The sequence below is a fragment of the Phacochoerus africanus genome, chromosome 14 (assembly GCF_016906955.1).
Source record: "Phacochoerus africanus isolate WHEZ1 chromosome 14, ROS_Pafr_v1, whole genome shotgun sequence".
NCBI classification, from domain to species: domain Eukaryota; kingdom Metazoa; phylum Chordata; class Mammalia; order Artiodactyla; family Suidae; genus Phacochoerus; species Phacochoerus africanus.
In genome coordinates, this window is record NC_062557.1 from 47,464,792 (window position 1) to 47,674,378 (window position 209,587).

The 209,587-nt window shown below is 49.6% G+C and overlaps 9 protein-coding genes and 2 long non-coding RNA genes across 36 annotated transcripts; 5 read left to right on the forward strand and 6 right to left on the reverse strand.

The window, feature by feature from the left end:
• Window positions 1-2,209: 2,209 nt before the first annotated feature.
• Window positions 2,210-12,897, reverse strand: SCARF1 (scavenger receptor class F member 1). 2 transcript variants are annotated; one of them, XM_047758730.1, is made up of 11 exons: window positions 12,481-12,897; window positions 12,095-12,156; window positions 11,700-11,801; window positions 10,331-10,856; window positions 8,473-8,691; window positions 7,960-8,088; window positions 6,952-7,055; window positions 6,396-6,516; window positions 4,701-4,825; window positions 4,519-4,620; window positions 2,210-3,606 (listed from the first exon to the last, which is right to left on the reverse strand). In XM_047758730.1, the coding sequence occupies exons 1-11, from the start codon at window positions 12,696-12,698 to the stop codon at window positions 2,747-2,749; spliced, it is 2,568 nt and encodes an 855-aa protein (XP_047614686.1). In that variant the 5' UTR covers window positions 12,699-12,897; the 3' UTR covers window positions 2,210-2,746. The 2 variants fall into 2 exon arrangements, with proteins under 2 accessions (XP_047614686.1, XP_047614685.1); XM_047758729.1 differs by having other exon boundaries at window positions 4,477-4,620; window positions 12,481-12,876.
• Window positions 12,898-13,001: 104 nt separating this feature from the next.
• Window positions 13,002-17,114, reverse strand: RILP (Rab interacting lysosomal protein). Of its 3 annotated transcripts, none has more exons than XM_047758735.1 (8): window positions 16,628-17,111; window positions 16,460-16,553; window positions 16,274-16,380; window positions 15,938-16,183; window positions 15,584-15,729; window positions 14,953-15,075; window positions 13,894-13,983; window positions 13,002-13,666 (listed from the first exon to the last, which is right to left on the reverse strand). In XM_047758735.1, exons 1-8 carry the CDS (start codon window positions 16,853-16,855, stop codon window positions 13,522-13,524), a joined length of 1,179 nt encoding a protein of 392 aa, XP_047614691.1. In that variant the 5' UTR covers window positions 16,856-17,111; the 3' UTR covers window positions 13,002-13,521. The 3 variants fall into 3 exon arrangements, with proteins under 3 accessions (XP_047614691.1, XP_047614690.1, XP_047614689.1); XM_047758734.1 differs by having other exon boundaries at window positions 13,395-13,666; window positions 13,894-14,028; window positions 16,274-16,377; window positions 16,628-17,114; XM_047758733.1 differs by having other exon boundaries at window positions 13,395-13,666; window positions 13,894-14,028; window positions 16,628-17,113.
• Window positions 17,115-17,639: 525 nt separating this feature from the next.
• Window positions 17,640-49,729, reverse strand: PRPF8 (pre-mRNA processing factor 8). Of its 2 annotated transcripts, none has more exons than XM_047758727.1 (43): window positions 49,638-49,729; window positions 49,328-49,438; window positions 48,750-48,918; window positions 46,615-46,779; window positions 46,318-46,536; window positions 45,975-46,187; window positions 45,459-45,584; window positions 45,257-45,362; window positions 43,896-44,086; window positions 43,652-43,771; window positions 43,378-43,567; window positions 43,124-43,243; window positions 42,881-43,015; window positions 42,392-42,521; window positions 41,813-42,009; window positions 41,475-41,681; window positions 41,197-41,360; window positions 40,923-41,049; window positions 40,612-40,804; window positions 39,911-40,098; window positions 39,544-39,782; window positions 39,174-39,320; window positions 38,777-38,987; window positions 38,014-38,130; window positions 27,735-27,982; window positions 27,460-27,639; window positions 26,690-26,825; window positions 26,256-26,425; window positions 25,953-26,082; window positions 25,681-25,827; window positions 25,336-25,496; window positions 24,848-25,039; window positions 24,370-24,607; window positions 24,106-24,234; window positions 22,678-22,791; window positions 22,420-22,593; window positions 21,936-22,129; window positions 20,993-21,232; window positions 20,470-20,611; window positions 18,706-18,846; window positions 18,435-18,574; window positions 18,129-18,331; window positions 17,640-17,971 (listed from the first exon to the last, which is right to left on the reverse strand). In XM_047758727.1, exons 2-43 carry the CDS (start codon window positions 49,425-49,427, stop codon window positions 17,817-17,819), a joined length of 7,008 nt encoding a protein of 2,335 aa, XP_047614683.1. In that variant the 5' UTR covers window positions 49,428-49,438; window positions 49,638-49,729; the 3' UTR covers window positions 17,640-17,816. The 2 variants fall into 2 exon arrangements, with proteins under 2 accessions (XP_047614683.1, XP_047614684.1); XM_047758728.1 differs by having other exon boundaries at window positions 49,654-49,703.
• A 10,032-nt stretch (window positions 49,730-59,761) lies between these two features.
• On the reverse strand, window positions 59,762-70,810 carry TLCD2 (TLC domain containing 2). 8 transcript variants are annotated; one of them, XM_047759088.1, is made up of 6 exons: window positions 69,776-70,810; window positions 67,611-67,775; window positions 63,501-65,462; window positions 63,202-63,284; window positions 62,908-62,990; window positions 59,762-62,361 (listed from the first exon to the last, which is right to left on the reverse strand). In XM_047759088.1, the coding sequence occupies exons 3-6, from the start codon at window positions 63,674-63,676 to the stop codon at window positions 61,906-61,908; spliced, it is 798 nt and encodes a 265-aa protein (XP_047615044.1). In that variant the 5' UTR covers window positions 63,677-65,462; window positions 67,611-67,775; window positions 69,776-70,810; the 3' UTR covers window positions 59,762-61,905. The 8 variants fall into 8 exon arrangements, with proteins under 8 accessions (XP_047615044.1, XP_047615041.1, XP_047615043.1 ...); XM_047759085.1 differs by having other exon boundaries at window positions 63,501-66,314; XM_047759087.1 differs by having other exon boundaries at window positions 67,442-67,775.
• A 6,084-nt stretch (window positions 70,811-76,894) lies between these two features.
• Window positions 76,895-88,890, forward strand: WDR81 (WD repeat domain 81). Of its 5 annotated transcripts, none has more exons than XM_047759091.1 (10): window positions 76,895-80,830; window positions 81,577-81,684; window positions 81,940-82,130; window positions 82,261-82,451; window positions 83,185-83,350; window positions 83,436-83,601; window positions 84,489-85,178; window positions 86,025-86,170; window positions 86,445-86,624; window positions 87,684-88,890. In XM_047759091.1, exons 1-10 carry the CDS (start codon window positions 77,152-77,154, stop codon window positions 88,002-88,004), a joined length of 5,838 nt encoding a protein of 1,945 aa, XP_047615047.1. In that variant the 5' UTR covers window positions 76,895-77,151; the 3' UTR covers window positions 88,005-88,890. The 5 variants fall into 5 exon arrangements, 4 of the variants coding, with proteins under 4 accessions (XP_047615047.1, XP_047615049.1, XP_047615048.1 ...); XM_047759094.1 differs by lacking the exon at window positions 76,895-80,830 and adding an exon at window positions 80,840-81,035; XR_007131998.1 differs by lacking the exon at window positions 87,684-88,890 and having other exon boundaries at window positions 76,995-80,830; window positions 84,489-85,192; window positions 86,445-86,577.
• Window positions 83,414-87,888, reverse strand: LOC125115203 (uncharacterized). Its single transcript, XR_007132005.1, has 7 exons — window positions 87,800-87,888; window positions 87,114-87,397; window positions 86,420-86,592; window positions 85,454-85,608; window positions 85,325-85,377; window positions 84,213-84,331; window positions 83,414-83,537 (listed from the first exon to the last, which is right to left on the reverse strand). It is a non-coding gene; the product is annotated as an uncharacterized LOC125115203 (long non-coding RNA).
• Window positions 88,891-89,324: 434 nt separating the features above from the next.
• SERPINF2 (serpin family F member 2) lies at window positions 89,325-97,344 on the forward strand. Of its 2 annotated transcripts, XM_047759101.1 has the most exons (10): window positions 89,325-89,783; window positions 91,151-91,205; window positions 91,350-91,388; window positions 91,502-91,564; window positions 91,851-92,052; window positions 92,513-92,656; window positions 92,801-93,004; window positions 93,475-93,617; window positions 95,370-95,574; window positions 96,231-97,344. In XM_047759101.1, exons 2-10 carry the CDS (start codon window positions 91,155-91,157, stop codon window positions 96,641-96,643), a joined length of 1,464 nt encoding a protein of 487 aa, XP_047615057.1. In that variant the 5' UTR covers window positions 89,325-89,783; window positions 91,151-91,154; the 3' UTR covers window positions 96,644-97,344. The 2 variants fall into 2 exon arrangements, with proteins under 2 accessions (XP_047615057.1, XP_047615056.1); XM_047759100.1 differs by lacking the exon at window positions 89,325-89,783 and having other exon boundaries at window positions 90,846-91,205.
• SMYD4 (SET and MYND domain containing 4) lies at window positions 91,158-163,496 on the reverse strand. Of its 9 annotated transcripts, none has more exons than XR_007132003.1 (16): window positions 163,159-163,496; window positions 161,617-161,769; window positions 142,851-142,995; window positions 137,902-137,991; window positions 135,137-136,301; window positions 121,984-122,166; window positions 120,877-121,043; window positions 119,242-119,374; window positions 118,361-118,477; window positions 118,030-118,153; window positions 99,365-99,475; window positions 94,114-94,362; window positions 93,715-93,875; window positions 92,647-93,596; window positions 91,436-91,600; window positions 91,158-91,223 (listed from the first exon to the last, which is right to left on the reverse strand). XR_007132003.1 is itself a non-coding variant. In XM_047759097.1 (11 exons), exons 2-11 carry the CDS (start codon window positions 161,748-161,750, stop codon window positions 99,472-99,474), a joined length of 2,262 nt encoding a protein of 753 aa, XP_047615053.1. In that variant the 5' UTR covers window positions 161,751-161,769; window positions 163,159-163,496; the 3' UTR covers window positions 99,302-99,471. The 9 variants fall into 9 exon arrangements, 3 of the variants coding, with proteins under 3 accessions (XP_047615053.1, XP_047615051.1, XP_047615052.1); XR_007132002.1 differs by having other exon boundaries at window positions 92,647-92,823; window positions 93,509-93,596; window positions 93,715-94,362; XR_007132004.1 differs by having other exon boundaries at window positions 92,647-93,593; window positions 93,715-94,362.
• On the forward strand, window positions 98,050-99,915 carry LOC125115204 (uncharacterized). Its single transcript, XR_007132006.1, has 3 exons — window positions 98,050-98,234; window positions 98,784-98,874; window positions 99,330-99,915. It is a non-coding gene; the product is annotated as an uncharacterized LOC125115204 (long non-coding RNA).
• Window positions 103,781-114,317, forward strand: SERPINF1 (serpin family F member 1). 2 transcript variants are annotated; one of them, XM_047759102.1, is made up of 8 exons: window positions 103,781-103,915; window positions 107,531-107,616; window positions 108,930-109,128; window positions 109,657-109,812; window positions 110,187-110,390; window positions 111,520-111,662; window positions 113,256-113,466; window positions 113,935-114,317. In XM_047759102.1, the coding sequence occupies exons 2-8, from the start codon at window positions 107,539-107,541 to the stop codon at window positions 114,183-114,185; spliced, it is 1,242 nt and encodes a 413-aa protein (XP_047615058.1). In that variant the 5' UTR covers window positions 103,781-103,915; window positions 107,531-107,538; the 3' UTR covers window positions 114,186-114,317. The 2 variants fall into 2 exon arrangements, with proteins under 2 accessions (XP_047615058.1, XP_047615059.1); XM_047759103.1 differs by lacking the exon at window positions 103,781-103,915 and adding an exon at window positions 104,312-104,370.
• Window positions 163,497-163,574: 78 nt separating the features above from the next.
• RPA1 (replication protein A1) lies at window positions 163,575-202,919 on the forward strand. Its single transcript, XM_047759099.1, has 17 exons — window positions 163,575-163,721; window positions 168,999-169,049; window positions 170,650-170,728; window positions 171,377-171,485; window positions 176,525-176,613; window positions 183,064-183,156; window positions 185,954-186,086; window positions 187,805-187,907; window positions 189,213-189,281; window positions 189,423-189,615; window positions 189,751-189,890; window positions 190,488-190,636; window positions 192,868-193,000; window positions 195,415-195,591; window positions 197,579-197,686; window positions 200,261-200,347; window positions 201,934-202,919. The coding sequence occupies exons 1-17, from the start codon at window positions 163,689-163,691 to the stop codon at window positions 202,036-202,038; spliced, it is 1,851 nt and encodes a 616-aa protein (XP_047615055.1). The 5' UTR covers window positions 163,575-163,688; the 3' UTR covers window positions 202,039-202,919.
• The last annotated feature ends 6,668 nt before the right edge of the window (window positions 202,920-209,587 follow it).

The following is a 209,587-nucleotide window of genomic DNA, read 5'->3' on the forward strand; positions in this document are numbered from 1 at the left end:
ACCACAGATGAAGCAAAGAATTCATATCCTTGATATAAAGGTCTTTATAAATCAATGAGAAAAAGATGAACAACTCAGCTGAAAATTGGGGAAAGAGTAACCAAATCATCTATAGGTAAAATACAAATAACTGTTAAAGATATGAAGAGAAGTTCAGTCTCAGGAGTTCCCGTTGTGCCTCAGCAGTTACGAACCTGACTAGTATCCATGAGGATGTGGGTTCAATCCACGGCCTTGCTCAGTGGGTTAAGCATCCGGCGTTGCCGTGAGCTGTGGTGTAGGTTGCAGACACAGCAACAGCTCAGCTCAGATCCCACGTGGCTGTGGCTGTGGTGTAGGTTGGCAGCTGCAGCTCTGATTCAACCCCTAGCCTGGGAACCTCCATATGCCACGGGTGCAGCCCTAAAAAAGCAAAATAAAGAGCTCAGTCTGAGAATAATCATGGTATACAGATTCTTTTCCCATTATAGGTTGGTACAAGATTCGGAATACCATTCCCACTGCGGTCCAGTAGGTCCTCATTGTTCGTCTATTTTATATACAGGGATGTATCTGTGAGTCTCATCCTCCTAGCTTCGCCTTCCCCTCCCTTTCGCCTTTGCTAACTGTACGTTTGCTTTCCATGCCTGGGAATCTGTTTCTGGCTTGTGAATAAGTTCATTTGTACTATTTTTAGCTTCCATGTATAGATGACATCATATCTATCTTTGTTCCACTTACATCGCTCAGTCTGATGATCTTGAGGTCCATCCATGTCCCTGCAAATGGCAATATTTCATGCTTTTTGTGGCTGAGTAATATTCCATGGTCTATATCTACCCCATCATCTTTATCCATCATCCTTCTGTTCATCAACACTAAGGTGGCGTCCGTATCCTGGCTGTGGTAAATACGGCTGCAATGAACCTTGGAGGAATACCATTTTTGATGGTTAAAAAGACACAAAAACCTTTTTATCGGTACCAAGAGTTTAACTTTTTAAGAAGCTTTAACAGGTTATTCCTTTCGTTATTTTTATTGTGCTAAAATAATGCGATACCGTTTTAACCTATCAGATTAGATGTGGGGGAAATAGATACCAAGATAATTTATGAGAACACTAAGCCATTCAACTTTTTTGGAGGGCCGTTTGGAGTAAATAGGCCAGTGTTTAATGTTCTTACCCAATAACCCAACGATTCCACTTCGAGGAATCTCTTCTCCAGGAAATCTAGCACTAGCGCCAGAAGTGTTGAGCACGCTGTACACGGCATCATTTATTGTATCAAAACAATGAAAAACAACCCACATCCCCATAGACAGGGGATGGTTTGCATAACCTATTTCCATGTAATGGAACCCCATGTAGCTTTTTTTTTTTTTAAATAAAAAGAGGTAGCTTTATATTGACTGACTCAAAAGACAGCCAAGAAATATTAAGTAAAAAACAAACTGCCAAAAGGTATGCTCTTTTGTTTTCACGTGCACAGAAAAAACATCTGAAAGGAAGAATCTAAACTGTTCCTGAGATGCTCCGTCCACTGGGACCGAGGGGCTTGCTCTTTATTTCCTGACTGGGTGATACAGGTATGGGAGGAAAGAATTTAGAACTAGACCAACAGGCAGTCCCTGAAATTACATCTGGCTCCTCCCTCAGCCCCCAGAATCCTCCACGGAGAAGGGACATCTCATTTTTACTTCAGACGTGTCTGTAATGTTAGTACATTTTATTTTTAACAAAGAACATTGCTTATTATAATTTAAATAATTCAACCGAGTGAGAAAAGTGAAAAGAACGTTCACTGTAGACAATCTGCAAATTATGCAAAAATTTGAGAAGATAAATACCTGCCACAATCTCATCTCCTAGAGAAAAACCCCATTTGATGCTTCTCCCTCAGATCTTTTTTATGAGCATCCCAGCTTTTTAATTATTTACTGTCGTTCTAGGGCTGCACCCGAGGCATATGGAGGTTCCCAGGCTAGGGGTTGAATCGGAGCTGTAGCCTCCAGCCTACACCACAGCCACAGCCACGCAGGATCTGAGCTGCATCTGCGACCTACACCACAGCTCACGGCAACACCGGATCCACTGGATCCCACAGAGCGAGGCCAGGGATCCAACCTGCGTCCCCATGGCTGTGCCACAACAGGAACTTCACACACACATCTTTTTTTTAAAAAAAAAAAAAAAGAGTATATAAAGCAATCACAAAATATACACAAAATGGAAGAGTTCTAAATATGTATTCTGAGGCACAAAGGGATGAAATTCGTGAAGGCAAACTTCCTTTTTACCCTTAACAGTACAGCGTGAACACGTTCCCACGTTAAACAGCCTTCCACAACCTGATTTACTGTAGCTGTTTAGGAATCTTTCATAAAGAAGGGTTCTTTAACCCCTCTTTACCATCAAACATTGAGGTTGTTTCCCACTTCAGAAAATTATTTTGCACATGAAGGAAAGAATAGCCTTTGGGGACAGAGTCCAGGACAACAGAGAAAAAGTCCCTGCAGCCATCTCTTTCCCCTTCCTGACAGCATCCTGTGGGGTCTCTGCCCAGGCCTCCCAGACCACTCCCTGAGCACTGCCAGGGCCCAGAGCCAGCTGGCCTGCAGCTCTGACATGTCCCTGAGCAGGGCAGAGGCTCCGGCATGTCTTTCCTGGTCCCGGGATCTTTTTCCAGCACAAAACACAATCTGATCCAGGGGCAGGTCGGACACCCGTCCCCGTCCACAGTCTTCCCACTCCCAAGATTCAGGGTCCTCAGGGCTCCGGTGGCCCAGAGATGGGTGTGACATTCTCATACTGGGGCTCCTCCCAGCCTCCCTCGTCTGCCAGCTTCTGGGGACCCTGGTCTAGGCGGCCACCCTCAGGGGCCAGCTCCTGGCCCCTCCCTGAGCTCTCGATGCCATCCCCCAGCCCCCCGGCCACTTCCTCTGGCCCAGTCCCTGCAGACGCCGAGGCCCTGGTCACCTCCTCATTTGGGGCTGAGCCCGAGCTCGGACTGGCAGAGCCAGAGGCCAGCCCAGTGCTGCCCTTATTCCGACTCAGGGCCCTGCGTGGAGGCTTAGGGATGGCGCTCTTGACCCTGGGCTCTGCCTGGCCTTTCTGGAAGCTACCAAAACGGCGGAGGACAGACCGGACAGGACCCTCAGATCCCCGGGGTGTCCCTGCCAGCATGTAGATTGTGGTCACAGACCCTGCGCTTTGCTGGACACTGCCCTCGATGGCTTCCACACGCTCAGCCACCGTCCGGCCACCAAGCGGGAGCCGGTGGCGGCCAATGGCTGAATCCCTGGAGCCAAGAGCACCAGGCGGGGCCCCGTCCGTTTCCGTTTGCTCTGGGCCTGTGGCCTCTTCGGGCTCCTGGCTTTCGGGACCTAGTTGGCCCCCCCGGGAGAGCCTCTTAGGCTTTCGGAGCGGGCTGGAGAGCTCCCCGGAGCTTCGGCGACTCTGCGGTGCAAACTTGGTCCCTTCAGCAAAGGAGACTGAGGGCCGCTTGGCCCGAGCTAGGCTGGATGTGCGCGGGATGGCGAAGGGCGTGGAGGCATCCTCGGGGGTAGGGAAGGGACCTCCGGCCAGGCCGGCCTCTGGTGACTCCGCTTGGGCCACAGGGACCATCCCTGGCAGAGGAGACAGAAGAGGTTGGCCAATGCTGGGCCGGCCCCCCCCAATCCATCCTGTTTACCCAGCTTGGCATCTTCTGGGAGGCCCTGACTCAGGACAAGGGAGAGGGCGAGGATCCGAGAGGCAGGGGAAGGGCCTACCCAGGCAGACGACACTGCTTCTGCCCTCTTTTCTCAGCCCTGCTTCACACGAACGCCACACTTTAACCTGCTAACACTTTCAGCCGTGTCCCCGTTGCCACTGTTCCTTCTTCCTGAAACGTCATGCCCCCCTCTGCCTGTCAGTGGGCTCACGCCTCCTGATTCCGCGAGGCTGGACGCCAGCATCGCTGACATCTTCCCTGACCCCAATCACCCCTGGTGTCCCTGGATTATGAGCCCCTACTCATATGTCCCCCCCAAAGCATGGGTCCCTCTGTCCCACAAGTGTCCGTTCGTGCCCACCAGCCTCTCAGCTTGCCGTTACTTCATCCTACAGCCAGGAACAGTGACTGACACAGAATGGGTGCCTGACACATTCGCGGAAGGAATTAAGAAGAGGTTGAGGGAGTTCCCGTCATGGCGCAGTGGTTAATGAATCCGACTAGGAACCGTGAGGTTGCGGGTTCGATCCCTGGCCTTGCTCCGTGGGTTAAAGATCCGGTGTTGCCGCGAGCTGTGGTGTAGGTCGCAGACGCAGACGCAGATCCGATCCTGCATTGCTGTGGCTCTGGCGTAGGCCAGCACCTACAGCTCCGATTCGACCTCTAGCCTGGGAACCTCCATATGCTGCAGGAAGCGGCCCCAGAAAAGGCAAAAAAAAAAAAGAAGAAGAAGAAGAAGAGGTTCAGGGCTGCTCAGGGGCCAAGTGGGCTATGTGGGGGTTACCTTCTTGGGGTGGCACGCAGTAGGCAGGACCCTCCTCCTCACCAGACTCGGGATCCGAAGAGAAGGAGTCATCGGAGACCCAGCCCGCAGAAGGCGGCTCTATGAAGCTGTGGTTGAACGGGATCTCCGGATCGTGGTGCGAGACTGCAGGGTTGGGGGGTGGGCTTCAGGTCACGCGCCGAGCCGGAGGGGAAGCCTGGTCCCAAACCCCAGCTCCCGCTTACCTGTCACCCAGGGAAGCTTGTGGCTGCTGAGGGACGCGCAGGGCAGGGCAGAGCCCAGGCTGGAAGTCAGTGCCCCCCAGACCTGCAGCTTCATCCTGGACATAGCAGTTCCGTCTCTCGCTGGCCTGAGGGCATGAGAGAGGGGTCAGTGCAGGAGACCCCTGGCTGGGACAGGGTGTGGTCAAGGGTCGGGGGAGAAAAGGGCCAGAACCATCCTGGTCCTGGGATTAGTGTGACAGAGTGACTACCTCAGGAGCTCTCTGTGACTACAGAGCAAAATCCCAACCGTTGACCCTGAGATTGAGGGCTGTCGCAGCGGGCAGCGTGGCTCCAGAGTCATGAGGCAGCACACTGGCTCTGCCTTCATCTCTCTGGGCCTCAGTTTCCTCACCTGTAAAATGGGGACGACGACTCCTATCTATCAGAGTTTCTTTTCAGGACCCAGCACAGGACCAAGCACTTGGTGGGGCTGCCCCAAAATGCGTCGAGGAGTGATTGGCACCCTGGCTGAGCCCCTGCTCACCTTTTTGGAAGTGGCACTACCTCTAGGAAGCTGACCTTGTCCCCAACCTCAAGCCAAGAGTGATTGCTTTGCTCATAACCATTCCTTGGACAGCCTTTGCACAGCGCCTGGGCCTCCTGTGAGGAGGTTCTATGCCCCAGGGGAGGGGCTGCTGGGTCTGCCCATCTGAGGACACCCACAGCACAGAGGGGGCCATGCTCAAGGGCTAGTGCGTGAACCAGTAAGAGAGCACTGGACAGAGCCTGGAAAAGCGGGCACGAGCTCCGCGTGCACCAGCAGCTGGCTGGGTCACCTGTGTCCTCCTGGGCATTGAGAACCAAACCCTCCCGCCCCCACAGTCCTGCTCCAAACCTCTATGCTGCTGTGAGTCTCCAAGGAACCAAGAAGTGTGACGAGGAGCTCCTGTTGTGGCTCAGCAGCATAGGAACCTGACTAGGATCCATGAGGATCTGGGATCCCTGGCCTCGCTCAGTGGGTTAAGGATCTGGTGTTGCCATGAGCTGCGGCTTGCAGGCATGGCTCGGATCAGGTATTGCTGTGGCTGTGGTGTAGGTCGCAGGCGTGGCTTAGATTCTGTGTTGCTGTGGCTGTGGTGTAGGCTGGCAGCTGCAGCTCCGAATTGAGCCCTGGCCTGGGAACTTCCATATGCCATGGATGCAGCCCTAAAAAAAAAAAAAAAAAAAAAAAAAAAAAAAAAAATTGAATTAAATTAAAAAGAAGAGGCGTGAAGAGATTGTGTAAAGGAACAAAACTCTGTGCGAGTCCCTTTCCTGCAGGTCCCCAATCCCTCCCGGCCTCCTCTTTTCTCAGAAAGCCACATTCTCTGCTAACCCCTGCTCAGGATTTCCGGTGCGCTCCCTTCTGGGGGTTCGAGGCCTGGTCTCTTCCCCTCCCTGCCCGGAGCTGTCCTGCTGCTTCTGCCTTCTGTCAGCCTGGTGCCCAGGGTCCCCTGCTCCTGCGTGACTCTGAATCTCTCCCACTGAAGGCTTCTGAGAAAGGCAGGCGGCTGACCTGAGGTCTCCAGGCCATGGCCACTAGCAACCACCTCATTACCTCTGACCTACGTGTGTGACAAGGCCAGCCCTGCTCCATCCCTGAAAGGAACCAGATGCCACTTTGCTTCCATGGGTGCCTGAGCTATGGGCGTCAGAAGGAGACAGGCCAGTGTTCACCTGTCCTTGGGGTCCAACCGGGCAGCCCAGCAGCAGCAGGCACAGCAGGCGACGGCCAGGAGGAGCAGCAGCAGAGGCACAAGGATGCCCGCGATGAGGGCGGCGTCCTGGCCGCGAGATCCTGGAGAGAATGGGGGTGGTCAAAGAGCCAAGTCTTCCAACCTCCCACCATTAGGTCTCATCTCTAGCTCTGAACGGCCTACTCCCCAGAACCTTCCACCTGTGAGAGAGGCAGACTCTGCTCAGCCTGGAGGCCCCCTCCTCCAGGCAGCCTCCCTGCTGGTCTGCCTCCTCCTGATGATCCGTGGCCTGTTCCTCAAACTCTTGCCCCCAATTCTCAGGCTCGATGCACATCCTAGGGTCCAGCCCTGGTTTCTCGGGGACAGGGGTTCTGCCACATCTTCAGGGGCTCCCGAAGCACCCACACAGATTTCAGGTAAGGAGAACATCTCTGCAGTGGGCCCAGCCTCCCTGACAAGTGATGAGGCCCTGGAGCCCATGTACAGGGCCCATCTTTCCCTGGTTACTGCAGGCTCTACCCTCCTCTCCACCTTACCCAGCTGGCAGGCCCCAGAGACAGGGTGGCAGGTTCCCTCTGGACATTCACAGGGAAGAGAGCAGTTGTTTCCATGGAAGCCAGATGGGCACGAAATGTTGCAGCTTTGGGGTGAGAAAGAGACAGGCAGAAGGCTGGGTGAGAGGGCATGGAGCTGGGTAGGGCGCCGGGGAAGAGAGATGTCTGGGCATCGGAGATGTCTGGGAAGCGCAGACGTCCCTGGATGAGGCCCACGCAGACCCCTCTGACCTCTGAGCCACATTCGAGCACCCCTGGCAGTGTTTGCTAGAATCCCTTAGCCCCTAAGCCCATCTTCCAGGGAGACCACCTGGGTCTACCTCAAAATCCTCATCCCCGGCCCATGCAGCACGGATGTGAAATAAGCAAGATGCCAGTGGAATCCAGAGAAACTTCCTCAGGGTCTGGAGGTCTGAGCCAGGCCCAGGCCTGCCCCTAACTCTCTGGGCCTCGGTCCTTTCCTCTATAAAGTGAAGTCTCTTCCAGTTAATACGACCCCCTGTCCTCCAGGTGGAAAAATCTGACACTGGAGACAGTGACATGGATTATGTCGAGGTCAGCGACATTGTTGCCCTCAGGAAACAACCTTGGGGTTTGGAGCCCTTCCCCTAAATAACTTCTGGATGGGGAGCCAGGCCTTTCATTTGTTTGTTTGTTTGTTTTCTTTTTTGGCTGCCCCCTGGCATATGGAGTTCCCAGGCCAGGGATGATCAGATCCCAGCCACTGCTGCTGCGGCAATGCTGGATCCTTAACCCCCGGTGCCAGGCCGGGGATCAAATCTGTGTCCCAGCGCTCTCAAGAAGCCACAGTGGGAACTCCAGAGAAGCCAGGCCTTTTAGATTAAGCATCAGAAGATGCAAACCCCACAACAGGAGGGGTAACTTCTCAGTTATGAGGGTGCTGGTGGTATCTGGGAGGTGGGGAAGCCCAGGCAGGGAGGTTTAGGAAGCAGGCTCCATAGAAACCTCACCCAGGGCCCCAGTCCTCACCTGGGCCCCCAGTAGCCGGCGTTGCAGACACACTCCCCAGTCACAGCATCACAGGCCCCCTGGACACAGGTGGGGCAGGTAGAGCCACAGTCCTCCCCAAAGGTGCCAGTTGGGCAGGGGTCTTCGCACCTGAGGTGAGGCAAGATTCGAAATGGGTGGCAGGGCAGACCTGGCTCCCACGGGTCGCCCTGCCAATCTTCCCCCACACCTCCTGATTCAGAGACCCAGTTGTCTACACCTGAGCAGAGAAGCTCAGGTACTAACAAACAGGGCCTTGATCCTGAGGCCAAACCCAACAGGTGACAGACTACAGATCCCTGGAGGGAGAGGAGGGCAGGAGGTCTGAGTCGGGGGAGCTGGAGGAGAACTCTGCCCAGGGCCCCATCAGCACCCACCTCCCCACCTCGGCCCCTCACACAGGGCCGTGTGAATGTGTGTGCTGAAGGAGGGGGCAGCTGGGGTGAGGATCCGGAAGGAAGGTGTACCCCACCCCGAGCAGGCCAGCCCCCTCACCTGAGCCCCAGCCGGCCAGGGTCACAGCTCTGACAGTGCCCGGTGTCTGGCTGACAGGCCTCCCCAAGCCGACAGTGGGGGCACTGCTGCCTGCAGCTCTCACCAAAGGTACCAGGAGGGCAGGGCTGGTGGCACTGAGTCCCATTCCAGCCGGGCTCGCAGGACTCACACCTGCCTGTGTCTGCAGAGCACGGCTCATTCTGCTTGCAGTGGCCACAGCTGGGAAGAGAGGAATTCAGGAGGTGCACAGGGAGGCCGAGGGATGAGGCGACCCCCCAGGCCTCCAGGGCCACGGGAGAGCAACCCGGTCCCAGCTGGGTCACTCAGGCAGGTTTGAGCCTCAGTTTCCCCATGTCGTACATCAAATCGGCTGGACACACTATCTCTGCCGGCTCTAGTAGGATCCCAGCCCTCCCCTGACCCTGCATTCTGAGACCCACCCTCCCCTGGGACTCAGGGTCTCCAGGAGCTCCCAGCCCAGCCGGGGCAGCCGAGTTACCGCCCCAACCCCTGCCTCCCTTCCGCCCAGCGTTGACCTCCTCCCCTTTACCCCTTCCGCCCTTCTACCCAGGCCATCTCGGAGCTCGAGCATGAACAGGCCTCAGTAGTTTATCCTCTATTCCATTTATGTAAAATGCATAAAATATCTGCTTTCACCACTATAATTTTTTTCGTTTTATTGAGTTATAATTGACATACAGCATTGTATAGTCTTTTGTTTTTTGTTTTTGTTTTTTTTTTTTTTGCTTTTTAGGGCCGAATCCACAGCATATGGAGGTTCCCAGGCTAGGGGTCAAATCAGAGCTACAGCTGCTGGCCTACACCACAGCCACAACAATGCCAGATCCTTAACCTACTGAGCAAGGCCAGGGATCGAACCTGCCCCCTCATGGTTCCTAGTCAAGGTTCATTTCCTCTGTGCCACAACAGAAACTCTCAGGATCTATTCTTTTTTTTTGTCTTTTTGTCTTTTAGGGCCACAGTCATGGCATATGGAGGTTCCCAGACTAGGAGTCAAATCAGAGCTACAGCTGCCAGCCTACGCCACAGCCACAGCAACACGGGATCCGAGCAGCATCTGTGACCTACACTGCAGCTCATGGCAACACCGGATCCTTAACCCACTGAGCAAGGCCAGGGATGGAACCCTTGTCCTCATGGATGCTAGTCGGGTTCACTAACCACTGAGCCACAATGGAAACTTCCAGGATCTACTCTTTTAGCAACTTGACCAATCAGGTTTATGTCATTTTAATTTCTCATTGGTCCTCAACAGTTATTGTCATTTCTCCCTCTAGAGACTTAATGGTCTGGGATCATATGCTTGGATGGAACTCATTAGTAGGGGAAGGAATGGAGTTCATAAAATCGATTTAGCAGATCCTGACCAGCATTGGAAGAGAGAGAACAGAAAACATTTCAAGATATATGTGTGTGTTGTCTGGTTAAGCCTTCATTCATGTAACACACACATATCCCATCACATACGTCTATGACCAGATGTAAAAGATTGCTTACTGAGTTGAACTGGTCAAAGTTTGAAAGCCACCCAATCCTTTGACACAAGATTCATTCTTTATCTGTTTCTAAGTATGGCTTGCTAGCATAGTAGTTTTTGTGCTCGTAGTAGTAGTTTCTGTTTAATAGTTATTGGATGAAAGTAGTGGGCGAGGCGGGACGCAGGGGAGTCGAGGGGCTCTCTGTCCCCTTTCACCGGATCCTTGCCTGTTTCTGCGCACCCGTTTCCCTGCTCTCCTGGCCCATCTCCTCTCGCTCTCATTCTCTCTCCCTCCCTCCTTCGCGTGCCCTCCTGCCTCCCTTCCCTTCCGCATCCCCCGTCACCAGGCGCCCGGCTCACCTGTCGCGGCACTGCGGCCCGTAGCGGCCAGGGGCGCAGGGCAGCTCGCAGCGCGCGCCACGGAAGCCGGGCGGGCAGACGCACTGGCCGGAGGCGGCGCTGCAGCGGCCGCGCACGCACTCGCACGGTTGCCGGCACTCAGGGCCCCACCAGCCCGGCCTGCAGGCGCAGCGGCCCGACTCCTGCGCGCACGGCGAGCCGTGGCAGGGGCAGCGGAAGCTGCAGCGGCGGCCCCACCAGCCGGGCTCGCACAGGCAGGAACCGGTGGCCGGATCGCAGCGCGCGGCCGCCGGGTTGCACTGGCACGGGCGGCGGCACGTGGACGACCACCAGCCGGGCTCGCAGTGGCACGCGCCCGTCTCGGGGTCGCAACGCCCGTGCGGGCCGCAGGCGCACGGGAACTCGCAGCGGCTGCCCCAGCGGTCGGGTTGGCAGCGGCACACGCCCGTGGCTGGCTCGCACTGGCCGTGCGGGTGGCAGGTGCAGGTCTCCCGGCAGTCGGGGCCCCAGTACTGGCCAGGGCAGCCTGCGGGGGGGCGGGGGGACGGAAGAGGGGTCAGTGGGCTCAGGGCCAGGGACGGATCCCCGCCCTGCGCCCCCTTCCATGAGGAAGAGGGGGCGCTGGGCCCGCCCTCCAAGAGCCGGGGACAGCCTATCCTCCTGGGCCACAGCTCACTTCCTGCCCCAGACTCTAACTACAAAAATTCCTAGCAGTGGCCCAGCCTCCCACTTCCACATTCCAGAACACACTTAAGGATCACGAGTGGGAAAGGGCCTTTGGCCCGGAGTCACACAGAAGTGGTGGGCCTTCATCCTGCCCCTCCTCCCTCTCATGGGGCCCACACTGTATCTACCCATTAGGGTGCCAGGAGCCACCCCCCTCCCGCCCCGTTCCCACCCACCACCCCCCCGCCCCGTCCCCCCCCCCTCCCCCCCCGGTGTCTCCTCTCAACCCTGACTCCTAGGCTGCCTGCTGGCTATCCTGCCCGCCCGCCGCTTTCCCAAGCCCCTCTTTCTGCCAGAGAGGGCACACGGTCCAGCCACCCTCCACACAGGCATGGAGTGTATGTCAGGGAGAATACATCCATTTTGCAATTAATGGGAATCCCCAGCATCTTTTCTGAGAAGTTGAAAGGGAAGATGAAAAACTGAAGCTGTGGGAGAGCTTTATGGATATGGGTAAAAACCAAATGACTCAAGGCCTCTTCCAAGAGGGCGTCACTTCCTGTCTCTGGACCTCAGTTTCCTCGGGGAAGCTTGGAGGGATTCTGGCCCTGCTGTTCTAGGATCACATTCCCACCTGCTTCACCTCCCCTCTCCCCCAGTCCTGCCCAGCAACTTCATCCTTCAGGAGAGACTCAGGACTCACGGGAGTTGCACTGGGCCCCGAAGAATCCAGGTTTGCATCGACAGAGGCCTGGTTTCACACATACCTCGTCTTGCCGGCAGGCATCCAGCCCCTCGCAGATGGCTGAAAAACACCCCACCCAGGTTGGAAGGACAGGGCTGCGAGAGACCAGGGGACACTCTGCCCTTCTCACTGGCTCCCGGTGCCCTGCCCCCCTCAAGAGCTGACTCCTTGGCTGGCGGGGGGTGGCGGTGGGGGAGGGGGTGTGTGTGTCACAGGCCGGCCCCTAGCTCTAGGGCTCAGGAGGGCAAATAGACCCCAGGAGGACAGGAAGGAGGGTCACTTGCTATTTCCTCCCTTCTCCTTGGGTGGGGGTGGGAGTAGGGGTGGGGGTGGGTCCATTCCTGGCTACTCACGGATGGTGCATTCTTGATCTTTCTGCCTCCAGCCTGGGCAGCACTGGAGCTCAGCAGAGGGGCTGTGGGGCAGAGAGGGGTCAGCGGGGGGGGGGGGGGGGGACAGCCTGGCTCCGGGGTGGGTCACCGCCTCTGGCTGAGATATGGGAGGTGTTGCCTCAGCCCCATCAGGCAAGCCTGGCCAAGAGTCACAGCCCCAGTGTCCCCAATCCCTGTCCCTGGACTTCCTGCCATCTGCCCTGGCTATCCGCCCCCCTCCAGGCTGTCCCTGAACCCCTTGTGGTTTAGCCCCATGATGTCTTTCCTCACGTCCTCCTCCCCCCCAAAGCTTCAATACCAGTTCAGCCCTCCCCGCCCCCTCCACATCCAACCGCCACAAGACCCACCTGCTGGCCACGCAGACGTGTAGCCCATTGGGGTCCAGCTCAGACCCCCGGGTTCCCCAGGTCCAGAGCAGCAGCAGAGGGAACAACAGCCTCGGCCCCATGGCAGCCGGTGCAGCTGGAGGGTTCAGCCCAGTCTGGCCCCCACAGCTCCCAACCCCCTCCCTGCTTCCTCCCAAGGCTTTTCCTGAGGAAACCAGGCCGGAGGGGCGGGCTGCCATGAGGCACCTCCCTGAGAGGCTGGGCAGGCACAGAGAGGACCAGACGCCCAGCACTGAAAGGAAGGCCAACGGCGAGGGCTGAGTCGGGGCTTCGGGGGCCGCTTTCGGTCTGGAGGGGGCAGGAAGACGGGGCTGTAAGTCTCAGTATTGGCGACAGGCAAGGAGGTGTGCCATGGATGTTCCTGGCCACATTCCCCAAGGGAAGCCTGAGCCGGGAGAAGCTTCCCCACTCGGTGACAACCAAGGGGAACTTCCGGGAAGAGCTGAGCAGGGGCAGGCCACGGACAGACAGACGTGGAGCAGTTTCTGGGTATCAAGGGCAGTTGCTTTATTATAATTAGCTTAGGCCATCCGTACCAACCCCCGGGAGGGAGGAAGTCAGCTCTCCATTTCACGGAGGGGGAAACTCTCAGAGAAGAAGCACTTTCATGTGGCCCCGAGGCTAGGCCCAGAGATGTAAGAAGGAAGGTAGGCTGAACTCCCCGGCATGCCCTGGCTCAGGCCAGGATTAGAAAAGAGCTTTGGGGAGTTCCCTTGTGACTCAGCGGGTTAAGGATTGGGCATTGTCACTGCAGTGGCTCCAGTCTCTGCGGTGGCGCAGCTCTGATCCCTGGCCTGGGAACTTCCATGTGTCATGGGTACAACCCCCACCCCCCCAAAAAAAGAGAGATAGAGAAAAGACAGCAGCGAGCTTGGGGGGGAAGGAGGGCACCCTGGCCTCATGTGAGGGCACACATCCACCCACAGACAGACTCCAAAGTCAGGTCTCTGGGGCAACGGATGCCCCAGTGGAAGATATTCATCAAGAGCAGAGCAGGGCCGGTCAGGAGCTGGGGGCTGTCAGGCTGCCTACAGGGTCCAAATGGGGTGGTTCTGTGGCCTCCTCTCCTGCTTGCAGCTCTCTGGGAGCTGTACTGCTGGCGTCAGCTTCAGGGGCTTCTGCTTCACCCCGATACCACAGGCCAAAGCTAGGGGGAGAGCCGAGAGGTCAAGGATGGGGCTGAAGGCAGGGGGTGCTAGAAAAAGGGGACTCAAGCGGAAGAAAAGGGAGCATGAGGCGGGGGGAGGTCAAGGGGCCACCGGGGGAGCAGGAGGGGACAGGCGTGCTCAGAGTCCAGGCCAAGCGGGGTGAGCACCAGCGGAGCAGAAAAGGTGGTGCCCCCCGCCCCCCGCCCTTCCTCTTCCCCCAACATACAAACTCCGTATTCTGGACTCAGGGGGTGGAGGTGGTGGGTGGTCTCCCTTGTCGCTGGAGAGCAGGAGCCAGGAGCCATCCTCATCGTCACTGACGCCGAGGAGAGAGGAGATGGGAAGGTCATTAATCAGGGCCCTGAGGGACAACAGGAGTCGGAGTCCACTCTGTTCAGCCTCCTGTGCAGCCCCCAGGAGCAGGCAGGGGAGGGACAGAGTGACTTCAGGACCCCCAAGGCTGGAGAGAAGAAGCTAGGGAGGTGGAGGACATCCTGAGGCTTTCTTTTTTTTTTTTTCTTTCTTTTTTTTGTCTTTTTTTTTGCCATTTCTTGGGCCGCTCCCGCAGCATATGGAGGTTCCCAGGCTAGGGGTCCAATTGGAGCTGTAGCCACCGGCCTACGCCAGAGCCACAGCAACGCGGGATCCGAGCCGCGTCTGCAACCTACACCACAGCTCACGGCAACGCCGGATCGTTAACCCACTGAGCAAGGGCAGGGACCGAACCCACAACCTCATGGTTCCTAGTCGGATTCGTTAACCACTGCACCATGACGGGAACTCCTCTTTTTTTTTTTTTTTTGGCCACACCCATGACACGTGGAAATTTCCAGGCTAGGGACTGAACCCGCACTATAGCAGCAACCTGAGCCCCTGCAGTGACAATACTAGTTCCTTAACCTGCTGAGCCACACAGGAGCTCCGAAGGCTTTCCTTTTCGAGCCTGACACACAGCAGGCTTCTGGCAAGTCGGCAGCTACAGCCTCATCCCTCTGAGAAAAAACGTGCAGCCAAGACAAGAAACCAAAAACTGTGGCGAAGCTGTTAGCAGGTTTCTTCAGCAGGAGGTGCGAGGAGCAGGCAGGTGGGAGCAGTGAGATCCAGAGAGAAGGGTGGTGGGCTCAGATGGTAGGCTCACGGGTAACCAGACCAGGTTAGCAGGTTCCAGAAGGGACTAGGCTAGGTGACAGGCTCCAGCAGTGACAGGATTGGGGTGACAGGTACAGTCTGAGACAGCAGCCTCAGAAGGTGACCAGGCTTGGTGGGAATGGAGGCAGAGACTTACCTGCTCTCTGCTTCCTCTGGGGTCCCTAACATCTTGGCCTTGATCTTCTTCCGTTGCTTCTTGACAGCCACCTTCATGGCTTCAAGCAGAAGCCCTGGGATCCGGTGGTCTGTGAGCAGCTCCCTACAGAGGGGAGGGGCAGAGAAAAAGTGGTGGGGATGCCAAAAGTAGGTTCCGGCCCAAGCACCCGTGCACGCTGTTCTCCCTTCTGGGGACACTCTGCCTTGCTAACCCCGCAGACCTTAGCCTAGGTGTCACCCTTCCTAGGAGCAGTTCCTTCACGCTGCTGTAGCTGCTCTGACCCTCTGCACTGGCCCTCCCGTCCGTGCATGAAGTTCCCGGAGGGCAGGAGCTGTGTGATTTCTGTCCTCCAGGGCCCGCACAGTGCCCTGCACACGACCCCGTGGATACAGCAATGACCCAAAGAATGAGGCAAGTGGGAGCTCACTGTGGCAGTGGGTTAAGGATCTGGCCTTGTCACTGCAGCGGCCTGGGTCGCTGCTGTGGCGCGGGTTGATCCCTGGCCCGGGTACTTACACATCCTGAGGGTGTGGCCAAAAAACAAAAAAAGGAAGATCAGGAGCGGGTGTGAGTGGTGCCCCAGCCTCCCAGCCCCGTCCAGCGCCCTTACCGCTGGAAGTAGGCCAACTCCTCCTTCAGCAGAAACACGTTGGCTTTGAGCTCATTCCGCTCCTGAAGGATCTGCTCAACCTCCGCTCGACTGAAGCCGCACTGCCCCACCTCGGGGGGGCGCCCTGGCTGCGGCGGGGTGTCCGTCTGCGGAAAGACAGGTGTGGGGGCGCCGCGGCTGGAGCTGATGTGCCCCCCGCGACCCGCTGGGAGACTTGGGAGGCCAGGGCGCTCCAAGGGATGCCAGACCAGTGCTCTGGCTCGTACCGCCTTCCAATTTCCCGGTGGCCCGGCTACGCAGCACAGCAAACCTTTCCCGAGCGCCCACGAGTCCCTGACCACCTATGGCACTCACCGGGTTCTCAGGGGTCCCCTGGGTTCCGGCGTCGGGGGCCCCCCGCTCGGGCTCTTGACCCTGCTCACCCACGGGACCTCCAGCCTGGCCCCGCGCCCGCTCTGGAGGCGGCCCCACGGCCGCTTCGCGCTGCAGCTCTCGCTCGCTCTCGCGGTCCCGCGCGGCGCGCAGCTGAGTTTGCACGGCGGCCAGCTTGTGCCGCAGCTCCGCATTCACCAGCAGGAGGCGCTGCAGCTGCTCCTGCAACTGTGGGCGGAGCAAAGCGGCGGCTGGTGGGCGGGGCGCCGGGGGCCGGGAGAGCCCCGCCTCCCGTAGTCGCCCCCGCTCCGCCCTCACCGCCTCGGTCTCCTGGCTGCGCTGCAGCAAGTCGCGGTTGTGAGCTCGGAGTTCGTCTCTCTGGCGGTCGGTCACCTCCTTGAGCTGCCGCAGCAGAGCGCGCTCTTCTGAGGAAGGGGCGTTCTTAGCTGCGGCCCGCAGCGGAGCCGCCCCGCCGTGCCCCGATCCCGGCGCGTCCGTACTCACCCTGTGGCCCAGAGCGCAACTCTCTACGGAGGCGCTCGTTCTCCTCCCGCAGCCGCCGCAGCTCCAGTTCGGCCTGCTGCGCAGATACCTGCAGCTGGGGGAGGCCAGGCTCTCAGGGTCAGGCCCCGCCGACCCCTCGGGTGGCGAGGGGAGCGGGCCATGACTCACCGAGTCTGGGGCGGGCCCGACGGCCGCCTTTTCCAGAAGCTCCAGCGCCCTCACCACGAGCGGCACGAGCCCGGCCGCAGCCTCCGGCCCGAAGCGGCGCGCCAGCTCCTTCAGCTCAGTGCCCAGGGCCCCCGCTAGGTGGTACACGAGCTCCGCGGCCGTCCCGGACCCCGCGTCCACCCGAGGCCCCCAGTCGTGCGCCCCAGGAGCCACCCTCCTGGGCTCCATGTCTCCCAAAGCGACTGGGGCTGCGATACCCTCCCCACGCCCCCAACTAGGGCAGGAAAAAAACAAAGTCCTGGCCCAGGAAGCAGTTTAGGGCAGTAGAGGGCGGAGTAGAAGTGACAAGGGAGGAGCAACTAAGGGAAAAGGCCTGGCAAGGGAGTCTCTGTGCCCTGGGCCCAGTCCTGTTCAAGCCCCCAAGGTCACAGGAAGCAGGACAGCCAACTTCCAGCCAGGCGGCCCGGAGCTGAGGCTCAGGGCTCTAAGTGGTCACTTTTGTCAAGCCCTCCCCGCAGTGCCCAAGCCAGGCTCCACCCCTGTGTCTGGAGTCACTGGGCCTGACTTGGCTGCCAGCTCAACAGGCAAGAGGTGAGAGGTAGGAGGGTTGTCACTGCCTCAGCAGTGCCAGCCAACTGTCCAGCCCCGTGCCTGTTTCCAAGATGGACTGAGAGTGACGCAAAGCCTTAAGGGGCTAGACTGGATACCACAGTGGCAGAGGACAAGCCAGGAGCTTGTACACTCAAAACAGCAGCAACTGCTCAAGGGATGTTGAAAAGGGGTGAGGGTTTGCAAGTATTTTGAAGGGACATCGGCCTATGTGGTCATGGTGGCAACAGTGTGAAGGTCCAAGTCCCCTTTAGTTCTGAGTCTAGAGGATACTTACCCCCACAGCTCCCTGAACAGCGGGCCTCAAGAACCAGTCCCACGCCCTGCTGTCAACAAGTCCTGCCTATTATCCCTACATCCAGAATTAGAGCTCAGGGTAAAAAAAAAAAACCTCAAAAACCCCTATTTATACAAAATTTATTATTACACTTTGTTCAGAATTACAAGTCACAGGAGATCAACAACATAATAAGCACAAAACAGAGGAAAAAGGGGCCAAGCTGCTGAATGTCACCAGCTTGTCTGTGGGGGTAAAAGGCTCTAGCCTTAGGGGAGTCTGAAGCAGGGGGTGAGGGGACAACTAGGCATAGAGGTCCTCTCGGTCCGCCGAGTAGACCTCACCCTCCTGCAGGAGAGCGAAGTTGAGGAAGTGGGAAGGTCGGTGCACCTCGTGGTAGAACTCTTTGGGGTTTGCCAGCTGCAGCTCATACTTCATGTTGGGATCATGCCGGACACCTTGGAGTAGAAGGAAATGTCTCATGTGGACAAGGTCCACCTGCCTCACCCAGCCCGGGCCATCTCCAAACCAGAGTCTGGCCCTAAGGACTAAGGGTGGTGGCCTAACCCCAGCCTCACTTCCAGCCCCCCTCCCCCCCTGCAATGCCCCACATACCCATAAAGTTGTAGTTCCATGAGGACTGGGCAGGGACCATAAAGAAGCCGAGGAAGCGGTCTGACAGTAGCATCTGGACCCTCTCGTAGTGCGACGGTAGGTAGCCCTTGGGGTTGTTGCCCTTGTCTGTGTTCTGGCGGCCCCATTCATAGCCACTGGGGGTCAGCTTGTAGGCTGTCAGGGTGCAGGAGCCTGGTGTGAAGCTGAGGAGGGGTGGGGACAGAGTCAGAGCTCAGGCCACCGTTCTGGGTCCTAACCTGGAACGCCTACCCGACCACGCTTCCTCCCAAGGGGGCCCCAGCCCACCTGCAGGTGATGATGATGGTCTTCTCGCCATCCCAAGATGGGTTGTCAGCCATGATCTTGGCATGGGTGGTGACATCCTGGGGTGACAGCTGGGGGGACTCGTTGGGCTGTGTATGAATCCAACCTAAGGGTTCCATTTCCTATTGGTAGAGCAGTGAAGTTACTTTGAGCCTTGTCCGCAGCCAGGAATCGCACCCATTAGAGTAACATCCTGCCTTCCCTCCACCACTCTGAGAGCAGAGGGCCCCAGTTCACCTGCACCCCCACTGACCTTGAGGTACTCGTGCTGGGGCAGCTGGCCAGGCAGATGCACGGTCTGGTGAGTGCCCCACTGTGGCACCATCACGATGCAGCGGATCTCCTTCACCTGGGGGTTATCTGGTGGACTCACCCCATACAGGTACCCTGCAATCTAGAGACGAGGAGGTCAAAAACCAAAGATTCTTAGTGCCAGCCCAGACGCGTGACTGTCAGCTGTGTCTCATTCGCTTCTCCAAGAACAAGAACAGAGTTTCTCAAAATGCGGTCAGAATCTCCTGCATCAGAAACACCTGGGGTTAAAGAATTCCCTTGCGTCATGGGTCTGGCATTTTTGTCACTGCTGTGGTGAGGGTTCCATCCCTGGCCCAGGAAATTCCACATGCTGTGGGTGCAGCCAAAACCAAAAAAGTTCCCATTGTGGTTCAGCAGTTAACAAACCCAACTAGTATCCATGAGAATGCAGGTTCAATACCTCGCCTCACTCAGTGGGTTAAAGATCCAGCGTTGCCGTGAGCTGTGATGTAGGTCGCAGACGAGGCTCGACTCCCGCGTGGCTGTGGCTCTGGCGTAGGCCGGCGGCTATAGCTCCAATTGGACCCCTAGCCTGGGAACCTCCATATGCCACGGGTGCAGCCCTAAAAAGACAGCAACAATAACAACAACAACAAAAACCAAAACCTGGGATTATTATTCACAATGTTAACCATGGACCTCATCTCAGACTTACCACATCCGAATCTCTTGAGTGGACTCCAGGAATCAGGACCACTCGCACACGCCCCAGTTGATTACTTCAGCACAGCACCACAAACAAACGAGCACAGAGCTCATGCACTTCCACAAGCTGAGTACACTTTTAAAACCAGCTCTAAGCAGTACTTTAAATTTTACACCGTCATGAACAAAAAAACCTGTTTCTATAAACTCACTCACTGCAGGATATTAAAAATCTCAAAATCACCAAGTTGAGGCCACAAACTGGTATTTTATAAAATACGAATTTCACAGATTGTTCGTAAAGTTAACCATCTTTTCATATTATGTTTTCCACCTGCAGTTCCTTTTTTGAAATACTTTCATATTCTTGGCCTATTCTTCTACAGTTTTCTTTGATAAAAATCAACTTCTGAGAATTCCCTATTCTAGATCCTAACATTTTATCTTGGAGTTAATGCAAATATTCCCTTCCTGTTTTTAGTTTGTCTTTTGTGGTATCCTTTGTCATGTACAAGTTATCAATTTTGATGATGGATTTTTGTCTCTTCTTTAAGGTTTTCCCAACACTAAGAAGTAAATATTTTTTCTTGTAATACTCTATAATCATTTTCTCAATTGCCATAGCTTTTTAAGGTTTTGGTATCTGGTGGGGGCCAAAACCCTTCTCACTGTTTTAGCTATCCTTGTGTGTTTACTCATCCGTGAATCTCAAAACCAGCATCTCTAGTTCCAGGAAATCTCAAGTGTTTTAGGCACATACAAATCTGTGGGAGTTTCCATTGTGGTGCAGCAGAAACAAACCTGACTAGTAACCAGGAGGATGCGGGTTTGATCCCTGGCCTCGCTCAGTGGGTCAAGGATCAGGTGTTGCCATGAGCTGTGGTGTAGGTCACAGACCATGGCTCGCATCTGGCGTTGCTGTGGCTGTGGCATAGGCCGGCAGCTACAGCTCTGATTCAGCCCTTAGCCTGGGAACTTCCACATGCCACAGGTATGGCCCTAAAAAAAGCAAAAAAAAAAAAAAATTTCTGTGGCCTACTTGTACACACATACTCACTTGGGCCCGAAGGTCAGATATGCAGATAAACTTCTTGAGCACATTCTTGGGAAGGATGTAGGTATAACCAGTCTCCTTGATATCATCAGATGAAACATAGATGTGATTGGTCCTTAGGTGCAGGTTGGCAGCAGAGATGGCCCTAAAAACAGGTAGGGAATGTTGGGTGCTGTTTCTTCTCTTTTTTCTTTTTTTTTTTTTAAGGGCCACATCTGTGGCATATGGAAGTTCCCAGGCTGGGGGCTGAATCTGAGCTGCAGTTACCGGCCTACGTCACAGCCACAGCAATGCCAGATCTGAGCTGCATCTGTGACTCATGCTGCAGCTTGCAGCAACGCTGGATCTTTAACCCACTGAGCTGAGGCCAGGGATTGAACCCGCATCCTCATGGATACTAGTTGGGTTTTTAGCCCACTGAGCCACAACGGGGTCTCTCGAATGTTGTCATTTCTCAGCACAAGCACCTCAGGTAGCATCGGCAGTCCTTCCCGTCCCTATCCCTCTTGCCCCTTATAGTTAGTACCTGACCCTCCATTCTGTCTTAGATGAGAAAGTCTGGGTCTCATAGTTGCTGGTGGTAGAGGTGATGATCTCGTCACCGTGCTTGTTGACAGTACGCGTCTGGGTCGCAGTCAGCTGCGACTGTTCCTTGGTCTGCTTCTCAATCTCAGCTATCTGCTGCCGCTGCTGTGATGGTGCTGAGATCTCCATACCCAGGATGATGTCTCGAATTTCTGATTGTGTCAGCGACGCCACATTCACACTGTGGAGAGAGTGTGGGTCACACCACAAGGATCCTTTCCCCTTGGTCACTTAGGTGTGCCCCAATGGCAAGAGCGTAACTTGGTGGAGAAGGGAGCCCATATTCTTATCCCAGACCATCCTCAAGTGACACTTGCAAAGGGAGTGTGAAGTGGAAATATACTAATACTGATAAGATGGGTCACATCCCAGGCTGGCCCTGTGCCTGTACACCTTTCAGCCATGCTCAAACCTGCTCAGCATCCATACCTCCCACTCTCCCTCAACAAAAAGTGCCCCGGCACCAGAAAACACTCAAAAATGGAAATCCTAGAACAAGTTCTCAGAGTTACCCTTACTGTGCGTCTGGGAATCTATGGGCTTTTTGACTGCCACAATGACAAAGACGGAGAAACAAGGAAGGTGTGGGCACACGCTATTAGCAGTGGTACCTGGGGGTCTGGGCTGCTAGAACTTCCTGTAATGTATGGACGGTACAGAAATGCGCTTCTCGATATGGCAACGGAGCGTCTCCTGAGCCAGGCCCGAGTCAGCCTGAGCCCGGACACATGGACATTTCCACACCACGTGAACACCCTGCCTACCCAGGCATCGCCGGACGATTTCTTGAGAAATTTCTGAGCTGAAAATGTTTCAAAACCCCCTGAAACCATGTACTAAGCCGCCCATGGCCCCCGTTCTGGACGTCCCATCTGTCTCCTCACTTGTTTTTCTTGCCGTAGTCGGCCAAGATGAGGTCCTTGAGCTGCACCTCCACCTTGATCCACTCCTCGTCAGTCAGAGTGGGCCAGATGTGGTGTGGTTCCGTGATCGTCGTCTTGTCTGGCTTCAGGATCACCTTCGCCCGGTCGTTATTCACATGCAGGGCGCGCAGAATCAGGATGAGGCGGGAGAAAGCCTGGGGAGAGATGCGGCAGGTCAGCCCTTGATGGTCGGGTTCCCCGCTCCTGATCCCATCCTTTCAGGAGACCCAGGAACTGGTTTCAGACTCTGAGGTGCCCCACTCAGCTCCCTCGCCGTACGCCAACTTGACATGCAGTCCCGTATCCACTGACCCACCCACAGGCTCAAGATGTGAAAATGGCTCCCTGAGGGGCCTGTGGGCAAAGCTAAGGCACAGGATCTCCCTGTGACCCCCAAACCTACCCCTCTTAGACAAGTGACCCTCCTCAAGAGGTGACTTCATACCGTGTAAGACGAGATGGTCTTGAGCCAGTCATCGTAGAGGTTAAAGAGAACCATCTGCGGTTCAGTGGCTTTAAGGATGAGATCCCCAAACTTTTCCACCTTGAGACAAGCCTGGAAGGGGAGCTGGAGCTCTGAGCCTTTGATCACGATATTGGGGAAGTCCAGCAAGTGCACCTGAAACAAGATCAAGTCCAAGTCAAGAAACAGAGTCAGCAGATCTCAGCCCTCTTTTCTTCTACCGCATCCACCACCTCTCACCTCCAGTGGATCCAGCATGCCCTTCCTGGTGACAATGATCTGCTTGGGCTGCTCCTCCACCGGCAAAGATCGGATCAGGGCGGCCACTTCCTCGGCTGTCTTCCACTTAGCCAACTAAAAAGCAAGCGTAAAGGGAGTGGAAATTGAGTCAATGAGAACAAAAGATCCCAGCCCTGAAACAATCCAACTATGTTTCTACTGTGCACTGCTACTGGAATGGAGGTACTCCAGAGGGATAGATAAAAGCAAACCATGGCCTTGCCCCAAAGAATGTTTCGACCTAGCTGGCCAGACAAAACTCATACAAAATAATACCCTAAGCCCGTATTTGATTATATACTACACTACGTCGGGGACTAAAGAAACTAAGGCTAAAGGTCATAAAAAGTTGCACAAAGAAAGAGATCTTGAGGGATGAGTAAGACAGTGATTAACAGAACAAAGAGGAAAGTTCATTCTAGAAGGAAGGATCTGGGAGCAAAGCCAAAGAAGGGAAGATGGGCATCAGGGTTTTGGGGTACCAGGATCCTGAACCCACTGCCAGAAGAAACATGCTATGGAGGAAGAGAAACTGTGGCTGCACAGCTTCCTAGACATTAGGAATCTAGGAAACCAAAGAGTTAATTTGACAAAAAAAAAAGGGGGGGTTACCAAAGGATGAGGTGGAGAAGAGATTTGGTGAGAATGATGTTTTACGAATGCTTGCTCCTGGAGTTCCCATCATAGCTAAGTGGTTAATGAGCCCAACTAGCATCCATGAGTATGTGGGTTCAACTCCCGGCCTCACCAGTGGGTTAAGGATTTGGCGTTGCCCTGAGCTGTGGTGCAGTTTGCAGACACGCTCGGATCCTGCACTGCTGTGGCTATGGTGTACGTCGGCAGCTACAGCTCCAATGAGACCCCTAGCCTAGGAACCTCCATATGCCACAAGTGTGGCCCTAAAAAGACCAAAGACATTAAAAATAAATAAGTAAGAATGCTTGCTCCCTTTAGAAGGATGATTTCTGGCAGTCTTCTTCAAGACAGATTGGAGATGGGACATTCAAGAAGCAGAGAAGCCAGCTAGAGGGCAATGAAGAACCTCAAACACTCTTGGATCTCTTCCTGTTGTTTTTTGGCCACACTCGAGGGAAGTGGAAGTTTCCAGGCCAGGGAATGAACTGGCGCCACATCCGTGACCTGAGCCACAGCAGTGAGAATGCCTGACCCTAACCCACTGAGTCACCTGGGAACTCCGCTCCTGGACCTCTTATAGAAGAACACACTTCCAAAGTTAAGTAATTCGGGGGAAAAGTTTAAATGAAATGTCTTCAATCTTACAAGGAGAGAAACAGAAGACTCTCACTCTTGTACACACACCCCCATCTACATACCAAAGAATAAGAGGCGGCAAGGTTCTCCAGCCTCTCCACACTTTAACAGGCTCACCTGCCCCAGACGCTTCTGTCCAGCCCACACAGACGTGTGAATGATCTTGAGGAACAGCTGCCCCGTGCGTGGGTTGAAGATGAAGATGGCCCCATTGATGGGCTTGGTGGTCAAGTTCCCTTCGAAGGTCTGAAGAATGATTACGTCAGTTAGCAAAGTCTAGACACAACCATCCTGCCTTCATTCCAAGACACACACCCTTGCCTTACCGCCCCCACAGGCAAACACAGAGTCCCACAGCCCCATGCTGCGTCTTGCCCTCACCTTATGGATAGTCACTCTGTAGACATTAGTGTCATCCACAAACCAGATAATCTGGTTGGAGAAGAGTTCACCATAGTTCTGAGAGGACAGATAGGGCTCAGTGGGCTCAGAAGAGTAGAGCTGCAACCCCTTACGGATCCGTTCCCGTAACACATACAAGGCAGGGTTTGCCTTCATGATTTTGGCCATGGCCTGCTGTATGAGAGGCTTGCTGCCAGGGAACCAGTTTCCATAGGCACTGTGAGGGTGGACAAGGCAAGAAAAGTTAAGACCAGGCCAGCAGTCCCAGGAACAAGGCAAATCGCGACTCTATAGTGAAAGAAAAGACTGCTGGCCAGGCTGGCTGTCTGCTCATTACACGCAGTCAGTGACCTAGAGGAGAAAAGAGCCAAATCTCATCTCACCTGGACAAACTTAAAACACGTCTATATATTAAAGTATGTGGCTGACGGATACATGCTTCTCAGCCCCAACTTACCTATGCAGGTTATAGGCCAGGTCAATGGCAATGAGCACGCCCGTGGGTGAAGGGTAGATACTCATATTGTCTGTGGTGTAGTCTAAGAACTTGGCCCGGGCGTAGCGCTCAATGTCATGAGAGTCATAGTCCCCCCAGCGCAACTGGATGTCAATCCAATACTTCTGAGTGGTGGTGCTGTCCATCACATCCCTGAGGGTGGAGAGGGGTCAGAAGCGTAGGCTTCCAGGCAGACACAAGCACAACCAACATCCCCAGAACCACGAGAACTCTCAATCACTACATCTGCATCTCAAAACCTACCCCTCTGCCTGTTCCAGACCAACAAGACCCATGAGAGAATCAGCAGACGTAGTTGAGGATGATGGCAAGATCCAGGGGCAGCACTGGCTCCAAGTTAGACAGCCAGGGACAATTCCTCAAGTACGCTAGGAGAACGGTAAAACTAAGGTTCTTGGATGCCTGCGGCTGGGTCAAAGGGCACTTACTTGGAGTCTGCCAACAACGAGGGCCGGGAGACATTCCACTTGTAGGAGGCAAAGAGCAGGATATCTGCGCACGAAGAGTTCATCTTATAGGACTTTCGGGGGTGGATGGTCTCCTTCTGTACCGTCTCGATTTCCAGTGCATCCAGTTCCTGATCAAACACCTGGAGGCCAAGGTGGAAAGGTTACGACTTTTATGGAAGCCCACTTACAGAAGCTAAGATAATGCGGCCCCTGGTACCACAATAGAAGTTTCATCCTTGGAGCTTCAAGGGTGGATTCCGCACACTCCAAAGAGGAAGCTGACTTGAGTTTCTGTGGCATCCCCCACCCTCGATTCTAGCCTACCTGACACAAGTCCATAACGATGCTCTCGTGGATCTTCTGCCACAAGTGAGCTCGGAAGATCTGGATGAGGGAGATCTTCAGGGTGGGGATCTTGCCGTGCATGAAGATGCCCGTCAGGTCCAGCTGCACCTGAAAGCCTACGTACACCTGACAGGAAAACGAGAGGGACACTAGAGGCCAAGGGACTGTGGTTCTCAGGACATAATCAAGGAAGAAGAAATTCTTGTTTCCAGCTGCCCATCTCCCATGTCTACTGATCACACCACACTCACGTTGGCTCGGTTGATGGTTGGGGACCACCAGAGGGTGAATCTACGATTGGGAATCTGGTTCAGTCCAGATCGCTGAGCGTTGGTTAGCTTCTTCCACTTCATAGACTCCTCGAAACCACTGGCCTTCTCCCTGGGAAGCAGAAGAACAAGGGAGTCACGTCCCGCCACCCCCCAGAACACTGCCCTCCCCCCGGGCTGGCTGACTGGGAAACACCGCAGCAGAAACCAAAGGCACAGAAGGGATTGAGCTCAGAGGGCTGTGACATAGGAGAGGTCGCTCTAAGGGGACGGCAGACTCCTTACCAGAAAAGCCCTTCCCAGGTAGGGAAGTACGTGCCCTTGAAGAGCGTGTGTTCCAGGATGCCTTCCACACCACCCAGGGCCTGGATCATGTCTGTACGGTAGTTGTTCAGGTTCCAGAGCTTCCCGTCATGCCGCTGGTGTGTCCACCAAAACGGGTTCTGCTTCAAAACCTACATGGCAAGGCAGGTACGGTCAAGCTTCTGGGTGCTCACCGCCCTAGGTTCCTGGCATGGCCACAGATTCTTTCTCTCTTTCTTTTTAGGGCTGCACTTGCACCATACGGAAATTCCCTGGGTAGGCACTGAACTGGAGCTGCAGCTGCTGACCAACCCCACAGCCGCAGCCACAGCAGATCCAAGCCATACCTGTGACCTCTACCTCACGGCCACCGATTCTAATTCAGGGAAACTCTCTCCATCATCCCCTTCCCGTACCTGGTACTGCTTAAAGTCAGTGCGAACACGCCAGCCCTTATCATAAGCCAGCGTGTGCCGGTCCTTCTGGAAGAGGGTGTTGATTCGAGGAATACCACGATCCCATGAATCTTCTAGATCTTCTAAGGTCAGTCGTCTGCCAAGGAGAAAAGATCAAACGTACGCTTGTATGAAGAGTTTAGCATTTCTCCCTCGCCAAGGATAAAGAGGGTCACACACCGGACCTACTTCCAACTTTTTTGGTTTGTTTTTCTTTTTCAGACACACGCACAGCATATGGAAGTTTCCAGGCCAGTGAACACATCTGAGTTGCAGGTGCAACCTACACCACAGCTGCGGCAATACCAGATCCTTAACCCACTGCACTGGGCCAGGGATCAAACCCGTGCCACCACAGAGACAACACTGGATCATCAACCCACTGCACCACAGTGGGGACTCCCTAAAACCTACTTCCTTGACTCCAGAAAAATATGACATGCTGGAGTTCCTGTCATGTCTCAGAGGAAACAAATCTGACTAGTATCCATGAGGATGTGGGTTCGATCTCTGCCTGCTCAGTGGGTAAAGGATCGGTTGTTGCCATGAGCTGTGGTGTAGACCAGCAGCTACAACTCCAATTCGACCCCGAGCCTGGGAAACTCCATATGCTGCAGGTGGGGCCCTAGAAAGACCAAAAAAAAAAAAGAGAGAGACATTCTCTGACCTCCACACAGGGCTCAACGGTCACCCTCCCCAAACAGGACTGCTATGCCCTCCTGGATGCCCACCTGTTCTGAGCAATGGCCTCTTGTCTCTTGAGTGCATACTCAGCCCAGACCCGCTGAGAATCAATGAACTCACTCTCCCATGGCTGTATGTAGCGATACAAGTTGGGAATCAACTGGTCTTCTTCATGGCTCATTCCTGAACGAAAGTGTGTGATACCTACATCTGTCTGCTTGGACCACCTGTTTGGGGGCACAACCAAGATTAGAAAAATACTACAGGCTGAAAATAAACATCCCCTTTCCTCAGGGTCTAGCAAGATTCAGCCAAGGCCTACCTGAGGTCAGACTGGGGGATGAGCACATGCCCCATTGAGAGCATTCCAAGTCCACCCAACTCCTTAGGCGTGTAGAACACGACAGGGGGGAACCGACTTGGCATCTTGGAGTTGAGGCCAATCTTAATCCGTGTCTGGATCTTGTTCTCACACTTCACCAGCAGGTCCAGGAGCTCCTGGGTGTTCACCACAGCCTCCCGAAAGTATGTCATAAGGCCAATAAGAGCTGTGTTCCATTTATTCACAATCTGAAGAGAGGGAAAAAGAAGTAAATTACAGATAAGCCATTGGGGGAAGAGGGTGTGTGGCTGGGGTCCACTAGAGACAATTAGTTATATTCTCCCTAGTTTCTCAAAGAGGATTTGAGCTCAGTGTCATTAGGGGAAGTATGTATAAACCAAAATCACTATGAGGTACTACTTAACACTCACTGGAATAGCTAAAAGACAGTGACAAGAGTTATCAAGGATGTGGAGAAGATGGAACTCTCACATACTGCTATTGGGAATACGAAATGGTGCAGCCACACTGAAACAGTCTGGCAGTTCCTCAGAATGTTAAACAGAGCTCCCATATGACCCAACTCCTAGGTGTATACCGCAGAGACGTGAATACTTAAGTCCACACAAAAATGTGTACACAAATATTTACGATAGCATTATTCGTAACAGCCAAAAAGTAAGAAAAAACCCAAATGTCCATCGACTAACAAAAAACAAAATGTGGTACAGCCACATAACAGAATATAATTTAGCCATGAAAAGAACTGGAACACTGATACGTGTTACCACATGGATGAATCTTGAAAACATTATGCTGGAGTTCCCGACGTGGTGCAGTGGTTAACGAATCCGACTAGGAACCATGAGGTTGCGGGTTTGGTCCCTGCCCTTGCTCAGTGGGTTAAGGATCCGGCGTTGCCGTGAGCTGTGGTGTAGGTTGCAGATGCGGCTTGGATCCCGCGTTGCTGTGGCTCTGGCGTAGGCCAGTTGCTACAGCTCCGATTCGACGCCTAGCCTGGGAACCTCCATATACCACGGGAGCGGCCCAAAGAAATAGCAAAAAGACAAAAAAAAAAAAAGAAAAAGAAAAAGAAAACATTATGCTAAATGAAAGAAGCTAGACAAAGAAGGACACATATATGATCCAAGTATATGAAATGTCCAGAATAAATAAATACACATAGACAGAAAGTAGATTAGTGGTTGTCAGGGGTTGGGAACAGGGAGGGCTAAGGGGAGTGAGTGACTGCTAATGGATATAGGGTGTCTTTTTGGGGTGATGAAAATGTTCTGGAATTAGTGGTGATGGCTGCACAATTTTATGCACATACTGTAAACCACTAAATTGTACACTTAAAAAATGTGAATTGCATATCAATAAAAACAAATTTATAAAGATTGTTAAAATAAGACCAAATATACTAAGTAATCTCGGTGGGTACAGGGGAAACAGGGTAATAAAAACTGATGGAGAGGGTGCTCCTGCTATGGCACAGCAGGTTAAGGTCTCAGCATTCCCGTAGCTGTGGCGTAGGTCACAGCTGCAGCTCCAATTTAACCCCTAGCCCGGGAATTTCTATATGCCCCAGATGCGGCCATTAATAAATAAACAATGAGAGAAAAAATGAAATAGAGAGACTAAAAAAAAAAAAAAATCAATGAAACTAAGCTGATTTTCTGAAAACCATAATAAAATTGATAAGCTTTTAGCCAGCCTCATCAAGAAAAAAAAGAGCACCCCAATAAAATCAGAAATGAAAGAGAGTTACAACACCACAGAAATACAGATAATCATCAGAGATTACTACAAACAATTACACACCAATAAACAAGACCAACTATAAGGAGTTCCGGTTGTGGCTTAGCAGTAACAAACACAACTAGGATTCCTGAGGACTTGGGTTTGATCCCTGGCCTCGCTCAGGGGGTTAAGGATCCGGGGTTGGTGTGAGCTGTGGTATAGGTCGCACATGCAGCTTGGATTCTGAGTTGCTGTGGCTGTGGTGTAGGCCAGCAGTTGCAGCTCTGATTCAACCCTTAGCCTGGGAACTTCCACATGCTGTGGGTTTGCCCCTAAAAAGCAAAAAATAAAAAGGGCTTATACCCATCCTTCTTAAATTATTCCAAAAAACTGAAAAAGAAGGAACACCTCTGAACTCCTAAGAGGTGAGTACCACCTTGATACCAAAACCAGGCAAAGACACCAAAGATACACATACACACAGCCCAGTATCACTAATAAATACAGATGCAAAAACCCTCAAAGAACTATTAGCAAACCAAATTCAACGATCTGTTAAAAGGATCATATACTATGATCAAATGGAGTTTATCCCAGGATTTAGAGATGATTCAATATCTGAAAGTCAATCAATGTGATATACCACATTAACAAATTGAATAAACATCATACGATAATCTGAATAGGTGCAGAAAAAGCTTTTGACAAAATTCAACATCCATTTATGACCAAAATTCTCAACAAAGTGGGTATAGAGAAAACATACCTCAACATAATAAAAGCCATATATGACAAGCCACAGGTAACATACTCAATGGTGAAAAGCTGAAAGAATTTCCTCTAAGATCAGGAACAAGACTAGGATGCCCACTCCCATTGCTTTTATTCAACATATTATTGAACAGCCACAGCAACCAGACAAGAGAAAGACATAAAAGAACTCAAAAGTGGAAAGGAAGAAGTATAGCTGTGTAAGTGCGTAAGAAGACATAAAACTATATATAGAAAATCTTGAAGACACACCAAAAAACTATTAGAACTCATCAATTAGGAGTTCCTGTCATGGCTCAGCAGAAACGAATCTGACTAACATCCATGAGGACAAAGGTTCAATCCCTGGCCTCACTCAGTGGGTTAAAGATCTGGTGTTGCTGTGAGCTGTGGTGTAGGTCATCACAGACGTGGTTCAGATCCCAAGTTGCTGTGGCTGTGGTGTAGGCCAGTGACTACAGCTCCAATTCAACCCGGAGCCTGGGAACCTCCATATGCTGCAGGCGTAGCCTTAAAAAAAAAAAAAAAAAGAACTCATTAATTCAGTAATATGGCAGGATACAAAATTAATATACAGAAATCTGTTGCATTTCTGTACACTAACAACTATCAGAAAGAGAAGATTCCCCAATGTGCAGCAGATTAAGGTTCTGGCACTATAACTGCAACGGCTTGGGCTGCTACCGTGGTGTGGGTTCAATCCCTGGCCTGGGAACTTCTGCATGCTGCAGGCACAACCATAGAGGAAAAAAAAAAAAAATAGAAAAAGAAATTAAGGAGTTTCCATGATGGCTCAGCAATTAACAAACCCGATTAGCATTCATGAGGACGCAGGTTCAATCCCTGGCCTCACTCAGTGGGTTAAGGATCCAGCGTTGCTATGAGCTGTATTGTAGGTCACAGACGTGGCTCAGATCCAGCATTGCTGTGGCCCTTGCCTGAGTACTTCCACATGCCACAGATGTGGCCGTAACAAGAAAAAGTAAATAATAAATAAATAAACAACAACCCCATTTATAATTGCATTGAAAAACAAAATAATCACCAAGGAATAAATCAATCCAAAGAGGTAAATGAGCTGTACTTGGAAAACTTTTAAGAATGTGATGAAAGAAAGTAAATGCGGGAGTTCCCGTCATGGCGCAGTGGTTAACGAATCCGACTAGGAACCATGAGGCTGCGGGTTCGATCCCTGGCCTTGCTCAGTGGGTTAAGGATCTGGCATTGCCGTGAGCTGTGGCGTAGGTCGCAGATGCAGCTCGGACCCCGAGTTGCTGTGTCTCTGGCGTAGGCCGGTGGCTACAGCTCCGATTTGACTCCTAGCCTGGGAACCTCCATATGCTGCGGGAGCGGCCCTGGAAAAGGCAAAAAGACCAAAAAGTAAAAATTAAAATAAAATAAAAAAGAATGAAAATTTGCCATTTGCAACAAAACAGAGGGACTTAGAAAGCATAAAATAACTAAGTCAGGGATGTAATGGGCAGCGTAAGGACACTGTGATAACATTGTATGGCGACAGATGGCAACTGGACTGATCCTGGTGACCACTTCGTAATGGATAAAAACAGTGAATCACTCTGTTGTACACCTGAAACCAATGTAATACATTAAGTGAATTATACTTCAATTAAATGAGATCTTGGAGTTCCCACTGTGGTAGAGTATGTTAAGAAACCAACTGCAGGAGTTTCCCCTGCAGCACAACAGTACTGGCAGTGCTTTATTCCCAGAAGGGAACGGATATCAATTCCCAGGCAGTATGACATTCCTTTAAGAATAGCAGAAGTTCCTGGGCATGAGGGGAGGAAAAAAGAGTAATACTGAGTGATTCTGTGTACTATGTGCCATGGTAAGAACTTTACACATATCAAGTCTTCATAAAAGAAAACAAATTCAATTTATATAACCTGCCATATAACACATGACCAACTTGGAAGGGAATGTAGAAAAATAAAAACTGATGGTAGGATGACAGGATTCTGGGTGTTACTCTGAGTTTTATTAATATTTAACTTCTTTTTCCTGCAGATGAAAAAGTAACTGGTAGAAAAATTAATGGGAACTTTTACTGTTATCCTTTTGAACTATGATATATTAGGCTACAAATTTTTCTCCATTTAAAACTAAACATATGGCTGGGGCCGGGGAGATGAACAGGCAGAGAACAGGGTATTTTTAGGGCAGTGAAAATACTCTGTATGATATTTTAATGATGGATATGTATTCTTTTTTTTTTTTTCCTTACTTCCATGCCTACAGCACATGGAAGTTCCTGGGCCAGGGAATCAAACCTGCACCACAGCAGTGACAATGTTAGGTCCTTAACCTGCTAAGCCACAGATGAACTCCAGATACGTGTTCTTAATTTATTTATTTTTAAGGGCCACACCCACAGCATATGGAGGTTTTCAAGCTAGGGGTCCAACTGGAGCTGTAGCCACTGGCCTACGCCACAGCTACAGCAATGCCAGATCCAAGCCGAGTCTGCGACCTACACCACAGCTCACAGCAACGCAGGATCCTTAACCCACTGAGCAAGGCCAGGGATCGAAGCTGCATCCTCATGGATACCAGTCAGATTCGTTTCTGCTGAGCCACAACAGACGTTCCACAGATATGTGTTCTTATACGTTTGTCCAAATCCACAGAATATACACCACCGAGAGTGAACCCTAAGGTAAACTATGGGACTTTGGGTGGTTATGATGTGCCGACATAGGTTTATCCTTGGTAAAAAATGTACCACTTTGGTGACTGATGTTGATAATGGTGGAGGTTATACATGTGGGGGGGAGCAATTACATGGGCGAGCTCTCATTTTTATTATAAATCTGAAATTGCTCTTAGGGGTTTCCCATCGTGGCTCAGCAGAAATGAACCCGACTAGTATCCAGGAGGACATGGGTTCGATCCCTGGCCTCACTCAGTGGGTTAAAGATCCAGTGTTGCCATGAGCTGTGGTGTAGACGCAGCTCAGATCCCAAGTTGCTGTGGCTGTGGTGTAGCCCGGCCACTACAGCTCTGATTCGACCCCTAGCCCAGGAACTTCCATATGCCGCAGGTGCAATAGTAAAAAGATAGCTGGTTAATTCCAGTCTTATTTCATACCGACTACTAGGACTGAAGGGTGGGGTCCTGGCTCCATGCCTGGGCTAGCGCACAGAACATACATAAAGCCAGAACAGCAGCAGCACCTACACTGGTAGCATCAGTAATGATTACAAGTGAGTCCAAGGAGGAAGCAAAATTTTAGAGGGCAAGAATAGGGCTATAAGGTCCAGCTACCTCTAGCCTTACTGGAGATTTCCCTTCTATTAACAACCTTGGCATGATAGAAGACAATATGAGAAGAAGAATGTATATGTATGGAGTTCCCGTCGTGGCGCAGTGGTTAACGAATCCGACTAGGAACCATGAGGTTGCGGGTTCGGTCCCTGCCCTTGCTCAGTGGGTTAACGATCCGGCGTTGCCGTGAGCTGTGGTGTAGGTTGCAGACATGGCTCGGATCCCACGTTGCTGTGGCTCTGGCGTAGGCCAGTTGCTACAGCTCCAATTCAACCCCTAGCCTGGGAACCTCCATATGCCACGGGAGCGGCCCAAGAAATAGCAACAACAACAACAACAAAAAAGACAAAAGACAAAAAAAAAAAAAAGAATGTATATGTATGTATGACTGTGTCTCTTTGCCGTACAGGAGAAATGGACAGAACACTGTAAATCAACTATACTTTAATTAAAAAAAAATGAAAAAGAATGACATATCCAAAGACTATAAATCCATTGGGACAGCACACAAATTGGTGGTTGTCAGGAACTGGGGAGAGGAGACAACAGCAGGGAGAAAGTGCTTATGAGGTATGGGGTTTTACTTTGGAGTAATGGAAATATTTTGGCAAGAGATAAAGGTGGAGGGTGTACAGCATCATGAGTGTACTAAATGTCATGAACTCGGTCATTTAAAGTGCTTCATTTCTTATGCAAATTTCATGTCAATAAATTAAAAAGTCAATTCTAGAATGCTGGCCAAAGTATAAATAAAAATTACTGGTATGAAAAAAATTTAAAAAGAAACCAAACCTAGGAAGATGAAGAAATTTTCCTTTCTTCTTTTTTGGCTGCACCTTTAATTCCCCTGCTTCCAATCCCTTACCACTACACAACAGCCCTCTCGCAAAACCCCAATCCTAAACCAGCACTATAATCTATTCCACCTTCTCCAGCCCATCGCCGAGCAGCTGAGCGCTTCTGGGAAGAGCCCACACTCACTCACAGCTGTCCTCTCTCTCTTGAAACCCTCAGCGCACAGCTCCTTCACCAGCGGACGACTCACCCCTCACCAGTGCGCTCAAGTCCAACACCCCCGCCCCTCAGCCCAGCCCAGCCCAGGCTAAGCGGAAAGAGTCAAGCCTTTTCCTAACTCCCCACTAAACCCACCTACACTCTCGTCTATGCAGACCTCTTTTCTACTAGGTTCAGAGGATACTTTCCCCTGCTTGCCCTTTACTCCGTCCCTGCTGAGGGGACATCACTTCTCACACTTCTTTGCTACACTCTGAACTGCTACTGGCTCCCTCCTGCCCACATACTGCACTCCCGTTTAAAAATACCTGCCTCTCTCCTACCTCCCTCTAGGTGGCATCGAATGTCCCTCCTCCTCCAGCTCTGGCAAACTGACAGTCCACTCCCTCACTTCCCATAAAGCCTCACCCGCTGCAATCTGGCATCTATCCCCACTAGTTCCGAAACAGCTCTTGCTAAGGTCACCAATGACGTCCTGACGGTCAAATCCAATGGATGCTTGTCAGGCCTCATCTGACTGAAACACTCTTAGGTAACTGACACTGCTAAGTGCCCGTCCCAACTCCTGACAGGCCTGGCGCCCGCAGCCCGGCACTTCCCCAGTCTGGCCACACTGCCACTACTGTTCCCTAGAATTCCAAACTCATCCCTCTGCTCTTCTCGCTCCTTACACTTTGCCAAGACAACCTCGCTCCCTCTTAAATTCTCAATCATCTCCTTTATGCTGACAGACTCCTAAATCTACATTTGCAACTGAGACGTCTTCTTCAAGCCTCAGACTGTAACATTATCTCCACTTGGACATCCTATAGGAACCTCTAAGTTCCCCTAATCGCTCTTACTTTCTCACCTTATTTCTCTCCCTAGAGCTTCAAACTCATACTGCTCCTCAAATCTAAGAGGTACCCTCAAGGGGGACAAAATGCACACAAATACATGTATATATGTATCTTGAAATAGAAGGAACACAATATAAATAAGTGGCTGCTGTAACCTCTATCTGGATGTTCTCAGGAACCTCATCCTTTTTATACCCTGAACGAAGTCCATTATCTTCTTTCCTGAACCTGCTCTTCCTGAAGCACTCCAGTTGGTGGCACCGATACCCACCTAGTCATTCAGGCCGAAAACTCAATGTTATCTTGACTTCCTTTCCCTCCAGCATTCCACCAAAATGAAGCTCTGCTGACTTTAACTACTTATCAGTTCTGTTCCCTTCTCCGTTCACTGTTCTCATCATGTTTAGCTAGACTTCTACAATAGTTCCCAAGCCTCATCTCACTTTGTACTCTTTTTGTTTATGTGTGTGTGTGTCTTTCAGTCTTTTTAGGGCCACGCCTGTGGCAAATGGAAGTTCCCAGGCTAGGGTTCCATTCGGAGCTGCAGCTGCCAGCCTACACCACAGCAACACAGGATCCGAGCCACGTTTGTGACCTGTATCACAGCTCATGGCAACGCCAGATCCTTAACCCACTGAGCAAGGCCAGGGATCAAACCTGCATCCTCATGGATACTAGTCAGGTCATTAACTGCTGAGCCATGACGGGAACTCCATTTACAGGACTCTTGACGAGGTGTGCAATACCCTCCGTGATCTGGCTCATGTTTAATCCAGCCTCTGTCTCCTCCACAATTTTACTGCAGTAAATTCCGAACTTTTTAGAGCCTCACACATACCACGCCAGCTACCTCTTCATATCTCTGGCTGAAAGAATGTCTCCCTCACCTGCCTCTCACAAATTATTTCCTTCAGGAAGTCTTTCTCTCTCTCCCAGACTGGGCTGGCGTCATGATCTGTGTGCTCTCACAGATTCCCAAATAACACAAGAGCTCTACAGACACAGGATATTACAATTCTCTTTGACTATATATACATCTATCTCTCTAGCTAAGTAGTGAGTTTCAGTAAGGCAGAGATTCTCACATGGAGTATGTGTAATCCCCTGAACAGTGGCTATCGACAAACACCAATGGAATGAATGAGTTATATGATTCCTGTTATCTGACTCTTAGAGGATATAACACAACCTAAAAAGACATTTTTTTTCCTTGCGCCATACTCCAAAAAAAACGTATCATGACAAATTTTAGGTAAGGGATACTAAGATTAAAAAACATATCATGGAGTTCCCACTGTGGCACAACGGGATCTTGTGGTGCAACCAGGACACAGGTTCAATCCCCTGCCCAGCACAGTGGGTTAAAGGATCTGGTGTTGCTGCAGCTGCAGTGTAGATCACAACAGCAGCTCAGATCTGATCCCTGGCCTGGAACTCCGTATGCCTCAGGGGTGGCCAAAAATAAGGGGAACAACAACAAAAAAGTATCCTGTGTCTGCTAGGAGTTTCCTGAAAGCCTAATGGTTAAGGATCCAGCATCAGATCCTTATATCCACTGGTGTAGCTCACGGCTGTGAAGTGGATTTGATCCCTGGCCTGGGAATTTCCACATGGTGTGGGTGTGGCCAAAAAAAAAAAAAAATGTATCCATAACAGAACCATCAGAACCACTACCCCAAAATTTAAAGTCTTCCTTATACGCTACATATCTAAAGAGATATGAAGGCCAAAGGAGCAAAAACGTCATGGTTAAGAACTATTCCAGGGAGTTCCCATCATGGCTCATCAGTAACGAACCCAACTAGTATCCATGAGCATGTAGGTTCGATCCCTGACCTTGCTCAGGGGGTTAAGGATCCAGCGTTGCCATGAGCTGTGGTGTAGGTCACAGATGCGGCTCGCATCCCAAGTTGCTGTGGCTGTGGTGACCCCTAGCCTGGGAACTTCCACATGTCTCGGGTGCGGCCCTTAAAACAAAAAAGTTATTCTAAAAGAAACCAGGATAAAGCAACTTTTTTTAAGCTGTTGAGCCGTTTTTCTATGTAAGCATTACATTTCCAGAAAAAAAATCCCGGGGTTTTCCCTTCTGTGTTTTTCTGGTTTGCTTTTTTTTGTGGTCTGTGATGCCAACTGAAGTTGTCAGTACAATGAAGCTAACGTGATTGGGCAAGAGCAGATTATTCTGCCATTTTTCTATACTTTTGAGTTGCACATCAAATCTGGAACTGATCACAACACTTTCAAGTTCACATTTCCAGCTCTGTGATCATCAGTGTTGCACATTCACCACTGTATCGCTGCCTCTTCATCACAGTTAGAAACTAGACAATGACTCTGGAACACAACCTAATAAAAACCTAGCATTTCCCTCTCTTTTTGGCATGACTGATGTTCCTGAGAGCATCAGCCCAGACACTCATGTGTACCATTGGTGGAATGCGAAGACAGCATTAAAAGCAAGGCTACTTTTTAAACTTTGCAAAAACTTAAAGCACACGCAGTTAACAAATTGCTGCTGTACATAAAGCACGGAGACTACACTGAGCACAGCTGGCAAGAAAGGAGAGCAAAGCACAAAGATCTAAACGGGATGTGAGACGGACAGAGAACATGACTGCACTACGTACCTTGGTGAAGGTGGTGGACCCAGAGGCCATCAGAATTTGACGCACACGGTTGTGGAAGCGCTGCATTGACTCATCATCCACACGCAGGAAACACTGAGCTGTCCGCTCCTTAGTAACCTAAACCACAAGGTCAAGGTTAACTATCTCTGGAACTGCCACAGGAACAAGAAATTTTTTGTTTTGTCTTTTTGGAGTACACCCATGGCATATGGAAGTTCCTAGACTAGGGGTTGAAACAGAGCTGCAGCTTCTGGCCTACGCCACAGCCACAGCAACGCCAGACTGAAGCCTCATCTGCAACCTACACCACAGCTCAACACTGGATCCTTAACCCACTGATCAAGGCCAGGGATCAAATCCACATCCTCAGAGAGACAACATCAGGTCTCTAACCGGCAGAGTCACAGTGGGAACTCCAAGAACCAATGCTGACCATCACTAAGCCCTTACTCTCCCAACCAGGCTCATCCGACTGACACTGAAAAGGTATTTGGGAGTTCCCACTGTGGTGCAACAGGACCAGCGGCATCTCTGCAGTGCCCGGACACAGATGCAATCTCCAGCCCAGTACAGTAGGTTAAAGGATGCAGTGTTGCCACAGCAGCGCTACAGATCACAACTACGGATGAGATCTGATCCCTGGCCTGGGAACTCCATGTGTGATGGGGCAGCCAGAAATGGAAAAAAAAAAAAAAAAAAAAAAAAAGGAAAAAGTGTGTGTAATGCTCCTCCCAGCTACCCCGCCCCCTGGCCCAGGCCCTACCTCATTCTGCAGGTTCCAGACCCCGTCCTTGTGGGTGAACTCCTCATAGCTGGTGCGGCATTTTGGCAGGATGCGGCACTCAAAACCGCACATGTTGAACAGCAGGTTGGGGTTGTCCTTACTGTACACCGACACGAAGCTGTTTTCCCACTGGACTGTAGTCACTGAGCGTGGCAGACGGTTCTTGATGTCCCAGAACACCGCCCGACCCCTGCCCACAGAGAACATGGGTCACACCAGTCCCCTGGAAGGCACTTCCCTGCAAAGGCCAGACTGACGACAGCCCAACAGAGTACATCCTCCTAGCCAGAACGCCACCTCCTAAAGTCCCTCTGATTGTCCTCCGGGTCCCTCAGGCTGACATCCTTCCCGCTCCCAGAGCCGAACTTAGACTCACAAGTTAACGTCATGCTTCATGAGGCGCATGCGGGCATCTCGGGGCCAGCACTTCTTGTTATTATAGCCGACGATGTTCTCATTGTTGGGGTCAGGATGCTCCGTCAGGTAACGCTGGATTAGGTCCCGAGCCTCATCTGCTGTGAACCTGCACCAGACAATGCGCCCTGCTGAGGCCCAAGCACACTGGGATCTCATGAGACCCACAGTTCCCTGGAGGGAGGCCACCCCGCCCCTTCCTACTCAGAAGACTTCCTTCCATTTTAGAGCCCCAGCCCAGCAGCAAGCCAACTAAGGCAGGACAGCCACTTCCAGAGGCTGGGCACACGCCTCAGCGCCCTGCAAGGATAAGAAACCAGGCAAGCCCTCACCTGAAAAAAATATGGATACGATCGATGTATCTGCAGAAGAGACGGATGGGGTGGGCAGCCTCGGTAGCTATGTCTTGGAAACTGAGAAAGTCGTTTGGCATCTGAGGGGGCCCAGCCATCTCACTGGCCCGGTGCAAGCCCAACACAAGCAAATCCATCACCAGGCCATAGTACTGCACGATGAACGAGGCAAACTGCAGGCCTCTGATGATCCCATATGAATTTGTATGGTTCATGTCCTAGAAAGACAGAGGACACTCAAGCACGGCAGCGTGCCAGGCTTCTCCGGGGCCCAGCCTCTTCCCTCCCCACCTCAGCAAATCCCAGCTCGGCAGGCTGGACACCCCACCCCGAGCCCGGAACACACCTTGTAGTTGATGACGACGTTGTTCTTGGCGGTCATGTAGTCAGCGATGTTGTGGTCTACGATGAGGCGCAGCAGCCTGTTCAGCAGGGTCAGGTCGATCTTCTCATACATCTTCTCAAAGCGAGACTCCAGCATGACGTTGCACTCGCCCTCGCTTGTCTCCCACACGTCCTGCAGGTTATTGATGCCTGAGGAGGGGGCAAGACAGGGCTCCAGCAGGTTAGAAATTCCCTTTCAGGGAGCTCCCGTTGTGGCAAAACGGAAACAAATCCAACTAGTAACCATGAGGCTGTGGATTCGATCCCTGGCCCTGTTCAGTGGGTTAAGGAACTGGCGTTGCTGTTAGCTGTGGTGTACGTCACAGACGTGGCTCTGATCCTGCGTTGCTGTGGTGTAGGCTGGCAGCCGTAGCTCCGATTCGACCCCTAGCCTGGGAACTTTCATATGCCGCAAGTGCAGCCCTTTAAAAAAAGAAAAAAAAAGAAAGAAAGAAATTCCCTTTCAGGACCAGTGCCTACGGTAATCCGATCGCATGCCACTCTATTCATTCACTGGCTTGCCAGGAGAGTCAGCTTTGCTCAGTTTATCATCAATACCATTTCCTTGCTACTGTGCAGCAAGAAAGTAAACTAATTCTGCTGCCTGGATAGCAGAACTCAATGCGCCTCCCGTTCTCAGGTGCGATCCCAGAAAAGTTTTACCTTGGCACCACTTGTAAACAAGCAGAGGCGGCGGTTCTGTGTCAGCAGGCTTGATCCAGGGCGGGAAAAGGCGGCGCTTGTCAGCTTCGTACCAGAGGTACTGGTCCAGGTAGGCATCAGTGATTTTCTCCAGGGGCTCCACATCATACACTGGCACCAGGTGGCTATAGAGATCCATGAACTCAATGCCTACCTGCGAGACACAGAAGCTGGCTCACACCAACCCACCAACCACCTGAGACAACCTGCCACACTGGGTGCCAGGGATGAATCACGCAGCCAGAACAAAATGTCAGGGGCATCTCACTCACTTCTTTGAAGGCTCTCTGTGTGAGAAGGTGACGCTTGATGCGGGACAATGCCTCATGGGGGTTGTCATAAGCTTGCTCGATCAGACCCAGCTCTTCCCTCTGAGACTGGTTTAACCGGGACTTCACACTGACAAGGCAAAAGAAAAGGTGAGTGGGAAAATCAAGAGGAAGCCAACCCCAGAAAGGACTGATGCTAAGCCTTCTTTCTTTGGACTCTTGATGATGCTATCATTCTTCCCTGTCACCTCCCCATAGGAACCTGTCTACCCCTCACCTGTAAGCTTCCTTGAGCCGCTCCAAGGCTAAGATGAGCAACTTGGTGTCATGCTTGTAGGAGAGTGGGGGGAAGGGGATGGGTGAGAACCTGCGGCTTTCCAACCAATGCACAGTGGTGGTATATACTGCCACTGCTTCCTCTGCTGTGATGTAAGGCCCGTCCTGTAAGGTGGACGTGAGAATTAGCTTCCAACTGTATCCCAAGCCTTCCAGGGCAAGGCATGGTCCCAACTTTGCAGCCCATCCTCCTGCCCACTCCCCTATACCCAGCCCGACCTTCAGGTAGTTGTGCTGCCGCTCCTGTTCTGCCTTCAGGTAGAGCCGAGTGAGGCGGCCCAGGTTCTTTTTGCAAACAGTCTTATCTACAGTGGCCCCACGGCGAATTCGTTCCCGGTTATAGTGGGCAGTGTTGGTCCACCAGTCAGCCTTGGCCTTCACGTATCGAAGGATCATATTCTCTATAGGTGTTGGCAGCCCAGGGACCTGAAAGCACAGACAGCACAATGAGAATCTGGTGGGAGCCACACACACCCCAAGGCAGTCCGGAAGTGGTAACCCTAACCCCAGGAAGACGATGTCCATTCACGCCTCCTCCGAGTGGGGGAGACACTCACCTTCCAGGGAATGTTGGCCTTCCAGCAGCGCCAGGCTTCACTGAGGTGCTGCAGGATGGTCCGGGCCTTGTTCTGTTTTATTCCCTCCGGCATCATGTCCAGAATGTCATGCATTACAGCGGCCCGAAGCTCAAGGTCAAAATGCGATTCCACGCGCTGCTTTGTCACAGTCTTTGCCACCCCCTTTGAGTGCCGGCCTACAAGGGAAAGTGATGGGAAGCAAAACTTGTTGCTTCCAATGACAGTCTCTACCTTCACGCACACAGTTAACCATGGTGACAATGAAATCAGTAAGTATAAACAAAGCATCTGCGTGCTTCACACACTCAAGATACCTCAGACCTTCACAAGTATGCTTCTGAGAACTTTCCAGTCTATAAATACTCCACAGCCTCAGGCCCCAAAGTGAAGCCCAAGAAACAGAATGCTTGGTCAGACGCACTGGAGACTGGGCCTTAGAGGCAATCCGGCAAGAAGGGATTCTCAGTTGCAAACAAAGGCAGGGAACAGAATAGGAACACACGTGATCTACCCTCCAAGGGCTTAGGGGAGAAAGCGGACACAGAGAAAACCACTCACCTTCAAACTGCCGGGCCAGGAGGTTGCCCAGCCAACGCTCCAGCAAAGGGGTGATGCCACGCATGAAGAACAGCCAGACCCGCCAGCCAGCAGCCCAGAAGCCACAGCCAGGGCCCTTCCCCACAGGGCCCTAGGATTCCAAGCAGAAATGAAGGATACAAGTTAGCAATTCATTCAGACAACAATAGAAAGTTGGGCAGAGGTGGGGCAAGGAGTACGTGTGTGGCAGTGAAGGAGAAAAAAGGGAAAACTCCTGAGACTGCAATATCTGAAACGGGGCAAATGGGGTACTTAAGGCAGAAACCAGTAACTAAGATTCTCTACTTGGACCTAAAGAGGGGCTTTTGGGGAAAATGTTGAGATTCACAAGGTGAGGGCAATAATGAACTCAAAGCCTCTCTCCCAGTAGATCCCTGGAAAACCCTGGCTAGATGTAAAAATTAAGATGGATCTCAGAAAACACATGTATGAGGGAGGGCAGGGTCTTACCGTGTTGAAGCGGTAATAGATGAGATGCTTCAGGTCCTTGCACATTCTTATCTGCCGCATCAGCTTGTATTTGTACCGGTACATGCCCGTCAGCTGCCCCACGTGGGCAAAGATGTACTGCAACCCATCTGCCAGCTGCAACACATGGCCTCGTTAGGCTTTCAGCTAGATCCAGCTCCAGGATGGGCTCCAGCTTCACCCCATACCTCCGCCTGGGGCAGGGACTGGGGGTTCCTAGCTCACCTGGAAGGCATCCACGTTGCCCAACCGATACTGCACATGACTGTCCACCACCAGCTTAGTTAAACGCAGAACTTCTCGACACAGGTGAAAAGCATTCCCAAAACGAGATTTCTTTCTTTCCTAGAAAAGATGTGAAAAACAGAAACAACATTAGTCGGCAAGAGTCCGGACTGAACGTGTGCCTCCTGCAGGGGCCAGAGCAAGACCAGTCCATCCCTCCAGCGCAGGAGACCCTCAAGGTCCAATGCAGGTACCTTGGTGGTGAGCGTCTTGACGGGCTTGAGGTTGAAGTTGTAATCCAGATGCAGATAGTTGAGATTTTTACGGTGAATAAGAAGGTTGAGCATGTTGTAGCCCTGGCGGCAAACCTGCAGCCCCACCTCCACCCAGTCCAGCTTCGTAGACTGAAAGAACTTGGTGGCTTTGAAGGAACGGAACAGATACCTGAGGAGGGAATAAGAAGGAGAGTTAGTCTTCTGATCATCTTTGGAAGAGGAGAAGCCTGGGCAGGGGCCTGCGGCACCTCACCTCTTCTTTTGGGCTTTAGGGGGCCGGTGCTTCAGGGCATTCAGCACATAGTACTTAAGCAGCTTCTGGTAAGAGACCCTCACTTTCACCGGCTGCCCAGCGGGACAATGCTCCCGATACCTGGAAAAACAAGCCCAGGAGTTCAGCCCTTCTCTCCCGCCAGCCACTCTGGGAAAGGCTGCAGGCCCACCCAGCTGGGGCCCCTCCTCCTATACACACGCTACCTCCCAGGTAGAAGCCTTACCAGTTCTTGACGAGGGGGATGTCTAGGGCCCGGCGGGTGCGACCAGAGCGTAGGTTGAAGGGCCGTGGGGCCCAGAGCAGGGCAATGCCATTGGCTGTGTTGTCTGTGTAGAGGGGTGTGTCCTTCAGGAAGGGCTCCACGAACTCCGGGAGCTCAAACTCTTCATCGTCATCCGGCAACGGTTCCTGGCTCTGAAAGAAGAATCCCTGAGGGTTTAGCTCCTGCTGAACTGGGCAGAGACTGAGAACAAGAGGGAACCTCTCTGGGGCCAACTGTGCTTGGCCCAGTGGCTACATCTGCCATGGAAACTGGGCTGCCTGACAAGAGAAGCCCTAAAGGGCCAGAGCAAAGGGGGCCGTGGGAGCAGAAAGCAAGGCGAGGCCAACCAGGAAAGCAAGCAGCACCTCTCACACCCCAACTGGCTCTCCACCAAAGGCCTCCCAGAGGAGCCCCAATACCAGAAGAGGTAAACACTGCAATCACCTTCTCTTCGAACTCCAAAAACTGGGCTTGGGGAAGGAAATCTGTTCATGCTAAGAACGTAATGGAACATAGATCAACATCAAAAACAGTATTCTAAGTGTAAAAAGCCAATCACAAAAGACCACACACTATGTGATTGTACTTACATGAAACATCCAGAAAAGATAAACATATAGAGACAGAAAGTAAATTTATAGTTGCCTAAATAAGGAAGGGTCAAGTGAAAAAGAGCGACTACTGATGGGTACAGGGTTTCTCTTTGAGGAAATGAAAATGTTCTAAAATTAACTGTGGAGATGGTTACATACCTGTGAAAAAACTAAAAGCCATCAAATTATACACTTTAAAGGGGCCACTGTGTGGTAGTGAATTACAGCTCAAGGGATTGGGGGAAAAAAAAAAGAACACACTAGAAAAAGACCAGAATAAGATGATATGGAAAGACAAAGAAGGGTACAGATAAAGCCTCGATGGATAATCTCAGAAACCAAGATGATACCAATAACTTAGTTTGGGCCAATTGCCCAACTCCCAAATTAGCTTACAGCATGAGGGGAATACTTCAGAAAGGAAAATATGTCTCCCTCGTAGATGAATTTTATCTAGTAATTCTTCTATCCAGTCAAGAAACTTCTCTCTTCATCTCTCACTATGGCGCAGCAGGATCAGTGGCGATTTGGGAGTGCAGGGATGCAGGGTGGATCCCCAACCCAGTACAGGTTAAGGATCTGCAGTTACTGCAGCAGCAGCTTAGGTTGTGACTGCGGCTCAGATCTGACCCCTGGTCTGAGAACTCCACATGCCAAGGGGCAGCCAAAAAAGAAAAAGAAAGAAAGAAATTTCTCTTAGAAGACTGAGGTCAAATGCTTTACTCTCACCTTGACAGAGTGTCTGTGGGATATGGGGTTGATCAAAGGATCAAAGTAGAAAGCTGGCAAGTCAGGATCCTCCGTTTTGATGAACACAACATTAGGAGTGTGGTACCTAAAATGAAAGAAAAGTCATCAGTCAAGTTCTCCTGCCCTGGCCCAACCTAAATGCCAGCGTCGCCTTTCCCCCAGCTGGGTCTAGTGCTCTCACCAGGTGAGGTGGACGTGGTGTGGAAGGTTGTTGTACAAGTAAGGAAAGGCAATCTTGTACTCAGTGCGGATAGGCTGCCGGATGATGATCTTGTTAATATCATTGAATTCATTCCAGTCTTCATCCCTAGAGTACAAAATCAAGGATGAGCAGACGAGCTGGGGAGTTTGGAAACTACAACGGAATCTTAGGATCAAGATTAGATTTCAGGAGTTCCCATGGTGGCGCAGTAGAAACGAATCCAACTAGGAACCGTGAGGTTGCGGGTTCGATCCCTGGCCTTGCTTACTGGGTTAAGGATCCGGCGTTGCTGTGAGCTGTGGTATAGGGTCACAGACACGGCTTGGATCTGGCATTGCTGTGGCTGAGGTGTAGGCAGCTGCAGCTCTGATTTGACCCCTAGCCTGGGAACCTCCATATGCTGCAGGTGCGGCCCTAAAAAGACAAAAAAAAAAAAGGATTAGATTTTATTCATTCAACCCAAAGTGCCTAAAATCCCTACTCTCTCCAACTTACTGTAGGTTGATGTCTCGGACAAGAGGCTCAAACTTGGGGCCTCCAGGAATGGCCATATTGAGTGCCTTGGAGGTAAAAAAGGCCTTCAGATCAAATAGATAGAAGTAGTTGTCATCTACCAAGTCTGTCAGAAGCTGATTGGCCAGGCGGTAGAGAGTGGACATCATGGGCAGTGTGAACTGCCAGCGCTGGTAAGTGGAACCATTCACATACCTAGGGGAAAAAAGAGGCCCACCTCAGGTAGGTATACCAGCAAACCACGCCATACTACCTACTGTTCTCCCAAGACCCCTTCTGGAGTTCCAGCACTCTCGCGGGAGTAGTAACTCCAACCATCACTCACTTTCGGCTGTCCCTCAATGGCTGGTGGTCATAGAACCAGTCTAACACCGGGGCATCCTCCTCAGGATCCAGCTCTAGCTGAATGGCTTCCAGTGGCTCGACATCTAGGATGTTGTCAGCATAGTCCAAAGGCGGCTCCTCATCATCAAAAGGGGGGAAACGCATCCTCTTGAAATGCCTCCTGTCTCTTTTTTCTCGACGCATCATAATCCACATTGACCTGGAAGTCAACAATGTCACATCAAGGCTTCTACCCACTGTCCCCCAACCACCACCACCACATTCCAGGCCTTCTTACCCCCACTGGGAGATGTAGACAGGCTCAATGACCCAGGGAATCTCATTGACAAAGGAAATGGCTCCGGTGATGTGGTAGAGCACAGGCACATCCCGAATCTGCTCCCAAGGCATCGGCATGTTCTCCAAGAGTTTGAGGACCGCATGGGGCATGTACTTGAGAGCACTGCAACAACAGAAAGAAATATTTAGAAATGACAAGGTGGGAGTTCCCATTGTGGCGCAGTGGTTACGAACCCGACTGGTACCCATGAGGACAAGGGTTCTACCCCTGGCCTCATTCAGTGGGTTAAGGATCCGGCATTACCATGAGCTGTGGTGTAGGTTACAGACGTGGCTTGGATCCCACACTGCTGGGGCTGTGGTATATAGGCCAGCAGCTATAGCTCCGATTCAACCCCTAGCCTGGGAACCTCCACATGCTGCAGGTATGGCCCTACAGGACAAAAAAGACCAAAAATAAATAAATAAATAAAAGACAAGGTGTTCTGCTACCTGTGCCATGCAGAGAAGCCACAAGGTATCACAGCGCCACATTCCACAGAAAAATCTGCCTTACAATCCAACTCCAAACGCCGCGCACAGGTCGTCCAGGATCAGGAACCACGGCCCCACCTCCAACTATGCCACTGTTCCTCTTAAACCTCACAGTTCCACAATATTGGGTTCGGTCCCTCTAAACTAACAGCTGTTCCCCTAAACACAGCTTTTAGGTTCTCACATGCTATTTTTTCCGTACCATTTTATAAGTAATAGCAACAAAATATTCATCACACTTTATTGTAACCATTTGTCTAATGACTGCTACGTCACTAGGCTATAAGCTCTAGCAAGGCCATTACTGTCTTTTTTTTCCCTTTTCTTTTCTTTGTTTTTCAGGGCTGCACCTGCAGCATTATGGAAGTTCCCAGGCCAAGGGTCCAATTGGAGCTACAGCCACCAGCCAATGCCACAGCCACAGCAACACAGGATCCAAGCTGTGTCTGCAACCTACCCCACAGCTCACGGCAACGCCAGATCCTTAACCCACTGATCAAGGCCAGGGATGGAACTCGCATCCTCATGGACCCTGGTCAGGTTCATTAACTTCTGAACCACAAAGAGAACTCCAAGGCCATTACCTTCTGTTCACTGTTATATCCCTGAAACCCAGCACAGTTCTCAAAAATATCTTTGAAGTAGAGGAGTTTCCGTTGTGGCTCAGTGGGTTAAGAACCTAATGTACTCGTACTATCTGTGAAGATGCGGGTTTGATTCCTGGCCTCACTCAGTGGATTAAAGGATCTGGCATTGCCACAAGCTATGGTGTAGATCACAAATGCAGCTTGCAGCTTGGATCCAACTTCACTGTGGCTGTGGTATAGGCCAACAATTGTAGCTCTGATTCGACCTCTAGCCCAGGAACTTCCATATGCCACAGGTGTGGCCATAAAAAGAGGAAAAAAATTTTTGAAGTTAAAAAAGTGTCTATGGCGGTCATAGTTCATTCAGTGGCTAACATTTTCTTTGTCAAAGCAGAAAAGGGATTTGCTAAGACATTTGTACGTGTACTCATTCAGCTTGGGAATACAGAAAAACAAGAGTACAGACACCTCAGAAGTTAACTGTCCCTGAAACTGAGGGTTCTGGTCACTTAGAAGTTACAGGCAACAAGAATGCATGAGGTTTCCTGAGTTCCCGTCGTGGCTCAGTGGTTAACGAATCCGACTAGGAACCAGGAGGTTGCGGGTTCGATCCCTGGCCTTGCTCAGTGGGTTAAGGATCCGGCATTGCTGTGAGCTGTGGTGTAGGTTGCAGACGCGGCTCGGATCCCGAGCTGCTGTGGCTGTGGTGTAGGCCAGCAGCTACAGCTCTGATTCGACCCCTAGCCTGGGAACTTCCATATGCCACAAAAGCGGCCCAAGAAATGGCAAAAAGACCAAAAAAAAAAAAAAAAAGAAAAGAAAAAAAAACAAAAAAAGAGCATCACTAGAAGATCTCGTAATTCTAACAGAATCCTAGTGGTTTTCTCCCTTCTTTGATCAAGATGGGATGTCGCTGAAGATTAAGGACCCAAAACGATAGAGCAGCTATCCAGGACTGCGATTTACGGGACAGGGCAGAGTCCAAATGAAATAACTTCAGGATGTTCCTTACCCCAGGTAGACCCTTTTGTCATGGCGAAACTTCCTGTTGGTCATGTCCCCATGGTCTCGAATGATCTTCCTGACATGTTCTGGAGGCATGTCTTCCTTCTGAGCATCCACAAATCCAAACTTCCGCTTTTCGGCATAGCGCTTGGCCTGCAACTGCTGCCACTTTCGAGCTACAAAAACCTCAGTTTTAAGGACTGCACACCCTTAGCCTAATCACCCCCTACTTCTTGCCCTAGGCTAAGCTCCCACCAGGATGCATGACAGAAGGGTGGGCACCTAGCAGGAGCACTCCCTGCCAGCTCTCTTGACAACTCGCTCTGCTTAAACCCTTTAACGGCAGGGGTTTTGCCTGAAAAGCTATTGTATCCCCCTTGTTTGGATCAGTGCCTGCAAACAGTAGACACCTTTTTTTTAACCGATAGTTTTAAAGACTTGAATAGATGAAAAAATAAATAAGGGCTAATAAGTGCACTAAGACCTAATGTTTTGACACACTTGCCAAAACCTGGAAGGGTTCAAACCACTAGACGCGCACGCGCACACCCGTCCCCAGGCGCCGCTCCCGCACACTTTCTTCACCTTTCTCCTGCAGCTTCTCCTCCGACATGTAGTCTGGCAGCGGAGCTAGAGGGCCGGGAACCGGGTTGCCCGGCCCTCGGTAAGGAAATACTCCGGCCATTCCCGGAGAATCTGGGGAAACGGCAGAAGAAAAAAATTAATGAGGAAGAGGGCCCAGGCCCACAGAAGGCGCAGCAGGAACACGTCAAGACCCCTCGGCCTGCAGTCCCGCCTCGCTCAATGTGCGCCCAGCCGGGCTGGATCCTTCTGGCCGCTCAGCCGGACCCCCACCGCGCCTCCCACGGCCCGGCCTTTAAAGCCCGCCACGCACCCCCACAGCCCCTCACACAGACAGCCGCTTTCCGCTCAGGGCAATGGCGGCAAGCCTACGTCCGCTCCGCGTTCCCAAAGCCAGGAAGTGCGCAACCCAAGTTCAGCAGTTGATCCAATAGGCACCGGTGTGATCAGAAGGATTACCGAGCTCACCAATTAGAGATGCAAGTCGGGCCAGAGGGGCGGGTCCACGGACGGAAGTATTTGAACGCGAGGGGGTGTGCTCCATATAGGCGCAAGCCCCGCCTCCTGCGTTTCTGAAGCTGTTTCTGTGCCTTCGGCTGTAGGGCCGCAGGAAACGAAAGCTTCGGAAGATCGAATAAATTTGTCGAATTCTGCACATTATTCTGTGTCTAGTCTCATGTATGTAGACTTGAGGTTCAGCACTAGCTCTGAGTCAGGCAGTCTTTTGTTCATGCATTCGTTCATTCAACCATCATTTATTGAGTGCCCACTGTTGTGTTAGGAATTAAGAGTAAGGGATGGGGAAGCCAAGCTCACAAGGTAGCTGGGAGGTAGAATTAGAACCCAGGCTCTCACAATCAGATGTGATGGGAATTCGGGGGCAGGGCGGTTTTGTTTTTGTTTTGTTTTGTTTTGTCTTTTTAGGGCCACGCCTACGGTATGATATATGGAGGTTCACAGGCTAGAGGTCGAATGGCAGCTGTAGCTGCTGGGCCTATGCCACAGCAGCGCGGGATCCGGCAACTCCGGATCCTTAACCCTGAGGAAGGCCAGGGATGGAGTCTGAGTCCTCATGGATGCTAGTCAGATGTGTTAACCACTGAGCCACTATGGGACCTCCTGTTTTCTGTGTGTTTGTTTTTTAATTTTATGGCCATACCCACGTCATATGGAAGTTCCAGGGCCAGGAATTGAATCTGAACTACTGCTGCACCCTATGCCATAGCTGACTTGTGCTGAGCAGAGGATGGAGCCCTGACCTCTGCAGCCACTGGAGCTGTTACAGATGAATTCTTAACCCCGTGCCCCTCCGTGTGACTTCCCGAGGCAGAGCGTTTAACTCTGCCTAAGATGTCAAGGAGGAGTTAGTTGATGAACCTACAGAAATAAAAGATGCTTTGGGGAACAACATTGCCAGGTGTACCCCCCCTTCATTCCTATTTTCTCTCTCTGGCAATGGTTACCCTATAGACCATATAATGAATACACTATAAACGCTTCTTGACTCCCTGAGGCACTTTCTCATCTTGCTGCCTGAATTGCCCTCCATCTCCTGCCTTCTTGGTTTCACCTCCCATCCCTCTTGCTCCATTTTTTTGATAACAACTTTGGTTTGTTTGTTTTGCCTTTTTTTGTTTGTTTTGAGGGCCACACCTGCAGAATATGGAGGTTCCCAGGCTAGGGGTCAAATCAGAGCTGTAGCTGCCAGCCTATGCCACAGCCACAACAATGCCAGATCCAAGCCACGTCTGCGATCTACACCACAGCTCACCGCAACGCCAGATCCTTAACCCACTGAGCAAGGCCAGGGATCGAACCCGAAACTTCATGGTTCCTAGTCAGATTTGTTTCCGCTGTGCCATGACGGGAATTCCATTTTTCGATAACAACTTTGAATGGATAAGTTTGTTTGAACTCACACCAAGTTTATTGTGGGGGATACAGAAAAATTGTAACCCATACGGCCTCTCCGTCTAGTTGAGAATTTAGGACTCGAAGGAGAAAATGAGAAAAATGCAAAGAAGGGTCCAGGCAAATGCTGGCTGGTGGGGCGGTTCATAACTTCAAAGAAGAGAGAGGAGCATTATTAAACACGTGGTGGAGGAGTTCCCGTTGTGGGTCAGTATCCATGAGGACTTGGGTTCCATCCCCAGCCCCACTCAGTGGGTGAAGGATCCTGTGCTGCTGTGAGCTGTGGTGTAAGTCACAGATGTGGCTCATGTCTGACATGGCTGTGGCATAGGCTTGCAGCTGCATCTCTTGACTCAACCCCTAGTCTGGGAACTTCCATATGCCTCAGGTGTGGCCCTAAAAAGCCAGGAAAAAAAAAACACAAAAACATGTGATCGAGGTGGGTGAATATGAAGGATTTGAGGAGGTAAAGACAGAGGAAGGAAAAAGGAATCCCAGGTGGTGGTGACTGCGAGAGTTCGAGTTTAGAAAGAGGAACAAGGATAGCATGTTCTGAAAACAACCAGCCAATTCATCTCTCAGCAATAGAAAGCCCAGCGTTATCTTCATCATGCTCATCACCGTCGTCAGGGTCCTTTACCACTTGTATGAGGTTTACTACGTGCCAGGCATTATTCTAGACTCTGGCAAAATCCTACTATTGTCTTGTTAACAGTTAACATTGTCCCAACCCATGTCAATTTCCTAGTTTTGATTGTCCCACTAATGTTATGTAAGATGTTCTCAAGTGGGTGAAATGTACACAGGAACTCTCAGTGCTATTTTCTAAACAGCATTATTGAGAAAGAACTTGCATTCCATCAAGTTTACCTGTTTAAAGTATACAATCCAATGATTTTTAGGATATTTACGGAGTTATACAATTAACATCACTATACAGTTCTAGAACATTCTTATCATTCCCCAAAGAAACCTCACATCCATTAGAACTCACTCCTCATCTCCTCCCATCTCCTACTGCTCGGCCCTAGGCAGCTACTAATCTACTTCGTGTCTCTGCAGATTTGCCTGCTCTGGAAATTTCATATAAACAGTAGTTCATATAAATGGTTTTGTCACTTTTGTGACTGGCTTCTTTTCCTTAATGCTTAGCATGTTTTTGAGGTTCATCCTTATTGTAGCACATACATATATTTTTTGGAGAAATGTCTTTTGAGATCCTTTGCAAGTTCCCTGTCATATATATAATACGCAAAATTTGGAGTTCCCCGTCGTGGCTTAGCGGAAACGAATCTGAGTAGTATCCATGAGGACGAAGGTTCTATCCCTGGCCTCATTCACTGGGTTAGGGATCAGGCATTGCTGTGAGCTGGGGTGTGAGTCGAAGACATGGCTCAGACCTGGCATTGCAGTGGCCGTGGCTTAGGCCAGCAGCTTCAACCTCTAGCCTGGGAAGTTCCCTATGCTGCAGGTGTGGTCCTAAAAAGACAAAAAAAAAAATTTCTTCTGTTCTTTGGATTATCTTTTCACTTTCTGGATGGTATTCCTTTTTTTTCTTTGACCGCCCCCCTCCACAACACATGAAGTTTCCGGGCCAGGGATCAGATCCGACCAAGCCAAAGTCAAGACCTAAGCTGCAGCTGTGTCCGGCAGGGGATCAAACCCGAGTCCTAGCACTCCCAAGCCAATGCTGATCCCATTGCACCACAGTGGGAATGCCAATGGATGGTATTCTTTGAAGCACAAAAAAATATTAATCCACATAAAGTCTAACTCATCAAATCTTCTATTATTTATAATTTCAGTGTCAAAGCTTAGAAATCATTGCCTAACCCAAGTCACAAAGATGTAATCTCATGGTTTTCTTTTAAGGGTTTTATAATCTTAGCTCTTAACTGTAGGTCTATGATTCACACTGAGTTCATTTTTGTGTGTAATGTGAGATAGGGGTCCAAATTCATTCTTTTGCATGTGGATGTCCAATTGTCCCAGCACCATTTGTTAAAAAGAATACTCTCTTCCTCTTTGTCAAAAATCAACTGCCATTTGTTTCCGAACTCTCAGTTCTATCCTGTCGATCTATATGTTTATCTTCAGGCTGTGTTATTTTTGCAAATTCTGTGTGAACCTAAAAAGTATTTCATAATAAAAAGTTAATAAATAAGCTAACTTCATCATCAAAGGAACCTTACAAAATAGGTGTTACAATTCCCTTTTACTGATGAGAAATTCAGACACGAAAATTTGAGTAACCTGCCTTGGAGCATATGATTAATTGCATGAACAGTTTCTCTGTAACTTTCTATGCCTTAGTTCATTTAATTGTCACAATAATTCAATGAGGTAAGGTGTTCTTATTTAGCCTCATTTTATCGTCGAAGAAACGGAAGCTCAGAAAAGCGAAGCCAGCTGCTCAAGTCTGCACAGACAGCAAATAACAGAGACAGTAAAGTATGGCTCTGGAGCTCCTGTTCTTAACCAAACGACTATATCATTCGCTATGTTTCTGCTGAGAAGCATAGATGATATGGATGAGAAAATTAAAGCTGGTCTTGAATTCCAAGCAGAGTTCTGACTTTTTGCCAATGATTTGACCTACATGACAATGCTTTCCAAACGACTTTCTTTTTTTGTCCACATCCACAGCATGCAGAAGTTCCCAGGCAGGAGATCAAGACATGCACCACAGCACTACCCAAGCCAAGGTGATAGCAATATCAGATCCTTAACCACTAGGCTGCCAGGGAACTCCCAAACTTTTCTTTTAAAGCTGGAAAACAGTTGTGCCAATGAAATAACTTACAAATGAAGAAACTATGACTTAAAGAATTAAGGCCTTCTCTTAATGTCTCTTAACTGGTCCAACACAGTCTATCTGAGTTATTTTAATCAAGCTCAGTTGAACAGGAAAGTAACTAAGCCAGAAACGGATTTGAACAGAAAATATTAGCTATCATTATTATAGACCACTCACTATAGCCAAACCAGTCTCCTCATTGTTTGAGGTGGACATACACAGTGGAATACTACTCAGCCATAAAAAAAGAACAAAATAGGAGTTCCTGTTGTGGCGCAGCAGAAACGAATTCGACTAGGAACCACGAGGTCGCGCGGGTTCAATCCTTGGCCTTGCTCAGTGGGTTAAGGATCCGGCATTGCCGTGAGCTGTGGTATAGGTCGTAGATGTGGCTTGGCTCTGGTGTTGCTGTGGCTGTGGTGTAGGCCAGCAGCAACAGCTCCGATTTGACCCCTAGCCTGGGAACCTCCATATGCCGCGGGTGCAGCCCTAAAAAAAAAAAAAAAAAAAAAAAGACAAAAAAAAGGACAAAATAATGCCATTTGTGGCAACATGAATGTAACTATGGAGACTCTCATACTAAGTAGAAGTAAGTCAGAAAGACAAAGACAAATATCATATGATATCACTTATATCTGGAATCTAATATACAGCACAAATGAACCTTTCCACAGAAAAGAAAATCATGGTTGCCGGGGGGCGGGGGGGGGGACGGATTGGGAATTTGGGGTTAATAGATGCAAACTATTGCCTGTGGAATGGATAAGCAATGAGATCCTGCTGTATAGCACTGGGAGGTATATCTAGTCGCTTATGATGGAGCATGATAATGTGAGAAGAATGTGTATATGTATGTGTGACTGGGTCACCTTGCTTTATAGTTAGAAAACTGACAAAACACTGTAAACCAGCTGTAATGGAAAAAATAAAAATCATTATAAAAAAATAAAAATAAAAATAGAACTGGACTTGGAGGTAGTGCCCATTATGGCTCAGTGGAAACAAACCTGACTAGTACCCATGAGGACTCGGTCAGTGGGTTAAGGATTCAGTGTTGCCGTGAGCTATGTTATGGGTCACAGACGCGGCTCACATCCCGCGCTGCTGTGGCCGTCGTGTAGGCTGGTAGCTGTAGCTCCAATTTGCCCCCTAGCCTGGGAGCTTCCACATGCTGCGAGTTTGGCCCTAAAAAGACAAAAGCAAAAAAAGAAAAAGAAAAACAAAACCACACAAAACTGGAGTAGAGAGAAGTCCCATTGGGGTTCAGTGGAAATGAACCCGACTAGTATCTGTGAGAATTTGGGTTCAATCCCTGGCCCCACTCAGTGGGTTAAGGATCCAGCATTGCTGCGAGCTGTGATGTAGGTCACAGACGCAGCTCGGATCCCAAGTTGCTGTGGCTGTGGTATAGGCCAGCAGCTGCAGCTCCAACTTAACCCCCTAGCCCGGGAACTTTCGTATGCCACAAGCAGGGCCCTAAAAAAGCAAAAGCAAAAAAAAAAAAAAAGACTTTGAAGCAGAATGCAAAGTTCATATGAATTTTTGAAATTCGATATATGTCAAGGAAATGCTGCTGCAGCTGCCCTAGCCTAGTCCCCCATCTCTCCTTCCCCCCATTTCCTCCATCTCCCCCACCCCCACCTTTGCTTGCTACCAGGGTGGAAATGTTCTTTTTTTTTTTTTGTCTTTTTGCTATTTCTTTGGGCTGCTCCCACAACATATGGAGGTTCCCAGGCTAGGGGTCGAATCAGAGCTGTAGCCACCAGCCTACGCCAGAGCCACAGCAACGCGGGATCCGAGCCGCGTCTGCAACCTACACCACAGCTCAGGGCAACGCCGGATCGTTAACCCACTGAGCAAGGGCAGGGACCGAACCCACAACCTCATGGTTCCTAGTCGGATTTGTTAACCACTGCGCCACCACGGGAACTCCAAGGGTGGAAATGTTCTAGAAAGAGCTGGGGTTAGGGAAGGAAAAGCAGGAGCGTGGAGAAAATGATGTTTGTACAGGCTGCCTAGGGGCTTGCATGAAGGGCTGATGGGTAGTGATGTTCTCAGCCAGAGTAGCAGCAGGAATCAGTGGCATCCTAGTTTCTTGGCTTCTCTGTCCCCCTGTGGTACCCTGACCTGGGATCCAGAGCAGAGAGAGCCTGTGCGCCAGTCTCTCAGCCCCCGGGATTAACAGTGCCAACCAGTGAAGTTCAAGGAAGTGAAGGAGTCTTTTCAAGGGCACAGGCAGGCAGGCCAGAGTAAGGGGGCGAGGTTTAACCCAGAGAAATCATTTACAATCCTTGGATGTCAGATACCACCCGTTGTTTGGACAGTTTGGGTGGTAGTGGACGGGAGAACCTCTGCAGGGCCCTTCATTTCACACTGCAGGAATGAACTCCCTGACCAGTGCAGTGGGTTAAAGATCTGATGTTGCTGCAGATAAAGCATGGGTTGCAGCTGCGGCTCAGATTCAGTCCCTGGCCTGGGAACTGCCATTAAAAAAAAAACACCAAAAAAATGAATGCCCTCTCTTCTACTCCCAAAGTGCACATGGCTTGCTTTTTTTCTTTTTCTTTTTTTTTTTTTTTTTTGCTTCTCAGGGCTGCACCCTTGGTGTACGGAGGTTCCCCGTGGAGGGGTCAAATCAGAGCTGTAGCCACCAGCCTCCACCACCGCTCACGGCAACACTGGATCCTTAACCCCCTGAGTGAGGCCAGGGATCAAACCCTCACCTTCATCGTTGCTAGTTGGGTTCATTCCTGCTGATCCACAAGGGAACTCCCGTGGCTCGTGTTCTTATCTCACTTGAAAGAACTCATCAGTCTGAGCATCCCTTCCGTGTCCAGTTCCTTCAGAAGATGCAGCAAGGGAATGTTTGCCCCCCACCACCTGGTTAGAGACAAGGAAAAATGTGCTCTCAGCACTGACTGAAGTGGTGTTCACGTCTGTAGGGAAGGGCAGAAGGAACCTCTGCCCTGCATAGTTCCTGCATTCCTGAAAAGCCCAGAAATCAGTACTTGGTGAATAGAAGTCTGGCTTTCAAACCAAAGAAGCATCCTGACTTATAAATACTACTTTAGAAGCAATTTATCTGATTTGATTGCTCTTCTTTCTTGTCAACTTTCTTTTTTTTTTTAGAGCCGCACACAAGGTACGTGGAAGTTCCCTGGCTAGGGGTCTGATCAGAGCTGTACTCTCCAGCCTGCACCACAACCACAGCAATGTGGGATCCGAGCCGCTTGTACCAACTACATACACCACAGCTCATGGCAATGCCGAATGCTTAACCCACTGAGTGGGGCCAGGGGTCGAACCTGCTTCCTCATGGATACTAGTCAGATTCATTTCCACTGAGCCATGATGGGAACTCCCAGTTGTCAACTTTCTAATTTAAAGTTTCTCCATTCCTCAGCCTTCCTATAAAGAAAGAGGCAAAATAGTGTATTAGAAGGATCCCTGGGTTCTAATTTGGTCTATGCCACAAACTAGCTGAGTATACTCTTAACCCACTGAGCCACAAAGGGAAACTCCATGAGTAGCTCTTTAAAGGATAACTTCCTGAAGTTCCCTGCTGTGGTGTAGCGGAAATGAATCCTACTAGTAACCATGAGGTTGGGGGTTCCATCCCTGCCCTTGCTCATTGGGTTAAGGATCCCGTGTTGCCGTGAAGTGCTGTGTAGGTCACCGATGCGGCTCAGATCCTGCCTTGCTATGGCTGTGGTAGAGGCCGGCCGCTGTAGCTCTGATTCGACTCCTAGCCTAGGAACCTCCATATGCCAAGGTGCAACCCTAAAAAAGGGGAAGAAAAAAAAAAGGCATAACTTTCCATGTGTAATCTCCAGCAGAGTAAATGCTCCTAACTTTTAGCTGGACAAATTTGGATTTAACATGCAACAAAGTTTTAATAGCTCAGTTAGGGAGATTTCTATTTAATTTTCTTGTTAACTCAAGATTAATTTAGCCACGAGATTCTTTTGGTTTCAACTCCTGGCATTTAAGAATCATTCTTAAGTGTCTGAATCCATTCTTTTGCTCTAAGCTCATTCTACTGAATACATTTGGTTTGCTTTTTCATAGCAGAGGATCTTAAAACACTTTAAGGCTTTGTAGGTCTTACAAAGAGGGACGGAGTTCCCGTCGTGGCGCAGTGGTTAACGAATCCAACTAGGAACCATGAGGTTGTGGGTTAACGATCCAGTGTTGCCGTGAGCTGTGGTGTAGACTGCACACTTGGCTCAGATCCTGCGTTGCTGTGGCTCTGGCGTAGGCTGGCAGCTACAGCTCCGATTCGACCCCTAGCCTGGGAACCTCCATATGCCACGGGAGCAGCCCAAGAAATGGCAAAAAGACAAAAAAAAAAAAAAAAGTCAGTGCTGTGATGTTCCCTAGTGGCCTGGCAATTGAGGGATCCAGCATTGTTGCTGTTGTGGCAGGGGTTTGATTCCTGGCCTGGGAACTTTCACATGCTCCAGGCATGGCCATAAAAAAAAAAAAAAAATCAGTGCCAAGAGATCTTCCCACAGCAAAGCTTCTACAATCCAGCACTGCATCATAAATCAGGAGCCAAGAAAAGTGACTCAAAGTAACCACACTCATAAAAGACTGATGCTATTATTTGCATAGCAGTTTATTAATTTTTTTGATAATGATAGAGTTCTGAGATCATAAAATATCCATAAAATATTCCCCATCCAGGAAAGCCCTTCCCTTATGCCAAGAGATGAAGAATTCATCAGCCAGTAGCTCGGCTGGCACGGAGTCTGGAGGACCCCTTCACTGGGCCACGATGAAATCTGACAGAGCACTGCCATGGCGACCAACTCAATATGCCAATTATAGCACCTGCCAACCTCTGCATTTTTTTTTCCAGGGCACACCTGTGGCCTATGGGGGTTCCTGGGCTAGGGGTCTCATCAAACTCAGCCACAGCAATGCTGGAACTGAGCCACAACTCTGATCTACACTGACCGAGGCCAGGGATCCAATACACAGCCTAACAGACATGATGTCGGGTTCTTAATCCACCAAGCCACCACTGAAACACCAGCCTCCCCAACCTCTGCATTTTTCCAAGCTCTCAAGTGACCACACGTTGATTCCTATTGTCTATATCTGGTCCGGTTGGTGTGGTGTCCATTTGCACAAATATAATCACAGTCCAGCCCTGCCTTCCTGAGGTTTCACTGGGGCACCGTGATGAAAAGCTGGATGTGATCACAAATTCTTCAGGTGTCCACTCATGTCCTATCCCTACAGGTAGCTAATCATTTCCTGTATGGGGTTTACTAGTTAACCTGTGGAAAGAGCCGTATTTTCCTAATGGTCAAGTTCTTGGAGACCCTCCATAGTTACTACTTTCCCAAGAGAGGAACTCACTGGGGAGCTCACTTGAATTCATGGCAGTGGCAAAAGAAAAGGTCTAGGGCTTGCAATGAATCAACCCTGACATCAACACATAACCTCAAGAACAGATTCCTCCCATGGGTTTGTCACATTGCTTTTTCTGTTTTTCTTTTCTGTTCTGCTGTTTTGTTTTGTTTTGTTTGTTTTGCCTTTTTTAGGGCGGCACCCTCAGCCTATGGAGGTTCCCAAGCTAGGGGTCGAATCAGAGCTACAGCTGCCAGCCTACACCACAGCCACAGCAACACAGGATCCGAGCCGCGTCTGCGACCTACACCACAGCTCATGGCAACACCAGATCCTTAACCCACTGAGCAAGGCCAGGGATCGAACCCGCCACCCCATGGTTCCTAGTTGGATTCGTTTCTGCTGCGCCACAAGGGGACCTCCTCACATTGCTTCTTCTTTGAAAATTCCAGACAGTGTTCTTATTCCTCAAGGCATTTGGTTAAAACAGCAAATTGAGGTTTGGCGATACCATGACTGTTAAGGACAGAATTCTGCCTGGTTTCTCTATCTTAACTTCTAGACCTTTGCATCTCTGGTTTTAGTCTGATTACATTTAAACCCGCTGCTCTTATTATTCTGCCTGGGTTTACTTCCAACTGTCACAGGTTCCCCTTGGTCTCTGCCATTTTTCGCCTCTGCACCTTGGTTCTCTGACGGGTCTGTCTCACATCCCTTTCCTGTCTCTAGATGGCTTTTCCTCTCCCCATCTCTGCATTCCCTCCTTTTTTTTTTCTCCCTGTGATTCTCTTCAGTCCTTTTGCTTATTCTGTGTGGATTCACATTGCCGATGGATTCTTACTTCTCACCGTCCTACCAGTCTCTGCCTCTCAGTTCCTGTCAGCCCCAGTCTCTGCATTGTGCACTGAGGCTGTTTGTCCTTTGTCTTTCTGTCTCCAGCTCAACATACTGCCTGCTTTTCCTGTCCATGAATCTCTCCATGGACTGCCTCCTCCACCTTCTGCTCCCCTGCTTCTCAGCTCCCCCGACTAATCCCCCTCGTCTCATTGCCACCTCTCTCTCTCCACTCGTCTATCAGCCACTATCCCCTCTGCCTCTCCAGAGCCGGGTGGTTTCCCTGGTCACTCACTCTCCCTGTTTCACCGTCCAGACAATCTGTGCCTGCCACCTCCGAGGTCCCTTCTTGCCAGCCTTTATTTCTCTTTGCTGATGACCATTTAACCCAGTCTGTGATTCTGGATCTTCTCAGCATCTATAGAAAGCTTTCCTGATATTTCTCCCAAGGATTCTGTCTTGCCCTCCCTCTCTCTCTCTTCTACACAACAACAAATCTTTTTCTTTCTATCTCTCCTTCCATCTGTCTGTGTCTGTTTCTATCATCCCCTTTGTCTTTCTCTAGCTCAGCTTTTTGACAAGACGCTTTCAGCTTCCTGTCTCTTGCTTTTGGCTCCTGTATCTTTTCTGTGGATGATTAAAGGTTATCTATTTCTGTCCATTGTTTAGTAGAACAGCAAACAATCTGCTTACACGTCCCATAACCTGGACACTCTGCCTGAAGAAGAGAGTGGTCTTGGGGAACAAGAAAAAAAAAAAAAAAAGCACTAGAAGCAGCAGGGGAGAAAGGAGAGCTTGCAGATGAATCCCAGAAGAGAGTCAGATATTCCTTAATTCCTCCGCAGCCAAATGGAAGCCTTCCCTCATCCGCATCTGCCTCTGCCCTCATTCCTGCAGAAAAGCCTGGAAAGACCCTACAACTTGGCACCCAGAATGGGTGGTTGAGTTCCTGCTGTGGCTCTGGATGCCCCACAGTCCTGAGAAGACAGACCCAGCCCCGTGCTGATTCCTCTGTCTCTGCATTTTCTTTGAAAAGGTCCAAAGGCACTAAAAAAAACTTAAAAGGAAGATGCTGGATGCAGCAGGATGAGGGTTAATTACAAGCAGAATAGGGCGGCTCTGAGAACCGGAAGTATCACCAGCAATCGTTGTGGTCCAGTAGCTTCTGTCTCTTGGCAACTGATAGGTCCATCCCCACAGGCTACACACAGCACCTATATGCCCTCCTCCCACTGCCATAATTTGGTCATAGGTGAGGTCTCTCTTCTCTCTGATCCCGTCCCTTCCACACCAGATCTCTCTGATCCCCTTAGGACCTCACCTTCCATCATGCGTTGCTGTGCTAAAGCAAAGGGTTTCTGTTCCCACTGGCAGTTTCCCAACTTCATGCCTCCTGCCACATTTTACTGGCAGCACGGGCTGTAGTTAGTTTGCTGGGAAGGGTGGTCATCTGAAGATGGGATTCAGTGAACAAAACCCCAGGTTCCCACCCATTCGTGAATATTAGCATTTCCTCTCAAGTCCTAGGAATAGAGGAGGGGTTGAGTTAGGGGGCAGAGAAACGGAGATACTGAAAATCCAGTCCAGTCCTCACCCCTGGGGGACTGTGCATTGAAGAACACCTTCTCCTCGTCCTGGTCTCACGTCTCCCAGGCCTGGCAGAGGAGCCCGAGGTTCCTCTTCAGTCTTTCAGGCTGCGAGTGGAACCATCCCTGGTGACAAGCTCACCATCACAGCATGTCCTCCTGGTGCCCCTGGTTTCCTTTTGCCCAGGGATGGATGGGCGGGGCCGAGACCGCAGGACGTCACTGACCAAAATGCGGACACCCAGTGTGATGCTCATGGCACCCACGGTGACCAGTCCAGTTCCACCAAGAATGACCAGAGCAAGAGGCACCTGATGGTGCTGCCGGATCAGCCACAGACTCATCCACCCCAGTGGCACCAGACGGAAGAGGGCCAAGGTAGCCAAGGTGGCCCAGCTGGTCACGCTGAAGGCCAGGGATGGAGCCTGGTGAGAAAGCAGCAGCAGCTTTCGTAAGTGCAGGCAGGTGGAGTTCAGCTCCAGGAGCAGAGACACCACAGAGAAACCCACATAGTGGCCAGACAGAATGGCGGTGCTGAGGCAGCTCACTACCTGGGGAGTCAAGGTCTGAGGTCAGAGGACCTTCCCTGACCTACCACCCGTCACATCCCAATACCCCAGTCCTTAAGAAGAGCTCCCAAGCATTTTGTGGTACCCCTCCACTCCAAACCCAACCTTTATGCTCACTCTTATGTTAGGGGCCTGCATGGCCTTGAAACAACCCTTCCTAGAACTGAAGCAGTTTGGCCTTGAGGCTGTCTCCCTGGAGCTGCAGTATCTGCACAGAACCCCCCTAATTTCCATTCCTGTGCCTTCCCGCCCCATCCCCACACCCTGTACTGGGGCTCCACCTTCTCAGAAGAGTTCCACGTTCAATGTGTCTGCCATCCACAGGGCATCTGTGGGAATCGGGTCTCCTTAGGCAGTGCTCGGACTCCCAGCTGTGGCCAGCAGTCAGTCCCCTTCCCCCAACTCAGCCCAAGGGTTGGCAGGGGTCAGAGACTCTCTGGGAAGCCACAGGACAGAAAGCGGATGAGAGAATGGGACCCCCAAGGCTGGGCATGCCTCCTCTCCTGTCTTGCCTCCCCCAAGTCTCACCACGAAATGGTGACAGAGGAGTTCCCAGGCCTGGCCCAAGGTCTGGTTCCATAGCATGTCAGCTCCATCCGCCAGGAAATAACCTGTGAGTGGGGGAGGGGAGGGTGGTGTTAGGCTTCCCCCAAGCCAGAGTGTAGGCTGCAGAGGAATCTCCCTCCCTTCCTTCTCCCAGCTCAGCACAGCAGCCAGAAACATTTAACCCCTTCCGGGGAAGAGAAGGGGAAGGAGACCTGGAATTACTGTTGGAAAGTTGTCCCCCACCCCAAACTTATCCAGCCTTTCCCGCGGACTCACCCACAGACACAGCTACCAGTACCAGGGCCCAGGGCGGGTGGCCATGAATCGGGTCGGCCGCCATCTGAGGGTACAGCGACAGCCTGGAGGAGACGGGGGAGCCATGGTCAGCGTCTGTGCAGACTCAGATCCCATTCTCCCGCTGTGGACGGCGCCCCACCGCCCACCCATCCCCCTCTCAGCCTCAGTTCTGAAGGTCTCATATTGATTCTAAAGGTGCCTCCGGGTCTTCTAATCTCAGCCTTCCCCCTCTCTCCCGCACCCCCACCACCGTGCTTCCCAAACCCCTAAGCCCGCACCCAAGCAGCGCCCCGGCACCCGTAAGCAGGCTGTGCACCAGGGAGACACAGATGTTCCGCCACTTCCAACGGTCCTGGGCAGCAGATCCCGGCGTGGGCAGCAGCTGCAGCCCCCAGTGCAGCCCCCGGAAGGCGGCGAAGGAGGCGCAGGTCACGAGGAGTCCAAAGGGCGCCATGGCCTGGCGGGCGGGTTAGGTCCGGATCTGTTTCTAGGGCGCCGGAGTTCTTAGCCCCGACCCGACGAGCCCAACGCCTCCCGCGGGGCCTGTGAGCCGGCTTCCAGGCGAGGCTGGGTCCCTGAGCTTCCCCCGCCACCGGGCCTTCAGAATCGGCTTTAACTTTTCCGAGGTTCGTCCACGCCCCCAAGCCTGGGCTGGGCGGTGATTGGAGCAGCAGTGGGGCCACCGCCCCTGGAGCCGAAGCAACCGATCGCGTCCCGCCCTAGCAGGGGACAGCGGGTTAGGGGGCTCTCAGGGCCCGGCCAGGCAGCCGAGCTCAGGGGGGCATTCCGGGATGTCGATCTGGGTCTTTCTCAACCGACGTGTCCCCAAACGCCTCGCAAATCCAGAAATGGGTCGCTAATCTCACTTTACACACCTAGAGACCCAGCCCCGTTACCTTTTACCTCCTTCCCCTGCTCTAACCTCACCTGCTGGTCCTCCTGCTCCCCCCACTCTCGCAGCCCTGAAGTTAGAGGCTAGAGCAAACCCACTCACACTTGCTTAAATCTCACCATCTCTCTGCCCCGCACCCCACCCTCCTCTCAGTTGCGCGGTGGGGGTACCTCGCTTCCTCGGAGCTACCCCTTCCAGGGTGTCCAGACCTTTAACACATCCCAGCAACTCTAGGACTCCAGGAGTTCTGCGCCCTTCCACAGTACCTCTCAGAGGGATCAACAGCTCCTACTCTGGCGAAACGACCCACCGGGGACTCCTCCCCTCATCTCTTTTGGGGGCCCTGAGGAGGAGACTTACTGTTAGCAAGAGGAGCAAGATGGAGCCACGCAGCTCTGAGTCTAAAAAACACCTCTCCCCCAGGGTCTGGTACCTCTTAGAGGGATGAGAGAGTATCTCTTCCAATCTAAGGAGGCAAGGAGAGGTCACACAGGGTCACCTCAAGATTGAGACAGAATCAGAGAGAAAAACAAAGAGCCATCTGGCCTTCAAGAATGGGACTCTTAGGATCCTAGAAACTTTCAGCCTCGGGGGTGAGGTGGGGCTGCTCGCCTGAAGTGAGAGGTTTTCACTCTTTTCCTTGTCTTACTCCACTCCCTAGCTCTTTCGGTGGCCAACTGTCACCAATGCAGAGAGCTGGTTCCCGTACAGGAGAGGGTGGAGTCCGGCTGCCCAAAGAATGAAATTCGTAAACCAAGAGGTGCACCCCCCAACTTCTCCCACAATCCCCTTCTGCCACCAAAAGTCCATTAAGTGTATAAGGCCGGGGGCCTCCCTTCATTCTTCCACACCCACATCTCCAAAAGTTTTAAAAATCACGCTGATTCTTTTAAACTGTATTTATTATAGGAAAGCCACACACAATTAATGTTGAAAATTTGGCAATTACAGAAAAGCCAGAGAGTAAAATTACAATCACTTTATTCCACCATCCAAAGATAACCACTATTAGTAACAATTTGGAGTATGTCCTCGGTCTTTTAACTCTTTTACACATTCAGGGGTACACTCATATTAAAAAAAAAAAAGAAACTGAAATCACGTAATGCACCTTTTCATTTTTCAAAGAGCACTTTTCTTTGATTCAAGCTGCATCTGCAACCTACACCACAGCTCATGTCAACACTGGATCCTTAACCCAGTAGCGAGGCCAGGGATTGAACCTACATCCTCATGGTTGCTAGTCAGATTTCTTTCTGTTGAGCCACGACAGGAACTTCTCAAAGAGCATTTTTCTTTCCAGTCAAATGTTCTTCTACGTGATTTTAATGGCTGCGTGGTACTCCATCTGGATGGATATACAATTACTTAAGCAACCCTCTCTTGCCAATTTTCATTACAGTGGAAAAGAAACGAATTCCCAGTCAGAGTTGCTTCCCATTTTTCTCTACTGCAATGAAGGGAAGAATATCTTATAACTAACCTGTAATTATTTTCATAGTATAAATTCCCAAATATAGAATTACTAGGTCAGAGGCCATGGAAACTTTTAGGATGTTTGATACATATTACCAAACTGCCATCCGTAAGGCTGTACCAATTTGTACACCCATGTGCAATGTATGGGAGTGTTATTTTAACTGGGTCTTAAACTTTTTCTGACATAGTTTTGCTATGGGAAAAATGCTTTCAGCTTTATTGGCCATTCTTTAATTACTAACAAAGCACACTTTTTTTCCTTTTTTTTTTGGCTTTTTAGGGCCTCACATGCGGCATCCCATGGTTTTATCTGTTTGAATTTCTTTTAAGAATCTTCTGTGTATGTCCTTTTATAGCTGGCTCCTAATCCTTGAGGGTGCTGATATAAAAATTACAGGGTGGGGGAGAGGTGGAAGCAGGAGGACGAAGCCGAGGATGCTTTCATAGGGCCCCACGTCTCTGGGGGGGAGGCAGAAAGACCGGAGAGAAAAGGAGAATGAAGGAGATGGCTGGCAGCTTGTCCTCGATGGAGACTGGTTGTCCTCCCTCCTGGGGTGCTCTTTGGGGACCCTTTCTGCAGGGTGCTCAGACAGAGCCCTGTGCGCTCCGGGCCTGGTCCTGGTCTTCTGTCTCTGTGTTCCCAGGCTGCTCCTCCTCACCTCTGCTCCATCGTGAGTGAGGATGGCAGAGCCACATACATACTCAAGGCGGGAGGGAGACACTGTGGCCAGTGAAGCAAGGAGGGGAAGATAGGATGGACGCAATGTCCAGGGACAGAGCGACCTTTGTTGCAGCCTATGAGTAGGCTCAGTCTGCTCCACACCACCCCCTCTACCACAATCCCACACACACATCCAGCTTAGGCCGAAGACGGGTGGCTTCAATGATCTACTCTCCCCAAATCTGTTTCTCATAAATGGAGACTAGGACCCAGCTCCCTGCCCAACTCCAAACAGAACAAACAGCTTCCTGTAACCCCTGTACCTGGGCTCCTTCAGCCAGGGAGACTGGGCCCAGGCTGAACCACACCAGAGCGGGATTAGATCGTGAGCTGAGAGTGGCAGGTTTATACTGCCTGATGCCCCAAAGGGATCCCATCCCATAACCCAGCCCTCCTGGTTGTTGAGGGGTGGTGGGGGTGAGGGTGGAGAATTCCCTGCCTGCACAGGTCCAGCCCGAGTCTCGAACACTACCCTGGAAAGTAAAGTGGGGGAAGAGAGCAGCAGCAGCTGGAACACCCCCCCCCGCCCAGGGGCTGCAGTCTGGCTTTGGGATGCAGGGGAAGCCCGAGCCACCTCTGCATGGTGGGAGGTCAATGTGGAGACCGAGCTCCCAGCAGCACCTCACATTAGTCTAACTCCAGTCCCTCCCCTCAACCTCCTCCCCGAGCTCCTGGTCATCGGTGTGGGCAGGGCAAGAGCTTATGTGAAGAGCTGTTTCGTTCTCGCCCTCGGTGGAAGGAGAGTCCAAGCTCTGAGTCCGCACAAGAGGGCTTCTGATTCCCTCATGCCTCACGCCCCCTCAACCAGATGACTCACCATCTCACAGGTGGAGAAACCAAGACAGGAGGCTCTGAGGGGCCCCCTGAGAGGTGAGTATCCCTGAATCTAGAGCCTGCGCCAGACTTGGGAAATACAGGGGGAAATGAGGGCAGGGGGGGTGACTACTCAGTCGGAGTCTCAGTATAACCTTCTCCCTGAAGAGAGAACGGACTTTGGAGCTCACCTGGAAAGGCCAGCAGGAAAGAGTGGGGGACAAGGAAGGAAGGGTCAGGAAAGACATCAGGATAAAGGGGTGGGCGGGGTTTTCTCTGCTCCACTTCTCATTGTCGCACGAGGACCAACTAACCTTGGGCACACAGAGCCATCATTCTCCACTGCATCCAGGGTCTCTACTCTGAAATTTTCTCTCTGGCCAGGTCAATGTGAGCGAAAGCTCTTCAACTGAATAGGGTTCCCTTTCCCGAAAGGGATCATGACTTTTGCTGTTCAGACCGTCCCAGCCCCAGTTCTGTCACCTTCCAGATGAAGAGGAAAGCAGCTCCATCTCCTCTTCCTCCTCGAAGCCAGGGGCAGAGGGCAACAGTTCTTCAACTGGCAGCTTTAGCTGGGTCAGGACATAAAGCTTGCCACTGAAGAACTACTGCGGCTCAGCCAGGAGAGGATATGTGAGGTACAGCTTCCTAAAGGGAAAGGAAGGAAAAATTGGAAAGACCTGACCAGGGCCATGTCACAGGGACACTGTCCCACTAGCCATCAAAGTCCAGCCCCAGCAGATGTTCAATCTTCTAATGAAGGGTTCTTGACTCTGACCTGGGCCTTCAGTGAGAGAAAAGAGGTAGCTCTAAACCTACTTCCTTGCTTCTCTTTCCAGAACTGCAGGCTGTAGAAAGCTCAACCTCTTGCCCCAGCTACCTAGAGGGGACGCAAGCCTCCTCAGCCCTCAGAGAAGGCAGGACCTGGGAGCCTGGACACACCCCACCCAGTATGGGACCCAGGTATTAGGTGAGCATGTGGACCTAGGTCCAGAAATGTGAGTTCAGGGATCAGCCGAACTGACTTGGTCCCAGGAAGAGGAGTTTTGGGGGTCTCTGGGGAAAAGTGAGCAAAAGAAGAAGTCTAGAGTTTGGAAGAAGGTCAGCAGAGGCTCCTAGGACTGAGGAGAGGACGGGGGACCAGAGGCTGGAGGGGAGGGAGGTATGGGCAGGGTGGCTGGGCAGCTTCCCCAGGACTCTCAAATGCCAGGCATTCCGCTTGCGCATTCCGGGTACATCTGGTATGAATTCCAGGCTGTCTGCCGGCCCCTCCATGTCTGAACTTTGTTCCAAGTTCCAAGCCCCGCCCCCACAGTTTCAACGCATGAATCAGCAGGAAAAGCCGGGCCCTGCAGCATGGCCCAGGGAGGGGGCTGGGGGCGTGGCAGGCTAAAGGGCTGTGAGTTGGGGAGGGTGGGTCTCTGCTGACCCTCAGTCCAAGGTCATGGCCCATGCCAGCGTCAGGGGCCAAGGCAGTCTTGTCTTGAGATTTCTATACTCAGAGGGTAAGAAAGATTAGGATGGGAGGTTTTCAAATTACAAAACCCTCTTGGGAGGCATGAACTTTGTGGTATCTTCCTTCTCCCAGGTGACCAGGCCAATTCCTTCCCACTCCTCTCTGAGCAGGCTCTGCTCAGCCCATAGCATTCAGCTGCTGCTGAAGAGTCTGTGCCAAGCAGGTGCCCTTGGCTGCAGGGCGGGGTGGGCCCAGGGCACTGACCCTCTGACCAGCTGCTCCATCAACCCTTTGGCACTCTGACAGCTCCTAGCCCAGTCTGACAGCCAGGATGACAGGCCAAATGAGTTGGAGGCTGGAACTAGGGCCGGAGGGAGGTGGGGGTGATAGCCTAGCCAGAGGCCACGGGGAGGGGCCAAGAGTTGGCCGAGAGGTGGGGAGAGAGGGAGCCCAGTGATGACTAACCCAGGCGCCCCACCCAGCCAGCCGGCTTCCCAGGCAGTCAGGGCCAGGCCTGGGCTAGGGGCCCCACAACCGGACAGGCTGGGGGGAGGTGCAGAGGTGACCTTCTCTCAGCCCAAGACAGCCAGTTAGGCTGGGGAGGGGGGGTTAGAGTTTCCAGGCTCTCCTCCTGCCTGCTTCCCCCACCAACCCGCGGTGAAACCCTAACCTTTGGGTTGCATAAGGCCCCCGCACCGCCGCCCCCTACTCCCCTCCCCTCCCCCCTTACATAACATCCCCTGGAGGGAACGAGAGGAGGGGCCGGCCCGCCCAGAGACCCCTTCCCTGCCAGGGCGCTCAACTGGCCCTGACCCAATGAGTGCCGGTCAGAGGCAAAGCACCTCCCCGCTACCCGCCCCGTCCAAATCATCTCAAGCTGGGAGGCCGGCTCTCGTATCCTCGGACGAAAGGGCTCCGAGGTTAGCCGCCCCCAGCCCTCTAGCCCCTCGTCCTCCTCCCAGCTACTCCACAAAACCTTCTGCAACGACTACTGTTCTGGACTCCTTCCTTAAACCTCCTGACACACTATTCCAACCAGTACAGGCCCCACTCCCCCAGAGCTCCCCAGCCCCCGCCACCCCCTCTCTCCTCCCCCGGAAGGGCAGGGTGTGGCCGTCAGGACCCTACTTTCCCCCATTACCCCGTTAGCACGGTTCCCTCCTGTGCGTCCGGGACCCCAGCTCACACCCACCTGGTGCTGGGTGGAGGGGGTGCTGAGAGCAGGGGAGCGAATCAGTGCGTCCGATCCCCACGGCCGGCGGCGCTGTCTCTTCCCAGCGCCCAGCACACACCGGCTCCAGTCTCCGATCAGCTGGCGGCGTCGTGACGCACAAGCTGCGATCGCACCGCCCAGGGCCAATCACCGCCCACTGCTGGGCAGCGTGACCACACCCACTCGGGGGCGCCTGCACTTCCCCTCGTTCCCGCCTCCCCTGCCGTTTTAGCACTGATTGGCATGGAGGCCACCCCCTTGCCTAGCGGAGTTGCGCTAAGCCACGCCCACAGGCTGGCAAGCTGGCCAATAGGTGAAAAGGTGTGGCTCAATCCTCCTCCTAGGCTGCTCGCTTAGAGGAGCACTACGTCAAACCCGAGTCCCGAAGAGCAGAAGGAAGTAAAGGCGTGTGTGTTTGCAGTGCATACTGGTCAATGTAGTTCTCGGTCTGACGCTTCGCTCCCAGAATCCAGCGCGCTCTGTGAGTTGGCATTTTTAAACTCAACTCGGAATCCATCCCGGCGAAGTCCTTAAAGGGCACAGCCCCTCCTTTTTGGAGCCGTGAGTGATCCTTTTAGACAGCCTCTCAAAACGGATTCGCTGACCTCTTGCGGGAAGCGACAGCTCTCAAAGGAAAGGTGGAGCAGGAGAGTTAGCAGGGGTGAGCCGAACTGAAGGTGGAAATCAGCCCCATGGCAGCCAGACTCTTCCTTTGGGATACGAATTCCTGTGGGCGTTTGGGGGGACGGAGGACTGCCCACCTCGCCTGGTCCCAGCTTTCAGGGGAGAGGTCTAGTACATCCCTCCTGGAGGGCGCTTCTGAGGAGACTTCTTGTAGAAGATGTCTCGCCCCAGTCGCAGAGACAGGGCCTCTCAAGCAGCAGCTTCCTAACGAAGGATTCAGAGCACAGGGTTCACCTGAGGGTCGAAGTTAGATTTGTGGTCAGGGGACAGGCCGGGGCAAAGTGCAACTGGCCAGCAATCCCATCCCCTGCCTAACACCCCCATTCTGTCCCGCCCTCTAGAAGCTTTTCCCTGACTCAGGCCTACTTAAGGAAGAGATTTCAAAGGTGGAGACCAATGAGGAGGCGGCTCCTTTCCCAGAGGCCAATCAGAGCATAGAGGGGCGGGAGATAGGGAAAAAAAAAAACCCACCAAAAAAAAAAAAGGAAAGGAAAGGAACCCAATGACTTGGCAAAAGCTGCGGAACCACTGATTTAAAGGGGCAAGTCTGAGACCCACCCCACCTCATCACTCGCGCCTCTCCACCACCACCACCAAAAAGGAACGTGTGGACAGGGATCCAAGACTTTTCTGTAAGCTCCCAATGGAGGATGACAACAAGGGCTCTGCCAAGGGACCGCTATGGTTCCTAGGAGCTCCAGAATTCTGAACCTGTGTTCAGAACATTGTGCCTTTAAGGAAACTTCCTGCCTTCCACCCCAGTAACAGCTGATTGTTGGAAAGTCTGACCTCCGGGGACGAATCAGCTGTTACCACATCCTCCTCCAGTTCTGCCCTCCTCTATCCCCTTATCCCCACCCCCTCATGGGGTGAGGGAAGAAAAGAGATGGAACCCCAAATATGGAGGACCTGCTTGTACGTTCTTCCCTCTTCCCTCTCCAAGACTGCCTTCCTCCTCCGCCCTCTCCTTCCTCCCTCCCCCAAGCTGCTGGTTAGTTCTTCAGAGGCTCTGAGCTTGGAAGGAGAGGTATTTCCTGTCAGCAAAGTCAGCTCAGACCCGTCCTCCCCAGTCTCATAGGGAGGCCACTACTGGGGAGGCCCAGAATGGTGGCTGGCGGGGTATGTAGGTGCTCCAGGAAGAGGTACTGGGGAAGGTTCAGTGAAGCTGAGGACCAAGTCTAGAGATGAATGGTTATGGAAACAAGCCTCCTCGGGGTCAAGCTGTCTCCTCCTCCCTGCTCCATTTCCTCTCCAGACGGTTTTGCTACGGGATCCTCCTGGCTTTACCTGTTACTCCACTTCTAACTCCTTAGACACGGCCTGGCCCTGCTCCATTTTTAACACTTTCACCCCTTCATTGCAAAGGTGTTAATGTGCAGCTGCCCAAGGGCTGCAGGTGGCACGCAATGGCCCTAGGGATCAGGGGCTTTGGCTGGGAAGTCCTGCCAGAAGACCCAGGTCAATATTTTGCCCCAGCCTGCAGCTGGGAGTCAGGGTCACTCCAGGACAAGCTTAGTGTGAAGTCCCAGGACTGAACTGGCAAGGTTGGGAGAAGCTGAGCAGGGTCTTGGCCAAGCCTGGAAGAAAGAAATCTCACCAGCTGGCCCTGTTCTCCACTATCCTTAGCATAGAAGCCCCATTCCCTTTTCACCCCTTGGAGGAGGCCCTTTCCCATCTCGTTCTAACTTTTCATGCCCCCACCCTCCCTCCCTATAGGGCAAAAACACAGGCTTCAAGTCCAGGATTTCTCAGTCACAGCACTATTGACATTGGGACTGGATAGTTTCTTGCGGAAGCTGTCCTGTACATAGCAGCTTTTTTGCCAGCATCCCCAGCCAAAATAGATGCTATCAGCAAACACACACACACACACACACCTTACTTATGACAATCAAAACTGTCTGCAGACATTACCAAATGTCCCCTGGAGGCCAAAAGCGCCCCCAGTTGAGAATCATTAAGTTAGACAAACTTGCATTCAAATGCAAGCTCTTACCAGATGTGAGGTTTTTGATTTTTTTTTTTTTGGCTTTTTGCTATTTCTTTGGGCCGCTCCTACGGCATATGGAGGTTCCCAGGCTAGGGGTCGAATCGGAGCTGTAGCCACCGGCCTACGCCAGAGCCACAGCAACGCGGGATCCGAGCCGCGTCTGCAACCTACACCACAGCTCACGGCAACGCCGGATCCTTAACAGGGACTGAACCTGCAACCTCATGGTTCCTAGTCGGATTTGTTAACCATTGAGCCACGACGGGAACTCCCTTGATTTTTTTTTTTAGGGCCACATCTGTGACATATGAAAGTTCCTAGGCTAGGCGTCAAATCTGAGCTGCAGCTGGGGCCACAGCCACAGCAACCCCAGATTTGGGCTCCATCTGCAACCTACACTGCAGCTTGCAGCAGTGCTGGATCCTTAACCCACCGAGCGAGGCCTGGGATCGAACCCACATCCTCATGGATACTAGTTGGGTTCTTAACCTGCTAAGTCACAATGGGAACTCCCTTACTAGCTCTGAGTTTGATGAAGATGCTTAACATCTCTAAGCCTCATTTTCTTCATTTACAAAATAGAACGTGGGAGTTCCCGTTGTGGCACAGCGGAAACAAATCTGACTAGGAACCAAGAGGTTGTGGGTTCAATCCCTGGCCTTGATCAATGGGTGAAGGATCTGGCGTTGCAATGACCTATGGTGTAGGTCGCAGACGCGGCTCAAATCTGGCATTGCTGTGGCTCTGATGTAGGCCGGCAGCTGTAGCTCTGACTAGACCACTAGCCTGGGAACCTCCATGTGCCATGGGTGTGGCCCTAAAAAGACAAAAAAAAAATTTTTTTAAAGACCCCCCAAAAATATAGAATGTATAATAAGTGCATGGCTTATTGTAGGGATTTAAAAAGGAATACGTTTGGAGTTCCCGTCGTGGCACAGTGGTTAACGAATCCGACTAGGAACCATGAGGTTGCGGGTTTGGTCCCTGCCCTTGCTCAGTGGGTTAACGATCCGGCGTTGCCCTGAGCTGTGGTGTAGGTTGCAGACGTGGCTCAGATCCCGCGTTGCTGTGGCTCTGGCGTAGGCCGGTGGCTACAGCTCCGATTCGACCCCTGGCCTGGGAACCTCCATATGCCGCGGGAGCGGCCCAAGAAATAGCAACAACAACAAAAGACCAAAAAAAAAAAAAAAAAAAAAAGATAAAAAGGAATATGTTTGGAGTTCCCTGGTGGCCTAGTAGTTAAGGATTCAGCATTATCCCTGCTGTGGCTCAGGTCACTGCTTTGGTCAGGTTTGATTCCAGGCCGGGGAACTTCTGCATGCCATGGGCATTGCCATAAATAAATAAATAGAAGTATGTTTGCTTTTTTTTTTTTTAGGGCCGAACTTGCTGCTTATGGAAGTACTTAACCCACAGATCAAGGCCAGGGATTGAACCCGCAACCTCATGGTTACTAGTCTATTCTTTTCCACTGGGCCACAAGGGGAACTCCGAAAGAAGTATGTTTGAAAACACTTAGTACAGTACCTGGCCCACAGTTGGTGCACTAATGTTTAGCCACATCTGCGACCTACACCACAGCTTATGGCAACACCAGATCCTTAACCCACTGAGCGAGACCAGGGATCAACCCCCTGTCTGGATACTAGGAGGATTCGTTTCCTCTGCAGCATGGAGGGAATTCCAGCTTCCTTCACTTTTCTTCCAGATCAGCAGCAAGAGCTAACATTCAACACAGGCTGACTGCTGGGGCTCTGCAGCCTCGCTCCCTGACCATCCAAGCCATGAACTCCAAGAAACTCAATACTGAGATTGGCAAAGGGGAGTGGCTAATTTGGTACCAGATTCCCCAAAACCTAAGGGTAGTGGGTTGGGATTCGGGGAGCATTTGAGAATAGAGCTGCACAGAGCATTCTATTGCAAGATGCAGCTTGGAAATTACCTGCTTAATTCTGTTGCTTGTTAAAAATTCAGATTCCAGGGTCTCAATCAGAAGTACATCATACATTTGGAAAACCATGGTTTTAGGGCTCAGATTGAGGAAGGTGTCAGTGCCTCAGAAATCTTAGTACACCAGTGCCCAGTATTGCCAGGACATCCCTATTTAAGAGAAGGAAAGAACTGTCTTAAGAGGTAAGGTTAATTACACTCAAGGTCATTGTTGCATTGCAAGCCAGAACCACTAGAGGGCAGGGCACACACAAACTTGAAGAAAAAGTAATGCCTGCTTAGTCTAGCTAGGTAAACTGAGACCAGAGCAAAGACTACAAGGACCCAATTTTATTGGTACTAAGAGGCAGGCCGTACCACCTGTCCAAATTATCCATCCTCTGGTCTCTGGTTCTCAGACCAATGTCGGGAATACAAGATTGTCAAGGGACACCTCATTTCCCAGGTGAAAAAATAGTAGTGCATGGCCAAGGAGTATGAAGAACATTGGTTATAGAGTGAGATGGGCCTGAGTTTGAATCATGGCTCTACGACTTCTTAGCTATGTGACCTTGGGCAAGTTACCTAAGGTAGTCAGCTTCTTCATCCTAAAATGGATATAAAACTATCTTCAGGAGTTCCCGTCGTGCTGCAGCAGAAATGAATCCGACTAGGAACCATGCAGTTGCAGGTTTGATCCCTGGCCTCGCTCAGTGGGTTGAGGATCTGGTGTTGCTGTGGCTGTGGTATAGGCCGGCAGTTGTAGCTCTGATCAGACCCCTAGCCTGGGAACCTCTATATGCCATGGATGCGGTCCTAAAAAAAAAACAACCCAAAAAACTCTTCTTAAGAAGGGTTGAGGGGAGTTCCCTGGTGGCTCAGTAGGTTAAGGATCCAGCATTGTCAGCTCTGTGGTTTGGGTCAGTGCTGTGGTTTGGGTCACTGCTATAGCGTAGATTTGACCCCTGGTCCAGAATCTTCTGCATGCCTTGGGTGTGGCTTAAAAAAAAAAGTGTTGCAGGAGTTCCCATGGAGGTGCAGTGCTTAATGAATTCGACTAGGAACCAAGAGGTTGCGGGTTCGGTCCCTGCCCTTGCTCAGTGGGTTAACGATCCGGCGTTGCCGTGAGCTGTGGTGTAGGTTGCAGATGCGGCTCGGATCCCACGTTGCTGTGGCTCTGGCGTAGGCCGGTGGCTACAGCTCCGATTCGACCCCTAGCCTGGGAACCTCCATACGCCGTAGGAGCAGCCCTAGAAAAGGCAAAAAGACAAAAAAAAAGTGTTGCAGTAAGGATTAAACAAATCAAAGTATGCAAAGTGCTTGGTGAGATGCCTGATTCCTAATCAGTTCTCATAAATGGTGGTTTTAAGTTATTACTGCCCAAGATCATGTGACCAAGCAGGGGCTCTGGTTGCCCTTTCAAGAAAGAAAATACGATGGCATCGGATCATGGCTGAGCCATTCCTGTTTCCTCTCTAATTAGGACTTTAGTTTTTCTTAAGTACCTTTATGGAACTCCCACATCTCCACACCAGACTCCCTGTGTGAGGTAAACTCTCCTTCCAGGAGTGGGACTCAAAAAAACAGAGAGTGGGTTCCGGGAAGACAATGGCTTATCCTGCAAATGAATCATAACTGAGACCCTGGAAGGACTCCTGCAGCTTTGGTGCCAGCTCTCTGGTTTCTGCTCTCTGTCCTGTGCTGCACCCTCCTCCCAGCCACCGTGGCATCTGCAAGGCCCTGACCACAGCAGGCAGGCTCTGTGGCACAGCAGAGGCAGATCTCCAACAGGAAGTCTTGGGGGAACATTTCCTCCCAAGAACTCCAGGCCTTTGAGCCTGGGCTACTTCTCTCCCCCAGACTGCCCAGAAGCACACACACACAAAAGGCCTTAGGAGGGCTGTCAGTGGAAAGGACTCCCGGGCAGACCGTCTGTGCTCCAGATTCTAAGTCTCCATTCTGCCAACTGGATAAGCCTCTTTGGAGGTCCTTGGTTTTCACCTGTGAAACATAATAATAATCCTCCTTCCTACCTCACTGAGTGTCCTGAGGGCCAAGTGGAGTGTTACTGACGAAATATTTTGGAAAATTAACGCTCTTTCTTTTGGAAGGCAGCATGGAGGCAGTGAAGGGACTCGATGTCAAAAGTCCCAACTCCCGCTTCGGTGTCTTATCTGTAAAACCAGAGCGAGGTGGTGGCGGTGGCGGCGGGGATATTCAGCCGGTTAAAGGCTGTGATCTCTAGACAAAACCTCCTTAGTCCGCGCCCCGGTGCCAGGAGGAGGACGAGCAGGGAGGAGAAAGCTTTTGGGCCGCTCAGTGTCCCCCTCCCTTGCTCCTTTCAGCCCAGGAGGAAGCGAAGTCGCCACCAGACCAAGCAAAAGCGCTCAGCCAAGGCGGGGCGAGCGGTGGTGCGAGCGAGAGGCGGGGTCCCCCCTAGCTTAGTCGAGCCACGTGCGGTTGTTTCCGTGTCGGGGCGATCACGTGATCAGCATCAGCTGACCCGTCACGGTGGCGCCCCGCGCTGGCGCCCTGCAGCCCCCGCCCCGCCGCGCCGGGAGCGCCAGACCCTACGGAGGGGTAAGAGCGCCCCCGCCCCCCCTCTGTCCCCAGCCCACCCCCGCTGCCTCCGCCCCAGCCCCTGTCCCTCGCCCATCCTCACCTACCCGCCCGGCCTGCCACCCCGGAAGCTGTGGCGAGGAGGGCCTTGGCCAGGCTCAGCCCCGCGCTGCCCCCAGGCGGCCAAGAGGGGATGGCCCTGGGGAACAGGGGGCGGGAAGTCGCTCTTACCACCGAAGCCGAGGGCTGGTCACCGGCCCTGAGCCCCGACATGGAGGAACTGCTCCGAAGCGTGGAGAGGGACCTGAACATCGATGCCCGGCAGCTGGCTCCAGCCCCAGGGGGCACCCACGTGGTGGCCCTAGTGCCCGCGCGCTGGCTGGCCAGCCTCCGCGAGCGCCGGCTGCCCCTGGGACCCTGTCCCCGCGCAGAAGGCCTGGGCGAAGCGGAAGTGAGGACTCTTCTGCAGCGCTCCGTGCAGAGGCTGCCCCCCGGCTGGACCCGAGTGGAGGTGCATGGGCTGCGGAAACGGAGGCTCTCCTACCCGCTGGGCGGCCTGCCTTTTGAGGAGGGGTCCTGCAGCCCAGAGACCCTCACTCGCTTCATGCAGGATGTGGCTGCCCAGAATTATCGCAACCTGTGGCGCCACGCATATCATACTTATGGGCAGCCCTATAGTCATATTCCTGCCCCCTCAGCTGTCCCTGCCCTGGACTCAGTACGACAAGCTCTGCAGAGGGTCTATGGTTGCCCCTTCCTGCCGGTGGGTGAAACTACCCAATGCCCATCATATGCCAGAGATGGTCCCTGTCCCCCACGGGGCTGTCCGGCCTCTCCCAGTCTTCTGAGAGCTGAGGCTTTGCTGGAGTCCCCAGGGATGCTCTACGTGGTGCACCCTTATGTGCAGTTCTCCCTGCATGACGTGGTCACCTTCAGCCCTGCCAAGCTGACCAACAGCCAAGCCAAGGTGCTCTTCATTCTCTTCCGTGTACTGAGGGCCATGGATGCTTGTCATCGCCAGGGACTGTCCTGCGGGCCCCTGTCTTTGCACCACATCGCTGTGGATGAGAAGCTCTGCAGTGAGCTCCGGCTGGACCTGCGTGCTTATGAGAGGCCCAAGGAGGATGAAAATGAGGAGAGCCCTGTGGCAAGGAACGGGGTGGGCGCGGAGCCTGGAGAGGAGGGAGGACGGGGACCTGGGTGTCCCACCTGCCAGGAGGAACTTAGGGGCCTTGTGCTAGACTGGGTGCATGGCCGCATCAGCAACTTCCACTACCTCATGCAGCTGAATCGGTTGGCAGGTCGGCGGCAGGGGGATCCCAATTACCACCCAGTGCTGCCCTGGGTGGTGGACTTCACCACGCCCCACGGGCGCTTCAGAGACCTGCGCAAGTCTAAGTTCCGCCTCAACAAGGGGGATAAGCAGCTGGACTTCACGTATGAGATGACGCGGCAGGCGTTTGTGGCCGGCGGGGCGGGCGGCGGGGAGCCCCCTCACGTTCCTCACCACATCTCCGACGTGCTTTCGGACATCACGTACTACGTGTACAAGGCTCGGCGCACACCCCGGTCGGTGCTCTGTGGACACGTGCGGGCGCAGTGGGAGCCCCATGAATATCCCGCCAGCATGGAGCGGATGCAGAGCTGGACCCCGGATGAGTGCATCCCCGAGTTCTACACCGATCCCTCCATCTTCTGCTCCATCCACCCCGACATGCCTGACCTGGACGTGCCAGCCTGGTGCAGCTCCAGCCAGGAGTTCGTGGCTGCCCACCGGGCACTGCTGGAGAGCCGAGAGGTGTCCCAGGACCTGCACCACTGGATCGACCTCACCTTTGGCTACAAGCTTCAGGGCAAGGAAGCCGTGAAGGAGAAGAACGTGTGTCTGCACCTGGTGGACGCCCACACGCACCTGACCAACTACGGCGTGGTACAGCTCTTCGATCAGCCCCACCCCCAGCGCCTGGCCGGGGCCCCTGCCCTGGCCCCTGAACCTCCACTCATCCCCAGGCTGTTGTTCCAGACCATCCAGGAGAGCACAGGCCGGGAGGACCTCCCTGGACAGCTTGCGAATGGAATGGGCAGGCCAGTCTTGGAGGCCACTCCCTGTGAGGCTGGCTGGGCCCGGGACAGGCCCGCGGTGGGGGAGGATGACTTGGAGCAGGCCACAGAAGCTCTGGATTCCATCTCCCTCGCTGGGAAAGCAGGTGACCAGCTGGGCCCCTCTTCCAGCCCGTCCTCCTCCTCCAGTCAAGCTCCCGCCGGCCTCCTGTCTTTCTCAGGGGCATCAGCCTCTCGACCAGGCCGCAGGAACAAAGCTGCTGGGGCAGACCCTGGGGAGGGTGAGGAGGGCAGGGTTCTTCTTCCAGAGGGCTTCAATCCTGTGCAGGCTCTGGAAGAGCTGGAGAAACTAGGCAACTTCCTGACCAAGGGCCTAGGGGGCCGCTTGGAGGTGCCAGAGCAGCCCCAGGTCCAGCCCACGGCGCAGCTGCGGGACCTCTTTCATCGGGATATGCAGGCGCTGGGTGTCCTGTTGGCTGAGATGGTGTTTGCCACCAGGGTCCGGACACTGCAGCCGGACGCGCCCTTGTGGGTACGCTTCAAGGCGGTTCGAGGGCTCTGCAGGCGCTATCTCAAGGAGGTCCCTGTGTCTCTGCAGCCCGTGCTGGACATGCTCCTGCAGCTGAGTGGCCCTGAAAGCCCCGTGGTTGCAGGGAGGGGCAGGCTGGACCCGCTGTTTGAGTACAGGCCCATCTCCCAGGGGTTGCCCCCACCGTGCCCGGCCCAGCTCCTCAGCCCCTTGAGCTCCGTGGTTCCCTTCCCTCCGTACTTCCCGGCGCTGCACAAGTTCATCCTCCTGTACCAGGCAAAGCGCGTGGAGGACGAGGCCCAGGGGCGGGAACTGGTCTTTGCTCTGTGGCAGCAACTGGGTGCCGTTCTGAGTGACATCACCCCCGAGGGCCTGGAGATCCTGCTGCCTTTCGTGCTGTCACTCATGTCTGAGGAGCACACGGCCGTGTATACCGCCTGGTACCTATTTGAGCCTGTTGCCAAGGCCCTGGGCCCCAAAAATGCTAATAAGTACCTACTGAAGCCTCTCATTGGTGCCTACGAGAGCCCCTGCCGGCTCCATGGCCGCTTCTACCTGTACACCGACTGCTTCGTGGCCCAGCTGATCGTGCGGCTGGGCCTGCAGGCCTTTCTGGTCCACCTGCTGCCCCACATCCTGCAGGTGCTGGCTGGTGTGGAGGCCTCCCAGGAGGAAAGCAAGGGGCTGGTGGGGGCTGCTGAGGATGAGGAGAGCGGGCTCCCGGGGGCCGGGCCCAGTTCCTGCGCCTTTGGGGAGGAGATGCAGATGGATGGGGAGCCCGCTGCCTCCTCGGGCCTGGGGCTCCCGGACTACACGTCTGGTGTCAGCTTCCATGACCAGGCCGACCTCCCTGAGACAGAGGACTTCCAGGCCGGGCTCTACGTGGCTGAGTCTCCTCAGCCCCAGGAGGCCGAGGCTGTGAGCCTGGGCCGGCTGAGCGACAAGAGCAGCACCAGTGAGACGTCCCTGGGTGAGGAGCGGGTGGCCGACGAAGGCGGCGCCCCAGTGGACAAGAGCAGCCTCAGGTCAGGCGACAGCAGCCAGGACTTGAAGCAAAGCGAGGGCTCCGAGGAGGAAGAGGAGGAGGAGGATGGCTGTGTGGTGTTGGAGGAGGGGGAGGAGGAGCAAGACGAGGTCCCCGAGGCGGCTGAGCTCACGCTCTCGGACACGGTGCTGTCCATGGATTCGGTTGTGGCCGGTGGCAGCGGGGCCGACGACGGGGAGGAAGAAGAGGAGCCACTGACGGAGCAGTCGGAGGGCAAAGAACAGAAGATCCTTCTTGGTGAGTCCTCAGGCCTGGAGGCCTTGGTCAGACGGTTATCATCTGCTGGGGCCCTGCTCCGCGCCAGGCAGTGGATTGAACGGATCCACACGCAGCAGAGACGGGGCCTGCCCTCCTGGAGCTCGCCTCCAGCGGAGGAGATGCCACATCGTGGGCAGTCCGCCGGAAGTGCAGGTTACCGCAGTGCTCTGGAGAGCGTGGCCAGGTACCGCGAGGGAATGAGCTTGAGTCTCATTTTCAGGGGTTAGAGAAAGCTTCCTTGAAAGAAAGAACCTTCCTCAACCTTCCAGTTGAGGTTCAATGCGGGGGAGGTAGCTGGGCGAAACTGGCAGGGTCCGCGGTGGGAAGCGCATGCATTCCAGGCAGAAGGAACAGCATGTGCGAGGCTCTGAGGCTGTTGACGTTCCATTAAAGAATTGGCGAAAGACCAGTGTAGTTAGGCTGAGAGCGCGAAGAGAAGAGAAGGGGCACAGGCCAGATGGGAGGTAGCCAAGATCTCTCTGAGGAGCTGGGGGAGATTCACGGAAAGGACAACCTCCCTGCAAGTTATGCCCGAGGAGAGGAGCCCGGAGCAGGCTGATTCCCACAGGCCACCTCCGCCGCTGTTGGAGGAGGGCTGTGGTGTGGGGCGACCAGGCTCCCTGGCAGGGTTGGAGCCAGCGTTGGCTGGGCGGGGTGCCTGGGGCTGGGGTGGGGAGCAGCGAGCTGCGTATCTGACGAGCTCAGGGCCTGCTCCCGCCCTGCAGATACAGCCTGCAAGATGGTCCGCTGGCTGTCCGCCAAGCTTGGTCCAACAGTGGCCTCTCGCCATGTGGCCCGGAACCTGCTCCGCCTGCTGACGTCGTGTTATGTTGGTGAGGCCGGGGATGGGGCTTCCTCCAGCCCTTTGCCCGTTTTCAGCCCCCTGTAGTGGATCCTTCCCACTCTCATCTCAGGCCACCTCCCGGCCAGGTCCCGGGTCCCAGTCTGTAAGCCCCTTCCTTCCTCCGGTAGGGCTCAGGGCAGACCCTCGGCCAGAGTGAGCAGCAGCGGCTGGCGCCGTCCCCGGAAGGCCCACATCCCTGCTGCCCCCTGCTAGCTACTCAGGGCTGCTGGTCCTTCCTTGGCAGGGCCCACCCGGCAGCAGTTCACGGCGAGCAATGGCGAGAGCCCCCCGCTGAGTGCTGGCAACATCTACCAGAAGAGACCCGTCCTGGGGGATATAGTGTCGGGACCCGTGCTCAGCTGCCTCCTCCACGTCGCCCACCTGTACGGGGAGCCCGTCCTCACCTACCAGTACCTGCCCTACATCAGCTACCTGGTCCGTCACCATTTGGCAGCTGGGGTCTGGGAGGCTGAGGGGTCTGGGAGGCTGAGGAGCCTGAGGGCCGAGGCAGGACCTCCAAGGGGTCCACGGGCCAACCTGGCCCTCATGTGCTCTGTGATCCTAGGTGGCCCCGGGCAGCACCTCAGGCCCCAGTCGACTGAACAGCCGCAAGGAGGCGGGGCTGCTGGCCGCGGTGACACTGACCCAGAGCATCATCGTGTACCTGTCAGATACGACGCTCATGGACATCCTGCCCCGGATCAGCCATGAGGTCCTGCTGCCCGTGCTCAGCTTCCTCACGTCCCTCATCACGGGGTAAGCCCGCCCCACCCCGCCGGGGAGCAGCCCACTGAGGGGGCTACTGGGGTGGGGGGCATCAGGAGTCCTGGTTCCCACCCCAGCTGGGTGACGCCAAGCCCAGCCCCACGTTTCTGTGCCGCGGTCCCTCACCTGGTTTGGACCTTTTTTTTTGTTTTTTTGTTTCTTTTTTTTGGCACATGGTTTTCCCCAATCAGGAATCAGATCCGGGCCGCAGCTGCGACCTAAGTTGTGGCGATGCCGATCCTTAACCCACTGTGCTGGGCGGGGGATTGAACCTGCGTCCCAGCACTCCCAAGATGCCACCAACCCCGTTGTGCCACAGCGGGAACTCCTGGACCAGTTGGTTTTATAGCTCCTTTCATTTACAGCTTTTTTTTTGTCTTTTTTTGCATTCTCCTGAGCCGCTCCTGTGGCATATGGAGGTTCCCAAGCTTAGGGGTCTAATTGGAGCTGTAGCCACCGGCCTACACCAGAACCACAGCAACACGGAATCCGAGCTGCATCTGCAACCCACACCACAGCTCACGGCAACGCCAGATCCTTAACCCACTGAGCAAGGCCAGGGATCGAAACTGCAACTTCATGGTTCCTAGTCGGATTCATTAACCACTGTGCCACGATGGGAACTCCTCATTGATAGCTTTTGATAGATTCTGGGAAGGTGCCAGAGTTGAGGGCTCTGGAGCTTACAGTCAGGGGGTCTGGAGCTCTTAAGTTCTGTTTCCAGGTTCCCAAGCGGAGCCCAGGCCCGGACTGTCCTGTGTGTGAAAACCATCAGCCTCATCGCCCTCATCTGCCTGCGCATCGGCCAGGAAATGGTCCAGCAGCACCTGAGTGAGCCTGTGGCCACCTTCTTTCAAGTCTTCTCTTGTCTGCATGATCTTCAGCACCAGGTGGGCAGACCTACCTGGCTGGGGGGGTTGGGGGGCTGGCCAGGGGCTGTGGCCTCAGCTGACTCCCTGGGCTTCCTGCCCGCAGGATCGGAAGCTGGAGCCCATGGGCCGCAGTGAGGGCCAGCTGCCGGAGGTGGCCTTCTCTGACGGGCAGCTGCGGCTGGTGGACCCCACCGTGCTGGACGAGCTGCAGAAGGTGTTCACCTTGGAGATGGCATACACAATCTACGTGCCCTTCTCCTGCCTGTTGGGTACTGCCCCATCACGTTCCCTCACAGCCTCTGCGGCCCCATGCTCCCCCTGCCCCCAGAGTCAATAGTGGCTGTTAAGCAGTTTTCTGGGTCAGAGCACAGGGGTTTCGCCTTAGATCCCTGAGTTCCCAGGTGACACTTACAGGGACTGATCATTAGCCAGCAAGGAGGCACAGGTGGCCTAGCCTGTCCCTGGGAGGGCACTGGAGTCAGGCTGATGTCCTGACATCTTTTGAGAGGAACGATCAGCCCACTGCTGACGCAGCTTCCTGTACAGGCCAGGCCCCCCGTGTGGAGTGTCTGTATGTGTCTCCCTGAATCAGGTGAACAGCCCTGGTCAGAAATGTCATTTTCCCTCCACTGCAATCTAAGCTGTGGGAGGGAGAACACAACCTGTCTTTTTAGGGCTGCACCTGCGGCATATGGAGGTTCCCAGGCTAGGGGTCAAATGGGAGCTGCAGCTGCTGGTCTACACCAGAGCCACAGCAACGCTAGATCCAAGCCACGTCTGTGACCTACACCACAGCTCACGGCAACACCGGATCCTTAACCTACTGAGTGGGGCCGGGGATCGAACACACATCCTCATGGATCCTAGTCAGGTTCTTTACCGCTGAGCCACGACAGGAACTCCCTTGTTCGCCATTCTGATTCTGATGCCCATCAAGGCCCCCAGCACATGTGGAAGGTGCTCACGTGTGCACAGTGAAGGAATGAATCCACGTTTTCCCTGGGGAGGAAACCAAGGCTCAGAGATGAAGAGCTACTTGCTTAGAGTTGCACAGCCAGGGCCTGGCCTGTCTTCTGTGCTTCCCAAGCCCTTGGGTGGGTGGTGGCAGTGACTTGCCATCTCCCCTAACCTCAGGCCCTCTCCCGCTCCCATCCAGGTGATATCATCCGGAAAATCATCCCCAACCACGAGCTGGTGGGGCAGCTGGCAGGGCTGTACCTGGAGAGCATCAGCCCAAGCAGTCGCAGCCCTGCCAGCCTGGAGCCCACCGCGCCCAGCACCGGCCCTGAGTGGGACCCCCAGGGAGGGAGCTGCCCCCAGGATGACGGCCACTCGGGGACCTTTGGGAGTGTCCTGGTCGGGAACCGAATCCAGATCCCCGGCGACTCCCAGCCTGAGAGCCCTGGCCCGCTGGGCCCCATCTCCGGGGTGGGTGGTGGGGGCGTCGGCAGCCTGAGCGAGGACAACGCGCTGAAGCGGGAGCTGCCGCGGAGCGCCCACGGGCTGAGCGGGAACTGGCTGGCCTACTGGCAGTACGAGATTGGCGTCAGCCAGCAGGATGCCCACTTCCGCTTCCACCAGATCCGCCTGCAGAGCTTCCCAGGCCACTCAGGGGCCATCAAGTGCGTGGTGCCCCTGAGCAGCGAGGACTTTTTTCTTAGTGGCAGCAAGGATCGCACTGTGCGCCTCTGGCCACTCTACAACTCCGGGGACGGCACCCGGGAGACAGCCCCGCGCCTCGTCTACACCCAGCACCGCAAGAGCGTCTTCTTCGTGGGCCAGCTCGAGGCCCCGCAGTGTGTGGTGAGCTGTGACGGGGCTGTGCACATCTGGGACCCCTTCACAGGTGAGCGGGCCCAGGTGAGGCCTGTTCTGTTGCTGCCATCCTATACTCCACCCAGGCTGGCGGGGTCGGGGTGTAATTGTATGTGGTGTGGGGGTGACCCAGTGAGGTCACAGAGAGGAGCAGTCAGAACTTAGACTCGATCATACCTGAGTTTGAATCGGCTCTGCCATTTTGCTGCCGGAAGCATCAGTTTTCCCGTCTGTAAAATGGGAATCAGAACAACTGCTCTAGAAGATAGCGCATAGGCGATTGGTTTATCAGATAGCACGTAGTACCTGTGTGGTAAACAGTCGCTCGCTTGTTTTTGGTCATCCTCAGAGGGAGAGGGAAGGTTAAAACGCCGAGAGTGGAGGTACACATGTAATGACATCACTTTGTCACACGGCGGAAATGATCACAGCATTCCGAATCCACTGTACTTCAATAAAACCTTAAAAAATGGGGAAAAAAAGCAGGGAGTTGGGGGCTGAGGTAGCACTGAGGTAGAGAGGAAGGTAGCTTTTGGTCAGGGGCTGCTGTGAGGAGGGGAGCCTGGCTTGGCTGTGGGAGCAGGAAGGCGGGAGGGTCAAGAAACATCTTTAGGGAGTTCCCGTCATGGCGCGGTGGTTAACGAATCCGACTAGGAACCATGAGGTTGCGGGTTCGGTCCCTGCCCTTGCTCAGTGGGTTAACGATCCGGCGTTGCCGTGAGCTGTGGTGTAGGTTGCAGACGCGGCTCGGATCCCGCATTGCTGTGGCTCTGGTGTAGGCCGGAGGCAGCAGTGGGGGAGGTGGGAGGGACAGGAGGAGGCAGGGCTCGCCATCAGTTGCTGGGACCCCAGACCCACCTGCGCCTTTCCTTCCTAGGGAAGACCCTTCGCACGGTGGAGCCGTCGGACAGCCGGGTGCCCCTGACTGCTGTGGCTGTCATGCCCGCCCCCTACACCAGCATCACCATGGCCAGCTCTGACTCGACCCTGCGCTTTGTGGACTGCAGGAAGCCTGGCCTGCAGGTCAGGAGCGGCTGGGTCCCTGAGCCCTGGCACGGGTGCTGGGCAGGAAGGAGAAACCCCAAAGAGAGGAGGCCAGGGTGGTTTCTCTTGGGAGACACATCCCCGCAGCGGCAAACCCTGGGGGCTGGGACTCTGGCGTGGGATGCAGGGAGCCCTCCCCTCGAGGGGAGACGAGACTCAGGCCTTCCGGCTGTGGGTTGAAGGGGAACTGGGCCTTGGGGTGCCGAGGGGTGGAACAGGTGGTGGCACCTCAGCTGTCTTCCTCTGCCCGCAGCATGAGTTCCGCCTGAGCGGCGGGCTGAACCCTGGTCTGGTTCGCTCCCTGGCTGTCAGCCCCAGCGGCCGGAGTGTCGTGGCCGGCTTCTCCTCGGGCTTCATGGTGCTCCTGGACACCCGTACAGGCCTGGTTCTGCGGGGCTGGCCTGCCCATGAAGGAGACATCCTGCAGATCAAGGTGACAGCCCAGGTCCCCTTCCCCTCCTCGCTGCTTCGGGCCCACCCAGGACAGGCTCAAGCTGACCTCCCTTGTCCCTGCCCAAGGACTGATGGGCAGGGCGGGTCAGGAGCCGTGGGGGTGGGGTGCCAGGAGGCAGGCCCCCCCCCCCCCCCCCCCGTCCGGGGGCGGGAACCAGGGAGCGGTGCTGACCCTGCTGCTTCCTGGAGATGCTCTAATGAGTAACCCTTGTCCATATTTGCCTTGTTTGGAGGATCAGGGGTCGGGCCCTGTCCGTGACCCAGTTCAGGTTAAATAAAGCTCAGCTGGGAGGCTGTTTACTGCCTCCAGACCACTGAGCAGAGTCCGTGCCCCTTGCCGGGCTGTCCTGGGGAAGGCCGGAGCGGATCAAGCTTGGGAATCCTGCCCCCACCTCCACCCCTGCCCCAGTTTTGGTCCCAGACCTCAGGGAACAGCTCACAGAGGGACAGGAGGGGAGGAACAGGCTACCTGTGGGAGGATCTTTCCAGGCACCTGGGACTCCCTCCCCATCCTCAGTGGCAGCCAGTGGCAGCCAGGGGACATGCACTGCCCACTGCTGGGGGCAGGCCGCCTCTGGCTTCCTCCAGGGCCCCTCAGGGGACCCTGGCTTCTGGGTGCCTCTAAATTCTGATTTTCCAAGAAAACATCAGGATGTCTCTGGGGTCGGCCTGGGTGTTAATCTTGGCTCCGCCTCTTATTGGCTCTGTGACCTTGTATGATTACTTGACTCTTCTGAGCCTTAGTTTTGGCCTCTGCAGAATGGAAACAATGACAGCATCTGTCTTAGAGAGCTGTTAGGAAGAGGAACTGCAGTAAGACGTTTAACGTGTCTGACATTATACCTGATGTAGTAACTGCCCAAGTTGTAATGATGACTAGGCCAATGACTCTTAAATACATTCAAATTAACGAACATTAATGTAACGTGGGAGGGGGGCAGCCCGTCCCCAGCTCAGGACGCCCTGTCTTCCTGGGGGACCATGTGGGAGGGGACAGGAAGCCCCTGGGCCCCGCTGAGGCTCTCCTCTCCCCGGGCAGGCGGTGGAGGGCAGCCTCCTGGTCAGCTCCTCCTCCGACCACTCCTTGACCGTCTGGAAGGAGCTGGAGCCGAAGCCCACGCATCACTACAAGTCCGCCTCTGATCCCATCCACACCTTCGACTTGTATGGCAGCGAGGTGGTGACGGGCACCGTGGCCAACAAGATCGGTGTCTGCTCCTTGCTTGAGCCGCCTTCCCAGGCCACCACCAAGCTCAGCTCCGAGAACTTCCGCGGCACGCTCACCAGCCTGGCCTTGCTGCCCACCAAACGCCACCTCCTGCTGGGCTCAGACAACGGGGTCATCCGCCTCCTGGCGTAGCCAAGGCGGGAGCTGGCCCGGTGGAGGAGGGCGCACGACCTCGGGGAGTCCATCCCCTCGCCCTTGTCTCCCCAGCAGCTCCTCCGGGCAAGCCTTAGGCCCTACAGCCTGGGTGCCCACGTGGCCTGCCAGCTAGGGTGGCGTGGGGAGGTCTGGGCTCCTGAACCCCCAGAGCCACCAAGGCTGCCAGAAGGGATCATGCCCCTAGCTTGGGGCGATGTTGCTCCGGGCCAGCAGGAAGCAGGAGGGAGATCTGGGGGAAAGCATCGCTGCCCCCACTTCTCCCCAGCTCTGCCCTCATTTTCCATATGGGGACAGGACGCTCCGGGAAGGGGACAGGAGACCCCCTGCCTGGCCAGTCCCCAGCCACAGTTCCCCCTTGCCGGGCTCGCTGTGCCCCTATGCTGTGAGGACAGGGAAGCCACCCCAGTCCAGGACACTGATGGTGCTTGGACTCCAGCCTCTAAGGAGGACTGGCCGTGGTCCAGGAGTTAAGGGGCTTGGGCTGGGGTGTAAGTGTCCCCCCAGCCAGTCCCTGCCCAGTGTGGGACCATGAGGGGACGTGGGCAAGACCAAAGGCGGGAAGATGCACAGGGCCAGGGGGTGCCTGCCCACCCGTCACCACAGTGTTTGTGCCTTGAGCTGATGAGGCAGCCTCTGGGGTCCAGAATCCCTGGGGGAGCGGGTCCAACACCCTGAAAGAAGGAGCAAGAAGAGTCATCTCTGCACCTCAGGTCTCCCTCCGCCAGGGGACAGGAAGACCCAGGCACCCCCGGGCCCTCACATCTTGGAGCAGAGATGATGTCTGAGGCTGGGCCCCTGCTGCCTTCTCGCTATTTGCAATAGATGTAAATATGATCAATAAACTTTTGGAAGAGCCAGGGAACGGGGCGAGGCTTTTCTTGATGGCGGGGTTGGGGTGGGGAGAAGTTGAGACCCTGCAGCTTCCAGGACAGTGAGGGAGGGGAAAGTAGGGCCGGAGCTGGGGAGACAGCCTGATTGCTGCTCCTCAGGTGGTGCAGGGTTCAGGGCTTCTGGTTCGCGCAGCCCAGGCCAGTTTCCAGAACCCTCGCCCTTGGGAAGGGTAAGGAGGCATTGCTCTGATGAGGTAGGGTCCTGGGAGGTTGGGTGCTTCTCTTCCCACCCAGGGAGAAGGCAGCCAACCAGGATCCTGGGCCTGAGGGTGGGGGATGGGCGCCCTATCCTGGGTTCCCTGCCGAGTGAGTCTCTTGAAGCTTCCCCTTCCCTCCTCTGGTGGCGTGGGGGGTGGGGTGGGGGGCAGGGGTGTGGGAGAGGAAAGGGGGAAAGGAAAGGACCTTGGAAGTAGGAAGCTGAATGTCACTCTGAGCCTAGCTGTGTGTCCGTGGGCAGGTCACACATCTCCGAGCTGACCAAAGCGCGGATAACCTCCCACTTCATGGGGTCACCGGCAGGCCCCTGTGCTTCCTGGTCTGCCCTCTGCCTGAGGACAGCCTCCTCGACTGTCTCCTGAAGCCCCTTTCTCCCGGCTCAGGTGGGACCCAGATCCACAGGGGTTCCAGGTGACCCGGTATTAGATGCCTTGGTGGGAAAGGGGCTTCTGGCCCCAGCACCAATGTTTAACCGGATGTGCAGGTCAATGTTTACCAGAAGAGAAAGCACTCGGAACGGGGTTGGCTGAGAGCAAAGGTCCTGGTGGGAGGGAACGCTCGGCTGGGCGGCTGGAGCCCGGGCAGAGCGTGGGGAGCACCCAAGTGGGGCCAGAGGGACATCGTGTGCAGCAGTGAGGAGCCCGCAGAGGTACAGGGGTGGGAAGGCTCGGCCTGGAGCTGCCCACCTTGCCGAGGGGGTCTGGGATGAGTTTATTCAGGGGGGCCTGTCACTTCCCGGCCTCCTAGGGAGAGGAGGAGCCAAGGTGGGGGTTCTGGTGGGGGGAGTCTCTCTGGGACGTGAAAATCTGAGGCCTTTTCTTGCCAGGAAGATTCAAAAGCCCGGGTTGGAGATCAGGGCCCCTGGCCCAGGGGTCATTGTGTGGGCTGGGCTGGGGGGAGAGGATGCTCCAGAACAGGCCCGGAGCTGGCTGTAGGGTGGGCGTGTGTGAGACCTGCTCTGAGGCCAGACAGAGACCTGCCCTTCCCACCTGCCAGCCTGGCTTGCCGGAGCCAGCCTGGGGCAGAGTTGGGGGGCGAGGCCCGTGTTTTCCCTTAAGTCCAAAGGTGGCTCTGGCCAGTCATTCATTGGGCTCTGCTGTTGGGTCAACAAGGCCAGTCTCTGGCCCAGCCCACCACCCCTGCTGAGAGCACCATCTCATCCTCCCCTGTGGGCAAGACCAGACCCACCAGAAAAGGTGGGCTGATGGACAGCTGGTTGGATAGGAGCTCCACGGAGGGAGCCCCAGTACAGAGGAGGCTTCGGGCCAGGCCTCCCGGAAGAGAAGCCTTGAACTAGGCTGACTGTACCCACTACTGAGTGCCAGGCCGTGCGGTCAGGGCTCACAAAGACTGATGATGTTGGTTCCTGTAAGACATGTGGCTGGAGGCAGGGACTTTCGCCACCATTTACCAGATAAGGCAGAGCCCAGAGGGGTTGAGGAAGACGTCCTTGGTCCTCTGCCAAGAGGCACAGCCTGGATTCAAACCCAGGTCCATGGGAATTCCCGCAGTGGCTCAGCAGAAACGGAATCCAACTAGTATGCACAAGGATGCGGCTTCGATCCCTGGCCTCAATCAGTGGGTTGGGGATCCCGCGTAGCTGTGGCTGTGGCTGTGGCCGACAGCTGTAGCTAGGATTAGGCCCCTAGCCTGGGAAATTCCATTTGCCGAGGGTACAGCTCTAAAAAAAAAAAAGTAAAACAACAACAACAACAACAAAACACCCCGGTCTGACTCACGACACCAAGCCTTGAAGGATGACTTTTTGGTTTGGGTGATGTTTTCCCCTATCAACCAAAACATTTTCAGTGGATGAAATATGAAAAACCAGGAAGCGCAAAGGGGAAAAAGCAGTTCTGGGGGAGGGGTTTCAGGCACTTCACCTTGGAGCGGAGAATCTCTGCTTGTGCCCCGGTCGTGTGCGCAGCAGCTGCCGCTGTCCCCTCCGTGCACATGTGTGTGGGATGCCCAGTGGGTGGGGGCGTGGCGTGAACAGAGGCTTCCTGTCCTGCTCAGGAACATGGCACTGCTCTCGGGGCTCCTGGTGCTCAGCTTGTTCTGCCTGCACGTGGTGAGCCTGGGCCGAGGTCTGGGGGAGGCAGGGAGGCGGCTGGGGAAGAGGCCAGGGGTCTGGGGGAAAGGGGAGGGGGTGTGGGGAGGAGAGAGGGCTTGGCTCGAGGGGGTCCCCCTCCTTTCCTCATCCCCTTCTCAACAGCTCCCTCCTGTGAGCGCCGTGGACCCCTTGGGGCTGCAGGTACTGGGGGTGAGAGGTGTGGCGGGGGAAGGCCCAAGGGGCCTCACCTGTGGCTTGTGCGGGGTGGGGCGGGTCCTGTGGGTTGCTCTTCATCCGCTCCCTCCTTTCTTCAGCTGATGATCGGGCAGGGCCAGGAGAAGCTGTCCCCTCTTTCCATCCTCGAGTTGGGCAACCAGGTACAAGCAGGTGGGGCTGGAGAAGAGTGGGGGGGCCTGGGGGAGGAGGGCCGATCGTCAAGGGCCAGGAACCGGGTGAGGGGTGTGGCGCTGAGGCCTGAGGGAGGGGTGGGAGCGACCAGGGAAGGGGACCTAGTGCCTAGAATGCCACTGCCCCTGCGGCTCTCCCTCTTGAGTCTGGACTGGGACGAGGCCCTGCTCTTCCTGGCACAGGGGCTTTGGGGGAGATCAATACATAACCCGGGTCAGCCCCTTGACTCCACTGACCCCCAACCTGTCCCTGCAGGAGCATGGTGGCCACACTGCCCTGAACGAGGCCCCAAGAGAATGCAAGGGGACCCCAACCCCAGAGCAGACCCGCAGGTTGGCCCAGGCCATGATGGCCTTCACCAGGGACCTCTTCTCCCTGGTGGCCCGAAGCTCCACCAGGCCCAACCTCGTCCTGTCGCCTCTGAGTGTGGCCCTGGCACTGTCTCACCTGGCACTAGGTACTGTGGCAGCACCTGTCCAAACCAGCAGGGCTGGGAGCCAGGGGAACTCGCTACCCCAGAGTGTACTAGGGGGCACTTCCTCCATCAGGGTCACATGGATATTTGGTAAAAATGCAGACCCCGGTTTCTGAATCAGGGCCCTGGGGATGGGGGCCGGGATAAGCTTCTGGTGATTTTATGCAAGAGCTTGCTAGCCCCAGTGTGTCCTTTGGGCTGGAGGGTTTCCCTGTGGGACACTGACATCCAGAGAGGTAATGAGGTGCGCTTGCCCAGATGGGCGGCAGCAGAGATGGAGGTAAAACTCGGGGGTCCTGGCCCTCCAACCTGTTCAGGATTTGGGAGGAGAAAGTGTGGTCTCATGAGTCAGCTCACCGTAGATATTCTAGAGAGGTTGGAGAGGGCAGAGGGGATGGGAGGGAACCCCCAGCCTGAGCCACAGTTGCTGTGTGCCCTCCAGGTGCTCAGAACCAAACGCTGCAGAGGCTGCAGCAGGTGCTGCATGCAGACTCAGGGCCCTGCCTCCCCTACCTGCTCAGCCGCCTCTGCCAGGATCTGGGCCCTGGGGCTTTCCGACTGGCTGCCAGAATGTACCTGCAGAAAGGTAGGTGCTGGGGGCAGGACGTTCCCGTGGTGCTCTGGGGTGGACAGGGGTGAGGGAGCCAGGCATGACCTCGGGCAGCCAGTCACAGCACTGGTGGCTCTGGAGCCCAAGTCCTGGCAACAGCCTGTGGGCCCTTCTGTGTAGGATTTCCCATCAAAGAAGACTTCCTGGAACAATCAGAAGAGCTCTTTGGTGCAAAGCCCATGAGCCTGACCGGAAGGAAGGGGGATGACCTGGCGAACATCAACCAGTGGGTGAAGGAGGCCACGGAGGGCAAGATTGAGGATTTCCTCTCAGACCTGCCGGAGGACACAGTGCTGCTTCTCCTCAATGCCATCCACTTCCAGGGTGCGCCCCTCCCCTTCTGGGATTCTGCCCGCAGCCCTCACCCCTGCCCAGGAGACGGAGCTGGGCCGTGCCCGCCTTGCTCTGAAGGGCCTTGCAGCCCTTCTTCCCCAGGGCTGGGCCAGGGGCCAAGGGGAGGGAAGGAGACAGGGAACCATGTGGTGCAGAGGCCGTCCAGGAACTGGATGGGGCTGCTGTGGAGGGAGTTCCCTAAGAGGAATCTGAGTCTAAAAATCCAGGGGGAGGTTCCTGGGAGCAGGGGAGGGCAGGGGAGAATGCAAGCCCAGGTTCTGCAATCGCTCCAGGGACGAGACCTCAGATCAGCTGGGTATCAACCAGTGCAGCACCTTCGGGCGTCTCAGCCTCCACCCTTCATCCCTTGAGTGGGTTCTGGGTGGGGTGGGGAAGAGGCCGGTGGAGTAGACCCTACCTTGGTCTCAGTCTATATAGACCCTCCCCTCTGCTGGATGCAGGCTTCTGGAGGAGCAAGTTCGACCCGAATCTCACCCAGAGGGACACTTTCCACCTGGACGAGCAGTTCACGGTGCCGGTGGACATGATGCAGGCCCGCATGTACCCGCTGCGCTGGTTCCTGCTGGAGCAGCCCGAGATCCAGGTCACCCTTGACTGCCCAGGCTGGGCCTGGGTGCTGGGAGGTGGGGAAGGGAGTGAGCAGCTGTGGAGCTGGCCCAGGGGTCAGGGGTGTGCCCTACCTTCCTTGCAGGCATGTTGCTGGGGCAGGTGGCTCTGAAAGGTCTCGCCGGGGAGACTGAGGCTCCAGACTCCTTGAGGTTCATTCCTTGGGCATTTGCTGTGTGTCAGATACCGTTGCGGGGCACTTCAGGTTTGATGAAGCACGAGGAAGGCCAGATCTCTGCTCTCGGGAGGGAAGACACGCAGTGCACGAGCAAACAGATCAACAGGAGAATTTCAGATAGCGGGGGGTGAGGAGTGAAAGTGATCTGTTGGTGACCAGGAAAGGTGTCATAGCCAGTGTGGTCAGGGAGCGTTCTTTGAGGAAGGGGCACTGAGTTGAGACCCAGATGATCTTTGGTCATGGGGGGTTTATTACGAAGACCCATGGGTTGTGGGGCAGCACAGGGCCTTAGCACCTGGAAGCCTGGGAGACACGAGGGCTCACACCGTGCTCCTCAGAAAGAAGGATCTGATTGAGTTGGATCTGTCCACAGTGTGCTGGAACATTCTGATTAGAAAGAGTGCTGCACCAAGCGATCTCGGTATAGCTTCCCTTGCTTTTAGCCTGAACACGGTCCCCTCGGCTTGAGTGCTGGTCCCCGGGCCAGTCGGCTGTGGCTGAGAGGGCAGCTCTGGTTAGCTTCACAAGGGCCAATGTGGAGTTCCTGTTGTGGCACAGTGAAAATGTGGGTGGGTTAAGGATCCAGTGCTGCCGTGAGCTGTGGTGTAGGTCACAGATGTGGCTCCAATCCTGCATTGCTGTGGCTGTGGTGTAGGTTGGCAGCTGCAGCTCTGATATGACCTCTAGCCTGGGAGCTTCCATATGCTGTGGGTACAGCCGTAAAATAAATAAATAAATAAATAAATAAATAGGCCAGCGTGTCATGGACCGCAGCCACTTCTGCAGTCCTGAGGGGGCTGTGGGCGAGGCAGGCCCTTGGAGCTGTGTGCCCCTGACTCTCCAGGTGCCCCTGACTGCTCCTTCGCACCAGCCTGCATGCTGCCCCTACTTCCCTCACCCTTTTGTCTCCATCCTTTGCTCTCGGTGGCCTCCCTCCTCCCCGTGCCTTCTGCGGGCCAGCCCTCCCACCGCAGGGGTCCTGCCGCCTGGGTGCTCTGCCTGGAGCCCAAGGAGTCAGAGCTGCCAGGACCCACTGAGCCCAGGGGTGTTCACACTTCTTTAGCTACAGAAACCCTGCTGACATGAAATTTTACCCCTGGTCGCAGTATAAATTCACAGCCAGGCAAAGTCGCTGTCAGAGGAGAGGAGTGGAGAGAGTACCCCCCTTGACGGCGGTTCCTCCGCTGGGTCCCTGTACAACACAGTCCATCGCACACAGGGAGGAAGTGAGAGGCGACACGCAGGGACGCCTCACCCGAGTCCGGCGCTAGCCAGTAGCAGATGAGGAAGAGAAAACCACTATTTATCGAGTGAGCGCTGCCTATGTGCAGACGCCCTGGAAGAAGCTTTAAAAGCCTATCTCTTTCCGTCACGTGTCAGCCTGCAGTGTCGACGGGTAGCGTTACTCCACGGGTGAGGAAGTGGAGGCTCAGGGAGGAGCCCCCACACCTGAAAAGGATGGACTGTCTCCTAAGGGATGCTGGCCCAGCCCCCACCTAGGACTGGGCGCTTTCTGTCCTCATGCTGTCTCCTCCCCTTGTCTGTCTGTAGGTGGCTTATTTCCCCTTTAAGAACAACATGAGCTTCGTGGTCATGGTGCCCATCCACTTCGAGTGGAATGTGTCCCAGGTGCTGGCCAACCTGAGCTGGGACATCCTGCACCAGCCCTTGCTGCGGGAGAGGCCCACCAAGGTCCAGCTGCCTAAGCTGCATCTGAAGTACCAGCTGGACCTGGTGGCCACTCTCAGCCAGCTGGGTAAGGAGGTTGGGCACGGGACAGCTCCCCAGCTCAGTCTGGGCAGGGTGGGTGAGGGGGAAGCCCCCAGCCGGCAGGTCTGAGGCAGAGCTAGCCTTGAGTCCTGCCCCCCCCCACACACACCCCCCCCCCGGCTTAGGAGGTGGGAGGGTTTGATAGGCATCCTTGGACCTGTGTCCTGGGTGGTAGTGGGGGGTAGGGCAGAGAACAAGGACCTGCTCTGCCTTTGCAAAGACTGAGCATTGCAAAAAATCCTGGGCGGAGAGTCTGGCTGGCATGTGAGCCTTGGTGGCTCTTCTGCAAGAGGCACTGGACTAGGCACAGGGAGCCCAGCACGTAGAAAGAGCTCATGCCCATGGAGCAGGCAGCTGAGGAATCAGGTGCTTACGATTCAGTGTAAGCGGTAAGACTGATTAGAGGGCTGCTCTCTAATTCACCCAGGAGAACAATGAAAGGGCATCTGTGGAAGCTTTGGGCCAGGGGATCAGGGAAGGCTTCCTGGAGGAAGTGACTTTTAAGCCGGTTAAATAGGAGTTAACCAGCAATCTGTGGGTTCAAGGCGTTCCCTGGCAGGGATGCCAGATACCCTCCCAGGCAGGTCCAGGCAGCCTGTGGGCAGAAGGCAGCTCTGACCAGCCATCTCCCGCTCCGGGCAGGCCTGCAGGGGCTGTTCCAGGCCCCGGATCTGCGTGGGATCTCGGACGAGAGCCTGGTGGTGTCCAGCGTACAGCATCAGTCCACGCTGGAGCTCAGTGAGGCCGGCGTGGAGGCGGCCGCGGCAACCAGCACGGCCATGTCCCGCATGTCCCTCTCCTTCAGCGTGAACCGTCCCTTCCTCTTCTTCATCCTTGAGGACACCACGAGCCTGCCCCTCTTCGTGGGCAGTGTGAGGAACCCCAACCCTGGTGCACAGCCAGAGCGCAAGGAGCAGCAAGATTCCCCTGACAGCAGGTACCCGTTCTGGAACCAGAAAGCCTTCCCCCGCGGAGACAAGCCCTTCTACCCGGACTTGAAACTTGCGCCCCCCTCGGAGGAGGAGGATTACCCCCAACCTAGTGGCCCCAAGTGAGGGGCTGTGGCCGCGAGCATCCTGAGTCCCTGCTTGGACCAGCCTCTCAACTCGTGTCTCTTTCCAAACAGCTTTGTGGGATTAGGGGCAGGGCCTGGGTGGACAGCCTGGGAGAGAGCGGAGGGGAGCCGTCCTCTCCTCTCCTTTTTGGGGGAGTCTGGGGTGGGGTGGTGCCAGGGAACCCTGAGCTTGATCCTGCATCCTCTCTTCCAAAGGGGCTCAGGGGATGTCCTAATTTGGGGTTTGGGTGGAGGGGCAGCTATGGTTCCTTTTGTGGGGAAGGTAGGTATGTCATTCCCTCAATTGGCTGTGACGCCTGCATGTGTTTACCAGAGAGGGAGGGACCAGCTGGGGAGAGCAGAGATAGGCCCAGGGGCAGCCCAGGGTGCCCAGCACTGCTAGGGGGTGGGGGGTGGTCAGCCAGTGTGGATGGAGGTTGAGCACCCCCTACAGCTGCCCCTGCCCTGAGCTGCCTCAGGCCCACCAGGCTCCAGCCGGCCCTGTAACCTCAGTCTCCCTGCTGGTCCTTGGAGGTACCAACACTGCCAGAACTCCCCTTCCTTCCTTTCCCCTCTGCCCCTCTGCCCAGGGGGTGTCTCAGGGGCTGAGAGGGTGGGGGGGGCATGAGCTCCCAAAGGCTCTTTTGTAAAGTTTTTGTAGTGATTTTTATGCCACCTGAATAAAGAATGAATGGGCCTGTCTGCTTTGATGTCGCTGTTCTGGGCGCCGTAGGGAGCAGGGGGCGGGGAGATGGTGGCGAGGAGGCCATCGAGCAGACGCACCGCGCCAGGGCTGGGCCCTCTGTGCCACGTTTGGTCTCTGGCCCTTCGCCAGCCTTTCTCCACTGTGTAGTCCCCTCTGATCTGGGAAGCCCTCTCCAGGGCCACCCCCTCGCCAGCCTGGCTTTGTTCTCCGCCTGTTTCTTTGTGGGCTTTAGGCAGCCGGCAACACAGGCGGCTCAGAATAGCGCCAGCCGCCTGGTTTGGGAGAAGAACTGGCAATTAGGGAGCTTGAGGGGTTTCTAATTACATGCCTCCGGCCGGGGGGTGTAAGCTGCCGGGAGCACCCGGCTCCAGCTGGACATTGTCAGCGCCTGAGGATTTGGGAGAAGCAACTGGGGGCACAGGGCTGGGGGCAGCATGGGTGTGTCCCTGTGGGCGGGGCCCTTGTCTGTGAGCACAGGGCGCCCGTGCAGCGGCAGACACCCGCGCCCCGGGGTGCAATGATTAAGAGCGTGTGCCTGCGATGGGATCGCGCTTCTTACAAACCAGCAGTGTGGGGAGGTGAGAAATATGTCCACAAGTGCAGTACCTGGTGTGTCAGGGGGTAATGAGGGCCCTGGTGCCGGAGGGCTCCCTGGAGGTGACGCTGGAACAGAGACTAGAAGGAAGTGAGGGCGACACCATGAGGACATCTTGGGGAGGAGCTCCTGAGCAGAGGAGCCGGAGCTGCCGGCAAAGTTCAGGATGAGCAGGAGATCCGAGGGGCTGGAGGCGGGGGAGGGGCAGGAAGGAGTCAGAGGAACTGAAGCCAGACCACCAAGGCCTTTAGGGTCACGGCGGCGGCGGAGACTGACATTATCTTAGGAGAGGTAAGAGCTCACTGGAAAGTTAAATCAGCAAGCCCCGCAGCTTAATTTTACCTCCTGAGTTTTCTTCAGCTCTCTCCTCTCCATTTGGGCCCCAGCAGTTTGGATCTAGTCTTCGTTCCCCAGGATCACTGCTGTCACCTCCCAGGCTCTCCCTGCTGCTGGTCTGGCTGCCTTAACTGCATCCTCTGCCCTGTAAATACTTATCAAGGGCCTCCTGGGTGCCAGGAACGCCCCAGGCGCTGAGGCGGCAGCCATGAGCAAGCCGACTAGATCCTTCCCCCCAGGGCCTCCATCTGGCGGCAGAGCGGTCTACAGGATAGGCAAGGTAACAATGGGGTTGACGTACAGTGTGCCAAGGACACGAGTCCTCACTGTACCTAAGCGTGACGAATTTTTTTTGTGAACCAAGAAGCCCTGTGCAACCAGCACCCAGATCATGAGACAGTACTCACTCCCCCGACTTCTGGTAACAGGCTAGTTTTTCCTGGCTTTGACCTTTAACTAAAGGAGTCAGCCCGTGCTCTCCTGTGCCTGGCTTCTTTGATGCAGCCTCCTGTGTGAGGGATTCATCTGTGTCGCCGGGGATGGCAATTATTCACTCCCTGTGGAAGGCTTTAATTGAGAGGCGCCACGGTCTGAGGTAAGCCCTGAAGGCTCATGTGGCTGCTTGCGTGGAGAACAGGCTTAGAGGGACAAACACGGGAAGAGGGAGGATGGTTAGCAGGCAAGAGACGTAGGTGGCTTGGCCCAGGATGCGGGTGGTACAGATGGAGGGAAGTGGGCCAATTTCAGGAGTATCTGGGAGGCGGGCATTACGGAATGGGCACTTAGACGGCATGGGAGGTGAGGGGACACTCGAGGGTGCTGGGGTTCTCCATTCAAACCCCTGCGTCTCTGTCTTGAGAAAATGGGTTCTACTGAGATGGGAAGCCAAGTGAGAGACAGATTTTAGGATTGATTGGAGAGATTTCCATTTTGAACATGTTATGACCGAAACGCCACACTAACATAGGGTGACCATATGTCCCAGTCCGCCCGGGACAGTTTATGTCTGTGGTTCCAGCGTAATTCACAGCACCCGTTTTTGTGCTTTAGAAGCATTGGGATGATAAATTCTATGCTCCTCTTACCTGTTGGGGCGTCCTTGCGACCGTGTCACATTTGCTGTCTTGGTCAAGACTGGAAGCGTACATTTGGGAGCACACAGATGCATTTAAAGTCACGGAACTGTCGGAAATCACCTAAGAGGAGAGGAAGAAGGAAACAGAATAAAAGGAGTTCTAGGATCAAGCCAGCAAGGAAGATGGAAACGATGCATCTTGTGAGGTGGGAGAAAAACGGGAAGGTGTGGCGCGTCGGGGTTTCAAGGAGGAGGAACAGTTTGGCAGAGATGTCCATTTGGCAGTCAAGGTAGAGGTCACCTGGGAACTTGGCCACAGCAGTTTCTAAGGAGAGGTGGGCACAGGAGCAAGTCTGAGGTCGAGGTGGGAGAGGCACTAGGACAATGCAGATACACATGGAGCCAAGTCCTTGAAGGGCACTCGTGGGGAGTGGGACACACCACTTTCATGCTAATTGGAGGAAAGAGAAACCTTCTTTAAGTTACTATAAAATAATTAGGACATACAAAAAGGTATCATAAATCACACTGTCCAGCTTAAAAAATACTCAGTATAGGAGTTCCCATCGTGGCGCAGTGGTTAACAAATCTGACTAGGAACCATGAGGTTGCGGGTTCGATCCCTGGCCTTGCTCAGTGGGTTAAGGATCCAGTGTTGTCGTGAGCTGTGGTGTAGGTTGCAGACTCGGCTCGGATCCTGCGTTGCTGTGGCTCTGGTGTAGGCTGGTGGTTACAGCTCCGATTTGACCCCTAGCCTGGGAACCTCCATATGCTGCGGGAGTGGCCCTAGAAAAAGGCAAAAAGACAAAAAAAAACAAAAACAAAACTCAATATAGTGACAGCCCTGCATTCCCTTTCCCCGCCTCCTAAATATATCATCCTGCATTAGTTTTTTTTTTTTTTATGATTTTCATGCATTTTGGGGGGGTATGCAGAAGCTCCCTGGTCAGGGATTGAACTTGCACCACAGCAACAACCTGAGCCACAGCAGTGACAACACAGATCCTTAACCCAATGCACCACCAGGGAACTCCTTCATGCATTTCTTTTACCATGAGAGTTTGTATCCCTGAGTAGTATATGGTATCATTCTGTGTGTGTGTGTGTGTGTGTGTGTGTGTGTGTGTGTGTGTGTGTGTGTATGTTTTGGCTTGCCCACAGCATGTGGAAGTTCCCCAGCCAGGGACTGAACTGGTGCCACATCATTCTGCGGGGCATAAGCCTTCCATAAATGTGTCATCCTGCAACTTGTATCACTCCACATTGTGAGAGGAATCTGTGGTGGTGTAAGTGGTTTCCCTTCAGCATTTCTCACGGATGCAGGCTTTGCTTTTTCATCCTTTATCTAGACTCCTGTTGACGGACATGCAGTGTTCTTTTTTTTCCCACTACACAGTGCTGCTGTAACATTCTTTTTAGTTTTTATTTTTATTTATTTTTTGATTTTTAGGGCTGCACCTGTGGCATATGAAGGTTCCCAGGCTAGGGGATCGAATCAGAGCTACAGCTGCTGGCCTCCACCACAGCCATAGCAACGCCCAATCTAAAGCCGAGTCTGCAACTTTCTCCACAGCTCATGGCAACACTGGATCCTTAACCCACTGAGCAAGGCCAGGGATCGAACCTGCATCTTGGTGGATACCAGTTGGGTGCATTTCCTCTGAGCCACACTGGGAACTCCTGTTAACAGTCTTGTTACATCTTTGTGCACATATGCAGAGTCTTTTCAGTTCACACACTTAAAAGTGGAATTGCGGAGCTGTGGGTTTGGGTTTTGCCACTTTCACTGCCAGGGCCGCCACATACCATTATACACAATTTTGCCTTTTGTTGCCAGATTGTTCTTCAAAGGGGTTGTATCAATTTATGTTCTCAGCAGCGGGAGGGGAGGCCTAAGAGATCCTGGTTGTCCACCTGTTCACCAACACTTGGTATTATCAGATGTTTCGATTGCCCATCAGATGAGTGCGAATTAAATTATGGTTTTAATTTGCATTCCCCTGATTACCAGTGAAAAACATCTTTTCTTAAGTTTATTGGCCACTCAGGAGTCTTCATCTGTGGATTCCCTGGGCCTATTTTTCTGTTGAATTTTTTAATTTATTTTTTATTGATTTGTAGGTCTTTCTATATTACAGCTAGTAATCTTTTTTGTCAGTTATCTGTGTTACAAATATTTTCTCTTAGTGTGAAGCTTGTCTCAATTTTGTTTTTATGGTATCTGTTCATGAAAACAAGTTTTTAATTTTAGTGCCAAATGTATCGACGTTTCATAATTTGTGCTTCTTTTGGGATCTTGTCTAAAAAAAATAATCTCTCCTATTCAGAGATCACAGAGGAATCCATCTATACGTTTTTCTAAAAACAATTTTTCTTGTGGGATGTATATGTTTGTGTTTGCTTTTTAAGCCATTACAATTACCTCTGAAAAGATACATCTGGAAAAGATTAACATCAGCGTCTCCAGGGGCTGTAAGCAGGCGACAGGAGATCAGAGCGAGGAAGACTTTCACTGTGTATCTTTAGTTGCTTTTGAACTTTGGACCATGGGAACAAAATAGCTATTCAGAAATAAATGAAGAGGAAGTTGCTGCTGTGGCACAGCAGAAACGAATCCGACTAGGATCCATGAGGATTTGGGTTCGATTCCTGGCCCCGCTCAGTGGGTTAAGGATCTGGCATTGCTGTGAACTGTGGTGTAGGTCACAGATGTGGCTCAGATTTGGCGTTGCTGTGGCTGTGGCGTAGGCCAGCAGCCACAGCTCTGATTTGACCCCTAGCCTGGAAACATTCATATGCCACAGGTGAGGCCCTAAAAAAAAAAAGACAGCTTAGATTCATATATTCCAGCTGTGCTGCCCATGATATCCTATAGAGAAGTGCTGGCCAATAGAAACGATGCAAACTGCATATGTAATTTAAGATTGTCTAGCAGCCACATTAAAAGAGAAACAGGTAAAATTAATTATTATTATTAGTATTATTTTGCCTTTTAGGGCCACGTGTGTGGCATATGGAGGATCCCAGGCTAGGGGTCAAATCGGGGCTACAGCTGCCGGCCACAGTCACAGCCACAGCCACAGCCACAGCCACGCCAGATCCGAGCCATGTCTGCAACCTACACCACAGCTCACGGCAACGCCAGATCCTTAAGCCATTGAGCGAGGCCAGGGATCAAATCTGCAACCTCATGGTTCCTAATCGCATTTGTTTCCCCTGCGCCACGAAGGGAACTCTGGTAAAATTAATTTTAATAATAGATATATTTAGCCCAATATATATAATCAGAGTCAAAATTATTGAGATAGTTTACATTACTTTTCATATTAAATATTCCAAATCTGGTGTGTATTTCATATTTACAACAGATCACAACTTTGGCCCCATTTCAAGTGCTCTGTGGCCGCATGCGGCTGGTGGCTATCGTACTGGACGGCGTGGCTGTAGAGAAAGCAATCTCAGAAGGTGCCGTGTTATGCTGGAAGGACCTGCTCTGGTTTCAGCCTCTGTTATTAGCCAGTGAGCTTCTGGAGGGGGGACTCTGAGTCTTAATCATCTATGGACTCCTCCATGTACCTAGTGAGTGATCTGAGTGGAGGTCCTCAATTTTGGGTTGAAGGCATTGAACTCGATTGATACACTCTTCCTCCTGTAAAGCTGAACCTGGCTCACCAGAACGTTCTACCCAAGGGCCCTAGCTCTGCACCCTGGAGCCTCACATGACATCCCTCCTTCTCTGAATGACCTCTGGGCTTCTGACCAGGACTCACATGTGCCTAGAAGAGGTTCTAGTACATTCTCCAATTATCTCCCATGTCAGTGTTTTGGCCTCATGACTGCACTGTAAGTTCCTAAACGCCACCAGGTGAGCAGGGCCTGGGGGTGCCCCTCCCAGGTGACCTCTGCGGTGCCAAGGTTGGTGCCGGGCACGTGCTCGGCCTCCTCTCAAGGCGCGTGCATACGGTACAGCTCCTTGCTTCCTCTGGTCAGTCATTTTCCCCACCGCCCTTTCTGATCTTCAGAAGTCAGAGCATTTCAGGGCTGAAGAAGCACACAGACATCCTAGTTCCATCCCCTCATTTTTCAGCCCAAGAAAGGGAGGAGCCGTGAGTGACGTCTTGTCCCCATCCCCAGGAATGGTGCCAAGGACCGGGAAAAACTCAAGAGCCCCAGTTCTGGGCCAGCCTCTTCTCTGCTCCAGCCTCCTCCTGGGCCTCCCCCTGTCAGACACTTCCTTGGTCCCAGCTCCCACCCAGGCTGGCCAGGCTGCCCGCTCCGGTGGGAAGGCCAGGCCCCAAAGCTCGGTCTGGTGGAGCAGCTGGGTGTGTGTGGGGCTGTCTGGGGAGCTGGGCTGGAAGGGCAGCAGCGGGTTAAAGTTAACATGGGACCATGATGCAATCACAGACTCCAAATTGAGTGCAGGTCGCTTTAAGAAAGGAGTCGCTGTAATCTGAAGCCTGCTGGACGCTGGATTGGGAGGCAGCAGAAAAAGTCCTGGTGCTTGCAGGAGCCCCTCAGTGCAGGGACCTAGGCTGGGCGTGGAGCTGCAGCGCACCCACAGGTAAAGCAGCTCCCTGTCTGGTCTGTGTGTCATGGCAAGACGGGAGGCTCCCCTGGGCTGGTGGAATGGGGGCGAGGCAGGGGTGCTCCAGGGAACAGAAAAGAGGGGTGCAAGGGAAGGGAGGTGGGGAGACAGTGGTTCTTGCAGCTTATGATCCATGGTGAGTAGGTGAGGGCAGAGGGAGTTGGGGGCCAGAAGGCCTGAACCCCACTGCACCACTAGGAGAAGAGGCTGGAAAGACTCTTGAATGAAGCAGGTGGGAAAGAGCGGAGGGGGGTGGTGGTGGGGAAGAAGCAGAGAGCGTGGCTGCTGGTCCGGTCTGAGCAGCACCTCAGGGGGACTCTGGGAGCCCTGAGGGGAGGAGGCTGTAGGAAGCTGGGGCTGCCAGGGAAGGAGCTCAGCTTGGGCTCAGCTCTCTGCTGCCTTTTCAGAATCAACTGGTGCTGATTTCAAAGGTAACTTCCTGTGGCCTGTGGGGAGCCCTCCCGGAAGGCTGGGGTGGAGGACAGCTGGGTCCTTCTAGCCAGTGCCCACCCTCTCTCTCTGGCCAAATTAGCTGCCAGTAAAAGCTGGGAGACCAATGGGGTTTTGGCCTTGTGCAAACAATGACCGCTATTTAGCCCAGCTAGTGTATGGGATTTGGGGGCTCAGCTGCCAGTGCTGGAGAGGATGGCTGCCCGCACCGTTGGTGTCCCCTGGGGCAAGCCAGCAAACCACAGCAAGGAGTGGGGCTGGGCCAAAGAAAAGCTTCAGGCTTCCCAGAAATCCCATCATTGTCTGGTCCATGCCGGTTCACCAGAAGCTCAGGCCCTAGGCCGGTGCGGGGCAGGGTGGGAGAAGAGAAGTGGGCCAGGGAATTCGACTCCGAAGGCTGGTCCTTCTGGGGTGTGGGGAGGTGAACCTCGCCCGTGCCCTGGCCTGACTCATTTAGGGTCCAAGTCTTCAGGAAAACAGTTGCCTGGGTACTGGCGGAGTCCTGACAGTGTGGGCCTAGAGGGGACCCCTCAGAATTCCTCCCAGAGCCAGGGGAGAGGGCAGCGCCCTTCCCTGCACCGCCTGTGAGGTCCAACCGCCATGTGGTTCTGGGAGGAGGGGGAGGGATGGTGTTTGTCTCACAACCGGGTTTAATCTGAAACACATGTATTGGCTCAAGTTTATCCTCCGGCTTGAGGGCAAGATCACAAAATCCCAATTCCTGTGTCTTCTGACTCAGGCCATGTGGCAGAGGGGCGGCCCTGAGCTTGAACCAACGGGGAGGATATCTCCCTCCTCTCCGTGCCCTCCCCCACCTGGCAGGACAGGAGTCTGGCTCGGACACTGCCCTTTGGACAGGATGGCATTGCCCTGGCATCCCTGTGCCCTGGCTAGGTGATGGCTGCCTGGACCGGCCCATGGAACAGTCACCTTGGACAGGGCACTCAGTGTGCTCAGAGTGCCCCCCGCCCCAGACCCTCACTCTCCCCCGTCACTGCCCTTGCAGGGGGCTTTGCATTAGCTCTCCACTTCCCTCATCCCCAGACTGGAGATGGAGGATTCAGAGAAATGCCATTTAATACCAGGAATGCAGAGGCTGGTTCTGGGCCAGCGGAGGACCCATGTGCCTTTTCCCGCCAGGGTCCCTCATCTCACCTTCAATTCTCAGCCCACCTACATAGTGACAGCAATCACATGACCTGAGGTTTGGGCTCAGACTCTGCAGGGACTCACACAGGGAAGGTCCCACCTTCACCTGCATTTGAACTTGGTTTCCTTAAACCCTGTGCCAGGATGCCAACTCCCCACATCCTCCCTCCCACCTCAATTCCCTACCCCGGCCTGAGGGACTGGAGCCAAGAGCTTTTCCTCTAGCCTCGCCGCCCATGCCTCTCACTGAATTTCCAGTCTCCACGAAACCAGACTGCCGAGGCTCCCGCCAGCTCTGGGTGGGGCTGGCCGGGGAGAGAGCGAGCAGCTGTGAGCCTGGAGGGCCTTAAGGTCTCTATCCTACACTGCAGAAAGCTTTCCCTCTTTCTCCGTGGCCACACGGAAGAGCAGCTGGCTGAGAACAGGGGGGTGGGTGGAACTCCCTGGGAGACAGGAGCTTAGACAGAAAGCTGGGCTGGTGCCCACTGGCCGTCCAGCCTTAAGCGAGCAAACTCAGAGGCCACGTTTTCTTCTGTTGCCGTTCATGCTCTACAATGTTGTCCAGTGGATTATCAGACCAAATTTTAAGGACTTGGGCCAAAAATCACATACTGCACTCTTAACTCTCCTATTTGCTCTGAGAAGTCAGAAAAGATGGTGTGTGTGTGTGTGTGTGTGTGTGTACGGGTATGTGAAAGAATAATGAAAGAGCTTGAGACCCTTGGCCTGGTGTTTGGGTGTGTGCACGTGTGTATGTGTGCTGCATGGGAGCTGAGGAGCAGTGAAGACAGATTATAAGTTCTCGACTTGGCAATATGGACGGAGAGAGGCCAAGGACGAGCCAGAAGTCCTGTTTGCTGCCACTTTGTCCCACTCTCTAACCAGAAGGCCTCTCAGAAGGTCTTATCTATGAAGCCCCAGCTGCCTTCATCCTTTCCCACCCTGACATCCTGACCCCAGGGGTGACCTCATAGAGACAATGACTGCAAGAAGGCGGGGGAGGAGGGGACCCTGGACCCCGAGTTCCCTTCCCCCCCTTATGGTCCAGGGGTCAGAAGAGGCCACTGCTTGGGAGATAAAGGGACCTGGGTGGTCTTACTAAGAAGTGGGACTATTTAACCCAAAGGAAAAGATTCTTTGGGGCATAAGAGCTATTTCCATGCAGACATCAGGAAGGAGACCTGGCTTCCCAGGGGAGAAGGGGGGCCCTGAGATTCCAGGAGTAACATTTTGGCTCAGGGATCACCGGAGAGCTTACTCTGGCACCGCCAAGTGCGATTAAGGCATCATCTAATTTAACCCTCATTACAGTCGATAAGAAGTATTTGATTTCCATTTTACAGGAGATGACATTTTGATTTAGAGCTATCAAGACAGAGAATTGAGATTTTAGCCCAGGCTGACTGACCCTTGACCCAGCACTCCTAGCTGTGTAAGAGTGTTTGACACAGAACTGCCGAGAAGGGACAAGTCCCTGATGAGGCCATAGGTTCCAGGGCAGGGGAATTCAAGGACAGAGTCTGAGAACATCGTGGGCTGCAGGGGCTGGACCTCCATTCTCTGTATTCTGTGAGTCTACATCTGAGCAGGTTCTGACCTTGTGCTGTTACTAGAACTGCCCCCAATCCTGCATGAAGAGCTGGTCAGGTGCCCGCATCTGCGTGTGCATCTGTGCTGGACCATGCCCACAGGGAGGAGCCCGCTGCTGGGTCTTCACGGGCCTGGGGTGTTAGGCTCAAAGGTAGGCCTCCTGGCCCAGACAATGGACGAACGCAGGAGCTCACGGTAGGGCTGTGGGCTGTGAGGCAGGGCTTGGGGTGGGGAGGAGGTGAGAGGGAGGGACCGGCGAGCTGAGGGTCCACTTCCAGCCTGGGGAGGCTGGAGGAAGGTGCCTCATCCTGCCAAGGCCCTGCTCCCTGTCCAGGGTGGCCAGCAGGTGGTGCAGGGTTGGTGGGTGAGGGAAGCAGCCTGCTTTCTCATGCTTTCTTGCAGGCTCCGGGATGCAGGCCCTCGTGCTACTCCTCTGGATTGGAGCCCTCCTCGGGTCCGGCAGCTGCCAGAACGCTGGCCCGGAGGAGGTCAGTGGTGGGGGGGGTGGGGGAGGTGGGGGTGAGCGTGGAAGCTCAGCAGCCCCTCCTCAGCAGGCAGCATGGGAGACAGGACAGCACCCAAGGTGCAGACGGGGCTTCGGTTTTTCCATTAGCAAAACAGAAAGCGTCTCACCCCACCTTTCAGAGCACAGAGTGGGAATGAAAATAAGCCCCAAGGAGGGGAAAGGCAAAAGTGCTCTAACAAGCCCAGGGCTGCCCCTCCAGTGAAGATCGCTTCTCACTACCATGCATTACTTGTGGGTCTCACTGGGGGGGGGGGGGGTTAGCTATTTGTCCCCCTCCTGGCCAGGGTGCAGCAGAGGTGTAAGAGGGTGGAAAGGCCTCTTTCCTGTCCAGAGAGGGCAGTCGGGTTGCAAAGGCAGATGTTGAGACACCTAGTCGATGTGACTGTGTGTGTGTGTGTGTGTGTGTCGGCGGGGGTGGGGGGGGTGACTGTCACACGAGGGGCTGGGGCAGGTGGGGTACGCTGGCTGGAGCGCTGGACTTTGTCTTGAGTTCTGAGTTTGAATTCTGGCTCAGTCTCTCACTAGCTTTGTTACCGCAGACAAGCCACTGTTACCCGAATCTGTTTTCTTATCTATAAAATGGGATTAAAAATAACTATCCTTATAGGACCACTGTGGACAGTGACTTATAGCTTATGTACTGAACATGGACTCTGTAGGTGCTGGGGATGAGTGGAAATAGAAAAGACTCAGTTCTGGCCTTCAAGGAACTCAGTCTTTTGATATATTAGTCTTTTGGGGTATTAACCACATTACCTAGTATGAAATGAAGTAACTCCAACGAAAAGAACTAGCCCAGAGCCTACACATGGCAGGTAGTTAATACGTGAGAGGTAGTTGACTCCGAAAAAATGGTCAGAAAAGCAAAAGTGCCTTCAGATTAGGGCCAATGGGGAAAGTCTATGGTGGAGGAAGTGGTATCTGATCAGAGCCGTGAAAGACCAGGAGGGTTTGACAGGAAGGTTCATGGAGCAATAAAGGAGGTGAGCGGACGGACAGGCTGTTTGGCCTGAGAACACAGTTTCTTGGGCAGGAGGACACTTTTTTTTTTTTTTTTTTTTTTTAATGTGTCACAGGCCTGAGGCTTGCAGGTCACTGGTGTTGAAGGCTGCTCAGCTAGTCTTTCTGGGCTGCCTCTCCCCAGCAGCGCTATGTCAGCAGGAAGCACAGACTTGTGAGGCTAAACATAGCATCCTCAGGCAGGACGGCCCTCGGGGCCCAGAAGAAGAGTCCCACACACAGCGATGAGACACTGGTCCTTGTACCCAAACGCAGGGCTCCCCGGCCCCTGACACGGTGGGGGCGCCAGTGGAGGAGGAGGATCCCTTCTTCAAGGTCCCTGTGAACAAGCTGGCGGCGGCCGTCTCCAACTTTGGTTACGACCTGTACCGAGTGAGATCCAGCGAGAGCCCCACCGCCAACGTGCTCCTGTCTCCCCTCAGCGTGGCCACGGCGCTCTCTGCCCTGTCTCTGGGTGAGTTCCCCAATGCAGAAAGCCCTGGGTCCTAGCCGTCTGGCCTCTGCACCTCTCGGCCTCTAAGCCCTGGAGACGCTTCACTCCGGGAGGATGAGGAGGGGCTGGCCCCCGGGGTGGCCCCGGGTGGCTGCTTGTTGACATTCCTTAAAGGAGCCTCTACTACGAGCCAGCCTCGAGGTGTGGGTGGCTTCTGGGACATAAGGGCCCACAAGCAGGCATGGTCTCCGCCCTCCTCGGGTCGCCCAGGGGAAACTGCAGGATGGTCTGGGAAGTGCTGTGGCGGGAGAAGCAAGGGGACTTGTACCCGTCACTCCCACCCGTGTGGCTCACTCAGCCAGATGCCCTGAGCCTCCTGCAGGGAAATCTATTTTTCTTCCATTGCCTCAAATTCCTTCCCACCTAGAAGGTCTCCAGTACCAGCAGACACAAGGACAGGGTACAGTGTCCCTGCCCCGTGCGGGGAGCTGGCCTGATCTGGGCCCCGGCGGGCAGTTCCGTAGGCTCACATGCTCGTCCCTCTGGCAGGAGCCGAACAGCGGACAGAATCCAGCCTCCACCGGGCTCTCTACTATGACCTGATCAGCAACCCGGACCTCCACGGCACCTACAAGGAGCTCCTTGCTGCCGTCACCGCCCCCCAGAAGAACCTTAAGAGTGCTTCCCGGATCATCTTTGAGAAGAGTGAGCCGCCCTGCTGGCCCAGGCTGCCTGAGGCTGCCTGTGGCTCAGGGCTGCACGCAGGGGTTTTCTTTTAAACACCACGGCACGTCTGCCCGGGCCAGGTCTGGCGCTGGTGGCAGGAAGGCGCCTGTAGGCCCAAAGAGCATCGGAAAGAGGAAGCGGGCTGAGGGAGCCAGTGGGAGGGCCGGGGGAGGGCAGTAACGTGAGGAGAAACAGCAATGAGTGAAATCTGCCGTCCCCCATCCGGTGCCCAGGAAGGCTGGCAGGGCATCCCAGCGTGTCCCAGGAAGATGCCAGGCAGGAAGCTGGGGCCTGCTGAGGGTCAGCCCGAACCTAAGCCCGCAGGCGCTAACCTCTGCTTGATCTCTTTCCAGAGCTGCGGATAAAAGCAAGCTTTGTTGCACCCCTGGAAAAGTCATACGGGACCAGGCCCAGAATTCTGACCGGCAACTCCCGCTTGGACCTTCAGGAGGTTAACAACTGGGTGCAGGCCCAGACGAAAGGGAAAGTCGCCAGGTCCACGCGGGAACTGCCTGGCGAAATCAGCATCCTCCTTCTTGGTGTGGCTTACTTCAAGGGTGAGGGCTTCTCCACTTCGCTTTTGGCCCAGCGTGGCCGGTGGGTGTCTGATGGGGCCGGGCAAGAGGGCCAGTCAAGGAAGGCAGGGGAGGACCCAGGAGGGGCTCCTGCCTGAGTGAGGGCTGCCTGCTTGTCCTCGAACCCAAGCAAACACTGGGTGAGCGCCTGCAAAGGGAGAGACTGTGGCCCAAGACTGGCAGTGGGGAGGGCACTCCCGCTCTAGTGTCTGTGCGGGCTGGCTACTGGTAGGGAGGAGTCTGGCTGGAGTCAGACAAGGGTCCAGGCCCGGCTCTGCCTGCACTGGCCGGAGAGCCCTGCGCAAGTGTCACAGCCTTCCTGGGCCTGTTTTCTCGTCTCTGATGCGGGGACAACACGCTGGCTTCAGGGGCATCTTTCCGAGCTTTCTCCTGTCTTCACATGGACCCTGACGCTGTGTCTAGGACAGGGCAGGCATGCGAGAAACCGCTCTTCGTTCTCGAGCAGCATACTCCTCGGCTAGTCTCTGGGCCCCCTGCGAGGCCGGCCCTATTCAGACAGGCCTGGCGTGGGATTCTGGGCAACCTCCCCTTAACATGCTTTATAACCATCAGGCAGTGCTGAGAATGGACCCCTAAACTCCTAGAGAAAAGCTCCCCCTGAACCACTGATCTCCAGGAAGTGAAAGAAGCTGTTACCGACCAGAGTCAAAGGCCACATTAAATTGTCAGCTGGCCATGAGAGCGCTGGCAAGTCACTTTTCCTCTCTGGGCTTCCGTGCTTTTCCGCGGCGAGAGCGTGATGACGCCATGTGGAGGCCCTTCCAGCTCCGGCCTCCCTGCGGTCTGTCTCCGGACGCGTCCGTGCAGAAGCAGACGCCAGTTTTCCCTTCTCCCAGGCTAGCCCAGGCCCTGGATAAACTCGGCAGTCAAATCAATAACATCAAGCTGTTTCCTTCTGAGTTTCCTTCTGTTTCCAACCCTAGAAATAGTGTGGTCCTGACTGCACACTGAGCTACCCCTATTCCCCGGGGTGTGAGGGCCTCTGGTTCTTTCAGCCAGGGAATTGTCAACAGCATGCTTTGGCCTCAGGGCGGTTCCAATGGCTTTCTGGTCTCCCGGGGCTCAGGGCACTCCACTTGTTTCATTCCAGGGCAGTGGGTAACCAAGTTTGACTCCAGGAAGACGTCGCTGGAGGATTTCCACTTGGATGACGAGAGAACCGTGAAGGTGCCCATGATGTCAGACCCTAAGGCCGTTTTACGCTACGGCTTGGATTCTGATCTCAACTGCAAGGTCTGTGGGGGCAGCGTGAGTGGTGGGTGGGGGGACAGGCAGGACAGTGCAGTGGAAATGGAATGACCTGTGAGATCGGACAGGCTTCTACATTTTGCCTGCTGTGTGACTTTCATCGAGTCAATAGCGTCTCTGAGCCTTTCTTCTCCTTTTTGGCCACCCTGTGGCATATGAAGTTCCCGGGCCAGGGGTCAGATCCGAGCTGTAGTGGCGACCTAGGTCTCAGCTGGTGATGCTGGATCCTTAGCCCAATGTGCCAGGCTGGGGAATGAACCTGTCCTAGCTCTCCCAAGACACCACTGAGCCTGTTGTGCCACAGGGGGAATGCCTCTGAGCCTTTCTTCTTAAAATGAAAGGGGATAGCTGTTGAAACTTACGTTCTCACTCAGGGTTTGTTGTAGGGGTTAATAAGGTAATGTGAAATGAGCCCCCAAGATTGAGCACTCAAACGCCGCTGTTTTCTTGTCTTTTCTTTCCTTCTTTTTCTTTTTTTTGGGGGGGGGGCAGGCGAGTGGATCTTGTATATTTAGAATTCAACACCAAAACAGTCACAGACGCCGTACTGTGGGCATTCTAAGTCTTTTACATAAACCTGACTTTTGAAAATTCTAAGTCAGTCATTATTTTTATTTATTTATTTATTTATTTATTTACTTGTCTTTTGTCTTTTTAGGGCTGCACCCATGGCATATGGAGGTTCCCAGGCTAGGGGTCTAATCGGAGCTGTAGCTGCCAGCCTACACCACAGCCACAGACACACCAGATCTGAGCCGCATCTGCGACCTACACCACAGCTCATGGCAATGCTGGATCCTTAACCCACTGTGCAAGGCCAGGGATCGAACCCACAACCTCATGGTTCCTAGTCGGATTTGTTTCTGCTGTGCCACGACTGGAACTCCTATTACTTTTTTTAAAATGAGAGTTGCAACATTTATTTCAGATTCTTCCTTTTTTTTTTTTTTTTTTTTATTTTTTGCCACACCTGAGGCATGGGATCAAACCTGTGCCACATAGCAGCAACCAGAGCCACAGAGGTGCAAACACAGGCACCTTAACCCGCCAGGCCATCAGAGAACTCCCTAAGTCAGTCATTCTTAGCCTGAAGCACTGGAGAGAAATGCCATGTACACATTTCTATAAATGATTCAGGGGCTGCTGGGACTCCAAAGCCATTTGTCCCATGGATTTAAGAACCTCTGCTCAAAGGACCATTGTATTGCTGCTTCTATGTTGCAGTGCCTAACGCCCCCATTTCTAGTCCAGGGCTCTGTACTTAAGAGATAATCAGTAACCGTTGGCAGACAAACTTTGGGAGAAAACAGACCTGGATTCAATTCTAGCTCTAGAACCACAGGAGAAAATTCTTTCCGCAGATAACCTCAGTTGGTATCAGGCTGATTTTGAAGAAGCCTTAGTAGACATCTTGCTGCGGGAAAGCAATAGCTTAGAGGGACAAGTGTTCAGATGAGGGGCTGGGAGGTGTGGCGGGCCTGGTCACAGGAGAGGAGAAGGCGGCTCAGGGTGTGTGTCGATCCCTAGGCTCCTGGGCTCCAACGTACTAACCCATGTGCTTCCTTCCTGTGGCTGCAGATCGCCCAGCTGCCCTTGACCGGAAGCATGAGTATCATCTTCTTCCTGCCTCTGAAAGTGACCCAAAACCTGACCATGATAGAAGAGAGCCTCACCTCTGAGTTCATTCACGACATAGACCGAGAACTGAAGACGGTTCAAGCGGTCCTGACCGTCCCCAAGCTGAAGCTGAGCTACGAGGGCGAACTCACGAAGTCTGTGCAGGAACTGAGTATGTCTGCAAGTTCTCTTTGCTCTTGGGGTGGCTGGGGTGGTGGCTTTGGACCTTCGACCTTGCTGAGCAGAAGTCAAGGGCTCCGTGGCCCTGTAGGAAGGCCAGGGATTCCTTAATTCTAACAGTGCTGGCGGGCAAGACTGAACTGCCTCCCTTATCACACTCATTCCTCAGCCCTGAGCACACTCCCTGTAACAGGAGCTCAGAGCAGCAGCGCCTCTCAAGATAGGTCTCTTGCCCCGATTTCTAATCTTAACCCCACCTGCCGTGTGCTCTTGGGCGAGTCTCTTAACCCTTAACCAGCCCAGAGCTACATACCTCACAGAAGGACAAAAGAAGTGTTCCCCTCCCAGCTTGCGTGCCTTCTTGAGAATCAGGATTTAAGGATCAGGACTGTATTCTTCCTTGGAGTGCTGACGAGGCCAGGTTTCTCTAACGGGAGGAAATCTCTCTCAATCTCTGCAGAGCTGCAATCCTTGTTTGATTCACCAGACTTTAGCAAGATCACGGGCAAACCTATCAAACTTACTCAAGTGGAACATCGCATTGGCTTTGAGTGGAACGAGGACGGGGCAAGTGCCACCTCCAGCCCAGGGCCCCGCCTCACCTTCCCCCTGGACTATCACCTTAACCAGCCTTTCATCTTTGTACTGAGGGACACAGACACAGGAGCCCTTCTCTTCATAGGCAAGATTCTGGACCCCAGGGGCACTTAATGCTCTAGTTTAATGTTCGAATATCCCAGAAGAAGAAAACTCTAGACAGATGGCAGATTATATATTACACGAAAGCTGCACATATGTTTCAATGTATACTTTGCAATAAAAGTGCTTTATCCTTAACTTTCATTACCCTGTTCCTCCTATTTTGAGATATGTTAAGTTTACTATGAGGCTAAATAACCCTTTAGGAATTTGGTCTATCTAAACCCTGCAGAAAGTTACCATGTGAGATAAGAATTTTAGTTATCTGCACTGCATAATATCGGGACTGATTCTCTGCTCTGTGGGTGTTTTCATATTAGGACCACTAATCCCGGGAAGGGATTTCCTGTCCCCACAATCAGTGACACATGCTTCTAAATGCACTGGACTTTAGCTTTTAATGAAAAAGCACAGATATCCCCCAGTCAAGCTAGTGTCACCTGACAACACAGGAGAACATGTGGACAGATAAGGGAAGAAATCTGTAACTTTAGGAAATCTTTGTTTTATAGACTTTTTTTTTTGGTCTTTTTTAGGGCTGCACCTGCAGCATATGGAAGTTCCCAGGCTAGGGGTCGAATCAGAGCTACAGCCGCCGGCCTGCACCACAGCAACCCCAGGATCTGAGCCACATCTGTGACCTACACCACAGCCCATGGCAATGCCAGATCCTTAACCCACTGAGCGAGGCCAGGGAACGAACCCAAGTCCTTGTGGATACTAATCAGGTTCGTTACTACTGAGCCACGATGGGACACCATAGGGCATTTAAACAAAGCTCTCAAGTTCCCATAAAATGAGGACTGACACGTAAAATTACCTATAATCTTCTTAAGGATGTGGGGCTATTTTACAAAGAACAACGGAGTCTTTTTCAGGAACATAAAACATGCCAAGTGTTTGGAACAGGATAACTACGGAACTGGCCATGGGACTGAATTCTTCTTCTTGACTTAGCTCTGCCAAAACATCTCGCTGGCCACTGCCCTTGCCACAGGGAGTTAGTAGAAAAGCATAAATGAGCTTCCGCCTGCCCTTCATTCAAATGTTTGAGTGCGAACCGTGTTCTAAACACGCAGCTTCCTGAAAGGCTACTGCCAGGCGGCTTCCGGGCTGTTCGGTTCCTGATTGTCATGCCGCGGCAACCACCGGGCACTTCTCGGGCATGGCTAGGGTGGCGAGCTCTCAAAGCAGTGTGGATCCGATATTTTTCCCCACTATCTCATCTGAACGACTTGGGCCCCCGTGGTGAGAGGGCAACCAGGGTTCAGACCCAGAATCTCCCAGCTTTCTGACCGGGATGGGGTCTAGACTATGACTCTACTTCCAGGTAGACAACGGCTACCATTCCTACTTTTTGTCACTTAACATCAAAACCACAGCAGCAGTGCCCATACCCTCGGCATCTCCTGAAGTTATCTTTTTTTTTTTTTTGGCCCCCCTTCTCAGTACTTATGCAATCTGTATTTCTTTCGTCTGCTTGGGGAGGTCGGGAAGAAAAAAAGCAATCTCTTTTCGGGCTTGCTAATAAACAGAACTCAGGAAGGATGCGTGATAACGTTCTCACCACAACCTTGACTTTATTAGTGTTTGGTCAGTGAGTCTGCTGAAGGTATAGAAGGAAAGCCAAATAATAAGGACTGGGAGACTGGTAGCAAACAAATTTAGCATTGCCGTCCTAGGAAGAAATTGCTGACAATGCAATGGCCCCGTATTTATTTCTCTGTTCACAATTTATACTCCGCCGGTTTTAACAGAGGATTTGAGGAAGCTAGAGACACCGTAAATGAACCTGTGTCTCCAGAGGTAAGGAGCCGTGCTCATGCCTTGCTTTATAATTATTTTTCAATTAGAGAACAACTACTCAGAGTCTGAGTTCCCACTGGCGTGGTACAAACATTTCATTACTATGAGAAACCGTAGGAATGTCCCAGGGAAGCAAACTACCATCATTTAGTGAGGTGGCATCCAGCCAACACCCCAGGCTAACATCCAGATGCCTGCAGATCAGCTAAAATGCTTTTAAAGGGCTTAGGCTCTCCAGATACCCGTTTGAAGTCTTTTCTGGGAACTGGGAGTTTTTACTGGCGGGCAGTTAACTATTTCAAGAAACATTCATCGGCACAGGTGAGCATCGCTCCAACGGCAACACTTCTCCGGTCCTCCCCTCCCCTCGTGCACTGGGCACGTGACTGCGGGGCCAGTCCTCTATTTCCTGGCAACGGCTCAGCAGCAACAGACCCTCTTTAACTCATCCCACATGTGGTCCTTTCCCGTGGGTCAAGGTCCCCTCGGGATCCTATTCACTGGGTCCCATGGGGATGGGCAGCAAGTCCATTAAACAGGATTTCATCTCTTGGAGCTCCTGGATCTCATCATTCCAAGGGCCACAGTGCACCAACAGAACCTTTTCTGCCCTTTGGATTGTGTTCAGAGCTTCGGGGATTGCCAACCTGAACCAAAGGAGGTAAGAGGAGTGAATCCACGCATTCAATCAGGCAAACATGAATTGAGGGCCTATTCACACCCTGCGAAGAACACAAAGTAGATCGCTTTTGTCTTCAAGGATCTTACGATCTAGAAAGGCACATGAGACACAAACACACTGCAAGGCAGAGTTGGAGAAGAAACGTTATGAAAAAAAAAGTATAAAGATGCCAGGATACTGAGAAACAAACAGCTCTCAAGACTCATCTGGTATTTACCCCAAGGTTCACTCAAGAGTCCTCATCTCAGACTCACCAAGTCCGCCTGTGGCCTCGCTCGGCAGCCCCGTTCTCTCCCCTGACCACACGGACTGCCTCTATGTCTTGGGTATCAGCTCCATGCACCACTCAGAACCCTAGGATGGAGCTTCAAACACTTTATCACACCAATGGCAGCTTCGTCAAGGCCGGACGTATTCCATCTAGAAAGCCTGGCATGAGGGTCTCCTGATGATCCCAGTTACAAAAGAGGATGTGCCATCAACTCACCAACCCTACCGTTCTTTCCTTTCAACCTTTAAAGCAGGGTTTAGGGTTTTTCTTTTCTTTCCTTTTTTTTAGGGGCACACCTATGGCATATGGAGGTTCCCAAGCTAGAGGTCCAAGCGGAGCTGTAGTCACTGGCCTACACCACAGCCACAGCACATCAGCGCCTCGTCTACAACCTACACCACAGCTCATGGCAACGCCGGATCCTTAACCCACTGAGTGAGGCCAGGGATCAAACCTGTGTCCTTGTGGTTACTAGTCAGATTCGTTACCATTGAGCCACGACGGGAACTTCTAAAGCAGGGTTTTTTGACCTTGACACTATTGATATCTGGGGCTGGAGAATTCTTAGCTGGGGGGAAGGGAGGCACTGGCTCGTGCATTGCAGGATGTTTAGCAGCATCTCTGGCACCTACCCTGAGTTGTGACAATCAAAAATGTCTCCGGCCATCGCCAGATGTCCCCTGGGGAGCAAAAGGACTCCTGGTTGATTACAACTGCTTTAGAAGAAAGAGGACCAGGGAGAAGGACGAGGCCCTGGAGTTGAGGGTGCTGAGACTGGGCAGAGCGCCAAGGGAGGGAGGTGTGAGTGAGTGTGCAGAACTGAAAAGAACTGAGGTGATGGGGGGGGCCGGGCTGCTGGACAAGTTCTCCCCAGAAACTCCCCTCAGAGCTAAGAGCTTCCCCAGGTCTCTCGGGAGGCAGTTCTAAAGCTCCAAGTTTGTCAGCAGAACAGAAAGAAGGGATCCCTCCTAAAGGGAAAATACGGCCATTTCGACTTGCTTAACAGCACCATAGGGAAAAAGGGATACTCAGAAGAGCCTGCTATGAGAACAGCATGTGGCCTGGTGAAGTGCTGGGGAAGCAACACAAAGACTCACCCATTGAAGAAGATTTGGGCCAGTTTGAAGAGCTCATGGCCCATCTCAACACTGGATGGCCCGTGGCGAACCTCAACTACCCGGAGACTCTTCTGTAGATGGCTCGCTGACTTCTTCCAGTCCCCTGCAGAGAAGGGAAAATCTAGTTTCAGAAGAAGTACCATGGTCAACCGTGGATGAACACTTCCAGGATACGGTGAGCAAAATGGAAGTGAAGAGCAGTCTCGGTTGAAAGACTAAGAGAGGACCAACCAGACAAGGCCAAGGTCATGACCAGACACACAAGGTGGGCTCGTTCCTGGGGGGCGGAAGGTGAAGACACACGCCATACCTAAGGCAGCATAGGCCTGGGCCAGGTCATCCGCGATTTCTCCCACCACACTGTGTTCTGCTGACAGGAAGCTCTCAGCATCGTGTTGGCACCCCAACAACAGCTGAATGGCTCGTTCTATCAATTCAAAGGAAAGCAGCCTCATTAAGACACAAACCCTGTCTTAGAAATCAGACTTAAATTTGCTACGGGCTGGGCCGACTGTGGAAACCCCACACTGTCTCCTTGGGTTGTGATCAACTTATGACGTTTGCTCCAATAAAGCTGTTCTCTTAAGTTTTCTCTTTCAATAGAAAAACGTGCTGGTTGTCTGAAGTGGAATGAATAGGTCCCTTTTATGGTCATTATTTCTCTTGACTCAGAAATCTAAGCTGAAGGGCAACTTTCATAAAGCGGGGTAAATAACTTCCGACAACGTCAAGCTCTAGGGCCGAGTTTTTCAGGGTAATGAGGGCCACGACCCCCTTTCTGGAAAGAGCAGGAAACTGAGACCCACTGGGCATACACCCCACTGCGCTTCAGAAGAGAGATGAGCCTCTGCCGAGGGCAGAACAGTCCCTCCGGGAAATTAGTTCATGAGGCCCTGGAACCAAAATAAATGACACTGAACTTCTGGATACACACAAAGATCAAGGATGTCAGAAACTACCTGTTAGTCTTTAACTAATTCTCCGATGCCTCAGAGAACAACAGCTTCAGTCAGCTGGCCCTTTTTCAAGGACACCAGGCAAACGGAGCTGGGAAGGGCCTACATAGCCATCTTGTGGCTGGCCTGGGGATAATTAAATTCAAATTGTCCAGGAGTATCCTCGAGTTCAAGGTGATCTCAGAATGAATGAAAGGGAGGGGGCTGGAGGTCCAAGGCAGGGAGCCAGTCTCACCTGGTTTACAGTTTTGGAGAAGCTTCCGGGCCAGCCCCACCTGCTGCTGAAGGTCTTGCAGCCGAGAGTCTAGGTGATGCCTATGGACCGATGCCGGACAAGATGTGCTGCCACAGCTCAGAACATCATCTCCCTGTGGAAGTCAGTTTTGTCTTTATTCCTGTGCCAGAGTCAGAATGTGACACCGCGTGTGCTTACATTATAAGATGGCTCCAGGAGTTCCCGTCGTGGCGCAGTGGTTAACGAATCCGACTAGGAACCATGAAGTTGCGGGTTCGGTCCCTGCCCTTGCTCCGTGGGTTAACGATCTGGCGTTGCTGTGAGCTGTGGGGTAGGTTGCAGACGCGGCTCGGATCCCGCGTTGCTGTGGCTCTGGCGTAGGCCGGTGGCTACAGCTCTGATTCAACCCCTAGCCTGGGAACCTCCATATGCCGCGGGAGCGGCCCAAGAAATAGCAACAACAACAACAACAAAAAAGACAAAAGACAAAAAAAAAAAGATGGCTCCAGAGCGTCTGGCCCTATCGGGGAAAGAGACTCCTGCAGTAATGCACCCACCAAGCGTGGCCTGAATTTGGTTTTGATGGCAGCAATTCTAATGCAGCAAATTAAGCTGGTACAAAGATCAAGGATGTCAGTCAGAGACGACCTGCTAGTCTTCCACTAACTCCCTGATGCCTAAAAGAACCACCGCTTCCGTCAGCTGGCCCTTTCCATCTGAGAGCCCCCCTCTTATTTCTCTTCGGGGCTGGGTCTTTGGATGACACACCCACTTCTAGTTTTATGAAAAGGTCACAAACAAACCAACAGGAAGGTACAGGGTGAAGCTTCCCCATATGTGACCTTGGGCTTGTGACTTGAGCTTTCCAACACAACCAGCTCTACGTTCCACGTACGGTTCCCCTAAGTGGAAAACAGTTTGCTATTTTTCAGATGCCAGACTCTGTGGCCTCATTTGGCGACAGCAGCCTGATCTCTCCTGAGGGTCCTTTCCCTCCCTGCTGAAGGCAGTGCCTGGGAGCTGAGGGGGAAGCGTGTGGCTCCCATCCGGCCCCTCCCTCTGGCCCACACGGCTGGAGGGAGACTCAGTGACTCTGATTTTCCTCCAGCCACAGATACTGGGTTGATGTAATACAAGAAGATTTTGTCCAGGCCTCTTTAGAGGAGCGTATGTTTCTACCCTCTGAACGGGGAGGGGCTGCGGCTGCGGCTGCAGGCAGCCAGCTGGCCACCACAAGAGGGAAGTCTGTCTCAGTTTGCGCTAAGAGAGAAAAGGGAGCTGAGGGAGGCAGGAAGAAAAATTGCGTCCTGGATCATGCTGCATTGGCAATGCTCCCATCCTGGGATCTTTTAGTGATTTACATGAGCAAATAAATCCCCAGACTCCCCCCACCTCAAGACGAGTGTGGGTGGGATTTTCTGCTCTGTGCAAGAGAAAGATCACTAAGTCCAACCTTTCCCTGGGTTCCTGCAGGCGGGTAATCCACGTGTGGGGAAGGTGGGCGAAAGGCAAGAGAGAGTGCTGCTCTCGGCACCTCTGAGTCCCAGTGGCTTCCTGCTGAAGATTCAAGGCCCTCAGGCTGGATAACTGACCTCCAGGGAAAGCAAAGAGCAGGGAAGGGAGGGAGAGATTCACCTGCAGGAGAGCTCTGCAACGGTGACAGCAGAAGGCTTCCCTCCTCGGTCCCAACGCCGAGGGTCTCTGCTTCTCTCGTTCACAAGGCGGGCAGTTGCAGTCAAAGAAATACTGAGACCTCAGCTTCTGGTGCCTCTCAGCAACACCCATCCTACTCTCGTGAGGCCCTGCAGAGAGACCACGGTTGGCCAATATCTAAAGCAAGAGAGCATCAAGTGCTGCTTAAAAAACTTCAGCTTAGGAGTTCCCACTGTGGCACAATGGGATGGGTGGCGTCTCCGCAGCATCAGGACGCAGGTTCGATGCTGGCCTGGCACAGTGGGTTCAAGGATCTGGCTTTGCTGAAACTGTGACTCAGATCTTCTTCCCGGCCGGGGAACTCCAAGACCTGATCTCTGGCCAGGGAACTCCATATGCCAAGGGATGTCCAGAAAAGAAAAGCAGAAACAAGGAGTTTCCGTTATGGTGCAGTGGTTAACAAATCTGACTAGGAACCACGAGGTTGTAGGTTCGATCCCTGGCCTTGCTCAGTGGGTTAACGATCTGGCATTGCCATGAGCTGTGGTGTAGGTCGCAGACGAGGCTCTAATACCGAGTTGCTGTGGCTCTGGTGTAGGCCCATGGCTACAGCTCCGATTGGACCCCTAGCCTGGGAACCTCCATAAGCAGCGGGAGTGGCCCTAGAAAAGGCAAAAAGACAAAAAAAAAAAAGAAAAGAAAAGCAGAAACAAAAACTTCAGCTTAGTGGAGGGCCTGGTCAATTATTTATCATGTGACAGGTTATCTTTAACTCAAACATTTGTGGAAGTAGATCTAGAAACAGGCTTCCATGCTGTGGGGACAGGGAGAAAAAGAAGCCAAGAGGCTGCTCCTGGCCCATTTTGAGAATAGGACGTTTATGGGAACTGAGCAGTGAGAGGCACGGTCATTTAGACGAGGCCTAGTGAGGAGGCCTCTATCCCCTCACCCTCCCAAGTAGGTCCTGCCTCTGCCAGGAAACAGACACTGGACAGGTGAGGGCACCTGCCCAGGGGCTTGCTCAGGTGACGTCCCTCCCGGCCTTTCGTGCTGGAGAAGAAGGCACAGGGGTGAGGACGGAGGGCTCACCATAGCAGTGGAGAACCTCTTGCCCCTTCCGAATGGGCTGTGATGCCCGCACGGTGGCGATGGTGCTGATGAAGGACACGCTGGCGTTGGGGCTGCAGGAATGGTTCAGGAGGCTGACGACGGGGAAGAGGCCGGTGGCAAGGCGTACCTGCCTGTGCTCAGTAATGAGGCTCCCTTTAGATCCTGAAAGCGTGAGAGGAAAAAGGCAAAAATGTGTCAGGACGTTAGTCTCGGCCTCCCCCTCCGTTTCTCAGAAGAGGAGCTGGGCACTCGCGCCCGAGGCCCGGCTGAGTCACAGCTCCACAGCCGGATCGGATACAAATCAGATGGAACATGAGTCAGAGCAAACTCTGGTCGGCAGGAAGCACAGCGGATGAGGACATGAAAAGTCCACCAGAATCTTGGAACCTAACCACTGTGTCTCAATAACACAGAAAAACCCAAAGATTAGAATTTATAGAAAATAATAAAAAAGGAATTATCAGCAGGGCATCTTCGAGAGAGACAGTTTCATAATGTTCATGAGGACGTGGACACCGAAGCACTTGCTGAGGTCACTTCCCAGAGACACTTACAGTCCCAGCGCTTTTGTTTAACTGGCCTTTGGTTGGTTAATTGAGCAAGTAGCCTATTTAGTATCCTAAACGGAACAGGCTTATCATATATTTTTAAAAACCAGTATTTCTTTGGCTCACTTCTTCATGCTGCTGTTTGTCCCAACTTGATGGGAAATCAGTCAGCAGGAGTTCTCACTGAAAAAACTTTCTAGACCCGTTCTAATTCAAGACAGTCTCATGTCCCAAACAATCTCCTCCTTGAAACACAATTAAACCAGCGATTTGGAGTTCCTGTTGTGGCTCAGCAGTAACAAACCTGGCTAGTACCCATGAGGATGCCGGTTTGATCCCTGGCCCGATCAGTGGGTTAAGGATCTGGCGTCGCTGTGAGCTGTGGTGTAGGTTGCAGACGTGGCTTGTGGCTGTGGCTATGGTGTAGGCCGGAGGCTACAGTTCTGATTCGACCCCTAGCCTGGGAACCTTCATATGCTGTGGGTGCAGCCCCACCCCCACCCCTCAGCAATTTAAGTATATGATTGAAAATTAGAAAAGAAGAAAAAAAAGTTCTCTAAGTAATGAGGCGATTTCTGCACCAAGGCTCAGGCACTTATATTCATAAGTGAATGTGAATTCGCTGTAGTCTCCGGCAGGCCCACCTGCTCTTATTTTAGCCACAGCACTAACTGGCGTGGTTAGTCAGCTTCTCAGCTCACAGATACAGAGAGCAATGAAAGACAGGTATTCTGACGATGGCAAAGGAGATGGTGACAGACTGGAGGAGGAGGCAGAAAACTTACACGAGATCAACAACCTAAAGGCAAACAAAAACACCAGCACCACTCAAGTTAACTACAACTTGACATTTCACTTAACCAGAGATTCCTGGGCTTGAGCGAGTACTTGCACAGGTTTTTGTAATAACCGTACAAATCTCAGGAGGATGCATGGTATAGATAACCTTGGGCTTGCAGAAAGGCTTAAACTGTGGTCAGTAGCCTTGGTATGAGCATGAGGAGATCATATTTCCAACAAAGCTGGTGGGGAGTTCCCGTCATGGCGTGGTGGATATGAATCCGACTAGGAACCATGTGGTTTCGAGTTCGATCCCTGACCTCGCTCAGTGGGTTAAGGATCTGGCATTGCTGTGAGCTGTGGTGTAGGTCGCAGACGCGGCTCAGATCCTGTGTTGCTGTAGCTGTGGCGTAGGATGGCAGTTGTAGCTCCAATTAGACCCCTAGACTGGGAACCTCCGTGTGCCACCAGTGCAGCCCTAAAAAGCAAAACAAACAAACAAAACAAAACTAGTTGACGAGTGAAAGATTCTGGTACTTAGAGGGGAACTTTCAGTTTTCTGGAAAACTAATAAGTCATCAGATAATTGCAGTGTCACTGTATATGCGAGGCATCTCAATATACCAATCACCAAATAATGTGATTGATGAAATCACATTATGAATTTCATCAAGTCATAGATGAAATGAATAAAGACAAAATGAACCATCATGGGAAAATGTTCTAGAAAGGAAAACATTAACTATAGGAAAAATACTGTCTCCTTGCAGACAATTTTATTACCTGCTGCTGCGGAGGACAAGAATAAGACAAGTAAATATAATTTGCAGGGAATCCAAATGACTCCATTTTAGTCAACAATTCCACACACTGTATGGAAATCTTTCATTAGAGCTTCTCCTGAATGCTTAACTGACTTTAGTGTCCCCTCCTCTCTCCCCCCTGGTCCAATGCCTTCCTTCTGGTGCTCGTGCTAATGAGCAGTGGAAATGCTAAAAGGTAAGGAGGCAGCAGGAAGGAGCACAGGGCGAAAACAGTTTGTAGTCTGAATAATCAGCCTCTGCATAATTACAATTTGACTTGCATTCCCAACTACTGATAACTGGCAATCTCTATTGGAACAGCTGCTAAAATTTTCTCAGAAAAAAAAAAAAAAGATCACAATGTGGTGAGTAATGTCAGCTTCGTGGATTATTTATGGATTATCCTCTAACAGAAGTAGGTCCAGGAACTGAGCGGGGCTGAGTATTTATGTCAGAGTTGAATGTCTCCTAATTATTTCTAAAAAAATAAGTATTGATTAAAAAAGTATTCAATATTTTGCATTAGTCATCCATTAGCTGAGATCATAGAAAGTGAGAGTGTGTAGGTACCTTATCAACTGAATTTAATATGTAACATTTTGTGCATAAAACAAAACAACAAAAAAAGAGGGACTGATTCTTCTTACCAAAAGTTCATCTTGCTAGGTGTTTTTTTTTTTTTTTTTTTGCTTTTTAAGGCCACACCTGCAGCATATGGAAGTTCCCAGGCTAGGGGTCGAATCAGAGCTACAGTTGCCGGCCTACACCACAGCCACAGCACCTCGGGATCCCTGACCCACTGAGCAAGGCCAGGGCTTGAACCTGCATCCTCGTGGATACCAGCCTGATTCATTTCTTTCTTTCTTTTTTTTTTTTTTTTGTCTTTTTGCCATTTTCTTGGGCCGCTCTCTCGGCATATGGAAATTCCCAGGCTAGGGGTCGAATTGGAGCTGAAGCCATGGGCCTACACCACAGCCACAGCAACGTGGGATCTGAGCCGCATCTGCGACCTACACCACAGCTCACGGCAACACCGGATCATTAACCCACTGAGCAAGGGCAGGGATCGAACCTGTAACCTCATGGTTCCTAGTCGGATTCGTTAAGCACTGCGCCACGACGGGAACACCCCAGCCTGATTCATTTTGGCCATACCACATGGAAACGCCTCTTGTTAATATTGTTAGTATGTTTTAAATGAGATTCAAGTAAAGAAAAAAGATTCATTCATAATACTTCCATAATATACCTATTTTAGTAGATGCTTTACTAAACAAGAGATTTTTATATAAATCAAGTCATCAAAGATCCAGCGTGAAGGGAAATTCCTCAGTTGCTGCAAAGTGAAAGCAAAGGGCAGTGAACTGATCTGAATCTGAGTAGAACCTCGTTAAGCCTTGTTACAACATGAATCCAGATACACCATGAATATGCCATTCTGCCTGGGGTAGAGCCACATATGCTAAGGTCTAAGAATATCATCTGTGGCCAGTTCTCTCCCTTAAAATAAGTACCAAGAGAGGTTTCTGAGGAACTTTGATTAAACAGGATTCATGCAAATAACATACATTTTCATAGGTTTTTGTCAAGGTCTATCCAAGTTAACACTTTAATCCTTCTTCTGTGCTACTAATGAAACAGCTGCTAATGAAATTCAATGAGAACACTAAATCGGGAGGTGTTGCAACCCCAAAGAAATAATAAAAAGGGATAAAACAAGATTAGAAATTTAGCAGACTGAACAAAATTAGATTGAATTCAAAAATGAAAGTGAACATTGCTGGTGGGTGTTCAATTGGTACGACTTTCCTGGAGGGCAATTTTGCAATATGTATTAAGTGTTTTAAAAATATTCATGTAAAAAAAATACTCAAGAGTTCTCATTATGGCTCAGTGGTAATGAACCTGACTAGTATTCATGAGGATGCGGGTTCGATCCCTGGCCTTGCTCAGTGGGTTAAGGATCCGGCATTGCCATGAGCTGCAGTGTAGGTCACAGACACGGCTCAGATCCCCGAGTTGCTGTGGCTGTGGTGTAGGACGGCAGGTGTAGCTCTGATTCAGCCCCTAGCCTGGGAGCTTTCATAGGCCAACGATGTGGCCCTAAAAAGACAAAAAACAAACAAAAAACCAAAACCCCCAAACTCATAGCATTTGAATTACTTTTTGGGGGGCCATGCCTGTGGCATATGGAATTTCCCAGGCCAGGGATTGAACCCATTTCATAGCAGCAAACCCAGTGGCTTCAGGGGCAATGCTGGATCCATAACCTGCTGTGCCAAAAGAAAATTTCTGAGCTATTTTTATTATTTAAAGAAACTAATTACAAAATAAATACAGGGTAGAAAAAATTAAACTGGAAATTATACAGAAAATAAGTCACTTATAATTCTGTCAGTCAGGGATCAGGCTCGTTACTGCTGAGCCACAATGGGAACTCCATATTTCAATGATTTTTAAGGGAATTTACATAAGTTGTACAATCATTACAATCCAGTTTTAGAACATTTTCATCACTATGCATGTTCTTTAATTTTTTTTTCTTTGCTTTTTAGGGCTGCACTTGTGGCATATGGAGGTTCCCAGGCTAGGGGTTGAATACTCCTCGACTTTGACTTCATTTCTGATGCGCCATAACGGGAATTCCCACTATGCGTGTTCTTTAAAATTGATTTTAAGAGTCGCGTGGAAGAAGTTCCTGTTGTGGCGCAGTGGTTAACGAACCCGACTAGGAACCACGAGGTTGCGGGTTCGGTCCCTGCCCTTGCTCAGTGGGTTAAGGATTCAGCATTGCCCTGAGCTGTGGTGTAGGTCGCAGACACAGCTCGGATCCCGAGTTGCTGTGGCTCTGGCGGAGGCCGGCAACTACAGCTCTGATTGGACCCCTAGCCTGGGAACCTCCATATGCCATGGGTGCAGCCCTAAAAGGACAAAAAAAAAAAAAAAAAGAATTGCATAGTTGCTAGAGATTTTCCCTCATTTTGTTGCTCATATTTTAATTTTTGTTTGTGGGGTTTTTGGGGTGGGAAGTGTTAAGACAACAGTTATTTCATTTGTGTACAATGCTGTGTGCCAGCAACTTTGCTTGAGCTCAGCTGAACTTTTTTTCTGCTAGTCTGGCCTGGGCTCACTCATGGGATCTGTCAGCTACTATGGTTGCAACCATCTGGTGTGTGGTCTTTTGTTCTCAGGGAGGTTAGTCCAGGCTTGTTCGCAGGCCACAGCACCATTTTAAAAAGGTGACAGTGGAAGGTGCAAGGTCTCTTCAGGCTTTCACTCCTAAGTCACATAACATCGCTTCTCCAGCATTCCACTGCTGAAAGCAAGGCTCAGGGCTGGCCCAGATTCAGGGGCCCGGGAAACAGACCCCACTTCCTGATGGGAGAAAAAGCGATGTCAAGGTGCAAAGGGGCGGATATGGAGATGAAAGAACTGCTGTGGTCACTTCTGCAAATAATCTTCCCTAGAGGCCAGGAGGTTCACCTGGTCCTCCCCTCCGTATGAGAGCGTGTGGAACCACAGAGGTTCAGGAAGCGGACCAAGTTCATACCGAGAGTTAGTGGTGAGAGTGAGTGGAGCAGGAGGTCAGTCCAATATTTCATTCCTTCGGGCATCCCTTTCACCTCACCTACATTATCTTCTCTACTGATGATAGTGTTCTTGAAATTTGGTCTTTAAGTTAAATCTGGCTGTCTTCTAATTACCTACATTTGGTATCCTAGGCTTTAGAAAGCTTTTCGTACAAGCCTAAGACTAGGTACACGTTCGTTTATCTTTTTCTAGATACTTTATAGTTTTATTATTATTATTATCATCATCATTATTATTTTGCTTTTTAGGGCCACACTCACAGCACATGGAAGTTCCCAGGCTAGGGGTTGAATTGGAGCCACAGCTGCTGGCCTACACCACAGCCACAGCAAAGTCAGATCTGAGCCTTTTTTGCGACCTACACCACAGCTCAGGGCAATGCCGGATCCTTAACCCACTGAGCAATGCCAAGGATCGAACCCGAGTCCTCATGGATACTAGTTAGATTCGTTACCACTGAGCCACAACCGGGAACTCCTAAATATTTAACTTTTTAATGAGAATAAAGAATCTGATACTTCTGGGGGCTATCACATCAGTACCATACTGTTTTTAATTATTGTAGCTTAATGCTAATATGAAATCTGATAGTACCAAGCCCCGCTTTAAAACACAAAAACTTATTCTGGAGTTCCCGTCGTGGCTCAGTGGTTAAAGAGTCCGACTAGGAACCATGAGGTTGCGGGTTCGGTCCCTGCCCTTGCTCAGTGGGTTAACGATCCGGCGTTGCCGTGAGCTGTGGTGTAGGTTGCAGACGCGGCTCTGATCCCGCGTTGCTGTGGCTCTGGCGTAGGCCGATGGCTACAGCTCCGATTCGACCCCTAGCCTGGGAACCTCCATATGCCGCGGGAGCGGCCCAAGAAATGGCAAAAAGACAAAACAAACAAACAAACAAACAAAAACCCCCAAAACTTATTCTTACACACTTATTCAAGATGAACTTTAGCATCGCTGTTAATTTTAAGAAAAATCCAATTGTGATTTTGTTAGAAATGGCATTAGACTGATTCAGTTAATGTGCAGAAACTGTCATTTTTACAGTTTTCAATCTTTCAAGAATATGGCATGTCTCTGTATTTATCCATGTTTCTGTATTTAGCCTTCTTTAATATCCTCCAAATTAAAATATCCTTGCATTTCTGGAAAAAATCCTACTTGGTTATATATTATTGTCCCTTTTAATAAACTGCTGGATGTAATAGAGCACTGACTTTCCCCCCCAGGGTTTCTATATCTATATTCACAAGTGAGGCTGGTCTATAGTTTTTATTCCGGGCTTTGCAAAATGAGTGGGAAAGGCTGCCAGGTTCCCCCTTGCCTTGGAACAGTTTATATTTATAAAAACAGCCTGTTCATGGAAAGATATTTTTTCCTTTTCTTTATTTTTTAAAATTTTGGCTAAATATATTCCTTAAAAGTTTTGGCTAACTCATATGGAAAAGACTGGGTCTGGTTTGTTTTTATGGAAATGTTTTAATAACTTTTTCAATTTCTTCCACAATTGCTGAATTTTTGAGGTATTTTCCTCCCTCTGGAATTTTTTTTTTTTTTTTTTCTTTTTAGGGCCACACCTGCAGTATATGGAAATTCCCAGGCTAAGGGTCGAATCGGAGTTGCAGCCGCCAGCCAACGCCACAGCCACAACCACGCCAGATCCAGGTCACATGGGGCAGCTTGTCAGGGCACTGGATCCTTGACCCACTGAGAGAGGCCAGGGATGGAACCAGCAGCCTCACAGAGACAATGTCAGTTAAGGACAACATCCTTAACTCGCTGAGCCACAATGGGAATTCCTCCCCTGGATTTCTTAGGTCTGCCAAATCTTTATCTCTATCAGGACTCTGGAAACTGTAGCCTGTGGGCCAAATCCTGCCTGCTGCCCCTTTTTGTACATATATGCTCAAGAATGGTTTTTACATTTTTAATTGGTTGACAAAAAAATGGAAAGAAGTATAAAATATTCAAATTTCAGTGTCCATAATCAAGTTTTATTGAAGCCCAGCCAGGCGCATTCATTTGTATACCGTCTGCGGCTGCTTTCAGGTTACAAAGGCAGTTGAGTAGCTGCAAAAGAGACCATATGACCTGCAAAGGCCCAAATATTTACTATTTGGCCCTTTACAAAAAAAAGTTGGCCAAACGCTGGTCTATAGGACACAAGCTTCGATAGACATAGGCCTGTATCCCCTACCTTAAATTATGTTATCTTGGTTTCCACATACTTATTTTTTAATATATTTGCTCAAAGTCAGAGTGGTATATTAAAGTTTCTTACATCTATGGAGTTTTTGCCAGTTTCTTCTTGTAAACTTAACCACTTTCGTTTTATAGACAGAATCTCTATGTTGCTGAGAGCTGAGGTTGATGATCTATTTCAGGAGAGTCTCCTTTACAAAAATAAAATGCCTTGTTTTACTAGATTTCTTATCTTGAGTTCTACCCTTTCACATTAATATTAATAACCCGATTTGCTTGTGATTCCTGACATGTCTTGCCCAAACACTGTGTTAAACGTCACCTTTGTAAACAGAATATGATTGGATTTTAATTTTTCTTTCTTTCTTTCTTTTTTTTTTTTTAGGGCCACACCTCTGGCATATGGAAGTTCCCAGGCTAGGGGTCCAACTGGAGCTACAGCTGCCGGCCTACACCACAGCAATGCCAGATCTGAGCTGCATCTGTGACCTACACCATGGCTCACGGCAACATTGGATTCTTAACCCACTGAGGGAGGCCAGGGATCAAACCTGCATCCTCATGGATACTAATCAGGCTCATTACCGCTGAACCACAACAGGAACTTCCAGATTTTAATCTTTTTGACCCATTCTGGAAGATTCATTTAATGGAGTTTAGCTTATTTACACTCACTATTATAGACTCATTTTTATCATTTTCTTATCTTTTTCTCTGCAAACTTTTTTTTTTTTTAAATTTATGGCTACACCTGTATCATATGGAAGTTGCTGGGCCAGGGACTGAGTCCAAGCTGCAGCTGCAACCTATACCACAGAGGCAGCAACGCCAGATCCTTAACCCACTGCACCACAGCAGTAACTCCTGCAAATTTTTCTTTTTCTTTTTTTTTTTTGTCTTTTTGTCTTTTCTAGGAGGCTCCCAGGCTAGGGGTCTAATCAGAGCTGTTGCTGCTGGCCTACGCCAGAGCCACAGCAATGCAGGATCTGAGCTGCATCTGTGACCTACACCACGGCTCACGGCAATGCCGGATCCTTAACCCACTGAGCAAGGCCAGGGATCGAACCCACAACCTCATGGTTCCTAGTTGGATTCGTTAACCACTGCGCCATGATGTGAACTCCTGCAAACTTTTCTTAAAAATGGTTCTTCTCTAGACTGAAGGGAAAGGTATGAAACACATTTAAACTTTAATAGAATAATGTTACCACTGTGTAAGTATTTTTAATTTTAAAAATATAGAAAAGTTCAAAGGAATTCTCTTTGTGGCTCAGCAGTTAATGAACCCGACTGAGATCTACAAGGATGTGGGTTCAATCCCTGGCCTCACTCAGTGGGTAAGGATTTGGCGTTGCTGTGGCTGTGATGTAGGACCCCTAGCCTGGGAACTTCCATATGCCACGGGTGCCTCCCTAAAAAGCAAAAAAAAAAAAAAAAAAAAGTTCAAAGAAGAAAGTACCAATCACCCATATTTCCAACTTCAGACTTCATTACTGTTACTTAAGATTTTGGTTTTCTTTTCAAGGTTTCCGTTGTGGCTCAGTGGGTTCAGAACCTGACATAGTGTCCGTTGAGGATGTGGGTTTGATCCCTGGTCTTATTTAGTGGGTTAAGGATCTGGTGTTGCCGAAAGCTGTGGTACAGGTTGCAGATATGCCTCAGATTCTGTGTTGCTGAGGCTGTGGTGTAGGCCAGGAACTTCCATATGCCTCAGGTGTGGCCCTAAAAAGAAAAAAAAAAAGATACTGGTATTTTTTTGTTCAGAGTGGCACTACTTACAACAGCCAAGACACGGAAGCAAACTAAGTGTCCATCAATAGACTAATAGATAAAGAAGATGTAGTACTGGAGTTCCCTGGTGGCCTAGCAGGTTAAGGATCTGGCATTATCACTGCTGTGGCAGGCGTTCAATCTCTAGCCCAGGGACTTCTGCATGCTGTGGGTGCAGCAAAAAAAAAAAAAAAAAGTGTGGTATATATGTATACAATAAAATATTACTTGTTATAAAAAAAGAATGAAATATGAGGAGTTCCCAAGATGGCTCCGTGGTTTAAGAACCCAACTAGTATTCATGAAGATGTGGGTTTGGTCCCTGCCCTTGCTCAGTAGGATCCCAAGTTACCATGAGCTGTGTTGTAGGTCACAGATGCAGCTTGGATTTGGCGTTGCTGTGGCTGTGGTGTAGGTCAGCAGCTGCAGCTCCAATCTGATCACTAGCCTGGGAACTCCCATATGCCTCAGGTTTGGCCCTATGGGAAAAAAAAGAATGAAATAATGGCATTTGCAGCAACATGGATAAACCCAGAGATTATTATACTGAATGAAGTCAGGACAAATTGAATATACATCACTTAGACGTGGAACCTAAAAACTAGTACAGGAGTTCCCATTGTGGCGCAGCGGAAATGAATCTGACTAGAAACAATGAGGTTGTAGGTTTGATCCCTGGCCTCACTCAGTGGGTTAAGGAGCTGGTGTTGTCGTGAGCTGTGGTGTAGGTCGCAGATGCGGCTTGGATCTGATGTTTGCTGTGGCTGTGGTGTAGGCCAGCAGCAGTAGCTCCAATTGGACCCCTAGCCTGGGAACCTCTATATGCCACATGCGTGGCCCCAAAAAGCAATAGAATAAAAATTAAATAAAAACTAGTACAAATGAACGTATTTACAAAACAGAAACAGACTCACAGACATAGAAAACAAACCTGTGGTTACCAAAGAGGGAGGGATAAGTTGGGAGTAGGAGATTAACAGAGGCTCACTACCGTACATAAGACAGAAAAGCAGCAAGGATTTACTGCATCGCCCAGGGAACTATGCTCGACATCTTGTAATAAACTATATGTAAAAGAATAATATATATATGTCCGAGTCACTGTGCTGTGTACCTGAAACTAATGCAATATTATAAATCAACTATACTTTAATAAAAAGTAAAGAAAGATTTTTGGTATTTTTACTTCTAGTGTTATTTTTTTCTATGTCTATACTTAAAACATCATGTAAGGAAGAATAAATCATGCATCGAATATTAGAAACTCAAAGACGAAGACAGAGGAGTTCCTGTTGTGGCTCATCATAAATGAATCCAACTAGTATCCATGAGGACACAGGTTCAATCCTTGGCCTCGAGCACTGGGTTAAGGATCTGGTGTTGCCGAGAGCTGTGGTGCAGGTCACAGATGCAGCTTGGATCCCGCGTTGCTGTGGCTGTGGTTGTGTCTGGCAGCTATAGCTCTGATGCCACCCCTAGCCCGGGAACTTCCATATACTGTGGGTGCGGCCCTAAAAAGAAAAAAAAAAAAAAATGAAGACAGTCTCTAGTGCTCTTCCCATCACTCCAGGCAGCAAATATTATGCTACGAACCTATTTCTCTAATCCTCTTTAGCCATAGAAAATACAGGTATTCCTAGGTACATATATTCTTCCTATCCAAAAATTCACTCTTAACAGCTTGTGAAAAATTTTACAGAGAACTCACCATACAAATGAAAAACTGGCTGTAATGCAACGCCATGCAAAGGAGCAAAAGCCTTTCGGCTAAGATTTTCTCACTGTAAGGAGGAGGCCCATAGAGGAAAGTGGATACAGAACAGTTTCGTTCCCCCCATGGCTGTTACCCTGCCTCAGGGATTCAGCGGACTGGAGTTAGTGGTCACTACTATTGTTTACCAGACGATAGTTGCCATAGTTTTCGGAACTACTGACATTTATATCTCTTTTGTATGTTCTCCTAAGTATTTAAGAGGCAAGGCATAAGCGTTGGTAGCTTTTCCACCATATAATCTGGAAGCTCCATATAGTATTTCTATATTCAGAAAAACAAAATGAAAACAGTATTTTTTTAAATGCCAGTGAACGTACCCAAGGGAAAACATAATTCTGGAAAAACACTCAACGGATATATTTTAGAAGGTAGCAATGACTCAAAGCAGCAAAAGGGAGAGAGAGAAAAAAAGATTAACCTGCACTGTGAGTTTGTTGTCCTGTGGGATGTGGCCAGTGCTATTTTTGATGGTCCATGTGCTTCAGGATGGGGAAGAGAGTCCTGCCCCAAGACACCTCTACTGAAATACCTATAGCACTATATACCCTGGCAGCCGAATTAAAATTAAAGATAAAGATATACAACAGAAGGTTGATAGGATTCTAGATTACCCCATGCGAGACAATCAATAGAGCTAAGCATGTACAGTTTAGTGAAGCCACATTTAATACTAATCTGCCCACGAAACCTAGGTGTAGGTACTACCCGATTCTTCCCCTCCACAAAACTGAAAAAAGTATAGTGAACTGATTGAACTGACACACATTATCTGCTAAAATAGAGATCACACAATAGAAATACTTGGAAACAGTTTCTTTTCTTATAATAGTATCTGTTGTCAGTAGAGTCTTATTAGAGATGGCACTCAAAGATGGTGAACCTAAAAAGCAAAAAAATTAGTATATGTATATATTTTTTGGTCTTTTTGCTATTTCTTGGGCCGCTCCTGTGGCATATGGAGGTTCCCAGGCTAGAGGTCGAATCGGAGCTGAAGCCGCCGGCCTACGCCAGAGCCACAGCCACACGGGATCCAAGCCGTGTCTGTGACCTACACCACAGCTCACGGCAACGCCGGTTCGTTAACCCACTGAGCAAGGGCAGGGATTGAACCTGCAACCTCATGGTTCCTAGTCGGATTCGTTAACCACTGCACCACAACGGGAACTCCAGTAGGATTTTTATCTTTAAAGTATTTTTACAAATGCATCACCTTCACAACTCTGTAAAAGTAGGTAGAATTAAGGTACTCATTTTACAGGTGAGAAAACCAGGGCAGAGTGGGATCAAGTAATTTAAGGTCACTAACTTCTCAGCATAATCATAAGACAGCTGGTATTTCCCATTAGGCCACTGTTTTTTTTTTTTTTTTGTCTTTTTAGGGCTGCACCCGCAACATATGGAGGTTCCCAGGCTAGGAGTCCAATTGGAGCTGTAGCCACCAGCCTACGCCACAGCCACAGCCACAGCCACAGCAACTCGGGATCCGAGCCTCCTCTGTGACCTACACCACAGCTCACAGCAACGTCGGATCCTTAACCTACTGAGCGAGGTCAGGGATCAAACGTGGGAACTCCAGGCCACTGTTTTCCTTTACAGTTCTTTCCTCCTAAAAACTTTAGCTACGTCAAGAATAATTATTTTAAGGCAGAAAAAAAGAGTTTTCCCCTTACCTGTCTGCTGAATGGCCGTGATTGCCTGAGCATTACACTGCAGCTGTAACATGTGTCTCAGCATGGCCACTCCCCAAATATTCCACTCGGGACACAACACAGGGGCCTCGGCTGCTTTCAGCTTCGATGACTTCAGACCTGCTGTGAAGGCCTGTGAACCGGCTGCTTGGAGCTGCCTGCCCAGTGCAGAAACACTTAGTGCACAGAGGAATTTGTGCTCTGGACTATGGTTTTCAGTATGGGGTAAAAGGTGGAAGACAGCGTTATAATTATTTTCATACTTTCCATCGATACCACATCCAGGAACTGAGGTCTCAACTGTTTTGCCCCTTTGCTCTCTCTCTCCTCCCAGGTCATAACTGAGTGCTTGTGCCAGATTCTTGCCTTCAGGTGAAGAGACGTCTCTGTTACACGTCTCACCACAAAGCGTCATTCTGACTTTGCCAACATCCTCGAATCTAGCTAAAAGCGTAGACCTCAGGGCAACGTGGCAAAAGACACCCAGGGTGAGAAGCAGCCCCCCTAGAGAACACTCCACACTGTGGTAGAGGTCCCAGGCCTGCTGCAGACACTCTTGGCTGCAATACTTGGCATAGCTGCACCCATCACAGGGAACTGTGGCCAATGTGGGCTTCAAACACCGGTGACAGTAAAGGTCCCCGTTGGTAACTCTGGTGTCCCACTTGCTCTCCAGGCCTTCGTGTCGTGGTGGCATTTCTCCTGGGTTAAGGACACTCACAAAAGCATCCTCTTTCACCAGAAGCTCGCCTGGGAGGATATCTTTTGTGGCGACCAGAGAGCGGCCTTTTAAAGGGTCCACGCGTAAGCTGACGGACGATGAGGCACCGCGCACGTGCGCGTTCTCTTCCCTCAGCTCCATATCCTCCAAGGCCTTGGTGAGAAGGGCTGGGAAGGTTTCCCCGAGAGTCTCCTTTTCTTGTACCTTCCTTTTCAGACGACAGAGGGTTCTCTGCAGAATCTGAAATTGGGAAGCTGCTAGGGCTGGTGTGGCAGCAAAGTTACTCTCAAGGTCACTGATGGTCTGGCTCGCCTCCTGTAGTCTCCCCAGGGTCACCAGACACTCTGCCTTACGCAGCAGCAACTTGGGTTGAAGATTTTCTGGATATCCATGCGACTGCGCTCTGACGATGTCTTTAAGGCATGTCTGAAAACAGAAAGGAAATCCCCAAGTGACTCTTGGTCCCTACTCTACAACGTCCACTTGAAAGTTTCGACAAAGATCGGGGAGTTCCCGTCGTGGCGCAGTGGTTAACGAATCCGACTAGGAACCATGAGGTTGTGGGTTCGGTCCCTGCCCTTGCTCAGTGGGTTAACGATCCGGCGTTGCCGTGAGCTGTGGTGTAGGTTGCAGACGCGGCTCGGATCCCACGTTGCTGTGGCTCTGGCATAGGCTGGTGGCTACAGCTCCGATTAGACCCCTAGCCTGGGAACCTCCATATGCCACGGGAGCGGCCCAAGAAATAGCAAAAAAAAAAAAGTGAAGGGTAATTTTTTTTCCATTTTTAAAATTTTACTGACGTATAGTTGACTAGTAAGGTTGTGATCATTTCTGCTGTACAACAAAGTGATTCAGTCAGACGTGTACACACATCTATTCTCTTTCCATTCGGGTACATCCATTTTGGAATTCTCCAAGAATTTAAATTAAACCCCAGAGTAAAGAATTTTTTGAGTAATCATAAGTTCACATTTAGGCCCTTTGGACTAAGAGAAAAGAGTAAGAATCTTAACTCTAAGAGAGTTCCCGTTGTGGCTCAGTGGGTTACGAACCTGACTAGTATCCATGAGGATGCGTGTTCGATCCCTGGCCTCGCTCAGTGGGTTAAGGATCTGGCATTGCTGTGGCTGTGGTGTACGCCACAGCTGCAGCTCCGATTTGACCCTTAGCCCAGGACCTTCCATATGCTGCAGGTGTATAAAGAAAACAAAAAAGAAAAAATAATAAAATTAAAATTTAAAAAAAAGAATCTTTTTAAAATTTTTTTGCTTTTTTTTAAGGGCCGCATTCACGGCATATGGAATTTCCCAGGCTAGGGGTCAAATCGGAGCTATAGCTGCCAGCCTATACCACAGCCATAGCAAGGCAGGATCCAAGCTGTGTCTGCGACCTACACTGCAGCTCAGGGCAACCCTGGATCCCTGACCCACGGATCGAACCTGCATCCTCAGGGATCCTAGTCGGATTCGTTACTGCTGAGCCATGACACAAACTCCCTGTTATGCTTCTTCTTTCTGTAAGACTTGTCCTTAGACCTCAATTCAGGGATGAGGAGAAAGCCACTCATCTAAAGCCTACCCCCTCATAGGCAGTTCCACTTTCCCGTTCAAATGCATATCGAGAATGAGAAGTAACACTGCAGGGGTATTCCTGAATATGCTCATCCGGTTCGTTAAAAAAAGAAATGCAAACAAGTAAACAGTTTGCAAACACTTGAAACCTGAAGTATTATTAGCAACATATCTCACAGCTGATCTTGACCCTGAGCACGGCTGACCCGCTGGATATAGTCCACGGCTCAGTGGAATGTGGATGCTCTCTTGTCAACCCACAGAGTCACCTGGGGCGGGGGAAATGAATCAGGAGAAAGAACAAGTTGGGGAGGATATCAACTTGCTTCCCATTCAGCCGGCTGCAGCGGGGCCCCATTTCAGTGCTCTAAGGCCAACAACACAGAGGTGAAGGTCCCGTCCCCAAGGGAACCCTGCAGAGCCTCTCCAATCACACCAGGCACCCTGATACTCACTTCATACTGACCCAGGTGGAAGAGGGCTGCAGAGCGGTTGGCGTAACACAGCGAAATGTCCTCAGTGCTGGGCCTTGAATGGGCTACTCCCTGCCGAACAAATGAACAGGTTAAAGGTATACGTGGAAACAAGCATCTTCAGAGCTTTTTTTTTTTTTTTCTAATAGGGGCTCTGCTACTAAAGACTGTATGCAGTTGGGAAAGTTATGGATCTCTTTGTCCTTCACCTGCTTCATTTTTAACTACCTTAGAGCAGAACTATGACGATCAAGTGAGGAAATAAATGTGCAAAGCACTCTGGAGACAAACTTCAGACACGGCTTCAGCCGCAAACAATACTAAAGGAAAATGAAAACCGAGGAGCATAACCCTGCATATAACAAATTCACAAAACACGAAAGAAACACTGATGGTATGAGGGAAACAGTTAATTTGTATATAGATAGTCAAATGCATGAAAATGAAAGTAGAAAAGGGTACTTTTCCCTGGCATCAAATTGGTAAGGATTAATAATAATCCTAAAGGTGGCATCTCAAATCACTGGAGAAAAGACAGGGATTATTCAATAAAAGTATTGTGACACAATAGCTAGGACATGGAAACAACCCAAATGTCCATCGACAGATGATTGGACTCGGAAGATGTGGTATATATACACAATGGAATACTACTCAGCCATAAAAAAGAATGACATAATGCCATTTGCAGCAACATGGATGCAACTAGAGAATCTCATCCTGACTGAAATGAGCCAGAAACACAAAGACAAATACCATATGATATCACTTATAACTGGAATCTAATATCCAGCACAAATGAACAGCTCCTCAGAAAAGAAAATCATGGACTTGGAGAAGAGACTTGTGGCTGCCTGATGGGAGGGGGAGGGAGTGGGAGGGATGGGGAGCTTGGGCTTATCAGACACAACTTAGAATAGATTTACAAGGAGATCCTGCTGAATAGCATTGAGAACTTTGTCTAGATACTCATGTTGCAACAGAACAACGGGTGGGGGAAAAATATAATTGTAATGTATACATGTAAGGATAACCTGACCCCCTTGCTGTACAGTGGGAAAAGAAAAAAAAAAATGCTGAACCTCATTCATAATCAGCAAGTTGCAAATTAATTTTTTTTTTTTTTTGCTTCTTAGGGTCGCACCCACAGCATATGGAAATTCCCAGACCAGGGGTCAAATCAGAGCTGTAGCCACCGGCCTACACCACAGCCACAGCAACTCAGGATCTGAGCCATGTCTGCGACCTACACCACAGCTCACACCAACGCTGGATCCTTAATCCACTGAATGAGGCCAGGGATTGAATCCGTGTCCTCGTGGATATTAGGTTCATTAACCATGATGGAAACTACTAAGATGCCACTTTTTTAAAAGTGTCAAATTAGCAGAGAAAAGGAAATTTTTTTTTTTTTTTAGTGCTGCACCTGCGGCATATGCAGGTTCCCAGGCTAGGGGTCGAATGGGAGCTGTAGCTGCCGGCCTACACCACAGCCACAGAAACTCAGGATCTGAGCCGCATCTGGGACCCACACCACAGCTCACGGCAACACCAGATCCTTAACCCACTGAGTGAGGCCAGGGATCGAACTCACAACCTCGTGGTTCCTAGTCGGAGTCGTTAACCACTGAGCCATGATGGGAACGCTGAGAAAAGTAAAGTAAACTCGACAGCAGATTGGGTGATTGGGTTAGTGTAGGAGTGGGATAATGGGCATTCTCATACATTGCTAGTGGGAGTGTAAACTGGTCTCATGATTATGCAGGCAATTGAGCAATATACCTATCTCTTAATATATATATGTTTATCTCCACTGACCCAGCAATTCCTCTTCTAGGAATTTATCCCACAAATAGAATCTTTTATACTACAGATATATGGAAAATAACATATTTGCAAAGTTTCTCATCACAGAACTGTTTGAAATAGCAAAAGATGGGAAACAAATATTGATCTAGAGGATACTAATTATTATTTCCATATAATGGAACATAAATGGAAAAAGTGCAGTGCTGAACAATGTGTATAGAATGTTATTTATGTAAAAAAGTGTGTGTGTGTGTGTGTGTGTGTGTGCAGGAGTGGGAGATTATTTGTATTTATTTATATATGCCCAAGTACCTCTGGAAAGATACCTCTAACAATGATAGCGAGGTGGCTGGGGAACAGAGGAAGCTGACTGCACTGTATATTCTTGCACCTTTTTTTTTCTTTCTTTCTATGGCCACACCCATGGCATGTGGATGTTCCCAGGCTAGGGACTGAATGGGAGTTTCGGCTGCTGGCCTTGCCACAGCCACAGGAATGCCGATCTGAGCCGCGTCTGCGACCTACACCAGAGCTCTCGGCAATGCCGGATCCTTAACTCACTGAGCAGAGCCAGGGGATTGAACTCATACCTTCATGGATTCAGATTCATTACCACTGAGCCACAATGGGAACTCCCCTCCTGCACCTTTTAATTCTAGTTATGCAAACACATTTCTTATTCAAAAATAAATAGCTACAATGATGATGATAATGATAACACTGTAACAACCAGTATTACTTAGGATATAGCGGAATGAACATTCCCATACTCTGCTAGAAGGGATACAACTAGTTTTTTCCTGGAGAACATTCAGCATCCAGTGCCAAAGGCTTTAAAACACATTCAATTGACCCAGCAATTGCCCTTCAAGGAATTTATCCTCAGGAAATAATCAGGTGTGTACAAATATTTACATAGAAAGATGCGCCTTGCAGCTTTATGATACTCAACAATCTGCCAACATTAGGAGATGCTAAATCAAGCACAGTTCTCTGCAATGGAGCGCTAAGCCAGCCGTAAAAAATCATGTTCTAGTGGAAAATTTAATAACATGAGAAAATGGTCACAATAAATTGTCGAGGGGGAAAAAAGCAGGTTACAAAACAGTAAGTACAGCATTATCGCAATTTTGTAAAAGAACAACATACTTTCAGAGGAAAAAGCGGCTGGCTGGATGTAAGCAAAAATGTTAACAGTGCTTATCTGTGGTTATAGGATTTTTTTTTTCTCACTTTTTATGCGTCTCTATATTTTCCAAGTAAACATATATTACATTTACAATCAGACAAAAAAAAAACCAAGTATTTTTTTAAAAAGAAAGAAAACAGCAGCTCTATAAAAAACTGCAAAGTACCATAATCACCAAAATACAAGCTTCATGGAATAGCAAGGCTCATCTGCCTCCACATTCTGAGCAAACCTTAATTTTTTGCCTGATATAGGTTATTTTACTTATTTTCCTTGAACAACGTCCCTGTGATCACAATTATGATGCACACGCATAAAGCTGAAGAGATTAGCTCTGAAAAAGAAGCATTAAGCCATTTATCAGTGATCACTACAGCTAATGGATTTTAATTCTGCAGCAATCACTGATGCTTACATTAGTCAGCTAAGCACTTTGCTGTAGCATTACAAAGCAGGACTTTGATCAATTTTAGAAGCTGCTGTGGTAGGTCTTATAGTTTTTAGAAAATGAATTCCAAACTTTAAGCATTGTCTGCTAAAGATGCAGAGTAGGGGTACACTCTTCAAATTCACACTCGTTCTTTTTTTTTTTTTTTTTGTCTTTTTGCCATTTCTTGGGCCGCTCCTGAGGCATATGGGAGGCTCCCAGGCTAGGGGTCTAATCAAAGCTGTAGCTGCCAGCCTACGCCAGAGCCACAGCAACGCAGGATCCAAGCCGCGTCTGCGACCTACACCACAGCTCACGGCAATGCCAGATCGTTAACCCACTGAGCAAGGGCAGGGATCAAACCCGAAACCTCATGGTTCCTAGTCGGATTCGTTAACCACTGCGCCACGACGGGAACTCCCCTCGTTCTTTTTTAAAAAATTTTTTATTATAGTTGATTTACAATGTTCCTCAATTCCTGCTGTATAACAAAGTGACCCCCACACGCATCCTTTTAATATATAAGGTTCACTGACGGTGCAGGGGTCCATATATTCTTGCTTTTTTTTGTTTTTTGTTTTTTTTTTTGGCTGTATGGTAGCATGCAGAAGTTCCCTGGCTAGGGATTGAACCTATGCCACAGCAGTGACAAAGCTGGATCCTTAACCCACTGAGCCACCAGGGAATTCCTATATTCTTGCTTTGGAGTTCCCATCGTGGTGCAGTGCTTAACGAATCCGACTAGGAACCATGAGGTTGCAGGTTCGATCCCTTGCTCAGTGGGTTGAGGATCTGGCATTGCCGTGAGCTGTGGTGTAGGTTGCAGACGCGGCTCGGATCCCGAGTTGCTGTGGCTCTGGTGTAGGCCGGCAGCAACAGCTCCGATTGGACCCCTAGCCTGGGAACCTCCATATGCCACAGGAGCGGCCCAAGAAATCACAAAAAGACAAAAAAAAAACCCCTATATTCTTGCTTTAAATCCATATTTATCTCTTAAAAAATTATGGAAGGAAATCTCTTAGGGATTTTGTTCCAGTTCCTACTCTAAAAGCAAGACAGAAGGTTGTTAAAAACCACTATTCCTCCTCAAAACCTAGCTCACTGATGGTTAGTGTAATCATTTTTTTCTTTTTTGTGTCTTTTTAGTGCCACACCCATGGTATGTGGAAGTTCACAGGCTAGGGGTAGAATCATTGCTGCGGCTGCTGGCCCACGCCACAGCCATAGCAACGCCGGATCCAAGCTGCATCCATGATCAATGCTGCAACTTGTGGCAACGCCAGATCTTTAACCCACCAAGCAAGACCAGGGATCGAACCTTCTCCTCATGGATACCAGTCGGGTTCATTAACACTGAGCCACAATGGGAACGCCAAGTTTTCTTTCTTAAATCCAACCCAAAATTAACAGACAAGGCTACCAGTAGCTACACAATAACTCTCTTTTGAAGAGATATGCATTGTTAAATTGTTGAGTGTCCCTCCTGCTGAGCTGGGGGTGTCTTACCTTGGAGTAGAGTAGTGTGGCTCCCATATAATCCTTCTCATGGAATTTTTTGTTTCCTTCTTCTCTGTAGAAAAGGGGAGCATCTGGGTCCTTTCCTACAAGGTAACCTCCAGAAAGCCTTTTTAAAAACATCTCATCCTCAGGCCTTCATGAAGAAAGAAAGAACAACAACAAAAAGCACAAATTTATATCAAGGAAAACGCCGAACCATTGCACGTGCAACAGGAGTGAGCGCCTTCAAAACACTGGGACACAAGAGGTCATGTGACCAGCGGAATACCTTGTGTCCTCAGAGACACAGGGACTAGAATTTCTATTTAGGGGAATAGAATGTAATTTTTAAAATGATCGATCTCGCAATTACTGCCCAATAAACCATTTCTTGGATAATGCATGATACAGAAGTGTGGATGTGGAGAAGGACATGATAATGGAGTCCTTGCACCAAGGCAAACGCTCCATCTAAACTCTGCTGAAAATACCTGAGGGAATGGCTGACAGAGGAGAGGGGGAAAGCGAGGGAGGAAGGGGGGGGAGGAAGAGAGAGGGAAGAGGAGGGAGAAGAGGACCAAAGAATGAATGAAAGTAAAGGTAGTAAAATGTTAACATTTGTGGAATCTGAAAGGGTATTGAACAGCAATTCTTTTTGTTTTGTTTTTGTCTTTTTGCCTTTTCTAGGGCCACTCCCACGGCATATGGAGGTTCCCAGGCTAGGGGTCGAATCGGAGCTGTAGCCGCCGGCCTACATCAGAGCCACAGCAACGCGGGATCCGAGCCGTGTCTGTGACCTAAACCACAGCTCACCGCAACGCCGGATCCTTAACCCACTGAGCAAGGCCAGGGATTGAACCCGCAACCTCACAGTTCCTAGTCGGATTCGTTAACCACTGCGCCACGACGGGAACTCCTGAACAGCAATTCTTTATCTTATTTTTACAAGTAAATCTGAAATTATTTCAACCTGCAAGTTTTTCAAGATAGGTATATGAATTCTCTAGTATATAAATATATAAACATACATATATAAATACATAAACATACACACGCAGGCAACAGAGAATACATCTTTTTTCTAATATGGTGAAACAGTATAAAATAACCTAGACTACGCTCTTTGACTATACAATGTAGTGATGCAAATATGAATAACATGGAAACTAAAAACTCTCTTATAGCAGCTCTTGGGTCAAAGGGGAAATCACAGTCAAAACTTAAGAATAAAAAAAAAACAAAACTTCAGAATGTTTAGAAAAGTGGTTTTCAAATTTTTGCTTACAAAGACCCACAATAAGAAATACCTTTCACATTGTGATTCAGTATGATGTATCTGTGTATGTATATATGGAAATTTCACACAACATTATTTAAGTTATATCAAATATGATTAACATTTAAACACAATATAGAAAAATCTCAAATAACGAAAAGAAAAATAAGGAGGGAAGTTCCTATCATAGCTCGGTGGTAACAAGCCCGACTAATATCCATGAGGATGCGGGTTTGATCCCTGGCCTTGCTCAGTGGGTTAAGGATCTGGCATTGCTATGAGCTGTGGTGTAGGTTGCAAACTCTGCTCAGATCCTGTGTTGCTGTGGCTGTGGTGTAGGGCGGCAGCTACAGCTCCTATTCAATTCCTGGCCTGGCCCTAAAAAAAAAAAAAACAGGAGGATTTCTCTTGCCGTACAGTGGTTAAGGATCAGGTGTTGTCACTGCAGCGGCTTATGTCACTGCTGTGGCATGGGTTTAATCCCTGGCCTGGGAACTTCCACATGCCACAGACGTGTCCAAAAAGAAAAAAAAAAAAAGAGAGAGATTTTATTTCAATCAGAAGGTGTGCTTGCATATTCTAAATTTATTCCAGTCCAGAAAATATGAGGATAATACCCCATGAATATCTGGTGCACCACAGAGCCTATTCTTTGTTTGTTTTGGGGCTGCTTTAAATTAGGTTAAACCTGAAAATCCTATTCAAACAAAAAAGCAGTGGTAAACAGTAATAATAGCAAAACTCTTCTTGCCTAATGACAGATTATTTTTTAATCTTAATCCAAAATGATGATAAACTCAATGTTTTTGTAATTGTTCTTCAGTGTAATTAAGAACTAAGCTGCAATAATTCATTCTTCCGGCACCAAGTTTAACTCAGTAATTAATTCAAACTTTTGAAAAGCAAATAGATGTTTCAAGTTGTTTTTTAAATATTTCATATTTTCTTCTAGAATGTTATGACAAAAAATTTGAGGAAGTGAGATGGAAAATTTTTCTATGTAGTTTCTTTTTTTCCTAGCCACATCTGTGGCATACAGAAGTTCCTGGGCCAGGGATCCAGTTACAGCTGCAGCTGTGGCCTATACCACAGGTATGGCAATGCCAGATCCTTAACCCACTGCACTGGGCCAGGGACTGAACTCATGTTGGCGGAGACAATGCTGGATGATTAACTCACTGCGCCACAGCAGGAAGTCCCTAATTAATTTTTTTACTATGGTAAGATATTTTAAAAATTGTCATTTTAAGCCATTTTAAGTATATAGTTCAGTGGCATTAAGCACACTTCACAATGTTGTGCAACTGTCACCACCATCCATTTCCAGAACTTTTTCACCATCCAAAACTAGAACTCTGCATTCTTTTTCTTTTTCTTTTTTTCTTTTTAGTTCCACACCCACAGCATATGGGGTTTGGAGGTTCCCAGACTAGGGGTTGAACTGGAGCTACAGCTGCCGGCCTATGGCCTACAGCACAGCCACATCAATACAGGATCTGAGCCATGTCTTCAACCTACATCACAGCTCACGACAATGCCAGGTCCTTAACCCACTGACGAGGCCAGGGAATGAAACTGCAACCTCATGGTTCCTAGTCGGATTGCTTCTGCTGTGCCACGACGGGAACTTCGAACTCTGCATTCTTTAAACAGTAACTCTCCATTCCTCCCTTTCCCCAACCCCAGGTAACCACTATTTTACTTTGTGTCTATGAATTTTTCTATTCTAGGTACTTCATATAAGTGGAATCATAAAGTATTCGTCCTTTATGTCTGGCTTATTTCACTTGGCATAATGTTTTTCAAGACTCATTCATGTAATGTGTACTAGAATTTCATTCCTTTCTTTCTTTTTTTTTTTTGGCTGCACCCATGGCATGTAAAAGTTTGCAGGCCAGGGATCAAACAGCAGCAACCAGAGTCACTGCAGTGACATCACTGGGTCCTTAACCCACTGTGCCACAAGGGAACTCCTCGTTCCTTTTTATAGCTGCATGTATACACCACAGTTTGTTTATCTTTCATCTATTAATGGACATTTGGGCTGTCTTCAGGCTTAGCTATTGTGAATAATACTGCTCCAAACATTGGTGTGCAAACACTGTTCAAGTCTCATTTTCAATTCTTTTGGGTATAAACCCAGAAGTAGGATTGTTGGATTATACAGTGATTCCATTCTTAATTTTCTGAGGAACTGCCATTCTGTTTTCTTTCTTTCTTTTTTATTTTGGCTTTTTGTCTTTTAGGGCTGTACCCACAGCATATGGAAGTTCCCAGGCTAAGGGTCAAATCAGAGCTGTAGCCGATGGCCTATACCAGAGCCACAGCAACTCGGGGCTCTGAGCCTCGTCTTCAACCTACACCACAGGTCACAGCAATGCCAGATCCTTAACCCGCTGAGCGGGCCAGGGATGGAAATGGAGTCCCAGTGGATGCTAGTCGAGTTCGTTAACCACTGAGCCACAACGGGAACTCCACCATTCTGTTTTCCACAGTGGCTGTATCATTTTACATTCCCACCAACAGTGCACGAGTTGCTATTTTCTGACTGTTAGGTTTCTCCAATAGAAAGATAATTTTCCCTTTGTTACAAGTAATATTAATTAGCAATCTATGGGGCCATATTTTGAGACCATGTGATTAACCTGTTTCCCAATGGTCTTTCTTACATGGTTTGAGCATCCATTAACGATCATTGCCAGAAACATTTATGACACTGGGGGGTGACAAAATGGTGATTTTCTAATTCTATCATTATTTCTAAACTTATTATAATCTTCTGTAAAGACAAATGTTTCCCCCTTTCTTTTCTTTTACTTATTTCTGTATTTACATGCGTATCATCATGGACTTAAAAAATTTCATTGTGGAGTTCCTGTTGTGGTGCAGCAGAAATGTATCCAAGGAGTATTTATGAGATGTGGATTCAATCCCTGGCCTCACTCAGTGGGTTGAGGATCTGGCGTTGCCCTGAGCTGTTGTGGAGGTCACAGGCTTGGCTCAGATCCCAAGTTGCTGTGGCTGTGGCATGGGCAGATGTAGCTCCGATTTGATGCCTTAGCCTGGGAACCTCCATAATGCCATGGGTGTGGCCCTAAAAAGACAAAAACAAAAAAGAAAAAAAGTTTCACACCACTACCATCATTATACTTTTTGATGCCAAAATTGGCCTAAGTTTGGCCAGTCTTCAGACCGGCTCCTATTTTTTTTTACATAAATCCATTAGTCTTTCAGCATTTCCTTCATTTCTGGCAAAACAAAGTATTCTAGTTGAATCAGTACAAAAGCAAAACAAACAGTAAGGCAGTGAGTGTGGATAATGAGTCTGCTAAGGATTCCCTAGGATGCTGTAGATTATCAATGGGGGGGGGGGTTGCTTCATCTGCCTTAGAAGGTCTTCAATATTTTTTATTTTTTTAATTTTTGCTGTCTTTTTGTCTTTTTAGGGCTGCTTCTGTGGCATATGGAGGTTCCCAGGCTAGGGGTCTAATAGGAGCTGTAGCCGCCGGCCTACGCCAGAGCCACAGCAACGCAGGATCCGAGCTGCATCTGCAACCTACACCACAGCTCATGGCAACTCCGGATCCTTAACTCACTGAGCAAGGACAGAGATCAAACCCTCAGCCTCATGGTTCCAAGTTGGATTCGTTAACCACTGAGCCACAACGGGAACCCCAGAAGGTCTTCAGTATTGATGAAAGGCATCTAATTTGGGAAAACATTCCTCTAAGATTGTAAATGGCAAAAAAGAAAAATGTGTGCCTGGCTTTAAGCTTTAAAGGCCCAATTCACATTTTTATTTAATGGACATGCATCCAGAGATTAGAAGTTTAAATCTTTTTTGGTTATTTTATTTATTTTTGTTGCCCTGAGTGGGCCAGGGATCAGATTCAAGCCTCAGTTGTGACCTATGCCACAACTGTGGCAACTATGGATCCTTAATCAAATGTGCTGGGCCAGGGATCAAACCTGTGTCTTGGTGCTCCAGAGATGCCACTGATCGTGTTCTGCCACAGCGGGAACTCCTTTTTGGTCATTTTAGATTATGACTAAACAGTTTCACAAAAAGCTCTTCAGAACTAACTTAGCAGTTTCACAAACATAACTTGTTACACAGAGGGACGGGAATGAAGTAGTGAGAGATACACAAGACAAATAAAAATAGAGGCAATTATTAACTCCAGGGAAAATAAGAGTTGTACAAGAATGGAAATGTAGGAGTTCCCGTCGTGGCACAGTGGTTAATGAATCAGACTAGGAACCATGAAGTTGTGGGTTTGATCCCCGGCCTTGCTCAGTGGGTTAAGGATCCGGCATTGCTGTGAGCTGTGGTGTTGGTTGCAGATCCTGCGTTGCTGTGGCTCTGGTATAGGCCGGTGGCTACAGCTCCGATTAAACCCCTAGCCTGGGAACCTCCATATGCCATGGGAGCAGCCCTAGAAAAGGCAAAAAGACAAAAAACAAAAAGAACGGAAGTGTAATTCAAAGCATATTTACATAGACATAGTAATATACACATCGAAATCTGGTTTAACCAGTATCATATTCTATTGGTTATAGATTATAAATTATAATATAGTTTTGACAATAGAATGAGGGAACAACAAAGTATATACGTGTGAGTTGAGGGTAAGAGAGCTAGATTTGACATCTAAAATTAAAAATTCAGGAGTTCCCTTCGTGGCTCAGTGGTAACGAACCCGACTAGGATCCATGAGGAGGCGGGTTCGATCCCTCGCTCGCTCAGTGGATTAGGATCTGGCATTGCCTTGAGCTGTGGTGTAGGTCGAAGATGCAGCTCGAATCCTATGTTGCTGTGGCAGTGGTGTAGCTCCAATGTGACCCCTAGCCTGGGAGCTTTCATATGCTGTGGGTGCAGTCCTAAGGAGCAAAAAAAAAAATTTTTTTTAATTAATTAAAATAAAAATTAAAAAAATAGCAGTACTAGCATACTGTTTAGTAATTTGAAATTAAATGCTAGAAGAAACAGTTAAAATAATTTAACGTAACTGTCTCTGGAGGACAGAAGTAGGGAAGAATAAGACGGCATTGTTTTTCTCTGAAACACTCTGAGTTTTTACACTATATGCATATTACTCTGATAAAAAATTAAACTAAAAAAGGAAAATACTAATAAGGTACCGGGTCTGGAGTTCCTGTTGTGGCTCAGTGGTTAACGAATCTGACTAGCATCCATGAGGACGCAGGTTGATCCCTGGCCTTGTTCAGTGGGTTAAGTATCTGGCGTGGCCATGAGCTGTGGTGTAGGTCACAGATGCGGCTTGGATCCTGCGTTGCTGTGGTGTAGGCCAGAAGCTACAGTTCTGATTGGACCCCTAGCCTGGGAACGTCCATATGCCATGGATATGGCCCTAAAAATCAAGAAAAAAATAAAATAAAATAAGGTACCAGGTCTACATAATTTTACAGGATTTTTATACCAGCCTTTTTTTTTTTTTTTTTTTTTGACCATGCCTGCAGCATGCAAAAGTTCCCAGGCCAGGGACCAAACCCATGCCATAGCAGTGACAATGCCAGATCCTTTAACCACTAGGCCACCAAGGAACTCCTCTACCAGTTTTAAAGAATCAAATAATTCCTACATTACATAAACTATCTCAGAACATAGACAAAGATGGGAAGCTCTCCAATTCACACTGTGGGGCTACCATAACCCTGACACCAAGAATTGACAAATAGAACACAGAAAAAAAAAAACATGCAGGGTAGTACCATTTATGAACACAGGTATAAAAATCCTAAAAATAACATCAACAAACTGAATCTAGCTGTGTGTTAAAAGAAAGACAAATAATAACCAGAGTTTATCTCCAAAGCAGTTCAACTTTGGTAAATATACTGATGTAAATCCTGCATTAACAGGTTAAAGGAGAAAAAGAAAATGATAATTCCTCCCAAAATACATAAAAAAAAACTGATAAACTTAAACATTTATTTATGAAAGAATATACGGCAATTTCCTTAAACTGGGAAAGGGTAATACTATAAACCTAGTGCAGTGTCCTAAACGGCTGCTACTATTCAGCACTGCACTAGAGGTCTAACTAATGGTATAATTAAAAAATAGAAGAAGAGGTATAAATATGGAAAGGAGGAATACTGCCTGCAGATATACTTACTAAAAATTCTAAGTGGACTGGCATAAAAATGATGAAATAATGTGAAAGTACAGTTATGTGGCCTATTATAAGATGATTCCTGTATTAACATACCAATCACCAGACAGAGAATGTAATTGAGGGGAAAAGTCTTATTCACAAGCATAACAAAAATCCTAACAAGTAAGGATAAATCTAAGAGGAAATGTGCAAGACCTATATAAAGAAAATGATAAAACTTTGCTTAAGGACATAAAAGAAGCCCTGAACAAGGGGTAAGACATACCCTTTACTTAGATGAGGAAATTTTAAATTGTAAAGATGTCAAATCTCCCTAAATGAATCTATAAATCCAACACAATCCCAATCAAAAACCCAACGACACTTTTTTTTTGTCTTTTTGTCTTTTCTAGGGCCGCTCCCACGGCATATGGAGGTTCCCAGGCTAGGGGTCTAATCGGAGCTGTAGCTGCTGGCCTACACCAGAGCCACAGCAACGTGGGATCTGCGACCTACACCACAGCTCACAGCAATGCCGGATCCTTAACCCGCTGACCAAGGCCAGGGATCGAACCCTCAACCTCATGATTCCTAGTCTGATTCGTTAACCACTGCGCCATGATGGGAACTCCCCGACACTTTTTTTTATCGAACTTGACAGTCAGTTCTAAAGTTCACATGGGGGAAAATAGCCAAAGATATTCTTGAAAAAGAATAATGACTCTGTGTGTGTATGTGTGTGAACTTGGCTTAACAGATAGCAAAGCCACATTTGTACCAGATGTCCCTGCTTTCAAGTGCTCCTTCTCACTACATCTGGTAATTAAATCTCAGGGGGAAACCATTCTTTGTGGCTGAAGTAGGATCAACCCCAATTCCACAACAGGATTGGGTATGTGATATGGGCCTAGCCAGCGAGAGGAACCCACACCTTTGGTTGAATGGGTATGCACGCGATCAAAGTTAGGCTGAACAGAGTCCAACCTAGACTTTTTCTGCCGAAACTTTTGGGAAAGGTGGCCTCTTTTCTTGTGGTTACTAAGCTATCAGGCTGTGCTCACAGCTACCAAGAGTTATAATGCCTACCAGGTGGAGAGAGTCTGTCTGACAGACGAGGAGATAAAGAGTCTGATGAGAGCATCTGAGCTCCTGGATACAACCCTGCCTGAAAACAGATCTGCCTTTGCATATTCTAGTTTCATAGCCTATAGATAACCTAATTAGAGCTGGGTTACTGTCACCTAAAACTGAAAGAATTCTGATACTATAAAGTCACAGTAATTAAAACTCTTTGGTTTTGAACAGAAACAAATTTATGGATAAGCGGGAATTTAATTCATAATAAATATGGTATTCTGAAGCACTGGGGAAAGGATGGACTATTCAATAAATGATGTGGGAAATTATCTGGAGAAAAACATAACATTCCCTCACATCATACGCAAAAATAAATTCCAGGTGGATTAGAGGGCTAAAACATAAAACTACAAGAAATAGGAGAAAATAAGGAATGTTTTTATAATCCTGGTGAAGCATAGACTACCCTAAGACATATAACCCATGACAACTATGGCTGTATAAAAGTTAAAACACATGCACACAATCTATATACAGTAGGAGACACAATAAGTAAAATAAGAAAATGATAGACTATGAGAAAAATTAGTAACACACAGAGCAAAGAATTATATAGCCAGATTTATTTATTTATGTATGTATATATGCATGTACGTATTTTTTGTCTTTTGTCTTTTTAGGGCCTCACCCTCAGCATATGGAGGTTCCCAGGCTAGGGGTCTAATTGGAGCTGTAGCTGCCACAGCAACACCAGATCTGAGCCGTGTCTGTGACCTACACCACAGCTCATGGCAATGCCAGATCCTTAACCCACTGAGCAAGGGATCGAACCTGCAACCTCATAGTTCCTAGTCTGATTCGTTTCTGCCACGCCACAATGGGAACTCCTACACAGCCAGATTTATGAAGACCTCTCATAAATTCAAAAGAAAAAGACACCTACTTGAGAAATGGGTAAAGGACATGAATAATTCATAGAATAAATATAAATGGGTTGTAACATCAGAAACGGTGTTTTACTTCACTAGTAATCAGAAAAATGCAAATTAAAACAAGATTGTTTTGTCCTTATAGTTCCCCAAATTAAAGACTGTTGCTTTCTTTTTTTTGTTGCTGTTGTTGTTGTTATTGTTGTTGTTGCTGTTGTTGCTATTTCTTGGGCCGCTCCCGCAGCATATGGAGGTTCCCAGGCTAGGGGTTGAATCGGAGCTGTAGCCACCGGCCTACGCCAGAGCCACAGCAACGCGGGATCCGAGCCGCGTCTGCAACCTACACCACAGCTCATGGCAACGCCGGATTGTTAACCCACTGAGCAAGGGCAGGGACCGAACCCGCAACCTCATGGTTCCTAGTCGGATTCGTTAACCACTGCGCCACGACGGGAACTCCGACTGTTGCTTTCTAATGTTAATGAGAATTAACATTATAATAATAATGTTAATGTTTATGTTAAACTGGCAAAGCCTTTTTGGAAAACAATTTGGCAGTGTTTTTATTTTTTTTTAATTATTATTTTTAAATTTTATGGCTGCACCCATGGCATATGGAAGTTCCTGGACCAGGGACTGAATATGAGTGACAGTTGTGACCTATGCCGCACCTATGGCAATACTGGATCTTTCATCCCACGGCGCTGGGCTGGCGATCAAACCAGCATCTCTGCAGCAACCTGAGCCACTGCAGTGGGATTCCTAACCCATTTTCCCACGGCAGGAACACCGATATTTTTATTTATTTATTTATTTATTTACTGTGGCATATGCAGTTCCCAGGCCAGGGAATTGTATTTATTGTATTTATCTACAAATGTATGAGAATACATAAAAAAGAACTAGAAGGCTCTAATAACTTGTAATTATCTGTGCGAAAGAGAGTGAGAAGGCTGAAGGGGAAACTTTCATGTTTTAATTTATTAAATAGTGTGTTAATCTTTTGAGATGAGAATGTATTTGTATCTTATTAACATTTATAACAAAGAAAAACAAGCCAAAGGAAAAAAAAAAGTTTAACCCTAATTGTGCCTAGTATCTGAACCAGCAAAGCTCAATGCCAAATTTGTTATTTCATTCAGTCAAAATCTGAGGGCCTCTATGTGCCAGACACCATAATAGTTGTTGGCACAAGGATAAATATGAAAACCTTGAACTTGAAAAGTGTGTGTTTATGTGTACATATAACACTCACGTGTCATACTGAGTACAACCATGTGCCAGTCACTGAACTAAGAGCTTTACCAAACTGTCATTCAATCAATATTTATTGATTACCCATTTTTGGGGGTTTTTTGGAGGTGCCCATGGCACACAGAAGTTTCTGGGCCAGGAACCCACACCATAGCAGTGACCTGAGCCAGATCTTTTAACCTGCTGCACCAGCAAGGAACTCCATGATTACCTGCTTTTGTTTGTTTGTTTTGTCTTTTCTTTTTCAGCTGTACCCGTGCCATATGAAAGTTCCTGGGTCAGGAATCAAATTCAAATCCAAGGCACAGCTGCAACCTATGCTGCACATGTGGCAATACTGGATCCTTAACTGCTGTGCTGGGCTGGGAATCAAACTGGCAACACCACAGAGACAAGCTGGATCATTACCCCACTGTGCCACAATGGAACACTTGAGTACCTATTTTTTTTTTTTTTTGACATTACACTACTCTTGTCTGCAGAAAGACAAACAAATACAGACATGGCCCTTGCCTTCATGGTGTTCATAGTCTAGTAATAAAGCAGACATTAATCAAATGATTACACAAATATAAAAAGGAAAGGTATGCAGAGCTGTTAATGCAAAAAAAAAAAAAAAGATTCTGCTAGGACTCAGGGAAGGCTTTCCCAAGGAAGATATGGCTCATCCTTCAGGATGAGCAGAAGTTAATTAGTTCTCAGGGCATGGGTAGCGTGCATAGGAAAAGCATTTCAGGCAACCTGAAGAAAAGGCCACATGACAAGCAGCAAGCAGCATAACTGTACCAAGAACTAAAAGAAGGCTAATGTCTGAAAGGGGAGTGTGGTGGAAGAGAAGGCCAGAGACAGGCAATGGTCAGACTGCAACGTCTTACTGCCAATATTAAGAATTATAGGAATTCCCTTCGTGGCTCAGCGGTTAACAACCCGACTAGGATCCATGAGGATGTGGGTTCGATCCCTGGTCTTGCTCAGTGGGTTAAGTATCTGGTGTTGCCGTGAGTTGTGGTGTAGGCTGGCAGCTACAGTTCCGACTGGACCCCTAGCCTGGGAACCTCCACATGCGGTGGGTGCAGCCCTCCCCCCAAAAAAGGAGAATTTTAGCCTTTATTGTAAGAGCAAAAGAAACTTCTGAAAGGTTTTAAGTGAGACCAATATAATCTGATTTGCGTTTTGAAAGATGATTCCTGCTGTGATATAAAAAATAGTTTGGAGGGAGGCAAGGATGGATGTGGGAAACAGGAAGCTACTGTAATGGTCCAGCTACCACATGAATCTGGATTAGGGAGATACAGGGAGTGTATTAGTCTTTTGCTGCTACTGTAACAAATTACCACAAAATCAGTGGCTTAAAACAAACAAAAATCTATCATCTTACAGTTTTGAAGGGCAGAAGTCTGGCATGGGTCTCAATGGGCTAAAATCAAGGTGTTGGTAGGGATGAATTGTTTTCTGGAGGTTCCTGGGGAGAATCTATTTCCTTGCCTTTCCCAGTTTCTAGAGGCTGCCTATATTCCTTGGCTTGTGTCTCCCTTTCTCTGTCTTGAAAGCCAGTAATGTTTCATTCCTGACCATTCTTTCATAGTCACATTGATAGGGATGGAGTAGGCACAGGTGGTTGTAGAAGTCCCACTAGGGGATCACAGATAAAGAGGGAAACCTCGGGGATGTCGGGAGACCACTATAAATTCAACAAAGCCATCAGAACAAGGCAGGCTTGCTTAACTAGTGGAGGTGTGAGAATTGCCTCAGGTGATTGGGTGGGGATGGGATGAGGCCTACTTTCAGATTCGGACCAAGGGCAAGAGTGTGAAGACTGCCCTTCAGCTGATTTGAATATACACCTTACCAGATACTAAGGAGGAGTTACTATTCCCAGAAAGGAAGAGGCAGGCCTTTCCAATTCCCACGCCTGTTGGATGGTAAAACCGTGGCCCACGGGGTCCTTAGGGCAGAGGTTCCTTGCTTGTCTGCCTGCATCTCTCCAAGCATCCTATCTTAATAAATCTGTTTCTTGCCTATCACTGTTTCTCGCTGAATTTCTGCTACACGGAGGCATAAAGAACCTGAACCTCAGTGAGTCCAGACACAGGGTAATTCTAATTTAAAACCATGGGTTCAAGTCCCGGCACATGGGTTCAAGTTCCAATCTGGGTTCTGGCTGGGTTCAGGCCATTAGTGCTGTCAGCTTCAACATCTCCCTCTGACTCCTCTCTTCTGCCTCCTTTTTTTTCTACATGCCCCCCCACCCCCATTTTTCTGGCTGAGCCTGCAGCACGTGGAAGTGCCCAGGCCAGGGATTGAACCCAAACACTAGCATCGACAACGCCAATACCAACCTGCTGAGCCACAAGGGAACTCCATCTGTTTTTTCTACTTTTAAGGACACTTGTGATTAATTTGGGGTCACCTGGATAATCCAGGCTACTCTCCCTATCTTAAATTGGCTTATTACCTGCAACCTTAATTTCCCTGTTACCTCATGTTACCTAACATATCCACAAATCTGAAGATTAGGACGTAGCCATGTTTGGGGTATATTTTTCTATCTGTCACATGGGGAAATGCAGGAGTCTGACCTTGACTTGATTATCCATTTCTATGTTTTTTTTCTATAGTTATCTTGGAGATTACAAAATGAATCCCAATTCACAATCTATCTTCAGGGAGTATTTTCACCATTTCACAAACACGAGAACCTTACAACAATTTAACTCCATTTACCTATCTTGCCCTTTGAACTACTATCTTTCTTCTAAATTTTTTTTTTCTTTTTCTTTTTATGGCCACAACTGCAGCATTTGGAAGTTCCCAGGCTAGGGATGGAACTGTAGCTATAGCTGCTGGCCTACACCACAGCCACACTGGATCCCAGCTGCATCTGTAACCTACGCCACAGCGTGCAGCAACGCCAGATCCTTAACCCACTGAGGGGAGGCCAGGGATCAAACTCAAATCCTCATGGACACTATGTTAGGTTCTAAACCTACTAAGCCACAAGAGGAACGCCTTACTTCTAAACATTTTAAACCCCATAAGACATGATTAATATCATTGTTTTAAACAATTAATTTAAAAATATTTACCCACATATGTACATTTTCTGGTATTTTTCATTCCTTCCTGCAATTACATTCTTTCATTTGGGATGATTTTTCTTTAACCTGAAGAACTTACTTCAGGATTTCTTACAGCTCTGATGTGCTCAGATTTTATTTTTGTCTGAGGATACCTTTATTTTTGTATACCGCTAGGCCACCAGGGAACTCCCCAAAAGGGCTCTTTATTTCCTTCCATCTTGCTCTTCCTAAAGTCTACCCTCAACACCGTGGTCAAAGCAATTCTTTAAAACAGTAATCAGCAGGAGTTCCCATACTGGCGCAGCGGAAACAAATCCGACTAGAAACCATGAGGTTGCGGGTTTGACCCCTGGCACAACTCAGTGGGTTAAGGATCCAGGTTGCTGTGAGCTGTGGTGTAGGCAGCAGACTTGGCTCAGATCTGGTGTTGCTGTGGTGTAGGCTGGCAGCTGTAGCTCTGATTGGACCCCTAGCCTGGGAACTCCACATACGGCCCTAAAAAGAAAAAAAGAAAAAACCAAAAAACCCTCAGTAATCAGCAAACTTTCCACAGAAAGCCCAAGAGTAAATATTTAGCCTATGTGAGCCAAGAGGTAAAGTTGAGGCTATTACGTAGGTACTTAACAAAAAAAAGATGCCTGTGAAAACGTCTTATTGGAATTCCCACTGTGGCTCGGTGGATTAACAATCTGACTGCAGCAGCTCAGGTTGCTGTGGAGGTGCAGGCTTGATCCCTGGCCAAGTGCAGTGAGTTAAAGGATCTGGTATCGCCAAAGCTGCAGCTCATATTCAGTCCCTGGCCTGGGAACTTCCATATGCCATGGGTGTGGCCATAAAAAAAAAAACAAAAAAAAAACCAAACCCACTTTTACTGACAACATTTAGTAATAACAATTGAGCATAATTTTTTTGTGCTAATGAGAAAAATGAATTTTCAAAAAATGGATATAGTTTTGCTTAATTGGAGTTCAAAGCCAATGTTCCCTATCATCAAATCTACTGCAAATGTTTATCTGTAAAAACCATTCTTAGCTGATGGCCACACAAAACAGGCAATGGGTGGATTTACCCAGGAGGTTGCTGTTTGCTGACACCTGCTTTAAGATACCATCAGATCACATCACTCTAATCTCAAAACCCTATGAATTAATTTTCTGTTGATGTGTAACAATGACCACAAATCCAGCAGGTTGAAACACTATCCATTTATTAGCCCCACAGTTCTGTAGATCAGAAGTCTAGGTGGGCCTGCCTGGGCTCTCTGCTTAGGGTCTCTGACACGGAGGATCTGGGAAAGAATCTGCACCTAAACTCATTCAGGATGTTGGCAGAAGGCAGTTCTTTGCAATTGAAGGTCTGAGGTCTCTGTTTCCTTGCTGACTGTCAGCCAGGAAGCACTCTCAGCTTCTAGCGGCTGCCGGCATCCCTTGTCATGTGTCACGTGGCTCCATCTTCAAAGTCAGCCAAAGTGCATTCAAATCTCACGCTTTTGAATCTCTCTGATTTCCCTTTCTGCTACCAGCTGGGAAAAACTCTACGCTTTTAAAGGTCTCTATGCTTTGAAAGGTTACGCCCACCCAGTAATCCTATCCCAAAGTCAGCTGGCTTGGGACCTGCATTACAGAAGTCAAATCCCGTCCCAGCAGTGCTTAGGTTAATGTTAGGTTGAATAACCAGGGAACAAGAATGCTGGGGGGCATCTTTAGAATTCTGCCTACCAGACCCCGCAATAACTTTCCACTCAGAGTAAAAAGATAAGGTGCTAAAAAAGGGTCAACTGTGATCTGTGCCACCTGCTTCTCCCCAGTTCCCAGGCATGTCCCATGGCCTCTCTGATGTTATTTCCTACTACTTTTCCTGTGGCTTACGCTGTTCATCCCCCACTAGCTGTTCATCCAACCTGCTGTTATTTAAACATGCCAAACACTCCCCTCATCTAGCATCTCTGCCCAGAACACTCTTCTCTCGGATATCTACTTTAACTCCGCTATCTCCAAGATTTTGCTCCACTTTCACCCTCTCAATGAGGCCTGACTATTTAATACTACAACCTGACATATGGATGGCCAGTAGGCACATGAAAAAAATGCTCAACATCGGAGTTCCCGTCGTGGCGCAGTGGTTAACGAATCCGACTAGGAACCATGAGGCTGCGGGTTCGATCCCTGGCCTTGCTCAGTGGGTTAAGGATCCAGCGTTTGCCATGAGCTGTGGTGTAGGTCACAGATGCGGCTTGGATCTGGCTGTGGCTGTGGTATAGGCCGGCAGCTACAGCTCTGATTTGACCCCTAGCCTGGGAACCTCCATATGCCGCGGGAGCGGCCCTAGAAAAGGCAAAAAGACAAAAAGACAAAAAAAAAAAAGCTCAACATCACTAATTATTAGAGACATGCAACTCAACACTACAATGAGGTACCACCTCACACCAGTCAGAACAGCCATCATTATTAAATCTACAAATAACAAATGCTGGAGAAGGTGTGGAGAAAAGGGAACCCTCCTTCACTGTTGGAATGTAAATTGGTACAACCATTATGGAAAACAGAATGGAGGTTTCTCAGAAAACTAAATATAGAACTACCATATGATCCAGTAATCCCACTTCTGGGCATATAACCAGACAAAACTACAATTCAAAAAGATACATGCGCCCCTATGTGCATAGCAGCACTACTCACAATAGCCAAGACATGGAAGCAACCTAAATGTCCATCAACAGATAATGGATTAAGATGTGGAACTGGAGTTCCCGTCATGGCACAGTGGTTAACAAATCCAACTAGGAACCATGAGGTTGTGAGTTCGATCCCTGGTCTTGCTCAGTGGGTTAACGATCCGGCATTGCTGTGCGCTGTGGTGTAGGTCGCAGACATGGATCAGATCCTGTGTTGCTGTGGCTCTGGCGTAGGCCAGTGGCTACAGCTCCAATTCGACCCCTAGCCTGGGAAATTCCATATGCCATAAGAAAGAACAAAATAATGCAATCTGCATGAACATGGATGCAACTACAGATTCTCATCCTAAGTGAAGTCAGAAAGAGAAAGACAAACACCACATATCACCTACATGTGTTATCTGAAATAGGGTGCTGGGAGTTCCTGCCGTGGCGCAGTGGTTAACGAATCCGACTAAGAACCATGAGGTTTCGGGTTCGATCCCTGGCCTTGCTCAGCGGGTTAAGGATCCGGCACTGCCATGACCTGTGGTGCAGGTTGCAGACGTGGCTCAGATCCCACGTTGCTGTGGCTCTGGTGTAGACTGGCGGCTGTAGCTCTGATTAGACCCCTAGCCTGGGAACCTCCATATGCCTTGGGTATGGCCCTAAAAAGTTGAAAAAAAAAAAAAAAGGTGCAAATAAACCAATCTACAAAACAGAAACAGACTCATGAACATAACAGAACAGACTTGTGGTTGCCAAGGAGGGGGCAGGAGGGGGATGGACTGGGAGTTTGGAATTAGATGAAACCTATTACATTTAGAATAAGCAATGAGATCCTACTGTATACCACAGGGAACTATATCTAGTCTCTTGGGATAGAACACGATGGAAGATAATATAAGAAAGGGAATGTATATACACGTATGACTGGGTCACTTCGCTGTACAGCAGAAATTGGCACAACATTGTAAATCAACTATGCTTTAATACAAAACTTTTTTTTTTGTCTTTTTTTTGTTGTTGTTGCTGTTATTGTTGTTGTTGTTGCTATTTCTCGGGCCGCTCCCGCGGCATATGGAGGTTCCCAGGCTAGGGGTTGAATCGGAGCTGTAGCCACCGGCCTAGGCCAGAGCCACAGCAACGCGGGATCCGAGCCGCGTCTGCAACCTACACCACAGCTCACGGCAACGCCGGATCGTTAACCCACTGAGCAAGGGCAGGGACCGAACCCGCAACCTCATGGTTCCTAGTCGGACTCGTTAACCACTGCGCCACGACGGGAACTCCCTAATACAAAACTTTTAAAAGTCAAAAAAAGAATATATTACTCTATCAAGAAGACCCATAATTGGTAAAATAATAAATCATGAGAACATAAAAAAAAAATACTACAACCTGCACTCTTGCTCCTAGCTCTGCCTATTTTCCCCCACCCTGTTCAATTTTTCCTTTTTTGTCTATTGTACTTATCACCTTTAATATGTTATATACTTATGTTTATTGTCTGTCCCTCCTTGCTAGAATTAAGCTCTTCGAAAGTAAGGACCTTTGTCTATTTTCTTTTTAGCAATGTACTTTTTGTTTACTAAGCACCTAGGACAGTGGCTGGCACAAAATAAGTGTTCAGTAAAAATTCACTGAAGTTTTGGGAAGCTCCTGTTTCAGTTTTTTTTTTTTTTTTAAAATATATACACACATGTACTAGGTTGTAATGTAAAACATTCCCTACTGAAAAGTGCGATCACGAGGTTTTGAAAACTGGGTGTTCCCATTGTGGCTCAGCAGGTTAAGAACCCAACACAGTGTCCATAAGGATGTGGGTTTGATCCCTGGCCTCTCGCTAGGTTAAGGATCTGGCATTGCCACAAGCTGCAGTGTAGATCGCAGATGTGGCTTGGATCTGGCAGCTGCAGCTCTGATTTGACCTCTAGCCTGGGAACTTCCATGTGCCAGATGCAGCCCTAAAAAGACAAAAAATGAAATAAAAAATTTAAAAAAGGTGTTTGAAAACTACTGTGATTTGACTATATGGCCTCTAAGATTCTTTCCACATATGGGCACTTATGAATTCTATGTGCAGTTGTAATTCTCCACTATATCCTTTGAGATATGGCACAGTTGAAAGCCTAGAGAGGACAGCAAGGCACTGATTACTGAAATAGTATTGACATTGAAAAACCTAAATAGCATCCCTATCTGTTCTATACTAGAAGATTAGAAAAAAAAAAAACTGTGGAAATAGCACAAACTGTTGAATGCCCCAAAATATAAAAATCTGAACTTAATCCTTCCATCAAAAAGAGATATAACTTGAGAGCAAATGACAAAAGAGAACATTTTCCAGATCAAAACTTCCCTGGTTAAGGCTTCCATTTACTTACTGAAGAAGCGAAGATGAGTGGAGAAAGATATCGCTCAGTGCCTCTGCTGTAGAAATTGTGACCTGAATGGACTTGGGGAGCAAAGACCACTTCTGAAGTATGTATGATTTCCACTCATCCACCGGCAGATCCATGCTACTTAAGATCTATAAACTAAACAAGAAAATAAGAAACTCAGGTTTCTACAAATGTACAACTCTAGAAAATCAAGATTCCATTCAAGCAAGTGTGAAGCTACAAAATCAATTCTTGTGGTCTTTCCCTATCGTTGTTTACACGCCAAGAAAGGATCTATAGACTCTTGAACCAATTCACTCCACATTCCTTCATTCAAAAATATTTATCGAAAGCTGACTCTGGGAGCTCTCGTCATGGCTCAGTGGTAACGAACCTGACTAGTATCCATGAAGATGCAGGTTCGATCCCTGGCCTTATTCAGTGGATTAAGGATCCAACATTGCTGTGGCTGTGGCGTAGGCTGGCGCTACAGCTCTGATTTGACCCCTGGCCTGGGAATGTCCGTGTGCCTCTGGGGCAGCTGTGAAGAAGGAAAAAAAAAAAAAAAAAAAAAGGTCCTGGGGAAAGTGAAAAGAAAAATCTGCAATGTCTCAGTTTTCTGACTTGACCATCAAGGGTAGATGGAGGTCTAAGAGGTCAGGGATGGCGACTACTACGATTAATCATTGTATAACCATCGCCTTGTGTGATGCCTGGAACAAAGTAAGCTTTTTCTTTTCTTTTTGTTTTGTAGGGCTGCGCCTGAGGCTCCAATTGGAGCTGCAACTGCCGGCCTACACCACAGCCACAGCAACGGAGTCTGCAACCTACACTGTAGCTGAGTGGGCCAGGGATCAAACCCCTTTCCTCATGGATACTAGTTGGGTCGTTACCACTGAGCCATCACGGGAACTCCTCCCCAGCAGCTATTAAGTTAGCAAATACTTATCTTTTACACAGTTCGGTTTTTCCTTTTCAGTCCCCAGGTCACTCATTTAGTTCAAGCCCTCACCATTTCCTGCCTGGCATTCTTTCCAGAGTGTCATCCATGCCCTTAGAATGCCCATTCCCCATTCCAAATTCAACCCATCGTCCACAATGAGACAGATAACAGTCCTCCACCTTAAATGCATCAAAACTTTCTTAGGAGACTCCAGTATAAACCCTTCATTACCTGACGCTAGGCTTCCTTCATAATGCTCAAGTCTCACTTCCTCTGTACCCTACTGTCCTAGCTACTCAAAGCTGCCCCCAGCTTACCACGCTGTTCATCTCGCTAATTTTTGCCAAGGCTATATTTATTCTTCCAGGAGCATCCCTAACCACACTTGAAGTCCACCTGGCAAGTTTCCACACACCCTTCAAAACCCAGTTCAAATGGTGCCTCCTCTGGGAAGCTCTCCCTGATTTTCCCACCTGTGCTAGCAGCCTACTCTGTCTCTCCTGGGGCTCAAACCACTCTACCTTGAGGTAGGGCTACTCACAGCAGAAAGTTCCTCGAAAGACTGCGCTCTCCTCTGAGGATAGGGACCAGGTCTTATTTACCTGGAGAAACCTCCACTGTGCCAAGCCCAGGGTCTGGCGCCTGCGGGAGCTGAGCGCTGGGTTGCTGAAGGAGTCAGGTCATTGCTTTAACTACTAGCAGCAGAGGTATTTGGGAAGAGCGCTACCACTGCCCTGGGCTACCAGTCTTTGTCTGCCGGGTAAGGGCCGTGTGGGGTACGTTTCCGAGAGCCCACTGGGAAAGCTCCTGAAACGCGTCTCTCGCGCGCCTTTCGCTCGCTGCTCCTGCGTCACGCTTCGCGCGCCCGGAGGCTCCGCGGCCCGCGCCAAGGCCCCACCATCCCGCGACTAGGCCCGGGACCCGGGCTCTGGTGGGTCACGTGGGCTGCCCATCGCGCCTCAGCCAATGCGGTGGCTGCTCGGCCCCTAGACCCGCCCCCGTGCCGTGCGCATGTTAGGAGGCGGAAGCGGTGCCAGCAGCAACGCAGGCCAATCGCTTTGGAGCGCGCGGGGCCGGGAGCGAAGCCAGGGCTGCGGGAGAACCGGAGCGCGGGAGTTGGCGTGGCGGAACCATGGTGGGCCACCTGAGCGAGGGGGCCATTGCGGTGAGAAGATGCTGGCGGGCCGGGGTGGCTGTGGGCCCTGGGGCTGTGCGGGGTAGAGAAGCGGGAGAGAACCCGGGAGGAGGAGGTAGCGGGGGGCCGGGGAGGAACCGCCGGGGGACCCCCAGTAATCATCACGCTGCAAAGGATTTTCTCCATCGTCGTCTTTTAAACACGCTCATATGTTTCCTGCTTAAGGAAGCAAAACAAAATAAACTCTTGATTTTCACCCATCTCCTCCCTGGCCACTCTGTCTCCTCCCCTCCCCCTATCCGCAGCCAAACTTTTCCAGAGTTGTCTGTTTTCAGTTATTTCATTTCCTTGCCTTCCATTAACTCTTTAACCGACGCCTGTCTCTCCTCTGATCACTATAGAAGTAACCCTGGCTGAAGTTAGCAGTGCCTCCAGGACGTTAAATGCAATAGACAATTTTGAGATTTTAATTTACTCAGGGTTCTCAGCAGCGTTTGTCCACTGAGCGTTGCTTTCTTCTGGTAATACCTTCTTTTGGTTTCTGTGGTTCAGCTTGGCTGGTCTTTCCCTGTCTTATTTCTAGGTCTCAGTAAATTTTGTTGACTTAAGGCTCTGCACTAGGCCCTCTTCTCCCAAGACAATCCAATTACTTTCTGTGTGTCAATTGTTCACAGATTTCTTTTTCCGGAGCCCCCTTTACTCTGAAAGACAAGCCTCTATAATCTGCCTTTGTACCCAATATCGCAAAAACATTTTAAATTCTACTGTGCCAAAGCGAATCCAATCTCTCTATATGTGGACCTCTACTGTTTGTTGTCTGAGTGAATGGAACCATTATCCACTAAATTATTTGAGCCAGAAATTGTGGAGTCATTCTTCTGGCAAACTGCATCACCCTGGATGTGCCATCTCTCTCCACACACAAAGTTTGGTGTGTTTTACCTCCATATGTATCTGAGTGTGTGTGTGTGTCTGTGTGTTTCTGTCTGTCTTTTTAGGGCCACACCTGCAGCACATGGAAGTTCCCAGGCTAGGGGTTGCCCCTACCACAGCCACAGCAGTGCAGGATCTGAGCCATGTCTGTGACCTACACCGCAGCTAACAGCAACATTGGAGCCTTAACTCACTGAGTGGGGCCAGGGATGGAACCCGACTCCTTATGGATACTAGTCAGGTTCATTACCACTGAGCTACAATGGGAACTCTGCTCCATGTGTATCTCTTAAATCCATCTACTTTTCTCCATCCACACTGGAACCGTTGTTTCTGGCCTGGCCTGCTCATTTCTCCCCAGCATAACTCTCCATTCCCACCTGTTCTTTCCTACTTTCCAGAGGTTTTTTTTTTTTTTTTTAATTTTTGTAAAAATTTAAATTCCTGGTATATTTCATACTCTTGCTTTCCACAGGGCCTTTGAACATTTTTTAACCAGTATCTACTGTCTGGGTGGTTCGTCATTCTTCTCTTGCTGGCTAACGTGATCTTCAAGTCTTGGCTCAGTTACTTTCTCAGTGAATCCCTCTTTTTTTTTTTCTCTCTTTTTGCTTTTCCCCGCACCCGTGGCATATGGAGGTTCCCAGGCTAGGGGTTCAATGGGAGCTGCAGCCGCCAGCCTATACCATAGCTACAGCAGTGCAGGATCCTTAACCCACTGAGCAAGGCCAGGGATTGAACCCGCAACTTCATGGTTCCTAGTCGGATTCATTTCTGCCACGGCATGACAGGAACTCCTTTGGGGTTTTTTTTTTGGCTATACTGGCAGCATATGGAAGTTCCCAGGCCAAACCGGAGCCACAGTAGTGACAACACCAAACCCTTAACCACTAGGCCACCAGGGAACTCCAAGGAAGAGTATTTTAAGAGCCCTTTTAGGCTTCTCTTTTGATCTTTGTGATACTGTAATGTAATAAGAAACGTTTGGTCTTTGTCCAGTTTCTGGTAGACAGAACTCCTAAAACCCTTGGAATTTCCTGAGTGTTGGGGTAGGAGGAACTTAAGCCCCTTTCAGCCATACCTGAGTTTACCTTAATGAGGTAACTCTTGGTGAACCCCAGGATAGCTTCAGGATGGTGACTGATTGCCAGGAGAACCAACTATGTGATTGAAGGGTTGGAACTTTTTGTTCTACTCCTCATCCCACGGGAAAAAGGCTGGAGATTGAGCCAGCCACCCTTGGCCAGTGTTTCAATCAATCACGCCTACGAAATGGGACCTTCAGAATAAGCCCTCAACAGCAAAGTTCAAAGAGCTTCCAGGTTGTTGGACACATCTACCTGCTGGGGGGTGACACACCCTAAACTCCACAGGGACAGGGTCTTCTATCTTGTACCTGTGCATTATTGGTAATGAGTGTGTCTGTCATTTGGAAAATATTGGTTCGTTGCCTTATAAAGATCTTCCAGATAGTGATCTGTTTAATTATATCACAAAAATTTGTGCTTATTAACCTCATTATGGATTTGCTCAGAAAAGTCTGTTGGTATTGGGAAGTTGGTGAATACAAGTTTTCAGAGTCCTGCTTTTCATTAGAAAACTGTTTGTTCGTCAGTCACAAGTATGGTTAATTGTCCCACTTTGTTTTATTTTTGAGGAAATACCTACTAAATTCTCAAGGCTGAATGACCATATGTTATCACTTGCCCTTTCAAGTAAAAAATGATGTTCCATGAAAAAAAAGGGGGGGGGGGGCCAGTTCCACATGCGACTTGAACGTTTGCTCAAGTGCCTTACCTCGTGGCCAGAGCCACACTTAAGTATGTAGCAGAAGTATTTTTTGCATGCTTTCCGCATTGTTAAAGAAAATATTTTTAAAAATTTGTTTTCAAGGATTAAGATAGATTTATTTATTTATTTACTTACTTAGGCCACGCCCATGGCGTGTGGCACTTCGCAGGCCCAGGATCAAACCCACACCGTAGCAGCGACCCATGCCCCTGCAGTGACAATGCTGGATCCTTTAAGGCACTGCACCACAAGAAAACTCCTCAAGGAGTAAGATTTAACATGATAAATAATTTTACTTCGTCATCAAGCTTCATTTTTTTTCATTGAACCGCCCCTTCCAGGGCATTCAGGGCAGCGAGCAATAGTACAGTGACTACTAATATAGTAACTCCGCTCAGGCACCAGTAGTTTTACCTCCCACTGCTTTGCGCCATCCGTGCAAATGTCAACACAGCTGGCCCAGGATAAAGCAGGAATTTTGAAAGTAATTCAACCCTTTGACTAGTTCAGCATAATCTGTGTTTGTTGTCAAGCATTCCCATGAAAGAAGGAAAATCTTACCAGATGATCAGTTGGTGCTGTTACCAGGTGAATACAAGCAAAGCAGCAAGTCCAGCCACATCTATAGATGCATCCATGTGTAAGACAAAAGAATTTTTCAGGAGAGATAGTAGCTCAAGCGCAATGTAGCTTGTTCTTTAATTCAGCAAGCTGCTGTATCATTAGAAAGTAGCACTGCTGTGATTTCTTTTACTGATTTTTTTCATCCAGTAGATAGTCATCAGTGGTAACAATATAAAGTTTTATTAGGAGTTCCCGTTGTGGTGCAGCAGAAACGAACCCGACTAGGAACCATGAGGTGGGTTCGATCCCTGGCCTTTCTCAGTGGGTTAAGGATCTGCCATTGCCACGAGCTGTGGTGTAGGTCACAGACGCGGCTCGGATCCAGCCTTGCTGTGGCTGTGCGTAGGCAGGCGACTATAGCTCTGATTGGACCCCTAGCCTGGGCACCTCCATATGCCGCAGGTGTGGCCCTAAAAAGACCAAAAAAATAAAGTTTTATTACTCTTTCAACCAATTTTTCTTTGTATTGAATGAATGAAGGGCAAAATCTTGTTTATCATAATGAAAATAGTTCTGAGTTTACGTACCTCTTGAGAAGGTCTTGGGACCCCAGAGTGCAGTTTGAGAACGGCCTCAAGGTTGTAGCATACACCTCTAACTTATGTCCACCTTCAAATAATTTGGTAATTTTTGACTAGATACTGGACATTACGAGTAATACGTTACTCGGTGCCTAGATGATGTGTATAAAGAACATGAGTTGGTCTGGCAGGCGGTCAGCTGACTTACAGATCACCTGATCCCTTTGAGACTGTAGTGGGCCTAGAGTAGCTTTTGCTTTGGGGCTGGTTTATTCCCATTTCTAAATCGTGGCCTTTCTGGGATTTCTACTGAATGCACCGGGTGTTGACTGAGTTCTCTCCACTCTGTCTAATTGGAACTCGAACACATCGTACCCTGGGTGAGCTCCAGTAATTTTTCGGCTTTAGCTGGCCTGTGGCGCCTCTTTCTGTGTATGCATAACTTAGAATTCAGGGAGAAACTCAAGGTAGCCCCTGCGTAGGTTACTGAAGCTCTTTTTTTGTGTAGCTGCCTCCTGTTGGGTACTCTGCATTCAGAAAGTCCAGCTACCTCACCTCCCTGAACTCTGACCTGTGCTCAGCAGAACTGCCATGTTTTTCTTGGATTCTGCTACTTGCGCTGTGGTCCAAAAGTGCCTCAGAGCAGAACCCCAGGGTGATTGTAGGACTCGCCTCATTTGTTCTCCTTTCAGGGATCACCGTCTTCTTCTACCTGTTGAAAACAAAGGAGGTCTCTGTGTTTTTGTCCAGTTTTTAGTTTATGGTTGCGAAAACTAGTCTGGTCTCACTTACCTCAACATGGGCAAAAGCAGAGGTCAGATCGCCAGCTAGCTATTTTATCTGTTGGTTACCTTTAAATGATGGCTTTTGAAAAAACAAACCTGATCAATAGTTTTTTCTTTTTTTTTTAGAAATTATTTTTATAATTGCTAATAGAGTCATGGGATTTAAAATTCAAAAAGTATAGAAGAGTACAAGGTCTGCCTCTCTCACACTTCCTTCACTCAGTTCCTGTCACAAAAGGCAGCCAGTGTTACATAAACTTTTTTTTTTTTTTTTTCCTCGGCCTGTGCTTGTGGAATGTGGAAGTTCCTGGATCAGGGATCAGACCTACGCCACAGCAGCAACCCGGGCAGCTGCAGAGACAATGTCAGATCCTTAACTCACTGCGCCGCAAGAGAACTCCTTTTAAGGCTGCATAATGTTCTGTTTTAAGGATTTGCATATTTATTTGTATAGTTCCCTATTAATGGGCACTATAGGGAAATAAATGAAAATATGAATATGAATAATGGGTCCTTATCTGATGCCAGTATTTTAGATACGCTAAGTGTATCCTTGTCGGAAGGTATGTGTCCCACGTTTAGGATTTTATGATGTCAAATGTTTATCATGCTTTGAGTACGTATCTCACAAGAATCTGTTTTGACTTTTTCAGGCCATAATGCAACAGGGAGATACATCCATAAAACCCATCCTCCAAGTCATTGTGAGTACCTACGTATTTTTCACATCAAACTTTTCTATTTTGGTCTTTTTAGGGGCATATGAAAGTTCCCAGGATAAGGGTCGAACTGGAGCTGCAGCCAACAGCCTACGCCACAGCCACAGCAACTCAGGATCCAAGCTGCATCTGTGACTTATACCACAGCTCACGGCAACGCCAGATTTGTAACCCACTGAGTAAGGCCAGGGACTGAACCTGCATCCTCATGGATACTAGTTGGGTTCATTACTGCTGAGCCGCAGTGGGAACTCCCACATCAAATGTTTTTCAAACTTGTATATAATTATAAATGACATTTGAGAGAGGTCATACAGATCTGTCCACTTTGGGAAATTCTCTATCATCACAAAAACATCCAGTCCATGCTGTAAACTCAGAGAGGACCCAGACTTTTTTTTTTTTAATTTATTTATTTTGTTTGTTTGTTTTTTGTCTTTTTGCTATTTCTTGGGCCGCTCCCGTGGCATATGGGAGGTTCCCAGGCTAGGGGTCAAATCGGACTGTAACCACCAGCCTATGCCAGGGCCACAGCAACTCGGGATCCGAGCCGCATCTGCGACCTACACCACAGCTCACGGCAACGCCGGATCATTAACCCACTGAGCAAGGGCAGGGACCGAACCCGCAACCTCATGGTTCCTAGTCGGATTTGTTAACCACTGCGCCACGATGGGAACTCCCCAGACTTTCTTTTTAATGTTAGTTAGCCAGAGTTTGACCTTTGGAGGTTCAGACTGGAGGGCTTTGCCTGTTGTTTCCACCATCGATGGGTGCTGTGGGGCTCCCCATCATTTCTACTGCCTCCTTGGGTGTCCTTCTGCCCTGGGGTTTATCTGGCTCAAGCCTGCCTTACATACAGCCTCCGGAGAGATCCACCCACAAGGAACTCATCTGCTTAAAATTGTTCATTTATGCTGTCATTCATTTAAGGAGTTCTCAAATTTTAATGAGAATTTGAAAAATCAGTAGAAGCAGAATCCGGGATCGTACTTGCAGGTTCGGAGTCAGCAGGGCCGATGATCTGTCTCCCTGTTATTCCCCAAGTCACTGCCAGTCATCTGAAGGCTCTGTTTTCGTATTTCATCTCCTTCAGGAAGCTGCCTCTGATTTCCTTCAAGTTAGGCTACGTGTCTTGGCTCTGCCCGTGTAGCATTATTAGGTACACAGCTCTGCCTCCCTAGAGCACTGCGATTATAAGCCTCTTCAGGGCAAGTGTTCCCCCCCCCCCCCCCCGATTCTGTATTTTTGGCGTGTTCCCTCCACGTTCCTTGCATACATTATGTGCCTTGTGTGTTTTTTAAAAATTGATTTTCAGTCAGATTTGTGTCAGGGGAGAGAGAATACAACAATATTGGCAACTTATTCTCGTCTCTGCTGCGTTTAACAGTGTTCTTGGAGAAGAGGTTGGTGGGAGAATCATCACATCCAATTTTCTTTCCCTTGGATTTAGGTGTCAAGAGAATGGGCAAGCAGTTCAGTTTTTGTTGCGCTAATGGCAAACCCACTCTCCTGCCGCTTAGGTTTACTCGTCCCCGGGGACTGGGCAGGCAGCCTGGCTAACGCGTCGTGTTTTCTCTCCTAGAACATCCGTCCCATTACCACAGGGAACAATCCACCCCGTTATCGACTGCTCATGAGTGATGGATTGAATACGCTGTCCTGTACGTATGATGCGTAAATCTAGGAATTTGTATGTAAATAATATAAGCACACCCAACACTTAGATTGCCGTAATTAGAGCATTCCAGAAGTCTTCATTTGCTTGGCTCGCCCTTCACGCAGGCAGAATTGCGGCTGGCAGAGAGCATTCGAGCAATAGACTGGGTCCAGTGGAAAGCTGCCACTTGGCTTAATTAATTTTCTCTAACTGGTGCTCTATGTTTTCTTTGATTAATTTCCCTCAGGACGATATTGACATTTAGTGAATATGATGGGTTAGCTGTCCTATACTTGTCTTTCTGGGGTTTTATTTCTATGTTGGAAGCTTTACAGGGAGAAAGAAAATTTGCAGAATATATGCTTGCTCTCTCTAGTCACAAGGTGAAGAACCTAGAAAAAAGATGAGGCTTCGTCATGCAACCTGAATGCTGGAAAAGGTGATTTGGGGCACTTTAGGAAATAACTGAATTTCAGAGTAGTAGCAGATGTTTAATACGCAGGAAATGGATGCCCTTTTTCATATGCAGAATCTGGGGGTTTAATTTCAGGAACATGTTTCAGGCATTGTTTTTCTTTGCTGGTACAGGTGTCACCAGCTTTTGTCACAACGGAAATGTTTTCGCGACTAAAGTAATCTCTGTGCTTTGCAGCTTTCATGTTGGCGACACAGCTGAATCCTCTTGTTGAGGAAGAACGATTGTCTAGCAACTGTATTTGCCAGATTAACCGATTTATTGTGAACACATTGAAAGATGGAAGGTATGTGGTAGGTTTTTTTCCTGTCGTGTTGTTAAAATGGGGACCAATTTGTGAACAGAGAGGTTCATTCAATGCCAAAATCCGATTAGGAATCAAAAAGGCAGTGGTGGGCTTTAGCTAAGAATTTTTAGCTATTGAATTAGGAACTCAGGCTACCAACAACCAGGCACGCCTCAAGAGGAAAGAAATGGAACCAACCTGGGCAGGAAACTAAAGCTGAATGCGAAACTCTTAGTTCTAGTCTCTTCAGCAGCACTGGTTTTAGATTCTCTCTTAAAGTATCTTTTAATGAAAAGGGGTCACTTATTAGAGCAAAAAGAGATGATGATGTAACACTGCCCCTTTTTGGCAGTCCTGAATCTTTCATAGCAAAGGCTTTCTTCGGCCAATAGAGAGTATGCTGCGTACCTACAAGATGCTACATGTTAGAGATACAGGGGTGACGAGAACTGTTATTCACACCTGAGCAGCCACTGCTGAAATATGACATTCTTTGTTGGGGAGAGGCTTTACCTTTCACTTTTTTCCCTCGAGCTTTTGATTCAGTTATGAAACACAGCCCAAACAGGTGAGCAGCCAGTGTGGCCAGCACGCCCATCTTCATGAGGGTATCGATGTATGTTACGTTAGATGTACATTAACTTTTTCTGCTTGTATTTGTTTGATGTATCATTGTTCTTTTGAAACTTTTAACCTTGCTGTTGTTCATCTTGGATGTCTTTTATAAACAGCGTTGAGTTTTAGAACTCCATCTGAGATTTAGTGGGTGAGTTTATTCTGCTTTATTTATTACGGATTTCCCCCTCGCCCCCCGCGCCCCAATTTTTTGGTCTTGCCATAGTCTCGCTATGCTTTCATTGTCTTTTCCTCCTTTGATTGATTGCATTGCCTTAATTCTCTTTTTTTCCTCTACTCTTTTAAAAGTTGCATGTTCTATGTGTTTTCTTTGTGATTACTCTCACATTAAAAAAAAAAATCCATATTGGAATTAACAAAATTACAAAAATAGTATTTTTACCATCCTCCCAAATAAAGCAAAGGCCTTAACAGGGTCTGTGCTCAGTATTTTCCTTCAGTTTTGTTTTTACTCCCCCCAATTAGCACCTTCTCTTATATAGTCCATGCTCATTTAGATTTACTCATTGTTTATTAGCTCACTTTTGCCTCTTTAATCACCGGCCTTCCTTTTCAGTTCATTTTCTTTCACGTGAGTTCCAGTTTCTGCTTATGTGGTGGATACCTTTGCTCTTCATAGATGTCTTCAGTTTGCTCTCTTTTCTAGTGTATGCGCTGGATTAATTTAAGATTGTCCAACATATTGTATTGTTCGGTTTTTAGCTTCCTCTGTTCTGTTCCTTGGGTTTTTATAGTTTAAGGATTAGATATGTAATGATACTGCTTTTCTTCTCTTTTTTTTTTTTTTGGTCTTTTGTCTTTTTTGTTGTTGTTGTTGTTGTTGTTGTTGCTATTTCTTGGGCCGCTCCTGTGGATATGGAGGTTCCCAGGCTAGGGGTTGAATCAGAGCTGTAGCCACCGGCCTACGCCAGAGCCACAGCAACGCGGGATCCGAGCCACGTCTGCAACCTACACCACAGCTCACGGCAACGCCGGATCATTAACCCACTGAGCAAGGGCAGGGACCGAACCCGCAACCTCATGGTTCCTAGTCGGATTCGTTAACCACTGCGCCACGACGGGAACTCCTTCTCTTTTTTCCTTAATGTCTCAAGCTCCCTTTTCTTCTCAATCTCATTTCATCTTTTGACTTTTATTGAATTCTTAGTCTTATTTGGCAAGCCGTGATTGGGACGTATTCCCTTTCTTGGCTAATGCTTTCTTCTAGATTGGATTCTTAATTGTCTCTGCCTTTTATTTTTATACACTGTGGTGTGCTGGCATTGTTGCTGTGTTATTTCTTTTTATCGTGTTCTTGCTTAATGTGGGCAGTTCCAGCCAGACTTCATATTTGCTCTGACATTGTCTAGGCTGGGTATGTTTCCTTGCCAACCTCCCCACTTGGGACCTGTTACCTTCCACTCCAGGATGCCTTGGAGAGCTCGAGTGGTGCTTTCTATCCTCTCTTCTGTCCTCTAGGGCATGGTTATGGGAGAGGAAAGCTTTGCTGGCGTTGAGTGCAGAAACTCGGGCCCCTTTCTCTCTAGTCGTGGGTGGAATTCCCCTCTCGTAGGCTTTGCCTTCTTCCACCACCTCTGCACGCTGATGTGCTGTGTTCCTTCCTACCCCTGCTGAGAACCTGCCTGTGAACAACCAGCTTTCTTCCAAACAGGGCTTTAGCCATCATTCTTGGATCTTTAATGTTTTAGACGTTTTCTTGGGCTACACCCAAGGCATGTGGACGTTCTCGGGCTAGAGATTGAACTTGCCTCGCCGCGGGAGGATGTCCTCATCCTTGGACATTTATCTTTACATGCTCATGCTGTTACTTCTGCAGAGCAGATTACTAGAGTTAGAATTGTGGGGGTCAGACAAACTCTGTGGTGAAAGTTTGATGAGGAACTAGTTATTTATAGGGTTAAAGTCCCTCCCCGCAGCATAATGAATTCATTGTAAGAGGAAAAGCAGCAAGCTCCCAGTGGAGAAAGCTGACAGACAGGACCTTATCCAGTGATTGACATTGACCTGACCAGCAGTGGAACAAAGAGACACTGAACAGTTGGTTAGGAGTTCCCACTGTGGCCCGGCAGGATCGGCGGCATCTCCGTAGCACCAGGTCGCAGGCTTGATCCCTGGGCACAGTGGCCTAAAGGATTCAGCGTTGCCGCAGCTGTGACACAGATCACAGGTTCGGCTCAGACCTGATCACTTGGCCTGGGAACTCCATATGCCATGGGGCAGCCAAAAATAGGGGGGAAAAACATTCATTAAGGAATAACAACAGGAAAATTTCATCAAGAAGAAAGACCTGACTGCAGACTGAAAGGATGTACCCCACGTACCAGAAAAGGGAAAAGCAAAACAACTGGATACTGAGTCATAGCCTGGTTAAGTTACTGAATTCGAAACCTCAGAATTCTTCCATCCAATGCACAGAGTCCATTCAGGTTTCATAAATTGTCTTATGTCCTTAATAGCAGTAGGATCCAGTCCAGGATCACTTGTTATATTAATTATCATATCTCTTTAGACTCCTTCAATCTAGAGGGATTCTTTTACTTTCCTGCTTGCAATTTGAAAATCAGTTATTTTATAGAATGCTCCTCAGTTTGCCAGAGGCTTCCTCCTGATTGGAAACAGATTACGCATCTTTGGCAAGAGTGTAACAGTAGTGATGCTGTGTGCTTCTCATTGGTGTAGGTCCTGCCATCTCGCTTCAGATTATCACCAACACCCAGTCTTATTGTATCGCTACCCCTTCCACATTTACCCTCCTCTATAATTTTTTTAAATTATAGTTGATTTACAGTGTTCTGCTAATTTTTTACACCTAAAATATCAAGTATCCTACTACTGTTCCACATTTAACTATTTGTGTGTGAGTGTGTGTGTAAATAATTTCTCTGTATCAGGATCCAAAGTAGAGTTCCCAGTGCAGTAGGTTGATAGTTCTTTTAAGTCTCTATAAATCTGGGTTCCTCCTCCATGTCTTTTTTCCTCCGTTAGTGTTTATTTGTTGAAGACACACGGTCTTTGTCCTTGATCCTTTTGCACAATTTCCCACAGTCTGGATTTTGTTGATTGTATCTTTATAAAGCTGTAATGTGTCTTTGTCATCTCTGTTTTCTGTATGTTGATGTTGGTGTGTTCTTTGAATGTCCTGCTGGATTCATCTTGCTAATATTTTATTTAGGATGTATGTAATGTTACAAAATAAAATTAATTAATTATTTATTTTTTTAGGGTCGCATCTGTGGCATATAAAATTAATTTTTTTAGTGTATTTTTTCTTAGGCTTTGGTATTAGGGTGATGCTAAATGATTGATAAGCCTTCCATTTTTCTGTGGTCTGGAGTAATTTGGATAATTTTGAAAGGTAGTTAAATACCCACCACTAAATATCTATCAGAAGAGTTTTTCTAGGGAATCTGTATCCGTGGACCCGTTGCTGCCTAAAGCACTGGAGGCTACTTGCCATCGCGGAAAGTGCAGTCTAGTAGGGGAAATAAATAAATAACAAGTGTAGGACTGAAATATAAAGTGTATGTGAATTAACCTAAATATTAATCATTATTTGTTAACATAAACTTGCGAGGTGGTCTGAAGGAAAGAAATGGCAGTTGTAGAAAGGAGCATATTGGAAAACTGATCTCAACCAAAGTTTAAGGAAGTGTCTCTTGAGGACGTGATGCTTGAAATGTGTATCCGATGAGGCCGAGCGAGGTCAGAGGGTGGCTTGCACAGAGGCCGTGGGGCAGGAGGGGGCGGCAGGTACACCAGGAGCTGAACGGAAACCCTGGACGGAGCTCGGGGCCTCGGCGGGGATGAGCTGGAGAGGTTAGCGAGGCCAGACGTCACGGAGCCTCGGAGGCCATCTGAAAAGGTTTTTTCCTTTTGGCCAAAGGTCCTTGGAACGTTATGGAGAGGTTTTATTCAGAATTAAAGGTGCAAAGAACCAGAAGTTCTTAGACAATTGCAGTCACATTCTAAAAGTAGCTATAACCATATTGGTTTTCACTGGGAAAAGGCAATTGTTTAGAAAAGTATATGTTTCTGAAAAACAGATCATTTCTTGTTAGGTGACATCTTCTCATGTCTAATAATCGAAATTCTTACCATGTCATTTGCTCCTTGAAGATACAGTGTGTAGTGAGGACACCGCATTCTAATTAAGGTGCTAGATGGGAAATGAATACCCTGCAATCATAAAAGGCCTCGGTAATGATGCGGTGAAAGATGAAGGGAAATATTTCTGTAGGAATTGATACCATGTATTTCTCAAGTTATTCGGTAAGGAAGAGCAGTTGACAAAGGGAAACAGGTTTATCGCTGGGAGTACTGGGGGAAAGCTTTTTAAGTAGCTTGTCCTCGGAAGGGCTTCTGCATTTATTTTTTTCCATCATGTTTCTACTTTGCCTCTTTAGGAGAGTAGTTATTTTAATGGATTTAGAAGTTTTGAAATCAGCCGAAGCAGTTGGAGTAAAGATCGGCAATCCAGTGCCTTATAACGAAGGTAAAATGTTTTTTAAAAATTGTTACACTCAGTTGACTACCTCTTTATAGATTTGGGATTTTATCTCTTGGATATCATTTGATTGGTTAATCTTCCTAAAACTGGTGAGTTGGGGCGGGGGGTGGGGGGTGGGGGTGGCTAGGAACCAGGTTGATGTTTTAGGTTTTTCTTTCCATGCTGAAGAAGTGATAGAAGGACCCTGTAAAGGAAAAACCTCCCCTCTTTGTTCCTCTGCACACACAGCAGTCACACTTCTGGCTCCTCCGTGACCAGATATGTGGAGTTTTGTCCCTGTGCAAAGCCGTGCTCGAGTTCTCTGTGGACACCCACTGGGTGTCCTGCAATTCAGTTTGGTGCTGGCACTCGCTGCCTGGAGTTAGCATCAGATCCCACGGGGTGAGAGCGCAAGACCGCCTGCACCCCCTCCATCCCGCCCCTTCAGATGCCAGTCGAAAGTCCAGGTTGTGGTCTGAGTGGCCAACTGGCTATGAATCATAGGTTCCTACAAGTCCTTCCTCCGGTCCTATTAGGTTAACTTGCTGGTGTGGCTCACAGAACTCAGAGAAACAGGTTGCTTACCGGAATACCGGTTTATTACAAAGGCTGTAACTCAGGAACGGCGAGATAGAAGGGCAGGCATGGGGCATGGTGGGGGGAAGGGGTGAAGCTTCCATGCCCTCAGGGTGTGCGATCTTCCCAGCATCTCCGTGTGTTCACCAGCAGAAGCTCCCCAAACCCCACCCTTTGGGGGGTTTATGGAGGCTTCCTTACTTAGGCATGATTCATCAAATCACCGGCCGTTGGCAATTAGTTCAACCTCCAGCCCTTCTAGCAGTTTTCTTTTTAATGTTTTAGTCTTTAATGTCTGGATCCCAAAAGAACGGGAAAAGTGAAGTGGGGAGAAGGGTGCCAGCCCTTTAAATCCCTGAAGAGCACTTCAGCAGAGGGCGAGGGGCTTGCAGCCATGGAGGAAGTGCCACAGCAGTGGTCACTGCCTCTTTGCACCTCTGTGATCAAAAGCAGCATTCAGAGCACAAGCCCCCCAATGTTTCCTTTCTGCCCACCTCAGTTCTAAAACTGCAGGCTGCTCTAGGAACAGAGCCACTGCTGCCTGCCACAAGGCTGAGGGTGAGGAATGGGTGGTGGTACTGTGCCAAGGGCTGGCATTGGAGGACATTTGCCAACCAAGCCTTCCGCTTGGTTGCAAGCCTTTTAGAGACTCCTGAATTTCAAAGCAGTTCTAACAGGATTCTGCCAGTGCAGCTGCTGTCTGGGTTGGGAGACAGATTCCCATGCCTCCTACTCTGCTGTCTTCCCAGAATCCTTTCAACAGTGATTATCTCTTGATAATAGTTTTTTATTTTCTTGTGAAAGTATATAGAGAAGCCCAATGGCATCAGAAAAACTTACTTTAAATAAGAGAGACAGTGATAGCTCTGAGAAAAATAAAAGCAAAGAATCATCCCATCACTGACTTAAGAAGGCTCGTCTGCCCCCATCAAGTCAAAGAAAGGGAAATTAGAGCCTCACCGTTCACCAAAATAAATTCCAGATTTGTCTAAAAAGTTCAAAAAAACAAAACCATCAAGAATAGTAAAAATAGGAGTTTCCGTCATGGTTCAACAATGGTTAACGAACCCGACTAGCATCCATGAGGACACAGGTTCAATCCCTGGCCTAGCTCAGTGGGTTAAGGATTTGGCGTTGCCATGAGTTGTGGTGTAGGTTGCAGATGTGGCTCAGCTCCCACGCGTTGCCGTGGCTGTGGCGTAGGCCGGCGCCTACAGCTCCAATGGGACCCCTAGCCCCGGGAACCTCCACGTGCCGCGGGTGCGGCCCTAAAAAGACAAAAGACCAAAAAAAAAAAAAAAGATGTAGAGATATTTTCATTTACATACTTGGAGATCTTCCTCATGTTTACTTTTGCAGTGGTATGGAGAGTTCTGTTGTGCGGCTGTTCCATAATTTAACCAGCCCTTTACCGATGGGTACTTTGGGGTTTCTATGCTGCAACAGATAGCTTCATACATATGCAGGTATATGGGCAGAAGGGGTTTGATTGCCAGAGGTGAGATCGTTGGATCGATGGATAAATGCCTTTGTGGTAGGTGGATGTGCTTGGATTCCCTCCATGGGATAGTTATCATTTTGCATTCCCACCAGCCATATGTGAAAATACTGGTTGCTTCATAGCTATGGCAACAGAGTATTTTTTAGGGCCTTGGCATATGGAAGTTCCGAGGCTACGGATTGACTCGGAGCTGTAGCTGCTAGCCACAGCCACAGCACTGCAGAATCTGAGCCGCGTCTGCAACCCACACTGCAGCTCATGGCAATGTCAGATCCTTAAGCCACTGAGCTAGGCCAGCAATCAAACCTGCATCCTCAAGGATACTGGTTGGGTTCATATCCACTGAGCCAACCCAGGAACTCCCAGAAGTATGTTGTTAATCTTAGGATCGTTTTAAACCATCTGATGAGTGAAAACTCACATCTCGATGTAATGTCTAATTTGTATTCTGAGCAAGACGAGCGTCCTTTCAAGTGTTTAAGGGCTTTTTTATTCTCTGAGAACTGTTGTGTTGTCCATTTTTCTTTTGGGTTATTTGTCTTTTTCTTCTCAATTTTTAAAGGTTCTTTAAAAAGTAGAGGAATTAGTCCTTTGTCTCTGATATGAGTTACAAAGTCTTTCTGACTTTGGCTTTTTTGTTGTTGTACAGCAGTTCTCTTTTGTTTCTCTGGAGTTGAATTTTCCTTTTTTTTTGATGACTTTGGGGTTTTGAGCCATAGTTAGAAAGGTCTTCCTCACCGTAAAGTTATAAAGGCATTCACCCATGTATTATTCCAGCACGTGCCCTGTTTCATTGTTTGCATTTGAATTATCTTTGCTGCTTCTGTCTTATGGTTACGGTGTCTTGATCCGTGGTGTTTGGGCCTTCACTTTCCCATAATTTGCAATGTGTGGGTTTTCTCTTTGCCCTAGTTTCACTAAAGAGGCAGTCCCTGTGTGTGCTGTTTGTTTGTGGGACGGGTATTCATTCTTTTTATTTCTCTGTACGATTTTTGGGAGAAATGGGAAAGTTTGGGCTTCGGTCATCCCCATGCTTCTTCCAGAAATGGAAACCTTCTAGATGTTTCGTTTTACCTACACCACATGTAATAATTTGTTGCTTTAAATTGGAGAGGAGCCTATTCAGGTAGAGTTCCAAAATAGTAATTTGGAGCATCCCATTTGCTTTGCACGAGTGAACCTTTGTTAAAATGAGCACGTCGGTCAACTCATTCTCAGCTCTTAGGAAGGAGAGCCAGGTCAAAGCCACACTTAGCATTTCTGTGAAACCTCCTGAGACAGGAGGGGTGAGAGGGAGACGATGGCGCCCAGCTTTATCACCTTTGGCCAAGTTTCTTATGCTTTTTATGTTGTATTTAATTGAATGATTGCTTTGGACATGTTGTCTTTCAGGGGCAAAAGTATTTGAGATCAAGAAAAAGATGAAAGGGTTGACAGACAGTTACCACTTGGGGTCAGAACTATGGCAAACGCTCCTCTGTCTCAATACCCACTTCCACTGGCTCTTCCCTTTCTTCGGAGTCTGTTGAAAGGCAAAGGGATGAGAGGAGATTTTGGCTGTTCAGGGTTATTTGCTATTGAATTTCATTGTAACTGGATCAATAACACATTGTTCCTCGGGCCATCATGAGAATAGCTCTGTTACAGTGATTACTCGACTACTGCCTTATGGGTGTATTTCCCAGAAATGGTTTCCTCTTGTCTGTTGGAAAGCAAGGGAACTGTTAGTAGTGGGTAGAGAACTGAAGTTAGGTTTGTATCCTCCTAGCACATCACCCAGACCTGAACGTAAGTGACCAGTAAAATTAACTCACTCAATGCAGCCTATAAACTGGCAGAGGAATTGCAAAATGTGCATTGAAATTGTCTCTTGGTACTCGTACCATATCGAGTAAAGATACAGAATTTTCAAAATGTGAGAAATAACATTTCAAACACAGTTCATGTTTCACACAAAATTAGATTGGATGGCTTTAAATTTCCCTTATTTGCCGTTATATATATACTTTAATCAGTACGTACCTACACTATTTCTTTTTTGTGGCCCCACCATGGCATGTGGAAGTCCCCAGCGCAGGGACTAAATCCAAGCTGTAGCCACAACCTAATGTTCTGTGTACTCCGTAGCCTGTTGGCCAATTTTTCTCAGCTGGTGGCTCATTTACCATTATAATGATAATAAAAATGATAGCTGTGGATGCAAGTAACTTGAGGGGCTAAAGTCCGCTTTTAAATACCCTCTATCCCACCTGGGTCAGAGATAAGCAAGGTCCTGTGACCATGTCCTGTTTAGCAAGATACTTGGAGAAATAGGCATGTTAACAAGGAAAGGGACCTTATTTTATTTATTTTAATTTTTTTTTTTGTTTTTGGCTGCGGCATGCAGCAGCTTGGTGAGGGATCTCTGTGCCCAGACCAGGGATTGAATCCTGGCTGCAGTGGAGGAAGTTCTAAGCTCTAGGGCACCAGGGAAGCTCCCAGGAGGGGACTTCAGAGTAGACATGTTTGAGGGGGCAGGAGAGAGGGGGAGGGACTGGGAGGGGCGGGAGCAGAGATTTGTGTATATTTATGTCTCCGTCTTTGAATGTTTAAATCTCAGTTCTTTTGAATAAAATTTCATGAAACAGGTAAAAATTCAGATTAATTTTTTTTTCCCAAACACTTGGCCCCAATATTTCCTGAGCAACTCATCTTTTCCCTACTGATTTAAAAAAAGGTTAATGGTGGTCTTTTGGAAAGTTCCTTAGACACAGTGTGTCATAAGACGCATTGGCAGAGAAGAACAGTTCTCCTGTGCAGTGTCTTATGACGCTGAAAATTCAGAGGTAGTGGAAGAGCTAAAAAGTAAACACAAACATTCATTGTCAATAATCTTGGCTCTTCTTTCTTTCTCTCTCTTTCCTTCTTTCTTTTCTGTCTCTTTTGGGCCACACCCACGGCATATGGAGGTTCCCAGGCTAGGGGTCGAATCTACACCACAGCCACAGCCACGCCAGATCCGAGCCACGTCTGCGACCTACACCACAGCTCCCGGCAACCCCAGATCCTTAACCCACTGAGCGAGGCCAGGGATCACACCTGCATCCTCATGGATACTAATCGGGTTCATTAATGCTGAGCCACGACAGGAACTCCTTGGCTCTTTTTTCTGTGTAAAGAAGGCCTCTCACTTTTTCTCTCTGTAGGAAGAACTAAGGAATAAACAGTGCTGTTTAACCCTTTTAATTTGATGCTGAATTTATTTTACTCCAGTGGCAGAGTTAATGTTCCTTTGGTTGTACCGGTTAAGGGTAATGTTAGCAGAAGGAAAGGAAATCAGCGTGTCACGGGCCCCTTTGGGTTAGGGCCGCGGTGGACCCAGCAGGAGTAAACCCCAGGATGGAGGAAGTGGAGGCAGGCAGGGAGCTTCTCCAGCGTGCTCTCCGAGTCCGTTCTCTGGGCTCCAGGGGAGGTTTCCAGCTGCACTTGTGTACCGCAGGCACTCTTGGTGAGCAGCCCCCATTAGGCTGGCTTTCTGCTTCCTGTGCCAATCACAAAGGCACCATCAAATTCCATAAATCTATTATTTTTTTAAAAAAAAATTAAGTGTGTCTTTGCAGTTTTTTTAAACATTCTTCAGCTTCATAAACATTTGTCGAAAGGGTCGGGCAAATAAATGCTCTGATTGTGCGGCCTTTCTTATTTTCTGCTTGAGAGACACGTTTGGTTCGCCTCCTTTCCTTTTAATCTTCCCGTCTCCCCGCCACACCTGCTTCTGAACTCCATTCTCATCTCTCCTGCTGTGACAGTTCACTCGCACTTCACGGTACCCAAGGCGCTTTCAACTCTTATTTTCCACCCACTGTCAGTTGCAAAATAAGGTTGCTTTGTTTGGGAGGGGAAGGGTGGAATCCTTTCTGAATGTCTCCTTTTCCTTTGAAGCAGGAGCACTTCAGAGACAATTGAACTGCTTTTAGGTTTTTGTTACCACCCAGCTTTCTCCTCTGGTAGATCCTGCCGCGAACACAGCCCCGTGGATAACATCGATTTGTTGCTATGGAAATAGTGGTAATGTCACAGATTCGGCCCAGTGACTTGACTTCAGGTTCACGCAGGAGAAACGGGCAAGGCTTTAGGGGAGACCCTCATTAAAACCCAAAGCTATCAATTATAAGCAGGCAAAAGGGAAAGGGAGCTGGCCTTTTAGGGAATGAAAACAAAAGTGAACCCCTGGCACATGCGCCGCGTGCAGTTGAGCGCCCCAGCGTGAATTCTGACCCGCTCGAGTCTTTGACACAATCTCTGATTTGTACATCCTCAGAGTATTTCTTCGACTTAAGTTTAAATCTTTTGACCCAAATTAGTGGCACTAAAATGGTCTCTCTCCTCTTGATCATCAGGACACGGACAGCAGCCAGTTGTTCCTCCTCCCGTCTCAGCAGCCAGCCCACCAACCAGCAACCCCCAGCAACAGAACGGGAGCTCGGGAGTGGGTAAGGCTGCCGCACGAGGACGCGTGCCGATTACGTGTGGCAGGCGTTTGAATGTCGCTTTGAAATCTAATCTGGTATTAAAGGGAGTTTTCAAAATGCCATTCATGACAGTTGCTTCTTGCAAAGAATAATTCTAATTCTCATCGCAAAGCGCGTGATTGAAAAAAATGGCTGGTCTTTTCATGATACTTAATATGCTTTTTTTTAAAAAAAAAAAAATCAGAATGATACACTGTTCTCTGTTACTAGTGTATCCGGTACTTTCTCACTCACATCCTCTAGACTCTGTGAATTTACATACCTTTTTAATTCTCCCCTTTTAACTCTCTAGGACCCGCTTATTAAATCTGGCTTGTCTCTTCTGAGTTTTGTATTTGGAGCTCTTGGGGGTATTTATCTTAGCTTGAAGACAGCATCATTTATGTTGGTCCTAGGTCCTGCTTCTCAGTCTCACAGATGAGAAATAGTTTCTTCCTCCTTCACTTTCTCTCCAGCAGGTCCTGAGAGGCTGTGATGGCATCCTTTGGTTTATTTTCCGGCCTTTGCTTTAGGGTCCTCTTCATGTGGGATGCCACCAGTGAGAATTATGATCTCTAAAATTTGGTTGGAATTTTTATTTTTAGAGTTCCTTCTTCTGTCACAGCTTCACATACACCCCTCTCTCCCCTCCCCTCCGCTATTAATTTCTGTGTACTCAAACTATGTACTGTTGAAGCGGGGGTGGGGTGGAATGGATTATCTAAAATAGTAGATATTCTAAAAGTCACTTCTTGGGAGGAAATACAAATAGTATGTTATTCTCCCCACTACCACCCCCGTCCCTGATTTATATTTCCACTTGTCTGTCTTTGGCTTATACTGAGATTTATTTTAAAAATTAGTATTCCCTAAACACATAACTGGGTGGTGAAAGAAAAAGGACCAGGAGGAGTTCCTGTTGTGGCTCAGCAGGTTAAGAACCCAGCTAGTATCCATGAGGTTGCGGGTTCAATCCCTGGCCTCGCTCAGTGGGTTAGGGATCTGGTGTTGCCACAAGCTGTGGTGTAGGTCGCAGACGCACCTCGGATCCCACATGACTGTGGCTGTGGTGTAGGCTGGCAGCAGCAGCTCCAGTTCAAACCCTAGTCTGGGAACTTCCATATGCCACAGATGCAGCCTGAAAAAAGAAGAAAGAAAAAGAACTGGAAGTAAGTTGAGGAGAAGCTGCCAGCATGAAAACTGGATGTGTGTGTGTGTGTGTGTGTGTGTGTGTTACATAATTGTATATTGTGTACTAGATATAGATACACACATACATAGGTGTTCAAGAGAGTATGTGTGCTTCCTTGCATCATCTTGAGGTAGTTGTTACTGTTGTGAGTGTAGACATTGCTTGATGCCCCAGTTTGAAGAGAAAATTTTAAGATCTGGGGCAGTCTGTGTGTATTTTTTACTAAGTGCTACAAATACCTAGAAGACTGTGGTACGTGCTGCGAAAATGCAATAAATAAATGCTGAATAATAGTAGATTTACATTTCTAGCCAGATGCCATTCTGAAGAAATGTTTTGTTATAGAAGATATGAAAAATCATTGGACTAAATCATCTTTTCCGAATTTGGAGGCAGAAGCCTCGGAAATAGCATGCACGTAGGGGACGTCGTCTGCTCACAGGCTTTACGTGATTACCTGTTCTTCCCGAGTGCCAGGCAGCTGCTTAGGCTTAGATAAAGGAGGCAAGAAGGGGCCACGGCAGCCAGCCACCTACTTGTCATGAACGGAAAACTGATTCTTGCTCTTTGCTCCCAACTAAACCCATCCCATAGACTGCATTCTAGACCTTCTGTTCCTGTCAGACCAGTTGAGAACTGGGAATTTTCTAGGGATGTTGGGAGGCGACATATTTGTGATGGATGTTCTTCACCTCAGGCGACTCATCCACTGTGTCCGTTAATTCCTAGGCTTTCCTTTAGCTTTTTCTCTTAGGCAACTAGTGACTTGTCAGTTTTACCAGTCAGGAGGGTCGATTTTTTTTCTCTGAACCCATCACCTTGCCTGTTGCCACAGGGGCAGCTGGAAGAGGGTTGAGCTCCCAAAACAGCAGTGTCTGGATTCCTTACTGTTGTTATCATGACCTTAGGGCCTCAGTCAGCAGTAGAGTCGTGAACATCTGTGTGCCCAGCCTTCGTTCTGGATCTGTCTCCAGCCTCCTGTTTCAGTCTGTTTGATTTCCAGATCCCTTGATTATGAATTTACTTATTTAGAAAAAAAAAAAAATATATATATATATATATAGTCTTTTTAGGGCCACGCCCATGGCATATGGAGGTTCCCAGGCTAGGGGTCGAATTGGAGCTACAGCTGCCAGCCTACACCAGAGCCACAGCCACGCAGGATCCAAGCCACGTCTGTGACCTACACCACAGCTCACGGCAATGCCTGATCCTTAACCCACTAAGGGAGGCCAGGAATCGAATCTGCGTCCTCGTGGATACTAGCCAGAGTCATTTCCGCTGAGCCAGGACGGACACTCTCTCTTGATTATTTAAAAGGAAAAGGCTTGGAGTTTCCTGGTAGCTCAGCAGGTTAAGGTTCCTGTGTTGTCTTTGCTGTGGTGTGGGTTCAATCCCTGGCCCAGGAACTTTTGCATGCCTTGGGTGTGGCCAAAAAAAAAAAAAAACTGTAATAAAATAAAAGGAAAAACTGCCTCTCATTTTGTGTGATGTCACCAGTGACACCTCAGTAATTGAGAGTTATTAGAAAACATTATAAAATTTCAATAGCATAATGATTGTTCCTCTTTGTGTTTGTTTTTAAAGGTTCCACTGTATCTAAGGCTTATGGTGCCTCAAAGATATTTGGAAAAGCTGGAGGTACCAGTGTAGTGAACAGCTCTGGGGGAACACAGGCCAAAGTGGTCCCCATTGCCAGCCTCACCCCTTACCAGTCCAAGTGAGTTATTTCATGGAATAAGTTTAGAAGGTACTTACAAAAGAGTATAGTAAGTTATTATGGGCTCTTGAATTACTTTTGTGTGAACTTCAGGATTGCCACACATAGAATAGGTTTTCTCTTTTTTTTCCAAATGGGAAGAAATTAAAAATTGTGGCAACCATGATTTCTCTTATAATAAAGAATAGCAGAAAGAGCAGTCTGGGGAGTTCCCGTCATGGCTCAGTGGTAATGAACCCAACTAGTATCCATGAGGAAACGGGTTCAATCCCTGGCTTTGCTCAGTGGGTTAAGGATCTGGTGTTGCTGTGAGCTGTGGTGTAGGTCGCAGACTCAGCTCTGATCCCAAGTTGCTGTGGCTGTGGCATAGGCCGGTAGCAGCAGCTGCAATTGGACCCCTAGCCTGGGAACTTCCATATGCTTTGGGTGCAGCCCAAAAAAGACACCCCCCCCCACAAAAAAAGAGCAATCTGCCATAGCCCATGGAGTTTCATTCATTTTAAAAAAGAATTTGAGGAGTTCCTGTCGTGGCGCAGTGGTTAACGAATCCAACTAGGAACCATGAGGTTGCGGGTTCGGTCCCTGCCCTTGCTCTGTGGGTTGACGATCCGGCATTGCCGTGAGCTGTGGTGTAAGTTGTAGATGCGGCTCGGATCCTGCGTTGCTGTGGCTCTGGTGTAGGCCGGTGGCTACAGCTCCGATTGGACCCCTGGCCTGGGAACCTCCATATACTGCGAGAGTGGCCCGAGAAATGGCAAAAAGACAAAAATAAATAAATAAATAAATAAAATTAAAAAAATAAAAAAGAATTTGAAATTTAAAAGATTTAATGCTTGAAGAATCAGTTGATAGTCTCATGAGTAAAAATAAATATTCTAAATCTGAAGGTATTTTATTTTCTCATCGTATAAACAGGTGACTTGTAGTCTTAAAAGTATTACTGGGGTGTAGGTGGCTAAAAGAATCTGTACTATTTGTATCAATATTTCTTTTATATGACTTCTTACCATTAAAAATTAATTTTTGCACTTTAAATTTAGGGAGTACTCTTTTCAGAATTCTTTCAGCTATGTTTTTATTTATTCTTCAATGCTTGGTAAGATCGGGGTAACCTGTTCCCCTGTGAGATAATGAGTGAGGTGCCTCGTGTCCTCAGTGCCTCTGCTCAGGATGGACGCTGGGTCCGGGTGTCAGAGCTCGTGCCTCTTTTTTTAGGGGCCTCTGTCTGAGGCCCTGTTGCTTGCGGGTGTTTTCTGCTGGTGGCTGAACCAACACCGTGTTCCACACCCTTGTATTTACTCAGTGTTTCGGAAACGAGGCAGAAGCCCGACATCAGGTATATCAGTTCCCATAATCGAAAGCGGTGGCAAAATATAATTGCTGGTATGACTGCCTTTTCTCGCTTAGAACCTTTTATCAAGGGGATATTGTTGCCTTGGTGATGCTTTTTGGAGAAGGGAGAGCGTTTATAAATTTACTTATTTGACAGGAGAATGAGTCAGTGTTAAATCACCTTGCATGTTTTACTCTTTGCTTATTCTATAAACTGTCAAACCTGGATGTCATCGTGGGGTTTTAATTAGCTGCGTTAAAATACACCTTCCACTGGAGAGTGGAATATGCGTAAAGGAAGAAGGGCTATCGGAAGATGGTGGGGAACCTTTCAGATCTTTCGCAAGTGAGACTCCGAACACTAATATCGTCTACTTGGTTTTCAGGTGGACCATTTGTGCTCGTGTTACCAACAAAAGTCAGATCCGTACCTGGAGCAATTCCCGAGGGGAAGGGAAGCTTTTCTCTATAGAACTAGTTGATGAAAGCGTGAGTATTTGTCGCATGGGAAAGAGGATTTGACTCTGTGAGAAGCAGAAGGCTCATCTCTGTGCAGGCCTGTGAGGTGGGAAACCACAGTAGGCCAAGAGGAAACGTGATGCTGCTTGTTAGTTTTCCTCTCTTGCAGTCTTTTGATGCTGCCTGGGGGCAGAGGGTTAAAGTCCTAAATAAAATCCTTGGTCTCAAACGAAAGCATTTATAAAAGCAGAAGGTAGTTTCCCAAATGTAAGTAGCCTCATGGGCAGTAGAAAGCAGAGACAGTCTGACTCTCTGGCAGGCTTAGTTGAAACCCTAGGAGGTGTTGTCTGCTTAAGAGCCAAGTGGGGTGTTGGGCCGCAGCAGCGTGATAAGTGGTTGGTTTTGTGGGGATGGATTCTGGCTCTGCAGACTCTTAGCTGCTTTACCTAAAACCAAACCGTGATGAAAAAAACAAGAAAATCCAAGGTGTAGAATCTTGACAAAGTTTTGTCATGCTATTTCCCTGTCCATTAGTTTTATTTATAATTCCTAATATATATTTCATGCAGTCTTTTCAAAACTGCTGCAAATTGCTGCATATTTCAAACTGCAATATCCTTTTCGTTCAGACCTCCAAGAGGGCCAAAAAAAAAAAGTTTGTTTTCATTTTTGAAAGACAGGATGACATCCCAAATGTATTGACTGTGATGGCAGAATCAGTGTCAGTACTTAATTTTTTTTTTCTTTCTTTTTTCTTTTTGACTAAATTATTGATCTAATCTGTCTGTCAGTTGGCTAAAAATCCCGACGCTTATTTAAGTTTCTTCTCCATCTGTGGCATTTTGACTGATGGGAAAGTAAAAGTGAAAATCAAATCAAAAGCAACTTGAAAATACGACTTGTTTTAGCATTTCTGGCAACGGCTCTTGACTATGAAGTAATTCCTCGCTTAGTGCAAACTTGAAGGAAGCCCGTGAATCACTTTGCTTCAGCACGCTTCTCTGGGGCCTTCAGCCACGTCACTCCACGTTCAAAATCGTTTTATGTTTGTGGTCAGAGTGTTAAACTCACAATCGGGTTGGCTGGTTTTGGTTTTTTGTTTTTCCCGTTGCAGGTTTCAGACTCGCGGTTAATGAAACTCAGGCACAGAATCGGCTAGTTAAGCTTAGGTTGTTTTTCACTGGGGTGAATAACTCGAATATCTGACTATACAATGTGTGCTTCTGGGGTGACTGTGCTGCTGCTTTAAAGATGTCATAGGGAGGCCGAGGCGTCCAGTTTTTCGCTGGTAAACTGGAACTGTCCAAGGCTCACCGCCCTCTCTTGCTCCTGCAGGGCGAAATCAGAGCCACTGCGTTCAACGAGCAAGCGGACAAGTTCTTTCCCCTTATTGACGTGAACAAGGTACCGGCGCGTCGGGTCCAGAACGGAGCCGGTTGGGTGGCGGGGCCGGGGCGAGGGGACTCCGGTCCATTGGCGAGCTGCCTGAGGGTCCCGGGTTTTTATTTCTGATTTGATGGACGATCGTGGCTTGGCCTCTTGCAGGTCTATTACTTCTCTAAAGGCACCCTGAAGATCGCCAACAAACAATTTACAGCTGTCAAAAACGACTACGAGATGACCTTCAATAATGAGACTTCTGTCATGCCCTGTGAGGACGGCCATCATTTACCCACAGTTCAGTTTGATTTCACAGGGATCGCCGACCTGGAGAGCAAGTCGAAAGACTCCCTCGTAGGTAAGTCTGGGCCTGAGAAGCAAAGGTGGCGGCGCGGGCGCAGGGTGGGACTTGCGTGCCTCTTCTTCACCCTCTGGTCCCGCCAGAGGGGGAGCCTTGACAGTGTCTTGCTGAAACGTCGTGCCTGTGTTTTAGACATAATTGGGATCTGCAAGAACTACGAAGATGTCACCAAAATCACAGTGAAGTCTACCAACCGAGAAGTTTCCAAGAGAAATATCTATTTGATGGACATGTCGGGGAAAGTGGTGAATGCGACTCTGTGGGGAGAAGACGTAAGTACTCCCTTGGAGCCCCGGGGCCGTGCGGAAAGGTGGAGACACACGAGCCCCAGGAGCTGTGGGGCTTTGGCCGTGTCAGCCGGTGTAGACCCTCCCTAGTGAAGGATCGGGCTGTCTGGGGAGTGTCTGAAACGTTTATTTGATTTACTTGTGTGAGATGTGCTCTGATTTATGGAATTTGCATTGTGGCTCAGTGGGTTAAGAACCTAACATAGCGTCTATGAGGACGTGGGTTCAAGCCCTGGCCTCAAATAGGTTGAAGATGGGGCTAGGATCCCGCATGGCTGTGGCTGTGCTGTAGGCCGCCAGCTGCAGCTCCAATTCGACCCCTACCTTGGGAACTTCCATATGCCCCATGCGCGGCCCTATAAAGGAAAAAGAGAGAAGAGATTTGCTCTGATTTGGGTTTTACATACTGAAATGCTCTTTTCCCCAACTTTAGGTGAGATTCGCCGTATCTCTGAGCAGATGCTAGGTTACCTAGCATAGACTCCGTGAATCATGCATTGTACTTGCTCTTCCGGTGGCCCTTCTCTTGTTTCCTTTTGTTCTTCCTGCCAGTGACACTTGTTTGTGTTTGTTGCTCTGCAGGCTGATAAATTTGATGGTTCTAGGCAGCCCGTGATGGCTATCAAAGGAGCCAGAGTGTCCGATTTTGGTGGACGGAGCCTCTCCATACTGTCTTCCAGCACAGTCATTGTGAATCCTGACATCCCAGAGGCCTATAAGCTTCGTGGATGGTAGGTTTTATGGGGCTAAACGCAGGGGTTACTTGAGCCTCGGCTTGGAGAAGGGCTGGTCCTCTTGGTTCCCACGGTCAGTATGTGAGCCGTCTGCTGAGCAGAGGGCCTCGGTACTAAGTGGAGCTGTTCCCGTGTTTCTGGGAGGCATCAGGCCTTCTGAGAGGATGGCGTTAAAGCCCCTATACTGACACACCTGTAATCCCGTGACGAACCTGGAGAATCGCAGGGAGCAATTAGAATGGGAGCGCCGCCTGCCAACCTGGATCCTGCCAAAGCAGATGAGGCCAGGCAGGCAGGAGCAGCTGTGTGCCAGAGCTCTGTGAGCAGAAGGCCTCCCTCTTTCCAGGGTTCAAAGCTACAGGCTTCTGTGGGGCGGGGGGGGGGGGGGGGGGAGAAAGTGCTGTCTTGTCGCGTGTGGTCTCTGGTGCCGGTCGCACCTTCTAGTGTGTATTCACTGGACCTTGATACAGCGCGGCGGGCACAATGGGCTTTTGTTGCCGCAGTGCTGTTCACAAAGCACTCGGGGAATGAGGAGCGTCTACTAAAATCTCCTCGCTCTGTCTTGCTTCTTCGGGTGTTAAAAGGAGCCCTTCAAACTGAAACGTGGAATGCGAGCCCTGGCGTGTTCTGGGAAAGCCCTTGAACTAGCTTGAGCTTAAATCATTTGTGTAGCTGCCGTCACCGGGGCAGTGTGTTGTTTCCATCCATGTCTTAGGGTTTGAGTGACTAAAGAGACACATGCTCCCCACTTTTGCTTGGGTCTAATGGGAACCAGCAGCACTAGTATTTGAACAGTCTCATGAAACATCTGCTGGAGTGATCATGTCACTTAAGCCAGCCTCAGAAATGCGGTCCACGTGGATCTGTGTTGAATTATCCTGGTAGCTGGCGTTGCGTTCGGAGGCGGGGCCCATTAATTAAATCTGACCAGAAGCAACCACCGCTTTGGTTTGTCCTTGGTGCCTGATTTTCCTTCGGGCTCAGGGGCTCGACCCCAGGTTCATCGCCTGCCCACATGAAGGTCTTCTTCCCTCGCTCGTCGGCAACTGCAACCCCGGTCAACGGAGAGTGACATGGCTGTCCCCAGAGTAGAACCAGGTGGCATGGATCAGAGAGAAGCTTCAGTGAACACGCTCCACCTGGGCGCGGACTGGAGGCGTTTGGATCTCAGTGGTAGCCGGGCCGCGCTGTTCCTGAGAGCAGGGCTCCGTCTCTCCCTGCTCTGTTGACTCCTGATGAGCTGTCTTTGGTGGCAAATGTCTCCTTGGAGTTTTCGAAACCATAAGCGTGTGTAACCGGTCGTGGTGAAACAGATTTATGGACCTTGCCGTCCTCTGTGACGGATGGAGCTGCTCCCCGGACAGAACGAGAAGGCAGTTGTCTGCGGCTCAGGGCAGCGTCCTCTCTGTCCCGTGGTCTCTTTTTAAGCAGCCTGTTCTGTGTGTGGTTAGCTTCCAGTTATCCTCCTGGGTGACACTGGCATGTTTTTAATCTCAGACGGAGTCTTCCCTGCGTAAGGATGTGTCTGAGACCACTTCCTCTCGGGCCCCCCTTCCTTCACCTCAGCTGAGACATGATCAAGACATGTAAACAATTTTAATAAGAATTTCAATTAATTTTAACTTTAATATTGGCATAAGTAAAATCTCATTAAGAAGGTAAATCGGTGAGGCAGCAGATAAATATCCTCTATTACTCTGGGTTATATAATCCTTTGAAATTCTGTCTGGCTCAAAAGATCTTTCACCGTGGGAACATGTCTCGCTAGCCTGTTAAAAATATGTCAGCTTCCCCTTTCTATCCTGATACATTTCAGGGATGATAAGAATGCAGCTGCTGACCAAGAATGAGCGTCAGCAGCCCAAAGAACGATACCAGAGCTCTCCATCACTGGTTTTTTGTTGTTGACTTTTCCAGGTTGCGGTTTTTTAGACCCTGGGCCCTCTGGCCAGGGTTGATATGCAAGGCTAATTCAAGAAGAGGTTCTGTGGTCTTTGGCACTGTCTTTCTTGACCACTGGGGGGCATCAAAGCAGTTGAGATAAAAAGAGGTCATTCCCTTTCTTCAGCAGACTTAAGGTACAAGGAGGAAGATATTAACTTCAGCCCACGTGGCTGGCTGTGACCTAGAGAAACGGGGCGGGTTGTGGACAGCCTGCATCTGGCATCCAGAAACAAGTATCATATTCAGTACGTGTAAGTGCCTGTTACTCTCTATTTATTTTTCAGGTTTGACTCAGAAGGACAAGCCTTAGATGGCGTTTCCATCTCTGATCTGAAGAGTGGAGGCATAGGAGGGAGCAACACCAACTGGAAAACTTTATATGAGGTTAAATCGGAGAACCTGGGCCAAGGTGACAAGGTACCTGCGTCCCTAACTTTCTTCACGAAAGCACGTAAAGTGTGCAAGAGGATGGGTCCTCAAAGCTGATTTGGGGTACCAGCTGTTAGTCCTTCACTCAGAGCCTCTGCATCTTACCTGGAGCTCTGACCAGAGCGTGGCTGTGATGGTTGAGGGTGGCGGCCAGAGTGAGGGAGCCGTGCCCTCCGGGAGGAGTACATTGCTGCATCCCTTAGGTAGGTTGGGGCAGAGAGGTCAGTTAAGAGCTCTGACTTAGGAAGTTCCCTAAGTTGTGGCTCAGCGGTAATGAATCCAGCTATTATCCATGAGGATGTGGGTTCGATCTCTGGCCTCGCTCAGTGGGTTGAGCATCCGTGTTGCCATGAGCTGTGGTGTAGGTCACAGACGTGGCTTGGATCCTACATGGCTGTGGCTGTGGTGTAGGCCGGCAGCTACAGCTCTGATTCAGCCTCTAGCCTGGGAACCTCCATATGCCGTAGGTGCGGCCCTAAAAAAAGCAAAAAAAAATAAAAAATAAAAAGCTCTGACTTTGAGGATTGTGTAGATTTTAGAGAGATCTTAATGAAACAGCAGTAACCAAGTTGCGTATTATAATATGAACTGCCTTCCTGTCTGTATTCTTTTCTGTGATGGTTCCTGCAAATTGAAATGCCCACTTACCAAGACGGTGGCTTTTTGAGGTTAAAGCTCCCCCTGAGCGTTAGTCAGGTCCAGCATCAGACACCGGGGCGGTTCATGTGTACTCTTCCTGGCCATAGAATATTAACCTCTCCTGGGCTGAGCATTGCCTATATTCTCAGACAAGAATTGGCTCTGAAAAAAAAAAAAAAAAGAATTGGCTCTGGCATTGGACTTCGTTGCAGACTTCCCTTTCAGTGCTTGTATTTAATGACCCACCTCCCATCTTGATCTAAACCTGTAATCTGTCAGCAGTTAAATATTTAAATCACTTATTTCTCCTTTATGCTCCCAAACCAGTAATACCTGCTTTATTATTTTCATATTATACAATATAGTTTTTATTCCTTATTGTCTCATTTCGCTGTACTCTCTTATCCATCGTTGTTACTGACTGCAACTTATGCTGCTATTTACAGCCTCCTGAGAATCAAACACAGGATATCTTTTAGGGTTCTGTTGTCAACCAATTTCTCTCTCAGATCTAAAGGTAGATAATTAATATGTAATAAGAGATGAGGCCTAGAGAGTACTTATTTGCACCCAAACTTTGAAGTCACATTTTGAATCTGTACCTTCCATGACCTAGAAATACAGAAAAACCCATCAGGCATTCTCCTAAGAGACTCCCCTTCTCTAGAGTCTTTTTCTTTTCTTTTCTTTTCTTTTTTTCTGAACCCACAGCATGTGGAAATTCCTGGGCTAGGGATTGAACCCTCATTGCAGCAATGATCACACCGGCTCCTTAGCCCACTGGGCCACCAGGGAACTCCTAGAGTCTTTGAGACTGAGGCTTTCTTTGTCCAAGCTCTTTAAACGTGCACCTTATTGTTTGGCCTCTTTTGGTCTGAAACATCAGGAAGACCCAGAGGCTGCTGACCTGGCCCTGAACTCAGAGTGCACCCAGACGGAACTGCTCAAAAAGTATTCATCCCATATCTTTTCCGTGAGAGTTTGAAAGCAAAGCACATAGCAGCAGCAGAAAGCCCACGACTGTGACTTAGTCCATGCTGCATTTACCTATCAGTGACGCCACCACTTTGGAGCCACTTGGTCACTTTTTTTGCATTCTTCCTACCAAATTCGATGGCTTGGGCCAAGTTCACAAACAAGCCCACGGGCCACATCCCCCTGTTGTGAATGAAAGTGTGTTGAAACCCAGCGGCCCGTCTCATCTCCATACCATCTGGGGACAGTCTCGCATCACAGCAGCAGAGTGAGTAGCTGCAACAGAGACGGTGACCACATGGCTTGTAAAGCCTACAAATAGTTACCGTCTGGCTTTTTACAGAGTAAGTTTGCTGACCTCTGGCAAAACAGAGGTAAAGGTGAATCTAGGCCCTAGGAATCCCTGCCATTGTTTTTAATGTGGAAGGAATGTGGTTGAACAGAGTTATGTCAGATTTTCCTGCGCTGCTCTGTATTTCCTGGTTCTACTACCTTTGGAAGGTCAGGGGAACAGGAGGGACTTCTCTGGAAGTCCTTGTCTTTCATATGGTCAGTTTCAGCTTTCATTAATTAATTTAGGGTAATCTAGAATACACTCTTTCATCGCAAGGGAACACGCTTTGCAACTTGGTTTATTACTTGTGGAGTCAGCACAAGCGATTTGCTGAAAGCACAGACGGCATTGTTCCCGGTAATGACGTTGTGACGGTGAGTTTGGAGACGTGAACACTGATGCATGAGGCGCGCAAGCCTGTGCCCGGCTCTCACCGCCCTCTTCTCTCTTGAAGCCTGACTATTTCAGCGCTGTGGCCACCGTGGTGTATCTTCGCAAAGAAAACTGTATGTACCAGGCCTGCCCAACGCAGGACTGCAACAAGAAGGTGATCGATCAGCAGAATGGGTTGTACCGCTGCGAGAAGTGTGACAGCGAATTCCCCAACTTCAAGTACCGCATGATCCTGTCGGTAAGTAGATTGGGTTGATGGGGACCCCTGGGGTCTTTCCTGTGTCCCTCCCGACTGCCAGGCACCGAAAGGGGCACCTGCAAAAACAAGATCACGTGTGGCAGCGAGTTTGCAGGTGAGAAAGCTCGAGGGCTCATTATTGTTCTGTGAATACAGAGGGAGGGGCCTTTCACTCCACTGCAGAGCGGTCCCCGTTCTCCTGCTAAAAGCTTTTTTTTCATACTTGAAAGTTGCATTTAGCTGCCTGGCTGGTTTCAGCCTGCTGTGCGTGTGCATACACGTCTTCCTCCGCTTAGAGTCGAGTCACGTCCACAAAACCCTCCGAGGTTGAAAATGCACTTAGAGCACCTTACCCACTGGACCTCATAGCTGAGCCCCGCCTCCCTGCAACGTGCTCAGAACACTTAGGCTAGCCTGCGGCGGGGCAGAGCCATCTAACACAAAGCCTATTTTTAAATAAAGTGTCCAATAGCTCATGCAGTGTATCGTGTACTGTGCTGAGAGGGAGAAACAGAATGGTTGTAAGTGTGTAAGTGAGCAACCCCCCCACCCAGTGTCGTGAGAGAGTAGCATCCAGCACGCCCCCAGCCGGAGAGGAGATCGGAATTCAAAGTGTGGTTCCTACCGAATGCGCATCACTTTCACACCATGGAGAAGCTGAAAGATCTTCGGTTAGGGATGGGCACTGGTGGATACTTGCCTGCTAACTGTTACAAAGATACATTTTTATAAAGCCCAGCATACGATACATTCCCTTATAAATGTGTGTGCTTTTAACCTTTTCTTGTTACCTGATTTTTCATCATAACTTTGTGTGTGTGGCCACGCCTGTGGCATGTGAAAGTTCCCAGGCCAGGGATCAGATCAAACTTGAGCCACAGCAGTGACAATGCTGAGTCCTTAACTGCTACGACCACCAGGAAACTCCTTATCATAACTTTTGATATTAAAGTTCCATATATACACAAAGTGAATATGTTGGGAATTGAAAAAATGATACATTTTTAAAAAAAAAAACTTTGGCGTTCCCTGGAGGGCCTAGCAGGTTAAGGATCTGGCATTGTCACTGCTGTGGCATGGGTTTGATCCTGGCTCAGGAAATTCTGCATGCCGTGGGCGTGGCCAAAAAAAAAGCCTTTGTTCTCTAATTCTCTTTTTTCTTTTTTTTCTTTTCTTTCTCTTTTTTTTTTTTTACTGCTACACCTGAGGCATGTGGAAGTTCCCAGGCTAGGGGTCAAGTTGGAGCCATAGCTGAAACCTACCCCACAGCCACAGCAACACCAGATCCTTAACCCACAGAGCAAGGCCAGGGATCAAACTTGCATCCTCAGAGAGACAATGTCAGGTCCTTAACCTGCTGAGCTACAGTGGGAACTCCTATTCGCTATTTCTCCTGAGCCTTTTACTTTAGGAAAATGGATTCTTTGTGATCCACTTTCTTCTTGACGCTCCCCTATTTAATTTTACATTAAAATTACATTAACAGATTGCTCACTTCTGTTGCTGTGTAAGTTTGGTGGCTAGATGATGGCTTTTAGTTCAGGCTTTCAAATTGTCTGGGACCCTTAGCGGTGACTGAGAGCTGTGTTGCAGAGCACCCCCCCGGTGCCTGAAGGATGTGCAGTGTAAAATGCAGGTTCTTTCAAAACCTTTGGCCAAAGGCCATTGCAGCTGGAGGGGCATTAAGTCCATGGTGCTCGGATTCTGCTTCTCAAGGAGGTTGGCCAAGCTGTGTCTCCACTGAGATCTGAAGTCACACATCCATGTCACATCGTGTTTCTGCCTGTGATCCAGACTGCATTACGTGTTAAACTCTTCTCTCGGGTACTTTCCACATTCTTTGGAAAGAATATAGCATAGCATGTATAGTAGAAATGGCTTTTTTCCCTAGAAATTATTTTACTGAGTAGAAACAATCGCCCAGTCTCCTTAGGTTGTCTTCCTTTTATTATTTCTCTGCTGAAATAATGTAGAGTTTGTTTTTTAGGTAAATATTGCCGATTTTCAAGAGAATCAATGGGTCACATGTTTCCAGGAGTCTGCAGAAGCCATCCTTGGGCAAAGCACTGCTTATCTTGGGGAGCTAAAGGAGAAGGTGGGCCATGTCTTTGATCATTCTTGTAAGAGTTCCCATTGCTGGAACACCCATTTCGTTTTTTCTCTTTAATGTTTTTTGGTTGTTGCTTTCGAGTGTTGTATAATTTCTCACTGATGATTGAGAGCTCATCCGATTCTCATTGTTCATCTTGGATGTGCTAACCATGAAGTCATGACGTAATATATATATAAAATGCTTTAAAAGCAGCACTTTCCAAGTATAAACCACTTTTCTCTCCTGTTGCTGTTAGCACGCCAAGAGGTGTTATGCCTGCAGTCATTTGAGATCTGGAAGGTATCTTCTGAAATAACCCGCAGTACAGATGGGCCCTTTTAATGTAATGAACACCTTCCTGAAAAGTTGAGTCAAATCCTGGTTTAAGTTCACGTATAGGCTCTGTGCTATTTCAAGTCCTCAGATGTAATTCTTAATGAATGGTCTTTCTTTCATAAGGTAACTTTGTCTATTTCATTTTTATAAATTAGTATTTTCACACATTAGTTTTAGTTCATTCAGGGAATAGATTGCTAATTATCCTAACCGTAGGAAAGATGTTTTTTCAGATAAACTGTGCAGAGACCAATAAATTAGCGTCTATCTATAGATTTCCCCCCCAGTTCCTCCAAATCAGAGTACTTATAAAAATCACTAAGAGAAAAGGATTTATCATTCGTTTTGATGTGTGTGTGTTTTCTTTCCTTTCTCCTGTTTTATTTGCCTTTTTTTTTTTTTTTTTCCCCATTTTGGGGCCACACCCAAGGCATAGAAAAGTTCCCAGGCTAGGGATTGAATCAGAGCTACAGCTGCCAGCCTACGCCACAGCCACACCACCACCAGATCCAAGCCGTGTCTGCGACCTACACCCCGGCTCACGGCAACGCTGGATCCTTAACCCACTGAGCGAGGCCAGGCATCGAACCCGTATCCTCATGGTCCTGGTTGGGTTCGTTACCGCTGCACTGCAGCAGGAACTCCCTCTATGTCTTTTTGAAATTGTCCGCGAGCTCTGAAAATAATCCCAACAAGTCCTTTTACAGAAATAACTGGAATTGACTTGAAAGTATGATGGTATCTTTTATCTGTTTTGCCTGCTCCTCTATTTTCATATCAGATTTTAAGGCTCGAGGCAGCCTTTCAGGATTTTTTATGAGCTTATTACATTTGACTAGTTTTACTGCCGGTGAATGAGGACGTATAGAAACTCTTCCCTCAGGAACTGTGATATTCTTGGAGTGTGCGCTCCGCGCTCTGACTAAGCCTGAAAGAATGATGGCAGCTGGTATGACTTTCTGACGGTTTAACACATTGTTTTATTTACATACCCGAAAGCCTAAGGACTGTGTGTGTGTGTGTGAAGTAACCTTTATACAAAAGAGTTCTCTCTGTAACAGAGCTATTTTCATGTTCCACGTGGCTCGCAGAGATAATACTTGACGGATATGCACTATTAATTTTATGTATAAGTTCTTGTACATTTATTTTATGCCTATTTATATAAAATGCTTTCTCTAATCCCTCTCTGTTTTCCAGACTTGGTCGGGGGGTGGGGAGTAACTCAGTAAATGTTGTTACAGTTGTACAACTTTTTTTTTTTTTAATGCAAAAGCTTAATCAAACAGTATTGGAGGGGTGAGCGGAAGAGGGCGCGAGGACTTCGGTGTTTAAACTTTCCCTGAAACCTTCCCACGTTTCCCGTCTTCCCCACTTGCCCACCAAATCAGAGCTGTAAAGACGGAGGCTGAAATAACGTCTGCGACCACTGGAACGTTTTTCTGAGTGTTTTAATCTGTGATGAAGATGCTGAGCCTCCGCTCCATCCCATGACAGACTTTGAAAGTTTAGAAACGTGTTTCCTAAGAGTGTCGCCCTTTTTTCTTCCCTTGCAGTAGAACAGCAGTTTGAAGCATTTTTTCAGTATAAGTTGAGCGGCTTTAACACCTTCACACTGTTGTGCAACCACCACCCTCATGCTCCTCTAGAACTTTCCCTCCTCCTCCGCCGGAACTGTATTCCCATTAAATACCAGCTCTCCACTGCCCCTGGCGACCATCTTTCTACTTTCTCTCACTATGAATTTGACTTCTCTAGGTAGAGGATTTTATGTGTTTTTTTGGTTTTTGTTTTTTGTCTTTTCTAGGGCCGCTCCCGAAGCATATGGAGGTTCCCGGGCTAGGGGTCCAATTGGATCTGTAGCTGCCGGCCTACACCCACAGCCACAGCAACACCACATCCGTACCGGGTCTGTGACCTACACCACAACAACGCCGGATCCTTAACCCACGGAGCGAGGCCAGGGATCGAACCTGCAACCTCACGGTTCCTAGTCGGATTCGTTTCCGCCGCGCCATGGCGGGGAACTCCGGATTTTCATTTTTAGTAAAACTCTACCTAAACAGTTTTGCACGATGAAATGTCGCCTCTAGGTTAGTCGTTCCTCAGCAAGTTCAAACCCCGGGGGCGGGGGGATCAATTTCTCAGAAGATTTTCCTCCAGGTCTTTTCAAACATCTTACAGGTATTTTCAGGTGGCCTGGTAGTTTCCATGCCTACAGCTTTACGTTTGTTTTTGCAGAACGAGCAAGCCTTTGAGGAAGTTTTCCAGAACGCCAACTTCCGGTCTTTCACCTTCAGGATCAGAGTCAAACTGGAGACCTACAACGTGAGTCACCTCGCCCGCGGGGCCCGAGGGTCAGCAGCGGGAAGCCGCCGCTCGGGACCCTCGGCGCCGACAGGGCGGGAGCTGTCGGGGCATTGCTTGCGGGGTCCCGGCCCCCCGGCGCTCAGAACCCCGCGTCGGTTCCTCGTGGAATCTTCCCGCCACAGAGGTGCCATGATCGTCCCCCTGAAGGGCTTGTCTCGTGTCACGCGCCTGGGGAAACGTGCTGTGTGGCCTCTTCCGTTCAAACTTGGAGGTTTTTGGTTTGGGTCCTGACAAAATGGACACCAGTCTTCCACAAGTCAGTATGTGGGAGTTCCCATCGTGGCTCAGTGATAAGGAACCCGACTAGGATCCATGAGGACCCGGGTTCCATCCCTGGCCTCGCTCAGCGGGTTAAGGATCTGGCGTTGCTGGTCGGTGGAGTAGGCCGCAGCTGCAGCTCCGAACCTCCCTATGCCATGGGCGCGGCTCTAAAAAAAAAAATAAAGTCAAGATGCGAAACGAAGACCACATGTAGTTAGAACCACCTTGAGGCATTCCTTAAGTTGCTCTGAACGTCATATGGTTGTAAAGTCGTGGGGAAAAAGCCTTTCTGGAAGACTTGCTCCCGTCAGACCCTGTTCTGCACATTTCCTTTACTCACCTGAGCTCGCTTGATGGGGGGGTCGTAACCCTGTAGGTGGGAACTGCTGTCACCTCGTTTTACCGATGAGAAAGCACAGGCATACAGGGAATAGATAACTTGCCTGAATTCACATGCTGGCAAGCAGCAGACCGAGTCACGGCGCCCAGGCAGTCCAGCCTCAGGGCTTTGCCCTCAACCGTGTGTAGGGGTGAGACCGCGTTCAGCACTCAGGCAGCACGCTGGGGCGTGCGAGCCCCCGAGCCAGCCTCACCCCCTTCTGCCTCAAGGCACCTTCCAACCTAGTGAACGGGCGAGGAGGGAGGATTTGGAAAATGTTCTCTGCTTGTTTCAGGGTTTGCTCCTCCTGTTTTCTTGTCCTTACTACCTCCTGATAGATAGGCTTGGTTTTGTGAGCATTAAATGAGACAGGGACTCAGATGTCAGTGGCATGACGTGCGAGTGGGATGGGATCAGAACAAACAAGGGTCACGAGGGCCCTGCGTGGTGCGGACAGGGAAGGGAGGGCAGCCTCTCGGGGGCTGAGACGGGCCCAGGGTGGGTCTCCCGTGTGTCCCCACACCCGCTTTCAGAGCCAGCTGAGTGGCTTAGGAAGGCTCTGTCTTCTCTGGGCTCCTGTTTCTCCTGCGTAAAGAAACTAGATTGATGTAAACCAGCTATAATGGAAAAAATAAAAAATTATATAAAATCATATTAAAAAAAAAACTAGATTGGACTTGATGAGCCCTCTGAGGTCATCGCACTTGGAGTCTAGGCTTCTGAGTGTTTGGGAGCAGGAGGAAAGGGGGGAAGGGGCCTGTGTCGAAGGGAGACCTCTGTCCACTCCCTCCTCCCCCGAGCTCCCCCCACTGTCGTGCCTTTATTGGAATGACTGGACTCTGACTCGTGTCTCGGATTTCTCTCTCTGGCTCTCCGTTCCCAAACTGCTTTTCTCTTTTCAAAGGATGAGTCTCGAATTAAGGGCACTGTGATGGACGTGAAGCCCGTGGACTACAAAGAATATGGCAGAAGGCTGATCATGAGCATCCGCAAAAACGCAGCCATGTGAGACGAGACAGAAGCGTGAAGACACAGAGCTGAAGCAGCTCGATACCCCCGACCCCGCGTGGCAGATCCCCGTTGGCTGCACGGACCCGAGAGCCTCTGTGGTGGACTCGGCCGTCGCCCCTCTTGTGCACAGCCGGAAGCCACTGGCAGCCAAGGGAAATTCGCTCGGTGGTGTGCGGTGTCAACCGTGTCAGACCCCAGGGTCGGCCGGCGGGTCGTGTAGTACCAGTCACTCCTTCTGTCCTCAGGCTTTTGTCAGTTTTATTAAGATTTCATTATCTTCAACGAGGAATTATGTCACAAGTAATTGACCCTGAATCTGCAGACAGTGAAATAAATTATGTAAGTAGCGTTTCCGCTTCTCCCGTGGTGACACCCTCACAACGTGGGTCCCTTCTCGGGAGGGAGAGCCGAGACGTGGCCGTGCGGAGGATCCTGGGCCTTCCAGTGAGGGTGTCTTCCTAGAACTCAAAGGCTCTCTTTCTAGAGGTGCCACATAGTCGTTAATGCTTGGAATGGCAACGGGGTAGAATTATTAATCAAAGTCGTATCTTTTATATCTGAAGAAGATCCTTCCTTCAGGGTTTAATAGGCTGAGTCAGATGGGTCTGATATTAATCAAAATCGTCTCCTCTGAGGAAGGCTGATGAGCATTGACTTGCATCCCCGAGGGACATCCAGACAACTACAAAGCATTGCTTTCGTTTTCCCTGCCATTAATATTGCATTTTGGTTGGTGGATTCACGCCTCTCCTACCTGTATGTATTTCTTGCATGTAGATGTTTCTTTTCTTGATTAGAGCCATGTCAAATAGTAGGGATTAGGAAGGGAGAAGCCCTCTGTTCCCTTGCTTTGTTTAATAATAAACAGTATATTCTCTGCTTCCGAATCCTCCTTTCTTTGAATGCAAAGGGTTCTTATAACTGGAAAGCAATTAATTAGCCTTCATAATAAATGTTCACTTGGGGGAGATGTGAACTCACTACAAACTCGAAGATGAGTCCAAAGCATGGCGATCCTTCTTCCTAATGTTTGCAACCCTGAAATGCATCTTTAAAAGAATGAAAACACCCAAAACAAAAAGCCATTGTGCCCGGGAATGCTGATGATCTGGCACTTTGGGATTTTATTGATGTTTACACAGCCGTCTTAATACCAACCAGGCTTTGAAATGTGAACAGACAGTGAGCTGGTGAGAAAACAGTAATTATGCTACGGGGCCTTTCAGTCAGCCGGAGCGTGCTTGCTCTGGGTCGTCCTAATCATATTAATTATCTCCAGTTGCTGCAGCCCACCGCTCGCATGTGCTGCACACCTCTCTCCAAGCAGCCGGGCGGCGTCTCGGTCGGCCTGCGGCGCCAGGACCTGGTTTTCAAGGTGGGCACGTGCGGCACGTGGAGGCCCCTGGTGGAGCCGAGGAGTGTGGACATCCTGTCGTGTCGCCCTTAGCCGTCCTCCTCCAGGAGGAACCAGCTGGCCCTGGGCAGGCGGACTCCCCGTCCTCGGGACACAGAGCGCCTTTTTTCAGGCCCGCTCATTGTCTGGAGACCTTCCCGCCTCAGAAGACGGTCACCGGGCTGCTCTGGATTCTCTGGCCGAAGCCTCAAGGATTTTTGCAGAAGCTCTTCTCTGTCTGACCTTGCTTGTAAAGCGCTGACTAGAAAATTATAGTCTTCAGCACTATGGTAGATTGACAAATTGTGGGTTGGACGTGGTAATCTAGCTCTCAGTCTGGTAACCAGTCTTTTATATCCCCTGCTCCCAGCATTCCCTCGTCTCCCCAGTACGGCTGCCCCCCTGCCGAGAGCCCTGACCGGTGGTGCCACCCCGACGCGTCCCCAGAACCCTGTACCAGCCAGCGTGCATTCCCAGTGACCACGCGCTGAAACCAGCACATCTACACGGATGTGATTAGAAAGCCACGAGGGACGTTCCGAGATAGGCCCCCCCCCCCCGGAGGGAGGATGTTTAGCAGATTTCCCTACTCAAAACCAGATCCCCGGTAGAAGAGCATCAGAAATTGGCTCCACTGTTATGCTTTTAAGAGATTTAGGTCCCTGAGGATTGCCTAAATAGATTCTGGCCCACGGTTCTTCGAATTCTCAGGGAGATACTTTGCCCCGAAAGGCCGTTCATGTTCTATTTCTCATCTTTCACGTAGAGATCAATGTTTTATTTTGCGTGCATCATGACATCAGCATTAGGCAATTAGGAAAAAAATCTTATCATTTCGCCTTTATTTTAAATGGTTCTTGGATTCCCTCCAGTCTCATTGTGAAGGAGGTGGGGGGCAGGGGGAGGGCATAATCTGATTTCTGTCCATATTTTCGGTGTTTTATGCTTTCCATTAAAGCCTTGCTAATCTCTTGTGTGCTGGTTCTGACTTTCTGAACTGCAGGGTCAAAAACTTCCCCCTCCCCCGCTTTTTTTCCGAGTGGCCCATCTTCAAAAAGTATAAATAATATTGATCGTGGTGTTTAATACACTAATGAAACCCGTGGCTATTGACTACATAATTAATATACTGTCTAAAAGTGAAGTTTGGAAGCCCAGCCTATAAAGGTTTATATATTGACTTGTGTTTCTTTGGCAATATGCCTCCTAAGGATTCATTTATAGAAAATGAAACTGGTTGTTCAGTCTCCCTTCCCTGTCACTTGTTAGAAAGCCGCTACTCCCCCCGGTCAATGGATTGTTTCCTTCTCTCAAAGGGAGGATTTCTCCCCTCATGCTCCCCTCCCGCCCCCCTTTTCGTGTGTATGTGTTTGTGGTTCGGTTTGGTTTGGTTGGACATGCCCATGGCATGCAGAAGTTCCCAGGCCAGGGATTGAACCTGTGCCATAGCCGTGACAGTGGATCCTTAATCTACTAGGCCACCAGGGAACTCCTGCCCTTCTCCCCTTTTTATGTGGTTTGTGAGCTCTTAATATTATAATCCACTCTGCTGGTAGAGTTCTGGCTTTTAGAAACACTTGGGAATAATCTTTTTTTCCTCAAAAAAAGAGACTAGATGTTTAATTTGCATTGGTCAGAAAAAAACCTTAACTGGGTATGCTTCATGTTTTATTGTTAAGCAGTTAAGTGTTATTCGTGTTGGGAGTTTCTGTTGTCGTTCAGTACGTTAAGAACTCAGCGTTGTCTCTGAGGATGCAGGTTCGATCCCTAGCCTCACGTGGTGGGTTAAGGATCCGGCATTACCATAGACTGCAGTGTAGGTTGCAGATGTGGCCAGATCTGCGTTTCCAGGGCTGCGGCGCAGGCCTGCAGCTGCTGCTGCAATTCGACCCTTAGCCTGGGAACTTCATATGCTATAGGTGCGGCCATTAAAAAAAAAAAAAAAAGTATTGTTGATATCAAGAGAGGGAAAAGAACAGGTCCCATTTGGACCACCGGTTATTTCTTCACATAAGTAGTCCATGTGCATTGTAGAAAAACAACCTGTCGATGAGAAAAAGCAAAATTGTGCTTAATCCCACCCATCAGCAATAACTGCTTATATAGCTGACTATTCTCTAGGCTTGTGTATGTATAGAGAGAGTTTCGACTTAAAAATGGGGTTACATCATGCATCCTCTTCTGTAACCCTCTGCGCCAGCACTACAGGATGGACATCTTTCCTCCTTCCAATAAAAATAGATCTGCATAATTTTTTTTTTTTTTTTTAGATCCCCATATACTTTCTAATTGTACAAGCTCAGCTTTCGGCCAGCAGGAACATTATCCATTGTTGTGCTGTGAAAATGTGTGCCTTCTATTCTTGTTCCGTACGTTTCTCGGATTGTTCTTTCTTTGTCTTAGTGCAGTGATAGAGCCTCTGACCCTGTATGCTGTCTCTGGCTGGCCGGTGATTTGAGCAGCCGCGAGGGTGCTCTGGAGCAAAAGCAGGTAGACACCTGGGGAGGGAGAGGGGCAAGGGAGGCCCAGAGCCACCGGGGACGGGGAGGGGGCGGTCATCCTACCTTCCCCATGGACGAGTGTGGCTGGGAAGAGGCCTGAATCCTCTTGGCTTCTGCTGGAAATGCTCTCTTGAGAACACATCAGACTTGCTTTATAAATCAACCTGATTCTGGAGTTCCCTGATGGCCTGGGAACTTCTGCATGCCGTGGGCATGGCCAAAACAAAATCAACCTGATTCTTTATCTAAAACTATTAATGAGTGATTGTTAAAATACATACATTTTTGGCTGCAGCATGTGGACGTTCCTGGCATTGAACCTGTGCCACAGCAGCAACCCAAGCCAGATCCTGAACCCACTGCACCACAAGAGAACTATTAAAATCTTTTGTGTTTGCGTTTGCAATGATGGTTTTAAGTTGTTGAGAGAAGTATGTGGCTTAGCACCTGCCCTCATTGATCCACCGTTCCACCCTCTCTCTAGGTGACTTTAAATCAAGATACCCTGGGAATTCTCTTTGGGCGCCAGTGGGTTAAGGATGCTGCACTGTCTCTGAGGCAGCTCGGGTCACTGCTGCAGTGCAAGTTCAATCCCTTGCCCTGCACAGTGAGTTAAAGATCTGGCATTGCTGCAGCTGTGGTGTAGGTCTTCAACCGTAGCTCAATTCAATCCCTGGCTTGGGAGCTTCCATATGCAGCAAGTGCAGGAAAACAAAAACAAAAACAACAACCAAGATACCACGTCCCTGGGAACTACAGGCTACTTGGAGCAAAGCTTGGGACTAAGGAGTAATACCACAACTCAAATTAAAATTCAGTAAATGGAAAAAAAATTCAGTAAGTTGAGAGATCACTGGAGACAAGTCATCAGAAAAGATTTCCCAAAGGATTGGATGATTTGAGGTTCACACACATTGTAGCCTTCATTTGGGTCAGGGGCCATCTGATCTGCATGGAAAACTCAGGCAGCCCCTCTACTAGCCTTTCCTTCCACTTTCACCACTGGCAGATGAAGCTGTGATGAGGCCGGTACCAAGGATACTGGGTTCTTGTAGTGTTTGACCATGGGTGGGGTAGGAGGCCTTGTTTTATCTATTGCCAGACTCTTGCATCGGGCTTGTCATAAGACTTTGTGACTCAACCTTGAATTTGTGGGCGTACTTGAGACTGAACCCACCACCTGGCCATTTTTACAGCCTTCCAGCTTTGCCAGGCTCCTGATGGCTGTCACCTGGCACCCCCTACTCCTTAGATGTTGATCAATCTCAAAACGTACACTTTTCGAGAAAACAGAATTTCTTTTTTGGCCTTGAATGTGGCCCACGTGAAAAACCATCCCACCTGCTTCGTGAGAAATATTTAGATCCCATTCAAAAGTGATGGTGTAAACTTTTCATAATTGTGAGCTATTCTTATTAAAAAAAAAAAAATCGTACCTGTTCCCTAGGGTATTACCCAGTTGGTAATTGGAAGTTTGTGCTGTCATTAAAAATGACAGCTTCCTCAGATAACATTCTTGGTGCTTATAAAATGCAGATAACTCAGCCTATATTTAACTTGTGTGTGGTGCAGCTTCCTCTCCACGGTTAGGTAACCAGGGGCTGGTGTCCCGGCAAGGCAGGGGGTGGGGGTGCAGTCACTGCAGGGAGCGGCAGCTTTGTGCCTCAAATGCCCTCCCCCGAAACGGAGTCAGAACAACCAGGACTTTTTAAAAATAAGCTCCGATTGGGCTCTCATCTCTCCCCTCACAGTTGACACCGCTGTTCATGTTGAAGTTTATTTATATCTTCAGTCAGCCATGGTACAGAGGTCATTCCTATTGGCCTCAAATTTTAGAGGCTTATGTTTGCCTGGGAAAGCTGATCTCCCCAGCACTTAGGCTTGGAATGCAAAGCTGGTCTTTGCAGAAGCTTGTCTGCCTCCGCAGCATCCCCCACTCCCACCACCACCAGCACCACCACCACCAATTTCCTTCTCCACCATTTATTTAAAATTTGAATAGCTTTCGAAGGTGCATCCCTGTAAATGAGCTCTCCTCTAACGGGCTCTCTCCAGGCAGCAAACCTTCCATAAAGGAACCACTAATTAAGCAGCAAACGGTTTGTCTTGCTTAGCCACGTTCCATGACTCTAGCAGTCAATTTAGGCAATGGCAACATCCTTCTTTATGGGCATGATTTTAATAATATTCTTTTGTCTTTCCACCAGCGGTTAGGGTGTGTGAGAGTGTGTGTGTGTGCGCGCCTGTCTTCCTCTCCATCTTGAAGCGGAAGATTTGTTTCCATGGACTTTTGTGTTTATGAAAATCCTTATTAAAGTTACTCTTGAAGGATCAAACCCACGCCAAGCCTTCCTGGCTGGAGAGTGGGGCTGTGGGAGAGCAGGTCGATCTGCAGTGGAGGCACGCACAGGCTTTCAGGGAAGATGCCTGTCAGTCAAATGGCTCTCTTGTTGTGAGAGGCACGAACAGCTCTCTCGCCTTCTCCATCTGAGGGAGAATTGAAGGTGTTAGCAGGCTTACCCCGGCAGCATCCCTCCCCGGGCAGATGTGCACACCTCCGCCAAGCTGCACATGCCTCCTAATAGAACCTTTAGCTCCTGGAGCCAAGTCTCATTGTGCATGTGTGTGTGTGTGTGTTATTAAAGTGCGGGAGGCTAGGAAGAAGCAGAGCCCTCTTAATTAGAGAGCGACATTCTTGCATAGTAGTGGTGTTCCGTTCGTGGCATAATTGTCACAGCAAATTACCAGTTAGGTTAAATATTGAGCTGGTAGTTCTCGGAGCTTCAATTATTTGCTCCACCCCGTCCTCCCCACCCGCCCCTCCCCTCCCCTCGCCTTCACCTGCGATCCTGCACTTCTAACTTGATCTTCTGCCAAGTGGTAGCTTTTAAGTGAGGCTTAGAGAAGATACACTTTACAGCGGGAGCAATAAATCTGGCTTTGGGCAAGTTAGAGGATGCCAGGAACATCTGAACGAGGGGTGCAATTTTTTTCTGGGCGTGTGGGGGTAGGCTGGGTCGTCTTCCCCGACTTCTAACTCCAGCTATAAAACTGCTGGGTCAGTCGGTGTATCTCCCGTGGCTGTCTCCTGATGTGAAAACCCTATTGGAGATGCCACAAGAAATGCAAAGGAAATATAAGGCTCGGTTCCTTCTCTCTAAATTTCAGTCTGAGAGGGGGAAAGCCCCCCCCCCTCCGCCACCGCCAATATAGAAGAATGCTTTTCCTAAACAAGCAAACAGCAGGTTGAGAGTGTTGGTGTGGGAAAGGAGCTGATGGAGAGGAGGGAAGAGACTCTGGTGGAGGCAGTCCCAAAAGGTGTGAGTTGTTGTAAGGGCGAGAAAAATGGATTGGCAGGGAGAAAAGAGGGGTCTGCTTCCAGCTGAAGGAAGTGGAGCAGGAGAGAAAGGAAAGCAGGTGCAGGTGATACCAAGGAAATCAGCTTGGTTCAAGGGGTAGATCTTTGCAGAGAAATCCTAAGTGAGAACATCAGGAGAGCAGCCTGGACCTTGATTTTTTTTTGGAGCTTAATACTTAAGCCCCTTGGAATGCAGGTCCCAGGGAGGGTCCTTTGTCTTTAATTGACCAATTATCCGTTGCTCCTGGAGCTGAGGTTCTGGCCAGCCAGGTACCCGGGAAGATTGCTCCAGTGC

Coding starts and splice junctions, on each gene's coding strand:
- SCARF1 (XM_047758729.1), bottom strand. CDS start 12,698: ATGGCAGCCCGCCCCTCCGGCCTGGTTTCCTCAGGAAAAGCCTTGGGA. Junction 7,056..7,959: donor GCCGGCTACTGGGGGCCCAG/GTGAGGACTGGG, acceptor CTCACCCCAAAG/CTGCAACATTTCGTGCCCAT. Junction 4,621..4,700: donor CAAGCTTCCCTGGGTGACAG/GTAAGCGGGAGC, acceptor CCAACCCTGCAG/TCTCGCACCACGATCCGGAG.
- RPA1 (XM_047759099.1), top strand. CDS start 163,689: ATGGTGGGCCACCTGAGCGAGGGGGCCATTGCG. Junction 163,722..168,998: donor TGAGCGAGGGGGCCATTGCG/GTGAGAAGATGC, acceptor TGACTTTTTCAG/GCCATAATGCAACAGGGAGA. Junction 183,157..185,953: donor GAACGGGAGCTCGGGAGTGG/GTAAGGCTGCCG, acceptor TTGTTTTTAAAG/GTTCCACTGTATCTAAGGCT.
- SMYD4 (XM_047759095.1), bottom strand. CDS start 161,750: ATGGATCTGCCGGTGGATGAGTGGAAATCATACATACTTCAGAAGTGG. Junction 142,996..161,616: donor CACTCATCTTCGCTTCTTCA/GTAAGTAAATGG, acceptor TTCTTCATGAAG/GCCTGAGGATGAGATGTTTT. Junction 118,154..118,360: donor CCAGGCCTATGCTGCCTTAG/GTATGGCGTGTG, acceptor CCTTCTCTGCAG/GGGACTGGAAGAAGTCAGCG.
- WDR81 (XM_047759091.1), top strand. CDS start 77,152: ATGGCCCTGGGGAACAGGGGGCGGGAAGTCGCTCTTACCACCGAAGCC. Junction 83,351..83,435: donor TGCATGATCTTCAGCACCAG/GTGGGCAGACCT, acceptor TCCTGCCCGCAG/GATCGGAAGCTGGAGCCCAT. Junction 83,602..84,488: donor GCCCTTCTCCTGCCTGTTGG/GTACTGCCCCAT, acceptor GCTCCCATCCAG/GTGATATCATCCGGAAAATC.
- SERPINF2 (XM_047759100.1), top strand. CDS start 90,954: ATGAAAAACCAGGAAGCGCAAAGGGGAAAAAGCAGTTCTGGGGGAGGG. Junction 92,657..92,800: donor CAGAATGTACCTGCAGAAAG/GTAGGTGCTGGG, acceptor CCTTCTGTGTAG/GATTTCCCATCAAAGAAGAC. Junction 95,575..96,230: donor GGCCACTCTCAGCCAGCTGG/GTAAGGAGGTTG, acceptor CGCTCCGGGCAG/GCCTGCAGGGGCTGTTCCAG.
- RILP (XM_047758733.1), bottom strand. CDS start 16,855: ATGGAGCCCAGGAGGGTGGCTCCTGGGGCGCACGACTGGGGGCCTCGG. Junction 16,381..16,459: donor GTTGCGCTCTGGGCCACAGG/GTGAGTACGGAC, acceptor CCCCTTCCTCAG/AAGAGCGCGCTCTGCTGCGG. Junction 15,730..15,937: donor AGGGGACCCCTGAGAACCCG/GTGAGTGCCATA, acceptor GTCTTTCCGCAG/ACGGACACCCCGCCGCAGCC.
- PRPF8 (XM_047758727.1), bottom strand. CDS start 49,427: ATGGCCGGAGTATTTCCTTACCGAGGGCCGGGCAACCCGGTTCCCGGC. Junction 46,537..46,614: donor GTCTACATCTCCCAGTGGGG/GTAAGAAGGCCT, acceptor GTTGACTTCCAG/GTCAATGTGGATTATGATGC. Junction 40,099..40,611: donor TGTTTACAAGTGGTGCCAAG/GTAAAACTTTTC, acceptor CCCCCTCCTCAG/GCATCAATAACCTGCAGGAC.
- SERPINF1 (XM_047759102.1), top strand. CDS start 107,539: ATGCAGGCCCTCGTGCTACTCCTCTGGATTGGAGCCCTCCTCGGGTCC. Junction 109,813..110,186: donor CCGGATCATCTTTGAGAAGA/GTGAGCCGCCCT, acceptor ATCTCTTTCCAG/AGCTGCGGATAAAAGCAAGC. Junction 111,663..113,255: donor ATTCTGATCTCAACTGCAAG/GTCTGTGGGGGC, acceptor CTGTGGCTGCAG/ATCGCCCAGCTGCCCTTGAC.
- TLCD2 (XM_047759089.1), bottom strand. CDS start 63,676: ATGGCGCCCTTTGGACTCCTCGTGACCTGCGCCTCCTTCGCCGCCTTC. Junction 63,285..63,500: donor GGTGCCGGGGCGCTGCTTGG/GTGCGGGCTTAG, acceptor CGTCTCCTCCAG/GCTGTCGCTGTACCCTCAGA. Junction 62,362..62,907: donor TCCTCTGTCACCATTTCGTG/GTGAGACTTGGG, acceptor TTGACTCCCCAG/GTAGTGAGCTGCCTCAGCAC.